We start from the raw sequence: 282,992 nt of genomic DNA on the forward strand, positions 1-282,992 counted from the left end.
ATCCCTTTCTTACTTAAATTGGCTCAAGCTGGATTTCTGACACTTGTAACAAAGCAGTCTAACTGGATTTTTGTCTAATCCAGCTTGCAGATTCTTCTATAGAGTGCCAACCATATGGTACGGAATTTTAAAACACTATTTCTTGACTGCAAGCAAGATAACTCTCCCATGAAAACTGCTCGGATTATCTTCTTAAACCACAACTGCAGTGTAACAACAGGGCACACTGCAAGGGGACAGTCTTCTCAGAGGGAACTGTCTGTGGCAGACACTGTTGGATAATTCATCCAATATCTACTCCCAACTCCCTTTCCCTTGCCTGCCTGAAAAAGCAAAATACTTTCTCAGTTTTCTGTATAGCAAGGGTTGGCCAGATGATACAATCCGGGGCAATGCAAGGTATTATAGTGGGGAGGAATTCCAGCATAGTGATTAAAACTACGGGCTGGGGGCACCTGGGTGGCTCGGTGGGTTAAGCCTCTGCCTTTGGCTCAGGTCATGATCTCGGGGTCCTGGGATTGAGCCCCGCATCAGGCTCTCTGCTCAGCAGGGAGCCTGCTTCCCCTTCTCTCTGCCTGTTTCTCCACCTACTTGTGATCTCTCTGTCAAATAAATAAATAAAATCTTTAAACAAACAAACAAACAAAAAACTACGGGCCATAGGGGCACCTAGCTGGCTCAGTCGGTTAAGCATCTGCCTTTGGCAAAGGTCACGACCCTGGGCTCCTGGGATAGAGCCCTGAATCAGGCTCCCTGCTCAGAGGCAAGTCTGCTTCTTCCACTCCCTCTGCCCTTCCCCCGTTCATGCTCTCTCAAATAAAACAAAATTAAATAATATGAAGAAAATAAAATCTTTAAAAGTATGGGCTCTAGAACTAGAATGCTCTGACTCACTGCCATATTAGGTGTACAAATTTGGGCACTTTACTTAACCTCCTGTTCCTTGAGGACAGTAAGTGTATCTACTTTATGGTGGTTGTATTAAAAAGTTAATAAATGGGGGCTCCTGGATGGCTCAGTGGGTTAAAGCCTCTGCCTTCGGCTCAGGTCATGATCCCAGGGTCCTGGAATCGAGCCCCATATCAGGCTCTCTGCTCAGCAGGGAGCCTGCTTCCTCCTCTCTCTCTGCCTGCCTCTCTGCCTACTTGTGATCTTTGTCTGTCAAATAAATAAATAAAATCTTTAAAAAAAAAGTTAATAAATGTACAGAACTCATAAGAGTACCTGGTACTTGGTAAATACTCTATAAATACTAGCAACTGCTATTTTTGTCACCTGTATGTGCCAAATATGGAACAATCTCTAAGACGTATCATTAAGTAAAAGCAGCAAGATGAGAACAGCACATCCACTGTGTTCTTGCATTTGTATGCATACAGAGGCTAAGGTACACGTATCTATCTGCTCGTGCCTGCAGACTGTCTCTGGTAGGACAGACCCAGAACTGTTCAGTAGCTGCCTCTGGGAAGTAGAACATGGAACTGGGATTCTGGATTGGGAAATTCTACTTCACTGTATGTCCCCTCTTTACTAACTGGATTGGATTTTTGCAATCATGTACTTGAGTTACTACTTAAGGCTTTTAAAATCATGTTTAGGAGGCTTTAAACAATCCAACTTTCTCTTAATTTCCATTGTTCACAACAAAATAGGCAGTAAAAAAAAATGATATGTCAATTACATCCCAATGAAGCTGGGAAGGATAAACTGAAAAGGAAAATGGGCAGTCAGTTGCATGGCGGTCAGCTTCCTTTTAGAGGTATTCAAACACAGGCTGGACGGTAATCTGTTAGACGTGCCCTGGAATATCTCACTGGCTAACGAGAGGTTAGCTTAGACAACATCAAAGCTCTGTCAATTTGTCTTTATGGTGGCACAAAAGGAGAAGGGAACTAGGGAAGATGCCAGGAAATGACCCAAACCACCCCCCCCAAACAAAACAAAAACCCTGCAACCATCACAGACTACTGGTATCAGGGTACATAGCAGATGTGCTCCAAGGGCAAGCTTACTCTCATCTTACCAGGGCAGAGCTGAATCGCATGGCTATGCTGCCAGACAGACATGGGTATGACTCCTGGGTCAGCCACTTCGTCACTGTAGGGACTGGACCAAATTATCTAAGATCTTTGAGTTTTCTCTCATCTATAAAATGGGAATAACATCCCACTCACTGGGTTGGCATGAGCCATAAGCAGACTAGTGAATGTAAAGTCTATAGCAGGGTACCAGGCATGCAGGGAAATGGCTGAGGAAGTGAGGCAGCCATCACGGAGGGGGAGAGGGATCACCTTCAAATGATTTGTTTCACATATCAATCTTTTAATGCATAAAAATAAAGACAAACTGGAAAACAGTTTTACATTGACCTAGAGGAGATCATCACATATAGTCATTTTAACAAACCCCGCAACCACATATTAAGTCCAGACAGCTCCTGCTAGATCCTAACCTTCAAGGCTGAACCGTCTTACCGTGTTCACAGCAGAATCAAAGCATTAAGTAAAGCCAAGGTTCTCAGACCTTCCCTTCTAAATCTTCCTTTTAGACCAAGAGGTCAGAGCAGAACCAGGCAGGGTTGTGTTATTATCCAGGAGATGGTTAATAACAACACTGGTAAATTCATTTACTCCTTGGAGCTCTGTGCCCACAGCATGATTTAAGAGGCCCCCGTGTATATATGTGATTGGGTCTAGGTAGAGATATTTTGGTCTGAACTGTGAGGTTTATGGCAAATACAGAGTGGATGAATGGCTCTAGGCCAGAGGACAAGTGTCACAAATGCTACGTCTTCAAGGAAATAAGGCATATGCAGTTGCCTCCAAATACCGTGAGGCAAGTAGTGACTACCAGACTAGTCCATTCATATAGCAGACTCCTACCTGGGTCTTTGTAAAAATAAAATCTGGGTGCTGAAGGCCCCCCTTCTAGTGAAAGCCAAAGGCCCTAGAACAGAATGCTAGAAAGTCTTTTATTAATTACTCTGGGCTAAAAAGACACTTAAGGTCATTTCAGGAAGAAGAGAAATGCTAACCACCCCTCCCTTCAAGCTTTAGTAGCCAATAGGAATCTGGGCTCTGAAAAGTCACAAACACTTCCCCCACACTGCAAGACCATGGGCAACTGTGGCAGCTCAGCAAAGGTGAGAGCGAACCACGTAAGCAGTGTTTACTGTGGGCAGCTAATGGCCGTGATCAGTAGGCCAGCTCACAGCCACCACACTGGGACAGTGGTCTGCTCTGTGGGCCTGTTTTGGCAGAATCCCATCATCCACAGGACCAAGGGGTGGGAGTGTTGGGAACAGATGATTCTGTGTTCCACAGATAATGGCATGAAGGGACCGTTAATAGATAAGGTTTAAGCACAACATTTGGACACAACTCCTTTAGACATTCTGTTATTGAAGTCTTGAGAGCTTAGAACCTGGAAGGATTGAGAAATTCTAAAGAATTAAACAAAACCAGACAAACAGAAAAAGAGGGGGAATGGTATCAAAGACACAAGAACTCTTTGTAGATGCTGGCTGGCTCACTTTGTCCCCAAGTTCATCTTAGAGCTCACATGAATTTGAGACATGAGGCAGAGACATTAGACCTGTGTCAAGGGCAAAAACTTCTGGTAGTAGCTCTTGGTGACGTCAATCATCAGCTCCTGGGTACATTCTGGGAGCTCCCCTGAAAACAGTCCTGGGGAAAGAAAGATCTGGTCAACCAACTGGAGCTGAGGGAGGCCAGCAGCTCTGATTTCTGTTTCAACCCCTATAGGGCCCTTTTCTTTACTCATGAGCGTCTAAATGCTAGATCTTCCAGCTTCAATGCTAGCAGAGTATTTCTACTGACCATATCTTCAAGATGATATTTTTGTGTGGGGGGGGAGACAAATAATGCAATTCCCCGAATGGATAAATACCTTCCAGGTAAAAGAGGTTCATACATTATTGCATGAGCTGAAGAGTTAAGGCATCTCTGACTACATGGGAGGTTGTTCCAGACAAGGATTTGTCCATCCCCTGGATTCTGATGTGACAAGCCCAGGTGAGCACTCTCTGAGGTAAGAAACTGCTCTGTTGTTCATACAACGAAGCTGAATCCAATCCCCAAACCTGCTACATACAGAAAAATTGTGGATGGGAGTAGAACAGAAATATCCTACCAAAAGACAAAAAACTGTATTTAAGGATTTCAGGGAAAGAGGCACTCTCATCCACTATGGGTAAAAGCATATGTTTGAACAACTATTTGGAAGAACAACTCTGGAAAATCCAGCAAAACTTTTAAAAGTTCATACCCTGTGATCTGACAACCCAACTTCTAAGAATTTATCTTACAAATAACCTTGCCCAAGGGAACAATATATGTATAAGAAAATTAATGCAGCAAAGTTTCTAATAGTGGAAAACCAGGTACAATGTCTAATGGTCCATTATTCCAGGAAACCAGTCAGTTACATTATGGTATATTTATGTAGTGAAAACCATGCAACCACGAAAAGGAATGAGGGGAATCTCTACATACTGACAAGAAAAGATCCCCAAGATACACTGTGAAAGCAAATTTCCAAACAGAAAAGAAAGTGTGAATCTGTTTATATAGGTGTGACAGTTTTATATATCTGTGTTATATACAAAAGTACACACATATACGTACACACACCTAAGCATTAATACACATACAAAACAAACACATACACTTGCATATATATATACGGAGAAAATAACAGGCAGGACAGAAAAAAGGTCTAAAGAATACAAAATCCTCAAAGGCACCTTTTATAAATGTGCAGTCCATGTTAGATTTGCAAACATGTTTGGTCTGCACAGTATTTAATCTTTTTAAAAAGCTAGCAGCCAACATTTAAAATTCAGAGATATCATGTAGATATGCAGATTTTTAGCTCCTCATGAACTATCAGAAATTCTTAAAATGTTAGCTCTGTACTCTTGGCCAGCCATAATAGGCTGTCACTTCAATCACGTCTGTGTGACTCCTACAGGCAGTTTTGGGTTTTTGGTTCCTGACCCAGATTCTTTCCAGATGGTTTGTCTTTCATTTTATTCCACTACTCAGTGGAGCCCTCCAAAAACGTGCCAGTTGTCCTACAATTTTAGGCCTCTTTATTAAAGACAGAGATTGCCAATAGCAGTATCTAGATGGTTAACTTTTGTTTGTCAAACTACTAAAAATGAACATGGGAAGTACCTTGCCACAGCACAGAAAGTACTGGACTCTAAATAAGGGGTCTTAAGAGCTAATCAAGGCTTTCCCAGGAACAAGCTCTGACCCTGTCGACAACTCAATCTCTCTAGGCCTCAGTTTCCCCTCTACACAATCATCTCTAAGGTCTCATGCAGCTTGAATCCTCCATCAGAACCTCCAAACAGTGCTTACTTGGATTTCAAATACCAAGCGGTATGTCTCCCTGTCTCGGCCATCAATGCCCAAAGACCACTGCTGGTTCTAAGGACCCTGAATAAGTCAAAAGAGATTAAGATATTACTCTGGTAATAGACTTCTCACCTCAGAAGGTGAGACTGTCTGACAATCAACCGAAAACAACCACTGGGGCTGTTCTGATCTGCGCATGCTAAGAATGATAATACTTTCTCACAGTGGGAACCCAATCTAGGGAGAATCACTCAGCAAGGCTCTCCTTCCTCCTCTGCAAATGCAGAGGTGCATGGAACAGCAGAACAGCCCATTTCCTCCCCAAGGAATCTGAATGGATGATTTTGCACATCCTTGAAACCCACAGTCAATGATCTGAGTGATGAGTTTTTTAATTGGAAAAGCAACTAAACCACCAAGGGGTACATCTCATATATTGTCAAATCTCTCACTACATAGCATCTCCCATCTGTGAATCTCTGGTGTGCCTTTGTCCACACTGCACGAGTTCAACCATGTAAAACCATACACAGAAGAGACGAGACTGCCTTGGGGTAGGGGTAGGGGACATGAGGTTTTCTTCTTCTTTCCGCTTTCCTGTGTTTTCCAAGTTTTCTAGGAGGAGGATATATTACTTTTGTTTTCTCACATGCTTGGCCATTGGGAACTCTGAGCTCACAAGGGCTTTACCTGAAGGCATTCTGTCAGCCAAAGTCGAGAGGGGATGCATATGCTTCTCTTGGGTGTCCTAGAGGTATTGTTGGTCTTAGACCATGTTTTATGTTAACTCTTCAGTTTGGGCATTCCTGGGTAGTGTGGGAAGTATAAGTTCAAGACCCCAAACAGCATGAAGCCATTTTTAGAATTCTCTGGAAGATTTTTTCTTTTTCCATCCAGCGCCCAGACCAAGAAAGGCTTGCTTCTTTGTACTTTTCCTGTGCTGGTGGCAGGTTGACTCTAGATCAACTTTTATTGAGCGATCACCCTTCAAGAGGATCTCTCTGCCTTTCAAGGCTTTTTCTCTCATCCCCACGGAAGTATCAAACCCTAAACCACTCTATTTATTATGAAGATGCATAAACCTAACCATGCTTATAGCGTGGGTTTAGTCTCCTCTTTGCTTCTGACCCTTGAAATTTCCTTGTGAACCCAACTGCACATTTAAAAAGATATTGGTTATATTTTTAGATAGCATTTCTAGATAATCTCTAGCAAGAGAGTTTTTAAATTAGCTAGATCAATACATTGTCAGAGATAAAAATTGCATGCATTACTTTTGTGATAGAAAATGAGCTTGAGCTTTCATAATCAGCACCCAAGCTTACCTGGGCAGCCAGAGAAGACGGTGAATGGTGGCACCACAGTTTCTGGGGGTAATACTGTGTTGTCAAGAATTTTGCAGCAGTCTTTCAATACACATCGGCGCCCCTGAAATTAAAATCTTGTCACTAGGAAATAGAGCAGGAAATGCTCAAGTAGAAGTTGCCTGGTCTGCTGCATGGAATCTATTTTATATTTTCTCCATTCATGATATCATACAATAGAAAGGGCCAATGACAAGAGGTTTGGCCACAATTCCCTACTTCAGGTAGCACATGAAAAGCACATGACAAGCACATAAAATCTCAGATTTTACCAAAGAATATTAAGTTAGCTTAGATATTACAGACTGAAATTCAGTTTCCCAAGAGTTGTACCATTTTCTTTTTTCTTAAATTTAGTGGACATCTACTTTTTTGTTTGTCCAACATTTGATCACCTTTCTTCTGGTAACAGAACCCATATTGTCCTTGGTAACACCCCTCTGTCCCCGACAGTCCCCTATCCTGACCCCAAACCCCAAGCCTGGCTTCAAGTACTGTTTTATGGAATGAGCCAAATCAGTCTGATGAATCACAATATCAAAGCTTCTGCTGACACTATTGGGAAAAGCAGCTCTTTCCAGCGGGGTTTCTGGAGGACAGGACAGACATTTGGACCAGCTGTCTTGTTTCCACAAGGGAAGAAACTGCCTGAGAGCTTCCCAAAGGAAAGTGGGAAAGAGAAGGAACTAATTCTCATGATATCAATTGAACCCCTAAAGCCACGTGTGCACACAATTAGGATCTACTTTTTACTCTTGGTCCATATTAGCCATAAGTTTGTTTTGAAGGTTTAGGCCAAAACTAAAGCTTGACTTAATCCACTGCTGCCACTTTTCAATTCTGCATCACCCACAGCATTTTGAAGGCAAGAAATAAGGTTTGGAAGATCCATCTGTTTCCTGGTTTAAGGGAAAGGGGAGGTTTCTTCTATAAATAGATTAAAGTTGTGCCTCAGACTACCTGCCGAGTAAGTGAAAGTTTCAGTCTTCACTGACTACTTTGACATCACCAGGGCTTGTGCATTCAGTTGGTTCTGGTCAGAGGACCGATAAAACATACTTGGCTGACAACATGGAATCCCCCAAAACATCAGGAGAATGCTAACCTGTCTAGATCTCAGATTTTACCAAAGAATATGAAAGATACTTTGATTTGGTTGTATTAAAATTTTCCTAATTATTAATAAATACCCAAATGTATGTATTTCCAGGAATTTCCAAGTAGATTGCTAAATGAATGTTTTAGAAAGCTTATACCTTGAAGGTCTAAAATTTTTAAGTGACTAAGCTGTCTCTGGCAAGGTGGATAATAGCCTTGGCGATACTTGACACTATCCGTAGCTCAGAAACAAGTTATAACTGCAGCTCTCCATTCATTCTTGGAAAGTTCCCTCCCATGAATTACCTGATAGTGGCAATTCCCAAAATACAGCAGCTGGCCAGCTCCCCTGGTGACTCAAATTAACTCAAAGATGTCCTATGACACCTAGGCTCCTAATAATTCCAACTAAGCACATGGGGCACTGGGTGGAAAGAAGCTGAATGTGCTGCGTGAGGCATGAGCCATTCACACAGAGGGCTCTGTAGACAAAGGGCCCTGGAAAAGAAGAGCAGTGTGAATAAAACTTCCGCTGTGTACCATCAGCCACCACCCAGCCTGGACGCACATGCTGCGTCCACTAGTTAGCCACTCTGCCCACTCAGGCAAATGATGTTCAATCAGCTTCTAGAGCATTCTGGGCAAACTCATCAATTAAATAGCAGCAAAAAGTCAGAACGCGGGTACTTCTTAGGAATGAGTGTATTGGCAATAGATGAGGAGGTGAAAAGCTGAAACTGTTTCTTTATTCTTTCCTGGAGGACTTTCCCAGGAGGAGTAAAAAACTCCATGTTGCCAGTATTACGGCTACCTGTATCTCCTGATAGAGGTTACTCAGCATCCTTGAGCCTTGGGCTCCTCCTCTGGGAAACAGAACATAAAATCAAACCTGCAGGGATGCTGTGAGGATTAGAGACAATGAACGTAAAACTCACAGCACAGTCACAGTGCCCATGAAGATTGTCTGTGAGGCTTTTTCTGCAGGCACCTGGGCAACTCTGATGGACACCTATAAATTTACACATCTGAACAGGAGTTAGATCACCAAATGGGTGCTGTTACAAGGGTCTGTGGGTCATGGGGACAGCTGGACTCTAAAAGAGTCCCTGCTAGCTCCAAGATTCTAGAGTTCTAAAAGGATCTTTCTCCTGAGATTACTAGAGAATAGGTACTGCCAATACCCAACAGTGACTGTGTCTGAAATAATGTATCAGAAAGTGGCACAAAAAAGCAAAGTACGGGACAAGAAGACTAGAACTCCCTAAGCACTGGGAAGAGCATTTGGGTTTTAACATTTCAGACATTTAGCTCCGGGGATAAAGGACGGGGCTAACACAGTAGGCTACTATGAACATGTCATCACTCTGCAGAAGAAAATGTCAGAAAAATCCAGCTGTGGCTTAGAAAGCCAGCTTCTCTCACACAGAATGGGCAGACAGAATGGGTTTCACGATTTTCCCCCTTTCTTCAACATCATGCCAAACAAAAGACCTTCTGTTTCTAACACATACAAAGGGACTCTTCTGGAGGAGAATATTTGGCAAAACAACCACTTCTCTTAATTCTGAGTAACAGGTCGGATTAAGATGTTTTCCACAGCAATGTGGCCCTCCACTGCACGGTCCATCTTTGCTGTGCTCTCGTGGCTTGTAGAATGTGACCGCATGGTTTCTGCAAGTATTTTATACTTGAAGATTATCCAGAACATGGAGCTGCCTCTGTATTATTGGGAACAGCCATTTAAAAACATGAAAAGTCCTTGGCTTTTCCTAGAAGCTAGGATTTGGGTACAAATTTAAAATATAGGAAACATTTTCCCTAACCCTTAAGGCAGTTCAGCTCTGGTCATTAACATTCTCACCCAGGATGTTCTCATAAATCCCAACTGAAATCAAGCTCTTCATCTATGAAATACTAAGAAATCCAACTTCACAAAGCCTTGGCCAGATGAAATGAGGAGATCCCAAGGCTCCTGAACACTGAATGTCCAAACGTCCATTGAACAAGGGCCCACTTGTACCCTGCACACTCATCACCCTGAACTACTTACAGTTCCCTTAATGTCATGCCCCTTGTCCCCCCACTAGACTGTACAATCCTGGAGGTAAAGCAACAGGTAGGCTATAGAGCAGGCATGGCTATTCATACTGCCTGAGTTCAAATCCCAGCTTTACCACTTCATAGCCCTGTCAAACCCCTAATTTCTAAGGTCTTCAGGCTTGTCGCCTACAAATAGGGATAGTAACAGTGAGCTACCGCCCTTAGATGGTTATAAGGGTCAAATGAAATAATCAAAGGGAAGAGTTTAACATCACATAGAAGAAGTTAGATAAACTTTAGCCATGATTATTAACGCCTAGAAACCTTCAAATCCAATAATAATTCCAGTAGACCAGAAACTACTTCTACCCTGCGTGGCCACAGAAGCAGAGGCCCACTGATGTGAGGGATGGAGCTGGAGGAGCAGGGAGGCTGTTTAGCCAGCCAAGGCACCATACTCACAATCACACAGTTCTTGCCAACGTGAACGTAAGAGCCAATCTGAGCTGCGTTGACCACACAATCTTCCTCAATAAAGACATGGTCCCCAATATGTAAAGGAAAGAATGCAACGCTAGAGAAGGAAAAGAAGATGAACAACAACAAAAAAATGTCAAGGTGATTTGCTTTCGGTCAAGGTTTATAGAACTGCTGATCATACTCTCAACTTCATCATCTTGTTTTAATAAGACTGCTCCTAGCAAGGAAGGAATCCTCAGGCTAAGAGAATTCTATAATGTTGGAGATAAATGTGATTACTAGCTCAAAATCAGAAATATTAGACCGGGCAGTGTACTAGGAAACAGCAAGACCGAAGTGGCGAGACCTTCCAAGCTAAAAGAGCTGGCACCAAATGAATGAATGTTTTGCTCATTCCTGTGTCCTTGGAAAAGCTCATAGGTCACATATTCGGTAATCTGCCCAAGATGTTGTAGGGGACTGACATCAGTTCCTGGGACATATTTTCTACTATTCAACATTCCAAAAATTTGTATATTCACTGATTTTACTGAGTGCCTATTTGCCAGACTCTATGCTAAAAATTGGAAATATAACAGCAAGCAAAAATGACACTATCCAGCCCATGAGGAGACAGCAATCAAGAAAAGAAAGATTAAACAAATGATTATATAAGTAGTTAGTTACAACTATTATAAGTACTACAGAGTAAAAAATACCAAGTTATAAGCAGAGAATTTACCTAGATTAGAAGTTTGGTAAAAGTTAAATTTAAAAGATTTTATTTATTTATTTGACAGACAGAGATCACAAGTAGGCAGAGAGGCAGAGAGAGAGAGGAAGGGAAGCAGGCTCCATGCTGAGCGGAGAGCCTGACGCGGGGCTCGATCCCAGGACCCCGGGATCATGACCTGAGTCGAATGCAGAGGCTTTAACCCACTGAGCCACCCAAGCGCCCCAAAAGTTTAATTTTAAGTGACATTTAAGGGGCATCTGGGTGGCTCAGTCGGTTAAGCACCTGACATTGGCCCAGGTTATGATCTCAGAGTCCTAGGATCGAGCCTCATGTTGGGCTCTGCACTCAGTGGGGAGTCTGACTCCTCTCTCCCTCTCCCTCTGCCCATCCCCATGCTTGTCTGCCCGCCCCCTCTCTCAAATGAATAAATCTTTAAAAGAAAAAGTGACATTTAAGCCAAGACCTGAAGGATGAGTAGGAGTCAGTAGGCTTTCTCCAGATTTCTGACATTGCCATTCTCCATGATTCCTCAAATGTCATTGACAGTGGTTCTATGATCACATTTACAAGTAACTTCAGTACCTTGGGATAGAAAATATTTGGACTAGAACTAAAATAGGGGCGCCTGGGTGGCTCAGTGGGTTAAAGCCTCTGCATTCGACTCAGGTCATGATCCCGGGGTCCTGGGATCGAGCCCCGCATCGGGCTCCCTGCTCAGCGGGGAGTCTGCTTCCTCCCTTCTCTCTCCGCCTGCCTCTCTGCCTACTTGTGATCTGTCTGTCAAATAAATAAATTAAAAAAAAATAAAAAATAAAAAATAAAAATAAAATAAAGTAGCTGGATGCTCACTGGCTCTATGTAGTCCTGTGCTCTGTTTTGTCAGGAATATTTTGTCAGAGAGGATACCTGTCTTCCCTGGACCTATAGCTTATTTAAATTTTCCTTAATCCATTTGTATTTTTGATCTGGGACCTTGTGTGACAATGAATTTCTCGATCTTATCAGTCTATAGCTGCACTGTCAGCACCTGAATTTTAAATTAAAAATTCCAAACTTGGTATTATTATCTGGTTCTATGATCTATTATCTGGTTCTTGTATAGAGCTATGTGAGGTGGGGGACAGGGGAATCCATACTCACTTGCTGTTTCTGTGTTGCTATTTACACTTTTGTATTCCTATATTTCCCATGACTATTCCTAATTACACAACCTACTGTTCACCAATAAACCCCCTATTTATTCTCGGTGCTTTTCTGAGACCATAGCCAGCACAGTAATGCTGCTATCAGAAGGGGGAGCCAACGACTCGGGCAGAGTACCTGTCACAGTGTGGAACCACAAAAGCCCACCGCAAGGATTTCTCATTTCCCCCAACAGCCTTCTGAGCTAATGAGCAAATGTTTTCACGTGAATGATTTGCCCTGGCTCCTTGCTCCCATTCCTGTATGTAATGGAAAGCCTGGAGTCTGACTCCATTCTGAGACATGCAGGACGATTCCTGTGTGCTTCACTCCTTGGTAGTACAGTCTGAGTTGGCTGCTCTCTTTACTATTCCTTCCTAACCATGTTCAGCCTTGTGACAGGACTGTCACATTATACAGTGGCTATCACATTATAGTATCACATTCTATAGTAGTCATCTATGTATATAAGTGTTTCTACCACTAGGTTTTTGAGAACTTTGAAGCAGGAATGCTGGGGCGCCTGGGTGGCTCAGTGGGTTAAGCCGCTGCCTTCAGCTCAGGTCATGATCTCAGGTCCTGGGATCGAGCCCCACATCAGGCTCTTTGCTCAGCAGGGAGTCTGCTTCTCTCTCTCTCTCTCTGCCTGCCTCTCTGCCTACTTGTGATCTTTCTCTGTCAAATAAATAAATAAAATCTTGAAGCAGGAATGCTATTTCATCCATCTTTATGTACCCACCTTATAATCTAGTGCCTGACATAAGAAAGCACTCAATCAGTGCTTACTGAATTACTCAATGAAATGCAGATGGTGCCATAGGTAGGAGCCAGGAGGGAAAAGAGGGAGAGGTAAAAACAACATCAACAAAAAAATACCAGCACATCAGGCACAGTCGACAGTTTTCCTGCCCTGTCCATGACCTTTCCTGGATAATCCTTATTACCATTGAGAGAACAGTGGGCCTGACTTGCCTCTGCCCTCCGGGTCAAAACTGTTTAGACCAGGGGTGGGCACTTAACTCCAGCTGAGCCAATCAGATTCCCTCTGCCAAGATTCTGGATATAAGACCTAAAATCTTTGGCTGGTATCTGTTGAAGCCTAAATAGAGAACTGATATAAATAATAAGCTGAGGCAGAATGGCTGGCCCCATGAGAAAAGGGGGAAGACGAAGTCAACATGAAAGAGAGGAGAGGGAAGCAGAATGCAGAGACAAAGACCAACAAGAAACAACATAATCTTGGTGATAGAGCGACAGACAGAACAGTTGTCTTGATTCTGGCTAGCTGTTCAAGTATAAGTTCTAGTCCCTATGAGGCCTGGCCCCTTTTCCTACCCTTATATTCCATAAATATGCCTGCATCTCTTCATCAGAACCCCCTCTGCCTTTGCCAATTTAAGTGGATTCTGTTTCTGGCAACCAACCAACAACCAGACTAAGACAACCACCACCAGAGTTGTGTTCATTACAGTGAATTCCTCCTCAGTGTCCCAAACAACAGCATAGACCCACTCCTAACACCACAACTCAACACTTGGACTACACCACCCGTAGCAGCATCTCGCACACGACCGAAATTAGGTAAGTAAATTACATACCCTTTGCTGAATTTCTTGAATGGTGGCCTTATGACACTCCGACTTTTCACAACACAATGACGTCCAACTCTTACATTTGCCAGATCCCCTCGGATAATACAGTCATTCATCACAATGGTCTATAAAATAAAGCACATTTTTTTTCAAGATTTTATTTATTTATTTGACAGACAGAGATCACAAGTAGGCAGAGAGGCAGGCAGAGAGAGAGGAGGAAGCAGGCTCCCTGCTGAGCAGAGAACCTGATGTGGGGCTTGATCCCAGGACCCTGGGATCATGACCTGAGCTGAGGGCAGAGGCTTTAATCCACTGAGCCACCCAGGTGCCCTAAAATAAAGCACATTTTAAAAAGCTACCAACATAGCCTAAAATACAACAAAAAGAGTAGGTAAGAAGACACTGAAGTTATGCTATGATCTACTGAGTCACATGTTCTCTCAAAAGGGATAACTTTAACATAATGAGAACCGCCCTCATAACACTGACTCAGTTGAAGATGTTCCCAGCATATCATCAGCTTTGCCCTTAATATCCCATGAACAGGACTTGTTGAATAAACAGATCTTTACTAAAAATGTTAGTTGACCTAGTTTACTCACCTCCTCAGATTCACTTGGTTCTACCTGCCCTTAAGCCTTGGCGGCTTCCTAAGTGAGAATCCAGGCTGCTCCTACCTTTGTCCAATCTCCCAACACTACTGACTATCTCCAACTTCATGCTCCTGGATGTAGACCTATTGAGCTCCTGGTTCCTCTCCCAAATTCTGGACTCAGATGAAGTGCAACATTGTAGGGTATGATATCCAGCTGCCCCAAAGATTGCCTAGATAGGCTGCAGGGTGAATAACCTAACTCAGAAGTTTGGGGGAATTAATACCCCATACTTGGTAAAGAATAGGCATTCTGGAAATATCTTATGAATAAATGTGGTTTAAAAAAAAAGTGCATATGGCTGGGAAAAGTAAGCTGGGACTAGGCCTTATGAGGCATTATGTATGCTTAGGCTTTTTCCCTAGAGGATATAAGGAATCAAAGTTTTTAAGCAGAGGATTAACAGACTGAATCTTTATTTTAGAAATACTGCTCTGAAAGCTGTGTACAGTGAATGCAGGGGGCAAGTAAGACTAGAGAGAAAGTGACACTTTAGATGACTACAGTGGATCAAGGTCAAATGAGAGGATGGGCCTTCCCTGTAATAGCTGTTCATGAAGAAAAGAGAAATACAAGGTAGAGGAAACTGCTCAAGCCTCTAGATCTACTAATTAAGGGGGACAAGCAGGGCAGAGAGACCACATTCAACAACCGTGTAAGTAGAATTGGTCAAATTAAAAGTTTGAAAATTCTACAGAACAATGAGCCAGTTTCTTCAACATATAAGCGGCATGGGGAGAAAAACAAGCTGGGGGAAAAGAACTGTTACAGATTTGAAGGGTCCTAAGAGATACATCAACCAGATGCAATGTGTACTTGACCTTGTTTGGATCCTGATTTGAATAAACCAACTGTAAAAAGACATGTTAAGATACTAGAAAGATTGAACATGAACTGAGGATTATATGATATTAGGAAATTACTGGTTTCTTAAAAAATATATCACGATAAGGATACTCTACTCATTTTTTAAAAATTTTTTTAAAGATTTTATTTATTTGACAGAGGGAGACACAGCGAGAGAGGGAATACAAGCAGGGTGAGTGGGAAAGAGAGAAGCAGGCTTTCCACCAAGTAGGGAGCCCAATGTGGGGCTCGATCCCAGGACTCTGAGATCATTACCTGAGCCGAAGGCAGCCATTTAACAGCTGGGCCACCCTGACACCCCTAAAATCTTTAAATCTTAGTGATATATACTAAGTATTTATGCATGAAATAATACAGTGTTTGCAATTTGCTTTAAAATACTCCAACTCCCTGCCCTCTCCCTGGTCAAAAACGTATGGGTTTGTGGGGCAGGTACAGAGATGAACCAGGGATGTCAGAATAACTGCAGAAGCTGGTGAATGAGTATATGGAGATTCATTATACTTTCTCTCTACTTTGGTACATTCTTAAAAGTTGCATAACAGGGGAGCCTGGGTGGCTCAGTGAGTTAAGCCTCTGCCTTCGGCTCAGGTCATGATCCCAGGGTCCTGGGATCGAGCCCCGCATCGGGCTCTCTGCTCGGCAGGGAGCCTGCTTCCCGCGCCCCCTGCTTGCCTCTCTGCCTACTTGTGATCTCAGTCTGTCAAATAAATAAATAAAATCTTTTTTTAAAAGTTGCATAATAATACCAATGTACACAACATGGATAAATCTCAAAAACCTTATGCTGAGTGAAAGAAGGCTGACAACAATGACTACATGATTCCCATTACAGGCAATTCCAGAAAATGCCAACGTAATCTCTATTAGTGTTATATCAGTGGTTATCTGGGGCCAGGGGTAGTAGGAAGACTGACTATAGAGGGGTCCAAGGAAATGAGGGTGATGGAAATATTTTATATCTTAATTGTGGTAGTGGCTGCATAGTTGTAAGCAACAGTCAAAACTTGTCAAACTGCAAGGCACCTGGGTGGCTCACCTGGTTAAGCATCTGCCTTTGGCTTGGATCATGGTCCCGGGGTCCTGGGATCAAGCCCCAAGTCAAGCTCCCTGCTCAGTGGGGAGTCTGCTTCTCCCTCTCCCTCTCCCTCTGCCCCTACCCTCTGCTTGTGCTTTCTGTCTCCTGTTGACTTGCTCTCTCTCAAATAAATAAATCTTAAAAAAAAAACACAAAACTTGTCAAACCGCACACTTAAAATGGGTATACTTCATTGCATGTAAATGTAAATTGTGTCTCAATAAACATAACTTTTAAAATGTTCCACTGTAGGGGCACCTGGTTCAGTCAGTTAAGGATCTGCCTTTGGCTCAGGTCATGATCTCGGGGTCATGGAATCAAGCCCCGCACTGGGCTCCCTGCTCAGTAGGGTGTCTGCTTGTCCCTCTCCCTCTGGCCCTCTCCCTGCCTCATGATCTCTCTTGGTCTCTCTCTCTCAAATAAATAAATAAAATCTTTAAAATAAATATTCCACTATAAAATGTTAAAAATGGGAAAAAAAAGGGGGGGAAGAGAATCTATATAATCTGGTCATTGTTTAGATATCGGGGAAAGAGAGAAAGAGAGTCCAGGCTGAAAGTCTAGAATAGGGTGAGCAATTCTGGGGACTGGACTGGACGACAAATTCAGTTGTGAAATGTTATTTGAGGTATCTGTGGGATAACCAACTGGCAGTTATAAATGAAGGTCTGGGGCCCAGGACAGAAGATCAGGGTAGAGAGGTAGATGGAGAACACCTCAAATATGGGTAAATTTAGATATGTCACTAGTCTGAACACCAGGCTCTGAGAAATTACTAAAAATGAAGTGGGCTCATACTTCGAAAAGTTTACCAATCTCACCTGCATATATGTTCAGTCTATAAAACCTCTACTAGTAAAAAGACAATTTCTCATCAGCTGTTGACTTAAAGGACTATAGTTCCTGTTGGTTTTTAAAAACAGTCTACTTCAAGTTTAAAGAGATATCTGTTTCTAGTATGTACTCTTTCATCTGAAATCCTTCATTTACTTTAATCATTGTTTTCTGTTTATGCTTCCATCTACAATCAGAGAAAATGACTTCCTTTTCTTTGGAAGAAAGCAGAATACCAAGAAGTTCTGAGTATTTGGTAATGGTTGTTTTTGTTATACTGTGTTTTAAACAAAGATAGCAATCTTAATCTGGAAATAAAGAAAATCCATAAAAGTCCCTTAGGCAGCCTAAATTACACTCCCATTTGGAGAAGCAAACACGGAAAACATAAGTAAAGGATATCACAGGAGGTCAAAGAGATTTAACGTGAGCAACTCAAATCCTGGTTTCCTGTCTCATAAAGAGTGGAGCTGAAGATGAGAAGTCAGATTCAAAACAGAGGCAGCAGGATGTTAAAATGAAAGTGAGTGCATATAAGGACCTCACGGGGAAGAAAATGGTAGTAGAGCAGAGTTCACTGAACTCGACAAAGGATAAGGCAGAGGCAGCGAGCTGGAGGTCTAAGAACTGCACCCAGAAACCTGTTTTGTTTGGCTCACGCAGCCTGTTTCATCATTCAAATTTAGTACTATTATTTGAATAGCGGGACATTTTGCACTTAAAAAAAAATCCAGACTTCCAGTTTCTTTTGAGAAAATATAGGCCTATATTCCCACATGTCAACAATCAGTTTGAGTTTGGCTAGGACATGTACGCGTCAACTGACCAGGCCCCACCACTCCCTGTTGTTGGCACCCAGTCTTCCTTACTCTTTTGATCCCTGCCTATTCCTATAGGCACTGTGACACCTGATATAAGGGTTCAGGAAAATAGAAATCTCACAGTTCTTTAAGGGACAAAACAAAAAACTGGGAACAAAATAACCAATAGGAGAGGGGATAAATGGAACTGTACACAGTAGTGAAAATGCACAAACCACAGTGAATCATAGAAACAGGATTGAGAACAAAGGTCCTTATTAAGTGTGATAGGTGTTTCCTACTGTGGTTATAGTAATAAGTGAGTGTAAAAAAAGTAAATAACAGAAAGCCAAGTAAAGCTAAAGTATGTATGCATATAGTTTACATGGATGTAAACATGTATATATGTATTAGTTTACAACCTACAACATGGATGAACTTTGAAAACATTATGGTAAGTGAAATAAGCCACACAAAAAAGGACAAGTATTATAGATCTAGATTAGGCAAGTTCACAGAGACAGGAAGTGGACTGAGGTTATTAGTGACTAGGCCCCATGTAGGGGGCAGGAGTGGGGAAGATGGGGAGGAAAGAGGGAGTAATTCCTAAATGAGTATAGAGTTTCTGTCCGGGTGGTGAAAGTTTTAGAAATACATAGTGGTGATCATTGCACAATGGTTGTAAATAGAATATGTATTTTTAAATAGGCTCCACACCCAGCGTGGAGCCCAGTGTGGAACTTGAACTCATGACCCTGAGATCTAGACCTGAGCTGAGATCAAGAGCAGGATGCTCAACCAAATGAGCCACTCAAGCACCCCAATTTTAAATATAATTAACACCAATGGATTGTACACTTAAAGACAAAGTGGCAAATTTTGTCACATGTATTTTATTACAATTCCATAAACAAATGTTTCCTAAAAATCACAGAAAATGTTTTGAAATTACCTAAGGGATTTTTAAAAAACTCCACAATTTGCTAATTTGCTAATCAGATTGGGATTAACAGAATTTTCTAATTCTGTGCAGGAACAGTGTGTCTGTAATTACTAGTTATACTTAATTATTGAACTATGCTTCTATTAAATCTCATGTTATGATGAGCTAATGGAGACAGTAATTGTATCTACTGAAAAAATTTATGATTGCTTGATTATAGTAAGACTGTCTTCCCTTTTAATTTAGAGAGATAATATTTCAAAGACAAATGGCAGGAAAAACAGTGGACTTCAGTGTTTGTCACATTCAAATATATCTTGATATTTTCTCTGGTTCTGATATGTCCTAATATTATTCCCATGTTTATACTCATCTGTCTGCTATTTCAGGGTAGTTCAGACTACAAATTCTCAGCCTATCATATTTCATTTTGCAAAGCTGTTTCATAGTTTAGTGTCTTTCCCAATTCTCTCTCTTTAAATTTTATTTGTTTGACACAGAAAGAAAGTGCACAAGCAGGGAGAGAGGCAGAGGAGAGGGAGAGAAGCAGACTCCCAGCTGAACAGGAAGTGCAACTCGGGGCTTGATCCCAGGACCCGTGATCATGGCTTGAGCTGAAGACAGACACTGAGACTGAGACTGAGACGCCTGGGTGCCCCATCCATTCTCAAATTAATTTTAAGAGTTTCAGGGCGCCTGGGTGGCTCAGTGGATTAAGACTTTGCCTTCGGCTCAGGTCATGATCTCAGGGTCCTGGGATCGAGTCCTGAATCGGGCTCTCTGCTTGGCAGGGAGCCTGCTTCCTCCTCCTCTTCTCTCTCTGCCTACTTGTGATCTCTATCTGTCAAATAAATAAATAAAATCTTCTAAAAAAAGAAAGTTTCAGTTAATGTTGAATCATTATTACTAAACAATTATATTATTATACTTCATAGCTTCTACACTAAAGTGTTTTGTTGCCTATTTATGTTTGTGTCTGGTAGTTTAGGGCACACAACAACACTTTATAATAATTTCAGTTCTGGGCGCCATGGTATATCATTCCTGGCATAAAGGGAAAAAGGTCTTCTGTTGCCTCCTTTTATTAAATCTTTTTTGTATTCAATACAATTTGGAGAATGGAAAGAAGAGAAATTTTAAATGTACAGCAATAAGTGGGAGACGTGGCAACATATTATCTGCCCTCCTAATGTGATAATTTGTGGAAAGAAAGCAAAGGCATGCCTCCTGGAACTGGCTTTGTCCCTTACCTTGCCATTGAGAACGATGTTCTGACTTCCACACAATACCGACTGGCGACTAACTTTGTTTCCAGATGCCTGAAAGCAAAGAGCAGAAAATGGAGATGCGCAAACTGAGTGGATTCTGGGCTACAGGTTTCCATCAAAAAAGCTGCTACTGGAGAGGAATGGACTTTCAGTGGGGCGAAGTCCCCTGATATCCTGAGTACGGGATATCAAAGCAAGGACGGATTAGGAAACTAGGGATTCCAAGAAGGGAATCCAGAATTTGGACGTCGTAGGTCTAGAGCCTGATAACATCAGAGAGGGGGATTCCAGTTTCAGTTCTATACTTGTAGCCCTAAATCCAGGATAACGACTTAACCGATATCAGAGTTGCAAGAATTCATAGCAACGCTAACTGAGCACTTACCCTACTTCGAGCAATTTACACATATCATGTATTGACTAGAAAGTACCTAACCGTCTTTCAGCGTATAGTAATAAATTACGACACGTCAGTTTAAAAAAACAAAACAAAACAAAACAAAAAACCTTCTGAAAGGCCCGAAGCCTGGAATTCTTGATATTAAGGTGGATAAGACTTGTCCTGCTTTCCGGAAGGTATTTTATCTTTAGGAAATACGGAATAAGTAAAAAAACCTAAACCTGCCATGCAAGGAATAAATAAGAAAGCCGGGCCATTCACGAAGTGACTGTAGGTAATCTCGGACTAAACGCCAAAGGGACCTGGGGTGGGGTAAGGACAGGATGGAGACACCAGCTTCGGAGGGACGCAGTCTCGGAAAAGGGAGGGCAGATGTCTAAACACGCGTACCGTCTCGATGTACTCGGACTTGTTGTAAAGCAGCTCGCCCAACTCCATGGCCACCAACTTCCCGCAGCTCCGTTCCTGTCAAAGCCTGTCAGCCAGTCAGTCTGACTGGAATTCGGGCGACTTCCGGCCGCTCCTCCACTTCCGCTCTGGGCGTCCTCCGCTCTGATCCGCAGCTCGGCTCTCCGCTAGGTGGCCCCGCTCCATTACTCGGTCTTCTCCGGCTGCGCGTGCGCAGGTCGAGCGGTGGCTGTAATTGGCTGGGGGAGACGGCGCGCGGTTCCCGTAGGTGCAACCTGGTGGCGCGCCGGGGGTTTCCCGGGTGCCCGGTTTCCTTCCCCGGCGCCTGCGGGGCCCAGAGCCAGCTGGGGCCCTGGTGTCCGCAGGCCCGGGGCCGGCGACGGCTGCTCCTTCCGTTTGGCTTCCAGCCCGATGGAAGAGCCTCCCGGGAAGCCCCTCAGCTGTGAGGAGAAGGAAAAGGTGCCCTGGGTGTGTGGGAAGGGCTGACTCGGAACTGACTCCTTGCCTAGGATTTTAGGCGTGTCTTTGTTTCCTCGACCGTCCGGGGGTGGCGGTGACCTCTGACCTGCGCTCTTAGGACGCAGCGGGCACCGGGAATGAAAATATAAAGAGTCCTATGCTCACGTGGAGGCATTTAAAGAACAAATTTTGAAGAACAAAGTCCCCTTTGACATCCTCCCCACCCCACCCCCCCACACACACTCTAAATCTTGGCTTCTCCCACCCATTCCCTTAAGTAGATCTCTGAACAGCCTGATGCTTCAGACCTTTTCGCGCGTGTATGGACGGAGGTGGGATATCTGGAAGGGTGTGGTTATATTCCCTAACCCCCTCCCAAAATAGTGTGGGGTTTTTTTGGTTCACAAATGGTGTAAGCCGAGTGGTTCTGCAACTTCCGTTTTACTTCTCCAGGTTTCATCCATGTTAATGTTAACCTACCTTACATCTTGAAGTTCTTTATAGTGTTACGTATTATGAAAGTGCCATTTTTTCATTCGACATTACTCTGCTGAGAGACTTTTAGGTTGTTTCCAGCTTTTGCTTCTACAGCAGTGCTGCTCTGACCAATCCTTACTAACCATGCCACTTTGTGCTCCTGCTGATGATGTTAGCCTGAACGTATCTGTGCTGGCTGTTCCAGGCACTGTGCTAGATTCTTCATTCACATTAGTTCATCAGTCCTTTTATCCCAGCCTGCCTTCTAGTGGAGGGTGAGATAGGTCATTTACAAGTCAAGAAGATAGTTCTTAAATGTTGATAAGGTTGGTGGTAAAGAGGACCCTGTGGGAAACAAACTAGCATAGACATTAAGAGCACAGATTCTAGAATCCAACTACCTGGGTTTGGATCATGTCATTTATAACTGTGTGATCTTGGACAAATTGCTTTCCTTCTAATCTTCCCAAAACTACCTCTTTCCTCCTTTAGGTCTGGGCTTCAGTGGTAGTCCTCAGAAATTCCTCTCTGGCCACGCTGCCTAAAATAGCTCAGGCACTCTCACATCTCCCTGTTGATCTGGGTGTAGAGTACTATGTGATATCATCTTGTCTGTGTATTCGATTTCTTATTAATTATCTGTATCCCTCACTTGTGTGTTAAGCTTGACGACTCTAGTTCTAGCATCTGGGACCATAACTGAGAGTGGTTATCAGTTGTTCCAGATACTGCAGATACTGGGACCATTAACTGACAAGAGATTCATTTGTTGGATGAATGTTTGAGGATGACAGCTCCTGCCACCTTCAGGGATCTCACAGTGAGATGGAAGGAAACAAAAAGTAAACAGATAGCAGGGTATATAATAAGTATTGTGACAAAGGAAGCACAGAGGAGAGGTGGAACGTCCCACCTGGATATCTGGAAGGACCTAGAATAAAAATCGAAGTTGAGGCTTGAGGAATCAGTAGGACTTAGCAAAATGAGTTGGGGAGGAAATGCTCCACGTGGTAGGAAGTGTTTAGGTCAAGGTGCTTAGGTGTTAGAGAGCTTGGCGCTTTGTGAAAACTGAAAGTAGTGTGGGACATGCTACTTCCTCCTCTATCTGTTGCTGAGGGACCTGCTAAGCGCTGCTTACTCGAGTCTGATAGGCACTGGATCCCTTCTCTCTGACTCCTCCTTTCTACCTGCTCAGAATTGTTTGCTGTTTTTCTTCTTCCAGTTGAAGGAAAAATTAGCATTCTTGAAAAGGGAATACAGCAAGACACTGGCCCGCCTTCAGGTGAGTGAATCTTAACTCTCTCAAACTGAGATATTGTAGGATGAAATGTATACAAACAATTTTTCATAATAATAAAACTTTTTAAAAATACTTATTTTTCTTAAATTTGTTCCTTGAGCTGCTTTTATTTTCTCTAGCGTGCCCAAAAAGCTGAGAAGGTTAAGAATTCTGTTAAGAAAACAGTGGAAGAACATGATTGCTTGCTGCAGCAGGAAATTTCACCACAGCCGAACCACTCAGGTAAAGCTAGCCCATTTACTTGTGCTTGCTGTATTAAAGTGTATATATAATTCAGTGGTTCATTGTGTATTCACAGGATTGTGCAACCGTCATTATCATCTAATTCCAGAACATTTTCACCACCCCGAAAAGAAGCCCTGTACCCATCTTACTGCCAGCCCCTGGCAACCCCTAATCTACTTTCTGCCTCTGTGGCTTTACCTGTTCTGGACAATCCATATGAATGGAGCCATGTAATATGTGATCTTTTGTAATTGACTTCTTTCACTTAGCATCATGTTTTCAACAGTCATCCCTCTGTACTTACATCCAAGTATGCATCAGTACTTCACTTCTTTGTGCAGCTGAATACCATTCCATTGGATAGATGTGCCACAATTTATATATCCATTCATCAGTGGATGGACATTTGGGTTGTTGTTACTTTTTAGTTATTACGAATTTTGGCCATTATGCTGCTATGAACATTCATATGCAAGTGTTTGTGGGGACGTATGTTTTCGGTTCTTTTGGGTTTATCACTAGGAGCAGAATTGCTGGGTCATATGGTGATTCTCTGTTTAACTTTTTGAGAATCTGCCAAACTGTTTTCTGCAATGTCGGTACCATTTTACATTCCTACCACGATGAGCAAGGGGTCCAGTCTCTGCACATCCTCACCTATACTCGGCATTTTCCATTTTTAAAATTACAACCATCCTGGGCGCCTGGGTGGCTCAGTGGGTTAAAGCCTCTGCCTTCAGCTCAGGTCATGATCCCAGGGTCCTGGATCAAACCCCGCATAGGCTCTCTGCTCAGCAGGGAGCCTGCTTCCTCCTCTCTCTCTGCCTGCCTCTCTGCCTACTTGTGATCTCTGTCAAATAAATAAATAAATAAATCTTTTTAAAAAAAAAATTACAGCCATCCTAGTGGATGTGAAATGGTCTCTAATTGTGGCTTGGATTTGCATTTCCTAGTGGCTAATGTTGAGCATGTTTTCATGTGCTGTTGGCCATTTTTATATTGTCTTCAGAGAAATACCTAGTTCTTTGTCAATATTTTAATTCGGTTATTTGCCTTTTTTGTTGTTGAGTTGTAAGTGTTCTTAATGCATTCTAGCTATTAGGTCCTTATCAGATACACACTTTGTAAATATTTTTCCCATTCTGAGAGCAATGAACTATTCTTTTGGTTGAATTGTTTATTTGGTTGCTCTTTCCCTTCTCAATGTTTAGAAAAAAAAAATTAAGCATTTGTATATGTACAGAGAAAAAAATCTGGCCAGAAGTATTCTTAAAAACAATGGTCATGGGGACGCCTGGGTGGCTCAGTTGGTTAAGCGGCTGCCTTCAGCTCGGGTCGTGATCTCAGCATCCTGGGATCGAGTCCCGCATCGGGCTCCTTGCTTGGCAGGGAGCCTGCTTCTCCCTCTGCCTGCCACTCTGTCTGCCTGTGCTCGCTCACTCGCTCGCTCTCTGACAAATAAAAACAATGGTCATGGGCACCTGGGTGGCTCAGTCAGTTAGGCATCTGCCTTTGGCTTGGGACGTGATCCTGGAGTCCTGGGATCGAGCCCCACATCGGGCTCCCTGCTCAGCAGGGGAGTCTGCTTCTCCCCCTCCCCCTGTTCATGCTCTCTCTCACTCACTCTCTCTCTTTCAAATAAATAAATCTTTTTAAAAAACCAACAACAACAGTGGTGATTAGTCATGTTAATAGGTATTTATTAATCATAAAATTGGAGGCTATTGAAATAGAAAGGTGGTATTAGAGTTACTTGAGCAGAAAAAAAAGACATGAAATAAAAAATTAGGTGAGATGGTAGGGGAAATGGGAAGGTGTTGTTCAAAGGGTGTAGAGTTTCAGTTATGCAGAATGAATAAGCTTTGATATACAGCATGGAACCAACAGTTAATATTACTGTATTATATACTTGAAATTTACTAGAAGAATTGATCTTAAGTGTTCCTACCACACACACACACAATCATAACTTTGTGAAATGATGAATATATATTTTTTTAAGATTTTATTTATTTGTCAGAGAGAGAGAGAAAATGGCAGGCAGTGGGAGAAATAGCCTCCCTGCCAAGCAAGGAGCCCAGTATGGGACTCAATCCCAGCATACTGGGATCATTACCTGAGCCCAAGGCAGATGCTCAACTGACTGAGCCACCCAGGCATCCCTGGAAATATTTTTTTAAGGTGTATTTATTTGAGAGAGAGAGAGAATGTGGGGAGGAGGGGCAGAGAGAGAGAGAAAATCCCAATCCGACTCCCACTGAGCACTGAGCCTGACAGAGGGTTTGATCCTACACCCCGAGATCATGACCTGAGCCAAAATCAAGCGTCAGATGCTTAACTGACTGAGCCACCCGGAAATGATAGATATTTTAATTAGCTTGATTGTGGTAATGTTTCACAACGTATACCTATATGAAAACATCTCAGTGTGTACTTTAAATACAGTTTTATTTGTCAATTGTACCTCAGTAAAGCTGGAGAAAAAAACTAAAGAACTAAAAAAACAAATCTTCCCTTTTGTATTTAAAATAAAATATCTCTGCCAAAAAAAAAAAGAGAAAAAAACTAAAGAAAGATGACTGCAATATAGATTATCTTTTAGTTTAGAATCATATTTTCCAGCACAATTCTGTTTGTTTACATTTCCTTAAAATTATTAGTGTATTAGAATATTAAAATTTGAACTTTGAACTACCTGAATGAAATACCATTGACTCTTTCTTAAATAATGTAGTACTTTTTTTTTTTAAGATTTTATTTATTTATTTGACAGAGAGAGATCACAAGTAGGCAGAGAGAGAAGGGGAAGCAGGCTCCCCACTGAGCAAAGAGCCCAATGTGGGGCTCGATCCCAAGACCCTGGGATCATGACCTGAGCGGAAGGCAGAGGCTTTAACCCACTGAGCCAACCAGGCGCCCCTTTTTTAAAGATTTTATTTGTTTATTTGAGAGAGAGAGCATGAGAGGGGAGAAGGTCAGAGAGAGAAGCAGACCCCCCATGGAGCTGGGAGCCGGATCTGGGACTTGATCCCAGCACTCCAGGATCATGACCTTTGCCAAAGGCAGTGGCTTAACCAACTGAGCTACCCAGGCGCCTTGTAAATTTAGTATTTTTATACAATATTTTAAAATAAATAATGGAATTTTTTTGGCTTCATTTAAAAGGAAATTATTAATTCTAGAAATTTTTTTCTCAGAACCTGAAAATAAAATATCTCCTTATGACACATTACAAATCAACACCCATCTGGATGAAGAAACTGGAGAAAAGACACCTATCACACTTGACATTGAGCCTGAGTCCTTCAACCCCGGACATGGCCCTGTGGAGGAACTACATATACAAAGAACAGGTGATATTCAGGAACATTTTCCCTATCAGGTCAGTGGCTCTGGTGCTGAGAAAAGGCAGAGTAAGCTGCCAGGGAGAAGAAAAAAGCAGCAGAAGAGAACATATACTACACAGGCAAGAGGATCTTTCTTTGATGCGGATTCATTCCTACTCTCTGAGAAAAGACTAAAGAAACAGGAGGAAATCAGTAGAGAAAATCCTAGGACACCTATAAATGAAAGAACTTGTCATTCAAGTTCTACATCTGACATTCCTGGTTCTCCAGAACCAGTGACAGAAACTAACCTAAGGGGTATATTAATTCCACCAACTGCCAAACCACAAAGAGGTGTCAATGCTCTAATAAGAGGAAATAATTTCTCCAGCGTTCCTACGGTTGCTTCATTTACTCTGTCAAATAGCAGTAGTGGTCAGCACCTTGAACATAAGGCTCCTAAAGGTGACTGTGAACTCACTACTCACAATATAAAAAACATTAATCTTGTTTCACCTGTAAACCTAGAGGCACAAGGCAGAAGCATGACGGTCTCTACAGATAACTCAGAGGTAAACAAAGCTGTAAGTGCAAGTGGCCAGCTGCCTAGAAGTCCTGGCTTAGAGGCAGAAAATTCATACTCTGTACATGAACTCACTTATGGTAACTTACCAGCAAATGAAAACCAAAACTTAAAAGGACAGAATCACACAGAGGAGTCTTTACCATCTCCCCATAACACTCTTGAAGGTAGAAACGAAGGTCTTCAGGAAAATGAGGTTTTAAGTCAATCTACGAGTCTTAGCCCAGAAGTAATCTCCCCTGCTTCTGCAGAAGATCAAACACATTCTTGTACAATGCTCGAAGGCCTTCTATTTCCCGCAGAGTATTATGTTAGAACGACACGACGCATGTCAAACTGCCAGAAGAAAGTAGCCCTGCAGGCTGTCATTCAAAGTCATTTGGGTGTCAGAAAGAAAGGTTTGAAAAATAAAAGTAAGGAGGAAACTAAAAATTTAAACCTTTGCAGTGAAGAAACTGACCAGAGTGAAATTAGGACATCTGACACATGCACAGGACAACTAAGTTCAAGAAGACCTGAGAAACGTCTCTTGTTAACGGAGGTCAACACTCCCACTGGGCCTACTGAGGCTGACCTTCCCAGGAAGGCAGTTACCCAGCCATCTGGTAGAAGATACGGAGGAAAAAGAAAGACAGTCTCTCCACCTGTATTAGATCATCATCAACTACTTTTGCCAACTCCTGGCACAGCAGGTGTTCATAGATCCAAGGAAGAAGTCACCTTACACGAAGATCTGGGTGAAAAAGCAATTCATCATGGTAGGAAGAGAATTAAAGGTAAATCAAGGTGTGGTTGATGATGGTAACCAATACGTAATACTTACTATGTTCCTGTAAGGTTTTTTCAGGTTGTTTTTTGTTTTATTGTTTTTTTTTTAATTTATGTGAGAGACAATGCAGGGAGGAGCAGAGGGAGAGAGACAAGCTGACTCCATGCTAAGTGTGGAGCCCAGGACAGGGCTCAATCTGATACCATGACCTGAGCCAAAACCAAGTCCAATGCTTAACTGAGCCCCAGTGCCCTGTGCCTGCTACTTTTTTTTTTTTTTAAAGATTTTATTTATTTCTTTGACAGACAGAGATCACAGGTAGGCAGAGAGGCAGGCAGAGAGAGAGGAAGGGAAGCAGGCTCCCTGCTGAGCAGAGAGCGCAATGTGGGTCTCGATCCCACCCCAGGATCATGACCTGAGCTGAAGGCAGAGCCCCTAACCCACTGAGCCACCCAGGCACCCCTGCCTGCTACTTTCTTTTTTTTTTTTTTTTTTTTTAAGATTTTATTTATTTATTTGACAGAGATCACAAGTAGACAGAGAAGGAAGCAGGCTCCCTGCTGAGCAGAGAGCCTGATGCGGGACTCGATCCCAGGACTCTGAGATCATGACCTGAGCCGAAGGCAGCGGCTTAACCCACTGAGCCACCCAGGCGCCCTGCCTGCTACTTTCTAAATGTTGTGCAGATACTAACTCCTTGAATCACCAGAGCAACCCTACATGAAGTAGAATCTATTTTTAGCCTCACTTTACAGACTTACAGAAACTGAAGCACAAGGATCCTAAAGTGACTAATTCATTCAAGTGACAGAGCCAGGATTCAAACTTGGCTCTGTGGTACCAGAATTTGTGAATGTGGTTGAAGCATTGACATTGAAAGGGAAAATATATTAGATATTTAGCTAAAATTAGTATTTATTCAGGTACAGCACAATCTATCCATAGAGAAAAGTTTTATAATCTATAGAGGAAGTGTTTGAAATGTGTGTCAGAGTGTGAGTCCACTAACAAACTATCTTAGGAATGACCATGTGGGGGCACCTGGCTGGCTTAGTCCAGAGACTAAGATCTTGACTAAGAGACTAAGACTCTTGATCTTGGAGTTGTGAGTTTGAGCCTTCCTTACATTGGGTGTAGAGATTACCTAAAAATAAAAATCTTAAAAAAGGGTGGTGGGGGGATATAATTGTGTAGTAAAATGCAATACGTCTGAGCAACATTTTTGGGTAACTAATAAATAAGTTATTGGGTAGCTTTTTTGGGTATCTAATATAGCCTCTCTGCGATCTGTGGGACACAAGATTTTGGAGGATAGCAAGTGACAGAATTTTAATATTTTTATTCATTTACCCTGGAGTTCTCACATTTGATAAAGCAGGCGTAACAACTAGGTAATTCACTCTGGTTCTGTATTAGACAACAGCAAAACTTACCTACTGTTAAGGGCAAAATAGTAAATATTGTCTTTGTGCTCCCTCATAGCTAGTCAAGTGTAGTGGGAAGGTAGCCACAGACAAATATGAATGTGTTCCAATAAAACTTCATTTACAAAAACAGGCAGCTCAGTGCTCTGTAGCATTTGGACAATAATTAATTTTTAATTAACTAAAAGACCATAATCGTTACATGACTTTTTTTATTGTGATCTTTAAGCCAACAAGAATATAAAGTAATCAGAAAGTAGGACATTCTAATAATAAACTAGAAACATTTTTTATGTACTTTGAAATAATCTGCAGTGGTTTTAGTAACCTGCTGCTATATTAAACATTTTTTTTTCTTGAGGTGATCTTCACATTACATAAAGTTAACCATTTTGAATGAAGTTATTAATTCACTGGCATTTAGTATATTCACAGGGTTGTGCTACCAGGACCCTTACCTAGTTCCAAAGCATGTTCATCACTCCAGAAGGAAACCCGTGCCCCTTAAGCAGTTCCTCCCCTTTTCCTCTCCCTGCCCCAAGCCCCTGGCAACCACCAATATGTATTCTCTCTTAATGGGTTTATCATGTTTTGGGTATTTCATATTAAAGGAATTAATAGACTATGTGACTAATAAACTATGTGTCTGACTGCTTTCCCTTAGCTGGTTTTCGAGATTCATCCATGCTGCAGCATGTATCCATACCTCATCCTTTTTTTATGGCTGAATAATACCCACTGTATCTGTGTGGCACCGTTTATTCATTTATTAGTTGATGGATGCAGCTTTCCCCATCTTGGGCACAACTCCAGCTTCTGGCTCCCAGGCACGCTGTGACAGAGTGTCTGCAGAGGTGGTCGGGCCAACTTCCTCTACATTTTGAATGGTATAGAATGCCGACTGCTTAAGAGTAGTAAATTACCCTACTTCAGTGAGACGAGCCAACATTTTGTAGACTGTGCTCTGGGAGCCTATTGGAATCATGTTTTATAGTTGGAATCATAGTTTGTTTTGTTTTGTTTTTAAAGATTTTATTTATTTATTTGACAGACAGAGATCACAACTAGGCAGAGAGGCAGGCAGAGAGAGGGGGGAAGCAGGCTCCCCGCCGAGCCGAGAGCCCGATGCGGGGCTCGATCCCAGGACCCTGGGATCATGACCTGAGCAGAAGGCAGAGGCTTAATCCACTGAGCCACCCAAGCGCCCCTGGAAGCATAGTTTTTTAAGAGCAGAAAGGACTCTAGAGTTTCTTAGTCCAGTTCCATTAGGAGAGACCAGGGAAAATGAAGTGAACTGACTTGCCCAAAGTAACAGTGGGTCAGTGGTAGAGCTGGGACTAGACGCTGGTCTTCCTTCACTAATGCAGTCAGCTTCATACTGTTTTTGGTACTGCGAAAGGAGAACTGCCAGGTAGTCACCAAGCTGTGGCCGGCTTTTGAACCATTCGCGGAGGTTTTAGAGTCCTGGATGGGAAGAGTAATGAACATTTTGTTCTGCCATGGTGTTTAGAAGCTCACACTCTGTTGGGTATTGGTATTTGTTGTTGTTGTTCCTTTCTATTTTAGGGAAGGACAATCACTGTCCAAAAGAGGACTTCCTTTCTTCCAGAAATAATGCTTATCTAGCTTTGGATTCTGCTACGTTCACGACTTCGTTTCAGGAGAATGAATTGCTAAGTTTAAAGCAACTGTCATCTTTTCTCAAAACCACAGACTTTCAGTTACCCGATGAAATCTTTGGACCTCTTAAGCTTGAAAAACTGAAGTCCTGTTCAGAAAAACCAGAGAAAGTTGAGCCTTTTGTATCAAACATGTATGGACAGAAGCACCTTAAGGAGGGAAACTGTAGTGTTTCAGAAGAACTGAGTCCTAAACAAATCGATACTGAAATGGAGGACTTGGAAGAGGAAATTCTTGTTCTCCCAGGAAAAGCACAACCTAAAATGTCACACCCAACAAGCCGGTCTCAGAAGAAGGGCCTTTCTTCATCTATATTACTTTTCACGCCTTTAAATACTGGTGCCCCTGAGGATAATAACAGGCCCACAGCAGAGATGTGCTCGCCCACTTTCCCCATCTTAGGCACTACTCCAGCTTTTGGCTCCCAAGCACACTGTGACAAAGTGTGTTCAGAGGTTGTTGGGCCAACTTGCTCCAAACCCCAATTTCCTCACTTAAAAGACAGTGATCGGAAACAATGCGACAGTTGGGCCAGCCCACCAAAATCAGATGGCAGCCTGGTTGCGTCAGGTAGAGGACAGCCTTCCTGTGACTGTGATTCTGGTTCCCGGGCAACCCCTTTTCCCACCGGGTCAGTCACTCTCAAAGATAATCAGCTGTCTGGAAATCCACACCCAGAGTCATGGAAACAGGTACAGTCCGCTTCCCTGGTGAGATTTTCTATGGAGAAATGAAATATCTTAGTGAATTTGGACAGCATATGACTTTCTTACATGTTGGCTTCTCAGTGTTTAAGAATACTGTAACATGTCTCTTTGCTAGACTTCACTGTAGCCATTAAGTTCAGATGGACAAAGTCAAAGTTAAGAATGTATTTTTTTTTTTAAAAGATTTTATTTATTTATTGGACAGACAGAGATCACAAGTAGGCAGAGAGGCAGGCAGAGAGAGAGAGAGAGGAGGAAGCAGGCTCCCTGCTGAGCAGAGAGCCCGATGTGGGACTCGATCCCAGGACCCTGGGATCATGACCTGAGCCGAAAGCAGAGGCTTTAACCCACTGAGCCACCCAGGTTCCCAAGAATGTATTTTTTAAATATGGGGGATCCATTCCCTTTGTCATTAAGGAAGCAGTTGCATATGGAGGTTGGCTGCTTTTATCAGAGAAAATAACACATACTGGGTGACACTGATGAAGAATGAACAATGCAGGCAGACATGTATAAAGCCTAGATTAATGGTGTGACTTTTATTTCCACAGACTGAAGTAGCAGACCTTCCTGCTTGTAATAGCTTAAACCCAGGCCACCTTCAATTGGTTTCAAAGTTAAAGGTCAGAAGACTGTTCCCTTATAATGTCTTGTGTCTTACATGTGAAAAAAAAGAGTTAATGAATTGCTAGCAAAATCGGGAAGAATTTGATTTATAGCTTCTCATTTTTTTTTAAAGATTTTATTTATTTATTTGACAGACAGAGATCAGAAGTAGGCAGAGAGGCAGGCAGAGAGAGAGAGAGGTGGAAGCAGACTCCCTGCTGAGCAGAGAGCCCGATGTTGGGCTCGATCCCAGGACCCTGAGATCATGACCTGAGCCAAAGGCAGAGGCCTTAACCCATTGAGCCACCCAGGTGCCCCAATATAGCTTCTCATTCTTAATTTAACACTTAAATACAGGTGGTGAAATAGATTCAGAAAAACATTTAAATTCTTTGTTTTTCACAATATTTAGCTATATTTATGTTTTGAGCTCTTCTCCAGAAGAAGTTTATATATCAAGTTATTGCCAAGAACAACTTAAGCTAGGTAACTCATCTTTCTATGTAAATTTAAATCTGTCAATTTGACAGAGAGGGAGAAAGTCATTCATGACCCTCCCATCCAAATGGTATAGTGTTTCTAGAAGAAAATGGTGATTTATAAGAAAATGGGTAGTTCTTGGGACGCCTGGGTGGCTCAGTTGGTTCGGCCACTGCCTTCGGCTCGGGTCGTGATCCCAGAGTCCTGGAATCGAGTCCCGCGTCGGGCTCCTTGCTCAGCAGGGAGCCTGCTTCTCTCACCGCCTCTGCCTGCCTCTCTGCCTGCTTGTGTGTACTCTCTCTCTCTGACAAATAAATAAATAAAATCTTTTTAAAAAAATGGGTAGTTCTTTATAAGAAAATGGGTAGTTCTAGATGATAATGAATGGTTAATTTTTCATATGCTATGTGATATATATGTAATATTTCTGAGAAATATAAGCTACAGTATTCTGCTAATGCTATTTCAGTAAATCCCAAGAAGTGGATTGAACCTGTGTCCTAGTTAACTTTTGTACATGGTACTTGAAGTAGCACGATACAGAGCATGGTTTCCCAATCTCTGCACTCTGGACATTGGGGGCTGGATAGTTCTCTGTTGCAGGGGCTGTCCTGTGCACTGTAGGACATTTAGCAGCAGTCCTGCCTCTACCCACTAGAGCCAGTAGCGCCCTGCCTCCACTTACGATAACCCAAAATATCTGCAGGTATTGCTAGATACCCCCCAGGAAGGGTTGCGAAACGCCTCCCAGCTGGGGAACAACTGGTTGTAAAAGAAAGAGCTTGAAACCGCATAAACTGTTTCTGCCAGATACGGGCCATGTCATCTTGGACAAAATATTTACCCTTTGAGCCCCAGATTCCTTTTGTATAAAAGATACATAGTAATGGTCATTTCAAAACTATTCTTTTTTTTTTTTTTAAAGATTTTATTTATTTATTTGACAGAGAGTGAAGAAGATCACAAGTAGGCAAAAAGGCAGGCAGAGAGAGAGAGGGGGAAGCAGGCTCCCTGCTGAGCAGAGAGCCTGATGCGGGGCTTGATCCCAGGACCCTGAGATCATGACCTGAGCCGAAGGCAGAGGCTTTAACCCCCTGAGCCACCCAGGCGCCCCTCAAAGCTATTCTTGCATTGGTTTTAGTAACTTCATTTCTTAAAAGAATAATTTTTTTTAATTTATAGGTAAATTTCATTTGCATTTTCTAATTTATAGGCAAAAAAGTTATTTATTATTCTAATAGGGGTTTTATGTGTGGGGTTTTGTTTTTTTGGGGGGGTGGTCTGTGTGTCTTTAGTTATACCTCTCTCTCTACCTGGTCTCCATTTTCTCAAGTATTTTTTTTGCCTGCATCGAACTTAAGAGATTTTCCATTCTTTGGGTCTCCCCCAAAAAACTAGTTTTTGCTTGTATTGAGTGTTAATTAGGTTTTTTTGGTTTCCTATTTATTTCTGTATTTACCCTTAAGAGTTGCTTCTGTTTTTCATTGTGCTTACTTTCCTGTTCTTTTGCTAATGTCGTGAGCTGTTTTCTTATTCTATTTTTATTTTTCTTGGGTTTTTTTGATCAATGCCTTTATGATTATAAATTTCTTTTGGAAATGCTACTTCAGCCATGCTCTGTGTGTTTCAGTGCATGGTGCTCTCTTTGTTTATTTGGAAACACAGTTGACTCTTGAACAACATGAGTTTGAACTGCAGAGGCGCACTTACAGGCAGACATTTTCTTTTGCAGTAAACAGAGTACAGAATTATATATGTGTATTCTTTCCTTTATGATTTTTTCATAACATTTTCTTTTTTCTATACTTTATTATATATAATATATAATACTTATAACATACCAAACATGTATTCATTAACTGTTTATGTTATCAGTAAGGCTTCCTGTCAGTAGTAAGCTATTAGTAATTAAGTTTTGGGGAAGTCAAAATTTACATGCAGATTTTTGACTGTGTGGGAAGTCGGTGCACCTAACCCCTACATTGTTCAAGGGTCAACTGTAGTATGTTGTTTCGGTTTTATTCCCTCTTCAACCCATGGATGTTTCATTTCCAAATGGGCAAGTTCTTAGGGGCTGTGTTTTGTGATTAGATTTGAATCTGTTCCATTCTGGAGCTACATGCTATACATTTTTAGATTTATCATGATAGAAGTGGCGGGGGCAATTTTTTTAGTACATACATTTTTTTTTAAGATTTTGTTTTGTTTTAAGATTTTATTTATTTGACACAGAGAGACATCACAAGGAAGCAGAGAGGCAGACAGAGAGAGGGAAAAGCGAGAGCCCGATGCGGGGCTCAATCCCAGGACTCTGAGATCATGACCTGAGCTGAAGGTAGAGGCTTAACCCACTGAGCCACCCAGACGCCCCAGATTTTGTTTTTGAGTAATCCCTTCACCCAACATGGGGCTTTAACTTACAGTCCCAAGATCAAGAGTAATAGGCTCCACTGACTAAGCCAGCCAGGTGCCCCGCTCTTTCTTTTGGTCTACAGAAAACTTTAATTACATTTTACTTGGTATTTAATCCTTATAACCCAACACTTTTCATACTTACTCTTTTCATGAAACAGACCCCATGTATGGCCTTAACATAACTGTGGGTACTGTTTATTTCAGAATCCTTCCGGTTCCTGCTCGGTGGATGTGAGTGCCACATGGTGGGAAATAGCAGGTTTCAAGGAGCCATGTATCATAACTGCCTGTGAATACGTAGTTTCTCTTTGGAAACCACTTGATACTTGGCAGTGGGAAAAACTTTATTCCTGGCAATTCACAGAGGTAAGTCAGAATCTTGGAGCTGAGTGCGGTCTTTATAAGCGTTTACATGGTAATGTAGATGGGCAGCTACCGAGAATGGGACCCATGACCATGCAAGACAGAACTGAGACAGGTCCTTTTTCCCACCATTTCATTATGAAAATTTTCAAGCATAGAGAAAAGTTGTACAGTAAGCCCCCATATACCCACCATCTGGACTAGAGTGAACCTTGTGCTTTGTTTATTTTTATCATGTTTTTTGAGAAATGGATTTTTATGTTGGACGTATTTGAGTAGCTTGGAATTTTGTGTCTTTTCTAACTTCTAAACTTGCTGAGACTCATGTTCCTTACCCCTCACCAAAGCATTGTTCCTGCTTCTTTTCTTTTCTTTTTTATTTTAAAGATTTTATTTATTTATCTGACAGAGAACACAAGTAGGCAGAGAGGCAGGCAGAGAGAGGGGAAGCAGGCTCCCTGCCAAACTGAGAGCCCAATGCAACCTGGATCCCAGGACCCTGAGATCATGACCTGAGCCGAAGGCAGAGGCTTAACCCACTGAGCCACCCAAGCGCCCCCTGCTTCTTTTCTTTCTATATTTTCTTCTAGTCCTTGTCCACCTTCAAACATATCATACATGCTTGCAATCCTGGTGTGCTTAAAATTTTTAAATTGGCCTTTTCTCACTTAAGATATAAACATTTTTCCTTGTTTCTACATAATCTTCATACTTTATTTTTAATTTTTTTTTCAACTTTATGGAAGTATGATTGACAAAATTGTAATGTACTTAAGGTGTATAATGTGATGATTCGGTATTTTATACACTGTGAAAGAACTCCCACAATCAGGTTCATTAACATGTATCAGCTTGGGGTGCCTGGGTGGCACAGTTGGTTAAGTCCCCGACTCTTGGTTTTGGCTCAGATTGTGATCTCAGGGTCAGCGCTCAGCACAGTCTGCTTGGATTCTCTCTCTCCCTCTGCCCCTCCCCATCCCGTGCACTCTCTAATAAAGAAAACTAAACAACAACAACAACAACAAAAAACATATCCACTCACATAATTTTGGGGGGTTTTGTTTGTTTGTTTTGTTTTTTGGTGTGAATGCTTATGATTACTCTTAGCAAATTTCATTGTTCTCCAGCATAGCCACAGCCTCTGGCACCATGCTTTCTTTGCATAATAATGCTTAATAAATATTTATTTATGTGAATAAACTTATTTTATTATTTTTTAAAATAAACTTATTTTAAGATTTTTCTTTTGAGACAGAGAGAAAATACGAGCAGCGAGGGAGGGGTAGAGAGAGAGAGAGAGAGAAACAGGCTCCCTGCTGAGTGGAGAGTTCTACAGGGGACTTGATCCCAAGAACTTGAGATCACGACCTGAGCCAAAGACAGACACTTCACCAACTGAGCTATCCAGGCGCCCCTGGGATAAACTTACTTTAAATGGCTGCATAACGTTCCATTTGTCCACACGGCAGACTTTATTGAATTATTCCTTTATTGTTAGAAGTGTAGATCGTATTAAATAAACGCTACCACACACACAGCTTTGTATAAGCTTATTTTGATTTACAGCTTAGAGAAAGGGTGTTTGCTAGACTTTCTCACCTTTGTTTGCTATTTGAAACTGTCCTGGTGCAATGAATAGAAGAGAATGTGACAGATTTTGGAAAATTTAGATTAATTAAAAATGAAACAACCAAGTATAATTTTTGACTTTTTTATTTTATTTTAGGTTCCAGTATTACAGATAGTTCCAGTGCCTGATGTTTGTAATCTCGTGTGTGTGGCTTTGGGAAATTTGGAAATCAGAGAAATCAGGTATATAATTCTCAAGGAGTAGTTTTTTCTTTTCTCTTTCTCTTTACCTTTCTCTTTGTCTCTGTCAGCTTGTTTTAAATGCAAGTTATAACCTAGGCTTGAATCTTAGAATCTAAATTTAGGGACAGGTGGATGGCTCAGTTGGTAGAGCATGTGACTTTTGATCTCAGGGTTGTGGGTTCAAGCCCCATGTTGGGTGTAGAGATTACTTAAAAATAAAATCATTAAAAAACAAAATCTAAATTCAGATCCAAGAGAGATTTGTTTTAAAAAACCCTATCAATGGGGATCCCTGGGTGGTTCAGTTGGTTAAGCGGCTGCCTTTGGCTCAGGTCATGATCTCAGGAGCCTGGGATCAAGTCCTGCATCAGGTTCCCCTCCCAGTGGAGAGTCTGCTTCTCCTTCTCTGTCTGTCCCTCCCCTACTCGTGCTCACTCTCTCCCTCTTACTCAGAATAAATAAATAAAATCCTTTAAAAAAAAAACAAAACCCTATCAATGGAATGATATCTCTGACTGAAGTTTCCATTTAAAATTGGAACTTCAGGGCACCTGGGTGGCTTAGTTGGTTCAATTCTGACTCTTGATTTCAGCTCAGGTCATGCTCTCAGAGTCATGAGATCAAACCCTGCATAGGGCTCTGACTGGGCATGGAGGCTGCTTAATATTCTCCCTCTCCCTTTGCCTTTTCTCCCTTTCTAAAAAATAAATAGATAGATAGATAGGACCTTAGTCCTTTCATATCGAAATAAATAGATAGATAGATAGATAGGACCTTAGTCCTTTCATATCGAAGGCTAACTTCTGACTTCTCCACATTTTCCCTTATACTTGGTTTTAGGGCATTACTTTGTTCCTCTGATGGTAAACGTGAAAAGCAAGTACTACTGAGTTCTGGAAATATAAAAGCTGTGCTTGGCCTGACAGAGAGGAGGCTAGTCAGTAGCAGTGGGACCCTTTGTGACCAACAAGTAGAAATCATGACATTTGCAGAAGATGGAGGGTAAGATGGTTGGTTTTAATTATTAAAAGAATGCTTTTATCACAGGCTTTCAGAGAAAGATCACTAGGCTCTTGTTTTTCTGGGCTGTAGGTGTTATATAGCAGGTTCTGCCTCAACACTAGGCTGTATCGTGGAGGCAGTTTAGGGAGGGGGAAGCTCAATGTAGCAGGAGGGAAGCCAGGGGAGAGGAGAGACTCAGCAAATGAAGTTTATTCTTTCTTCGTTGTTTTTTGAAATCTTTGTTTACCCCTTAAAAATCACAAACGTCTAGGATCCTAGACTCTTTTTTTGTTCCGCACTTGGTTTCCATTGCTTCGGTTACCATCTAGATGCTGACTACTTGCAAACATATATTTCTAGCTCTGAGCTCTTTCTCAGCCTCTGGACCTGCCAGTCTCTTAGATATCTTGTGGGTATTTTGGATTCAACATGTTGAAAATGGAACTCAGAGCATCCATTGTGTCTCTTATATGCTTGTTACATTTTTTGTGGTTATTTATCTGTCTCTTGTAATAACAGAGGGCATGGACCTTGTTTGTTGTATTTATTCCTGACTGTTGTAGTAATCTAGGCAAGAGACAAATAATTACCTGTTTAAGTTAGCCAGGTATTAATGGGGACGGGGAGAAGCAGACAGATTTGAGAAAGAGGAGACTAACATCATTAGGGCCTGCTGGTTGAGTAGGTAGAGAGGAAGGAAAGAGAGTAATGTCCAGGTTTCTTTGTTTGTCACCTGGGTAGACAGTGATACAATTTGCTGAGATAGGAATGCAGAAAGAAACACAGGGTTTAAAGAGAGAGATGGCAAGTTTAATTTTGGATATGATGAATTTGAGATGCTTGCAAGTATATCCAGGTAGGTGATATGAAAGTAATTAATTGTAGGAAGTTTAGAATACACGTTTTCTAATTTTTTCTGGAATTAGATTAGTATGTGTTATGCATGGTTCAGGAATATGTACAAGGGCTGCTTAGAAAACTGCTTTGGTACAAAGTGCTGATCTTTAATACTGTTTTAAACGCAGAAGCAAAGAAAAAAGATTTTTGATGTCCCCTGAAGAGACTGTACTAACTTTTGCTGAGGTCCAAGGGATGCAGGAAGCTCTGCTTGGTACCACTATAATGAACAACATTGTTATTTGGTAAGATTTCTCTCCAGGTCCTCCATTTCCTCATCTGTAAAATACCTCTAATTTCACAGGGTTGTTAAGATTAGATAAGAGACTCTGTAAATATAATTGTGTTTTGGGGCACATGGGTGGCTCAGTTGGTTAAACGCCTGACTCTTGATCTCAGTTCAGGTCTTGATCTCAGGTTCATGAGTTCAAGCCCCACTTTGGGCTCCATGCCCAGTGTGGAACCTACTTAAAAAAAATTTTTTTTTATTGTGTTTTTTTGTTTGTTTTTTACTGTCAGATGATACATACTTATCTCAACGAGAACATCATATTAATTCAGACATTATGAAAAAGATCATGCTGAGTAGACTATTTTAAAATAGATGAAACTTTACTCTTATCAAAAAGGTACAATTGGGAGCGCCTAGGTGTCTCCGTCAGTTAAGCATCTGCCTTCGGCTCAGGTCATGATCCCAGGGTCCTGGGATCAAACCCCACATCAGGCTCCCTGCTCGGAGGGAAGCCTGCTTCTCCCTCTCCCACTCCCCCTGCTTGTGTTCCTGTTCTTGCTTTTTCTCTCTCTGTCAAATAAATAAATAAAACCTTTTAAAAAAAAAAGTACAGTTGTTTCTGCTTCTGGTTAATGGCTTTTATCAGGCTAACTCTCTTACCTTAGATAACTATAGACCCTGAACAAAGTGTAAAAAACAACTATCTAAAAGCACTGGAGAATGAGAAAAAGAAAAAAGATACTGGAGAGGGTTCAGCAGGAAATATCAGTGAGCAAGTATCTTGTTCCTACAGTTTTAGCTAGAAAGCGAGCCCTAGTCTGTGCACTGGGAGACTGAAAGCCTGATAGAAAACCTTCTGTCCTACTAGCTCAAAGAACCAAAGCACAGAGTTCAGGGTGACCACAGTAGATAGAAAGTAGGGAGAGAAATGCCCAAAAAGAGAGAGCCAGAGAATAAGCCTCAAATTCTGGCTCTAATATTTACCTTGTAATCTGGGTGGCCTATAAACTGCATGTACACAGGGCAGATTGAAGCAGGCCAGGTAAGGCGAAAAGAACTGAATTGGGTTTTCAGCATTTGGAATTTTAGTTGAACCGAATTAACTGTTTACTAGGGGAAAATAATCAGTATTCTTCAGAGGAATCTAACAGAATCCAGAGTTTATGTGACACGTTCTTTTCTTTCTTTCTTTCTTTCTTTCTTCCTTTCTTTTTTTATTTTTTTTTTAAGATTTTATTTATTTATTTGACAGACAGAGATCACAAGTAGGCAGAGAGAGAGGGAGAAGCAGGGTCTCTGCTGAGCAGAGCGCCCCATGTGGGGTTGGATCCCATGACCTGAGCCAAAGGTGGAGGCTTTAACCCACTGAGCCACCCAGGCACCCTTGTGACATGTTCTTAATAATGTCTACGATACAATCCAAAATTATAAAATATATGTGTTTAGAGGAACCAAATTAATGAATCTGTGATAGAAAGACCAGAGTCAAGGAGTCCCCAGCCACCTCTCTTTTTCCTGATCCAGGGAGAACCACACCCAGCCAAAGCATTTTCAAAGTTAATTTGTATTAAGAGGATAAGTTGGATTTTTTTTTCCTTTCAGAAGCCCTCTCCTTTAGTTGATTCCTTAGGGCAGGATGGGTCTTGGTAAGAGGAAGTTGTGATATTAATATCCTTGCTACCTTACCTCTTTTGCCTTGTCCAACCCTAACCCTCTGGTAATAAACCAGGAAAGCATGGTCCTTGAGAGAATCTTTGTCCCCTCCCCACCAGGGAGCCTCTGAAATTGACCGTGTTCTAATCTGCCAGGAGACCCTGTTTTCAGATGGCAACAGATTTCCACTTCTGGCACTTTGCTCAGTATTTGGGCATAGAGGCCTTATTTGAGGACAATATGCTTTCCAGAAGTTGTCTTTTCTATTCTTTCCATTATTTCAATAGTCTGGACCTTCATTATTTGGTTCCTGGACTATTAATATAATCTAGTAATTGGTTCCCTTGCCGTCAATCAATTTCCCATCTCCAGATCTTCTATTATACTACTACTGTATTAACATCCTTTTTCCCAGCCCTCCCTGCTCTCCCTGAGAAATAAAACCTTCAGGAAGGCCCACACTTGTTTGCTTTCTTCACTTTCCTTTCCTCAGTGCTTTGGGGAAAAATTTTCTCCAGCCAGTCGATACTCCTTAGCTCCCAGTTTTCTTCCCATCCTTCACTTTTCCCTTTTTTCTAATAGTAACCTTTTGAAATTTTTTTTTTAAGATTTTTTTATTTATTTGATAGATCACAAGTAGGCAGAGAGGCAGGTAGAGAGAAGGGGAAGCAGGCTCTCCACTGAGCGGAGAACCCAATGTGGGACTTGATCTCAGGACCCTGAGACCATGACCTGAGCCAAAGGCAAAGGCTTAACCCCCTGAGCCACCCAGGTGCCCCATGGCATTTTATATGTAATGGATCACAACAAAATTTGAGGGTGGGGGGGGCACCTCTCTACTTAGTCTAAGCTTAAGTGTGAGTTTAAGTGGTATCTTCAGCCCCATAGTTGCCTTGAGCAACTAGTAGTACTAGTAGTACCTCAGCCTTCATTGACCTTTCCCTCTCCGAATTCATATTGCCCCCCCCCCTTTTTTTTTAAGTTTTTAAATACTGCCCTTATAGGCTAATTTGTATCATGGAAGTTCTTGAAGATAGGTACATATCTTCTATTCTCAGTGCCTTAGCTCCTTGTTTAGGGTACTTAAAGATGTATATAGATCATATGGTCTATCAAAAGCTGTCATTTCGGGGCACCTGGGTGTCTCAGTGGGTTAAAGCCTCTGCCTTCAGCTCAGGTCATGATCCCAGGGTCCTGAGATCAAGCACCGCATCGGCCTCTCTGCTCAGTGGGGAGCCTACTTCCCCCCACCCCTGCCTGCCTCTCTGCCTCCTTGTGATCTCTTTCTGTCAAATAAATAAATAAAAATCTTAAAAATAAAAAACCAAACTGTCATTTCCCCTTTGGGTTCTATATACTTTTATGTTTACACATAGTGGTTGGTCACCTTTCCTGTTTAATTGCTCATGGGTTAAATGTCTAAAGCAATTCATGTTATACTCAAGGTTCAACTGGCACTTTTAGAACCTCTTGCTGAAGCTCTGGACATTTAATCTTGGTCAAGCTATATTAGCCAAGCACTCATCTCTCAATCATTTAATAGACACTGGAATCTCTACTTATGTACTGCTTGCTTTTTTTTTTTTTTTTTAAAGATTTTATTTATTTCACAGACAGAGATAGGCAGAGAGGCAGGCAGAGAGAGAGAGGAAGGGAAGCAGGCTCCCTGCTGAGCAGAGAGCTCGATGCAGGGCTCGATCCCAGGACCCTGAGATCATGACCTGAGCCAAAGGCAGAGGCTTAACCCACTGAGCCACCCAGGCACCCCTACTTATGTACTGCTTTCTGTGAGGGATGTAGACATGAATCCTCATTCCAAGGCCTTTAAAGTCTAGTAAGTAAATAAGATCGCTTTATAGTTCCAAGTGTATGAATCCAGTACAATTCCCTTACAATTCAGACAAGGTCAAAGTGAGAGGAATTCAGACAGTGCTTTGGGGCTTGGGGAAAGAGCAGTTACTAAACATAGAGCATGTGCTAACCTCTGTAGGGGATAAACCCATTGTTGTCCCTGGCGAGGAAAGTCTTGCATAGGCGCGCAAGCACTGAGTTTAACCTCCTTCAGTTTTTATACACACAACTTGCTCCACAGAAAGTTCTGACGTATTTGTTGAATGAATACATTACACTGTATTACAGTGCATATTAAATTAAAAATGAAGCATATGGACAGTACTATAGGGAGGTGGAGGAGAGGAGATTTCTGTGGGTTGGCGCAGACTGGGAGAAGTGAGAGTCTAGGTTGAGCTCCTGCCGCTGGGAGGAGGCAGGACACAATTGAGGCCGGAAAGGAACAAAAGGGCATTGGTGGGTAACAGGGATGGGAATTGGTTAGTAACGGGGAGGGCGTTGGGAGGCTAGCTTGAGCAAAGGTGCAGAGCCAGGAATACGCATAGTGAGGAGCGGTGAGTCATAGAGTATGGTGGCACTGGATTCGTGAGGATTATAAACACCACAAAAAAGAACATGGACTCTTGCGGCTGATGAGAAGCCAGCCGAGGGTTTTTCAGCAGTGGCATCCCAGGGTAGAGCGATGACCAACATCACAAATGCTCAGTAATGCTGAGGAGTGGTTCCAACAGACTTTTTCTCCTTTAAATTCACCCTCTTCTCTCGTTTTTTATCCCACCTTTGTCTCCCTACCTCTCTTCGTTACCTTGGTCTAGCTCTAGAGACAGAATTGTAAATCGTTTTAGGTCTAATCTCCCATCTAACTAAATTTGGTTTCATGACCATTGTCTTCCATAGAAGAGTTAGGCGTAATAAGAAGTAATGCTAGAGCCATACTGTGTACCTGATTTCAAATGAGAAAAGGGAAAACTTTTCTCATGGAGTTTGGAGAGATTTATTCCTGGTGACAGCAGATTCAGTCTAAGGCTGAACTATCAAGTTAAACTACTGGCAATGTTAACCAGTAGTTCTTATTTTTGCTGAATCTGTAACTAAACAAAACTAAGGTAGCGTGCCCCTTAGTTTCTCCCTTGGTCACCTCCTAAAGGATGCTGTGATAAATAAGAGAGTATTATGTGAAAACCAGTATGCTGGAAGAATATTATCAGCTTATTTATTTTTGATGTCTAAGGAATTTAAAAACTGGTCAGCTCCTGAAAAAGATGCACATTGGTGATTCCTACCAAGCTTCAGTCTGTCACAAAGCCTATTCTGAAATGGTAAGTAATCTGTTGGGACCGCTTTGTATCTACTTTGTGTTGCTGTTGGTCTCATTGAGTAAGAGCAGTAGCTTACTAAGAGGTCATTAATAGACCCTCTCTGTGGCCCGTTTTTTGTTTTGTTTTGTTTTGTTTTTTTCCAAAATTGGGTAACAGTGTTTGTCCTTGCTTGAAATTCATGGATGAAAATAAATATTGGTATAATGTGATGGCTTGGTGAATTTTCTGCTGTATGACCTACGGAAAACATTTATTTCTAGCTGTGAATTTGTACCAAGAAATATCATGCCTGTTACCAAACTTGGCTCACAAGCACATTGCCATAAATGATGTATGATGTGACTGAATGCCCTCAGAGAGGATGATTAAATAAATGGTCCTAGACGTGTATGTCCCTTAGGCTTTAGTGTTCTCACATAGAAACGAACACAGCTTCTCAGCCACTGTGTTAGTAGACTTGGTTTACGGTCTAGTATGGACATCTGAACGGGCTGAAGGCAGCTTCCCAGGAGTGAGGGGTAACCCTTAAGTACCCACCACTGAGCCACAAGCAAAGGCAGTAACAGGTAGCTCCATGTTTGTGTGGAAACTGACTTTCCCAGCCTCAGTGGTAGCCCTGTGCACATCAGCACCCCCGGCTTAGAATGCAAAGGGCACCCTTTTCCCTAAAATCTGTGGACTTGAACTCAGAAGTTGTGTGATCTTAGATACAGTCATACTATCTTGAGGCTTTTTTTTTTTTAAAGATTTATTTATTTGAGAGAGAGAGTGGGATGGGTGGAGGGGCAAAGAGAGGGAGAGGGAAACTTAAGCAGACTCCACTCTGAGCACAGAGCCTGACATGGGGCTCGATCTCACGACTCAGATTCCCACCTGAGCCAAAACCACGAGATGGGTGTCTAACCAACTGCGCTACTCAGGTGCCCCGAGGCTAACTTTTCTCTTCCTTAAAATAAGAGAGTTGGTTTCATCTCTGGAATTATTACATTTCCCTACTAGGCATTAAAATGACTTCCTAGGGGCGCCTGGGTGGCTCAGTGGATTAAAGCCTCTGCCTTCGGCTCAGGTCATGATCCCAGGGTCCTGGGATCGAGCCCCGCATCGGGCTCTCTGCTCCGCAGGGAGCCTGCTTCCTCCTCTCTCTCTCTGCCTGCCTCTCTGCCTACTTGTGATCTCTCTCTGTCAAATAAATAAATAAAAATCTTTAAAAAAAAATATATAAAATAAAATGACTTCCTATCTTTGTTATTACAATGTTAATATCTACCTGATAGTGAAATATTTAACAGAAATGTATGAGATAGCACATAAAAAGTTCACCATGAAGCCAGCCTCTGGAAATAAGCTAATATTTTAGTGTAGGAATCAACAAACTTTGTAAAAGAGATCAGGTGGTTAAAAAAAAAAAAGACCAGGAGGTAAATATCTTCAGGTCTGCAGGCCGCATGGTCTCTTGCACCTGCTCTGCCCGCTGTGGCACAAAGTCTGCCATAGACAAAATGAAAACACTTGGGTGTGCCCATGTTCCCTGTAAACCTTTCCGGACAATAAAACATTCCTGAACTTGAATTTCATATGATTTTTTCATGCAAAATATTTATCTTTTTTCTAACCATTTCAACATGCAGAAACCATTCTTCGCTCATGGGTCATACAGAGATGAGCCCTGAGCCAGATTTGACCTGTGGGCCGTTGTTTGCCAATCCTTAGTTAAGTATATGGCATCTAGCCTTTTCTTGACTCGGGTCTCTAATTATAAAAGTAATTCATTCTCATTATAAATAATTCAGTCATTCTAGAAATGTAGAAAGTAGAAATGAATGTTATTAATCCTAATATGGTTCTGTAATTAATTTTTTCTATTTTACCCCCCAAAGAGAATTACTTTCAGTATCATACGTATCTGTGTGATATGTATGTGTCCACACACCATACATATTGAAAGCCAGGAGAGGTCTGTAACACATTTTGCCACAAAGACAACCACAGATGGTGGTGTCTTTCTTTGGTCACTCTTGCTCTTTGAGTGCAAATAGGCTATCTACAGACTGCCCTAAAAATCTAGTCACCACTTTCCCATTTTTTATGGGAAAATGTGTTCTGAGTTTTCAAAAGCCAAGTTACCAATGAATATCTGTAGTTTGGGGACTCCCTCTTCATGTTTCTATGCCCTCTTTCCCTATGACGGCGTTTTCCCAAATGGATGGCGTGAGATTGGTTGTATCTAAGGTGGAGGAAGTTAGTGAGGCCGCTGGGTTCCCACCTGCAAGGCTGGCTGTGAGCCCTGTTTTAGAGATGCCAGAAGTCCAGCTCGGTGATAATCTCAACAGTTTTTTTTTAATCTGAAAAATATAAGCTAGCAATTAAATCCTGCATATTGACTATTCTTGTAATTCTTTGGTTTTGTCTCTGCCAACACTTTCTTTCCCTCTTGCTGATTTATTTGGTTATTAATTTTTCTCTTAAATTAGGGGCTCCTGTTCATTGTTCTGAGCCATCCTTGTGCCAAGGAGAGTGAGCCGCTGGGAAGCCCTGTGTTTCAGCTGATCGTGATTAACCCTAAGACAAGCCTCAGTGTGGGTGTGATGCTCTACTGTCTTCCTCAAGGGCACGCTGGAAGGCAAGTGTGTGCTGCTGTTCACTGAGTGTGACGTTTTGGAAAGCACTTGTGCAAATACAAAAAAAACCAGACATCTTTGTGTCACTTGGATGAACGGAAAACGTGCAATGTGGCAGAGCATCGTAAGAATGTTAAGAAGCAGAAAGAAGTGTAAAGCTTAGTAGATCTGAGTCAAACCCCAGATTCCTTACATTCTGAATCCCAACAGTATGGAGTGGGATAGGTATTTCATGTATATCCAAACCCTGTTTTTTCCCATAACAAAACCATTTTGAATACAAACAGTAACTGGTTCTCTACAAAAATGTCCTTTCCATAAAACCTAAATTAAGAAAGTTTTAAGTGTTACTTTAGGAAGGCATCTTTTACTTTGGAAAGAGACTGAGTCTCCATGATGTAAGCAGCTTCTATATATCTGTTGACTGATGAGAAGATCTACTTATCAGTGATACAGTTATTGGCATCCCAGGGGTTCTCTGGGCTACCTAGAGCTCTTGGCAGTGCTGGTATTGTTAGACCAACCCAGCAATATCTGAACGTGTCATTCCCAGAGATCACCTTTATCAACGTTTGAAATTAGCAGCAAAGACTGAAAATAGATCTAGTAAGTCAAAATCACAAAGTCTAGCTTTAACAATTTTACAGAGATAAGGAACCTTGATAGGTACAGTATGTGTTTTTGTGTTTCTTTGGGTCTTGTGCAGTGCCTGCTGGATCACTGTTCTCAAAGACAGCCTCTCTCCCTCTGCACGTAGCCAGCAGTGGCGTATCTGCAAATGTTCTTAGCTCAACAGGAACCTCATAATTATCTGCCATATGTGCTTCCATAGCGAACTTGTTTCTTTGGATTTGAAGAGAGAAGCGTAGTCACTGGCCCAGAAATTGAGGATGAAGACAACTACTTTGATCAAGCATTTCCTTCATCGCTGTCCAAGCCCATTCGCTTAGCAAGCCTTAGAACCTATCTGGTGCCGATTCTGTAGAGGGCACCTGCTGTTTCTCCTCTCGTGGAAATAGAAAACTAGAGACTACTGTTCAGTGTGCAAAATGCCATGAGGCTTGCAGTGTTTGGGAGCACAAAGAATGGAGGGGTCCCTTACTGACAGTGGAGGGCTGGAGCAGACTGTCGGGGAGGACTTTTTGGAATTTCAAAAGAAACATGGGGAGTCAGCCACACAGGGTGGATGGGAGCCCAGGATAAAAAATATTCAGGTCACTCCAAATATTCCCTGAGGGTTGACCATTTCCCAGACCCTCTTCCAGGTGCAGAGGGTATGGCAGTGAGGAATAAAACCACTAATTTATGTTAAGCACTTCCGGTGCTGAGTTTTTTATATCAACTGCTACCATATTCCTGTTTCACTGATGAAGTTAAGAACTTGCCCGGGGTCACACAACTCTTTGTTAGAATTCAAACGCAGGCTACTGACTGCAGAGCCCTTGTCTTAAAAAGACAACCAGCTTTCTGCTTTATGTTGTTTACATTTGGTAGGAGAGAGATTCAGCAAATATAGAAATAGGATAATCTCATCAGTGAAAACAGGTAATGTGATGGGGCACCGTGTATGTGTGTACACTTAATGTAGACAGGAGATTGGGTCTGACCTTTCTACAGAGGTGACAAAATCCCAGGCATGCTAAGCTAACATCTGCTAAAGAAAAGGCAGAGAGGGGCACCTGGGTGGCTCATTGTGTTAATCCTCTGCCTTCAGCTCGGGTCATGGTCTCAGGGTCCTGGGATTGAGCCCTGTGTCGGGCTCTCTGCTCATCAGGGAGCCTGCTTCCCCCCACCCCGCCTGCTTGTGATATATCTCTCTCTCTCTCTCTCTGTGTCAAATAAATAAATAAATAAATAGGCTTAAAAGAAAAAAAGAAAGAGAGAGCAAGAGCAAAGATGCTGAGGTGCATGGAATTTGGAAGGCAGGCAGGCTCCTGTGAGGTGGGGTGCAGGTGGTACAGGGTCTGGACACATGATTGTGTCCAAAATGACATCACACTTGCCAGCAGTCCTGGGGTAGCAAATATGGGCATCATATTTATATGGAATTTTGTTCTTGTGGTTGCTTTGGGAAGCATGCTTTTGGCTTAAGGAAAAAAAAAATTCTTTCGATAAGTGATTTGAACGGTCTCTTCTCTGCTTGATACTAGGTTCCTGGAGGGGGATGTGAAAGATCATTTTGCAGCCGCAGTATTGACTTCTGGAACAATTGCCATTTGGGACTTACTTCTGGGTCACTGTACTGCTCTCCTCCCACCTGTCTCTGATCAGCATTGGTCTTTTGTGAAATGGTCAGGTACAGATTCCCATTTGCTGGCTGGACAAAAAGATGGAAATATATTTGTGTACCGCTACTACTAAAATAAGATGAAAACAAAGCATTCTGGATTTTTTGACCAGTTAGTACTTTTTAGAGTTGTAATTAAAGAATATCTGGGAGACATTTAAAACAATTACTTATATTCATTTAGACATATTTTTTATTCTGATGGTAGTGGCACCACTGATCTTGAATGTTCATTTAGATTTACTTTGGGAGAAATGATTTTAGGTTGATTTTTGTAATTCCTCACGTCTACACATTTGCTTTTAACGGTGTACATAAAGCTGCAGATATTAATAAATATTTATTTTGATAATTCTGGTTGGCTTATTTTTTCCTATCCTTTTATGATCATTTTTAGAACTAGTTATTTTACAACTAGAATACTTAGTGATGCTTGCATAATAAATAAATTTCAGTTAACTTAGGATACTAACGTGCAATATACTTTCTATGCTATTTGTAATGCCTTATTTTTACGTACCTACTAAAGGTAATATAAAGCCTGTTAAGGAATGCCAGTTTAGAAATGCCGTTGTGCTTTTACATTCTCACACCCATCCTTGACTCAAGCACCTGGGGTGTCCCTAGAGTTGCTTTGAGTCAACACAGCTGTATGTCCTGAGCCCATCATCTTCACCGTTGCCTACTTGATTTGAGAGAGACAGATCCTTACAGTTTTAATTGAGTGGTGTCATTGGAAATTTTGTCCCATGCAATAAGTATTTATTTGCTCAACATTCTTACTGAATGAGTATATATTCATGATCCATATAATTATCTGTTACTTCTCTTTCTATTTTTATGATTTTATGTATTTATTTGAGAGAGAGCACAAGCAGGGGTTGATGGGGCTCAATCCCAGGATGCTGGGATCATGACCTTAGCCGAAGTCAGATGCTTAAACCAACTGAGCCACCAAGGTGCCTCTCTGTTACTTCTCTTTTATTTTATTTTGTTTTAAAGATTTTATTTATTTGTCAGAGAGAGAGAGAGCACAAGCAGGGGGAGCAGTAGGCAGAGGGAGAAGCAGGCTCCCTGCACAGGGAGCCTAATGCGGGGTTTGATTCCAGGACTCTGGGATCATGACCTGAGCCAAAGGCAGGCACTTAACTGACTGAGCCACCCAGGTGTCCCTGTTTCTTCTTCTTCTTTTTTTTTTAAGATTTTATTTATTTATTTGACAGACAGAGATCACAAGTAGGCAGAGAGGCAGGCAGAGAGAGGAAGAAGCAGGCTCCCTGCTGAGCAGGGGCCCGATGCGGGGCTCGATCCCAGGACCCTGGGACCATGACCCGAGCCGAAGGCAGAGGCTTTAACCCATTGAGCCACCCAGGCGACCCCCCGTTTCTTCTTTTTTAAAGACACCTTTTTACAATGTTCACTAGTATGGATTTTCCTAACTTCATGATTTCCCTTTGATACCTGTGCATAAAAGATTTAGTTTTCTCTCTTACACTTGTTCTGTTCCCACTATCTCTAGCCTAAATGAGATACTTTTATTTGCTAGCACATAGATAATAGCTTTTCTTTTTATTTTATTTTATTTTTTTTAATGTTCCAGGATTCATTGTTTATGCACCACACCCAGTGCTCCATGCAATACGTGCCCTCCTTAATACCCACCACCAGCCTCACCCATCCCCCCACACCCCTCCCCTCCAAAACCCTCAGTTTGTTTCTTATAGTCCACAGTCTCCCTCTCCGATTTCCCCCAATTCACTTTCCCTTTCCTTCTCCTAATGTCCTCCATGTTATAATAGAGATCTTTTCACAAAATTTCATTTACCCAAGGATCCTGAGAAACATATAATCTATAAGATTTAAGAGTTAAGAAAACAGTAGAGGTAAGCAGTAATTCCAGTTCAATAACGGTTGAACAAACACTGAGCACATACTTGAAATAGTAGGTACGAAAATGCTTGCTGTGAGGCCGTGGCCCTTCGGAAGTACACAGTCTGGCGCCTGGGGGCTCAGTCAGTTAAGCGATTGATCTTAACCTCTCCCTCTTCCCTTACCCCTGCTTGCACACTCTTTCTCTCTCAAATAAATAAGTCTTTTTTTTTTTTTAAGGATTTTATTTATTTGACACACAGAGAGATCACAAGCATGCAGAGAGGCAGGCAGAGAGAGAGGGGGAAGCAGGCTCCCAGCTGAGCAGACAGCCCGATGCGAGGCTAGATCCAGGACCCTGAGATCATGACCTGAGCCCAAGGCAGAGGCTTAACCCACTGAGCCACCCAGGCGGCCCTCAAATAAATAAATCTTAAAAAAAAAAGTACACAGTCTAGTGAGGGAGACTGTGACACAAAACAATAAATACTGTGTTTTAAATTTAGAGGGTATGTTTACAGTGCTCAAAGGATGGGCAGTTAGCCCAACAGGGGGAAGTTCTAGAAAAGCTCCATGGATGATGATAACTAGCTGAGTCTTGCCGGGTAAGTAGGTCAGAGCAGAAGCAAAGGATATTCCAGGCAGAAAGGACAGGAGGGCATGAACTACAAACAACTCGCTGTTGCAAGAGAATGGATCATGTTGTGGGGGATGGAGTGAGGAAGCGAGAAAGGTAGCCAGGGAGCTGGTGACGCCTGCTAACAAACTCGGACTTTATTCAGCAGGCGTAGGGACTGCTGAAGGGTTTGATCTTCAGGGATAAGCTCCCCCTCTAGCAACACAGTCAACAGTGGATTTCTAGTAGACAAGAGTAGAGGCATGAAGATGACCAGAAGGGCCTCATCTGCAGCAGGGTCTGTGCAAAGAAAGACCTGACCGGGAGAGAGATTTAGGAAGGAAAAGATATGAGCAGGCTAAATGAATGCATGATTTAGGTAGAAGGAGTCTTAAATTTTTGGCTTAGTGGGTAATGGTCTCAGCAGCTGAAACAGAACACACAAGGGGGAAGACAACTCATTTGAGTGCTTACAGATCATCTAGTAATCGACAGTTGGATAAAGGACTCTGAAGCCCAGAGAAGAGGCCGGGGCTGGATGCAGGTGGGAATAAAAGCCTCTGGGGTGCATCAATTCTGAAAAGTTGGGTTTTTAGGAGCGCCTAGGTGGCTCAGTTAAGCAGCTGCCTTCGGCTCATGTCATGATCTCAGGGTCCTGGGATGGAGTCAGTCCTGCATCAGGTTCCCTGCTCAGCGGAGAGTCTGCTTCTCCATCTTCCTCAACCTGCCGCTCTCACTACTTGTACTCTCCCTCTCTGTCAAATAAATAAAATCTTAAAAAAAAAAAAATTTGGGTTTTTAAAGTTAAGCGTGGGTCAAAGAGGACCATGGGGAACAAAATATGACATTTATTTTATTTTTTTCAAAGTATGTCATTTAAATAAGAGGGGACTGGGGTGCCTGGGTGGCTCAGTGGGTTGGGCCTCTGCCTTCTGCTCAGGTCATGATCTCGGGGTCATAGGATCAGTCCCCACATCTGGCTCTCTGCTCAGCAGGGAGCCTGCTTCCCCCCCAACCCCGCCTGCCTCTCTGCCTACTTGTAATTTCTTTCTCTGTCAAATAAATAAATTAAATATTTTAAATAAATAAATAAGAGGGGACTTACTAATTTTGACAAAAGGATTCAGTGTAACACAGAAATACAGATAGGTCGTGGGAAGAGAGGGTTGCAACTTGGGGCTCAGTAGTCAGTCAGGCTCTTCCATGCTCCCTGTGCTGTTAATGCTGCATGGTCACATCCCACATCTGTCCCATGGGTTTGGCCCAAAGTTTGACCAGGAAGGAGCATCAGAGGTTGGTGTGTCACTGGTGGCTTGAACCCATCTAATGGGCCCTGATCCTTGTCCTCCGATCAGATTTTCTGGTGTCGGCTTTCTGCAGAAGTAGAAGGTTGCCACCCAAAATGGAGCTGGGCCATTTATTCACTGACCATTCTCAAAGACAGGATACAATTATGCTTCCAACTGATTAATAGGCAGTAAAGTGATGGTGATGGAATCAGGATGCTAGAGAAGCCTGGTGTCAACTGTTTGCACTGCTGGGAACACTCTGTTTGGCATCACCAGCAGCAGGGTGATTCCTGAGCCTCTGTGTTCCCTCCCCCAGACTGATGAAAGTCTTAGGTCAGATATTACCTCCTAAGAGGCCTTCAGGGCCCACCCTTTCTAAAATAGCGCACCTGCAGTACTCCCTCACTATCCTGCTCTCTACTGTTCTTCATTGTGCTTATCACTACTTCCCTGAATTTTTTGTTTGTCTTAGGGGAGGTGTTTATTTTTATTTATTTTCTATCTTCCCACTAGAATGTAAACTCTATGAGAATAGACTGCCTGGCTTGCCCACTGCTGTAGCAATAGGCACATAACTACCAGCACACAACAGGGTGTACTCAAGTTCTTTTTTTTTTTTTTTTTAAGATTTTATTTATTTATTTGACAGAGAGAGAGATCACAAGTAGGCAGAAAGGCAGGCAGAGAGAGGGGAAGCAGTCTTCCTGCGGAGCAGAGAGACGGACGCAGGGCTCTGTCCTAGCACCCTGAGATCATGACCTGAGCTGAACGCAGAGGTTTAACCCACTGAGCCACCCAGGCGCCCCCAACAGGTACTCAAGTTCTTAATGAATGCATAAATAGAAATAACTTAACAGCAGTGGGATGGTACTATGCAGTCTATTTTATTTTTATTTACTTATATTTTAAAATTTATTTATGTTTTTTCGGTAATTTTATATATAATTTTATACCTATATAATTATATATATAGTTTTATATATAATTTTATACCTATATAATTTTAATACCTATGGAATAATTGCAGCGTCAAAACTTCTAAACAAATGTATACCAGAACATTTAGAGAATATATAAAAATAATTTCCTTTCTTGTGTCAATCATTAGTATTTAGGGAAAGACCGGAGGAGCGAGGTTCTGGCCCTAGCAGCCTTTTGCCTCTGGCCCTGGATGGCGGGGCCGCGCACCCAGGGGAGCAGTACCGCCAGGAGCCGCTAGGGGCCGCTACGGCCATTGGCGTCCGCCTGCGCCGCTCTGTGCGTCCAGTACGCGTAGCGGAGAGGAAACTGGGCTGGAGGGCGCGGCGCAGTGCATCTTGGGTCGGCGTAGCCATGGCGGCTCGTGTCCTTTCCGCTTGTGTCCGCCGACTGCCCGCGGCCTTCGCGCCGCTGCCCCGGATTCCCACGCTGGCCGCAGCCCGGCCGCTCAGCATCACCCTGTGCCCCGCGGGGGCGCGGACGAGGCCTGGGGCTCCGCAGACAACCTCGGTGCTCGCGCAGGTGACTCGCGGTGACTTTGCTGGGGCTTGGCAGGGGTCAGGGATCGGGGTGGTGCGGGGGAGGGGCCAGGCAGCGGGGCCACGCGAGCCACGGCGGGGGTGACCGGGCGACATCTGGCTTTCCGCCCGTCCCAGTCCCTCACGGTGCTTGGTTGACCCCAGACCGGAGTGCAGTCCTAACAGTGAAACATCCCTGGGTTCGAATGCTAGCAGCCACTTTGAGAAACTTTGGGCAAGTCTCGTGACCTCGCCACTCTCGGTCTGAACAGCAAAGTGGGGGTACTAGTCTCTACTTCGTGGAGGTGCAGTGAGGTTTTGAGAGCACCTATTTGGGGTGCTTGTAAACTTCCCCATATTGGTTCCAGTTGGTCGTAGTGATATCGACAAATTCCGTGATAGCTTTCTAGGGGAAAACTGATGACAGGGTGCAAAAAGGAAGCCACACTGGCCTACAACCTTCTCCAGAGCAGTCTGAGCCCAGGATTTCTCCCTGTAATGCCTTTTGCCCGTTTACGGGCCTCCTGGAAGTAAAGATAGGGAAAAAGTAGTATCTAGGCTTTCTGTATGATGACACCTTTGTCATAACAAATTCTTGTTAGGGTAGTGATTTTCAGCCCTAGCTGCACATTCAAATCACCTGAGTAGCTTAAAGGAGGGGGGGCAAAAGTCCCTTGCCCCCCCCCCTTTTGATTTACTTCTCAGAGATGAGGCACTGGCATGTGTTTTCATTTAAGTTTGCCACATGACTAAAGGGTTTGGCCAAGATCAAGAAGTACTGCCCTAAGGTAGAATAAACTCTCAAGGCCAGGTTGAGAAACCCCCAAACCTGTGAACTTAATATGATAGTGGTTTTAGCATTTCAGTATTGAATACCTTTAGAATAAAACATAAGGATGCCCAGGCCAAATCAGTCATTATCTCCAGAGTTGGGGTCTGGGTGACTGTTTTTAAAAAAAAAATTTTTTTTTAAAGATTTTATTTATTTGACAGAGAGAAATCAGAGCTAGGCAGACAGAGAGAAGGGGAAGCAGGCTCCTGCTGAGCAGAGAGCCGGATGTGGGGCTCGATCCCAGGACCCTGAGATCATGACCCGAGCCGAAGGCAGAGGCTTAAACCCCTGAGCCACCCAGGCGCCCCTGGGTGACTGTTTTTAAAAGTCACCAAGTGATTCTTTTGTGTGGCTAGAGTTGAGATTTACTGACCATGTAATAGATTAATTCATAGGGCATTGGCCCCATTGCCTGAATCAAAAGGTTAACAGTGTCACCCTGAAATTAAGTCTTAAAAGGGCATTATGTAGAGTTGCTAAGTATTTTGTTCCTGAGACTGATTTCCACAGTAGGCTAAAATGCAAAGTGATTGTCCTTCTTCAAAGAGCACTGATTCTCAGACTTAGTTGTTACAGATCCCTTGGGAAGGAGCCCAAGAGGCTTCACTTCCAATGGGCTCCCAGAAGATTCTGTTGCTGCTGGTCCTTGGACCATGCCTTGAATAGCAGGGTGCTCAGAGATGTTACCACTACCTCTCCTTGGTTCATATACAGCAGAAGAACCATTTTATTTATATTTATAAAGTGGTTTTGACTACATTTTCCCATTTAAATCCTTTGCTGATTGAAGAGAGAGTCAATAATTGTTCATTCAAAGAAACCGAGGGACAGGCTATGTGCCAGGCCTTATTTTAGGTGTTGAAGGGTACGGAGATACATATAAAGGAAAGATACGAGTTAATATCTCATTGGACACTGCAGCCTCATGTTAAACTTGCCAGCTTATTCCCTGCTGCTGTGTTCCCAAGGCTGTTTATACTGTTTGTCTTGGTTGGTTCTTTACCTCTCTGTTCCTGCCCTTTGGCACTTTCTTTCTAATCCTTAAATGCTGGTAAATTCCAAAGATCTCTTACCCACAATCTCTTCCTTGTCTGTGTCTTCACTCTGTTTCCCTGTTTCCCAGTTACCCCAAACTTCTACCTCCAGGCCTTGCTCATTTCGTCTGGACTGTTGCTCACTGCACCTGTTCTATTCCGTTAGATTTTTTTCTCCTCAGATCCATCCCCTTTGCTGGGCAGCTAGTTCTTCATTTATATTCCAACTCTTTTCCCTCCCAAAAGGAGCTAAAGCAGTTCTCCTGGATATAAAAATATGAGACGGTATAAAGTAGAGGTAAGAAAAAAGGGTAGTGGCCTAGAATGGAACCTGAAAGTCTTGTACTTGATCCAGGCAGGGCACAGATCTGAACTGTCTCAAAGCCAGAGCACAGAGAGGACTTCCTAAGAGTTCTGTGGGGCACAGTACCCAGATGAAAGCAAAATGCTTGTGCAGGCAGAGTTCAGCTGTTTTGTCTTTTTCAAGTGTCTGCAGCACTGGGCCTCTTGAACCTCAGAGCCTGTGTCCCACCTTAACCTTCGATCTCTAGCAACATGAACTCATTTCTTCCCACACAGACCCACAATGAGTCCCATGCCTCATTTTCTTGGCCTGGTCTTTCCTCCTTGAATGTCGTTGTCCTTCCAAGGCTAACTCCAAGTTTGGTATCTCTTCCTTGCTTGTCAGGGACTGAATGACAGCTCTTGTACAGGAAGCAGCCTACAAATATGTCTGTCATGGCTCTTGCCACATTTTTTTTTAAGATTTTTTAATTTATTGAGAGAGAGCACATGAGTTTGGGGACATGCAAAGGGAGATGGAGAAGCAGACTCCCAGCTGAGCAGGGAGCCGTCCACGAGGCTCGATCCCAGGACCCTGGGATCACGGCCCGAGCCAAAGGCAGACGCTTAACCAACTGAGCCACCCCGGTGCCTCTCCTCCCACATTTTTATTACAACTTAAATAATCTGTTTGGCTTGATCTTTCCCATTAGACCATAAGCTTCTCTGAGGGTAGCGGTCATGTTTCATTTTTCTTTGTAGTTCCAACCCACAGCACAGTGTTTGGCACATGAGGCAGAGTTCGCAGGCTGCTGAGACAGTCCTGTGTGTGAAGACAAGACATAGCCAGTGGTAAGGACAGGTGTGCTTACAGCACAGAAGAGGGACCTAACGAGCGCTCCCGGTGAGCACAATCCCAGAGGTAGCAGTTCCTCACGCACTCAGAGCAGGGTGTGACAGCACGTGCAGAGGCCAGCCTGGCACTCTTACGGCTGACCCTCAGGGTGTCTGTGGAATGGAGAGACCCGAGTCGAGGTAAAGACGCAGGCATGTTGTGAAGGGCACTGAGGAACGTGGATGTTCTGTTTAAGCTGCAGGGAGTGAACATGAAACAAGGTTTGTTGAGTGAGATCTTTCCTCCCAGTCAGCCAGGCTGGGTGGCCCAGTAAACGTGATGGTGAGACAGAAGAGTGGAGGTGGGCTCTCAGGTCTCTGGCCAGAGCACCAGGTGGTCGACGAGAAATAGAGGTCTTTGAGCAGGCGTTTTGGAAGACAGGTAGGGAGTGTATTTCCAAACTGACGTGGAGGTGTCTGCTCCCAGGGGGAGCAGCCCAGGGGGCAGGTGGCGGAGCTGGCCGGTGAAGTGCTCTCCTAAGCTTTAAACTGAGGTTCCTCAGTTTCCCTTAGAGATGTACTGAGTGGAGACAGATGAATTCTGATGGATGAACCAGGTTATTGGTTTCTCCTAGTCTAGAGGGAAGTCATTCTTTCCTGCACGCAGTGCCCTCTCCTACAGCTGTGGGAAGTGACTTGTGTCACATAGAATTGTTAAGTGTAGATCTCCGGGGGGAAGACAACACCAGAAATATTGTTGGCTCTCGGGGACACTGCTGAGCTGCTTGCCTGTTCTGTGCCTCCTCTTTTTTGTAACAGCTGAGATCGAGCAGGAAGGAGGCAGTAAGGCCCTCCCCAAAGACCAAGGTGGGAGGCCAGGGGCGGGATGCCTTTCTCTGTCTCCATTTCCTGTTTGTAAAATGGGACTGATGTCAGAACTAAAGGAGGCAGTGGTTTGTAAAGTGCCCAGCACAGCGCCATAGTCTGACTGATAAGAAGTCCCTAAAGAGACCAGAAGGGGAGGCTCAAGAGGGAAGGAGTAGGATCAAGTACTCTGGGGCCACATTGCCGCCAGTCTCAGACCCCAGCCTTCCCACACAGTGCTCAGTAGCACTCACTGTGGGTGTGCCTGGCAGTGTCCTGAGCCTTTCACATTCCCTCAGTGATGCCTCACAGCGGTGCTGGGAGCTTTGTACTGTGGCTTATCCCCATTTCACAAGTAAGGAAAGTGGCGTTGGAGGGTTAAGTAACTTGCCCCAGGCCAAACAGCTACTAAGAAAGTTAGTGCCAGGGTACAGGTGTAGGCAGTCTTATTTGGACTGAGCTGTCACCCACTGGACCTGCCTGCTCCATGCTGAGCCCACTGTAGCCCCCGCCCCTCCAACACTTCGGACTGGCCTGTGCTCTCCAGGTGGAGACCTTCAATTTTTCCATGTGGTGTCCAGTGGCCTAAGTGTGGGCACTTGCTGGTGTGGCTGGGGATGGTCCTGACCCCTAATGGGCCCCTTGGGTAGTTATGTACCATGTCCCCTCCCGAGCCTCATCCTTCCCCCTGGGCTTTGCAGTGAAGCCCCCATTTTCTCTTTCTCCTCAGCAGTAATCCCTGCTCATACCACTTCTTGATGTGCACACAGACAAGGCCTCTGTCAGATCCTTCCCCCTCAAACTTCTCTCTTGTCATCACCCCTTAACTCATTGCTCCTCCCTCTTTCCCTTTTTGCATCTTCATCTTATTTGTGGCTGGAAGACTTACAGTGATTGTGGAGAAGGAGGCCTGGAGATGTTCCCCCAGCAGAGGTCTCCATAACCCACACTGCAGTGGGAAAGGAAAGGACACTGCATACACTGAGACCGAAAAGGACCAGTGCTCTTAAACTCTGAAAGCACTTAGAAATACCTTTAGAATATCCATAAAGCTCCTCATCTAATCTCTTTATAGCTTGCTGATGAAGCCTGATTTCAATACTTGAATTTTTTTTTTTTTTTCAAGATAAATACTTCTTAGCAGCGTATACAGGTTTGGTTGATTTGGCAGTGTCATGATTTTCATAGGCCTCGGTCAGGGACCTGAGCGCCAACACGCAAACCCACTTTCTAAGGAGAAACGCTGTAAGAACTCCAAATTAACTTACTTAAGAACTCAAGTGAACGTTAAAAGGTAAACACACCAGTTCACATTAGGGACTTCCACAGTGAGCGGAACTGTCAGGCAGCTGCTTTGTTTTCCTCTTGTCCTGCATTGTATCTTCCACGGCATTATACCTGCTGAGCTGTAAGTTGGAGTTCCTTCTGTATTTGATGAAAGAATCCAGCCAGCAGCCTAATACCTAGCTGATTATCAAGTAGGCTGGTATCACAGACATGTGAGATACTATTCCCATCACGGCAAAAATCAGAAAAGCTCACGGTTTTGCTGGTGGCCATACAACAAGCCTCTCCTGCAGGGAAACAGTTGGACCATGAGGGCTGTGCGGGTTGGTAGCCGGCTCTTTCACGCTGGCTGAGGTCAGGGGCCATATTAGACCTTCCCTCGTGTGCTCCTCCAGGGAGCTGCCTCTGTTTACCATGACAGCCCTTTCCAGGTGGGCCATTTTGACTCCAGTGTGCTGACGATCGAAGGTGACAGGGCCTTACAGGGCAGCCCGGCGCCGCAGAAGGTGCCGCAAGAAGACACACTCCTCTGCAGACCCTGCACGATTTTAGTGGCAGCTCCTCCCAGAGCTAGTGGAGTGGCCAGAGTGCGGGACGCAGGCCCCATGGGGGGCCGAGCCAGGCTCTGAGGGGAGGGGAGGCCCGTTTTTATGCTGCTGGACTGCTGGGACTTCTGAAAATACCCAGTGTGGTGACCCTAGGTGGCCTAATGGTCCCAGCTGGAAATCAGAGGAGGTGGTTCTCGGAAGCACTAAAAGCTCTGAAAGGTTCCTGTAAGCTGGTGCGCTGACCTAGAGGCATCTTGGGTTCAACAGCTCTTCCTTCCTTCCCTTGTTCTAGGTTCCGCTCACACAGCTGTGCCGCCAGTATAGCGATGCACCCCCTCTGACGTTAGAGGGGATCAAGGACCGTGTTCTTTATGTATTGAAACTTTATGACAAGATTGACCCAGAAAAGGTAATTGATGTAGCTTAATGTTCTTTCTTTAAATGAGTATTTATTTATTTATTTTTAAAGATTTTATTTATTTATTTGACAGAGAGAGATCACAAGTAGGCAGAGAGGCAGGCAGAGAGAGAGAAGGGGGAAGCAGACTCCCTGCTGAGCAGAGAGCCTGATGCGGGGCTCAATCCCAGGACCCTGAGATCATGACCTGAGCCGAAGGCAGAGGCTTTGACCCACTGAGCCACCCAGGTGCCCCTTTAAATGAGTATTTAATCAATGGTACAGACTTCAGAGGGTCCAGAAGGATATTCGGTAGAAGGTCTCCCTGACTCTCAGCCACCCGGTTCCCCTTCTGGGAGGCAGCCAGTGGAACAGCTTCTCCTGTATCTTTCCAGAGATGCTCAATACGTATGCAAGGAAGTGTACTCACATATGTACGTATGTGTTTATTTTAGGTACTATGTGACCTTCATCTCCTACCTTTTTATTTATTTTTAAAGATTTATTAGGGAATGTGTGCACAAGCGGGGTAGGAGGAGGGGCAGAGGGAGAAGCAGACTCCCTGCTGAGCAGGAAGGACTCTGGGATCATGACCTGATTAAGGCAGATGTTTAACTGACTGAGCCACCCAGGTGCCCCCACTTGCTTACCCTTTTTAAAAGACACACAAGTGGTAGAATATACTGTAAACATTGTTCTGCAATGTTTGCTTTTTTAACTTAAACACTGGCATTTTTCTCATAGTAGTACATAAACAAATTCCTTCTTTAATAATTCAGTCTGCTGTGTAGGTAGGATAGTGGGGTTTTTATTATTGAGGTCTAATTGACATATAACATTAGTTTCGGGTATATAACATAATGATATTTGTATAATGTGAGTTGAGAAAAGGGGGCGTTGTACGCCTGGGTGGCTCAGTCTGTTAAGTGTCCGACTCTTGATTCCAGCTCAGGTCATGATCTCAGAGTTGTGAGATTGAGCCCCGTGTCTGGCTCTGCACGAGGCTTGGTGCCTGTATAAGATTCTCTCCCTGCCCCATCCCAAAATTGTGAACTGATCTTAGTAAGTCTAGTTAACATCCATCACCACACATAATCACAGAAATTCTTTTCTTATGATGAAGATTTTTAAGATTACTCTCCAGCAGCTTAGCCTTAAGACTGTAGTCACCAAAAAAAAAAAAAAAAAAAAAAAAGACTGTAGTCACCATGTTGCACATTACATCCCCAGGATGGTTTTCCCAAGCAGTGATCACAGATCTTAGCAAAATATATAAAGTGAAATCCATCATTAGCTTTGTGTATATTGTTAAGCATTCCAGAACCAGCTTGAATAAGTTAACAAAGCGCACCAAGTATGTGCTGGCACAGCTTAAACATAAGATGCTGATTATCACTTCATATTTAAAATATGGCCTCTTTACAGTAAGCATCTTCTATATAACTTTTAAGTGACATCATACCTGTTATCTTGAGAAGCAAATACTGTCCCGGCTGAGTTTTGTGTTTGGTGTTCCTTTCTTGCAGCTCTCGGTAAATTCCCACTTTATGAAAGACCTGGGCTTAGACAGTTTGGACCAAGTGGAAATTATCATGGCCATGGAGGACGAATTTGGTAACAGGCTACGTTTGGGGTCTGCACAGTGTGATTCTTGATTTAGGCGGAAGAAATGTCGGGGGTCACAACTGGGATTTGAGTCAAATATATAAATAGAAAGAGCCCCCCACCCCCACCCCAGTGCGCTTACTGTCAGGTGAAGTCAACACCAGGGACAGTGCACTCACTTAGAACGTACTTGACATGGGGGCTAGCAGAGTGCCCAGTGTGGTGCCGAGGGCTGAGTGACCAGGAAAGGCCTGGGGGTGGGATTTGGATGCTCTAGGTGGGGACTCCAAGATGAAGGCAGAACCTCACCTATGGAGAAGCTGAGCACACCTGAGCACCCTGAATGGCCGTGCCCAGAGAAGTAACTGGGTGTGCCCGGGACACAAACACATGCACATATAGGCCTGGTTTCCCACCATGCCTCCCTCAGGTTGTTTCTTTCTCAGACGGTTGTGCACAAGAAACCTTTTAAGGGTCCATGGCTCAGTTTTGAGTAAGTTGCCTGAATGAAAGCCAAGGGGCTTCTTTGCTATCCTACAGAGCAGAACATGGTTAAAGTTCCTCACAGATTATGCTCTCTAGAGGGATGGTATCAGAGGTAGGATGGGAACATGGTCATGAAAATGTTCTGGAATTAGGTGATGGTGATTGTTGCACAACTTGTGAATACACTAAAAAACACTGAGTTTTATACTTTAAATGGGTGAATTTTCTATCCTATGAAATACAGCTTTTAAAAAAGAACCAGCTGTTACACCCAATATGATACAATTGTTGTCTAGAACATAACTGGCCCATAACTTAAATGGGACTGAGGGTTGCTGAAAAATTTTGATGTCTTGTGGGTGGTATGGCAGTGTGAGATGCGTTTAATTTTAAAGTATTTGTTTTTCTACATAGCATCTTACATTTTACTTTTAGGGTTTGAAATTCCTGATACAGATGCGGAGAAGTTAATGTGTCCACAAGAAATTGTAGATTACATTGCAGATAAGAAGGATGTATATGAATAAAATATCAGGTAAATAATTTGACTTACAGAATGATGTCTTCCCGTAGAATTAACCTCTCTGTAGTTCTTCAGTAAAGTAGGAAGACCCGGGAAGAAATGCAAACATTGGAAATCCTTGACAGATTTTCACTGGTTGTAAAACAGGTCCTCTCTGGTTATCTGCCACTCAGAGGGGGCTGGCCTTAGTGATTATCTTTCTCCTTGAGACAGGCCATGAACAGTTCATTCTTGGACAGGACTTCCTTGATTGTCAGCCTTCCTCACAAAAACGGTCTTGTACAAAACACTGAGCAGGGCAGCCTAAAAGCGGAGACCCCTACCGCCCTCGGTTTCACCTTGGAAGCCAGCCTAGCCTGCTGTCCTGGAAGCTGAGATGGCCTGACTCCTTAATGAGGCGAGAGACGCCTCCTGGGTTAAGAGGCTAGACTCTGGAGTCAGACAGCTTTATTCTCAGCTCTGTCCAGGTCTGTAAGTCTGGTGATCTTGGGCAGACCGCCTAGCATCTAAGCCTGTTTCCTCAGATGGAAAATGGGGATAAGGATAGGACTTACCTGAGGCTTTCCTGAAGGTAAAATTCAGTAGTGTGTACAGACTACTTAACACAGAACATGTAAAGAAGCCTGTCAGTAAACATTGGCTGTTTTTCAGGCTCTAGTATTATGATCAGTTGACTTTTTTAAAAATAAACATCGTATTAAGTGTCTGTAACTTTGATTACCCTAGATTGAGCACATCAAATCACTGAAAGTTGGTGCACCAAAAAGAAACACTGAACTAACTTTGTCTTTGCCAGACCCCCTTTTTTCACTGAGAGAAGAGTTGGAAGATGCTGGCGAGTGTCTGGAAGTGAGAACGCGTTTTGGCATTATTGCTGCCTTTGACAGAGTAATTCTGTTTAGACTTGTATTTAAATTGTCTGTTTTTTCCTTTGAAAATAAATCTATAAAGCCAACATTTTTCTTAGTCTTCAGTTTTTCAGTGCCTATAAAGTGCTTATTTATATTGACTTGCTTAATATTTTATCAAGCAGGCTTCTGTTGGGCGTGGAGCCCAATGCAGGACTTGAACTCATCATCCTGAGATCAAGACCTGAGCCAAGATCAAGAGTCAGATGCTTATCTGACTGAGCCACCCAGGCACCCCGAGTCTTAACTTTGCTTAATAATTTTAAAGATTTTCTGATTAGTCACTGGTATTCATGCATATAAAGAAAAATGACTTTTCTAGCAGTGTATCTGAAATTTCTCTCCCATTGTCTTCAGTATAAGGAGTGAGTATTAGTGAAAAAAGGACTTTTTGTCTTAAGTTTTATCAGTTGTGTAGCTGGCACCAGCATGTGTGACCAGCTTTTCCTCCCTGTCCTGTGGATCTCTTTCCAAATTAACAGAATTTAATCCTTTGGGAGGATAGAAAGTTCTCTTGGCTCCTGGAAGGTCAGTTTGACCTGGGTCCCTTTGTCCTCCTTCAGTAAGTAGCTGCACCACACCTTTTGTTCTCAGCACTGTGTGAGGTCCTGTGTGAGGGCGGAAGCAGCCAGTTACCTGGCTCCTGATGAGCTTTCGCTTGGAGACCGGTCAAAGTAATTGCTTTACTTTTACCGAAACTTCTAGTTTGTAGGAGGGAGGAAATCAAGGGCTTGTGATAGGTAGCAAGTAGTGACACCGAAGTGCAGGGACTGTGAGGGACACTCAGCTGGCAGAGGCTCCTGTGGCTGCGGGTTGAGACGGGCCTGGGTTCCCTCCTGGGGACGCCCGATGCTGCCAGTTCCTGCTCTGTAGCTCCAGGCACATGAGACAGACCTCCTTCATCAGTAACAGGAAGCACTTGTCATTACGCTGCAGCTTATATATACACATCTTAATACTGTACAAGTTCTTGGAAGGTGCCATATTGGCGCATAAGGAGCATCCTTAATCTGGCACAGCAGCACCTAATCTGCAAATAGCTTGAGTGCTTCCTGGGTGCTGGGGAGCCACGAGGGAACAAAACAGGCTGCGGTGGCTCCTTTGATGGGGATGGACCACAGTTTAACATCCGGGGTCAGCTGTTCTGGATCTTTTAGCCCTTGGCAGCTGCACAGTTTGCCCAAAAATGCATCCGTGTTCGTTTCTGCTGAAGGCCCCACAGTTCTGCGGCGCTGGCACTATATAGACCACTTTGCTGCCATCTTAACCACACACCTGGCAGGGATACCCATTCATGTCCTCTGTAGCTGGGAAAGTCTCAGAGGAGCCAGAATAAGGGGGAAAAGTCACTGAGTACACACAGATAATTTGCTGATGATGCTACTTTAGGATCTGGATGTTAAGCAGCTGCAAAGATCTTTTACTCTAAGAATTTGCTGGAAAAATCTTTGACGGACTCGTGTGTCAACACAGGTAGGCAGTGAACTGGCCCAGGGTAGCATTCCAGAGGGTGTGTGAATTAAAACAGAATAAATGAGATTGTGTGCATTTGTTTTTTTGGTAAGATTTTATTTGAGAGCAAGCATGAGTAGGGAGAGAGGGAGAAGCAGACTCTGTGCTGAGCGTGGAGCCCAACCCAGGGTTCGATCCCAGGACCACAAGATTATGACCTGAGCCGAAGGCAGACGCTTAACCGACTGAGCCACCCAGGCGTCCTTGTGCATTTGGATTTAATAGCCTCCTGCAAATGCCTTTGAGGATCTGTGGTAGACCATTCCCTTGCTGCCAGGGTGGCTGTGAGGCCAGTCCTGACCGGCTTCCTGCCCTGTCTCCAGTTCTTCCCCATCACTCTTCGCTCTTCTGTGTCCCCCCAACAGCAAGCGCATGCATTCACTCCATGAAACCATTCTACGCCCACCACGGACCAGGCACACTGCGAGGCAGGGCCTGAGCACACATCTCCACTCTCCAAAAGCTCACGGTGTGTAGGGGAGACTTCACGTCCACGTGCTGCGTCCTACACGGCAAGAGCAGTAATGCAGCAAGCCCCGCTGCTCCCGATCTGATGGGCTGAAAGGGATGTCTACCTCCGGGTTTGCCTGGGATCATTTAACCTGAATCTGATCACAAGGAAATGAATCTAGAAGGTGGGACTTTAAAAACATGTGTCACGGGGGAAAAGACCAGTACAACTAACTATTCTAAATTAAAAGGGACCAGAGGTATGTCAACTTCATGGGATACGAAAGGGCCAGGGGAAAATGTTTCGAGAACTGGACCGTATGTAGGTGACATAGCAAGTCCTATTTCTCAGGTCTAATGACAGGATTGTGGAGCACACCTTATTCTCGGGGGACAGAGACACCCTGACATTCTGAGGTAAAGCAACAAGATGTCTCCGGCTAACTTTCAGAGGTTCAGCAAAAGAAAAACAGCGGAAACAGCACAAAGTTAGCAACTGGCAGCCAGGAGACAGGCATGTGCATGCATCTGCGCATATGCGTGCTCACTAAACTATTCCTTCCACCACTTGGTTTGAACATTGTCAGACCAAAAAGGCTAAACTTCATGATACATGTTACACAGAGTATATCGATGGTACTGGTGGATAGCCAACCATATGAGATTGACTAAATGGAAACAATTCCACAAAAAAAAAAAAAAAAAAAAAAAATTTACACAGTGACATGGAAAGATCAATGTTTTAAATAAAACATAAATAGCATGAACCCATGTCTGTAAAACACATATCCAAATGTTAGTAATAAATGCCATGATGTAGAAATACACTGGCTTATTTCTGTTAATCAGTATTTTAAAAAAAAAGATTTTATGCATTTATTAGAGACAGTGAGAGAGAGCATGAGAGGGGAGAAGGTCAGAGGGAGAAGCAGACTCCCCATGAAGCTGGGAGCCCGATGCGGGGCTCGATCCCGAAACTTTAGGATCATGACTGGAGCCAAAGGCAGTCGCTTAACCAACTGAGCCACCCACGTGCCCCTGTTCATCCGTATTTTTAAAATAAAAACCAGGGCGCCTGGGTGGCTCAGCTGGTTAAGCATCCGACCTTTGATTTTGGCTCAGCTCATGATCTCAGGGTCCTGGACCTATGTGGGGTTCTATGCTCAGCAGGGAGTATGCTTGAAATTCTCTCTCTTCCCCCTGCCCTCCCCACTGTGCTCTCTCTCCCTGTAAGATAAATAAATCAATCTTAAAAAAAAAAAAAAATTATGAAGGAGCACCTGGGTGGCTCAGCTGGTTAAGTGTTTGCTTTCGGCTCAGGTCATGATCCCAGGGTCCTGGGATCAAGCCCCTCACTGGGTTCCCTTCTCCTGCTATACCCCTGCTTGTGCACACACATGGTCTTGCACATGCTCTAATAAAATCTTAAATTTTTTTAAAAAATAATATTAAAAAAATAAAAGTACGTGAAAACTGAGCAGAGGTGCTGATGTTTGGGAAAGACGCTGGCAGGCAATGAGGCCCAAGGAGAGCTCCTAATGTTCTGTGGGAGCTAGCCAGGCAGGCAGGAGAGCGGCGTACACTAAGACAGGAGGTGTGGCGTCAGTTTGGTCAGTCTGCGCACTGCTACAGCATGAACTCATGGGCAGGCTCCTGACTGTGGCTGGGATCAGGTCACAAAGCAGGGGTTTAGTCTGGCTAAGGAACATGTCAGCAGCAGGTGCTGACAGGATCTATAGGGGAGACAGGGTCAGATATATTTGGCCAAAGGGTGGGCTGAGGGTATGGGAGTGGTGGTTAAAGGAAAAGCCCATGAGAAAAATGCAGATTTGGGGATTGGGAGGACAAGGGATGGACTGGGAAGATATTCTGGGAATAAAAATGGCAGCACTTGGTCAGATAAAAAAGGTAGGAGCCTAGGATCTCAAGTGGATGGCGTGGGTGCTGCTCGAGTTGCTGTCTGAAGGGCGACAGAACTAAGGGCAATAGAATTTCAGTTGGGGACTGTTGGATTTGTTTGCAGGATACCCAAGCAGATGACAAATAACCAGCAAGAGCTCAAGAAAAACTCCGGACTGGAGCCACGGGGCTGGAGTCTTGAGTGTCTGCCAGGCACTTCCCCAGTGCTAGTTCCCTCCACCCTGCTAAGTCCCCACTGAGTTAAGCTCTCAGCCTTAAGGGCTTGAAGTGAGAATGACTGACCCTCAGTTCCTGGGATGGATCCTTACATGTGTGACTTTTACCTCCTTCAAGGATGGATCAGACCTAAGAACTGAGTGAGAGGATTACCTACCACTTGAAATTTTTTTAGCAAGTACATGTATTACTGTATTCATTTTATTTTTTAAAGATTTTACTTATTTATTTGTTAGAGTGAGAGAGAAAGAGCACAGGCAGGCAGAGGAGAAGCAGGCTCCCCGTGGAGCAAGGAGCCCGATGCAGGACTCGATCCCAGGACGCTGGGATCATGACCTGAGCCGAAGGCAGCTGCTTAACCAACTGAGCCACCCAGGCGTCTCTACTGTTTTCATTTTTAACATGGTAGCCAATTAATAAATGTCAGGGTTCAAAGTTTAAAAACAGAACTTACAAACACAAGTGAGCGTTCTTTTTTTTTTCTTATTACATTTATTTATTTTCAGCGTAACAGTATTCATTGTTTTTGCACCACACCCAGTGCTCCATGCAATCTGTGCCCTCCCCAATACCCACCACCTGGTTCCCCACCCTCCCACCCCCCGCCCCTTCAAAACCCTCAGGTTGTTTTTCAGAGTCCATAGTCTCTCATGGTTCACCTCCCCTTCCAATTTCCCTCAACTCCCTTCTCCTCTCCATCTCCCCTTGTCCTCTATATTATTTGTTATGCTCCACAAATAAGTGAAACCGTATGATACTTGACTCTCTCTGCTTGACTTATTTCACTCCGCATAATCTCTTCCAGTCCTGTCCATGTTGCTACAAAAGTTGGGTATTCACAAGTTAGCGTTCTTAACACACCTACAGCTAAACCAGGGAAAGAAGAAAGTCTACAAAAGAAAACAAAGTAGCCGATCAGTTCTCCACCATAAGCTGCTATCCCAGAGCACAGGCTAGCTACAGGTGAAGCCCGGCGTTGAATGGTAGCCTCTGGCAGGCACGCAAGCCTGGCTTGTGGTTAGCTTCTCTGTGCCCATCTCCTCTAACGGGTGGAGCAGGGGGCGACCAGGGATGTGGTGAAGGGCTGGCAACAACGCGGGTGAATAATCTGACCCAGTGCCCGTCACCCAGTTAAAGATCGATGAATGAGCTGGTGTCACAGGACCTAAAGGCAATGTGTGCAAGTCCCCTACCAAGTAGCTTGTCTTGGGATCTAGCAGGAGGTCAAAACGCTGCTAGGTGGTCTGCCAGAGCTGCTGTTTTCTAGTTTGGAGTGTCTGAAAGCCCCAGACCAAGAATGGTCAACCAGGACATGCCTTAGATGCAAAGATTCCCACGTTTGTGTGTTTGTGGAGGGCAGGGGCAACAAGCGCCCTGAGAGCTCTATCTGGCAAAGCAGAGTGGGGGTTAGCCGGCCAGGCTCCTGACAACCTGACTCGAGCGCCTGCACCGGGCTAGGTCTGAGATTCTGGATTTTCTGGTTACGGGAGCCAAATCACTCTGCTTATGTCATATGAATCAAGACTGTCGCCAAAAACCAAGAGTTCTGAGTCCTGGAGCCCTCAAGTCTGTAGGTCCTGGACTTGGATGTGGGAGGGGAGCCAGAGTGATCAGCGGATGGGAGGATTGTGCCCCTGCCCCAGCCTCTGGAACCTTGGCTCTGACCAACCATGACAAACCCACGACATAAAAAAGAGCAAAGACTCAGAACAAGAATGGAAGAGGAGATCTGGGGGTCACAGTGTAAATTAAAACGAAAGAAATATATGGGCGAAATTCCTTTTAGGTGAGACAGAAAAACCAAGACTAGCAACAATAGAAAAGATAAAATGGTATTGAAAAAAACACAAGATTGTCATAAAGATTTAAGAACAGGCGCATCTGGGTGGCTCAGTTAGTTAAGCGTCTGAACTCTCGATTTTGGCTCAGGTCATAATCTCAGAGTCCCAGGATCAAGCCCCACGTTGGGCTCCACACTCAGCGGGAAGTCTGCTTAAGAGTCTCCCCTCTCCCCACAGCTCGTCCTCTCAAATAAATCTGAACGCACATGAAGATTACGAGTTGGGAAAAACTAGCTCTAGAAGATACTTTGGTTTGTTTATCAGGTATTACTGAATCGATAGAGGAGTTTTCTTGGGGAAGACAATGCTGTTGTGATAAGGTATGACAGTCATTCTGAGACCAGTGCTCAATGCCATGATGTCAGCATGTCTGTCAAACATGGTGGTAAAATAAAGTGCACGTGTGCCTAGGGAAGAAAGCAAGCATGTGTGGTTAACATTTTAAGAAATGGTAAAAGCTAGGTGAAAAGTATGAGGTGGTCACTGTAGCATGTTTCAACTTTCTGTAGGTTTCAAAATGTCCAAAACAAAACAAAGTAAAAAAGGGGAAAACAGCGAGGAATCAAAATTAGGTAAGTGGGAGGGGGGTAAAACGAAAGCAAATTTGAGAATTCAGAGTTACAAAACGGGGTGAGCGGTAGGAAAGGTTCTATCAAGGAGGGTAAGGCTAACAAGGCTTCAGATCAAAATTAGTCTTGGTAAACTAGGGAAAGCCAGAGGGGTTAATTCTGGCTCAAAGGAGCCAAGTACTGTTGGCACAGAGCTCATGGGGGAGAAGCACATCATATTCCCACAGCATGGATGGGCCAACCAGAGCACCTCTCGAGCCAGAGTAGGAAGAAGTCATTGCCTCTTGCCCTCATGACTGTCTGGTTCGTGGGGTCCCTACCGCAGAAAGGGATGTTAGTTACTACTGCTGAGAGAATGCTAGACCTCTCCCCAAAAGGTACTGTAGATATTCAGGCTGGAGTTCATCTCATTCTCCATCTGAGGACAGTCGATCATCCTGTAAGTTTGAAGGTGCCTGAAATAACTTCAAAACCGGCATAAAATCCCCCAGCACCCTCTGAGCACACGGAAGATTCTCCAGGTGGGCAACAGCCAATGTACAGCACGTGGCACAGTCCACCCTTGTCTCCCCCACAGAGCAGATCTTTTAAGGACCTGGCAGCACTGCTTTGGGACTGAGATACTGGGAAAACAGGGGGTGGGAGGGTGTTTGTGTGTCAGGGAAGGGCAACTTGACCAGAACCTTCAGGAACATTTACAAAGTGTGCAGAGGAGAGAGGGCCCCGTGGATGATACTGGGTCAAAACCAGCTGTGACCAACTATAATGACTCCTCATGCCAAGGACTGTTTTGTCCTGTTTGGGGAAACAGTTCCCCCCCTCGGGCACTACCCCCACTAGGGTACTAGTCAGAAAGCATAAGGACGGGAAGCAGCTTCCCTCTGATGCCTGGAGGCCAGAGCACAGAGGAAGGCGGCCCTAACCTGAGTGCGTCTGACTGACCAGTTGGTCATTCTGGCTAACAGAGGAAATAAACCAGAGTCATTGTACCAACTGTTTTGCATAGGAACAAATTTGGATATACTTAAAGCCAAATAAATAAGCGTGACACAGCAGACCACAGCTGGCAAAAAAAACCCAAAAACCACACACCCCAGGCCTAGTCCCAAATATCGGTCTATCCCCAGTATGGAGCAGGCGCATGAAAAATTGGAAGGAAAAGGAGACGCAATTAATTATCAAACTTTAATTGATAGACTAATCTTACAGGATAAACAATAAGACAGCTAGTCAAGGTTACACTTTAAAAAAAATCCAGCAGCGCAGATCTAATAGACTAAATACGTTCATCTCCTCCCAAACAGGCATTTGATTTAAAAACAGAAACCAGAACAGAGTGCACACCACAAGGAAACATGGTACTTACGTATATTGTCAAATAATTCTGCAGAACTCTTTAAGAAAGAAAAGGAAAGAGGTTTCTAGAAATTTAGAAAGCAGTAGAACCACCCAGCCTGGCAGGTCGAGGTGCCAGAAATTCTGCACTTCGGAGGGCTCCTGACCACCTGTAAGTCCGGAGAGGCCGGCCGGCCCTATTAGGAAGGAAACAGGTGCCAGTCCTCGCCGGAGAGGCCTTCCTCACAAAGCCTTCAGACAAAGGGACCATCCTTTTCCAAGACAACAGGCATGAAGAGAGCAGCAAGGAGCAAGAGAAAGGTCTCCCTCAGAAGATGGGGTGGAAAGCAAGCCTGCCCTTGCATGGCCCTGGCACACGGAGTCTATCCCTTCCCCTTCGCTGCCCCAGCAGAGAAAGGGTGGGCCAAGTGCAAGAGCCAGGATGGCTCCTCCAGGCACGTGGTTAAAGTGAAGAGAAGAGGAAAGCAAGTCCCTTCTGGCTGAAATATGGCAACTTTTCTGAGACGTGGCCAAGTGGCAGAGTTGGTCTCTTTGGGCCTTGTAAGGCAGAGCAGCAACTAAGGAGCCTACCGAGGCCTCGCTGGCCCCCACGGTGTCCACGGAGCACCCTTAGCTCAGTTCAGTCTCATCTAAAAAGAGCGAACGCTACTTGCAAAAGGCCCAGCTTCAACTAAAATACTTCATACCAGAGGAGTTCCAGCAGCTCGCGAGTCAGCTTTTCAGAGGACCGGACTGACAGAAACGGAGCTGCGAGGGCCTGGCGTCTGGCACGGGTGACCCTGTCACTGCTCTGCCAGTGGTCTCAGGGAGGGAAGAAAGGCCTGCCGTCCGTGAGCAAAGCCCCGGAGGATGATCGCCAGCACAAAGCCTGGAGGAGAAAGCAGCCCCTGGGGAGGCTCGGCGAAGCTCCCCACAGGGAAAAGATGTCGAGCCTGGCTCCTTGCGCGCCGAGCCCCTCCCCAGGACCAGCTCCTCCTGGTGCCCGTCCTCTGCCACGGTGAGGGAGGGCACAACCCCAGCGAAGGAACTGCACAGAAACAATCCTGAGGACAAATTAACACTGTGATGCCACCGAGGGGGACAAGGACTTCAATTTGCTAACACAGATTTAGTCGGAACATTCTGGACCGAAAACAAGGTTAGGAAGAGACCGCTCACGGGACCGAGGGAAAAACCGGGAATACTGCTGTGACCCAGACATGGATCTTAGTCAAATACTTCTCCCAGTGGCTTCTGGTGCTGTCCACCTCTGCTCTCCCGAGGGCTCCCAGCAAGGTCTCCATGCAGACAGGGTCAGGAGCTAGAGCTCGAGATCGTTCTAGCAAATTTACTGAGCTCTGTAAAGCAATACTCCAACGGCTCTGTACGAAAAGATGTCGTTGACATTATTATTTATATATAGTATTTTGAAGTAAGGAAAAAAGCACCATTTTACGTAAAATAAAAAGACTCACGCAGGCTTTGGTCCTGTCTAGAAATGACAGCAGCCTGAGTGAGAAGCAGTTTGGCCCTTGGGGAGCAGGGAGACAAGGGGACATATACGCTCTCACTGGGAGGAAGGTGAGGGGGACAGAGGGCACGGGCAGCGACTGAACAGGGCAAACAAGGAGACCTGGCGGGAAGGGCCTCTGAGAGCAGCACTGCGAGGCCAGTCTGGGGATGGAGACACCTGCTTCACGAGAACAAAGGTGGGTGTGTGGCACTGTCAGGACACGTCTCCAGGACAGGGGCGCTGGCCGACAAAAGAGGGCAGTGTTCAGACTGAGAGGACCCTCTGCTTGCTACGGCAGCGTTTCCTCTGCAGACCCGTGCGCTGCAGAGGGAGGCTCTGACAAGTAGCAAAGCGGCCCTTTTTCTCCAGGAACTGCAAGCCAATGAGGACAGAAAAGCCGCAGCGACTGCTCCTTCGAGGGATGACGAACAGGCGGTTTCTTGGATGCTACACTTCACAAGAGGTACGTATGCCCCCCCCAAAAAGCAAGAGTAGAGTTCCCTGCCCAGATGTGTAACTGGGCAAGGGCTACCCCGTGAAAAGCACGAGTCTGTCTACATGGGCTGGATTCCTGAACTACGGCTTGGAAGGGAAGGGCGCAGAGCGTCACCAGGAACTGGCTCACAAGGGTTAGTCATCTGAGGCGAACACATGCTAATTACATTTCACAGGATGAGGGGGAACAGCCTAGAATCCAGAATGCGAAGTTTGGAAAATCTCTCACCAAAACTTACTATGAGAGCCTGCAGCCAGGGAGAGGAGAATTGCAAAGACAGCCAGCAGGGAAACAGCGAAGAGCACAAAGGGTATCATTCACCAAGAGACTCGCCCTCGTGTCCGAGTTCATCGAGCCGTAAGGAGACAACAGAAGCTCACGTGTACCAAGAACTTAAGGGCTAAAACCAGAAGAGGGTGAGCTAATCACGAAAGCAATTTATCACATTTTCGATGTTTAAGCACATCGGCCAACCCACTAGGTCAACATGTCTTTTATTGGGAAAGGCAGCATCTCTGAACCTGGGATGAAGGACACTTGAACATAATGCATGAGCAGAAGGACCAAATGGAGAAGCATAATTGAAATAATCGTTGGACTGCTTAAGAGTTTCTCGGAACTTCAAAAGAAAGAAGGATCTGGGCCTGTGGCTATAGGGCTATAGGAATGGTCTTCCATCCAGCTCCTCCTTCAAGAGGACTTTGTCGGCCTGGGAGCTGTGGCTTTTGGGCAGTGCAGCCCAGGCACACCCATGCCAGGCTGGGCCTCAAAGCCCTATCAGTGAGGGCACCAGACAACCAGGACACCAGCAGGTGGAACTCCCCAGATATTGGGGTCCAAGGGGCAAGACGTTTAGAGGGGAGTCATGGTGAGACACTCTGCTGCTCAACACGTGGCACAGCAGGTGCACACGCTCCCTGCCCTAGACCAAACAGCTCTTCCTCTCCAGCCGTGCATTCTCGAGCAGCAGCATGGTGGGAGGGAGGCCAGGAGAGGAAGCATCAACGAGGTACAAAATCAGGAACTGACATCTTTGGGTTTTTAAAACAAAAATTCAAATCTAGGAAGTGAGAACATAAAAAAGGGAAAAGAATTAAATCTGAATCCATGGACAGAAAAATATGGCTTACTAACCCCCCCTTCATTTTGCATACAATTTTAAATAAGAAAAACCAAAACCAAAACCCAATTCATCACAACGCAGTCCAAATGTTTGCAACCGAAGATTTATGAAAATATCTCAGTTGAAATCGCTTAAAAAATAAAATAAAATAAAAAGGAAACCAGCAAGCTTTTGATCATTCCTTTCTAAATAAAACTGGCAGATCTCCTCTCAAACGCACTGAACAGTATTCCACACAACGTGCTCGGAACTCAGATTTATTGATTTCCACCGTATGGACTTTAAAAATGGTATGAAGCTGACTGCCAGAAAAGGGAACCGGTGATTTTAAGTTAAAATTAAGCTAATGGTGAAAGTACATCACCTCTGGCTTCAGTCACCACATCACCTTAGAGTGGATATAGGTTTTTTGTTTGTTTTTGAACAAAGTCCCAGAACTCTGAAATCCAGGGATGCTGCAGGCCTCTCCCAGCAATGTCCTTCACTTTGGGTCAGTCTCCTGGGCCAGAGGTGAAAGTGCTTTCAAAAATACTGCCACTTCCCCAGCACAGTGTCTTTGATTGCATCCACATATTGAGTTGGGACCCAGTACACCCAGTAGTAAGAGGCTTCCGTGGGGCCCAACTGAAACGCCTGGAAGGGAAAAAGGAAAACCAAGCGGTACTTCAGAGGTCGGGAGACGGAGCAGGCAGCGCGACAAACATGGGGGGTGGGGATGGGGGGGCTGAGAAGGAAGGTACCTAAGGGAAGGGGAAACACTGCGCACACAGGGAGTATTCTCCTGTACCCCGCCCCCCGACAAAGGTGGTGGGAGAGTTAAGCATAGCCGAGCCTAAAGCAGTGGCTCCCAAACTTGGGTGTGCATCAGGAGCATCCAGAAGGCTTGTTAGAACAGACTAGTTGGGCTCCACCCCCTAGAGCGTCTGATCTGGGAGGTCCGACCAGAGAAGGAGGCCAGAGAATCTGCATTTCTAACAAGCTGCCAGGCAATGTCGTGCTACTGATCCAGAGACCAGTTTGAGAACCACTGCCCTAGAAAAACTGTCACACGTGCATAAAGAAACAGATCTGAAATGTTCACAGCAGCACCGTCACAACGGGTAACGACCTGGAAACAACCTACGTCTCCATCGGTTAGGAAACACACAATTAAAAGGGACGTGGCCTATTTGTATGAATGAGGGATCCTTTTTCAAAGGTATGAACCGGAGCTACAGTTGATAGAGACAAATCACAATGTCGAACCAAAAACAGCTGGTTGCAGAACGATACATACCATGATACCTTTTATGAAAACTGAAAAAAACACAAAACAGTACTGCATCTTGTTCATGGATTTATACAAACACAAAGCAGAGAGCTGGGAAGGATCCACATGAGAAATCATGCTCATGGTAATGGGGGAGGGGAAGACAATGGGGACGTATTCATTGTGGGTAGATTTTCTTTTATTAAAAAAAAAACAGTTTAAAGCAATTCACAGAATATTTATGACAGTCATTTCTTGGTGATGGATATCTGAGTTTGTTATAGTCTTCTCTGTTCTCTTCTACTTTTTTAAACATTTCCCTAAGAATGAAAGCACAGCCATCCCTCTCTGATGTGAACTATGACACCATTAATCTAGCTGCTGAAATGACACCTGCAAAATGAGCAGAGTACTTTCATTCAGACAGAGGTCAAGGTGCCACTCCATGGCGTTTGGTAAAGAGAAGGGACTATCAGCACTCCTCTCTGCCAGAAATGACCCGAGAGAAATATAAGCATTTGAACTGAGTATTAAAGCATTAGCCGTCCGAACTGATTTCCTAAAGGATGTCTGAGATGGTCCTCTCAACCTGCTGGGACTCCCACTCACCAGGCTGTTTGCAAAGCGGGGCTGCGAATGCCACAGGGCAACATGGGGGAGATGAACATTTCAAAAGGGAGCGAAGGGGCCCAGCTGACAATATCTAGAAGCCAACTTCGTAAACGGGAAAAATAAATGAGTAGGCAGAACAAATCTGTCTGCAATCCTTTAAGGATGAGGGGCGGAAGGGCAGCAGCCCCAGTGACGCAGTCACTCTCAGGACACCCAGGAGCCTGCAGTGCCGAGACTGCAAGCCCAATCATGGACTGGCTTCAGCACAGACACCAACAGGGCAAAAGACGGGCCCGGCCATCTGTGCAGAGACCTCCCTACAACCAAATCCCACTTTCCCTGGGATCTTCCAACGCCTCCCTCTGCTGGGGACCTCTGTAACCCCGATGCACAGGTCAAAGCACTAGCCGCTCCTCAGCCCTGCAACGGGGCTGACATAGCCATAGCACTGGTGGCTGCATGCTAAAAAATCTGCCCCCCTCGGCTGGAAAAGGCAGGCAGCCCTTGCCCCATCCTACGGCTGGCTCAGGGCAGGTCCCTGTTGGAGTAACTAAACTTCACTCTTAAAGCAGCCCCTCCCAACCATGCTGGGAAAATTCGGGGGCGTGCCCGAGCACTGCACTTCACTCCACGCCCTGCATCCCTGAACTCCCGGCTTTGCTCTGTACAAACTTGGGGAATGCCTCCAAACATTCTATCTCGAGAAAGAACAGCCTGCTCTCTTCAGAGTAAACCTCCGTGCGGGATGACGACCACAGACCCCGTCCTCCCCACGATGTCCTCAGCCACCTGGGAAGAGCACCACCACCACAGAAGCGGGACTGTCTGTGTCCTCACAAATGCCAAGGCTAGTGGGAGATTTTGTTTTATACGCAGGACAAAATTTAAGATGAAAACCCACAAGCCAATCCTCCTCTTTGTGTTTATTTTCCTGATCTAAAGACAAAAATAATAAAAATGACAGGAAGATAGAGCTATGAAAACATATCCCCTTTAAAGTGATTAGAGGGTTGGGTGTTGCAAAAATAAACTTAGGAACAGGTCATGGATTGAGTTCTAAGGAGATGAAGAAAATGTCAGGGTCTTAAAATTGTGCGTCTTCAGAATACTGAGTTTGCTTCTTCGGTTAAGAGAGCTTCGTTAGAACTCCGGTCCCTGCTAGGTGAGCAGAAGCGGGAGTGCAGTGAGAGGCTAAACCACGCCGGGCTACTTACCATCATGTGGTAGTCTTCGTGTCCTTCGATAGGTTCACTGACCACATTTTTAATGGAGCCCATGGGCAATTTCTCAGTCCGCTCTAGTTGAGAGGGATTACAGAGATTACTCAAAGGCCCTCCTGTCCACTCCTGTGACTCAGCAGTCCCTTATCAGGGCTGGTGGCTCTGGGTTCTACTGTAATCTCAAGTCTCCCACGTGCTCTAAGGAGATGGGACAGGGTCGTCTGACCACCGCACCCAGGGCTCTGCTTGGCAGATGGGAACTTCTTGGGAGCAAACAGGAACAGGACTGGCCACAGCATATATTAAAGGTCTCTGAGAGCAGAGATAGTGCTTTCCTGTGTGATTTTCTTAAAGTCTGGCAATTTATAAACACCCAAGGATTTCCACTGCAGCCTTCTCGCCTGAGCCCAGCACTGGCTAAGGTCTTTGGCACCTGGGGGAGTGGCAGTCAAGAGGACCGAGAACAGAGGCAACAGCATGCCCCTATGGCTCGCACAGGCAGGGAGTGCTTGGGGATTTCAACTAGTCTCTAGCCCATCCTCCTCATTTGCCCTCCCCCCAACCCTTCCCTCTCCCGACCCCCCAACCCTCCACATACACACACCTGAGGAAGTGCTCTTAAAACATTTACAACCTCTTGCGATCAACCCTCAAGGTATCACTTATCACAGGGGGGTCAGAAGACACTTTGCAGCAACTTCAAGGGTGGCAGGTAAGAAAGAGGCGGCAGTGAGGGATGGCAGGAGTGAGAGGAGCCTGCAGGAAGTGAGGCCAGTGTCGCAGGGCGGGGCATGAAGGCAGGAGGGGGCGCAGTGTCTGTGCAACAAGAACCCGCCCCCCAGGAGCAGCAGACACAGCAGGGACCGGGACGTTCTCAGCAAAGTTAAATCAAGTCAGAAAAAATCATGACAGCCTTTGCAGAAAGAAAATTCTGGAAAAGAGAGAATCTGCCAATGGATGAGGGGGGAAAAACAGACCTGGAATTTAGAGGCCTGGGCTCTAGTCTAGCTGGTGACTGGAGACATTTTACTTCCATTCCGTGGGCCCTGGTGTCTGAAAAATGGGGGGTGGGGAGAATGGACGTGAAGGTGTCCATTCTGGCTGTGACTTTCAGTGGCTCTAAAACAGTGACCCACAGGCAGGATCTGACCGGCAGCTGTTTTTAAGATTGAAACTTTTTAAAACACCAGCCACCTTGAAAGGTCCCGAGATTTCACACAAAAAGATACATTTCTGGCTTCTCTTGAAAACACGATCCTGGGCCCACATTCCTGAGTGACAGCAATGAGCTCGACCAGGCTGGACGCCCCTCCGCACTGGGCACACACTCCCCCGGCCGCTTCTCCCGTTCTCACACGTTTCCTGCCCGAGGCTGCGAGGCTACCTCCCACGCTACCACGGGGACGGCTGAAGCTGCGAGAAGCCGGCCCGAGTGTCACGCTGTGAAACGCCCCACCGAGAGAGGGGCCAAGCAGCTGCCGGGATGGTCATCCCACAGCAGCTTCTTGCCAGCGGAAAGATGAAGCCGGTGGCTGGTGGCCAACTCCCCAGAACGGGCTGTTCTGCTTGGAGGGTGCTCAGGACGCCCAGAGGACAAGATTCCCGGCCAGCGAGAACACTGCCCGCCACACACTGCTACAGTGGTCTGCGTGGGAGTGAAAATCTCAGCCCCGTCGTCCGTGAAGACAGGACTCTTGGCCGTGCTCTTTCAGCAGGCTGGTGAGAAAGGAGACTTTCCACAGCCCTGAAACCCCAACCTATCCAGATTCTATCAAGTGCTGCCTTCGTGCCCAAGCGGTAAAGCAGCAGCTCCCCCGAGCTGAGAGAACACCTCCACCCCGGGTACAGGAGGGTCCACTTCGGGCCTGTGGTGAGGACGCGCTTCCTAACACAACCTCCTAACACAGAGACGCTCCCCGAGGAACCCATGAGCACTGACAGACGCAGTCCTCACTGGCCTCCCTGGCCCACACCTATCCTCCTGGCCCACAGGTAACTCCCTCAGCAGCTACCTTCCAGCAGACTGCCCGGAAGAGAAAGCGCAAGTGGAAGAAGAGGCAGGAACTGGGGAAGTCAGTGCCACAACGGAGAACTAAGCAAAGTCGCCTGTGAAGTTGCAGATGAGGAAGGGTCTGACAGACGCAGGGCAGCTTACGGAGGACGAGCACTGACCGTGTGACCGGGGAAAAGGGTCGAAAGGCCCGTGGGAAGACTCAGGAAGCCCCTACACGTTCTGCAACGCTTGCTCTGACCATGCAGATAGAGTTGAGGGTGAAAGGAAGGAGATGTAGCAGGTTCTCATAAAATTGTGAGAAAACTCCTGCGCTTTGGCATTTTGGTCTATGTTTACTTATTTAAGGACCAGCAGAGTGACAAATGAGAATACCTGCGTTGGCACTCGGGATGACAAAAAGCCTCATGCCCCACTGCCCCGCTGATTACTTCCTGTAAATCTGGGGTCCCACTCGAAGCAGAGTCATACCGAATGGCCTGTCCCTGAAACCAGTCAACCTCACGTGATGGGACCCCCTATACCTCTCTTTAGCATTTACCTCGAACTCTGAATACCTACAGTGCTGGCCAGAACCAGGTGAATTAGGCATGTTCGGTTCCCTCCGGGAATCTAACAGGGGGACAGACAAGTCAGAGAGTAATGAGTGCTCTGGGGAGGTAAACGGAGCGCTCTATGAACAGAAGCGGCAGCAATTCATTTGGAGGGTGGGGAAGGCGTCAGGGAAGGCTTCGTTAGGAGAGGACACTTAAGTAGGGCCTCTGGAGATTTTATTAACAACGAGGAATGGGAAGAAGGCATTCCAGGTAAGTGCCCGGCAGGAGCAAAGACGTGAGGCTGTGCAGAGCACGGTGGGAATTGCAGGCTGGTGCAGCTGAAGCCCACAGCGTGTAACGGGGCAAGCGGGGCAGGAGGCTGGGTCTAAAATTTGACAACACTGGACACTACGTTTAGGCATTTGAACTTGGCTCTTCCAGGCCAAAGGTTTCTGAGCATGGGAACCAGGGAGGAAGATGGGTAGGACAAAACAGAACACAGACAGGGCAGGGAAATAGGTTAACTCACTTTAACAAACCTTTAAAGATGCTAGGAGTCTTAATTGGCACAACAGAGTGGCAAAAAAAAAGGGACACAGATAATTCTGGAGTGTAACTGACAAGACTTTGAACCATCTGGGGGAATAGAAGGGGAGGAGAGTCAGAGACAATTCCCAGCCAACAGCAAGCAGCAAGCCCGCCCCACCAGGCACAGGCAGGGGTAGGTGGAGGCAGGCAGAGCACAAACAGGCAGGGAGGGAGGGGCGGGTCCACGGTACCAAGAAAATGCACCCAGTACGGGGACAAACTCTGACCTCCAGGGGCCAGGCAGGTGACATTTCATGAACAAAGCTGGCTCCATACGAAGCCCACGGACAGTGAGGACTGTGACATGGCTCGTCTGAACCTACTACTTTGGCTCCAGCCGATCGCTGCCATGTGAGAATGCAGGTCCAGAATGCCTACATCTTTTGACTTTTTTTTCTTTTTCTTTTTCTTTTTCCTTTTTTTTTCAAGAGAAGCCCAAAAACCCCCACATCAGATCAAGTGAAATCTCTCTGATTTTTACAGAATGTATGTAAATCCAAAAAACTCCGGTCTGGGGGCCAAACCTGGCCTTCAGACTACACATCTGGGACCTAATTTTGGGTACAAGTGAAGAGCCACTGTTGATGGACTGGCCCTGACATAAGACTGAAAAGAATGAGGGAAAAGGGTCCAAACAGAAGGTGAGCATCTAAAAGCAAAGACAAAAAGCCAGGGGCACGCAAAGCACAGTGAAGAGAGAGATTTCAGGAGAAGCACAGTCGCACTCATGACCGAGTGCTGCTGGGTGCCCGAGGCAGCAAGCCGGGAAGGGGCCAAGAGCAGGAGCCTACCTTTAGTGCCGATCCACAGCTGGTCTTGTTCCAGCTTGAAGGTGAGTCTCACTTTGCCTCCGGACTTGTTGTACATGCCGGATAACGGTACCGTTGGCAGGTGCTCCTGGAGGCACAGGAGCACAGTGAGAGACAGGGACCAGAAACAAAGACAGGGAAGGAAAAGGGACAGGACATGAGGACGTGATCACAGGAACCTCAGGGAGTCAGAAGGTGGGCCCGGCGCATTTTCAGAACTGTCACAAAGGAGTCTGGCTTACCTGGGCACCCTTAACAGATGGCATCACATCTTCGGGCTTTCCTTTATCCAACACTTTCCTGTGTTGCTAGAATGTAAGTCAGAAGAAATGATAAATGAAATAGCTGACTACATGTTAGTCATATTACTACCTTTCCGAAAAAAAGGAAAAAAGCCTTCCTGTTTTGGTTCAAAAGCTTTCAATGTGTACAGATTATGGGTCCTTTGACATTAAAGAGCAGTGCTGTCTGGCAGTGATGTCTCTGTTGATAGAAATGTCCAACCTCTGTGGTGCCTAAAACAGCAGCCATGAGACACTTGGTCTAGGAAGCACTTGAAATGTGGCTAATGTAACTAAGGAACTAAGTTCTCAATTTTACTGAATTTTAATAAGCTTTACATGGCTGTTATATTAGACAACAACGTTCTAGAGCAACTAAGGTTTCCAGATTGCTAGTTCAAATAAACTATCTCCTCCTCTGACTAAAAAAATCGCCACTAAAAGAACTAAACATCAGGCTAAAGAGAACCGCAAATGGTGGTGGTGTTCTAGTAGGTACAAAATGACATCCATTTCTGTCAACTTAAACTTCCAAAGAAACTTATGACAATGCTGGTGATCAGCCTAATGGCCTACAAGGGGCATTTCTTTAGCAAATGGAAACTCAGACTACTGCAGAAGTCTTCCCCACTGCCCTGCCCTCAACCTCAGCTGCACAGGCCAGGAGAGACCTATTTCCAAGATAAATGCCAATTACTCCACAGGCTGACATTAACAAGTCTCTGATCCTGTGCCCAACCCCCCCCCCCAAGGGTTTGAAGCAGCTTGTTAAGGGTTCTCATTAGGCTCATGGCTCCCTAAAACAGCTCTTGAGCAGCCCAAATGCCTGAGCTTGTCTCCTCTCCACTGGTGGCTTTATAGATCACCAGTCACTTTACCAAATGGTAAAGCTGAAACTATGGGGCAGCAAGTGAATGAAGGGCAACAACGCCACCAAACTGAAGCACCACAGGGTCATGAGCCAATTCAAACCCTCACTGGCAGGGAAGAAACCCTCTGGTGGAGATAGACTCAGTATTGCCAGACTGCTAGCAAAGGGTCCCCATAGGGATCAGCCTCGGATACCTGAGTAGGGTGACAAAAAGCCAGAAGAACAGGTCCCTCTCATTAGGCCACGTTAAGGCCACATAACTAGCATCAATGAAACAGAGCAGCAGACATTAACAACTTAATTTGACTCCTACCTCGCAAGCATCTTTTGGAAGAATTGTCCCTGTGCTGTGGAAAACAGTTTTAAGGCTATTAAGCTACCATCAGTAACTCAAAAGCTATGTTTAAGAAGTGTGTAATAGGGGCGCCTGGGTGGCTCAGTGGGTTAAAGCCACTGCCTTTGGCTCAGGTCATGATCCCAGCATCCTGGGATCGAGCCCGCATCGGGCTCTCTGCTCAGCAGGCAGCCTGCTTCCTCCCTTCTCTCTCTGCCTGCCTCTCTGCCTACTTGTGATCTGTCTGTCAAATAAATAACAAATAAAATCTTAAAAAAAAAAAAACTCCTTAAAAAAAAAAAGAAGTGTGTAATATTCCAAGGGTGTGACCAGTGGGGACACTCACTCACTTCTGACATACTCACATTTGATAATTTCATGTATGTGGCAGAGGAAACAGGCAAATGGGAAAAAAAAGTCAATTGTTACATTCTGTCCCCATATATGGGGGTGAAAGGGTCCAAATAAATACCTTTTAGATGTTAAGATGGATTTATAACTCCTCATCTAAAACCTTATAGGCAGGGGCGCCTGGGTGGCTCAGTGGGTTAAAGCCTCTGCCTTCGGCTCAGGTCATGATCCCAGGGTCCTGGGATCGGGCCCCGCATCGGGCTCTCTGCTCAGCAGGGAGCCTGCTTCCTCCCCTCTCTCTCTCTGCCTGCCTCTCTGCCTACTTGTGATCTATGTCTGTCAAATAAAGAAATAAAATCTTTAAAAAAAAAAAAATAATAAAAAATAAAACCTTATAGGCAAATGTTCTAGATTATAAGAACCAACTCTTACAGACTTTATAATAAACAATATGGCTTAAAATATGTTACACGTTATCCTCTCTAGGATCTGGGGCAGTACCTTGTCATTCAAACACATTAATGTTCCTACAGCAAAACATGGGCATTCACACTAATTCTGGTCAAGTTTTTTTTTTAATTAATTTATTTTAATAAACATATAATGTAGCTGGTCAAGTTTTAATGCCTGGTCAGGTTTTGGAAGCACACAGAGAGGATTATGGGCCTATAACAAAACTGTATCCTTCTCACACTACTAGCCATATGCCTTGGTGCCTAGAGTCACTAAAACTGATCTTGGTTCAAACTGTTCTTAAAAAAAAAAACCAAAACAGGAAAAACAACAACAAACAAAAAAACCCCAAATTGACCTACTGTACTCGGGACACAGGTTAAGTTGAGACTATCTGTTTTCCTGGAAAGCTGCTAGCCGTGGCCAAGAGACTCCATGACAATGAGTGGGGTTTGCTGGGTGGTAAGGTTGCAAGTGATGGTTCTTCCTACCAGTTCCCTCTGCAGTAAAATACTCTCTTTTCCTAATTACAAAAAGAATTTTAAGGGCTACAATGAGCACAAGACAAGACTGGATCTCTTCCACCCAAAATGAGCAACAGGATATAAAAAAAAAAAAAATCAGGCCCCCATTTCATGAACCAGAAGGGAAAAAAAAACCCAAACCCAAAGCCAGTATAGTTATGTTCCGAGTCAGCTTCATTAGGCTTCCTGAAAAAGTCAGCTTCAGAGGAACTCTGAAAGCTGCTGAGCTCTATGGCTATCCAGAAATGGCTTGTTGACTTGGGGGAAGCCACTGACCAAAACACAAATGTAAGCACTTGTACAAAATGGGGGGTGAATTCTCCTGGTGGCATTTTCCCCTGGCACTAGAGGAGAGAAACCCATGTCAGATTCCTTTCAATACCTGGTCTGAAGCCTGCCTATACAAAGGTCATATCCTAAAGTAAATAGACTTGAGACACACTGACCCGCCAGATGAGACAAAGTTGCAAATCTCAGGTAGTTGTCACCTCCACTCAACAGCCAGCCGCACCCAACTGCTGCCATAAATTTCCATCATGGACCCTGTCCGAAAAGGAGCTTATTCTAGGGAGAATATAACCAGCCAAGGCTCCAGAGGACAAAGCCTCAAACTTCCCAGGACTACCAGTCACATGACAGACTCACCTTCTGCCTGCAGAGCGGCTCCTTCTTGTTCTCTTCGGCCTTTGCACCCTGCTGGGCAGCATCTTTGGGTGTGTTTACGGCTAAAACATCATTTATCGTGGAGCCAACTACCATGATCTTGGCTCCGCTGGTCACTTTTATTTCTCTCAACGTCTTATCCTCAGGGACGAGTCCCTTATACATGACTTTCTGCATGGCAGGGGGGAGACCTTGGGAAAAGGAGACAATGAAAGGAAGGGATAAAAAAATGTATCTGGGGGTGCCTGGGTGGCTCAGTGGCTTAAAGCCTCTGCCTTCGGCTCCAGTCATGATCCCAGGGTCCTGGGATCAAGTCCCACATCGGGCTCTCTGCTTGGCGGGGTAGCCTGCTTCCCCTCCTCTCTGCCTGCCTCTCTGGCTACTTGTGATCTCTCTCTCTGTCAAATAAATAAATAAAATCTTTAAAAAAAAAGAAAGAAAGAAAGAAAAGAAAAATGTATCTGGACCAGAACTGTTTGGCAACAGACCTGGAAATGAATACTGCTCCAGCACCTTTGTGTACTCAGGCAACTCACAACCTCTCTGAGCCGGTTTCCAAAATTTTATAATTGTGATGGCAGGATTTCCTTCTGCTTAGACTTCTTTTAAGGATTAAGAAATAAAACAACATTTAGGGCAGTGTCAGGCATTAAGTCATCGTTCAATAATGTTAGCTATCATTCATTCCAAGTTGTTCCTCAAGCCTCTGATGACACAAATACTGAGAATCCACATGCCTCAGTTATACAGAAACCAGAAAGAATGAAGTTCTTGTTTTTACCATGCGCTCACAGGCTACAGAACGCAAGCTTAAAAAAGAAATCGTTTCAGTTGGTAAAGTGTTGTAAATGAGACAAGACTAAAAACTAAATGTGAGTATGTGTGAAGGGGCCAGCACCATAGTCATCAGCAATGTTTCCTAAATTTCCCTTATGAGACTTACCCAAGATATTTGCTAAAAATAAATTCCTGGCCACATTCCAGATCCATTGAATCAAACTCTTCAGGGAAGAGGGTTAGGGGCTGTGAATTTAACATGTGCCTCAGATGATTTTCATTAGAGATGTCTGGGGCAGCACTGATTGGAAGCCTGGGCCTAAGAGTCAGATCCGGGCCTGAATCTCGGCTCAGCCACTTTCTGGCTCTATCACCTTGGGTCTCATTTTCCCCATCTGAATAAGGGACATACTAGTACTTACTCCGGAGAACTATTCCCAGCATTGAGGGAGCGGAGGCAAAGAGAGTGGCCAGCGCGGTGCCCAGCACAGTGCGAGCACTAGGAATCTAAAGGCGCAGTGGGGAAGGCTGCCTGTCGCTGGACATTACCACTGCGATTACCTGTAATCGAGTGAATCTTCTGTTTTAGCTCGGAGCCTGTGCTATCCAGGGGGAATTTCACGTCGTGCTTAGTCTTATTCCAGATGATCTTCAGGTCCACCAGCTCCCTGCCCGCGCCGCCGCCCGCATCCTCGCCGTTGCTGACCGAGGCCTGGGCCGCAGAGTCCCCAGGGGGCTGGGCCGGGGCGGGCTGCAGGCTACCTCGCGCCGCGCAGGAGTCCTCCGCCGCCGCCCCCGCCGCGGCTTCGGCCTCCAAGCAGTTCAGGGCCCGCGCGGGGACCTCGGTCGCCACCGTCTCGGCCTCCGTGTCCATGCCAGGTTCCTCCATGCCTGCAAGGGGGTTAGGGGGTGGGCGCTCACCGCAGGTTGGGCCTGGAACTGAACCCTGCTCCGGCAAGGCCGGACCTCCGCTTCCGAGCCAGGCTACTCCCCACCGGACCGGGCCGCATCCCCTTCGGGGGCCCGCTTCACCTGGGCCCAAACAGGGCGCTCGCCACCCCCGCCACACTCACCATCCGGGGCTCCGGCCGCCGCCATGATGATTGTGTACAACACCCACCGCTCCCGCAGAGGCAGCTGGGAAAAAGCGAGCTAGCTGAGATTGGCCCCCGCAGCAGCCCCTAATCTCTCACAGCCTGGCCGGAAACAGGTGGACGTTTCTATGGAGACCCGCCTCCTCCGCTTCCCCGGCCCGGCCCCTGCCACGCTTTAGCTTTCGGGAGCCCAGGGGGGCGGGTCCGGGAGATCGCCCGCTCGTTGGGCTCTGCCCCCTAGAGGCCGAGTGGGGTCGCAGCCGCGCTGGGGGGCGTGGACTTGCAAGCTAGGAGAATTGCGCCTTTAAGGGGCGGGGCCGCGCCCTCTGTGGCAGAAGCGGATTGGCTGGGAGAGGCCCCGGAAGTGATGCACGGGGAAGCCCACGTGTGCGCTTCCTTCCCACATGGCGGTGCTCCTGAAGAGGTTGCTGCAGTCGGCGAGGCACCCTGCGGCCTCCGGCCGGCCCATGGGACGGCGCGAGGCCAGCCTGGGCACTGATCCCGGGGCTGTGGTGCGAGTGCGGTTCGCCCCCAGTCCCACAGGTAACCTTGGCGGACGTGACGCTGCAGGTCGATGTCCCCCGTCCCGTGCCCGCCCCCTGAATTTTCCCGGACGAATCCCTTCCGGTGGAATCCGACGGGGGCGGGGGGTGGGCAGCGAGACCCCATTTTACAGAGGTAGAAGCAGGTCCACGAGCGGAAATTATTCACATAGCCAGGAAGTTCTTTGTGTACCATCTCTTTAGGTCTCTCATTCGTGTATTCAGTAAATGTGTATCGAATACAGACCGTGTACTAGGTACTGTTCTAGGCGTTGGGATACAGTGGTCATCGGGCACGCACGGCTCCTGTTCTCAAGAAGCCTACCCTGTAGTGGCCGCGACAAACAACGTGTAAAAGTAACTACCTTTAGACAGTCACATCTGCCATGTGAGAAATGAAGCAGGGTAGGGAGCCGACGGTTAGGTAGAAAGCTCGGAAAGGCCTTGTTGAGGACGTAGCATTTGAGCTGAGAACCAAAAGACAAGCTAGCCACCCAGAAGCCTACAGGAGGAAAGAGGAAGTTGCAGGTGCAAGGCCCTGTGGTTAGTGGTGTTGGTGCTCAGCAAGCCAGAGAGTGAGGCAGGGGGCTCATTGTTTACCCCAGTGGAGATCTTGTCAGGGCCTCCCCGCTAGTTCCCCCGGTTTTTTTCTCAGGGAGTCCGCCATCTGCCCTCTGAACACGGAGCGTGCCTCTCTTATTCTGGACCTTAGGGTCCACATGTAAGGCTTCCCGTGTGACAAGATCCCAGCTACACAGAGTGACAGGATCTTTCACCGCAGGCAGTTGGGTGCAGAGTGGGCTTCTCAAACCATTGTGATAGGACTGGTTCTTAATTCCCAGTTGATTATGGATCAGAATTTTTATAGAACCAATACAGATGAGTAAGAGGAAAAATATTAACAGCATACAAAATGTGAGCCTGTTTTTATTAGATTCACCAGATACAAAGTTACTCTGTCAAATTGCTATTAAGTTTCTAAACATTTATTCTCAATTTTTGTATGTGGTTGTGAACTGGCAACAGTTTGCAGACCAGCCTTGGTCTGCACCTTCTTTGCAGAGCACTCATAGTAGTTGAGTGCCAAAGCCTGAGATTGTTGGGTCCAGATTGCTGGTTTTGCCACTTCTCAGCTGTGTGACATGGGCAAATTACATAACCTTTCTGAGCTTCTGAGCTTTACCCTCTGTCAAACATGGCTAGTGATGTACATGCCTCATGGGTTTGCGCTAATGGAGCTGAGGTACTTCGCAAGGCCTGGTACTCCTAGAGCTTAATAAACGATATTCTCTATTACAGTTCTCATTTTCCTTGCTGATTTGCACACGGAAAAGGCTGTTGACTACAGACAGATAAAAGAATTATCAAGCAACTGAGATCACTAATTGCTAAAATTAATGGAAAGCTGTACTTCGATGAACATTTAGGTCTCCCAACAACTGTGTAAAGGAGGTTTCCATTTTTTGTTTTTAATCTCTAACAGATGAGACTAAGCTCAGACCAGTGAAGTAGAGTGCCCAAGTTATAGCAACCAATAAATGGATGCAGAATTTAAGTCCACATTTATTTGATTTAAGAGGTCTTTCTTTCAATTACCAAACCCCCATCTTCCATCTTGGGGACCACTGATTTTGTGGTAGCCTTGCGATAACTAGCAGAAAGTCTCACATAATCAGTGTTGAACGGGAGTTTGCCTGACTACAGAAGAGCTTTCGTGTCCTGTGCTGCCTCCTGTTCCTGTAAATGCAGAGAAGCTCATCGTGGAGATGGGTCTGTGGCCTGGACAAGAGAAGACAGGATAAGGGGAAATGGCAAAATGCTTAATGTGAATCTTTCAGTCAGGAATGATGGAAAGGTAAAATCTTAGGAGTTTGAGCTCAGGTGAAGAGAAATACAGTGGAATCAACTATTACTTTTGGTTAGTGTTTAAGCCCAAACTTCAGATGAAAATCAGAGTATATGCAAAATGTAATTGTATGATATCTTCAGTTTGTAATTAATTTTTTTTTTTACCCAAGCACATTGTTGAATTTGAACACGTTAAGTGTGCATGTGATATGATTTCCATGGATAATCCTCTGCTTGTCCTCATTCGGGTAAAACTTGGCCTTGAAGCGAATCTCAAAATAGAACAGTGGGTGCAGCTGGGGAGAGTTGGAGTCTTTACAACATCACACGCTGTAAGACGTGTCTGCTACTTCCAGGATGAGGGGCTAAGCGAGTGGACCACTCCTGTCCTCTGTGGTCATCTGACTCGGTCCTGGTTAGAAAGATGGGATAGGGTAGCTGTTTTTTGAGCTTTGATACTCCCTGGGACATCCTGTTACAAGCGGGGCTTGCTTGTCAGTTCATCTTCCCTGTCTTGTCTGAGCTGTTCTCTCCTTTTCCCAGGCTTTTTGCACCTGGGCGGCCTCCGCACTGCCTTGTACAACTATATCTTTGCCAAGAAGCACCAGGGGAGTTTCATCCTTAGGCTGGAGGACACGGATCAGACCCGCCTTGTGCCTGGGGCAGCGGAGAATATTGAGGACATGCTGGAGTGGGCAGGTGAGGCAGGCCGGGGAAGGACCCTCCTCCAAAGGGGAAGAGGAAGCAGGGAGAGGAGCCTGTAGGTCTCCTCATGGGGCCCAAGATGGAGAATGAGGACTTCCTGGAGAGATGGGTACATTTGTGCTGCCTCAGGTGGCACAGGCCTCCCTAAAACATGCTGAAGCTCCCTGAGGAAAAGCTCCAAGGCTGTTCTGAGGTTCCTGTTCTTACCTCAGGATTTCAGGTCCTGCTGGGAGCCGACAGGAAACACAGGCCAAGCATAAGATGGAGCTGGAGAGGCGAGGCCTGTAGTGAGCAGGAGAAAGCTCCCGCCCCCTGTTCCCGTGTGGGAATGCTGGCCCAGTTTGTTCAATCTTCTCACTTCCCAGAGGAGCCAGAAATCCAGGTTTTTATTACTTTTTTTTAATGAATACTTCCCATTGTTAAACTTGAGCCCAGAATTTTTTTTTTTTTTTTTTTAAACCACATTGTGTGAGCCAAACAAAATGTGTGCAACCTCTAAAATCAGTCTTAGGGGACATTTAATCCAGAGGCCTCCTAGACACCGGGAGGACAAGAAGGAGTGTATGTTCCCTGGGTCAACAGTCATCTGTCTGTCAGGGCAGGTATAACCAGTTAAGCTCCACAAGGAAAAATACCAAGACTTTTATGAGATGTGTATCTTATTCTCAGGTAAACTATTAACGAGACTTCGGGTTCTCAAAGGGCAGTCACCGATTTCCTTTATACCTTCTGTCGTAGAATGTTATAGCAGATGCTTAATCAGGATTAGTTAAATAGGGGCGTCTGGGTGGCTCAGATGGGTAGGCCTCTGCCTCCAGCTCAGGTCATGATCCTGGGGCCTGGGGATTGAGCCCCATGTCGGGCTCCCAGCTCACCGGGGCATCTGCTTCTCCCTCTCCCTCTGCCTCTGCCTCCCTCCCCTGCTTGTGCTCTCTCTCTCTCTCAAATGAATAAATAAAATCTTTTTTTAAAAAAACCAATTACTTGAATAAAGGAATTCATTCACGAAGATCACTTACTATAATGAGGGCCCTGTTCCAGCACTGAACAGAGACCAGCGCCTGGTAAATAGGGGAGGACAGATGAACAGATTAATTTCTCCTCACCGCGACATTAAGTGTTGATGAGTGCTGTGGACACAAGGGTAACAGGTTAGGGAACTGGCAGGGAAGGGTGCTGTCTCAGTCAGGATGGTCTTCTTGGAGGAGGCGACCTGAAAGCACGAGATTGCACAGTGAAGGGCCAGCCCTGTGGTTACCTGGGCAAAGACTGTTCAAAACAGAGGGAAGAGCAGATAGGAAGGCCCTGCTGCAGGAAAGTATAGGGTGTGTTAGAGGAGCGGCGAAGACGCCGGTGTGGCCCAAGCACAGTGAGAGGAGCAGAGGGACTGCAGATGTAAAGACGGATTGGCCAGAGCCAAATCAAGTAGCACCAGGCAGACCAGGATGAAAACTTGGATTTCAGGGTGCACCTGCTACCCGTCAGGCACTGTACTAGACCCAAGTGATACAGTGATGAACAGGTCCCACCCTTGGAGCCCCTGGTGTGGCACAATTTCGTGAGCGTGGCCTGCAGCGCCTCAGCGGAGCTCCCCACCCCACCCCCCAGCCTTGTGGTGAGGCGGAGGGAGTGGCTGATTTCTATAGCTTCCTGCTTCAGGAGTCACCCTGTGTTTTTTGTTTTTTGGTTTGTTTTTGTTTTTTTGTGTGTTGTGGGGTTTTTAAATTATTACTAATATTTTATAATTGACATATAATTCACCTCATAGGAAATTCACCATTTCAAAGTGTACAAATCAGTGGTTTTTTAGTATATTCACTATGGTATGCCAGCCATCACCACCATCCAATTTCAGAACATTTCCATCCTCCCAAAACAAAATCCTGTCCTATTAACAATCACTCCCTATTCCTGCTTCCTTTCAGCCCCTGGCAGTCGCTAATCTATTTTCTGTCTGTGCAGTGTGCCTATTGTAGACATCTCAGGTAAATGAAACCAGATAATACATTCTTTTAGTGACTGGCTTTTCCTTAGCAGAGGGGGTTCGGTGCTGTAGCACATATCAGTACTTCATTCCTCTTTGTGACCAAATAATAGTCATTGTATGAAAATAACACCTTCTGTTCATCAGTGGTTGGACATTTGGATTATTTCCACTTTTTTGACTTTTTTTTTTTTTTAAGATTTATTTTAGAGAGAGAGCAAGGGGAGAGGCAGAGGGAGAAAGAGAATCTCAAGCAGGTTCCCTGCTGAGCACAGAGCCCAACTCGGGGTTCAGTCTCATGACCCTGACATCATGACCTGAGCTGAAATCGAGAGTCGGACCTGTCACTGAGCCACTTGTGTGCCCCACTTTTTTGAGTCCAATGAATGGAACTGCTGTGAACGTTTACATACTAGTTTTTAACCTGAACATACATTTTCAGTTCCCCTAGTGGAACCACTCTTAAGCCCTGGGGCATTCCAAGTGCTGAACGTGTTATGGTTAGGCCACGAAGAGGCTCCCACATCTTCAGGATCCCTCTGCACAGCTTCTCAGACGCAGAACCAAGAGTCCAGCCTGGGCCTGCCGGGTTGTGCCCCAACCCATGCTTCCTTCTCCTGAGGGCTGTTCCAGGCCTGGGCTGCTCTCCTGCGCCCTGGGGACCGATGGATGGAAAGGAAGCGCAGTTAGGAGCATGGACTGCAGAGGTGCCTCCGTGAATCCTCATCTGTGGGGCCCCACGACCTTGAGCCCTTAGCCTCTCTTATCTCTCAGCTTATCTGTACCAGGAAAATCGCAATAATAATGACCTCGAGGATTGCCGTGAGGATCACAAGCTTTCCTGTATGCCTGCAGCATATCGGACAGTGCCCAGGAGCCAGTGCTGCAAGCATCTTCATTATTAGTATTTGTTTTTTAAAGCTTTTTATTTATTTATTCGACTGAGAGAGACAGCAAGAGAGGGAACACAAGCAGGGAGAGTGGGAGAGGGAAAAGCAGGCTTCCCGCTGAGCAAGGAGCCCAATGTGGGGCTCGATCCCAGGACCCTGGGATCATGACCTGAGCCAAAGGCAGACGCTTAATGACTGAGCCACCCTGGTGCCCCCCCTTATTAGTATATGGTGATCATGGTCTCTTGCTGTGTCACAGGCATCCCGCCTGATGAGAGTCCCCGGCGGGGAGGTCCTGCTGGGCCCTACCAGCAGTCCCAGCGTCTCGAGCTATACGCCCGGGCCACAGAAGCACTGCTGGCGTCTGGTGCCGCTTACCCCTGTTTCTGTTCACCGCAGCGGCTGGAGCTCCTGAAGAAGGAGGCCCTAAGGAACCACCAGACGCCCCGGTGAGAGTCCCAGCCTCTCAGGGTTGCTTCCCCAAAGTTGTGTATGTCCCTGGGCTGTTGCTGCATAATAGATCGCCCCCAGACTGTGGTCACTGCATGGCCTGTGTGGGTCAGGAGCCTGGGCTCAGCCTAGCCAGCTCCCTCGGCTCAGGGTCTCTCGCAAAGCTCCAGTCAAGGTTCTGGCCAGGTTTGCGGTTTTCTTCACCCTTGGCTTGCAGAGGATCTGCTTCTGTTTCTCTCGTGAGGCTGTTGGCAGACCTCGGGCTGCACTGGCTGTTGCCAGGAGATGCCAGCTCCTTGCCATGCGGGCCTGTGCACAGGGCAGCTCCCGGCACAGCAGCTGGCTTCTCTTCGAGTGAGTCAGACGGAAAGCAAAAGAAAGCAAGCGAGACAGAAGCCAGAGTCTTTTTGTAACCAAATCGAGGAAGTGACATCTCATCACTTCTGCTGCATTCTGTTCGTAAGAAGGCAGCCATAGGTCCAGCCTGCACTCTGGAGAAGAGGGGATGCCGCGGGGGCAGAAACCCTGGAGACGGGGCTCATGGGGGCTGTGGCAGAGCTGCCTGCCACATTAGCTCTCGGGCAATACTAACATGTCATTGCAATTATTGTTCTGAGGAAGTAAAATGTTTTCAGGTCCAGAGAGATACACATGCAGAGATCTTTCCGAACCCTGACTCTGGCCACTCAGTTGCTCTTGCCGTAGACAAATGGCTGTTCGAAGTTTCTTAAGTCTCCTCAGAGACGCTCCATGTCGACCCTGAGAAATGTGTATTGTTTCTCTTCTCCCCCGTTCCAATGCAGCGCACAATATGCGGACTGGGCAACTGACTGTTCCCACTTACCATCTCGAGGAGACCCAGTATGTACCGGCCCTTAGACTTTTTCTTAGGCTTGGGCAATATTCCGCTGTACAGAGGTACCTGCCCTTAACCAGTTTCTTACTAGTGAATCTTTCTACCATTTCTAATCTGTAGTTCTAATAGAAGAGCTAGGGTGGATCACAGGGACATACATCGTTGTGTGCACATGCAGAGCATTTGTTGGAGACCTTCCCAAATGCGGAACTCCAGGGCCGGTTTGGAGCTTTGATAGACACTGGCCCTGTGGCCCTTGACCACCTTGCTTCCTATCAGCAGTGGCAGCAGGACACTTGAGTTCTAGTCATTTATTTATTTATTTATTTGGTTGGTTGGTTGGTTTTAAATAATTTTATTTTTATTTATTTTTTTATTATTTTTGTTTGCGAGAGAAAGTGCATGGGCATGTGCATGCAGGGAGGGTGGGTGGAGGGGCAGAGAGAGAGAGAGAGAAACCCAAGCAGACTGCACGCTGATCACGGAGCCCAATATGGGGCTGTATCTCGTGCCCCTGAGACCAAGACCTGAGCTAAAATCCAGATTCAGATGCTTGACTGGCCAAGCCACCCAGGTGCCCCTATTTTTAAAGAATTTTAAAAACTTTTTTTAAGTTTATTTAAATAATTTCTATACCCAGCGTGGGGCTTAAACTCACAATCTCCAGATCAGGAGACATACATTCTCCTGACTGAGCCAAGGCTCCGCACGCAGTGTGGGGCCTGAAGTCACAACTTGACATCAAGAGTTGCACGCTCTACCCACTGAGCCAGCGAGGTACAGCTCTGAGTTCTAGTTTAAATGAACCATTTGAACAAGGGCTGGGTGTCTGTACAAGGTCATGACATTCATTGCAGCTTTGCTCTTTTTTTTTTTTTTTTTAAGATTTTATTTATTTATTTGACAGACAGAGATCACAAGTAGGCAGAGAAGCAGGCAGGGAGGAGAGGGAGAGGGAAGCAGGCTCCCTGCTGAGCAAAGAGCCCGATGTGGGGCTCGATCCCAGGACCCTGGGATCATGACCTGAGCCGAAGGCAGAGGCTTTAACTCACTGAGCCACCCACGTGCCCCTCATTGCAGCATTGCTCTTTTATTATAAACAGTCTGCTTGTCCATTGGCAGAAGGTTCTCTTTTAAAATCATGGTCAAGTTCTGTCATGGAATTCATGCAGCCATTTACTGATTGAACACTTAGTGCTGTGTTAAGGAGGATGTTTTCAAGCTTTACATTTTCTATCAGGATGCTTTGGGGAGTAAGTAATGGAATGCCCTGTGGAAAAGGGACAAACCAGGGGCACCGGGCTGACTTGGGTCTTGATCTCGGGGTCACAAGTTTAAGCCCCATCCCGGGAGTAGAGTTTACTTAAAAAATTTTTAAAAAAAGGGACAAGCCAGAGTTTCTCATACTTTAACGTGCAGATAGCTCACCTGGGCATCTAGTCAACACACGGACTCAGATCCACCAGGTCTGGGGTGGGGCCCGGGATGCTGCATTTCGGACAGGCTCCCTGATGGGGCTACTTCTGGGGGTCCATACCTGGAGTAGCCAGGGCATAACCGACAGACATTTACCACTTACTTTGCAGAAATCTGGAGCTGAGGCAACAGCTCTTTCTGCCCATGGGTCCTATCCCTGTGCTTTAATAAAACCACGTTTTTGCACCCAAAAAAAAAAAAAAAAAAGTCTGGAGGTGAGAGACTCAAGGATAAAACCAGCAGCTTCAAGACATCAGGGCTGTATTTTGGCTCCTCCCCGCCTCCCCTGCCCCACCCCCCATCTGTTGTACAGGGCTGCACTGGCCCCAAGCGTCTCTCCTCATAGGACAACAGCTAAAGAGCACAGAAGTGGAAGGCAGGGAATAAAAAAGGGGATTTTCCTCTTGTGGCTTTCACTCTTAGCTGGAGAGAAAATCTTTCCGAGGACTCTAACCTCCCCTGCCCTCAAGCAGACTTTTACCTGAGTCTCAGTGAGTAGAGTGGTCTTTCCTGGCCCAGCGGCTGGCATGGGGGAAATAGAGTGCACGATCAGCTACACCAGCAACGATTCTACCCCTGGGACTCGGCATTTCACCATTTCCTCGCTAACGAAGAAGAGGGACAGGTTGGCAGGTAGGCGTAAGTGTCTGCCATGCCGTTATCTCACTCGGTTTTCCGACATAGCCCTCTTCTTATGCCTGTTCAAGACTGGAAAAAAGGCTAGAGAAGTAAACGACTTGCCAAGCTTATCTAACTATCAGAGATGAAGACAGAACTCACTTGTGTCTTTGGTACCCCTAGCTACTGTGCTGCTCTGCTTCCTGACAGGTATGACAACAGGTGCCGGAACCTGAGCCAGGGGCAGGTGGCCCAGAAGCTAGCCCAAGGCCCCAAACCTGCGATCCGCTTCCGCCTGGAGAGGGAAGCGCCAGCCTTCCAGGACCTGGTGTACGGCTGGAATCGGCATGAGGTGGCAAATGTGGAGGGGGACCCAGTCATCCTGAAAAGCGATGGCTTCCCCACATATCATCTGGCCTGCGTGGTGGACGACCACCACATGGGCATTAGCCACGTGCTGCGTGGGTCCGAGTGGCTGGTCTCCACCTCCAAGCATCTGCTTCTCTACCAGGCCCTGGGCTGGCAGCCTCCTCACTTTGCCCACCTGCCCCTGCTGCTCAACAGGGATGGCAGCAAGCTGTCCAAGAGGCAGGGGGACATTTTCCTGGAGCATTTTGCGGCTGCCGACTTCCTGCCGGATGCCTTGCTTGATATCATCACCAACTGTGGCTCGGGGTTTGCAGGTACCCACCCCTGGGAGGTCCCAGCGGCGAGGAGCTGGGGCTTTGGTTCAGGCCTGCCTGGTCTTCAGCCCCGGCTGTGACACCTGCAGCCTGCCCAAGTTCATTCTTGTGTTTATTGAGCCAGAAATTGTGTTAAGTGCTGGGGCTACAATAGTGAACAAGATAGATGTAACCCCTGCCCTTAAGGAGCTATGGTCTTTGAGCCTTGCCTTCTTCATCTGTAAAATGGGGATAAGTGGCTCCCTCATAGGGTTAGGATGCACTGAGTTCATGAGTACGAGGCAGCCAGCCAAGTATCTGCCACGCAGTAAGCACGAAAATTACAGATCTTTTTCCCCCTTTTTTTTTTTTTAAGATTTTATTTATTTATTAGAGAGAGAGCATGAGCTGGGAGGAGGGGGAGAGGGAGAGGAAGAAGCAGACTCCCCGCTGAGCAGGGAGCCCAAGGCGGGGCTGGATCCCAGGACCCTGGGATCATGACCTGAGTCGAAGGCAGCCACTCAACCAACTGAGCCACCCAGGGCCCCCCAAAATTATAGGTCTTATGATGATGACAATTATATTACTACCACTGTGGCAAGTATAAGTTCCAACAGTATTAACAAAGTTTACTATGACCCTACTTTACCCCAGCTGAGCCTTTATCCTTGGCCCAAGACTTAGAGCCCAAAGGTTAAAGAAACAGCAAATTAGGATGACCTCTTTGTGGAGGGGATTTCTGAAGATGTGGCAGTGGTCTGCTTACTGTTCATTCTGCTCTTATCTGGTTCGCTCCTTGAAATATCCTTGGGAACTATTTATTATCCCTGCTATTTCTAAGAGGATTGAGCGGCTCAGAGAGGTTTACTGAAGTCACACAGCCTGTAAGGGACATGGCAGAGGCTCCCTTGAGGCCAGGGCCTGACCGCATTGCCCACCGACTGTATGGGGCAGGGCTGCTGCTCTGGAGGAGGGGCTCCCAGCAAAGTAGTTCTCAACCCTGCCTGTGCTTGGGAGTCTCCCGGGAGGCCTGTAAAGTACACTGATGCTCAGACCGCATCCCAGACCAGTGGAATCACGGTCTCCGGGCACTGCTGTTCCTGCGGCTTGCGTCTTTGGGGGCAGTGAGGGTCCTTTAGTCTGATTGTTTTCAAACTTGTTTCTTTCTGAGTGACGGAATCCTTTCTGCAAATGAGAGCTCATTCGGGCCCTTGATCTAGAAAAGAGCTAGAAGTTAAATCCCTTCAGTTGGAATGCAGCGGGGAGCCCAGAAGGTGCTCACCCAGCCTGCCTTGTGACTGAAAGGAGAGGCAGGGGCCTGAGGCTGGGCATGTCTGCTTGCAGAGAACCAGATGGGCAGGACCTTGCCGGAGTTGATAACACAGTTTGACCTGACCCGAGTCACCTGCCACTCAGCCCTGTTGGACCTGGAGAAGCTTCCAGAATTCAACAGGTGAGTGGGGAACCTGTGGTGGGGGCCGGCTGGTAGAAAAGGCCTTTCTTGCTGTTGATGGGTCCCCGGGGCAGAGGGTCTAGCAGGCTTTGGAGTCACATGGACCTGATTTGACTGTGGGCTCAGGTATCTAACATTCTGTGACCTGACACAAAGTTTGTAAGTCACTTCACCTCCCGAAGTCTCTCTTTACTCTTCTCGAACATGGGGCTGATAACAGGACCCACCTTGTGCAATTGTCTTAAGAGTTCAGTTAAATAAAATGTTGCGTCAAAGTACTTGCACAGTCTCTGGCACATAGAAAGTGTTCAGTAAGTGGTAGGTGCTGTTTTTGTCATTACTATTGTCCCACCCATCCCGGGCCTGGATTCTGTTAACCACAGCCTGGAGAAGGGGGATCTTCATCTCGGAATCACCCCCCACCTCCCGCAGCCAGCAGTGAATGAGCACTGTCTCACAGCACCTGTTGTACATTTCACGTAGTTCTTCACTCAAACTTCTAAACCCAGTTACGGTTCAGATCACTGTTGACATATCCGTCTAAGGGCCTCAGTGGTAAAGCCAGCAGACAGAGGTGTACTTAAGGGACAAGGGACTTGGTGCCCTCTCCTGAGCACTGGTTTGGAGACAGGCTTCTCAGTGCTTTACTTGCGTGAGCCCAGAGAATTCACATTGACTGCAGGTATTTTAAGGATGTTACTTCATTGATTTCTACCATTGGACTTCTGAGGTGGGTTGCCTGACTCAGCTCTATTTTGCAGATGTGGAAACTGAGGCCTAGGACAGTCCCATGACTAGCCCAAAGTTCACACAGTAAACAGCAGACATCTCTTGAATGGGGCATTCAGGAGCGAATGTAACTTGTATGCTACCTGATTATAGGGGAAGCAGTATCTCGGGGAAATGGAGATAGGATGGGGGAGATACCTGGTGACCCGTTCTAGTCCCCCCAGAGCATGAGGGCAGCCAGAGGAAGGTAGAGGTGGGCTTTGCTCAGTATGAATCAGGGAGGAGATGCAGGGTTGGAACCGATGGCCGTGGGTCTAATGCAGGTAAAGCTGTCACGTTTAGATGTTTCTAGCATCGAGCCACTGCTGTGATTATGTCAGTGCTAGTAGTAAAGGCAGTAATAGCTGTCACAGCAGTCCTAGAGGTGCGGTGGGAATAGTAACAGTAAAGACCATCTGTTTAGCACTTCTGCCTCCCAGGCCCTGGACCGGATGCGTGTTATCTCAAGCTTGGCCACTAGGGTCCCTTGATCGCTTTCTTTCTACTGTCTCATCTTGCTGCTAAGGCAGTCTTAGGAACAGTTTCAGCATGTGGTATTAATTCCTTTTTAAGAAAATCATTATGTTTTTCAGAGAGTTGTGTGCTCTAGATAGCTTCCCAGAGGGTCTCCTCCTTCCACCACTGACATGCGGGAGCCTCTGTTCCGACTCCCTGCCCGTCTCCAGTGGCCCTGCGCTCTGCTTTACAGATGGTCCCTCATTTAATCTGCACAGTGCCCTGTGATGGAGGCCCCCCACCCCCCATCATCCCCACGTGATTGGCGAGCATCCTGAGGCTCTGAGCGTGCGTGTAACTTGCTGCAGACATCTCACAGGGCTGGTCTGATCCGTAGGCCTGTCTGGTTCCAGAGCCCAGGAGATACCCACCGCTGCTGCCGGCCTTCCACGCCAGGGACCAGGGCGAAGTGCCTGCAGATTGGTCCTCGGCCCTGTACCTCTCCTCAGGTCCCTCTGACATTGCTGGGGGCAGGGTGAGGGCAGCCTAGGGAGGGGACTGAGGACTCACAGTGCCTGCTTGGAGGCTTTGCTGCTTCCAGAGAGGGAACAAGGCGGGAGAATTCTGGAAAGGAGAACATTAGAACTGATAAGAAAACCTGAACTTTTTAACTCTGAGCCCCAGATTGAAGCAGATCTGTCCTCCAAACTGTCCCCTGGCTTTGAATCCTCCAAATCTGTATTCTTGACCTCTGCCTTTTTGTGCCAGAGCCCCCTGCTTAAAGCTGTGCCAGGAGGCAACACCGGCAGAGTCTGTCTTGTAAACTCAGGTGTCTGTAGAGGCCAGGCCGGCAGCACAGGGGAGGGTGGCCGCCAGGAGAGGCCCTGGGGAGCAGAGGGCTGGGCAGACTGGAGTGTTCTGTGTTCTGAGCTGGGCCTCCTCCACTCCACACTAGCCACTGAAGCATGAGGAAGGCGGGCCCTTTGCAGCCAGATCTTCAAATTTCCTGAGAGAGGCCAGAAATCTCTCTTTTTATGTGATCTCTTCCTAGTTTAAAATGTTAGCTCCTATTTTAGAAACAATGAAAACAGGATATCTCTCGGGTTGCTTGGGACTCTCAGGCTGCTGCGGACCTTGGCCAGATCCCTTTCCTGTGTATTGTTTCCAGGGTGTGGGAAGGGCAGCTCACATAAGGTGTCATCCTTCCACCCCCACCAGCTCCCCTGAGGGGAGAGGGTTTGGGGCTGGTGATGCCAGAGTCAGGACAGTCCCTTGGCCTCTCTTACAGGCTGCACCTCTGTCGGCTGGTGAACAGCGAGACCCAGAGGCGCCAGCTGGTGGGGAAGTTGCAGGCCCTGGTGGAGGAGACATTCGGGAACCAGATTCAGGACAGGGAGGTGCTGGCCCCCGCCTACGTGGAGAGGATCATCCTGCTGAGACAGGTGTGGCGTTGGGGAGTCCCAGGAGATTGAGGGAGTGGCTGATGCCCTTGTCACTGCCTGTCCTGGTGTGTTGGAGCCCTGTCCACAGCACTCTCAGTGACTGCCTCTTACCCCAACCCAGGGTCACATTTGCCGCCTGCAGGATCTGGTCTCGCCAGCACACTCCTACCTGTGGACTCGCCCTGCAGTGGGCCGAGCACAGCTGGGCCCCCTCTCAGAGAAGGTGGATGTGATTGCCAAGCGTGTGCTGGGGTGAGTTCCTACAGGCCAAGCCCAAGGCTCCGCTCCCGACTTCCCTCTCCCTCCCAGGACCCTCCTTCTTCCAGGGCTGACTGTGAGGTTCCCGCACCAGTCCCCATGGCTGGCAAGAGGGTCTGGACAGAGCTGACTGGCTCTGTTTGGCAGGGAGGCTTCCCCAGAGGACCCCAGACCCTCCCCGGAAGGGGCAGCATGTTTGGGTTTTGGGGTTGGGTCCCCGTGGCTTCCCTCCCAGTACCACTACTTACCTGGCTATTCTCCTGCCCACACGGCGTCGCTGTGGCCAACTTAACACACCTCTTTGAGCTTCCATTTCCTCGTCTCCAAGGTAGAGATGACACTGTAGTCCTTACCTTGACAGGAACAGAAGTACAACCAAAGCTGACTTAAGCCCGGCCTCATGCAGGAGCCAAAAATTTGTCATCAAGACCTGCTTTTTCTCTCTGTCCCTTCTCCATGCTGGCTCCTTTGTCTGCAGGGCGTCTGTGCTGGGTGGGTGGAGGTGGGGACTCTCTACCAGATAACAGAAAGGACAGTGCTTACCCATGTGGAAGTGGCCATCCAAGGCTGAAGAGCTTTTCCCATGTCTCAAGGGTCTTGCTGTCCCTAGATTTCGCTCTGGTCTACGCGGGGCATGGTGGCTCACAGATCATCCAGAACTCAGCCAGAAGAAGAAGGAGGAAAAAGGGAAGGACAGGACATTCCTTCCCCTTCCAGACCTGACTTAAGGGTTACACATTCATTTCCGCCCGTATCCCGCTGACTAGAATGCCTGTCTTGGCGGCCATAGCAAGCCACGGGGGAGTTTGGAAAATGTCGATTTTTTTTTAACTTGGCAGCCATGAGGCTGGCGAAAAATTTTCTCTCTGCCTATGAAAAGGAAAAAGGCTAGAAGGGAGCATTAGTAGCCTCTCGTATCTGCGCCAACACCACAGAGCCTCAGCTGTGTCTTGCGATGAGCTCCGACGGAGCCTGGTTAGCCTCGTTTTCCTGTCCCCGCACCAGTCATCAAAGCCTGGAGAGTGTGACGTGCCAATCAGTGCAGGTTAGCTTATCATTCTCCTGGGTTCTAAATGGACCCCCAACCAGGGCACATGAGCTGAGAATGGGAGCCAGCCGATTCCCCAAGAAGATTTGGGCTATCAGGAGAAAGGCTGATGGATGGTGGGCAGCAAAACCCACGGTGTCCTCTTTACTTATCTCCTCCCGCCTTAACTGCAGAGATTAAAGTAGGTAGTAAGTGTTTGCTTGTGCACATGCCTGCACTGGGCTGTACATTCTATACATTAGGTACATAGACAGGTTCATGCGAGGGCCGTGTGTGTGTGTGTGTGTGTGTGTATACACTTAAATTCACAGCAACCTAATGAAGTAGCAGGTTAAAATGTTATCCCCATTTTATAGATGAGAAAATCGAGACGCAGAGAGGCTAAGTAACTTGTCTAAAATAATAGTAAGTTGGAGGAGCAGGGATTCAAACCCAAACCTTGTAGACTGGGCCTACAAGGCCGTATGTTTCTCTGCAAAGTGTTTGGAAAGTGCCTGATTCCCGGAAACCTCAAAATATTGTTATAATACACATTTAGAAATGATAAGAAAATAAGCATGCAGCCAAAAATACAGTAACATACAAATGGTACAAGAAGGTCTATAGCAAAAAATGTGTTGTCTGTCCTCCTCTAGCCCCCAACAGAAATGCACCACCCTTAGCAGTTTCCTTTGCATAATGTCAGAGTATTCAACCATATGGGTATGTGACTCCATTCTTAGAAGTTCTTAAATTTTAGATGTAATATTTTGATTAGGAATACATTCAAATCTCTCAAACCTGGGTCTAAAGCCTAGAAAGTATAAAAAAGGTAAATAATTGGGAAACCCGTTTTTATCCTTGTCCCCCATCTACCTAGTTCCAGAACCCTCTGTATATACATACTACTATTCCTAGTTAAATCTAAAGGATCCTTCTTTTTTTTATTTATTTATTTTTATTTATTTATTTGACAGAGCACAAATAAGCAGAGCGACAGGCAGAGGGAGAGAGAGAGAAGCAGGCTCTCTGCTAAGCAGGGAGCCTGATGCAGGGCTCGATCCCAGGGCCCTTGAATCATGATCTGAGCCAAAGGCAGCCGCTCAACCAACTGAGCCACCCAGGCGCCCCAAGGATCCTTTTTTACACAAAAATACGGTAACACTTCGCTGTGTTTCTGGTTTGTTGTCTGTTTCACTTAAGATTCTTGTGGATCAGGGGCGCCTGGGTGGCTCAGTGAGTTAAAGCCTCTGCCTTCGGCTCAAGTCATGATCCCAGGGTCCTGGGATCGATCCCCACATCGGGCTCTCTGCTCAGCGGGGAGCCTGCTTCCCCTCCTCTCTCTCTGCCTGCCTCTCTGCCTACTTGTGATCTCTGTCTGTCAAAAAAAAAAAAAAAGATACTTGTGGATCTGCTCAGTGCTTAGAGAGCATTCTGATTGTTTTCTGCAGCTACACCAATCCCATTATGAAACCACATTACCATTATTTATTTAACTCGTTTCCTGCTGATAAACATTTGGACTGCTTCCAGATTTTGCTGTTACAAACAGTGCTGCAGTGAATAGCCACATATAGACATCATTAAGCAGGTTTATAAGTGTATCTCCAGGATTAATTCCCAAGAGCCATTATTATTAATACTCCTTTAATTTAGGGCATTCCACCATAGGGGCTCTAAGTTCTAATTCACCAGGACCATTGCCTTAACTCCCCATCCCTGCCACAGGGTTAGGTTTCAGAGAGAGTCTGAGGCTCCCACTCAAGGCAGGAAAACCAATACCCAAGCATTCCAGAGCTTCCAAATTTCTCGACGTCCCTTCTGTGCCCACGCCAAGCTCTGGGCCAGCTCTCACGTGTCCTGAGCTGCCATTATTGGCCACCTGGGGCCTGGCACTCTTTCACCAGCTCCTTGGCAGCCTGCTTGCCCACAGTGACATGGAGGAGAATACCTGTTTTTTTCTCACATTATGTTTTATGTTTTCTGTATTTTGTCTCCTGGATTTTGGAAGGAACAATCATCACATGGCCCAGTTAATATTGCGGTAAGAATGGTTACTTTTGCATCCTGTTGGAACTCAGTTACTCAAATATTAGAGTTAGGGACGGAATCTGTCAGTACACAGCGGTGGTCTCTTCACGTTCCTGCTGAACGCAGCCCTCCGCACGAAGCCCAGCCCTGGAAGGGAGCTCCCTGGACCCCGACGTGCACAGGCGGCATCACAGTCGGCCTCGTGGATCGTCCACACCAGCAAGGCTCTCGGGCCCCAGCTCCTGTGCAGCATTTCCAGTTTGGAGTCCCCATAGTAGCCAGAGGAAACTGGGATGGCGCCAGCGAACAGACCCACCCCACCCTGCTCCTGTCCTTTGCTCCAGCTCAGAGTTGTTATTAGTGTTCTTTTTTGGCAAGTCCAATTCTGAGTGCCTGGGGAGTCTCTTGAAACTCGAGCGCACATGTGAGAGAGGATCTCAGCCGGCCTGCCGGGGAAGCAGAGCGTGATGGCTGGCCTCTTGCATTTTAGGTCTTAAGTGCCTCAACCTGTGTGCAAAGAATGGTTGTAGTAAGAAGGGGGCACCAGGGGGCGCCTGGGTGGCTCAGTGGGTTAAAGCCTCTGCCTTCTGCTCAGGTCATGATCCCAGGGGCCTGGGATCAAGCCCTACATCGGGCTCTTCGCTCAGTGGGGAGCCTGCTTCCTCCTCTCTCTCTGCCTGCCTCTGCCTACTTGTGATCTCTCTCTGTCAAATAAATAAATAAAATCTTTTAAAAGGGGGGGGGGCACCAGGCCGGCTAACACTGAGACCTGAGCTCTGAGACCTGTGCTCTGGTGGCCCTGGGCAGCGGACACCATGACCTTCTCCCACTTTGGGAACTGTTTCACCCTGGCCTACTTCATCACGTCCAAGTGCAGCAGTCTGCCGAGTACAAGGCCTTCTGGAAGCGCATGCAGGCTGGGGTCACTTACCTCTTCGTGTAGCTGCGTGAGATGCTGTTCCTGGCCACCAGGAAGGTGGCATCTGTGACTTCACTGGGGAGTTCATAAAGGCCGTTATGGATGTGCAGGTCTGATAGGCCTAAGTCTTACCGTGTCCCAGAATGGAGGCAAGGGGGTGTGCAGGAGCATGGTTGCTGCCCTAAAAATTAAAAAGGAAGGAAGGAAGGGAGAAAATGTTTGTAAGCAAGTTGCTGACAGTGGTGTTAGGGGAGCTGCGGTCTCCTGCTGTCTTTCTTCCTGCCTTTCTGTGCGACTCACCCCTCCCCCTCATCCCAAGGAGTCTTCCCTCCACTGCATTTCAGGTAATTTCCCAGAGAGCTTCCTTCTTCCATCCTATGTCTAACCTGTTCCTAAGTTCGTTTTTGTTTTTTTGTTGTTTTTTTTTTTTTTTTTTTAAGATTCTCTTGCAATGTCCCTCAGCTCTTGGATAGAAAAATGTCAGCTACTTAATCTTTTAATGAAATACAAGATCGAGGTAGAAATTAGTACATTTCTTACTATGGAGTTTTCCTGTATTGTGCTTGGATTATCTGTGAATGTGGTCCCTTGGTTGTTTGTCTTCCTCAGCTTGGTTGGGGATGAGGATAGTAGATCTTCCTTCACTCTCTTTGCCCCCAAGCAGGCTTGAATACTGGCCTGAACAGTCCCAGCTGACTGTTAATCTTCTAAAATTCTCCCTCTCATGTACTTGCCACTGGCCCATGCAGGCCCCCATAGACTGGCTCTTTGCTAGTCTTTTGTTGGCTTTTTTTTTTTTTTAAGTTTATGTATTTATTTACTTGCTTATTTATTTATTACTATTATTATTTTTAAGTAGGCTCCATGCCCAGGGTAGAGCCCCATGTGGGGCTTGAACTGACAACCCCAAGGTCAAGACCTGAGTTGAGATCAGGAGTCAGACGTTTAACCAACTGAGCCACCGAAGTGCCCCTATTTATTCTTTCAGTAATCTCTGCACCCAACATGGGGCTTGAACTCACAACCCTGAGATCAAGAATTGCATGCTCTTCCAACTGAGCCAGCCAGGTGCCCCTCTCTTCTAGGCTTTTAGAAGGACCCGATACAAGCTTTACTCAGGACACGCTGAATAGCAAACTGAAGAAGGTATCCGAAGGCCTGGAAGGGACCAAACACAGTACTGTGATGCGGGTCCTCCGTGTGGCCCTCAGCGGACAGCTGGTAAGTGGGCAGATGGGCTGGATGGTTCCCTGGAGCCCCTCATTCATCCGTTCAGCTGACATTCACTGGCCGCCATTAAGCTCTGATTCGGCGGTACAAAGACAAATGAAGCGGGGTCGTTCCCTTCAGTCATTCAGCAGATAGTATTTATGGTGTGCTTGCTGTGCGCAGGCACCATGTCGGGTACAGTGGGCACAGCAGTGGATGAAACACACCCACTCCTGGCCTGCATGGAGCTGGCCAGTGATGGAGCACGGGCTCCTGGGAGTCAGCCTCAGACGCAGAAAGTAAAGACAGTAGAAGGCTAACTGTGCCCCTTGGGGTGCAGGCAGCAGCACTGGGGTTCCCTGGGGCAGAGCACATGCAGACAAAGGCTGGGCATTCGCTCATTCGGCAGCTTAAGGCAATGAGACAATATTTTCTCTTTTCATTCTTAGCAAGGACCCCCTGTAGCCGAGATGATGGTGTCCTTGGGAGTGAGGGAAGTGCGGGAGCGAATACAGAAGGTGCTTTCCAGCTAGAGAGAAGATGTGCAGGAGAGTGGAGACGGCCCTAGGAACCTGGGCGGGCCTGGAAGCCGCCTTCAGAGGGAAGCTTGTGGAAGGAACCCCGAGTGGAAACAGTCTCCGAGTGCACACGCTGCATTTATGGCTTCTTCTTATCTCACGTCTGGTTTGGACAGCACATTACATGGCTCCGGTTAGGGGCTGGTTCACACTTGGCTCAGACTGCCAGACAAGTGGCTTAAACAACAGAAAATAGTTTTCTCACAGTTCTGGAGTCTGGAAGTCCAAGGTCAAGGTGTCAGCAGGTGGGGCTTCCCAGAAGTCTCTCTCCTTGGCTTGTCCACGGCCACCTCTCTGTGTCCTCACGGAGTCTCTCTGGGTGTTCACATCTCCTCTTAAAAGGACCTGGGTCAGGTTGGAGTGAGGCCCATCTTTAGGGGTCCTGTCTCCACATCCAGTCATGTTCTGAGGTCCTGGGGGTTAGGGCGTCAGCATGTGAGTGTTGAGGGGATGCAGGTCGGCCCTTAACAGTGTGGCAGCTTCCTGGACATTGGGTCTCGGTTCTCGGGGCCTATTGGGATGTGGAGCAGGGAAGGATGGCTGGTGCATGCAGGGCTGAACTGGATGGCAGACCCTCTGGGGCGTGTAAGAGGAGAAGTGACCGTCTGCCGAGGGTGAGCACTGCGTTTTATACTGCTCTTTGTCCTTGCACGTGGGGCATCCTGTCTCTCCTTCTCTAAAGGTCATCTCTTTTTCGTCTCCAGTTCTCTAGGGCTTGTCCTTGGGCTGGAGACCTTCACCCTGCCTCTTTGACACCTTTTTCTTCATATCCACCTCTTCCTTCCGCCCATTTTTATAAGTCTTCGTCTACAGGTTTCTGAAATAAGATGTTCTCTTTTTTTATTTATTTAAGTAATTTCTGTGCCCCAAATGGGGCTCAGATTTACATCCCCAAGATCAAGAGTCACATGCTCTTCAGCTGAGCCAGCCAGGCATCCCTGAAGTAGATGTTCGTCCTGGGGTAAACAGAAATGGAAGGAAGATGATGGCTGTGTATAAAGACCCTACTGGAAAAAGAATAAATAAAATAACAATTTTTTTAAAAGATTTTATTTATTTATTTGACAGAGGTCACAAGTAGGCAGAGAAAGAGGAAGAAGCAGGCTCCCTGCTGAGCAGAGAGCCTGATGTGGGGCTCCATCCAAGGACCCTGGGATCGTGACCTGAGCCAAAGGCAGAGGCTTTAACCCACTGAGCCACCCAGGTGCCCCAAATAACAATTTTTTTAAAAAAGACCCTACTGGGGCTTCTAGAGTTTCCCCATGTGGCAGCCAGCCTCCAAGTGAGAAACATGGTAGTCCATCCCCATTCAGTTTCCACAACTCCATGAGAGAGGTATTCTTATTTGTGTTATAAGTAGGGAAACTGAGGCTCAGAGGAGTTAATGATCTGTCCCGAGGTAATAGCATGAGGCAAAACAAGGATTTAAACTCAGACTTATGACAATCGGGGTCAAGTTCAACTCTAAACTGCAGAGTGACATCAGAGCCTCTGGTTCTACAACACAAAGCACAGTTAGGAGAAACTGGCTCATGAGTTGGTAAAGCTGTTGCCACTTACTCAATATCATGGGTGTGTGTGAAGGGACTCCACACGTTGGAAATAACCTCAAGTCCGTCCCCCTGTGCTTCTGAGAGTATAGTGAAGTGGTAAAGGCCATGGAGGCCAATTACTAGACCCAAAAGCCAGTTCTACCACCTACTCACCATGCGGCTTCTGTACCTCAGTTTCCTCATCTGTAAAATGGGGCTGGTAAGTGTTCCTTTCTCAAAGAGTTGTAAGGATAAAAATAGACATTATAAGGAAAGTTCTTAAAAAACTGCCTAGCACTTGGGGAGCCTGGGCTCAGTCGTTAAGTGTCTGCCTTCAGTTCAGGTCCTGATCCCAGGGTGCTGGGATCGAGCCCTGCATTGGACTATCTGCTCAGCAGGGAGCCTGCTTCTCTTTCTTTCTCCTGCCTCTCTGCCTACTTGTGATCTTTTCCTCTGTCAAATAAATAAATAAAATCTTAAAAAAAAAAAACAAAAACCTGCCTGGCACTTAACCAATGTTATCTATTACCATCATCATCATTACCGGTGTTTTCATTCTTAGAAAGGGCGATCTTGGTTGCAAAGCATAGAAACACTCAGACTAACTTAAAAAAAAAAAAAATTTTTATTTATTTGAGAGAGAGAAGGAGCAGGGGGAGGGGCAGAGGGAGAGGGAGAAGCAGACACCCTGCTGAGCTAGAAGCCCAACACAGGGCTCGATCCCAGGACCCAGAGATCGTGACCTGAGCTGAAGCCAGATGCCACACAGGCTCCCCTTCCCCCAAACTAACTTGAACTACAAAAGGAAGAGAGAGTTAGGACTCTCAGAGATCCAAACGGGAGGACTTCCAGCTGGACCTTTCAAGAGACTGAAGTCTGTACCTGCCAACCCGCTGGGACCCAAGAACCTCACTTTTGTCCCTCTGAGACCACAGTCTCTAACATTCAGCTGGGTCCGCTCCACTTGTCTTCCCCTGCAGGCCAGCTTTCTCTTTCTGTCTGTGCTTGGCCAGCAACTGTCTCAGCTCTAAAGCCGAATTGTCTCTTATCCTACATTCCCAGTTAGATAACTAGCATTCCATGTCCAGATTCCCAGGAGGAATCTCATGGGCCTCTTTAGGGTCAGCTGTCTACCCCACGGTTCAGTCAACTGTGGCCAGTGGGACAGTCCCGCAATAGCACCGTGGTTGCAGGGGGGCCCACTGTACTGAGTAGGGAGACTGGTTCCTTCCCCTCAGCACACTTTCTGTGTCACTCAGGATCTTTTCTAGAAAATGATCATTCTGTAACCACATTTGGAATTTCATTCTCATTGCCTTTATCCTACTTTGTTTCTACACAATACTTACTTAATACTATACAAAATTATATAGTATACTTGAATGTGTTTACTGCCTCCCTTGCTCTAAAGAACATAAGATTAAGACAGGGGCGCCTGGGTGGCTCAGTGGGTTAAAGCCTCTGCCTTCGGCTCAGGTCATGATCCCAGGGTCCTGGGATCGAGCCCCGCATCGGGCTCTCCGCTCCGTGGAGAGCCTGCTTTCTCCTCTCTCTCTGCCTGCCTCTCTGCCTACTTGTGAGCTCTGTCAAATAAATAAATAAAAATCTTTAAAAAAAAAAAAAAAAAAGACAGGCCGGCAGTCTGTCTCGTTCTTGGTTATAACCATAGTGCCTGGCTTATTGCCTGACACACAGTAGGGAATCAAGTGAAGATGTTATGGAAAAAATAAGGGCCCCATCAGTCAGACCAGTGTGTTTAGAAGTGGCAGTCATCATCTGGTCTAACTGCCAAATTCTAATAGTTTCCCAACATCACTGCAAGATTTGCAATTGTGGTTAGCAGGCTGGTCTGCGGCCTGTAATTTGCTTTGAATCCAGCTATCTGTGAGGCATAGCCTTTTTTCTTTTTCTTTTTCTTTTTTTTTAAGATTTTATTTCTAAGTAATCTCTATACCCTACATGGGGCCTGGACCCACAGCCGCAAGATTAAGAGTCACATGCTCTCCTGACTGAGCCAGCCAGGCGTCCCTCTATGACACAGACTTTGGACAAAGACTCTGAAGTGAAGTGTGGGGACAAATGGAAGTCGTCTATTCATCAGTTAATATATTCGTCATATGACAAAATTGCTACCTTCCCAGGGACCAAGAGTGTTGAATATTTAGAAAGTGAGTACCCTCTGGGTGATAGCAGGGTCCAGAGAGGGAGGCTTTTATTTATTTATTTATTTATTTATTATTTATTTATTTATTTTTAAAGACTTTATGTATTTATTTGACAGCAGAGATCACAAGTAGGCAGACAGGCAGGCAGAGAGAGAGGGGGGAAGCAGGCTCCCCGCTGAGCAGAGAGCCCGATGCGGGGCTCAATCCCAGGACCCTGGGATCATGACCCGAGCTGAAGGCAGAGGCCTCAACCCACTGAGCCACCCAGGCGCCCCATGTTATTTTTTTTTTAAGATTTTATTTATTTATGGGGCGCCTGGGTGGCTCAGTGGGTTAAAGCCGCTGCCTTCGGCTCGGGTCATGATCCCAGCATCGTGGGATTGAGCCACGAATCGGGCTCTCTGCTCAGCGGGGATCCTGCTTCCTCCCTTCTCCCTCTGCCTGCCTCTATGCCTACTTGTGATCTCTCTGTCAAATAAATAAATAAAATCTTTTTTTAAAAGATTTTATTTATTTATTTGACAGATCACAAGTAGGCAGGCAGAGAGAGAGAGAGGGAAGCAGGCTCCACTGAGCAGAGAACCCGATGCGGGACTCAATCCCAGGACCCTGAGATCATGACCTGAGCTGAAGGCAGAGGCTTAACCCACTGAGCCACCCACGCACCCCCAGAGGGAGGCTTTTAATAAGTTCAGGGGTACCAGAGGCTTTACAGATGAAGTGACCTTTGAACAGGGTTCTAAGGGATGAGTAGGAGTTTCCCAGGTCTGTGAGGGTTGGAAGAGTATTCCGAGTAAAAGGAGAAAAGAACTTCACAAAGATGAGCATGGTTGGAAGTAAGGGTAGGATTTGAGGGGGTGTAGAAAGTGGCTGAGAAACCAGGCAGAGAGAAATTCCAAATGGCCTCTTTTTTTTTCTTTAAGATTTTTCTTTATTTGACAGAGAAGGAGCATGAGCAGGGGGAGGGCAGAGGGAGAAGCAGCCTCCCCGCTGAGCAGAGACTACCCCCGCCACCCCCAATGTGGGTCTCAATCCCAGGCCCCTGGGATCATGACCTGAGTTGAAGGCAGACACTTAATGGACCGAGCCACCCAGGCGCCCCCCAAAATGGCCCTTCTTTGCCAGGTTAAGGGTATCAGGGTGCACCATCTGATGGAAATAGCAACAAAAACAACTGAGATTCAAACCAGCTTAAAATAAAATCTAGTCTTTCATGTAACAGGAAGTTCAGGAGGTAAGGCAGGCTCTAGGGTTGGTTAATTAAACGTTCAGTGACGTCAGTAAGGACCCCAGGTCTCTGCATTTCCATCTCTGCTGTATTGGCCCCAGCCAATAGCCTTGGGTTGGTTTCCTGTGCTGACAATTGGCTTGCCTTAAGAGCTTGGGCCTCTCTGCACTTCCTCCTTCGTGTGCTGTCTGAGATCGTGGCTTTCGGCAGCTCTCCCTAAATGTAAAGAGACTTTTCTCCAAGCACCCTTTACTGCTTTACTTCCCCATTCTTGAACTTCTGGGGAAGGAGGGGAAGGCGTCTGCATAGGTCAGGCAGACCCAGAGCTGGGGGCAGGGCAAGCTCTTCCCTGAGGTACATGGCTGGGTTGGGGAGCCCTAGGCACTTGAACACAGTGTGGGTTCTCTTAGAGAAGACATGAGTTAAGTCTTCGGGAGATGGAAGGTGAGGAGCCTTTGAAAGGTTTTGAGCAGGGAAGCGACATGATCAGATTATTCGAAAGCTCCTCCTGAGAGCTTTGCTGTTGAGAGATGTGAGCGGAACCAGACCAGAAGCAGGGAGCCCTGATAGGAGATGATTGGAAAATGAGGCACGAAGGAGGGCTGTGGTGGGGATGAAGCCTCGCTTCCTCATCACAGCCTGACCCTGGTCTGTCTCCCCAGCTGCACTTCACGCCTCACAGCCCCTCACGTGCCCTCTTGTCTGGCTCCAACCTCAGAAGCCGTCCCGAGGTCCCCAGCCACATCTCCTTCCTGCCTTCGTACTACTGTTCTCTGCGACCGGAAGACCCATCTACCCGCTCTTCTCTGGCTTTGCCTGGTTACCTCCTTCCCAGCCTTCAGATCTCAGCTCCACTGTCAACGGCAGGGAAGCCTCTGACTTCTTCCCAGGAGGTTTTCCTGTTGTCTTTCAGCAGCAGCACCTTCTTCTTTTCCAAAGCACACAGCTGGAATTGATTGCGTGACGGGTTGGGTATGTAAGGAGTTCTGCGGTGATTTGCTGGTGTCAGTAAGGTCCAGGAGAACGAGGCCTCCTGTCTTCACCATCGTACCCCTGGTGGTGAGAATAGCTCTGCTTCACACGGTGGCTGCTCAGAGACACTGTTGAGTCAAAGACCAGATCCACCTCTGATTGGATCAGATGGTCAGGGTGCGCAGTCAAGTGCACGGGTGCTGGCTTCACTGAGGTCCCTATGTTTAGCGAGAATGCTGCTTTGCAGTGTCCAGGAACTTCACATCACTGGGGGTAACTATTTTCATTAGTGAATCACCGGATATGAATGTGGTTTTTTTTTTTAATTTGGAAGGCAGTACAAGTTTGTCTTGGCACTTGTGCTCATTATCATGGCCTGGGGGATCTCCAGCTCATCCTTCATAGCTGGGCCAAATATTAGGGCCACGGCCTTTTCCTCTAGGCCAGAGCCCCCTCAGCTCTGCCCCCTCCCACCACTTCCCCAATCCTGATGGCAGTAGGACAGCCCAGCCAAAGAGGGGAGGCTTTCATCACCTGAAGAACCCCTCTTCACCGAGTCCATTCAGTCCTGGCTTTATTCATTCATTTAACAAATACCTGTTGTGTGCCAGGCCCTCTGATGCCTGGGGATGTGGAGAGGAATAATAAAGGCTCATTAATTATAGACGCTCAGGGGTGCCTGAGGGGCTCAGTCTGTTAAGCGTCTGCCTTCCGCTCAGGTAATGATCCCAAGGTTCTGGGATTGAGACTCACATCAGGCTCCCTGCTCAGCGAGGAGCCTGCTTCTCCTCCAACCCCCACCCCTGTCCCTCCCCCTGGTCCTGTGCCCGTGTTCTCTCTCACTCGCTCACTCAAATAAATAAAATCTTTAAAAAATGGGCGCCTGGGTGGCTCAGTGGGTTGGGCCTCTGCCTTCGGCTCAGGTCATGATCTCAGGGTCCTGGGATCGAGTCCCGCATCGGGCTCTCTGCTCAGCAGGGAGCCTGCTTCCTCCTCTCTCTCTCTCTCTCTCTGCCTGCCCCTCTGCCTACTTGTGATCTCTCTCTGTCAAAAAAAAAAAAAAATTAAAAATGATAGACACTCAGTCGACAGGAGTTTCTCACCCCCAATTATTTATATGTTTGTGTATGTGTGTATTTACATTTGTTAAGCTTTAAAAAAAAAAAAAAAGAGAAGGTCCCCCACCTCAGAGAGCGTCTCACGTGAGACTGACAGTAAGGCAGGTGTGTAGCTCATGGTGGAGAACCGATGGAATTGCTACAGGGATATGGAATCCCTGGGTGCGGGGGTGTGTGGGGGAAGCCAGTCAGGGAATGTTTTCTTTAAAAGGAGTTGGGTTTTGCCTTTTGATTTCAATTTCAGATAAATAGTGAGTAATTATTTAGCATAAGTATGTCCCAGGCAATATTTGGGACATACTTGTACTAAAAAATTATTTGTGTGTCTGAAATACAGATTTAACTGGGCTTCGCTTATTTTTATTGGTTAAATCTGGCAGCCCCACACTGAGGTAGTTTGACAGACAGCAGAGGGAGGTCGTTCCAGGCTGAGGGAACGGGACATTCAAAAGAAAGGACTTGAGGTACAGCTACTTCCCATCTGGTGTTTAAAGCTAGATAGGGAGAGCCAGAAGATTCCAGTTCCACCAATAATTATTTTCCATCTATAAAGTGCAGAAGTTCAATGGTATAGAAACCCAGCCCCTGTCCTGACCTCCCAGTCCACTTCCTTGCTACCCACTTATCCTTTTATCTCTCTGTTGCAGTCCCTAGGCCAACGGCATCAGCATCGCCTGGAGACTAATGAGAAAGACAGATTCTTGGGCTTCGCCCCAGACCTACTGAATTAGAAACTGTGTGGGCTGGGCCCTGCTTGATGTGTTTTAACAAGCCCCCCAGGTGATTCTAACAAAGGCCCATTGGAAAATTACTGATCCACAAATCAGAATGTTGAATGAGTGCGGTTGCTTAAAAATCAGTAACGTAAGCCAGGTGTAAGAAGTATTGGCAGTGATGGATGGCCCCTGGCCGATGGACAGCTCCTGCCCCTCCGTAGGGCGCAGTCTCCAGTCATCTCCAGATGTTTGTTGCAGTGAGGAAACCCTGCTCTGGTGTCACCAGGCGTTTAGGATTTTCAAGAGATGAACAAGGGTTAAAGATTTTATTTGACTCATTAGTGAAGATACTGAGGCAATGTTACAACCAGTTCAAAGGAGAATCCATAGGACACACATATTTATAGATCAGGAGTATTGAAATAGAGACAAACTGGTTTTTCCGCATGAAGCAGGTTGTATCTTCCCAGGACAAGTCATTTGCATGCCTGTAGACAATAATTTTTTAAAAATATTTTATTTATTTATTTGAAAGACAGAGATCACAAGTAGGCAGAGAGGCCGAGAGAGAGACAGAGAAGCAGGCTCCCCGCCGAGCAGAGAGCCCGATGCGGGACTTGATCCCAGGACCCTGGGATCATGACCTGAGCCGAAGGCAGAGGCTTTAACCCACTGAACGACCCAGGCGCCCCTAGGCAAGAATAATTTTTAATTGCTTTCAGTTATCTACAGTTTACAGAGATTACCATAATTCCCAAAGAACCAAATACAGAGAACACGGAAGGGTCTGCTACAGATGGTGCAGTTTCTTTGAAAAACAAAGTTTCCCCTATATGAATAATGTGATAGGTGGAAGCTGTCCCCTGAAAATTCGTTATGTTGAAGCTCTAAGTCCCTATGTGGTGGTATTTGGAGGTGAGACTTTGGGAGTTAATTAGTTTAGATGTGATCACAAGGGTGGAGCCGTCATGAAGAGATTAGTATTTTTATAAGAGGAAGAGACCACAGTGCTCTCTCTATCCCTCCCTCTGCTCCCTCCCCCTTGGAAGCACATGGCAAGATGGCAGCCCTCGGCAAACCAGGAAGTGGAGTCTTACCAGGGACCCCGTCTGCAGCACCTTATCTGGGACTTCCCAGCCTCCAGACCTGTGAGAAAATGCTTGTTTAAGCCACCGAGTCTGGGGTATTCTGTTACAACAGCCTGAGTTAAGACAGGTAACAACTGTAAAAGGTATAGGGTAGAAGCTGGCAAACAGCACTTCCGTCACTTGTCATTCACAGCTTTCATGACCGTTTCCATGTAGAGAGATGCTATGGGCAGCAGTCAGACGGAGATGTGTGTAGCTGACTTATTTTGAAACTCCGAAAACACCATGGTGGTAAGATTGTATATTGACTCAGGGGTAGGGATGTCACTGGGCCACAAAGGTACAAGAGCCCCTGGCTCTGAGGGTCTCAAACAGCTCAGGTGTGCTTCATCACTACCGATAAAATCCAAAGGCAGAGAGACAGTGGCAATGAAGCAAGAAAAGGACATATTACAGTGAGGCCAGCACAGGGAAGGGAGCAGAGTAACATCTCAAAGAATATCTCCAAAGTACTGAAAATACTTCCAGGTTTGTCTAAGCAAAATGTGGGGCAATGGTGGGCAGTGAAGTTGCAGTCATCAATGATGATGATTAGGGTCAATCACAGGGTCTTGCTGGCCCAAGGCAGTCCCTGCTGGTGGCGGGGGCGGGTAGTGTTGGTTCCCACCACAGGATGCTTTCCCTGTGTGGCCATTTGCCACAGTTAAGAGATAAACTGGAAAGAACTTAACCAATTAGAAAGTACAGACTGAGGTCAAGATGGAAGTGAAGTCCTTGTTGAGAGACAGGACCTAAAGCCGTATAGCTACCTCTTACTACTACTAGGGTTCATTTGGCCACTCAACAAATCTTGAGTGGCACTCTTGTGCTAGACACTATTCCAGGTACTGGGGATATGGATGTGTACAGAGCAGTTTTTGCTTTTAGTAGTGGGGTGAAACAGGCAATGGAGTATAGACCATTAGTTCTTCGAAGGAAAATTATCATTGTCTAGATAGCATGGCCTTTCATTGTCTCACAGACCTTCTATAAGAGGTTACTCATAGATGACTGATATAGTAATGCAAATTATTCTGCAAGTTGGATGGACAGCCCCCACTGCTGATGGAAAAGTTAGTTTCGTATCCATTTATCCATGTGTTCCAACATTCCTTTATTCTGTACACATTAGCCTTTTCTTTAAAAATTTAAATAACCTCTGTACCCAATGTGGGGCTTGAACTTTCAACCCTGAGATCAAGAGTCTCACACTCTACCGACTGAGACACCCAGGTGCCCCCAACACTTTCTCTCATTTAAATGAATTGTAACATCACATTTCCTCTGTTCCCCTCATTTATTTTTATTTTTTTTAAGATTTTATTTATTTATTTAACAGAGAGTGAGATTACAAGTAGGCAGAGAGTCAGGCGGGGGGGGGGGGGGGGGAAGCAGGCTCGCTGCTGAGCAGAGAGCCTGATGCGGGGCTTGATCCCAGGACCCTGAGATCATGACCTGAGCCAAAGGCAGTGGTTTAACCCACTGAGCCACCCAGGTACCCCAGTTCCCCTCATTTAATTAAAGAGTTAAGGGGCAGGGGTGCTTGGGTGGCTCAGTGGGTTAAGCCTCTGCCTTTGGCTCAGGTCATGATCTCAGGGTCCTGGGATCGAGCCCCCACATCGGACTCTCTGCTTAGCGGGGAGCCTGCTTCCTCCTCTCTCTCTGCCTGCCTCTCTGCCTACTTGTGATCTGTCAAATAAATAAATAAAATATTTAAAAAAAATACTAGTGCCCCCTAAAACCATTTCTAGTTTATCTGAAAATCAAGTTGAACTGGGCATCCTGCATCTCATCCAACAAGCCTACTCCAGAAGGACCAGAGCACGCAGGCCTCGCGAAGCTGGTTGATAGGTTTTGACTCCGTTGCTGGTCTAGAAGTAGACTGGGCAAACTCAGCCTCTGCTGAGGGGAGGCATCTCTGCGAGGCGGCGACCGGGCCCTGGGGCCCGCAAGGAGGCGGGGCCTGGCTGCTGGGCGGGGCCTGGCTGCTGGGCGGGGCCGCACCCAAGCCCCGCCCCGTCACGTGCCAAACCTCGCCTGCCGCGTCGGCAGCCCGGGATCGCGCCGGACGGCGGCTGCTAGACGGCAGGGACGGTCGCAGCTTGAGCAGCGGGACACTGGCCATGGCGGCGGCGGCGACAGTGGCAGCGGGGACCGGGGCCGCGGCGGGGGCGGAGTCGGCCGAGGGGCCCCCGGGGCCGGCGGCGGCGCTGGAGCTGTGGCTCAGTGAGTAGCGGGGCCGCCCCTCGGCGGGGGCCCAGCACCACACGTGAGGCCTGGCTTCCCGCCTCCCCGGGCCTTTCTTCTGACGCGGCGGCGGCGGCGGGCAGGTGGCCGTGGGCCGGGGCCTGGGCCGGGCGTGGGTGTGGGGATCGCCCCGGGTTCCCTAGAGGAGCCTCAGGAGCCCGCCGGGCGGCGGAACCCGGGGCTGGGTTCTCGGCCCCCCGCCACTGCCCACCACCACTGTCGTCGCAGCACACAAACATGATTCACGTAATGGCTAGCGTTTGTGGAGCTTTTCTTTTGTGTCAAGCACTGTGCGAGAAGCGTTTCAGCCATTGTTAATCCTCACTACGACCCCAAGAGGCAGTTTCTATTATTAGCCCCGTTTTGGAGAAGAGGACGTTTACACTGAAGGAGACTCGTGCAAGCCAGGCAGCCTCTTGCGGTCTCTCTGCACCTGGCACAGATCTCTATCAGGCCCCTGTTGTTAATGTCAAAACAAGACCTTTATACCTTTTGTGTATGTTTACTCTGGCCTGACATGTGTATGGTGAGCTTCATGACAGTGTCCTGGCTGGTAGGGGTAACGGGTGAGGAATTGAAATTCAGAGAAGGTACAGACTATGCGCCTTGTATAGGGCTTTGCTAGGTGCTGGTAATCCTGAGATGTCTAACACAGGGTCCTTGAACAGAAAGATTTTGTTTAGTGGGTCCAAGCCTGCAGTAAGGGCACCTTGCTATAATTATGGGAAATTGGGGGTGCGGCTGTGTTTGCTTTACATGTGATAGGAGTTGATCGGTTTACCTGGGGATTGTCACAGCAGACATAGCATTTGAGTGGAGAGTGGAGGTGGCAACATCTCAGGCACTCAGGCACAGGAAACCATGTGCAAAAAGCCGGCGGGGAGGGCGTGGAGCGTTCTGGGAACCAGTAGCGAGAACTGCTAGAGTGTAAGGCCTAGAGAACAAAGAGCCTGGAAAAGAGGCTCCAGGGCTAATTGGGGCATGTATGCTGCAGGAAGGAATTTCTGTTTTATCCTGTGGTGGGGTGGGGGTGGAATTTTCAGCGGGAGCATCTGATCGGGTACACTTATTAAAAGTCTCACCTGCAGCCATGTGGAGCCAAACTGATTAAGGAGGCTAGGCCACGGAGGGAGAGTAAGTTAAAAGCTGTTTTGGGTAGTGCTTAGGGGCTGAAGTAGGACAAAGGCATTGGGACTGACATTAGAGATAATTAGCAGGCACAGTCAGCAGCCTTGATGCATTCGAATGGAGACTAGGGGAAACCTAGGATGAATCCCAGGTTTCAGGCTCCGGTAACTGGTTCGTTAGAAATGTCTCACCTGTGAGGAGGACTCAGTTTAAGACGGAAGAGATGGTTGAGTTGTGGAGTTTGAGGTACAAGTGGCACAGCCAAAAAGAGACCCTCGAGGCAGGTGGTCAGCTGCAGAAAGGGTGGGAGCTGGCAGAGAGCTTGTCCAGGCAGGCGGTGGTAAGAAGAGTAGAGGTTTGCACGCACAGCATGGAGAACCTCAGCGCTTAGGAAGCACGTGGGGAAAGCAGCCTGATGTGGAAGGCGGAGCGGACACAGGCAGGAGAAAGCTGGTAGGGTGGGGAGCCACCCATCTCAAAGGAGGGGTATAGTTGGTGGGCGGAAAGATGGAGTAGTGTGAGGCAGGAGAAAGGGAGACCTTGAATTGGGCAACTAAAGGGTTACTGATGAAGCATCTTGGAGGTAAGTGGTGGGGAGGGCGGTTGAGAGGTGGTAGACAACGAGTTGGAGAGGACAGGGTCAGCTGACCCGCTGCAGGAGATAACAGGGAACCTGACTGCCCAAGGGGGTAGGTTCTTCAGCCCCCGCTGTTTTAGGCCGATGTGGTCTCAAAGCTGCTAGATCTTCTGGTTTTTCAGGTAGAGCTAGAACCGTATTTTTACGTGAAATCTCTTGAGTTTTGAAGAGTTGGCAACAACTACTTTGAAATATAAAGTTTGTGTGATGTAGGGAATGTGTAACCCCTGGTCCCAGCCCTTTTTTCTTTTTTCTTTTTTTAAGTGGTGGTCGTGAAAGGAAGGAGGGAGGGTAGCTAGAGGGAATTTAGGTGTAAAGGAGATCTCATAAGGAGAGGGGCACCTGTAAGCCCCTCTTTTCGCTGCTGTTCCTTTGGGAACTATCCTTAAATTCCAAGTCCAATGCTGAAACTATGGGCGAGGGCCTTGAAGGTGCTGAGGGAGGTCAGAGCCAGAGCAGAAAGGGGTGACCCGGGCTTCCAGAGAGAAAGGGCACCTTTTGTTTTTCTGAATGGGGAAGGAGATAAAGATGATTACACATGCAAATAAGGTTCCGTGTGACTGCCACCATTCCCTGCTAATTGTCAGGGCCTGAAACGGAATAGGGGGCTTGAGGAAGGAGGTGGGGGAGGTTCGGGAACAGCTGGTAAGGGAAACAAAAGGGCGCCCACCTGGATGCATGAGAGCAGGGGTTCAACCTTGACACTGTTGACATATTGGGTCTGATAATTCTGCGTAGTGGGGGGTCTGTCTTGTGCTTTATAAGGTCATTAGTAGAATCCCTGGCCTCCACACACCGGAATGCCCACATTAAACCAAAAGCTTTGCCAGATATCACCAAATGTCCCCTCGAGGGAAGGGGCAGGGTCACCTTCCCCCTCACACCTGAGATCCTTGGAGTTTGGACTTTGGAGTGTTGATTGGACATCAGAAGTGTTTCCTGTAGTCTTCATGGTTTTGTGATTCTCCACCCCTAGTAGGATCAGAGGAGGCGAACTATGGTTTAAACTGGATTTGCTGGGATGTGGGGCGCAGTGGAGCTGATTCAATGGAAGGCCAAGGAGGCAGAGGGTTGATGGTGTGGAAAGGACAGGAGTGTCGCTGAAGGAATGCACCGTGAGTCTGGGCAGGAAGGAAGTCCTTGTAGGTGGGGTCTGAGGACTGCCAAGCTCAGGTCACTGGGAGACCTTGCCTTAGCAAAGCAGGGCAGCTGTACCTTGAAGATGTGGATAGTAGTAATCTGACCTTAGAGTTAATATATGTGAAACACTGAGAATGGTGCCCAGCACGGAGTGTTAGATATTATTACCATTAGTGTTTTTTTTTCAGTTGTGAGTGGCAAAAGTCATATCAGCTTAGCAGGAGGAAAAAAAACAACTTTGGGTCTAGAACTGGGGAGTAGTTCCTCAAAGGAACATCAGGAAGCTGAAGTGATGAATCACTGAATTCTCCTGAAACCAATATTATGCTATATGTTAACTAACCAGAATTTAATAAAAATTGGGGTGGGGGGTGCCTGGGTGGCTCAGTGGGTTAAAACCTCGGCCTTCGGCTCAGGTCATGATCCCAGGATCCTGGGATCGAGCCCTGCATCGGGCTGTCTGCTCAGTGGGCTGCCTGCTTCCCCGTCTCTCTCTGCCTGCCTCTCTGCCTACTTGTGATCTCTGTCAAATAAACAAATAAAATCTTTAAAAAAAAATTGGGGTGGGGGAAGGAAGGTATTACCAGGAGTATAAAAAATGCAAATGGGGCACCTGAGTAGCTCAGTTGTTAAGCGTCTGCCTTCGGCTCAGGTCATGATCCCTGGGTCCTGGGATCGAGCCCCATGTCAGGCTCCCTGCTTGGTGGGAAGCCTGCTTCTCCCTCTCCTGTTTCCCTTGTGTTCCCTCTCTCTCTGTCAAATAAATAAATAAAATCTTTTAAAAAGGAAATAGCTTCTGTGCATTCTGCAACCCCCCACCCCAAAATGCCATTGATTTTTGGTGGTGGTTCCCCATGACTTCCCAGAGAGCTGCCTTGTTCTTGTTTCTGAGAGCCAACGCCCCACTGTATGAGGTTTACTATGATTGATGTAACCGGTTCCCTGTTAGTGGGGTGTTGAAAGCAGCGCTGGGTCCCCGTGGGTCTCTGGGACTGTAGCCACAGCGCTGCTGCCAGGGGCTCTGGGCCATCTTACGTGCCTTTGGTGGGGTGCTCGGCAAAGTCCTGTCTCCTTCCCCCCTCGACCTGCTCCCAGGTGATATGTTCTGTCTTCCTTCCAGCCTCACTTTTGTGGCTGTCTTGGAGATTGGGCATGGTTAGACTGCAATCTCTTTCTACTTTCCCTGCTTCTTGAGGGCTAGCTCATTCTTTATCTCGGAGTCTAGCACAGGGCATTCCTATGGTGGGTCTCGGGCTCCCGTCGTGAGCTTAACGGAAGGACTGCTGGACGGTAGGGGTCGGTGGGTACTTCCCAAAGGATTGAATTCTAAGTGCTCTTTGAGGTGACCACTTCCCCATAGCCTCAGGGTTCCCCTGTCCAGTGTAGGCTGCTCCTGGTGCCAGAGTCAGACTCGTGGTTCATTGGCAGCTGGTGTGAGATGATTTGGCTTCGGATTTAGTCACTCTTAGATGACCCATGTCACTCACTGCTGGAGGTCTCAGCTGTTTTCTTAATACCTCTCACCCTGTGGCGGGCTTGAAATGCATAGGAACACAGCCTTTATTTTATTTTATTTTTTATTTTTTTTAAGATTTTATTTATTTATTTGACAGACAGATCACAAGGAGGCAGAGAGACAGGCATAGAGAGAGGGGGAAGCTGGGTCCTTGCTGAGCAGAGAGCCCGACGAGAGGCTCCATCCCAGGACCCCGGGATCACGACCCGAGCTGAAGGCAGAGGCTTTAACCCACTGAGCCACCCAGGTGCCCGGAACATAGCTTTTATTATGCGGATACATGGCACTGGTGTTCTCTGTCCTGTCCAAGTGCCGGCTGAAGAAGCCACTTTAATGCCTGGAGCAGTCCTGAGAAGTCTTTTCCTGGCCGTGCCCTGCTGGCCACCTGCCACTTCTTGGGGCAGATGGGTGTCCTGCACCCTAGGTTGGGGCTATGGTCTGCTGAGACCCAGTGACTGGGCCTTGGGGGGTCGTTTTCTCTGGAGTCGCATGAAGACTCTGAAACAGCCTGGCAGGCTGGCATCATGTTATGGGAGACCCTGTTATTTCCGAACCAGGCTGGCCCTCTCCTGGAGTCAGAAATCGGTCCAGCCAACTGGCCAGGCTCTGCAGAGCGAAAGGCGAATCATCATTCATTCAGCAGAGATTTGTGTGCATGACATTCTGGAGGACGTGAATGTGAATGAGACAGGTCTTCCTCCTTTAGGGAGCAGGTAACAGTGGCGAGGAAGTTGAAGCTAGTTCCCAAAGAGGCTTTGCCTTGGTCCAGGAACCGAGAGAAATGTTTGGGCCCTGGCTTGGGGCAGACCCGGGACTGTAGTTGTGTTGTTCTCCAGCAACAGTTGTGGCTGGGCAGGCTTCTTTGCCTCTAAAATGGTGAGAGGATAGTAGCGATCTCCCTTCTGAGCCGGACCCAAGAGAGGCTTGGGAAACACTCAGCCTGGTGGCTGATAACAGTAACTTCTTCACAAGAGAAAAAAAAAAAAAAGACAGCTAATACTACTATTGCTCTTTGGGGGCTGAGATAAACTTTGAAGGAATCTTCATGTTACAAATAAACTTACATTTTATAGATCTTTCTGCTTTGCCTTGGTTAAGGGTTTGGAACCTAACTTAACCTCATAGAAGTGTCTTCTTCCTTTCTTTGGAAAAACTGGTGGCTGTCTATTCTCTTCACTTAGTGGTGGGGAGGAGGGGATGAGAAGGAGGATGGCTGGATTCTGCTGATCTCCGCTCTCGGTCCAGTCATGGAGTGAGTTTCTGAATGCCCAGAGGCATCAATCTTGACCTGGTAGTGAACTAAAACTTCAGGAAACTAAAATCAAGCAGAATTATTTAAGATGAGTCAGACATCCTTAATCAGGCTCTCTGAGAATCTCTGCTTTAAATAATTTATTTCATGAGTAATTATTTTGTGCCTTTGAGGAAGTCATTGTACTAAGCACTGCAGGGTACATATAACTTTTGCCTTCCAGAGTTTTATTCCCTTTAGGTGCAATAAGTCACACATACGTGTGTTTTTAAAGTAAAAGGCAGAGACTTTGCCTTATAATGAACAATAAGATTAGCTGTCCTTTATTGATTACTTTAGAGAGAGAGGAGGAAGCAGGCTCCCCGCCCAGCAGAGAGCCAGATGCGGGACTTGATTCCAGGACCCTGAGATCATGACCTGAGGCGAAGGCAGAGGCTTTAACCCACTGAGCCACCCAGGCGCCCCTTTTATTGATTACTTTAATATTTGCTATCATACCAGGCACTTTAGACACTATCTTACAAACTCAGGAGTGTCCTGTGAGGACGGTGCTGTTTTCCTTCATAGTGGAGGGAACTGAGGCACTGAGAGCCCAAGGACATGTAGCTAGTCAGGATTGGAGCTAGAGGTCTCCATCGAAAGGGGGGGCAGGTAGAATATGGGCCTTCTGAGAAAGAAGAGAGGCTTCTGTTTTGCAGGCGTGGGAGACAGATCGAGGAAATTTTTGTGAAAAAGTGGCATTTGAATTGGGGTTTAAAGGATGGCTAGGGTTTGAGGTCCAGCATAGGAAAGAGCTTTGAGGAGGAGCAGGTGAGGGAATGCAGACCATGGCAGTGTGGCTCCTTTGTTCCCCCTTGCTGTCTTTTTTCACTTAGAGTGAAGTTGGCTTTGTGAATTTCACAGTTGAGCTAGGGAGACACATGACTTCCACATGACAGAAGTGTGGCTGCAGTCAGGAAAGGTTAAACTCTGCTTGACCTTGGACTCTTCTGTAATCCGGGACGGGAGGAGAATCATAGGGTCTGGAGCAGCCGGGAGGAGGTCTGGCCAGATTGTGGAAATTCAGATGGGCCTTGAAAAATGGGTGGGATTTTAAGAGGAGAGAAGAGGAGTAAATGTTTAGGCATAAGGAATAATAGCAAAAACAGGACCCTAGAATCAGCCAGTTGCAGAGCTTGAAAGAGCTTCTCTCTCAGGAGCCTTCAGGGAGGTCTTTCACTGGAGGGATGGGTAGCCCCCCAAAAGGTAGACAGCAAGGAGTGGGGGGTGGTTAGGAAAGCATAGGACAGAGGCCTCCCAGCAGCTCCTTTGTGCAAGAGCAGAGCCTGGTTTAATCTGGGGCAGGACATGTGGAATGGACACCCTTCTTGGGTGGCTGGACAGGAATTCTAGGCAGCAACGGTGGGAGGGCAGGAGAAGCTGCTGTCATCCAGCACCAGGAAGGTGAACGATGACCCCTCCCCTCAGCAGAGCGTGGTCTTATCTTAGGCCTTCTAATCATCCCCCTTCTGCAGGGATCTCTGGCTGTGCCACCAGCCTCTCAGTGCGTAGTGTCCTCACATTTCATTGGGGGATTGTAGTGTGATTGGATCTGGGGTCCCCGGGAATGTGCAGGTTTCCAGAAGGGAACAGCATTTTGAGGAGTGAACGTAAGGAGGTCCTTTTTTTTGGAGTGCACGAGTCGCTGATGCATGGCGAAGCTTCTGACATGGGATGGTCAGAGAGGATCTCAGTAAGCTGAGGGTTAGACTTAGGGGTATTGTTTTTGAGGAGGGGATGAGATGACCAAGTGGAGCCACCTAGAGCCTTGTGGTGTATTCTGACCTTACCAGCACATAGCTGAGCAAGTTAGAAGGAGCCTCCCACGGGGCGCCTGCGTGGCTCAGTTGGTTAAGCGGCTACTGTTGGCTCAGGTCGTGATCCCAGGGTCCTGGTATCGAGCCGCGTATTGGGCTCCCTGCTCAATAGGATTCTGCTTCTCCTTCTCCCTCTGACTCTCTCTCTCTCTCTCTCTCAAAAAAAAAGGGGGGGGTAGCCTCCTGGATGCTGGCCCTCACTCATCCTCATTGCAGGGCCAAAGTGGGGAGTCCTGACGGGGCATGAGGGAGGCGCACGTAGGCCAGCCGCTGCACCGAAAGGGAGTCTGTTGCAGGACAAAAGCTTGCTTGTTCAGCTAGCCAATCTTCACTGAGGCCATATCTTGTGCCAGACACTGTGCCTGATGGTGGCCGATAGCATAGCCATGGTCCTGTCCGTTTCAGCTGTCTGCTTGCTGGGTCTGATCCCCTGGAGGTGTGCTAGAACCGTCCTTGGCTACCACTTTATTTGTGGAGGGGCGGGTGTGTATTTCTTTTCATTCTTTATTTTTATTTCCTTGACAGATAAAGCCACAGACCCAAGCGTGTCAGAACAGGATTGGTCCGCTATCCAGAATTTCTGTGACCAGGTGAACACCGATCCGAATGGGTAAGGTGACCTTCACACACATGCACTTGACTCAGGATACCTCAGACAAAGAACATGCTTCAGTCTCTTGGGTCTGTTTGACCTAAGAGAAAGAAAGTGAGGCTTTCTTTCCTTTTTTTTTTTTTTTTCTCCATGATCTGAGAACATTATTTTCCTGGAGATAGCAAATGGGGGAAAAAATGGAGTGTTCTAAGTGACTAATGCTGAGGAGACCCCTGAATGTTAGGCATAGAATGTAGCTAGGTTATGTGGCAGTGCAAAAGACATCAGTGTGTTCTCTATAATTTAAGTGTCCTCTTTCTTAAGAAAATGTAGGAAAAGGGAGAGATTTTGTGGGTTTCTGGTTTTGTTTTGTTTTTAATATTATTTCTGTTTCCAAAGCATCTGGATGGGAACTGAAGAATCATGCCAGGCATCCACATGTTTAATCTACATGTTGCTGCGTAGTCAGCATCTCGAACTGAGTGAAAAGTTTGATCACACTTTCTACTCCAGTGTGTACTGAGTGTTTGTCATCTAACAGGGTCTACTGCTCATGACCTCGTTACACACAGGTCTGGCCCTGAGCGTACAGCTTGAAGTTGTAGGGGTGGGTTGGCTGCGGGGAGGAGGATGGCAGGTGGTCTAGCTGCAGCAGGGGTGGGCGGGCCTCCTTCAGAGGCAGGTGTGTGGGCTATGTGCCTGTCACTCCACCTCTGCTTTGGGACCCGTGCTTCTGGAAGAGGCGACGTGACAGAGTGTACTAAGCCATACCAGTTGGTTTCTTCCTCTCCACCCACAGCCCAGGTCTCTCTGTTTTCCCTTAGCCCAACCCACGCGCCTTGGCTCCTAGCCCACAAGATCCAGTCTCCGCAAGAGAAAGAAGCTCTTTATGCCTTAACGGTGAGTTTGGCTTGGCCCTTCGCTTAAGTTTTCCTCCTGTGCAGCTAGAGAGCGCTGGACCCCAGGCCTGTTGCACGTGCTAGAGAGTGTCCGATAGTGAGTTCTGCACTCGGGTGGCCCCATCCTAGGTCTGTTTTGAGAAAGCAGCAATTGAACCTGCTTTGGGGGAAGAGAAGGCTTTCTTTCCCTTCATCTTCCAGAGACCAGGGCTGGTGGGTTCAGGTGCCACACGTAGCGGGGGCCTGACGGCTCACACGAACGAGTGAGCTGCTGGGCGAGGATGGAAACCCTGGAGAGCGCGAGGCTGGTGTGCGGAGGGCAGCTGTGGAACAGGACCACTTGGGCCCAGTGTTGCTAAAACTTTGCTTTCCAGGAGAAATCAGAAATCCAGATTTTTTTTAATCTGTTCTCAGAGTTTATCAATGTTTGTGACTAATTGTAAATGTTAAACAAGAGTGTGGACCAAAGAAGATGTGTGCAGGCCCGTCTTGCCACTTGAGTGCCAGCCAGTAGCCTCTGGCTTAATAGTCCTTGTGCGCTACAGATCAGGTTTCTGCCTCTGAGCAGGGCGGCATTCTCTAGCCAGTGTCTCCTGCCCCCGTGGTCTCCTTAAAAGGTGGGGCGGCCTGAGGGTGCACCCCACTGAGCTTTCTCCTGGGCACAGACCTGGCGTTTATAGCCAGATCAGATAGGCAGGTAGCATTTTTTCTTCATCTGAAAATGTCACCCTTCCTCAAACTTCAGTGCCTTTGTCGTCTTGAGGAAACACTAGCCATGATTCCAGCAGACATTCATCGGCTGTGAGATGAGCCCTGAAGCCAGTGGTTTTCCCTTTCCTCATGGGGCTCCTGTGTCCGTGCAGGTGCTGGAGATGTGTGTGAACCACTGTGGGGAGAAGTTCCACAACGAGGTGGCCAAATTCCGCTTCCTGAATGAGCTGATCAAAGTGTTGTCCCCGAAGGTGAGCAGCCTGGGCTTGGCTGTACTGCACTTGCTCACTGTGCTGTACCTACCCCAGCCTCCAGACCCTGTGCGCCTTCTTGGTCCAGAGCTAGGCCTGCTCACAACAGAGCCTGCCGGCTGATCTCTGGTTTGCGACAGAGCAGAGGGGATGGCCTGCACGTGACAGCTTTCCTCTTGTTGGTTTGTAACCTCGGGATCTTCCCAGGTGTGATCTGAAATTGAACATGACGCTTGTCCTGGGTGGCGGCAAGGCAAGGTGGTGGCAGGACTCCACCCCTGCCACATCTTCAGTGATATAGAGGCCTTAAGGGGGTTCGGTGAGAGGTACTGTGTAGGTGTTCCCCACACCACATCGCTATTTCATGGCCGTGTCCACATTCCAAGGACAGCAGAAGGGGTGAGAAACCTTAGTTTGCCCAAGTCCGCTCACAGGTCAACTGGCAGTCACGTCTTTCTCAATGGCCTTCCCCCAACACTCTCCAACGTCTAGGATGCTGGTCATGTTCGTCAGCTGAGTCCTGCCTTTGGTTGTCAGCATTTTCATATTCTCCCTTTAAAGATGGCTTTGGGGTGGCTGACCTAGAAGGGTGAGGAACTCAAGCTTGAGGACAGGTTTTCTGGTGGTGATGGCAAGAGATACCAGGTGTGGCTTTCAGTTTTATGTCCCTTCTTGCCTGCCCTCTGCATCTTTTCTCCCAGCCCCTGTTGTAGCAACACCGTTCTCAGGTGCCTAACATGGATGGAGCCTTTCTTCGCTACTTCGCAGTAATTCTCTGATATCAGCTATAGGTCCTATAGTTCAGTTCATTTCATTTCTGCCACTAACTACCCAGAGTTATTATAGACCCTACACATGAAGGGCTCGGTCCTACCTGGACCTGCCTCCATCACATACCAGCAAGGGGTCTCAGGTGCCCCCAGGCTACTTCCTGCACTCTGACTAACTACAAATTCAGGGGTTCCCATGACTCCCTCCATAGTTTCATAATTCACTGGAAGGACTCACAAAAGATAGGAAAGCACAATACTCACTATTATCCTTTTGCTGTAAAGGATGTAAGTGCAAGAGATCCATGGACCAAAGTTTTGGGGGGAGCAGAGTTTCCATACCACCCTCCCAGAACTCCATGTGTTCTAACCAGGAGGCTCCCCAAAGATCCTTGTTTGTGAGTTATTATCTGAAGTTATGTAGGCATTTTGATTAAATCACTAGCTAGGCTTGGGTGCCTTGGTGGCTCAGTTGGTTAAGCGACTGCCTTCAGTTCAGGTCATGATCCTGGAGTCCTGGGATCAAGTCCCACATCGGGCTCCCAGCTCCATGGGGAGTCTGCTTCTCCCTCTGACCTCCCTTCTCATGCCCTCTCACTCTGTCTCTCTGTCTCTCTCTCTCTCTGAAATAAATAAATAAAATCTTAAAAAAAAAAAATCATTAGCTAGGATTGAATGCCATCTCCAGCCCCCGCCCCTCCTGGGAGTTGGGTTGAAAAGTTCCAACCCTGTTGTGTGGTGGGTTTTTCTGAAGTGGCCAGTCTCTCCCTTGAAACTAAGTGCCCACCATGAATGGTGAACGTAAACTCACATGTGGTCCAAGGGAGCTCATGGTGAATAACAAAAGCTATTCCTAAAACTCAGGACATTCCAGGGGTTTTTGAAACTGTGCTGGGAACTAGAGATAAAGACCAGATATATTTTAATGATCTTGCCTCATTCAAAAACTGAGTGTCCCCTGTGGCTCTAACCTAGCCCAGTGTACGGTGGGCTTCACTTGAGCAGTTATGGAGGTTGACTCCTGGAAACCCAGAAGGCACCCTGGGGCTGGGCACCAGGCGGTTTGGTCTCTCTTGCCACCCATCGCCACCAGCCTGGGGTAGCTCGCTTCCCTGGACCTCAGCGGCCATCTCTGCCGTGGTAGCATGTGCTGGCTAAGTCCTTTCCAGCTCTATAATTCTTTCCTTTTTATTTTCAGTACCTGGGGTCCTGGACCACAGAAAAGGTTAAAGGAAGAGTCATCGAAATACTCTTCAGTTGGACTGTCTGGTTTCCAGAGGATGTCAAGATCCGCGATGCTTACCAGATGCTGAAGAAACAGGGTCAGACTCCATGGCTTACATTGCATTTCCTCGTCACAGTCGTTCTGGTTTTTTGTGTGCTTTGTGGTTTTCTCGGTGAAAGCTGGGCATCTTGCGTAGGACAGTAGAGTCTTAGACAAATTATTTTTTTAAAGATTGTTTTATTTTATTTTTTTTAAGATTTTATTTATTTATTTGGCAGAGAGAGGTATCACAAGTAGGCAGAGAGGCAGGCAGAGAGAGGGGGGAAGCAGGCTCCCTGCTGAGCAGAGAGCCTGATGTGGGGCTGGATCCCAGGACCCTGAGATCATGACCTGAGCTGAAGGCAGAGGCTTAACCCACTGAGCCACCCAGGTGCACTAAAGATTGTTTCATTTTTTAAAAAACTTTATTCACTTATTTGAGAGAGAGCATGAGTGGATGGGATGGGGAGAGGGAGAAGTGTGGGGGTCGATCCCAGGACACTGGGATCATGACCTCAGCTGAAGGCAGATGCTTAACAGCTGTGTCTCCAGGTCTCGGTAGCACCTGTTTGTGATCCTGCCCCTCCCCCAGGGCCACAAGGCTTTCTTTTCTGTTTGGAAGCTACAGTCTGTTCCCACAGCCGAGGAGTGCAGGGTTTGTTGTCCTTTCCCAGCATTTGAAGGTGCTTGTTCTGGAGGAGAGAGGACGGAAGTGGGACGGCAGGCCTTACCCATGTCTTTGCATGAGTGCCTGGTGAGGCCTTGTGAAGAGCCTGTTGCTCCTGCGCTGGGGTGGGCCTCAGAGGTTCTGTGTTCTCTCACCTGCCCACTCCAGCCTGTAAACAATTGAGAAACAACTTTATCTGAATTTTTCGCCTTGGTGTTGCCTTCCGTCTTTCCTCGGAGGCCCTGCCTTCCCTTAGATTTCAGGTTGTTCTTGGCCCTGTAATTTCCGCTGTGATGGATTCGGGAAAAGTTGTAGATCTGTAGGTTGTCCAGTGCTGTGTTGTTGGGGGTAGAGTCACGCTGTTTGTACCTCTCTGTGTCCTGAGCAGAAGTTGGGAGTCCACAGAGCCTTGTAGAAGAGGGAACCTGGATGGGGCACCTGGGTGGTTCAGTCGTTAAGCGTCTGTCTTCAGCTCAGGTCATGACTAGGTCCTGGGATTGAGCCCCACATTGGGCTCCCTGTGGGAGGCCTGCTAATCCCTGTCCCTTTGCCTGCTTGTGCTTCCTCTCTTGCTGTCTCTCTCTGTCAAATAAAAAATCAAATCTTTTTAAAAAAAAAAGGAACCTGTATTCAGGATGGACTGTTTTTCTCCATCACATGTACTCACTGTTGTTGAGAGGGTCGTGGCTTCTACAGTAATTTTTGGGCCCTGGGAGGTTACGTATCTGCATGTAATGATCAGTGTTCTTATAGCATCAGGCCCATGTCCCACTAACCTTAGGGTCTGGTGCTGATCTCACTTGGTTGGTTCTGATGTCCCTGTCTTGTGCTGGTTCCTTGAAGTCAGCTGAGGGAGGATGCAGAGGCTTGGTCATACCCTGGGTCTGTCCCTTTAAGGTCATTGACAGTGTTTTCCCAGTGGGACATCAGGAACTAGGAGTTTCTGGACTTGATGCTGCTTCCTACTGAAGTCAATGGGTACCCATAACCATATCTTAACTTCTAGGAATCGTAAAGCAAGACCCTAAACTACCAGTGGATAAAATTTTGCCTCCACCTTCTCCCTGGCCCAAGAGCTCTATCTTCGATGCTGATGAAGAAAAGTCCAAGGTAAGGAGCCCCTCTCTGACCTTGGTGGCAGCAGACCCCTTCTTTTAGTGATTTTCCTGAAATATCCCCTGGGATGTGCTCTGATCCCTGAACCAAAGTTGGGGGGGATGTGAGGAGGTGGGTTAGTGAGTTCTTTCTGGAGCAGGCTCTTAGAGTGGTAGCATAAGGTCTGGATTTTTTTTTTTTCCTATGGATGGGCCAAATAGTAAATGTCATGTTAATGTACCCTCTACCTTATCTGTACGAGCATTCCTGAGGGAAGGAAGGTACAAAAGGATAACCCAGGTGGGCAAGGTGGATGGTTGGTTGTATTCAGTGTATGTGTGGTATTGGGGGAAGATGGTGGAAAGAATTGGTTGTGTGTTCGCTCAAATATTTTCTTTAGTGCCAGTAAGCCTGATCCTACCCATCTTCCTTCTGCTACCATCTCCAGTAATTGTTGCTCCTCAGACATCAGGAAGGAGAGGGATGAAGAACGGGGGATAGCTTTAGAGTGCCTCTGCATGGGGAGAGGGCCTTTGAGCACTGGTGGTGGCCATGTGTTTGGACATTATTACCATTCTTGGTCACTCACAGGGTCTGGGAAATGAGTACCAGGGAAGCTCCAGGCAGTGTAGCGACAGAGGCTTGGGGACCCTCTGCCTCTAACTGCACCCCTGAGCTGCACCCTCCCGTGGACCTCGAGGTTCAGTGGCCGTGGGGTCAGAACAAGCAGGATTATGTTAGGTTCTTTGCTGTCTTTCCCTCTGGTTCCTCTCCTGCCGGTGCCTTTCAGACGCAGAGGGTAGGAAGAGGAGGGATGGCACGGCCTTTGGAGAAAGAGAGAATCCTCTGTCACCTGGGGCAAGCTACTGAGATGCTCTGGGCTTCAGTATAGCCTTTACTGCATCAGTGAAGACTGAGTGACTCCCACGGGCATGGCATTCTGCTAGATCACCGAGGTGTATCAGAGGGTGCCTGGCCCAGGACAGCCTCAGCATTAGTGACATTTTGGGCCAGATAATTTTCCTGCTGGGGACTGTCCTGTTGAGAGTAGGGAGTTTACAGTATCCCGGCCTCTACCCGCTGGATGCCAGAAGCACTCCAGTTGTTGTGACAATCAGAAAGGTCTCCAGTCTTTGCCAGATGTCTCCTGGGGGCTGTCTTTTCCACCTTCCTACCCTGTTGAAACCCAGGGGTCTGTGGGGAGAGTCCTAATACCTCCATGGCCTCACTGTGAGGCCTTGGGAAGAGAACGCGTGGAAAGTCCGCACTCTGTGTTGAGGCTACTGCACTGGGCCATCTGACACTGGGGGGGCGGCGTCTCACCGGCTCCTGTTCACCCCGCAGCTTCTGACGAGGCTTCTGAAGAGCAACCACCCGGAGGATCTTCAGGCTGCAAACAGGCTGATCAAGAATCTGGTCAAGGAGGTGGGCGTTTTTCCACGGGGCTCTGCAGAAACAGCATTTGACACCACCGTGTGTGCGCTGGAGGGAGTGGGTGTGCAGTTGGCCGAGGAGAGTGGTGTCCTCTGGGCCCAGAAGGGGGATACAGTTGTGGGCTCCCTGAAGGGCAGCAGGACGGTGAGGGGAAGCAGAAATCCTGCTCTGCACTTTCCAAGTACTTCTGTGTGAGAGCCCCAAGCATTTCATAGACCCCAATGTCTGTCCCAGTGACAGAGTCCAGTTTGGGAATCTGGTTTTCAGGGGGTTTAAAGCTGGTAGTACGAAGCAGTAGCTCACCTGGTCCCTGGACTGCATTGCCTTTTGCAGGAATTCTGGGCTCAGCGTTTCCTTCGCCACTGAGTGAACACTCCCGCCCACTCAGTGTTCCAGTGACTTCCCTGAGCCCACCAGCTCCGCGCCTCTTTTCCGTCCCTCGCTCACGCATTGTCCAGGCCTTTGCTCCTCACCTCCATCCTCTCTCTTCTAAAAGGAGCAAGAGAAATCCGAGAAGGTGTCGAAGAGAGTCAGTGCTGTGGAGGAGGTACGGAGCCACGTGAAGGTGCTGCAGGAAATGCTGAGCGTGTACCGCCGGCCCGGGCAGGCCCCGCCGGACCAGGAGGCCTTGCAGGTACCGGTTTTACAAAATCAATTCAAGTAGAATTGAGTGTAACTGACATATTAGAAATTGCACGTATTTCAAGCATATTCGATGTGTTTTGACATGTGTGTGTCCATGATGCCACCATCACAATCAAGAGAGTAAACATGTCCCTCACCCCCTAGAATTTCCTCATCCCCCTGGGTTAGCCCTCCCCTCCTTTCCTGTCTCCACATCCTCCAAGCAACCATTGCCTTGCTGCGTGATCTGATTAGTTTATACTTCCTAGACTTGTATGAAAGGAACAATAGTTTTCTTTCCTTCTTCCTCTTTTTATCTTTCTGGCTTCTCCCTCTAGCTTCTCCCTCTTGGCATAACGGAGATCCATTCGTGGCGTGTGTATCAGTAGTTTGCTTTTTATCGTTGAGTGGTATTCTATTGTGTGTATTACAATATGTCCATCTTTTGATAGATAATGGGTTGTTTCCAGCTTTGGGTGATTTGAATTAAACTGCTATAAACAATTTTGTAGTTATGTACAGGATTTTGTGTGAACATGCATCTTCCTTGGGTACACACTTAGGTGTGGGATTGCTGTGTCACATACTAAGTTTATAGTTAACTTCAGAAAATAGTTGGCTGGTTTCTTAAAAAGTGGCTGTGTCATTTTATGTACCTAACAGCATTACACAAATTCCAGTTCCCCCACAGCCTACACATCTCCATCTTTTTTTTTTAAACACCTTTAGTATGAGGGGAACCTGGGTGGCTCAGTGGGTTAAAGCCTCTGCTTTCGGCTCAGGTCATGATCCCAGTGTCCTGGGATCAAGCCCTGTATCAGGCTCTCTGCTCCATAGGGAGCTGCTTCCTCCTCTCTCTACCTGCCTCTCTGCCTACTTGTGATCTTTGTCTGTCGAATAAATAAATAAAATCTTTTAAAAAAAAACAACAACAAAAACTTTAGTGTGACTTTACTTATCCTAAAAGCAGCCATTAGCACTAGCTAGAAGAATTTAATCAGCCCTAAAAGAAGTCCTGTGCCCATTAGCACATATCTGTACCACTCCCCTCAGCCCCCCATTCCCCACCCCCCACCTCAGCGGCCCTTGGTAACCACTGATCCATGGTCTGTGTCTGTAAATCTTCCTCTTTGGACATTTTGTGTAAATTGAATCCTACAACATGCCTTGAGTCTGGCTGCTTTCACTTAAAGTCTGGTAGATTTCTCTACCTTGTAGTGTGTATCAAAACTTCATTCCTTTTTCTGGCCAAGTAACCTTCTGCTGTATGGCTGCCTCTCGTTTTGTTTGTCTGTTCCATCAGTTGGGCATTTGGGCTTCCACTTTGGCTATTATGAATGATGTTGTGAACATCTGTTACCAGTTTTCTGTGTGTGCAGTATAAGCTTTTGATTTTCTTCAGTATGTATCTGTATCTGCAGCTGGAGTTGCTGGATCTTCTAGTGGGTCCGTTTAACTTTCTGAGCAGCTGCCAAGCTGTGTGCCAAACCGCTGTGCCAGTTACAATCCCACCAGCAAGATGTGAGGGCGCAGTTTTCCAGATCCTGCCAGCACTTGTTACTGCCTGTCTTTTGGTAATAGCTCTCCTGGTGGGTGTAAAGTGGGATCTCACTGTGGTTTTGAAATGTATTTCCTTGGTGACTTAAGCTGAGCTTTCTTTCCTAGGTCTCTTGGCCGCTTGTGTAACCTCTTGCTGAAGATCCTTTGCCCAATTTTTAATTGGGTTGTCTCTTAACTTTTGAGTTGCTAAGGGTTCTTTATATATCCTGGATACCAGTCCTTTGCCGGACTTTCTCCTTTAATCTGGGAGTTCGATCTGTGTATTGTCTTTTGTCTCCGCCGGGGGCTGTCGGTGTCCTAGCTGCGCCACCACCGCCCCGTGCAGACAGATGGCGGTGGGGCCGGAGTGCTGTCAGAGCCAGCCGCTCAGAGTCTGTCCCTGCAGCTCTGCTCTTCTCCCTCCTCCCACCGGCTACATTTGTCTTCTCTGTCTGTATTCCAGCTTTTTGTGCTTCCCTGAATGGGAAAGGTGGCTTTCACGTAGCTCCTTAGTTTCCCTGTCCTTCCATTGCACAGAGTTAGCAGAAACAAACTAGTAGCTTTCCTAAGTCCAGATTCCTGAGAGAACAATCTGTTTGTCCAGCAAGGCTCCCGTACCTACCCCAGGTCAATCAGCTATAGTCAGAACTGGGTAGAGTTGCTGGCCTCTGCGTCCGGGGGGACAGTACTCAGAAGGGTTACTGGGCTTGGGCCAGGCACATGCTCCAAAGCCGGTTCCCTGTGGTGAGTTTGTGCTGGAGTTGTCGGCAAGGCTGGCATGCTGGGCTTCTAAATAGCACAGCTTTCCCCACCCAAGATGGTAACGAGCTAGGAGACAGGAGAGACATGGCACGAAACAAAACTTCTTCCTTGTAATGGGCAGAGCCTCCTTTGGAAAAAGCGGCATGTAAATATTAGCAAGTGGCTTCCTAATACTGAAGCCGAATCGGGCAGGTTACTGCTCAGATAGCACTGGCTCACCGCTGTTCTCCCCACAAGGGGCTTCCTTCTCTAAAACGTAGGGCTGGTGGGAGCGGAGCCGAATGTGTGCTTGTGTACAGGCAGGGAGCTCTCAAGAGCAAAGTGGCAGGAAGGGGGGGTCCTTCCTGCTTCCTCCTGCTGTTTCCCGACAGCGCAGGAGAGAAGAATGAGGCACCAACAAATCAGCTTCAAGATAAAGGGAGCAGGGGCCAGCAGTTGAGAAGACTGTCTTCCCGAACAACTCTGCAGTCCAGTATTTGTTAGATAAAGATAACAATCAACAAAAGAGTCAGAAGGAGATTATAGATAAGCAAGATATGCCTGATCAAGCAGTATAGGATTTGTGGTTGAGTAAACACATTTAAAAGGATCATCTGAATAATGACAGGCGATCTCTGGAGAAGGGGAGATAACAGAAAAAAGAAGCAGACCATGGTCGGGTCCATCCTGAGCGGGCCGCTGGGCATCGTATCCCCGGCTGCTCGGCTTCAAGAACGTGTATCGTGTATCCTCCTTTCCCCAGAGGAGGATACTGCTGCTAGTACATGTTTAAGCATGTTTGGTCAGTACGTTCTTTGAGGGACAGTTACACCTCTCCCGGACTCCCCTAGCAGATAGGTCATTTCACCAGCCCTGGGGAAGGCGGCAGGGAGCACTACCATCCGGGAGGACTGCAGTGTTAAGTTAGTTGGGTTCCCTTTCAAGGAAGTCTAACATGCACAGAAGCCCATGTCCTCCTCAACACTGAGCATGTGGAGGGTGATGCTGTCCAGAGCACTCCCCTGCAATCAAGAGAGTGAGACTTCCCAGATGTCATTGGTGCGGACTGAGGTTTAGTCCTGGGAGAACCTGCGGTGGGAATCAGGGACTGTTGTTGGAAAAGGAAGACTGGCATCAGACAACAGTTGGATGGGGAGTTTGGATGTTAGTTTTATTATTGTTTTTTTAAAGATTTTATTTATTTGACAGACACAGCGAGACAGGGAACACAAGCAGGGGGACTGGGAGAGGGAGAAGCAGGCCTCCCGTGGAGCAGGGAGCCTGCTGTGGAGCTTGATCCCGGGACCCCGGGATCATGACCTGAGCCAGAGGCAGATGTTTAACGACTGAGCTACCCAGGTGCCCTCTGGATGTTAGTTTTAAAGCAGAGTAATCTCTTCAGAGTTCTATGTGGGGTTACCCCATTATTAAAGCTCTTCTAGGAGGCAAGGAAAGGAGCTTAGAGAAGAGCTAATACCGTACATGCTCAGAAGGTAGATTCTTATGCCTTCTGTCATCTTTTAAACTATTTTAAAAATTCAGATAACTGTAGCCCAAACTTTTTCTGACACTGTAATAGCCATGTCATTTCAAACCTGCAGTCATGCATTTGGGACAGACTAAGGAGAATTCCAGAAGCTCTAGACTCTGCTGTATGCTTATTGGAGGCACCTAGGGCCTTGCTGTGAAACCAGGCTGTTTTCTCAGGTCGTGTATGAGCGCTGTGAGAAGCTGCGGCCCACGCTGTTCCGGCTGGCGAGTGATACCACAGACGACGACGACGCGCTCGGTAAGGCAGTTCTCCTTCTCTAGGCGCAGCTGGGACAGAGGAGGGCAGAACACACATGCCCCTTCCTGCTGGGCTGCGGTGGTGCCAGAGACCAGACAGAATGGCTTTAGGTTCTGTGGCGGCTGGGCTTCCGAAAGGCGTGCCCCGTGTTGGCTTAGAACTGATTTCCAGGATGCTCGAGGCCTGAGCGAGCAATCATCAGCAGGTCTGAAAGCATAGAGAGGGGTGGGAATGTGCAGTGAAGGTTGGGCTCAAGGGAGATGCTAGAAGGAAGATTAACAGAAGTCGGAGGAACTGCTGCATCTCGAAGGTTTCACCAACCTGAGTGCCGCTGGGGCTGGGTCACCAACCTAGATGAGGCAGGCTGAGGAGGAACGGAGGGGATAACGGTAGGGACTGTGGAGAATGTTAATACCTGTGGACAGGGATTAAAATATTTTATACTTTTTGTTACGGAAAATTTCAGGACATGTTCAGGGAAATAGTGGGATAAATCCTGTGTGCCCTTCACCTGTTGGTAACAGCCACCAGCTAGCACATGGACTCATCTTTTTTCCTCTTGTTGCATATGTACTGCTCTACCCCCATCGCTCATTCTCTCTGAAGCAAATTCCAAACGTTTTAAGGCAATCAGATAGTGTTAAGATTTCCCTGGGCATTTCTCTCTAAATATTTCATGCTAACCCTCCTCTCTCCTCCTCCCTCCCTTTTTTTTAAAGTTCTCAATCACTCAGAAAAGCCGTACTTTGCAATGCTATTTTGTAAGCCCTTTTTTAATGGATAGCCCCTCTGTTCTTTTTCTTTGTTATTAGATGAAAAGCATGCCCCCTTTTTTTCTTTTTGTTAACATATAATGTAATATTTGTTTCATGGGTATGGGTCTGTGAATCATCAGTCTTACACAATTCACAGCACTCACCCTAGCACATACTCTCCTCAATGTCTATCACCCAGCCACCCCATCCTTCTCACTCCCCTCTCCTTCAGCAACTCTCAGTTTGTTTTGTGAGACTAAGAGTCTCGTATGGTTTGTCTCCCTCCCCGGTCCCATCTAGTTCATTTTTCCCTCCCTTCCCACCACAACCCCCCACCCTCCCTCTCAAATTCCTCATATCAGAGAGATCATATGATTATCGTCTTCTCTGATTACTTCACTTAGCATAATACCCTCTAGTTCCATCCACATCATTGCAAATGGCAAGATTTCGTGGTTGTTTTTTTTCTTTTGGATGGGTGCATGGTATTCCATTGTGTGTGTGTGTGTCGTACACACCACATCTTTATCCAGTCATCTGTTAATGGACATCTAGGTTCTTTCCATAGTTTGGCTATTGTGGACATTGCTGCTATAAACACTCGGGTGCACGTGTTCCTTCGGATCACTACATTTGAATCTTTAGCGTAAATACCCAGTAGTGCGATTGTAGGGTAGCTCTATTTTCAGCTTTTTGAGGAACCTCCATACTGTTCTCCAGAGTGGCTGCACCAGCTTGCATTCCCACCAACAATGCAGGAGGGCTCCCCTTTTTCCTCATCCTTGCCAGCATCTGTCGTTTCCTGACTAGTTAATTTTAGCCATTCTAACTGGTGTGAGATGGTGTCTAAGTGTGATTTTGATTTGTATTTCCCTGATGCCGAGTGTTGTGGAGCACTTTTTCATGTGTCTGTTGGCCATTTGAATGTCTTCTTTGCAGAAGTGTCTGTTCATGTCTTCTGCCCATTTCTTGATTGGATTATTTGTTCTTTGGGCGTTGAGTTTGATAAGTTCTTTATAGATTTTGGATACTAGCCCTTTATCTGATATGTCATTTGCAAATATCTTCTCCCATTCTGTCAGTTGTCTTTTGGTTTTGACTGGAAAAACATGCCCTTTGACCTACAGAGTTTCTCTAGGCCTCAGTGTTCTGATGGCATGTCCCATGGTATTTAATGTTTTTCCATATCTGACCCTTCTTACAAGTTGCTGATATTTCTTATAAATTGGATCGGGGGCTTGATCGGATTCAGGATCAGTTAGATCAGGGATTGGGGGAGCAAGAACACTTCATGGGTAGAGGTCAAGAGGCCCCTGGTTTCTGATGATCTCTTCATGATTATGGTCTGAACCCATCATTTTCTCTGATTTTGCAGTGAGCTCAAAAACAATAAAATTTTTAAGCAACTTGTCTGTGCCAACTAAATCATTTTGCTGGGTGAATTCACCCCCATGTTGTAGCTTATGTCCACAGTTAAGAAAATTGGCAGGAGCCAATTTCACAAAAGCTTATGAAGTTTTTGGAATCCAGTGTGTATTTTATATTTAGATGACATTTTAATTTGGATGCCAAGTTTTCATCAGAAGTACTTGATCTATATTTAGATTTTATGAAATTACAGGTAAAAAAACATACATTCATGTTTGTCCCCTACACACTTAAAAGCTTTCCAATAAGTGAATAAAGTACCAAAAAAACTTCTTTTTAAAAATTTTTTTGAAGATTTTATTTATTTGAGAACACAAGCAGGGGTGGTGGCAGGGAGACAGAGGGAGAAGCAGACTCCCCTTTGAGTAAGGAGCCCGATGTGGGGCTCGATCCCTGGACTCCAGGATCATGACCTGAGCCCAAAGACATCTGCTTAACCAACTGAGCCACCCAGGTGCTGCCCTCTGAAAAGCTCTTAATATTCACATTCACATTGACAAAACTGTTTTTAAGTTAATTAAATATTAAAGTTTTAGTTTCTTAGTTGAAATAGCCATGTTTCAAGTGTTGATCCTCGTGTTGGAAGGTATTGAGAATGAAGGTGAAGAAATTTGGTTCCTCCTGCATCTTGAATGAGAGGTGTTGGGGTTCAGGGACTGAATAACTAGGTCTGCTAGGGGCCCGATCACATGATCTGGGGGCAGGATGCATGGATATACTGAACCTGGTAGAGCTGTGTGACCGCTGCTTTCTGGAATGGCTTTAAAAAGACTGAGATTGTTGGTGGATAACGGAGGGGGTGTTCTCATTTTCCTTCCTCCTTCAGCGGAGATTCTCCAGGCAAATGACCTCCTCACCCAGGGAGTTCTGCTGTACAAACAGGTGATGGAGGGCCGAGTCATGTTTGGGAACACAGTGACCAGCTCAGTGGGAGACCTAGCTGTCTCCAGAGGTATGTGCAAAGAAGCCTCTCTTACCTTCTGCCTGGACACCCTGCAAATCCCAGAGAAGAAATGGATCCTTAGAATATTGTGGGTTGTGGTGTGGAAATGAGAGGCCTTGCCCTTTTTTCCCCTTCCCTTCGAGAGTTGGTTTTATGTAGCCAGCCTCTGCCACATGTGCCATCACGAACTGATGGGCAGGCTGGAGCCCGTCTCTGGCTCTCCACAGGAGCACATGGCTATTTTGCGCCCAGGTTTTGATTCCTCTTCTTATGAATGCTTACTTAGAAGAGCTAGAGACCAGGGGGAAAAAAAAAAGATCTGTGTTGGTGGTGCCTAGCAGGCTAGCTATGTCAGAATCATCTGGAATACTGGCTAAAACACAGATTCTTAGGTCCTCAGCTTGGAGCTTCTGTATCAATACTCCTTAGCACGTGGCCTGGGGGTTTGTGTTTTTATCAAGCACTTCAGTGATTGTGATGAGCTGTTGTCAAAAGGCCTGTGAGCTGGAGACGTCAGCTGTGTTGCTGGCCAGGTTGATTGGACGCCTAGCAGAGGACACCGATTCCTGGGGTAGGAAGGCAGTCCTCTGGCTGCGTCCTGTTCCAGATGTCGGCGCAGGCTATCCACCAGGGGGGCACTGAGGGACGGTGTGATGTCTTCGGTTTGGGAGGAGGCCTATGGGAAGCTGATGGGCATTAAGTGGAGACTTTGCTCGCATCCTGACATATTTTCCTGACTCTTGTGTAGTCTTTCAGAAACCAGCAGGCTGCACGAAGAGCTGCCCTCTGATTGACTTGGAGGTGGACAGTGGATCTGAGCAGGCCGGGACTGTGGCACCGTCCTTGCTTCACCAGGACCTGGCAGCCTTAGGTGAGGGAGGGTGTTTACGGGGAGCAGGCACAGAATGGCCCTGACTCCCTGGGAGAGCGAGTAAGCTGGTTCCGCTTGGGGAGACTATGCCTGTTTTCAGAGGGAGCTGGGTATACAGTAGCCCCCTGGTCCGTGGTTTCAATGACTCACGATCTGGAAGCAGATGAGCCTCCTTCTGACCTATGGTCAGAAGGTCAGTAGTAGCGTAGGGCTGCGTCCCATGCCTACGTCGTTCACCTCACTTCATCTCATCACGTAGGCATTTTATCATCTCCCACCACAAGAAGACAAAGGGTGAGTACAGTATAATATATTTTGAGAGCGAGACCACATTCACGTAACTCTTACTGCAGTATATTATTTTTATTATCTGTTACGGTGTCTAACTTACAAAGTAAACTTAATCATAGGCATGTATGTGTGGGGTAAAACATAGTATATGGAGGGATTGTTACTATCTGCCTTTGCAGGCATCCACCGGGGTCTTAGAACATATCCCCTAATGAATAAGGGGGCACTGCCATCCTGGGAGGTCCTCATCGCATTTAGTCTCAGATTTGCCATGGATGACTTGAATGATTTGGGGTAATTTGCTTTGCCTAGGCTTTCTAAATGTTCTAGAAAGGGTGAACATGGTATCAATCGCTAGCTCCTGTCAGGTAGAGTTACTGGTGCGCATCTTTCTGTTTCTTCCTTCTAGGACTCAGTGATGCTCCGGTTACCAACAAGGTAAGGAAGCTCTTCCTAGGGGCTGGAAAGGAGGTCCCTCAAACCTACGTTTGTGAGGGCAGCGCTGCCTGGGTGGTGGGGGGAGGGGCCACAGCATAGCCTGGTGGCGACTGGACTTGGAGGTCCAGAGCTTCTTCCTTACCTTTACTGTCTGGCTTAATCCCCCCGAGAGACACATTTTTCCCTCTCCTTATACCCCTACTCTCTTCAGTGGTATCCAGGCTCCCACCTACTGAACGTCAGATCAGGAGTCCTGTGTTCTCTGGCCCTTTTTCTCCTCCTGTCCCAGGAAATGCAGTAAGCCTGTGTCCTGGTGTCACCATGGCTCGTCGTCATTCATACCCTGGCCTTATTTTAGGCATTCCTGGTTTGACAGGTTGCTGGTCAGAATTGCTGTAAGGAAAAGAAGAATCCCCCCGCCAGCATGCTGCCAGGTGGTGGTGTTCAGAGCCCTTCTGCAGAAAGGAACTTGCTGGATCTCCTCTCCCCACAGCCATGTCCAGGGCCTCTGTGAGTCTTGTGGGCAAGGAACATAGAAGGGGGGCTCCCGTGTGTGTGCTTCCTGTCATCGTGTCGGGGGCGGGCTGATGGGCCGTGTTAGTGTGCGGTAACACGGGCACGCTTGGAGATATCCAGAGACCTCTCTCCCTGGGCAGGCTTCTTCTTTCCTACCCAAGGTTCTGTGTGTGCTTCCCCTTTTCTCCTTTGACTCCCCATCCCAAGTCAGACAAAAAAAACATGCTTTGATTAGGACCTCTGCAAAAAGGGGTTGCTTTAACTAGTACAGCAGTAGGTGATGGTTTGGGTGTTCACAGGCTTTTTTTTTTTATTACAATGAAGTTAAGCAAAATCTGATCACTAGAGAACTAGATAACATAGAAAGGCCCAATTGTCACTCTCTAAAGATAATGTCCAATGTTCCTTCTTTGCTTTTCTCTCCGTGTGTAGTGGGTTATGTTGTTTATTTTTTATACACAGGGGATCATCATTTATAAACTGTTCCCAGTGTGGTTTTTCCATATTGCATCATTGATACATGTCCATGTCAGTTTCTATAAATTTGTCGCATTCTGATGGTCGTATAATAATCCACGTGCACATAATACTCATATATTTAGTCACTGCCCTCTTGTGGGTGTTTGAATACCTTTCAGTTCAGAGGCACTTGGAGCACTGTTACAGTGCGGATTCCTAGAGGTAGAAGCGCTCTAGCATGTGAATCTAAATATGTGAACGTAGATCCTGCTGCTTTGCCTCTGGAAGGCTGGGGCGGTTTGCCTTCCCGTAGACAGCCTAAGCACGTCCGTGTCTGAGGTAGAGACACAGGGCCCTGGCGGATAGGAAGACGTGCTGGGACATCATTCTTATTAGCACTCAGAGGGGGATGTCTTTCCATTTTCTCCTTCTAACCACTCAGCTGGGGGCTGGTAATCTTCCTAATCTGTGTGGGTTATTCTGCACTGTAGTTTCAGTTTGTATTGAAAATGTCTTTGGAGTGCCTGGGTGGCTCAGTCCGTTAAGCATCTGATTCTTGATCTCAGCTCAGGTTTCAACCTCAGGGTCATGAGTTCGAGCCCTGAGTTGGGCTCCTTGCTGGGTGTGAAGCCTACTTACAAAATGTTCTCAATTTACATTCCAAATGGACGAAATCATGACATGTGAATGACACTGTCTGTGTAGTATCATCTTTCTAACGCCCATACCATGTATGGGAAACTTAACCTGAGCAACGTGTCAGAGGCTGCCTGGCAACTACAACCCTCATTCCTTTAATAATAGCTCTAGATTACTGGGTCCTTAGGTGTGCACAGTCCCCGCATTGCTTCTCATATATTTTCTCATTTAATTCTAATAACAACCCCATGAGGTAGATGCTAGATGATTTCCATTTTACAGATGAGAAAACTGAGGCACAGGTGAAATTACCCATCTAAAGTCTTACCCCTTTAAAATACACGCACATATATGTATTTCTTTTTCTCCCTCTTTATTACCTAACTCTTCAGAAAACCTAATCAGATTCCTGGAATTGTGTATTATTTTTGCTAGTCTTGATATTTTTTTCATTTCTTTGCAGGAATTATGTTCCACAGAAGAGCATTCCTAAGGAAGTGCCCCCTGGCACTAAGTCCTCTCCAGGTTGGTCCTGGGAAGCTGGGCCATTGGCTTCTTCCCCATCCACCCAGAATACACCGCTGGCTCAAGTGTTTGTCCCTTTGGAGTCTGTTAAGCCCAGTAAGTACAGTTTTACCTTCACCACCCCCCACCCTTGCTATTAAATACCCAGCTTTATCTGCTCTGGACTGGTAGGGGGTGGCTCTTAAATTGGGGAAGGTGAGTGCTAGGGATTTTGCCTGGGGGGAGAGGGTAAGGAGGTGGCGTCACAGTCTCTTACCTACTATTTTCCATAAAGTTTTCTGGCTTGGGGTTGACACTAAAGGTGAAGGATATTGGCAGGCAGACTTTAATTAGGGGACTCAAGTCTTTTTAGACATGATGCTCACTCATTTGAAATTGAAGGGAATGTCCAGTGTGAAGAGGTGGGATTAGGTGGAAAGGAAGAACTTGGCTAGTGGCCGTCTACCATGGGGTCCTCAGTGCAGGAGAGCAGAGGTTCCCTCCTTACGAAGGAGGGAAGGTGACTGCATGCGGTCGGCACACGGGCATGGGAGCAGGAGACACCCAGGGTGCTTGGATGTACAGTACAGGCCCTTTTCTCTGGACACACAGCTCTCCTGTGGCTCTGTGTGCTGATGTCACATCTGGAACCAGGCAGAGGAATTAAACAGTCAGTATGCAGTAGGAGCCATTTGTGATACTTACTTGACCTTAAAAATAATACCTGTCTAGTGTTAATTTCCTGGTTTTGATCATTGTCCCATGTTACATAATGTTAATATTTGTAAAAATGTAAACATTTGAGAGAGCTGGGTGAAGGGTGTATGGGAGTTGTGTTTTTGTAACATTTTATAAATCTGAAATTGCAAAAGTACAAGATAAAAGTGAAAAAACATATTTAACATAGAAATTTTATTTTTATTTTTATTTTTATTTTTATTTTTATTTTTTATTTATTTTTTTTTTTATTTATCTATTCGACAGACAGAGATCACAAGTAGGCAGAGAGGCAGGCAGAGAGAGGAGGAAGCAGGCTCCCCGCGGAGCAGAGAGCCCGATATGGGGCTCGATCCCAGGACACTGGGATCATGACCTGAGCCGAAGGCAGAGGCTTTAACCCACTGAGCCACCCAGGCGCCCCAGAAATTTTATTTTTAAAGATCTTATTCATTTGAGGGAGGGAGGGAGGGAAAGAGCAGGGGCAGAGGGAAAAGGGGAGAGAGAATCTCCAGCAGACCCCATGCTCAGCACCGGGCCTGATACTGGTCTCGACCCCAGGACCCCGAGATCATGACCTGAGCCAAAATCAAGAGTTGGACACTTAACTGACTGAGCCACCTAGTTGCCCCTCAAAGTAGAAATTTTAGAAAAAACAGAGCAGAAAATTAAAATCATCTATACTGGTCACCCAGAGATGGAAGTTCTATTAATATCTTAATGTGTTTTCTTGCTTAGTCATGTATATATATACTTTTTTAATAAATGGGCACTGCAGTATATTTAGAATGTTTTACAGCCGGCTTTACTTTTATAAGCCATAGCATTTTTTTTTTTTTTTAAAGATTTTATTTTTATTTATTTGACAGACAGATCACAAGTAGGCAGAGAGGCAGGCAGAGAGAGAAGGGAGGAAGCAGCCTCCCTGCTGAGCAGAGAGCCCGATGCGGGGCTTGATCCCAGGACGCCGGGATCACAACCTGAGCCGAAGGCAGCGGCTTTAACCCACTGAGCCACCCAGGCGCCCCAAGCCATAGCATTTTTTCATGCTGTGAATTATTCTTCAAAACCTTTACTTTTTTTTTTTTTTAAAGATTTTATTTATTTATTTGTCAGAGAGAGAGAGAGAGAGAGAGCACAGGCAGACAGAGTGGCAGGCAGAGGCAGAGGGAGAAACAGAACTCCCTGCTGAGCAAGGAGCCTGATGTGGGACTCAATCCCAGGACACTGGGATCATGACCTGAGCCGAAGGCAGCCACTTAACCAACTGAGCCACCCAGGCGTCCCAAAACCTTTACTTTTTAAATGTCTCCATACATCTATAATCATGGTACTGTCATTCATTTATTTAATTCCCTTCTTCATTTAAAATTTTTTTAATTAAAACATTTTTTTGGAGTGAGAGCACATGTGCTTGAGTGGTGAGGGACGCAGGGAGAAGGAAAGAGAGACTCTTAAGCTCTATGCTCAGCGTGGAGCCGGGCTCGACCTGATGACCCCAAGATTACGACCTGAGCTGAAATCAAGTCTCTTAACTGACTGAGTCACCGGGGTGCCTGAATTCAATTCCTTTCTGAAGGATAATTTGTTTCTAGTTGTTTGTTGTTAAAACTGCTATGCTGAACATCTCTGGACACTTCTGTGTTTAAACATTCTTGATTATTTCATCAGTATATATTCTTAGAAGTGCTGGGTGCAGACATTTGAAATTTTGATCTGCATTAGCAAGATCCCTTCACAAAGGTCGCCTCTTTCTCCATATCCTCACCACCATACCTCAGGAGTTTTCAGACTTTTACATCTTTGTCAATTTCAGTGTTAAACCATTGAACATACACTTTGTTGGTATCAGTGTTAAACTACTGAATGTACACTTTGGTAAGTGATTTTTGGCATCAGCGAAGGGTCTTCATTAGAAATTTTTTCCCAAATTATGTGGTTGTCTGCCACTTACTGGGTCAGCCACTGATTTTGAAATAGATGTTCTAGAATTCTCCCATTAGGTCTATTCTGCATGCTTAGTTTTCTACTTCACTCAGTTGTGTACTTATGAGTATTTATTGATGCAAGTAGCCCTTCATCTCTCATAAATGGGTAAGTCTTATACCACCCCCCATACCCTATTTGCCTTAGCCCATTGGAATGTCATTAAACCTATTGACTTGAAGAGATCCGTGTTTTTATTGTTTTGTAAAATTAAATGCAAGAGATGTGTGTGCAGGTAGTCATAGAAAAGAGACCAGAAGGAAATAGGCCCAAATGTTAGCAATACTTTTATTTCTGCATAGAATGGTGTCTTTTATTTCATTCTTTATGAGATCCTGTATTTTCTGTAATGTTCATAGTATTTGAGTCCTAATCCTGTCTCCCTTAAAGTTCCTTTTTTTTTTTTTTAAAACTGGTAATATGCTGGGGCACCTGGGTGGTTCAGTTGGCTAAGCATTTGCCTTCAGTTCAGGTCATGTGATCTCAGGGGTCCTGGGATTGAGCTCCGAGCTGGCTCTCTGCTCAGCGGAGTCTGCTTCTCCTTCTCCCTCTGCCTTCCCCCTCCCCCGTCTCTGGCTCGTGCCAGCTCTCTCTCTCTTGCTCTCGCTCTATCTCATATAAATAAATAAAATCTTTAAAACAAAACAACTGGTGATGTGCTTCAGGTGGTTGGATGGTGGGGAGCGATCAGTTTGAGGGGCCCTAGGGGTCCAGCTTGGAAGTAGTGAGAGCTGGATCATGGCAGCACCAAAAGCTTGGTTCCGAGGAGGTTAGCCCAGGAGCTGTGCTGATTGGAGAAGCAGCGGCAGCAGCGGGTGATAACGTGCACATCTTTAAATGCGTGGCTGTTGACTACCTCGTGGTCATGCTAACCCTTTTGCTTGGGTCCTTCTCCACCAGGCAGTCTGCCGCCTCTTATCGTGTATGACCGGAATGGATTCCGAATTCTGCTCCACTTTTCCCAGACGGGGGCCCCTGGCCACCCGGAGGTGCAGGTGTTGCTGTTGACCATGATGAGCACTGCCACCCAGCCCGTCTGGGACATCATGTTTCAAGTGGCTGTGCCGAAGGTGAGCCGTCTGCCGGCCAGCTCCCTAACCTAGGACATGGTCTGTGAGTTAGGTATAAGAGATAAAATCCTCAAAGGAGTTTAAGATCAAATGGGAATTTTATTGGCTTGTTGAACTGGGGATTTCTGAATATCTGACTTTAGATGTGACTGAATGCAGGTAAGTTCTTAAAATGCTTCCTTGAGAATCTGTCTCTTCCCGCCTCTTGACTTTGCTTTCTTCTGTGGAGCCTGTTCTCCAGCAGACTCCAAAGAGCCTGGAAATGGCTACCAGCAGCCCCAGAATTACATAGTCCTTACCCTCCTGAACCCTTTTTATCACAGAGGGAAACTTCCATCTGGCACGAGGCATGCATAGTGATTACCCAAGAAAGGGGTAGGTTTGGCCCCGTTGGCGTTACTTGGGTATCTGGGACCAGTACCTTGTGTTCAGGGATAATGAGGTACTCTGGTCATGTAGACATGACATCCGTTCCTCTTCAAGAGAAGTAGGGCCCCGCTGACTAACAGCCATACCAGCATCACAAAAGACAGGGAAAGGATGTCCTGAAAGGAAAGGTTCAAGGTAGGCAGAGGTAAAAATATGCGTTCTCTCATCCTCGTGGTAGTCTTGTGGGACATGTGTTATTGTTATCTCTTATTTTATAAACTTCTAGTCCATGGGTTCAGAAAGGTTAAGTATTTTGCCCAAGATCCCAGAGCTAGTAAGAAGCAGAACTCAGCCCAAGGTATGCCCTAGCTCTTCATGCTGCCTCTCAGAAGCCAACCATTGACCACACAACTTTGATTTATGGAAGGAAAGGACTTTGGGACCCTATAATTATTTGGTGGGTGGAGGTCAAGTTTTCCTGTTTACCTTAACTCCCTCTTTGAAGCTGTACTTTATTAGGAACAAATTAGATACTGGATTTTTCTGCCCCCCACCCCCCGCAGTCCATGAGAGTGAAGCTGCAGCCGGCATCCAGCTCCAAGCTCCCTGCCTTCAGTCCGCTGACGCCTCCAGCTGTGATCTCTCAGATGCTGTTGCTTGACAATCCACATAAAGTATGTTCTGGTAACTTTGATAGCAGGGGAGTGGGGGAGGCGGCCCTGGGCTGTAGGGAGGTAGCCTGGTAGGTTGAAAGAGGTTTATTTAGGTCTTGCTCTGAAGTGTCTGGTTGGGAGTGGTGGTGGGATATTCCCTGCTGAGTGTTTTCTTCGGGGCTCCTTGGAGGAAGGTCTCTGACTGGGTTGCCATAGCTGGGAACAGAGAGTGACACAAATTGCCCCTAGGACCATAAGTCCTCTGAGAGGGTGAGGCCTGCCTGTCCTCCTCAGCCGGTCTGAGTCTTGGTCCGCCTCAGGACTGCAGAGGCAGGGGAGTTCTCTCAGGATGTATGGCTGGCTCCCCTTGGGTTTGTCGTCTCAGAGGGTGCTGGCCGGGTGTCCCTGTCATACAGTTGTTTCAGGGCCTTACTGACATGGAGTTAACGTATCGCTATTCCTTGGTGACTGCTGGGTGGGCAAAAGCTTTTAGAGTGGGCTGGTCTATGTCTCTCACCACTAATTTAATGTCTTCTGTCTTTGTGCAGGAGCCCATCCGGTTACGGTATAAGCTGACCTTCAACCAGGGTGGACAGCCTTTCAGCGAAGTAGGAGAAGTGAAAGACTTTCCAGATCTGGCAGTCTTGGGTGCCGCCTAACTTTTCATAAGACAGACCCCGCCATTCAAGCTTAGGCCAATGTGAATTTTGCTGTCTAGATAGGACTAATCATGGTGATGTAGTGCGGAGTGCCAACAGTTCTATCCTGACGTCAGGCTCTGGATCCCAACCTCTGACTTATTCTGCACATACTATTTGTGTGTGGGGGTGTGTGTGTGTGTGTGTGTGTGTTGGGGATTTGGGGGAGGGGAGAGCAGGGCTTGGGGTGTGGACAGTGTGGGAAATGCTGAAGCATTTCTGACAACCATCTGCTACAATCATCTGTTTCTGCATGTTTGTGGACATGGATGTCCCCACCTCAGGTTGGAGGTTTTATAAGCCAAAGTTGTGTTGTGTTTTGTTTTTTTCCATGTATTGTTATCTTTTCATTCATCCACTCTGTGCCTTGTCAGCCTTTGAAAGTCTTGGTTGCTCCCAGGCTGCTGTTCTCAGGGACCTTAAAAGGGACCTGGTTGGTCTTGGGGCAGAGAGTACCTTCTGGGGCACTCTCTTCCAAGAAAGACCTTGTCTCCATTTCCATTAGAGAATGCTGCTTGCATGTGTTTGAGAAGATCTTCAGAATGGAATGCTCGTTGCACTGTTCGCAGGCGAGGGGCTGCCACTAGACCAGAGGACCACACTGGGTGGGCCAATCATGTCCTTCACCACTGTGCCTTAGAATCACCCAGAGAAGACCTTCCAGGGCAGAGGGGAAAGCAGGTCCCAGGCCTCACGCAGGCCGCAGGTTCTGTGGGTGGGGCAGCCCGTCTGGGCCCTTCCTCAGGACCCTCCTCTCCATTCTCATCCTCCTCCTCCACGAGCGTCTACTCTCAGAGCTCTTCGATGGTGACGCCATGCCAGTCATTGCCAATATAACAGACAGGCTCGCCGTTGCCTGCCTTCACCATCCAGCATGGAGAACTGTGACACAAATAGATATATATGAAAAGAGCTTAGCAGTGATTTCAGTGGTGAATATAGAAAGTCCTTGAATAAATACCGTGTAGCAAATACGCTTTGTGGAGTCTTGAGTGAGTAGGAGACGCAGAGCCTGTTGCATTTGGAGGCGCCAAGCCTGAAGGGCCCTGTGGCCTGTGGAGGAAGTTGGAAGACTTCTTGCTGTGGAACCTGAAGAGCGACTTCAGTGAAGGGAGAGGCCCTGCGGGTCCGAACAAAGCTGAAGGAGAGATGGATTGTTACATGCATGGTTTGAAGGGAAAACTCAGGTTCATCACCTGTTCTTACTGAGTGCCTGCTGTGTGCTAGGCACCTTCTATGGTCCTGCTTTGCTGGTCTTGGGGGAAGCGAGCTGAGCCTTGCCGATAGGGCCTGATTAAGGACTTTGAAATCCGAGCCGTTCACCTGTTGAGGCAAGATTCTACCTCAGGAACCACGAGACTCTGTTTGGGGCTCTTTATCACAAAATCTGATACTTTCCAGGTTCATCTTTGAACTTCTACGTACAGTTAGAATTCCACCAACATTAATTGGCAGGGATGGGAACTATAAAAGATCATCTAGCTATGCTCATTTTTAAGCAAATGTGAAAACTCCTAAAACCGATGTGATGGGTGACTTCGTTTGGCATGACTCCCCTAAGATTCATTTTAATCTAAACTTTCTAGCATGTTCAGGTGTTCTGTATAGCTTTTATGGGCTCTAGCTAATCTCGTAAAGGTTTTAAGAGGAACCCGTTGTAATGATGATGCCTGCCTATGCAGAACTTCCATCGAGGTGGGTGGATGAGAATTTTACCCCTGGCTCAGTGGTGAACTTGTGTGTGTCTCAACCTTCTGTCTTCCAGGAGCCAGACTCCCAGCGGTGCTTTGGTGGAGTTGGTCAGGGTAGGGATGTGTGTGTGTGTGTGTGTGTGTGTGTGTGGCGAGGTGGGGGGGTGGTGGTGTTCCTGAAAGTGGCCCTGGTGTTTGTCATCAGTGCCTTCTGATGATCAAGTTCAGTGGCTACTGAAGACATGACCGGTATCCTTCCATTCCTTCCACAAGCAGTTGCGGAGCAGCTACCAGGAGTTCCGCACTCTGGTAGGCATTGCAGACACAACAGCAGAAGGCTCCTGCCCTCATGGATCTTCTGTTCTAGTGCAGAGACAAATCCATGATGTTCTTGGTGGGGATGGCGCCGATGATCAGTATTTGTCCCCATCCTGAATTCCTCCTCCAGGATCCTGCTCACCCCTGTCTCTTGTCTTACCTTTGTGACTGTTTCTCTCCCTCTGTCCCTTATATGTGCTTTGCCCCAGGGTTTAGGATTCTTCTAAGCACATCTGGCCAGCTAACCCCTAGATGGGTCCTAGACCTCTCTCTCAAACTTCTGCCTCCTTGCTGACATCAGATCCCTCCCTATTCATCAATGTTTTTTTGTAGGTTCACTATTGTCTCAGGCTTGGAAAGCTTAGCATAGAACCCAGCCTCCTCCTCCCCTCGCCCCTTCCCCTTACATTTTTTTTATTTGAAAGCACCTGTCTGAGCCTTCATGGATTCTTGATTCCTGTTCCTTTTAGAACCACTCAGTAGTTTTGTCTCCTTTAGGCTATTTCTAAATATGACATCTTGCCCTCCCTTGCATTCACATGGTCACTGCCCTGGTTTGGCTTTTTTGGCGGGGGGAGGAGGGTCAGTGAGGTGGGGTGGTGCCGTTAGCTGCCTCTCAGTTCTCTGAACTATGAGACTTGCTGTCACCAGATTTATCTGACAAATCGGGCCACTTGACCCCTTGCTGAGAAATCCTGGATGGCTTCCCAATGCCCTAAAAGTTGATATAATCAAGTTGAGTGCTTAAGTATTCACTGCCCTTTAAGTATTCACTAACTTGGTGTGTTCCCTACTCTTCTGGCACCTGCCGAGATGAGCACTTTGCCACAGCCACAAGGACATCCTTTCATATTTTGACAATGCCGTGTTTCTTCATGACGTTAGGAGGCAACTCCTTTCCCTTTATCTCTTCAGTGAAATTAAGACTAGGCTAGAACCCTGCTTTATCTGTGAGTCACTGTGAGCATAAATAGGCTTTTGAGATGGGAAGTGTTGAAAACAGGGTAAATGGCTTAATGACCAGAAGAACATGAACCAAAAGAACATGCACGTTAGTTATTGAAAATGGTATAGGGGCGCCTGGGTGGCTCAGTGTCAGACTCTTGATCTCAGCTAAGGTCTTCATCTCAGGGTCGTGAGTTCACAACGACTGTAAATTGAGAGACCAAACCTTCAGGATAGAAAGCAAAGGTGATATTCTAAAATACAAGTACTGCTTGATCACTACAGTGTTTACAAATCAAATACTTCCTATCCAGTGTAGAAGATGCTGACCCAGCCCTAAAATACAAAGTTCTGTGAACTAGGTGGTGGTGTTTTTTTTTTTTCTTTTGAAGAAAACAGTAGGAGAGTGTCCTGGAATGTCCATGGTTTTGGGGGGGGGGGTTTAATAAAGATATAACCTGGCATTTTCCATCTGTGAAGAGGTGAAGCCAGGTAGGACAAAGGAGACCTCCTTAGGTGAGATGAGCCAGGCTTTTCATTACATAGTTGAGGCACTTAGGGTCCAGAGTTCTCATGACATTCAATGTCAGCTCGAGTGGAAAATCTAGGCTTTTTTTTCCCCTCACGCAGTGCATTCCCGATGACACCATGCTCATTCCGAAAAAGCTTGCATTTAAAAAAGTGAACATTCTGTTCCTTCCAACTTTCATTCTTAAATACCTCATCCCACTTCTAGAAGTAGCATTTTGATTTTAAAAGTTAAAATTGTAAAAGCATACTGCAGCGTCAGCGGCCACAGATACATAGGATATTAATGTTGGCCATCTTCTGAAGCCTCAAACTGGAAACATGGAAATCCTTAAGTTCACCCTTAGTTCCAGTTCGGCTCTTCAGCAGCATTGCTGCCTCCAAGAAGCCATGTGATCTTGGGTAAGTAATTTGCCTTCTTCAGATTCCTCCTCCATGTAGTGAATAGCAGATTTTTTTTTTGAGAATTATAAGTTAATATATGTAAAGTGACTACAGTACTGCATGGCACTAAATTAGCTAAGACTTACTTCATTTACTGTCTGCTGTTAGCCTGTCCACCTGGTTTCCTTCCAGCACGTGAATAGAGTCAACTTGCCCACAACTATAAAGTTTATCTCTTTTTTTTTTTTAATATTTTATTTATTGGACAGACGGAGATCACAAGTAGGCAGAGAGGCAGGCAGAGAGAGAGGAAGGGAAGCAGGCTCCCTGCTGAGCAGAGAGCCCGACGCGGGGCTCGATCCCAGGACCCTGAGATCATGACCCGAGCCGAAGGCAGAAGCTTAACCCACTGAGCCACCCAGGTGCCCCTATAAAGTTTATCTCTTAAAGTAAAAAGCAAATATTTGAAATTTTGGTGAGTCTCTAATACCAAGACACAGTAAACATCAAGGATAAAAAGATAACCAAAAGTTAATATTAATTGGAAACCAAAAGACTTCTTGCCATTTTGAAACACATCCCCAAGCCTAGTCAACAGATGAAGTCTGTGGCAGAACACGTTTCCTAGAAGACATTCAGTTACTTTGTGAACAAAGCTGTGCATTCTAGAATGTATGGCCCTGACATCAGGTCTGGAGCAGGCAGTGTGGTCTGCTCTTGTTTTTGCCGTACGTGCGGCACACTGCTGTACAGCCGGTGACCTACTGAAAGAACAAACCGTACGAACCACATCCGCTCAACCAGACTATTTGGTCATCTAACGGATGGAGAAAAAGACCATCTAGATTATTCATTGTTTATTCCCAATAAAAGTAAATGACCAGGGGCGCCTGGGTGGCTCAGTCAGTTAAGAGTCTGCCTTTGGCTCAGGTCACGATTCCAGGCTCCTGGGATGGAGTCCTGCATGGAGCTCCCTGCTCAGTGTGGAGCCTGCTTTTCCCTCTCCCTCCCTCACCTGACCAACTCATGCTGTCGGTCTCAGGTAAAATACTAAAAAAAAAACCAAAAAGCTTCCAGTAGCATGTTTAATAAGGAGAGAGTATAGTGACCTAAACACAAAGGTTTATTTTTTTTTTGTTAAAAAGACCAGATGTAGTCCTAAACCATTGCTGATAAAAGCATCACAAAGTCATTAGGGATCCAGGCTCCAGCCAGCCCTAAATCCTCACCCACGAATATGCTCCTCAGCATGTTAACGTGGTGATGGCTCGAGATGTGGACACAGGAAAGAAAGGGAGGAAGGAATAAAGGAAAACGGACATTCTTAAGGTTTCCCGTAAGTTTCATTGATACTTGCATCCACATCTTACTGGCTGTGTAGTGAGTGACATTGCCACAATTTGGGCAAAGAAGGCTGAGAAATTGTCATATTTGCATACAGTGCCACACCTCACAAAACTGGGTTTTGGCCAAGGAAGAAGGAAAGACTGGATTTGTAGTAGATTAGCTATTTACCGTAAGATACTGAGGCCATCTATTGGAGGGGAAAAAAGCTGCCCTTGGACTACTGTTAAATGGAACAAAACAAAAACCCAATCCCATGTTTCATGACCTGAGCCGAAGGCAGATGCTTAACATCTGAGCCACGCAGGCACCTCAAAACCCATGCTTTTATATTTATCTTAACCTGTTTTAAAACCAAGCAATCTAGGTAAATGTGTGCATATGTAATAACTGATAATCTCTGGATCCTGGAATTGCAAATGAGTTTTTTAAAGATTTATTTCTTCAGAGAGAGAACGTGGTGGAGGAGAGGGAGAGGGAGGCTTAAGCAGACTCCACGCTTGGGTGTGGAGCCTGACACAGGGCTCAGTCTCACAACCCTGAGATTGTGACCTGAGCCAAATCTAGGAGTCAGACTCTTAGCCGACTGTGCCACCCAGGCGCCCTGTAAGTGGGTTTTCTTTAAATTTTATTTGCATTTTCTAAAGTTCCTAGGCTGAAAAAACATTTTTATGCTTAATGTTTTTTGCAGATTAAAAGGTGGAAAGTCTTCCACCTGATTACTCTTCTAGGAGACAGTGTTACTAGTTCTCTTAAGTCCTTGGAGATACTCTGGGCATGCTCAAATGAACTGGAGTTTTGTTTTGTTTTTAAATGTAATGTTGTAGCTTGGAGATAATGCCATGCTATGCTTAGTAGGAAAAAGAAGAGCCCCTGCTCTCTGATCCCATCTCCTGACAGCAGATGGGATCAATCAGTTATATGTTAAAAGCCGTGTATTAAAATTGGCACATGAATTTCCTGGTAGTTCCTGTGTATTTCCAGTCTCTCCCTCTCCCTGGCTCCATTTCCATGGGCCCAGACATGCTTACATCTTCTCTAGCAATCCACTCCCTCCTGCCTTACTTCTGTCAGCCCAGCATTGTAGAGTGGAAACAGGTATGGGTTTGGGAGTCAGGTTCAGTTTCTAGTTTTCTGCCACCTTTAGCACCTTGGGCAGGACACTCAACAGTCTGGGCCTCAGTTTTTATATTTTTAAATTGTAAAAATGTTAAAAATCCACTTCTTAGGTTTAGATGCAGGTTTAACAAGGTCAACAAAATACCAGACACAATAGGGACTCTGTAACTGTAGGTGCTATCATTTCTCCTCAAATCACCGTACCCGAGATTCATTTACTGTTGTAACTGTGGTGACTTCCATTTTGTCGCTTCGTTCATTTCACAACCTTTTCTGTTCTCATGGAAACCATTAGTAAAATTTTGCTAATGGTACTAACCTAATGTTTGCTAAGACTACAAAAAAGTTTGATGGTTTTGATAGAATCTGACCATTCCCTCCATCTCTGTCAAGATTATCATCAGCTGGGGTGCCTGGGTGGCTCAGTGGGTTAAAACCTCTGCCTTCGGCTCAGGTCATGATCCCAGGGTCCTGGGATCGAGCCCCGCATCGGGCTCTCTGCTCAGCAGGGAGCCTGCTTCCCTTCCTCTCTCTCTGCCTGCCTTTCTGCCTACTTGTGATCTCTGTCAAATAAATAAATAAAATCTTTAATAAAAAAAAAAAGATTATCATCAGCTGCAAGAAATGGGTAAGGCCAAAGAAACTGGTTAAACAAAAGATATTTATGTTTCTGTATTGGCTGCTTGGGACAACTGCAACAACATACCTTGAGTAGGGTGGCTTAAAAACAACAGACATTTGGCAGTTCTGGAGAAGTTTGAAATCAGGCCATGCTCACTCTGAAACCTGTCAAATAATTGTGATTTGCAATGATCTCTGGCAGTCTTTGGCTTGTAGCTGTGTAACTCCTATCTCTCCATTTGTGGTCATGTGGTCTCCCTGTGTGTCTTCACTTGACCATCTTATATTGATCATATTGGATTAAGGGCCAATCCTACTTCAGTAGGACATCTTAACTATATCTGTAGTGATGCTATTGATAAGGTCACATTCTGAGGGACTAGGGATTAGGATTTCATGCCTAACTTGAGACACAAGTCAACCAGAATTCTCTCAAATTTAAAAACCCTAGAGGTAGTGGGATTAAGGTTTGTATGCAGTCCATATGATGTCTGGCACTCAGACGACTTCAATCTTGTTGCTTTGCCATGAGTGACTTCTATTACTAAGAACATTTTATGGTTCAAGATAGGAGACTGACCAACAATAAAAGACAAATTGCCAAACTCAGGAAAGAAGACACATCGCTACTGATTCTACAGAAATTGGAAAGGATTATAAAGAAATACTATGGACAATTTTATGCCAACTTAGGTGAAATGGAGAAGTTTCTAGAAAGCCGTGAATTACCAACTGATTTAAGAAGAAATGGAACATTTGAATAGGTCTATAAGTTGAATTAATAAAATCTTCTCAAGAAGAAATACCCAGGCCCAGATGGTTCCAAATTTAGTTCTGCCAAATATTTAAAGAAGAGGCTTCCCCAGTTCTCAAACTCTGAGGCTAGAGAAGGAAGGATCACTTCCCAAATGATTCTAAGACCAGTATTACCCTTAAACCAAAATTAGAGAAAGATCACAAAAAAGTATTACAGACCAGTTTTCTCCCATGAACATTGACACAAAAGTCCTCAACAAAATAGTATCAAAGCAAATCTGGTAACATTCTACATCATGACCAAGTAGAACTTATCCTAGGAATGCAAGGTCAGTTTACCATCCAAATGTTAATTACTATATAACATGAGTAGAATAAAAGGCAAAAACCACACAATTATTCTAATAGGTACAAAAAAGTATATGTATTTTTTTAAAAGATTTTATTTATTTATTTGTTAGAGGGAGAGAAAGAGAGCACGAGCACAGGTAGGCAGAGTGGTAGGCAGAGGCAGAGGGAGAAACAGGCTTCCCGCCGAGCAAGGAGCCCGATGTGGGACTCGATCCCAGGACGCTGGGATCATGACCTGAGCCGAAGGCAGCTGCTCAACCAACTGAGCCACCCAGGCATCCCACGGTATATGTATTTTAACCAACATTTTAACAAACTAGAAATAGAAGGGAACTTGGTCATCTTGAGAAAGGGATTGGACTGAAAAGGACGCCGAAGACCAGGAGCAAGGCAAAGATGTCAGCTTTTGCCATTTCTACTCAATATTGTGCTGAAGATTCTGAGCGGTGCAGTTAGTAGAAGAAAGAGAAAGGAGAATCTGTATTCACAGATGTTATAAACCTGTACATAGCCAAATTCCAGGGAATACATACACACAGAAATAACTAGAACTGATAAATGTTCAAAGGGTACAAGATAAATATACAAAAATCAATTGGGTTCCTATAGCAAGAACATATGAAATGAAATTAATTCATAACAGCATTAAAATGAATGCAATACTTTGGAATAAATTTAACAAAAGTAGTGCAAGATATTTACAACGTACAACAAAAGGTATTGCTGAGAGAAAGATGATTTAAGTTAAAGGTTCTCAAACAGGGGTGATTGTTCGCACTGAGAGATTTTTGGCAATGTGCACAGACATTTTTAGTTGCCGCAACTTGGGGGAAGGGATGCTTTTGGGATCTAGTGGGTAGAGGCCAGAGATGCAGCCAAACATTGTACAAAACATAGGACAGCCTGAACAATAAAAAAAATTATGTGGCCATGAATGTGAATAACACCAAGGTTGAAAATCCTGATCTAAATAAATGCAGAGGCATTTCACCTTTATGGATTGGAAGACTCCATATTGTCAAGATGCCAATTCTCAAAATGATGTTTAAGTTCAATAAAATCCTTATTCCAGCAGCATTTTTGTGATTGATAAGCGGGTTATGAGATGTATATGGACATGCAAGGGGTGTGGGATAGCAAGACAATTTTTTATTTAAGATTTTATTTATTTGAGGGGCACCTGGGTGGCTTAGTCGGTTAAGTGTCTGTCTTTGGCTCAAGTCATGATCCTGGGGTCCTGCGATAGGGCACCAAATCGGATTCCCTGCTCAGTGGGGAGGCTACTTCTCCCTCTTCCCCCGGCTCATGTTCTCTCTCTCTCTCTCTCAAATAAATAAATAAATAAAATCTTTTTAAAAAGATTGTGTTTATTTCAGAGAGAGTGCATGTGAGAGAGCAGGACGGAGAGGGCAGGAGGGGCAGAGGGAGAAACATTCCCCCCAAAGCAGGGACCCCAACATAATGCTGGATCCCAGGACCTTGGGATCATGACCTGAGCTGAAGGCACATGCTTAGCCAACCGGGCCACCCTGCAAAATAATTTTTTAAAATAAAGTGGGTGGACTGACGCTATCAGACTTCCAAACTTACTATAAACTACGGTAATCAAGACAATTTGGTACTGGTACTATAAGAATATAGAAAATGCAACAGAATTAAAAGTCCAGAAATCCTTATATCTGTATCACTTGATTTTTGACAAAGACGTTAGGGCAATTGAGAAGGAAAGTTTCTAAATCATCCTGGGATAACTGTATATGTGTATGTAAAAAATTAGATGGGCGCTTTGCTGGCTCTGTAGAGCATGTGACGCTCGATCTTGGGGTTGTAACTTTGAGCCCCACATTGGGTATAGAGGTTACTTTAATTCTTTAAAAAATAAACTTAGGCCTTTACCTTGCACCATACACAAAAAACTCAAAGTGGATCATGGACGTAAATGAAGAGCTACTACTTTCAAACTTCTAGAAGAAAATTTAGAACTACATGATTTTGTGGTAGGCAAAGATTTCTTAGATAACGAGACCAAAAGTAGGATCCATAAGAAAGAACAAGTGATAATGGAATTTATCAAAAATAAAAACTTGCACCTCAAAGACACCATTAAGAAAATGACAAAATACAGATTGGAAGAAAATAGTTGTGAACCATATTAAAAAGGGAATTCAGAATATGTAAAGAATTTAACAGCTCAATATTATGAAGACAGCCCCATTTGAAAGTGGGTGAAAGATCTGAATAGAAGTTTCACCAAAGAAGATGTAAGAATGGCTAATAACATGAAAAGATGTTCAAAATCGTTGGTTATTAAGGAAATGCAGACTAAAGCAACAGTGACTTACTATTATACACCGGAAATAGGTGAGAGTATAAGCGAAACTGGAGCCCTCACATGTTACTGATGATAATGTAAAATGGTATCGGCTACTCTGGGTAAGTTTGACAGTTTCTTAAAAAGTTGAACATAAATTTATCTTGTAACTTAGCAATTCCACTTCTAGGAATATATCCAAAAGTAATGAAAACTTGTCTACACAAAGGCATGTGGCCGAACATTCATAGCAGCATTATTCATAATGACCTTAAACTAGAAACAGCATAAATGCCCATCAGTTGGTGAATGGCTAAATATGTCATATCCACACAATGGAACACTATTCAACAATTATAACGGAACAAACCTATACATGGTGCAACACAAAGGGACCTCAAAAAACATATGCTCAGCAAAAACAAGCCAGATGGAAATCTGAAATGTCCTCAAAAGGTAATTTATAGAGATGGCAGATGAGTGGTTTCCTAGGACCTGGTGTGGAAGCAGAGATTAAGTGCAAATGAAGAGGAAGGAACTTTTCTGGCTGATGGAAATGTTCTTGTGGAGATAGACCAACTCTAAATTTATTAAAAATAATTGTATACTTACAATGGGTGAATTTTTTAAAAAGATTTTATTTATTTGATAGAGAGATCACAAGTAGGCAGAGCAGCTGGCAGAGAGAGGGGTAAGCAGGTTCCCCGCTGAGCAGAGAGCCTGATGTGGGACCATGACGTGAGCTGAAGGCAGAGGCTTAACCCACTGAGCCACCCAGGAGTCCCACAATGGGTGAATTTTATATCCTGTAAATTATTCGTAAAGCTATTTTAAAAATGTTCATCAGGGGCACCTGGGTGGCTCAGTGGGTTAAGCCTCTGCCTTAAGCTCGGGTCGTGATCTCAGGGTCCTGGGATGGAGCCCCATATCGGGCTCTCTGCTCAGCGGGGAGCCTGCTTCCCCCTCTCTCTCTGCCTGCTGCTTTGCCTACTTGTGATATCTCTCTCTCTGTCAAATAAATAAATAAAAATTTAAAAAAAATGTTCATCAGGGAGGTCGGGGGATATATTGTAGAGGTACCTAAGGCTTCCAACGCTCCTTCCAAGAACAGTATACTAGCTTTCCTGATTTGTGGATTAGGGTTCTTAGATATACAGAGTCTTCAAGAACTACCGTATGCATTGAATCAGAGTATGCCTGGCGTGAGAAGGGTAAATGCAAAATTGCATATAATTGCAAAATTATTCCCAGTTATACACAAAGGATTTTTTTTTTTTTTTAATTTTCGGTTCCCATGACACTATCACAAAGGAAGCCTTCTCTTTTCCGAGCCGTCACACGAGGCTAGAGAAAACGGGTGCAACCGGTAAGTTCCAGTTTCAGCGTGGTACGTTTCGGAAAAGGACAGGAGGACAATGTGCCTATAGGGAGGGCTAAGGCTAGATCGCGTAGATTCAGCTGCTCTCTGTAGGAAGGCAGGAAAGCGTGGTAAAGAATTCAAGCTCCAGGGGCGCCTGCGTGGCTCAGTGGGTTAAGCGTTTGCCTTCGGCTCGGGTCATGATCTCAGGATCCTGGGAACGAGTCCCGCGTCCGGCTCTCTGCTCGGCGGGGAGCCTGCTTCCTCCTCTTTCTCTGCCTACTTGTGATCTCTGTCTGTCAAATACATTAAAAAAAAAAAAAAAAAAAAACCTGAATGAAATAGGGTCTTTACTTTAAGAAAAAAAAAAAAAAAGAGTTCAAGCTCCAGTGGCCCGCTCGCCCGGTTCAAGGGCCCACAGCCCCACTTTCTGGCGACGTGACTGAACCAGTTGCTCAGCTGCCTCCTATTCTTTATCTTTACCTTGGGGAGAATAACGGCCCTTGTAGGACAGTGAACTCTTAAGTGCGCTAATGCACGTAAGGGCTTTAGAGTAAGCACATACTTTAAGCGCTCAACATGCACTTAAGTTAGCAAGAGAAGCAACGAGCCGCTCTCCGCCGGGAGCCTTTCTCCGGTCCCCAGCTCTCCAGCGCGCCGGGAACGCCCGCATCGCTATGGTAACGGCCACCCACTTCCGGAAGAAGTACGGCGCGCGACTGGGGCCATTCGGAGCCCGCTGCTCCGCGAGTTCACCGAGGGGACGCGGAGGGACGAGTTTAGTGCGCGCTGTGGGTTCTGCCTGCCGCCCCCCAGGCCAGCCCCAGTGCCCTCTGAGGGCCGCCTGACTCCACAGCCTCGTTCCCGCCGGAGCCAGCCCTTCAGGCCTGGACGCCGGGGCTGAGAGCGGGTGCGGCCATGGACTTCTCTAAGTTCCTGGCGGAAGACTTCGACGTGAAGGAGTGGATCAACGCGGCCTTCAGGACCGGCTCCAAGGAGGCGGCGGCCGGGAAGGCGGACGGCCACGCGGCCACCCTGGTGATGAAGCTGCAGCTGTTCATCCAGGAGGTGAACCACGCCGTAGAGGGTGAGGCCGAGCTGCCGGGACCGCCGTGGGGCGGCGGGCGTGCGCGGGCCCCGCGGTGGGAAGGCGAGCCCGGCCCTCCCCTCCCCTCCTGCAGACCTTTCGGGGGGCTGCGGGGGGCCGGTCTCAGCTCGCTGCCGCCTGTCTAACGCTTGCCGAGGCCGGGGCTTGCCTTCTACCCCTGGCGGTGCCATCAGGTTTGCTTTAAGTCCCAAGAGTGAATTTCAAAAATATTAATTAATCGTCACCTGGTCCTTAAATTTGGCAAAAGCATATCAAAGCGTTGTGGGAATGACACAAATCCGGCGAACGTTGTTTTAGCGGACTTTCCATGTCCTTGAAGATGGGCTGGCTTGAATGGAGACGTGAACCGTCTTTCAAGGATAGTTAACTGAAAAATAATACACACCAGCAACCTTTTCATTAACTCCTCGACTCGATTTTTAGTCACCGTATGTTCCTTGGATGCATACTGCACGCCAGTCTCTCTGCTAGGCTTGTTGGGAGAGAGACAGGTCCCGCAGGGAAGTTTATGACCCAGTAAATAGAACTTTACTTTAGAGACGGGTCCACTGTTTAAGAAAGGCTGATGTTGGGGGGGGTGGGGAGGGGAGCTTTATTTCACTGCAGGTTCTTTATTGTACTTTGCATCTAATACTCATTATTGAGCATCTGCCACACCTGTGCCCAGAAATGGGCCAGGGGCAAAAAGTTTACTTTTCAGGAGATTGCTGCCTTGTGGGATACTAAACAGTTAAATTACAATGAGGGATGGCTTTTCTGCAAGTAGGACCAGGAGCTATGAGAGCTGGAAGAAGTGTGCATTCACCCCTAATCTGGGATAATCATAAAGGGTTTTCCAACTGTGTTAGGCCTTGAAGGAAGACTTAATAGGACAAAGAGGGGGAGGACATTGATAATAATAATAGCAATACTTGAGTCCTTGGTATGTGTCAGTTACTCTTTTAAATGCTTTATATATATTAACTAAATGGTTCTCAAATCAGGGGTGGTCATGTCACCTCCTTCCAGCCCCATCATCCCCTGAGTTTCTGGAAGTTGTTAGGTGTGTTTTTTAGTCCTTGCAACAGGAAGGAATGTCACAATGAGGTACAGTTAGTGGAAATAGGAAATACCTAGCGATGCCTAGTGTCCTGCATGCTTTGGATAGTCCTACACAATGAAGAACTGTCCTGGCCAAAATGCTAATGTTGCACCTTTTCAGTCTAATTATTCAGTTTAAACCTGGCAATAATCCTTGGAGGTAGGTGCAGTTATGGTTCCCACTTTATAGTTGTAGAGACTGTGGCTGAGTGAAGTAATGGACCCAGCATCATGTTTCTAGTTTAGATTTGAACCCAAGCATTGGTCCCAGAGTTTGGGCTCTTACCCATTATACCTTGCTACCTCTGGTATGAAAGGGACAGAGAACAGCACATGCAGAGCCACGTGGGTATAAAAAGGCCTAGTTAGTCCACAGAAGAGTGAGAAATTCTAACAGAGCTGCATCAGTAACATCAACGAACATTAGTCATTAATATTATTATTATAGGATCACACTTTCCCCGGGGGAGGGGAAGACTTCTGGAGATAAGACAAAAAAGTAGATTGGGATGAAAGGCCCATCATTCTATTTTATTTTATTCTCTACACACACACATACACACACACACACCCCCCCAGGGAAGGGGGTGTGCAGAGGGAGAGAGGGGGAGAGAGAGAATCTGAAGCAGGCCCGATCCCATGACCCTGAGATCATGATCAGAGTGGAAATCAAGAGTGGGACACTTAATTGACTCAGCCACCCAGGTGTCCCCTTTTGGTCATCCTAAGGAGTTGGGAATTTGGCCCTTAGGCAGTGGGAAGCCTTCAGAGGTTTAAAGCTTTATTTTTATGGAAGGTGAGACAAGGGCTCAAGTCTGCAGTGAAGAGGTTATTGCAGAGGTTCAAGGAGGGGATGTTGAGGCCTCCAAATTTGGAGGATTGATTTGTTCATTCATTCAGTCAACAAACATTTATTGGGCACAAACTGTTTTCCAGGTTCCAGAGATACAGAGTTGAACAAGACCCAGTCCTAGGCACCTGGGTGGCTCAGTGGGTTAAAGCCTCTACCTTCAGCTCAGGTCATGATCTCAGGGTCCTGGGATTGAGTCCCGCATCCGGCTCTCTGCTCAGCGGGGAGCCTGCTTCTTCCCTCTCTCTCTCTGCCTGCCTCTTTGCCTACTTGTGATCTCTGTCTGTCAAATAAAGAAATAAAATCTTAAAAACAAAACAAAAAAACAGACCCAGTCCTAGGTTGGATCAGTTAATAGGTCAAGTTGGGGGCAGTGGGGGAACCCACAAAAACCAAACAGGGACCAGATCATGCAGGGATTTAATATCACATTAAAGAGTTTGGATTTGATACAAAATGAGTATAAAGGGTAGGTACCAGAGGATTTTTTTTTTTTTAAGATTATTTATTTATTTATTTGACAGAGAGATCACAAGTAGGCAGAGAGGCAGGCAGAGAGAGAGGAGGAAGCAGGCTCCCCGCCAAGCAGAGAGCCCAATGCGGGGCCCGATCCCAGGACCCTGGGATCATGACCCGAGCCGAAGGCAGAGGCTTTAACCCACTGAGCCACCCAGGCGCCCCGGTACCAGGGGATTTTTTTTTTTTTTAATTTTTTATTCATTTGACAGACAGAGATCACAAGTAGGCAGAGAGGCAGGCAGAGAGAGGGGGGAAGCAGGCTCCCCGCGGAGCAGAGAGCCCGATGTGGGGCTCAATCCCAGGACCCTGAGACCATGACCTGAGCCGAAGGCAGAGGCTTAACCCACTGAGCCACTCAGGTGCCCCTACCAGAGGATTTTTAAGCGGGGGAGAGACAGGGATGGATTTTTGTCTCCGTTTGAAAAGCAGCTGTCCAGAAGAGTGGACTGTCATATAGTGGCTTTAAGTGGGGTTATGGCAGTGGTCATGGTGAGAAATGGGTAGATTTAAGATATTTTTAGGAGGAAGAATGGGAAGAACTTGCTGATGGATTAGAAGGAGGGATGAGGGGGGAGAGCATCGAGAATGATAGCAGGTTCTTGAGTTGAATGACTGTGGGTGGAGGTCCCACGCATACAGTAACTATGAGAGAATTTGTAATGAGCATCCATATGCCCACTACCTAGATTCTGCAATGAACAGTTTACCTGCTCTATCACTAAACTGTCCATTTACCTGTCCCTCTCTCCATTCATCCATTTTTTTAAAAAGATTTTATTTATTTATTTGACAGAGAGAAATCACAAGTAGGCAGAGGCAGGCAGAGAGAGAGGGGGAAGCAGGCACTCTGCTGAGCAGAGAGCCCGATGGGGGGCTCGATCCCAGGACCGTGAGATCACGACCTGAGCTGAAGGCAGAGACTCAACCCACTGAGCCACCCAGGTGCCCCCATCCATCTTATTTTTTGATGTATTTCAAAATGAGTTGCAGACGTCAGTATACTTTACCCCTGTACATTTCAGTTGGTACCCTAAACAATAGAATTCAGTACTTATTTACAGCTCTTTATTTTTTAACTAAATAAAGTTTACATAAGGTGAAAGGCACAGATCTTTTCTGATGAGCATAATGAGTTTTGACAAATGTATCCAGCTGGGATAACCCAAATCTCTATCAAGAAGAATATATACAGTCACCCAAGAAAGTGCCTCCATGCCCCTTCACAGTGAAATCTGGCCCTTATCCTCCCAGAGGCAACCACTGCAAGTGATAGTTTTAAAATGGAAGAAAGAGGGGCGCCTGGGTGGCTCAGTCGTTAAGCATCTGCCTTTGGCTCAGGTCATGATCCCAGGGTCCTGGGATCGAGCCCCACATCAGGCTCCCTGCTCAGCGGGAAGCCTGGTTCTCCCTCTTCTATTCTCTCTGCTTCTGTTCCCCTCTCTCACTGTGTCTCTTCCTGTCAAATAAAATCTTAAAAAAAAAAAAAAAAGGAAGAAAGAGTGGATTAAGTTTGTGGGGGCGGGGAGGGTTGTGGAGAAGGAAAAAGAGGGATCAGCAGGGGCTGAAGAGTGACTGAGGTTTAGCAGGCAGAAGGTTGGGGCTATAAAAATGTTGTTAAAAGTCAGCATTGTTCTAAGTCAGTCTCTGTGTGAAAGAAATCCTTGTTCTGTCTTTGTTTTCTTAGTCTTAGAACTTTACCTGGGGTCAGTGCTGGAAACAGATTGTTATTCTATGGCACAGCTGGATGAACAGGTTCCTGAAATACTTCTTCAAGATGTTAGGGTTCCAGGGGCGCCTGGGTGGCTCAGTGGGTTAAAGCCTCTGCTTTCAGCTCAGGTCATGATCCCAGGGTCCTGGGATCGAGCCCCGCATCGGGCTCTCTGCTCAGCGGGAGCCTGCTTCCCTTCCTCTCTCTCTCTGCCTACTTGTGATCTCTTTCTGTCAAATAAATCAATAAAATCTTAAAAAAAAAAAAAAAGATGTTCAGTTTCCATTCATCGCACTGGTAGAGAGAAGACAGTGGACTTACTGATTCCCCAGTGAATTGCCCTTTAAAGGGTCAGAGGGGTATGCCATTAGCTTTCCCAATTCCACGTAACACATCATAGGGCCCAGAGATGTGCACATTGTAGTCTGTATTTGGGACGTTTGTTTAAAACATGCAGCTTTCTTAATGTCACCCGGTCTCCTATTGGAGTTGCTAAATGAGAAACTCTGGCAGGTGCCTAGAGACCTGCATTTAACTGTGCCCCAGTTGGCGCTGGTCGTCTGTGGATTCTATTTCAAAAAGACCATGGAACGCGGACATTGGGGCCAGACACATGTAAGGTTTGGTTTCGCCTTGGTGAAATCTGAGGGCAATTACTAAACCTCTCTGAGCCTCAGTTTCCCTATTTGTAAGAGGTAGCTGCTGATGATTCCTGTGGGCATTCAGTGCTGGAATGTTTGTAGGTCACCTGCTACATAGTTGGCGTTTACCCAGTGTCAGATTCTTTCATCTCCTCTTCTCACGAAGGGATTTTCAATTTAACTCAGTCGTGGAGAAGCGTTGATGTTGGGTCAGGTTGATGGTTCCTTCCTTGTCAAATCACGAGGCCCACACCTGGCAGTCATGGTCCTGGCCGAGCCCACCTCCCAGCCTACCTCCTCTCCCCTTCCTGTCTTCCACAGAAAATTGTGGTTGGGGGTGCTTTGGGCAAAATTCCCTTCCTGTCTCACGATCTGTTCATCTTGTCCACTGGTGACCGGTCCGATTGTCACCTTTTGTTCTTGGGTTCTTGCTACAGAAACAAGTCACCAGGCTCTTCAGAACATGCCCAAAGTGCTCCGCGATGTCGAAGCCCTGAAACAGGAAGCGTCTTTTCTGAAAGAACAAATGATTCTTGTCAAGGAGGACATTAAAAAGTTTGAACAGGATACATCTCAGTCGATGCAGGTATTCTGTCCCTCATGCTGATTCTTCCTTTGGGGAGACATTCACAGAAGCTCCCTCAAGACAGGACGCCTATGTTTCCGGTCATAGGCGGAGGCCAGAGATGATAAAGAAACTGCCACTTCCTTAGTTTTTGCCCTCTTGTCTCTCTTTTAGGTATTGGTAGAAATCGACCAGGTGAAGTCCAGAATGCAGCTCGCGGCCGAGTCTCTTCAGGAAGCGGACAAGTGGAGCACACTGAGTGCTGACATCGAGGAGACCTTCAAGACTCAGGTAGGTCTTGGGCGCCTGGGTGGCTCAGTGGGTTAAGCCTCTGCCTTCAGCTCAGGTCATGATCTCAGGGTCCTGGGATCGAACCCCGAATCAGGCTCTCTGCTCAGCAGGGAGCCTGCTTTCCCCCACTTCTCTCTCTCTCTGCCTGCCTCTCTGCCTACTTGTGATCTTTCTCTGTCAAATAAATAAATAAAATCTTAAAAAAAAAAAAAAAAGACTCTGGTAGGTCTTTAGTTGAGGGCATGTCCGCAGGCCAGGTAGGCAGGCGCTTGAGGTTCGGAGACACAAACGAGAAAGTCGTTTCCCTGAACCCGCAAGGAATCGGAAAAAGCAGCGCGTGGAAATGCACAGGCAAAGAGTGGGAAGACCTGCAGTTGCCCTGGGTGTTTCCACCTTCTGGAGTTGGTATCTTCCGCCTGACGGAAGACCTTCTCAGTCACAGAGTTCAGGAGAAACCTCCGTAGAAAAGGCAGAGAAAATGGATGAAGTGAGAGTGTGGAACACAGGTCGGGGGGCCTTTCACATCCTGGGACCTCTCTGCGGTTGTCTGGTCTTTGGGTCCCTCTGCCACCACTCTGGTCATGCTTTCCGTTGTCCTTCTGCTAAACCATTGCAGCAGTCAGCATCCCTGCTGGCTCCTGGCCTCTCTCGGGCAAACTCGCTCGCTCCCTCCCTGTGCCTGCTGGCACCCGAACCGTACTCCTTAAATTGTATCCTCATCTTGCTGTCCCAATATGCTGTGAACTCAGGGGCTGCTGTGTGAGCCTCTTTGTGTCTCAGACGTCGAATACAGTGTCTGACATGATGTAGACACCTGTGGAGTGATGAAATGAAACACAATCATATAAACAAAATCATAAACACAATCATATACCTTGAATTCTTCTAAAAAACAGCACTTATTTTTTTAATTTTAAACATAATTTTTGTGGGTCTTAGAAGATTTGGAAAATTCCAGAAAGTACAAGGCAGAAAACAAAATGATCCTATTCCTGGGCACACTAATAGGTTTTTTTAATGTGTACTGGGTATTTTTTCTACGTATTTATCCATATTCGTGCTTATGTATTTTGTATATATCATGTATTACTGGTGTACAGACATTACATATATTCTTGGGTCTATTTTTAATCTAAACAAGATCTTAATAGAAAGTCTTATTTTCCTTTGTAATTAATACTTCTCAAAAACACGATTTTTAATGTGTGTACATATTCCACATGTCACTATGAGTGACTCGTCCTTTAGGATTTAGGTTGCTTCCAGGCTTTTGTTACTACAACACTAGAATCACATTAATTAATTAGAATCCATGAATATCTCTGTGTCCCTCTGATTGTTCTTTCTTTCTTTTTTTAAAGATTTTATATCTAAGTAATCTCTACACCCAATGTTGGGCTCGAACTCACCACCCTGAGATCATGATACACTAACTGAGCCAGCTGGGCACCCCCCCAATTGTTTCTTTAGGACAAATTTCTAGAAAAGGAAACACGGGGTCAAAAGATGTGAGGGGTGCTTGGGTGGCTCAGTCAGTTAAGCATCTGCCTTCGTGAAGCTCAGGTTATGATCTCAGGGTCCTGGGATTTGCCGCATTGGGCTCTGTGCTTGGTGAGTTGTCTGATTCTCCCTCTCCCTCTGCACTGCCCTCTCAGCCCCCTGCTCGTGCACAGTGCTCTCTCTCTCAAATACATGAGTAAAATCTTTAATAAAAAAATGGTGTAGGGGTGCCTGGGTGGCTCAGTGGGTTAAAGGCTCTGCCTTTGGCTCAGGTCATGATCCCAGGGTCCTGGGATCAAGCCCCGAGTTGGGCTCTCTGCTCAGTGGGGAGCCTGCTTCCCCCTCTCTCTGCCTCCCTCTCTGCCTACTTGTGATCTCTGTCTGTCAAATAAATAAATAAGATCTTTAAAAAAAATGGTGTGAATAATTTTCCATTTTTTTTAAAGATTTTATTTATTTATTTGATAGAGACACAGCAAGAAAGGGAACACAAACAGAGGGAGTGGGAGAGGGAGAAGCAGGCTCCCCGCTGAGCAGGGAGCCCAGTGTGGGGCTTGATCCTAGGACCCTGGGATCATAACCTGAGCCGAAGGCAGAGGCTTAACAACTGAGCCACCCATGTGCCCGAATAATTTTCAATTATTGATGCAAATTGCTAAATTACCTTCTAGAAAGACAGTATACATTTATGGGACCAAATTCTTTCCTTCTTCACCCCCTCACCAACAATAGCTATCATAATTTTTTCTAGGGTTTTCCACTTTGTTAGGAGGAAAACTCTTGTTTTAATTTGCATTGATTTGACTGCTAATCATATTGAACATAATAAATTTATGGGCCGTTTTCTTATTACATGAACTCTCTTTTCCTGTATTTTGTCTGTTCTTATCGAAGTATCTGGGGTCTTTCATTTCTTTCTTTCTTTTTTTTTTTTTAAGATGTTATTTATTTGAGAGAGATAGAGAGCGAGTGCACGAACAGGGGAGAGGGGCAGAGGGAGAGGGAGAAGCGGACTCCCTGCTGAGCAGGGAGCCTGACACAGAACTCAATCCCAGGACCCTGAGATCATGACCTGAGCCAAAGGCAGATGCTTAGCTAACTGAGCCACCCAGGCGCTCCTGAAGGACCTGGGGTTTTTTAAAATAAATATCTTCTGTTCTGGCCTTTCATAGGACATAGCTGTGATTTCTGCCAAGCTGACTGGTATGCAGAACAGCTTAATGATGCTTGTTGATACGCCAGACTACTCAGAAAAATGTGTGCACCTGGAGGCGCTGAAGAACAGGCTGGAGGCCTTGGCCTCGCCGCAGATTGTCGCGGCCTTCACCTCCCCGTCTGTAGGTAAGTGCGGGCCTCTCTCCTCGCTGCACACCTCCCCACAGAGGTGAGGCTTTCCACGTCTTCCACCTTTTGAGTGTCTTACTTTGGATTAAATTACATAATTTCAAATTTAAGTTGTAACCTAATGGGGGTTACCTTTTTCTGATAGTTTATATGAATAGTTTTAAGCACACAGAAACGTTGCGATAAGCACACAACAAACACCATCTAGATCCTAGTTTGGCGTTGCAGCACATTTGCTTTGTCTACCCACATCTACCCACCCATCCATCACTCTGTCCATCCAGGTTCTGTTGGGGATGCATTTCAAAGTAACTTATAGATATCCACATACTTCACTCTTAACTGCTTCAGCATTCATATCAATAAGTAGAGTTCAGTATCGGTTTAAGATACTCTTTTTTGGGGGTAAAATTTACTTTTAAAGAAATGCACACATCTTAAGTGTACCGTTTGAGCCTTGTCAAATACAATTTTTATTTCCTCTGACCTACTAATGTGGGATATTAGCATTCCTAATATCCTATTACTCTTGCAACTCAAGATCAAGCCCCACATGTTTATGGGATGTCTGTGCGGGTGCGCATGCGCATGTGTGAGTGCATGCTAAAGTCCTGCTGGATGTTTGATGACGCTTTATTCAGAACTTTTTCATAGAGAGCTCATTAGTAAATATCTGTGTCAGGGTTTAGTATCATGGTTGTGTTGGTGTCATAGAAACGACTGGGAAGCTTTCATTCTTCCTTATTTTTTTTTAAAGATTTTATTTGTTTATTTGACGGACAGAGATCACAAGTAGGCAGAGAGAGAGAGGAGGAAGCAGGCTCCGCGCCGAGTAGAGAGCCCGATTCGGGGCTCGATCCCAGGACCATGAGATCATGACCTGAGCCGAAGGCAGAGGCTTTAACCCACTGAACCACCCAGGTGCCCCTCATTCTTCCTTATTACTCTGATACGTGTTTTTTTTTTTTAGAGATTTTATTTCTTCATTTGAGAGAGAGAGAGACAGAGGACAAGGGAGGAGGGAGAGGAAGAGGGAGAAGCAGACTCCCCCTTGAGCAGGCAGCCTGGCTCGGGGCTCGATCCCAGGACCCTGGGATCATGACCTGAACCAAAGGCTGATGCGTAACTGACTGAGCCAACCAGGTACTCCAAAATAGCATTTCTGCTCTTTTTCTGTTTAATTTTTACTTTTGTGAGATCATTATTTACTTTCTATTTTTTTCCCTTAGCTCTGCCAGTGTCCTTTTATATCTCATTGTGATACCTTAGATCCCCCAGCCCCCCTTTTTTAAAAAGATTTTATTGTTTTAAGTAATCTGTACACCTGATGTGGGGCTCAAACTCACAACCCCAGGATCAAGAGTTGCACCTCTGTTGACTAAGCCAGCCAGGTACCGAACCTTATGATCCTGTTAGGGAAAGCACACTGTATGTAATTTCCTTAAAAGTGTGAAGCGGTTGTAGCCTCAAATTTCTTCTCTTTCCTAGGCTAACTTTTTTTTTTTTTTTTTTAAGATTATTTGTTTATTTATTTGACAGACAGATGACAAGTAGGCAGAGAGGCAGGCGGGGGTTGGGGGGGGTGGGGAAGCAGGCTCCCCTCTGAGCAGAGAGCCCCATACAGGGCTCTATCCCAGGACCCTGGGATCATGACCTGAGCAGAAGGCAGAGGCTTTAACTCACTGAGCCACCCAGGCGCCCCCCCTAGACTAACTCTTTTAAGTGCTCTCTTATTTATTTATTTATTTATTTTAATTTTTAAGTTAACATATAAGGTATTATTAGCCCCAGGGGTACAGGGAAGTGCTCACTATTTTATTTTATTTATTTATTTTTTTTTGGTAAAGATTTTATTTATTCATTTGACAGACCAAGATCACAGGTAGGCAGAGAGGCAGGCAGACAGAGAGGAGGAAAGCAGTCTCCCTGCTGAGCAGAGAGCCCGATGTGGGGCTCGATCCCAGGACCCTGGGATCATGATCTGAGCTGAAGGCAGAGGCTTTAACCCACTGAGCCACCCAGGCGCCCCAGTGCTCACTATTTTAAAAAGAGTTGTTTGGTTTTTTTTTTTAAATTATGGTAAAATAGACCTTAGCATAAAATTTACTGTTTTAAACATTTCTAAGTGTACAAGTTAATGGCATGAAGTATATTTACACTGTTATGCAAACATAACCACCAGCCATCTCCAGAACTCCTCATCTTCCTCAGTTGAACTCTGTGCTATTAAATACTAACTCCTTACTCTCTCACCCCCAGCCCCTGGCACCTGCCATTCTACTTTAGGTGCCTTATAGAAGTAGAATCACACGGCATTTGTCATTGTGTGATTGGTGGATTTCACTTAGCATGTATCATCAAGGTTTTTCTGTGTTGTAGCATGTGTAAACATTTCCCTCCTTAAAAAAAAATTTCCCTCCTTCTTAAGTCTGAATATTATTCTATTATATGTATATGTCATCTTTTGTTTATTTATCTGTCCACGGACAGTTGAGTTACTTTCGCCTTTTGACTGTGAATAGTGTTGCTGTGCACACAAGTGTACAGATACCTGGTGGAGTCTCAGCTTTTGGTTCTTTCGGGTGTATGCCCAGAAGTAGAATTCCTCGATCATACGAGAATTCTACTTTTAATTTTTCAAGGAATCATGTTTTCCATAGGAGTTACATCTTTTTACATTCCCACCAGTAATGTACATGTGTTCCAGTTTCCCCACATCTTCCCCAGCACATGTTGTTTTCTGCTTTATAGTAGTCCTCCTAATAGGTGTGTATTAGTATCGCATTGTGATTTTGACCTGCATTTCCCTAATGATTAATGATATTGGATATGGCCGTATCCTTATTGGCCATTTGTGTTTCTTTGGAGAAATGTCTATTCAAGTCTTTTGCCCATTTTTTTTTTTTTTTGAGATTTTATTTATTTATCTGTCAGAGAGAGAGACCGCACAAGCAGGGGGAGCAGGAAGCAGAGGGAGAAGCAGGCTCCCCACAGAGCAGGGAGCCAAGTGGGGGACTTGATCCCAGCACTCTGGGATCATGACTCGAGCGGAGGGCAGATACTTAACCGACTGAGCCACCCAGACGTCCCAAGTCCTTTGCCCATTTTAAAATCAGGTTATTTATTTTTTACTGTTCAGTTGTAGGAGTTTATTATATATTCTGGATATTCATCTCTGATCAGATATATGATTTGTAAACTCTCATTCTGTGGGTTGTCCTTTCATTCTGTTTATAGTGTCTTTTGATATACAATTCTTAAATTTTTATGTAGTCCAATATATCTGTTTTTAATTTTGTTGCCTGTGTTGTTGGTGTCACAAGTAAACTTTTGCCAAATCCAATGTCATGAAACTTCCCATCTTCTAAGAGTTGATAGTTTTAGTTCTTATGTGTAGCTCTTTGATTCATTTTAAGTTAATTTTTGTATATGGTGTAAGGTAAGGGTCCAGCTTCTTTCTTTTGCATGTGGATATCCAGTTTTCTGAGCGTCATTTGTTGTCCTTTCCCCACCGAATGGCCTTGACACCCTTGTTGAAAGTCATTTGACTGTATATGTGAAGGTTTATTTCTGGGTGCTCTGTTCTCTTCCACTGGTCATGTCCATCCTTATGCCAGTACCACACCGTTACCCCCACTGGTCCATACATATTGTTTTGATTATTGTAGCTTTGTTGTAAGTTTTGAAATCATGAAGTATGAGACCACCAATGTTACCCTTCTTTTTCAAGAATGTTTTGTCTATTTGGGGTCCCTTGAAGTTCCATATGAATTCTAGGATGGGTTTTTCTGTTTCTCCAGAAGACACCATTGGAATTTCAATAGGGATTGCATTGAATCTGTAGATGGTTTTGGGTAGTATTACCATCTTAACAGTATTAAGTCTTCCAATCCATGAACGTGGGATGTTTTTTCATTTGTGTCATTTTTAATTTCTTTCGGCAGTGTTTTGTCATTTTCAGAGTATAAGGCTTTCAGCTCCTTGTTACATTTTTTTCCTAAGTATTTTATTATTTTTTTTTAGTGTTACTATAAATGAATTTTTTCTCCTCTTCAGATCATTCATTGTCAATATGTAGAAGAACAACTGATTTTTTTTTTTTAAGATTTTATTTATTCATTTGAGAGAGGAAGAGACAAGACAGAGAAAACACAAGCAGGGGGAAAGGAAGAAGCAGATTCTCCACTGAGCTGGGAGCCCAGTGTGGGGTTTGATCCAGGACCCGGAGATGATGACCTGAGCCAAAGGTCATCCCAACCATCTGAGCCAGCCAGGTGCCCCAACACAACGGATTTTTGTGTGTTGATTTTGTATCCTGCAACTTTGCCAAATTCACTTATTAATTCTAACAGGCTTTTTTGTGGAACATTTAGGGTTTTCTGATTATAAGATCATGTCATCTGCAAACAAAGATAATTTTACTTCTTCCTCTTCTCTTTGAATGCTTTTCTCTTTCATGCCTCATTGCTCTGGCTAAGACTTCCAGCACTAAGGCTTATAAAGGTGGCGAAAGCAGACATTCTTGTCCTGTTCCTGATCTCAGAGTAAGAGTTTGAAATAGTTTTTCACCATTGAGTATTATGTCAGCTGGGGGCTTTTTACAGGGTATGTTGACATAGTTTGCTTCTATTCCTGGTTTGTTGAGTTATGTCATGAAAAGTGTTGAATTTTAACAAATTCTTTTCTTCACCATTTGAGATGATCATGTGGATTTTTTCCATCATTCTGTTAATATAGTATATTACATTGCTTGATTTTTGTATATTGAACCATCCTTGCATCTCAGGAATAAATTCTACTTGGCTATAGAGTATTATCCTTTAATATGCTGCTGATTTTGGTTTGCTAGTATTTCGTCAAGGATTTTTGCATCACTATTCAGGGATATGACATCTGGGTGGCTCAGTGGCTAAGTGTCTGACTCTTGATTTCCGCTTAGGTCATGGTCTCAGGGTCATGAGATCGAGTCCCGTGTTGGGATCTGCGCTGGGTGTGGAGTTTGCTTGAGCACTCCACCCCTGCTTAAGTGCACGTGTCTTCTCTTTCTCTCAAAAAAAAAAAAAAAATCTTCAGGGGTATTGGTCTGTAGGTTTCTTTTCTTGTATTGTCTTTGTCTGGCTTTGGATTGGAGGAATGTTGGCCTCATAGAATGAGTTAAGAGTGTTTCCTCCTCTTCAGTTTTTTGGAAGAGTTTGGGAAGTAAGAGTATAAATTTTTCTTTATATGTTTAATATATTCACCAGTGAAGTTATTTGGTGTGCTTTTCTTTGTTGAAAGTTTTTTGATTACTGATTTAATCTCCTTACTAGTTTTTGATCCATTTAGAGTTCTTTTTTCTTCATGATTCAGTCTTGGTAGATTGTGTGTGTCTAAGAATTTGTTCATTTCATTTAGTTTATCCAATTTGTTGGTATTTATTTATTAATTTATTACTAATTGATTTACTTTAAAAAAAGATTTTATTTATTTATTTGAGAGAGAGTGAGCATGAGCTTGGGAGAGAGAGAAGCAGAGGCCCTGCTGAGCACAGAGACCGACATGGGGCTCAATCCCAGGACCTGGAGGTCATAACCCGAAATGAAGTTAGAGGCTTAACTGGCTGAGCCACCCAGGCACCCCTATTTTTTTTTTTATAAGTATTTTTTTTTTATAAGTAGACTCCATGCCCAACACAGGACTTGAACTCACAACCCTGAGATCAAGACCTGAGATCAGGAGTTGGACACTCTACCGACTGAGCCATCCAAGCACCCCCCCCATAGTACTTTCTTATAATCCTTTTTATTTCTGTAAGATCAATAGTAGTGTCCTTTCTTTCATTTCTGACTTTATTTGAAATGTCTTCTTTCTTTTTCATAGTAAGTCTAATTAAAAGTTTATCAATTTAGTTCATCTTTTCAAACAACTGCCTCTTGGTTTTGTTGATTTTTCTTTTTGTTTTGCTCTATCATATTGATCTCTGTTCCGATCTTTATTATTTCTTCCCTTCTGCTACCTTTAGGTTTAGTTTGTACTTTTTTTTTTTTTTCCTTTTCTAAGTCTTTAGGATGTAGAGTTTAGGCTGTTGGCTTGAGGTATTTCTTTTTTTTTTTAACATAAGCATTTACAGCTATAAATTAGCTCTTAGTGCTGCTTTTGTGGCATTCCACATGTTTTGGTATATTGTGTTTTATTTTCGTTTGTCTCAAGATAATTCCTAATTTCCCTTATGGTATCTTCTTTGACCCATTGGTTGTTTAAAACTGTTGTTTAGTTTCTACATATTTGTGAATTTTCTCACTGTTTTTTCTTCTTTTGATTTCTAGTTTTATTTCATTATGATTGGAAAGGATATATGATTTCCTACTTAGTTACACTTGTTTTCTTTTTTTTTTTTTAAGATTTTATTTATTTATTTATTTGTCAGAAAGAGAGAGAGAGAGAGAGAGCGAGCACACAAGCAGGCAGAGTGGTCGACGGAGGCAGAGAGAGAAGCAGGCTTCCTGCTGAGCAAGGAGCCCGATGTGGGACTCGATCCCAGGACCCTGGGACCATGACCTGAGCTAAAGGCAGCCACTTACCCAGCTGAGTTACTCAGGTGTCCTTACACTTGTTTTCTGGCCTCAGTTGTGAGCTGTCCTGGAGAATGTTTCACGGGCACTTGAGAAAAATATTCTGCTGTTGCTGGGTGGAGTGGTGTGTGTGTGTGTGTGTGTGTGTGTGTGTGTGTTAGGTCTAATTGGTTTATGGTGGTGATAAAGTCCTCGACTTCCTTATTATCCTCCCTCTGCTTGTTCTTGAAGTGCGCTCATGATGTACCTTCTGCACACTCTGTTCCTTTTCTTTTCTCCCCTCCCTGTGCTACTTCTGCATAGGTCCTATTGTGGGGTTTTTTTTTTTGTTTTTTTGTTTTTTTTTGGTTTTGTTTAGTTTCTGCTTAGTCATCCTTCTACGTGGCTGCTTTTTTCTGGGCTTGCTCTTTACTGGAAAATAATGTGCAATCTCCTTAGAAGCCCATCCTTGTTTACCTGGGCTTTGTTGAGAGCTAGCGTCTTGCCCTTGAATTAAAAGCTACATTCTGTGTTGTGCTTTTCAGCTGCCTAAAGAGAACGGATTCAGTACCCATCTCCAGCCTTTCCATTCCATCACTTACCCACTTGTCAGTCATCTGTTTGGAGTGTTCTCTGCCTCTTTAGGATCCTAGGACTGGAGCTGGTTTGTGGAAAGTCACCATCTGGTAGCTTTGCCCCTCCCATTTTCTCACAAATTTTTGCGGCTAGAGACCCACAGAGCTCACGGATATGGTAGGGGTACACCTCTGGCTAGGTGGGGTTGGAGAAGAAGTTAGGAATGGAGGTGGGGAGGTGGTGGCTCCATGAATTTGAATGCTTTTCCTTTCATTCTGAAGGGGTTTGCTACTGGAATCAGGTTTGGATGATGCCCTCTGGGTCAGGATTATGGGCCTTGGTAGTGAGGGCAAGCTATATTTGACTACCTTTGTTCAGATTTAAATCAGGCCTGATTCCAGACCCACTCTCTGCAGGTAGGATGGCTCTTTTTAGCCTCTTCTGGGCTGATATGGAAGTAAGCCTTCTCCCCTGGCCTGGACCAGACCCCCTCTTTGCTCCCTGTCTCCACCTTGTCCTGCCATGCTTAGCTGCTCCCGGCGACATTCCCAGTGCTCCTGGAATCCCCACTCACCGTGGGCCAAGGTGACTGAATATCTGATTAGTTTCTCCGAAGTTCTGCAGTATAGATATTTCCCTGGCTTCAGCACAGATGAGATGGTGGTGTATTTTTCTCATGGTGGTGAATTTTGGTGAGCATCAGGAAGTTTCCCCACCCCACCCAAAGTAATGTGTTCTCTCTTCAGACATCTTTCCTAGAAGGCCAAGTTGCTTTTTTATCTGATGGTTTATATTTTTTAAAAGATTATTTATTTATTTATTCAACAGAGAGAAAAGTTTTGTGTTAGTACAAGCAGTGGGGAATAGCAGAAAGAGAGGGAGAAGCAAACTCCCCGCTGAGGAAGAGCTTTGTCCCAGGACCTGGGGATCATGACCTGAGCTGAAGGCAGACACTTAACCGACTGAGCCACCCAGGCGCCCCTATCTGCTTTTTTTTTTTAAAGATTTTATTTATTTATTTGACAGAGAGAGATCACAACTAGGTAGAGAGGCAGGCAGAGAGAGAAGTGGAAGCAGGCTCCCTGCCGAGCAGAGAGTCCAATGTGGGACTCGATCCCATGACCCTGAGATCATGACCTGAGCGGAAGGCAGAGGCTTAACACACTGAGCCACCCAGGCGCCCCATCCCTATTTGTTTTTAAAGGGAAATCTCTGGAAGTGCCTGGGTGGCTCAGTTTGCTAAGTGTCTGACTCTTGGTCTCAGGGTCTGGGGTTCTGTTGACCTACTTAAAAAAAGCAGGAGGGGAATCACTGCTAAGTTAGTACCTCCCCAACACCTTACCGCTTCCCATCTTGGCTCAGAGTGACAGTCTCCAACCTCATATGCCTATCTCAGTTTACACAACCAACCAGTAATTCAGTTATGTTGAAGCAAATTTTAAAAAAAAATTTTTATTTATTTGACAGAGAGAGACACAGCGAGAGAGGGAACACAAGCAGAGGGAGAGGGAGAAGCAGACCCCCCGCTAAGCAGGATGCCCGATGTGGGGCTCAATCCCAGGATCCCAGGATCATGACCTGAACCTAAGGCAGATGAAGCAGACTTTTTTTACTAAAGATTTTATTTTTTTATTTGTCAGAGAGAAAGAGAGAAAGAAAGAGCACAGCAGGGGGAATAGCAGGCAGAGGGAGAAGCAGGCTTCCCACTTAGCAAGGAGCCCGATGTGGGACTCGATCCCAGAACTCTGAGATCACCACCTGAGCCAAAAGCAGCTGCTTAACTGACTAAGCCACCCAGGCGTCCCTGAAGCAACTTTTTGTAGCAGTTTGATCTAGGAGATTTATTGATCTAAGGGATCATGGGAAATTCATTGTTCTAAGGGATCATGGGAAAATAATAAGCATTTTAGGAGCAAAAAGCCATCTTCCAACTCATGGACTCCTGCCCATCAAAGTGAGATCTACCAACAGATTTCCAAAGCCTAGCTGGGTTATCATCACAATAGTTGCCCTCACAGGTTTTCCTTCTCAGCAAGTATAAAAGGTTGGGTACCAGTTTGTGCAGTTTAATTTTTTCTTTCTTCTTTTCTTTCTGAGACAGTGGCATCTGAGTTTTGGCCAGAAGGGGGCAGACGAGTGCCACGGGTGGTGCTTTGGAAGGCCTGTCCAAAGGCTGCCGCCCTGGCTTCTCAGCAGTGAGCCTGGAAGCAGGGGCTCCCATTCAGTCCTTTCCTCTGCCCTTAGGAAAATATGTAAGAAACTACTTAATGTAAATACCAGAATTTGGCTCTTAGAGTCCATTGCTATGTGTGGAATGCTGATGTTTACCAAATTATTTACTTATTATCCTCAAGCCACCAAATATGTGAACATTTAAGGGGTTGAGTTTGTTTGCTTTTGTATAATTCCTATCTGGTGTAAGTCAAAGTAGGCATTTCAAAAGGATAACTCCTTTTTAAATATTATTTTAAAATACTGATGATGTGAGGAACAGCAGGGAATGCAAGGATGAATAAGATAAGGTTGCTGGCCTTCAGAGACTTTACAGCTTGGTTGAGGGTGAGGCCAGGAGAGAACAAGTACACAAATAATTTTATTACAAGATGGAATGTGAAAGTTGCTTTAGCCATCCCTGGGATGAAGGGAAAAGATGATAGAAAATCAAGGAAGCTTTTCTGAAAGAACTAACATATGTGCGGAACTTTGAAAGAGAGATGAATTTTAAAAAATTTTTGTTTCCTTTTTTTAAATATTTTATTTAAGATTTTATTTATTTGACAGAGAGAGATACAGCTAGAGAGGGTACATAAGCAGGGAGAGTGGGAGAGGGAGAATCAGGCTTCCCATCAAGCAGGGAGCCCTTTGTGGGACTTGATCCCGGGACCCTGAGCTGAAGGCAGACACTTAATGACTGAGCCCCCCAGCTGCCCCTTAAGATTTTATTTATTTGTTTGAGAGATAGAGAGTGAAAGAGAGCACAAGCAGTGGGAGAGGGAGAGGGAGAAAAGCAGGTTCCCCACTGAGCAGGGAGCCCGATGTGGCTCGATCCCAGGACCCTGGGATCATAACCTGAGCCGAAGGCAGATGCTTAACCTACTGAGCCACCCAGGCGCCCCTAATTGTTTCAATTATGAAGGTAATACAGGTTGTTGAGAATGGAAAGATACATAAAAATATAAAAAAGATCGTTTACCAGTGAACTCTGCACACAGATATGACTGTTTGTATTTCCTTTTAGTTTTTTCCTGTTGAGTGTGTACCTGTATCTTTTAAGGCAAGACTATCCATTGAATATATACAATTTTGTACCTTGTGTTTCTCCCCGTGAGCACTGTGGGATGAGCATTTTCCCATGGGTGTAGGATTTTGATAGGTGGGAAGAAATGTTTCCAGCAGAGGGAACAACATACATATGAGTAGTATAGGAATGGGAAAACTCAGGGGCAGTTGTGGGAATAACAGTTAAGCCCATTTCAATGGAGTGGACGTTGGGAAATGGTCAGAGATAAGCCTGGTCAGCAGAGCTGGGAGAGCATAGTTGGCCTTGAACAGATTGAGGAGTTTCTATCCGGGGAAGAATTTCATGGCTGTTAGCAGTTTATTAGTAAGTCTGCTGAGGGCTGTTGGCAAAGTGGAAGGGGTATGGACTTCGGAAATGGACAGACCAATTTTGGAATCTTTGGGCTGCTGCCTCTTTTTTTTTTTTTTTTTAAATTTTATTTATTTATTTGAGAGAGAAGGAACAAGCGAAAGCGTGAGCAGGGTGGTGGGGAGAGGCAGAAGCGGACTCCCCACTGAGCAGGGAGCCCGATGCAGGATTCGATCCCAGGATCCTGGGATCATGACCTGAGCCGAAGGCAGACGCTTAATGACTGAGCCACCCAGGTGCCCCAAGGGCTGCTGCCTCTTAGCAATGAGACCTCAATTTCATTCTTAGAAAAGGGAGTATGGAACACATGCACCCTATGATTCCTACATTCCTGGTTCTAGGGGAGGCACTCTGTGAATGCTATTCCTTTCTCTTGGACCCCCACTCAAGATTTCATGGCTCTCACAGTAACCCAAAGGAAATAAGTCCTAAGAGACCAGTCGGGAGCTCGTGAAGTTTCTATTTGATCAGAAGCAGCAGCCGCGTTTCTGAAAAGCTCCCTAGCTCAGCATTTGGAGCTACACTACAAATTGGAATCCAGACCCACAAATGACTTCATTGGTTTCATTTTTCCGTTTCTTGAATTCAGTTAAAATTTGTTCCCCTCACCAACAGTGTTGAAAGAAACAGTACTGGAAGTCTTACTGGGGAAAAGAACATTTTTTTTCCCTCTACTGCTTCATTCCCCAATTCCAATCCCAGGAGAGCACTTCTAATTCTCAGAACTGTTTTCTCTGGCATTTCACTTTATATTCCTGGATAAGTAAATACACTTGTCTACTGATTTTTAAAGATTTATTCACTTCCAAGAGAGAACGTGCACACGCGTGCGTGGTGTAGGGGGAGGGGAGTGGCAGTGCAGAGGGGGAGAGGGAATCTCAAGCAGGCTCCCTGCTGAGCACAGAGCCCAGCACAGGGCTCGATCCCATGAACCCTGAGATCATGACCTAACCTGAAATCAAGAGTCAGGTGCTTAATTGACTGAGCCTCCCAGGTGCCCCTTTGCATAATACATTTATTATTTTACTTCTCTGAACCAGACTAGCAGAGCTCCTGGAATTCTTTGCTGGAGCTGAGATTTAAACTCTTGCTTCTGTCAGTTGTCATTTTGGACAATTAACTTGAGTTAAATGATGCCTCAGGAACCCGACTGAGAGACGGTCTCGGTCCTTCTGGTTGTGTGATCTGGACGGGCTCATTTATTCTGATGCCAGTTTCCCCATCGTCTGGCCTCAGTAGAGTTGCGCTGGGGTTGAAGTGAGGTTCTGTAAATGGAGATGCTTTGGAAGAAGCGTGAATGTAAAAGTGTGACAGAAGCTTCTCCGCAGTGTGTTTTTTTTATGTTGTTACCTACATTCTATATCAGAGGCCTTTGATATTAGCCTCACCTCTGTTTATTTTATTGATACATTCACATACTCTCTGAATGTATCATGTACAAATGCTCTCTTTCTCCAGGAAAAATGAGTCTGGAGAGTGGGGGACGGGTGAAGGGAAGCCTTCCAGGGCGAAGTGGTACAGACTGATGCAGTGGGGGAAATGTTTTAGGATGAGAATTCAGAGCATTTCTTCCCATATACTTACTTCATTTCATAGATAACTATGACAGATCTCCTATGTGCAGGGCACTGTGTGAGAAGTACTTCCTTATGTTTAAATAAAATGTGAAGTCATACGCGAAAGCAACATAAGCGAAATTTCCTGTTGGTGCTGTATGTTCGTTGTATTGTCTTGTTTGTAATCCAAAATCAGTTGTTAATTTGCAATGGTAAGAGTCCATTGGCCCTCTATCACACTGGGGGTGGAAGGCATAGAGACTAGAGGCCCCATCTTATTCACATGAGGCCTCTATGGGTTTGGGATTCTTTCACTGCAAGTGACAGAAACCCAATTCACACAGGCCTACATGAAAAAGAGAAAGAGAGAGAGAGAATCTATTGCTTACGGAACTGAGACGTTCTGGAGTAGGTCTTGCTGATCCAGGAGCACAGATTGTGTTGTTATTAGGACCCGTGTCTCTTGCCATTTCTTGATTCTGTCTCTCTGTGTGTTGGTGTCAGTTACTTCCAGGCGCACTCTTCAGGTGGTGGCCCGTACACTTCCAGGCTTCTGTCCTCACAGCTTAAGAAGAGAGCCCAGCATTAATCCTGATTGCATTGATTGGCAGGCTTTTGCACTTCTTTTTTTTTTTTTTTTTAAGATTTTATTTATTTATTTGACAGACAGATCACAAGTAGGCAGAGAGAGAAGGGAGGAAGCAGGCTCCCTGCCGAGCAGAGAGCCCGATGCGGGGCTCGATCCCAGAACCCCGAAACCATGACCTGAGTCGAAGGCAGAGGCTTAACCCACTGAGCCACCCAGGCGCCCCAGGCTTTTGCACTTCTGAATCACTTACTTCGGTCAGGTGGATTTGAGGCTTTGGCTGGCCAGCCCTGGATCCTGAAGTAGAGTCAGCTTCACTAGAAATACTTCAATGGAGGGGCACCTGGGTGGCTCAGTGGGTTAAGCCTCTGCCTTCGGCTCGGGTCATGATCCCAGGGTCCTGGGATCGAGCCCCACATCGGGCTCTCTGCTCAGCAGGGAGCCTGCTTCTCCCTTCCTATCTGCCTGCCTCTCTACCTACTTGTGATTTCTCTCTCTGTCAAATAAAAAATTAAATAATTAAAAAAATGGAAAATGGTCAAGAGATACAAACTTCAGTTATAACAAGTACAGGGCTGTAATATACAGTATGATGAGTGGAGTGAACAGTCCTATAACAATCCTATGTATAACAATCCTGTAACAACCCTATAGGATATACCAGGGCAGTTGTTAAGAGAGTAAATCCTAGGAGTATTCATCACTAGAAGAATTTTTTCCCCTTTATTCTTTCCTTATTTCCTTTCTTTTTACTGTGTCTGTATGAGGAAATGGATGTTAGCTGAACCTGTTATCATTTCACAGTATGTGTAGATCAAACCAGCATGATGTATGCCTTAAACGTACACAGTGATGTCATGTCAGTAAAACTAGAAACAAAACCAAAGTGTTCTTTCATAAAGACAATTGACATTTGCTCTGTCTTATGTATATGTAATTACTAGCATCTGTAAGAAAGTGCTAATGGTGCTAATGGTGCTAATGGTGTTATTCGGTAATAAAACCTAAATTTTTTGCCTGGTAAGAAAAAAACCAAAAACAAAAACAGAAAAATGGGAGAAGGGGAGGCAGGCCCATGGTCCCTCGGAGAACGCCCAGAGCTCTGTCAGCAGAAGGGCAGTGGGATGTGCTTGCAAAACAACACATCTGCCATCAGAACCCCACCCCCTAACCCCCTACCGCAGCACCCAGCAGATGGCCCTTCGCCAGGCAAGGGCTCTGCAGTGCCTTCTGCATGGAGTTGGTGGTATCGCAAGAGCCTTGAAGTGTTTTATGGTTGCCAAAGTAAGTTTCCCATTTCTTTCTTTCTCTTGTCTGAATCAGGAACTTCCTCCGGTGTTACATATTTACGTTTAATTTAATGTACTAACCTTGAAAAACTCGAATTCCTCTGTAAGGGCTAAAGATTCACATGTCGCCTCTAAGTTTTCCAACGATTTTACTAACTGGGTTTGCCGTGTCGCCAAATTCTGTTTTATTATTTGTTTCAAGAAATAACAAGTTCTACTCTGGGGTGGAAACTTTTTAAGTTGTGATTATATTTTTGGACTAGTAACATTGTAGCAGTTTCTGTCTAAAAGCATTCTTTGAATATACACCAAAATGTTGACAGTGTTTAATAGAGTGTGATAGGCAGTTTTTTTCTTCTTGTTTTCCATTTTTTCTACCATGAACATACTATTTATATTTCTGAAAAGCAATGCTATTTAAGACAGTCATTAATTTACCACATTTTTAAAAAAAAGATTTTATTTACTTATTTGACAGAGATCACAAGTAGGCAGAGAGGCAAGCGGGGGCGGGGCAGGGGAAGCAGGCTCCCCGAAGAGCAGAAAGCCTGATGCGGTCGATCCCAGGACCCTGAGATCATGACCTGAGAAAGCCTGATGCGGTCGATCCCAGGACCCTGAGATCATGACCTGAGCTGAAGGCAGAGACTTAACCCACTGAGCCACCCAGGCGCCCCAATTTACTACATTTTATGCATGCGTACCACGTGCTGTGCTAATTTCTAGGAACAGTGAGACAAGACGGAAAAGGTCACAGACTCATAGACCTTGTATTTCTGAGGATGAGAAAGATAACAAACTGGTATATAGGTAACTAAATAGAAAAATACAGATTTTAATTAATTCTACAAAGGGAAAGATGTGATAGGGAGTAAATAACAGAAGAAACCTAATTTAGGTTGGCTGATTGGGAAAGGCCCTCCTGATAAGGGAAGGGGAGAACCACACAGACAGCCAGAAGGATCATCCAAGACCTAGTAAGTGCAAAGGCCCAGGGGCAGAAAAGAGCATGATTTGTTCTCTGCAGCTGGCAGAAGGTCCGCTGTGTCAGTATTTCTTAGTTCATATAAATATTAGATTGAGTCCTATGAGATTGCTGCTTTTGTAGGGTCAAATGGTTGAAGAGCAATAGTTTTATATAGTTCCATCCATGCTGTGGTTGAGCAGTCCTGCCGTTGGCCTGCAAGTGACTGAAGCTCTCTGGGCTGCCCTTTCCTCCCCTGTAAGATGAGTTCGATTGATGGTTTTTCAGATGCCTTTCTGTCGCTGACATTTTATGATTTTAGTCTGGCCCACGAGGAGGTGAGACAGGTGAATTGCCTAAAGCAGAAAATCTAAGGAGGCTCTCGCCCTGCCCTTGCACAACCCTGAGTATGAGAGTCTCCTTCAGTTTTGCAGCCCAGGCTTAGCTCCTATCACTGACCCCGTCCCACCCCGACCTCCGGCCCAGTCCTGATTCGAACTCATTTCCTGGTTCCCGTGGAACAATGACTTTGCTGATGTATAATCTGAGTTCCCTCGCTGAAGTGTACAGATGCATTATCTAAACAAGCCAAGGCTTGTGGCGTCTGAGTCACATATTCTGCCCTTATGCTTAACTTATTTTTCGTATCTGTATTCTCTGTGTGTGAGTTAATTCACTGTGTAGGAAGGCAGTTAAGAAGGCAAGCTTACATATATCCACATTTAGCCGGGGGCATTCTTTCTCTGGTCTGCAGCAGGAAGCCTGGTACCAATGTGGCCATGTTTGATGTTGTTCTCCTTTAGATCAGTCCAGAGTGTTTGTGAAGGTGTTTACTGAAATCGACCGGATGCCCCAGCTGCTTGCCTACTACTACAAATGCCACAAGGTGAGGAGCTGGGGGTGCTTACTGTTGTGGAATGCTTCCATGCCGGGCTGCAGAGCTCCAATTTGCAAGCTCCAAGGAGGAGACACTTGCCTCTGTGCCCTCTGGCTTTTTTCTTCTGATTCGCCAGTAGGGGGCGTTCTCGGTCCAACCTGTGGATTCATTTGCGTGGCACTTGGAAAACGCAAGCCCTCCCTTTCGGCCTCTTGTAGGTTAATAGCTGAATTTCACTTACACACTGACAAGTTGTTTTAATTTTTTGCATTTTTGTCTTTCAAGGGAGAGTCGTGTCTTAGGCCTTATTATGCCCTCAGGAAGCCTGAAGAATTTTTTTTGTTTTCTAGAGTTGTTGACATGAGCTGAAAACCTGACCGCTTTCTGGGCTGACTGAATTCCTCCAGGTCCAGCGCTTGTGTGTTTTAAGCGGCGCTGTTGGCCATGGGGCTCAAGTGCACACTCGCTCACACCTTGAGGTCTTTTCCGGAGAGTGTAGCATGCCCGGTGGAAGGACCTTGGCAGGCTTTGGGGTGAAGTGAAAAGATCAGGGAGCACCCGGAGGGCAGCGGAGTCACACTCGAGTTGTTGATCAGAGCAGGCACCGAAGTCTTGTTTCCCTCACTTTGTTTGCAGTGCATGGTCATCAGGGGGCAGCTGCTCGCCCCGGGGAGTGGGCAGCTCGACGTGGCTTGCCTCACTGGGGTGGAGGGCGGCATATCCTGTTTCCTCAGCGAGGTCCCCTCTGTTCTGCCTCTGCAGGCGCAGCTCTTAGCGACCTGGCAAGAACTGTGCCAGAGTGACCTCCCCCTGGACCGGCAGCTCACAGGGTTCTATGATGCCTTGCTCGGGGCCTGGCACACGCAAATCCAGTGGGCAACGCAGGTAACCGCTCGCGTGGGTCCTAGGGGATGGGTGCCTGCCCCGGGAGTGGTGTCTCCCCACTTTAATTGCTGCTCAGAACATCTCCCTATTTGCTGCCCTCACCAAAGGAGTTAAAGATAAGCCTCGAAACCCAAGGCAGTAAAATCTTTACGTCTCCTTAAGACTCTTGTTATCGTGTTTCTCTGTATCTAAAATAGAATCTAATGTGACAGCGTTGCATGGTGTTCAGCCAGGGAGCCTGTGGAATTCCTGAAGGCCATTATCTCCTGATCTAGAGGCAGGAGGCCCTTGGTCAGGTGGTGTTTGACCGAACAAGATTGTTTTTATCTTAACTTCGGGTAAAATGTACCTGGCCTAGAGTTAGTTTCCCTTATTCACACAGTACACCCGGAGTTGGAGGAAGAGTGCAGTTTGAAAGGTGCCCTCTGACTTAGGGGACCGATGAGGCAGAGGAACTTCATTGCCAGTGGACACTGGCCGTCACTTATTTCCCCAGAGCCTCTCGGCATGGCATTTTCTGCCTTCCGGGGTATGAACCACTGTTCCTTTGTCTTGATGCCTGCAGGTGCCCCAGATCCTCTTTCCTTCTTTGAGGGCAGAAGAGGCTGTGACTCACTGGGCCTGTGTGGCTTGGTTTTTTGTCTGTTTGCTTTCAGAGTGAGTTGTGAGCTCGTCCTACAGTTTGCATCCATCCCCCATTGGAATGAGCTCAGCTGTAGCTGGAGAGAACCCCCCGGACAGGGTCGTGTCCCTCCCGCTGGTTAAAGCTCTCTGCTCCACCCCTGTTGCTTTCCCCTGGAGCCAGTCGAACTCAGTTAGGTCACAGCAACACAGAACCCAGCTTCCTGTACTCGTTCCTCGGCGTTTATGTGAATGTCACTTCTCAGTGACCCTGTCGATGCCCACTCATTTCCGGGCCCTTGCCTCTTCTGCTGTCTCTCATGTTGTGAGGATAAAACCAGTTCATGGCCGCATGTGCAAATGCCCTTCATCATCTCAGAAAAAGGATTTACACTTTTCAGACTTTTGTTCAGGCTTCATTCTAAATTTTGTAAGGTGTGAGTTTGTGTTGGTCTATACTTTTTGTCCGTGGCCCATTTCCTTTTCAGGAGGTAAGCATGATAAGAAGCCGTCATCTCCTGAAGCTCAGTACAGTGCAAAAGAATACGAAGGACACCGCAGTAAATGTGTCCCCTTCTGATTTACCCCCCAGTATTTTAATTTGAAAAACTTATGACATATGAAAGAGTTGAAAGGATTGTATAGTGAACGCCCATGTATCCACTTCGTGTACTCTGCAATGAATATTTCACTATGTTTCCTTCATTACAAACCTATCCATCTCTCCATGTATCTGTCCATTCATTAGTCTTATTTTTTTTATTGATTTTAAAGGAAGTTGTAAACATCATTTATTTCTATACATGCGTATTAGTAACTAGAGTTCAATATTTATTTCCCTTATTTTTTTGAGATAAAATCGTGAAATGTGATCTTAAGTATGCCAGTTGATTAATTTTTGACAAATTCTGTGTAGCCTAATCTCTGTTAAGATGTAGAGAACATTTATCATCACTCTAGAAATTTCTCTTACTCCTTCCTGGTCGGTCTTCATACCAGTACCCCTGAAGGCAACCACTGTTCTGGTATTTTCCCACTGTAAATTAGTGGCCTGTAACTAAATCTTCTGTAGATGGAATTGTATGGTATGTGTTCTCTCCGTAAGGCCTCTTTGATTCAGCATGTTTGTGAAATTTATTCCTATTGTGTGAATCAGTACTTTGTTCCTTTTTATTGCTAAATACTGTTTCGTGGCATGACTAGACCATAGTTTGTTTATTCATACTTATATTGAGGAACACTTGGGATGGTTTCAGTTTGGGGTTATTACAAATGAAGCTGCTAATGAGCCTTGTTCTCTAAGTCTTTTTGTGGATGCACATGTTCGTATCTCTTGGGTAAATACCTAGGAGTGGGATTGCTGGGTCATCAGGCGGGTGTATGTTTAGATTTATAAGAAACTGCCAGACATTTTCCCAAAGTGGTTGTACTTTTTATACTCCCACAACAAGGATGCGAGAGTCCTGATTGCCCCACATCTTTGCCAATGGTAGGTGATGTCAGTCTTTCTTAAGTTAGCCATTCTGGTGGGTGTGTTGTAGTATCTCAGTGTGGTTTTAATTTGTGTTTTCCTGATGACTAAGGCTGGTGAGCACCTTCTCAGTGTACTTATATCTTCCTTTGTGAGGTGTCTTCTGGCCATTACAGAAAATTGGTTTATGTGCCTTTTTCTTATTGAGTTATAGGAGTTCTTTCTATAGTTCAGGTAAAAGTCCTTTGCCAGGGACACCTGGGCGGCTCAGTGGGTTAAGCCGCTGCCTTTGGCTCGGGTCATGATGCCAGGGTCCTGGGATCGAGTCCCACATCAGGCTCCTTGCTTGGCAGGAGGCCTGCTTCTCTCTCCGCCTCTGGCTGCTTGTGTGATTTCGCACTCTCGCTCTCTCTCTTTCCCTCTGACAAATAAATAAATAAAATCTAAAAGTCCTTTGCCAGATCTGGTCTGTGGCTTAAACAGAGGTATTGATTTTGATGAGGCTTCGTTTATCCAGTTTTTTTTTTTTATTGTTTTGTAAGAAACCATCACAAACCCCCAGATTGCTGTGTTTTCTTCTAGAAGTTTATTTACTTTTTACAGTAACGTCTGTGGTCCGTCTTGAAATTGGTCTTGTTGTATAGTGTAAGGTCGGGTCAGATTGTTTTCAGGTGGGCTCTTGAGGTTGATTCTGAAGCCCTAGTTGATAAATTCCGTTTTATAGTCTGGGAACTTTGTGGTGGTTCTTTGACCCATGACCAGAGAATCCTTTCGCCACATCACTTCCGAGGACCAGGGGACACCTCTGAGTGTAAGCGACCCATTGTGTTTAATTGAAATGTGTACAAAAAAATGCCACTGAAGGTCAAGGATCTGCCTTCATAGCTTCAGCGGACCCACCGATTAGAGCTCCTTAGAACAGAGCGACTTAGTTTAATTCTTCCCCTGCCCCAGGTCGTTGGAGTAGGAGACAAGAGTGAAGGAGATCCTCACCGCGCAGTCCCTCTTCACCAGACGTGGTGAGGAGTCAGGATACCTTTTTCTAGACAAGGTCCATTTTCCTTTCTTCCTTGGGTCCCTTTTTTTTGCAGCAAAAGGTTTCTTCTACCAGATGCGGACGTTGGGCTGAGCGGTATCTGAAGCTCTTGATGCTTCTCTGACATTTGCCTGTTCGGTGACAGTGAAGGGACCACGTTGGCTGGAGATAGGAGGGTTCGTGTTGGTGCAGCTGTGTGTGTGGGCAGCGGAGCCACACGGCAGATGAACTGTGGAGCCAAGGCAGGAGCGTGGCTTTCTCAAGAAGGTAGTGTGAGTCTCGAGCCACAGACTGAGTGATGACGTTGCCGTTTTAAGGATGATTTTGGTGTCAGAACATCACCTGTGTAGTTTCCCTGCCCAAAAGGCTTAACCCTGAATGCTGTCATGAGGAAACATGCAGAAGAATTCAAATGCAAGACCATTTCGTGAAACAGTTGTCTTGGATTCTTCAAAAATGTCAGTGTGGTGAAAGGAAAAAAAAAAAGTTGGGGCGCCTGGGTGGCTTAGTTGTTAAGTGTCTGCCTTCAGCTCAGGTCATGATCCCAGGGTCCTGGGATCGAGCCCCACATTGGGCTGCTTGCTCAGCAGGAAGCCTGCTTCTCCCTCGCTCACTCCCCTTGCTTATGTTCCCTCTCTCGCTGTGCCTCTCTCTCTGACAAATAGATAAGTAAAATCTTAAAAAAAAAAAAAGTTGAGTTGATTTTAGATTAAAGGAGACAAAAAAGAATGATAACTAAATGTAACTGCATGATCCTTGATTGGATTCTGCATGATGACAAAAAAGCCATATAGGGATAGTTGGGGAAATTTGAACTTGGACCGTAAAGGTATTATTTCAAGATTAAGTTTGATGACTTGTAGTGTTGTGTAAGAGGATGCCCCCATTTTGTTGCTGCTGTTGTTTTTAAAGAATTTATTTTTGAGTAATCTATACACCCAACATGGGGCTCGAACCTATAGCCCCAGGATCAAGAGTCACGTGCTCCATTGACTGAGCCAACCAGTTGCCCCAGGATGGCCCTGTTTTTAGGAGGTACATGCTGAGGTGCCTGCATTAGACCTGTGTTAGAGAGAGAAATAAAGCAGTTGTGGCAGGATGTTAATGACTGATGAATCTTGCAATTTTAAATATTTAAAATGTAAATAAGTCTTAAAAATAACATGTAAAAAATAATGAATTTGGAGGTAGCGTAGGCAGTGATCTGATGAAGAAAAGTTGGAGACAAGGCAGGAACTTTGTCTGGCCTTGCATGAAAGAAACGTAGTAAAAGGCATCCAGTTCAAGAGGAGTGGACAGTTGTTAAGGCCTAGTAACTGATAATGGAAAAGTCTGAGGGGAGATTTTCATTGTGTTGGAAGGGAGATGTTACTGTCAGAAATACACAAGTTGAGGGAAGCAGGTCTGGGAAGGTCACGGGGACAGTAATGAATTCTAGTTTGGGGCACTTAAGTGCCAAGAAGGAGTGGCCCGCCTCAACTGTGTTGTACAGGAGACGGGTGAAGTCTGTTGCTCAAGGAATACAAATTGGGGAGGTTCCCATAGTTTGGTCATTTCGTTCCTTGTTGGCTTGTTTGGTTCTTTCCTCTGTTTCTTCCTCTCAGACGCCAGCAGGGATGTTTCTCAAACTAAACAGGTGTTCACTGAAGCTTTGTGAGTTCTCTATTATTATAGTAATCTAAAAAAAAAAAAGTAGTTTGGATTATGTACATGATCGCCATAGGACCAGTGGCTGTTGTGTGATTGAGTGGGTGCATTCGTGGTGATATCTGCTTTGGTGTCCCTGTTCTCTTGGGGACAGACTCAGTACTTATGTGATGTATGCACTGGTGCCAAGTGCATTCTGTTTAATGCTGTAACCAACTTGATGTTTCCTTAGTAGCTGGTAGTTTGCCTAGAGATGGAAGCAGTACGGGAATCCTCACACACCACGGAGCAGTAGAGGCAGCTGGGAGCTCAGAGGAAGCTGTGCCGTCAGGTCAAATTAATGACGAAAAGATTTAGTTGCAGGGTATCATCTTCATCTGTCCTGTTATTTTGAGTTTTACTGGTTTTAAATTTGAAATGACTTTTGTGTGTGTGTGGTGAAACGTATCTAACATGAAATTTACCATTTTCAAGTGTACAGTTAAGCAGCATTGAGTATATTCACAGTGTTGATTAACTATTACCACTGTTTCCAGAACTTTTTAATCATCCCAACCTGTGTGCCCGTTGAGCAGTAAATCCCCAAGCCCTTCTCCCCCATGGCCTGGTGTCCTCTGTTCTACTGTCTCTACTTTCCTATTCTAGAATTGTACAGTACCCTTCCTCTGTGTCTGGCTTATTACACTTAACATAATATTTTCAAGGATTATCCGTGTTGTGGCAGATATTGGAATTTTCCGTTCCTTTTCTGTGGCTGAATAATATTTCATTATGTGTATCTGCCACGTTCTGTTGATCCATTCACGTGTTGATAAACAGTTGGATAGTGATCCACCTTCTGGCTATCGTGAATCATGCTGATGTGAACATGGGACTTGTTTGGGTCCCTGTTTCAGTTCTTCGGGCTGTACAGCTAGAATTGGAAGTGCCAGATCACATCATTTTTAACCTTTTGAGGAACCGCCAGACTGTCTTCCACAGTAGTTGTACCACTTTACCCTCCCACCAGCAAATGTATGAAGGTGCCAGTTTCTCCACATCTACTCTAACACTTGTTATTTTCTTTTCCTTTTGTTTATTAAATATTTTATTTATTTGAGAGACAGAGTGTGCGAGCACGTGTAGAGGGTGAGGGACAGATAGAGAGGGAGAAGCAGACTCCCTGCTGAGTGGGAAGCCTGATGTGGGGCTCAGTCCCCGGACCCTGAGGTCATGGCCTGAGCTGAAAGCAGACACTTAACCGACTGAGCCACCTGGGCGCCCCTTCTTTCTTTTTTTTAAATAATAGCCATTCTAGTGGATGTGAAGTGGCTTTGATTCATATTTTCCTAACAACTATTGACGTTGAGCACCATTTCATTTGTTTATCAGCCATTTTTATCATCTTCTTTGGAGAAACATGTTAAAGTCCTTGCCCAGTTTTGAGTTGGGTTTTTGGTTTTATGTTTTGAGTTTGATCTGTATTCGGACTGTTAATCCCTTATTAGATATATGATCTTAAGTATTTCTTCCCATCCCATGAGTTGTCTTTTTAGTCTGTTTGCAGTGTTCCTTCATGTACAATTTTTAATTGTGATGTAGCCCAATTTATCTGTTTTTCTGTTGTTGTCACCTCTGCTTTTGGTGTCACGCTTGGGAATTATTGCCACATCCAAGGTCGTGAGGATTTTCCCTAGTGTTTTTTTCTTTTTTTAAGATTTATTTATTTATTTTAGAGAGAGAGGAAACAAACAGGGGAGGGACAGAGGGAGAGGGAGAGAATCCCGCAGAGTCTCCACTGAGCGCAGAGCCCAATGCGGCGTCAGTCTCACAACCCTGAAATAATGACCTGAGCCAAATCCAAGAGTAGGTACTTAACTGACTGAACCACCCAGGTATCCAAACAAATGTTTTTTCTAAGATTTTTATACTTTACTCTTAATGTTTGGATCTGATTAATTTTGAGTTAATTTTTTGTAATGGTGCAAAGTAAGGTTCCAGTGTGTTTCTTTTGCATGTGCATATACAGTTTTCAGAGCACCATTTGTTGGAAAGTCTGTCCTTTGCCCATTGAATGGTTTTGGTACTTTTGTTGAAAATTATTCGACCCTGTATTGATGGGTTATTTCTAGGCTCTCTATCCCATTGGACTATGGGTCTGTCCTTATACCCATGCCACACTGTTTTGATTAGTGTACCTTTGTAGTAAGTTTTGAGATCTGGAAGTGAGAGTTTGCCAATCTCATTCTTCTTTTTCTTTTCTCTCTCTCCTTTTTTTTAAAAAAAGGTTTTATTTATTTATTCGGCAGACAGATCACAAGTAGGCAGAGAGGCAGGCAGAGAGAGGGGGAAGCAGGCTCCCTGCTGAGCAGAGAGCCTGATGCAGGGCTCGATCCCAGGACCCTGGGATCATGACCTGAGCTGAAGGCAGACGCTTAACCGACTGAGCCACCCAGGTGCTCCAGCAGTATTAAGTCTTCCAGTCCATGAACACAGGATGGTCTTGCCACTTATTTGTGTTTTCTTTAATTTCTTCAGCAGTTTTTCATTGTTTTCAGGAAACAGGTCTTTTAGCTCCTTGGTTATGTTTATTCCTAAGCATTTTATTCTTTTTGATGCTGTTATAAATGGTATTGTTTTCTTAATTTCCTTTTTGGGTTGTTGATTGCTGGTGTATAGAAACACAATTGATTTTTGTTTGTTGATATTATACCCTGTAGCTTTGCTGAATTTATTAATGCTAACAGTTTGTGTGTGTGAATTCTTTAGGGTTTTCTATATATAAGATCATATAGTTTATGAACAGAGATAATTTTTTTCTTCCTTTACAATTTAGATGCCTGTTATCTCTTTTTCTTGTTGCACTGTTCCCACTAGAACTTCCAATACTGTGTTAAATAAAATAGCATACTTATCTTATTCCTGGCCTTAGGGGAAAAGCTTTCAGCCTTTCACTGTAGAGTATGAGCTCTTTTTCTTGTGTGACCTTTATCATGTTGAGGAAGTTCTTTTCTAGTCCTAGTTCATTGAGTTTTTTGGTTGTTTATTGTTTGTTTATCTTAATTTTTTTAACATAAAGTGTGTTGAATTTTATTAGATGCTTTTTTCTGCATTAACTGAGATGGTCCTGTGTTTTCTTCCCTTCATTTTGTTAATGTAGTCTATTATATTGATTAATTTTTATATATTGAGCCACTCTTCATTTTGGAGATCCATTCCACTTAGTTATGGTATCTAATCTTTTTAATATGGTTGCTGAATTTAGTTTGTTATCATTTTGTTGGATATTGTTGATTGTGTATAAGGGAAATGGTCTGTAATTTTCTTCTAGTATTTGGTTGGCTGTGGTATCAGGTTAATGCTGGCTTCATAGAATGAGTTAGAAAGTGTTTTGTATTAGTTTGCCAGGACTGCCATAACTAAATTATCACAGACTGGATGGTTTAAGAATAGAAATTTATTTTCTTATGGTTCCGGGGACTAGAAGTCCAAGATCAAGTTATTGGCAGGGTTGATTTCTTCTGAGACCTCTCTCTGCTTGCTGGTAGCAGTCCTCTACTTATGTTTTCTTTCTGTGGGTGTCTTTGTCCTGATCTTTTCTTGTTATAAAGATACCAGTCGGATTGGATAAGGGCCCACCCAGATGACCCATTTTACCTTAATTGCCTCTTTAAAGCTCCTCGGTCCAAAGATAGTCACATTCTGGGATACTGGGGATTTGGACTTTAACATATAAATTTTGGGGCAACACAGTTTTTAATTACTGATTCTGCTTCCTTCCTAGTTAGTTATAGGACTATTCAGATTTTCTGTTTCTTCTTCAGTCAGTTTTGGCAAATTGTGTTTCTAGGAATTTGTCTGTTTCATGTAAGTTATCTAATTTGTTGGCATATAATTGTTCATCATATTCTCTTATAATCCCTTTTATTTCTGTAAAATTGTAATAAATGTACCCACCTTCATATCTGATTTTAGTAATTGAAAGCTTCTTTCTCTTTGTCAGTCTAGATACCAGGTTTGTCAGTTTCGTTGGTCTTTTCAAAGAACCTACTAGTTTTGTTGATTTTTTTTTTTTTAAGATTTTATTTATTTGACAGAGAGAGAGATCAGAAGTAGGCAGAGAGAGAGAGAGAGAGGAGGAAGCAGGTTCTCTGCTGAGCAGAGAGCCCGATGCGGGACTCGATCCCAGGACCCTGAGATCATGAGCTGAGTGAAAGGCAAGCGCTTAACCCACGGAGCCACCCAAGTGCCCTAGTTTTATTGATTTTTAAAATTAATTTTCTATTCTTTATTTCATTTACCTCTGCTCTAATTATTATTTCCTTCCTTCTGCTAACTTTGGGTTTAATTTCTTATTTTTCTTTTTCCTTAATGTGTACAGTTAGGCTATTGATTTGAGATATTTCTTCCTTTTTAATGTATGTATTTAAAGCTATGAATTTCCCTCTTAGTGTTGCTTTTGCTGTGTCCGTAACTTTGGAGAAGTTGTGTTTTCATTTTCCTTCCTCTCAGGGTATTTCTCCTAAAAATTTGAGTTTATTGATCTTACAGTTTTTAAGCTTACACCTTTTTTGGCCTTAGAGTTACCTAGGAATGGTGTTATATCTTGTTTTCATGTTTGTGCGTATTTAAGTTATATTATGATAAAACAGCATTTTTATGATAAAAAAGCATCATGGACAGGGGTGTCCATCAGAACCCCTCTATAAATGTACTGTGTACATTCTTCCACTTTTGCCCACGAGAGATCAATATTATATGAAACAGAAAAAGAAAAGACTCTTAGTGAATAAATAAATCTGTAATCTTAAAGGCCCTGCACACACTCTTCCTGGTGGTCCTTAGAATAAAAGATAAATCCATGTTTACCAAAGATCTGTGTCAAGGGGAGAGGTGGCTATGGGCTGCTCTGCAAATCTGGCTAGATCCAGCCCTGGCTCAGTGAATTGCTCTTCTTTAATTCCATTTTGTTCCCCACCTCCCACATATTCCCAGTTTCTGCACTGTCATCCACACAGTCCTTGCTGGCCAGTTTTGGGTGGCCATCTAAATACTCTGCGTGACAGATGGGGAAAGAGGCACTTGGGGCCAGTGATAGACATGAAGTAGCCAGTTGTTCTGGACAGGTTGCAAGTTCTGCCAGTTACTTGGCCTTCTGAGCTTGCTCAAATTTGGGATAAGGATCGGTTGGGGCTTAAAGCTCTTGACCAGGTCACTTTTCAGCTGTTGGAGGGATTCCAATCCTGAGAGCAGCCCAGGAGACTGCTTCTTGAACAGGTGTGCTCCTCTTTGGCCCTGTGTGCTAACACCGGTACCTCTGTCCCGCTGCAGGTTTTCAAGAACCCCCACGAGGTGGTGACCGTGCTGCTGATTCAGACTCTGGGGGCCTTGCTGCCCACTCTGCCTGACTGCCTCAGCTCCAGCCTGGAGAGGGCAGGGCCTGAGCTGGAGCTTCTCAAGCTGCTGGAGTTCTATGACGCCACCGCCCACTTTGCCAAGGGATTGGAGATGGCGCAGCTCCCCCACCCACGTAAACATTCCTTCTGGCTTGTCTTCACTTGCTCTTTTTGAAGCTTCTGGGGCCTGGGTTTTCCTGTCTTTTCGATGACTGATCTTGCAGAATTGGAAGGGATCCTTGTTTTCCTTCTCAGCAGATACAGAAGCCGCTTCCATGAAAGCATGGCCATTGTGGAAATGGTTGTTGCCTGTTAACCAAGCCCAGTGCTACCTAGGGGATTTGCATGCTCTGGAGATGTGATGGGTACATCGGCAGGGACTTAGAATATAAATGAGGTAGCTGGACATCAGTGGCCTTGAATTGGCTATATTGGGAGGGCGGAGTCCTCTTCCCTTTGAGGCATCATAAAACCTCAGACAACTCAACCTAAAAAGTAAGTTAAGAGAACAGATAGGTTAGAGGAGCTTTTTGATGGGGCACCAGCAAGTTCTTAAGGACAGAGAGGCTGTGTCAGGACTAAGGGTGGTAAAGGGGGAACTGGGCATTTCTCCAGCTGTATCTGGGAACAAAGCTCTCCTGATTCCCATTTGGGAACACAGCAGTGGTATGTTACCTGTGTCCCTTGTAAGTTAAAAGCATCATAAACTTTTAAGTAGCACAGATCTCATGACACATGCTGCTGTCAAATCAGGAAATCGCTTCAGGAAGCTTTGTTCTGCCATTTGGCTGCTGTGTGTCACTACCTTGGTTTATTTAATAGTTATTCTCTTTAATTACATTTGCGTATAATTACTTTGTACATTCCAGGGAGTGTGTTTATTGTTCGAGTTCCGGATGATTCATAGGTGTTTTGGCTCACTCACTCGGCAGGTCTCGGTTGTGGGAGAGGCTGGGGGGATGTGGATAGCTTCCAGGGGACCGGGATGCGGTGTCCAAGTGGCTAGAGCATAGAGCACGTGCTGCCTTCTAGGGCCCAGTAGAATGAAGGTAGGGCAAAGGGCAGAAGGGCTGGTCGCCTTCCTCCCACTGGTGAAGGATGTCCTTGAAGAAGAGAGGACCACCCTCCAAAGAATCAGATGTGGAAGTGCTTTGTTAGCCAGCCACAGAAATTTCGATTTTTAAGGATTCCTATTGAGGTTTTCAAACAAGTATTTCTTTAAATCTAAAAATACTTCAGAAACACACAAAAATAAAAATATAGAAGAACAAAAATGATTCACTACACAAAAATAAAAATACAGAAGAATAAAAATGATTCACTACACAAAAATAAAAATACAGAAGCATAGAAATGATTCATCACCTCAGCACTCAGAGCCTCTGGCAGCCTTCTGTTATATTTTCTCCCAGTAATTCAAATATAAATACACATTTTCCACAAATGGAAAATATATACATATGTAACCACTGTTAAAAATTTGGTGTATCTCCCCAAAATATCCTTATATAGTAAGGATTTTTTTCCCGTTATCAAGTATGTTGCAGAAATATTTTCAAACTTTATATTTTGCCTTTAACATTGTTTCTGTTTTAGTAATTAATGCATGTACATGGCATAATTAGAAATATATGAAAGATTTTGCAATAGAAATATGAAATTTTTAAGATAATTTATTTTATAATTAATAAATAACAGGCATTCATTATTTAAAAAAAACAGAAAAGACAAAGAAGGAAGGTCATTCTCCATCTCCCATCTAGAAACAATATTTTGTGTCATATACATGTGCAGATTCTGTATGAATGACAGTGTCTTTGTATCCTTAACTACTTTTTTAAAAGATTTTATTTATTTATTTGATACAGAGCGAGAGCAAGAGAGCATGCTTTGGTGCGGGGGAGGTTGGTGGGCAGAGGGAAAGGGAGAAACAGACTCACTGCTGAGCAGGGAGCCTCACCTGGGGCGTGATTCCAGGACCCAGGATCATGACCTGAGCCTAAGGCAGACGCTTAACTGACTAAGCCATCCAGCTGTGCTTTAAATTAAAAAAAAAAAAAAAAAATTTTTTTTTTAAGGATTTTATTTACTGGGGCACCTGGGTGTCCGTTAAGTATCAGATCCTTGATTTCAATCCTTGATCCATGATCAGTCTCTGCTCAGTGGGGAGTCTGCTTGTCCCTCCCCTCTGCTCCTCCCGCCTCTCTCCCTCTTCCTCTTTCTCTCTCTAAAAGAAATAAATAAAATCTTTAAAAAAATATTTCATTTATTTGAGAGAAAGCAGGAGCAGGGGAAGGGGCAGAGGGAGAAGCAGGTTCCCCGCTGAGCAGGGAGCGCAACGCGGGACTCGATCCCATAACCTGAGCTGAAGGTAGACACTTAACTGAGTCACTTAGGTGCCGCTCCTTAACTATGTTTTCAGTGGAGTATTTTGTTACTGTATTAACCCCTTCAAATTTAATATTTACTCTATAATGTCACCTAATATATGAATTTTTCCATTTGTTCCACTAAAGTTGTTCTTCTTTTTTTCCCACAGAAGTCTTTATAGCTGCTTCCCCACTTCTGCCTCCCATTAAGATCAGTTGATGCACATTGTATCTGGTTGTCTTGTCTCTTTAATCTCTTAATCTGAAACAGTCATCTCATCTTTCTTTTGTCTTTCAAGACACTGACCTCTTTGAAGAATACAGGGTAGTTTTCTAGTGGAATGTCCCATATTCTGGAACTGTCTGATTGATTCCTCATGATTAAATTTAGATGAAATATTTTGGCAAGGATGCTGCATTCATGATGGGGTGTGTTTCCTGTGGCACCACGTCAGGAGACACATAATGTCCAATCATTGGTGATGGTTGGATTAATCACTTAGTAGATGTATCCACTAGATCTCTCCATTATAAAGGTACTTCTTCCTTTTCGTAACTCATAAGTAATCCTTAGGGTGCCGGGATGCTTCAGTCAGTTAAGTGTCTCCTTCAGCTCAGGTCATGCAGGGTCCTGGGATTGAGCCCCACATCTGGTTCCTTATTCAGCGGGAGTCTCCTCCTCCCTCTGCTTCTCACCGCTTGTGCTCTCTCTCACTCTCCATCTGTCTCTCAAATAAATAAATAAAATCTTAAAAAAAATTAAGTAATCCACGGAGTGGTGCCTTGAGCCCATAGAAATATACTAATCCTCAAAAAATATTTACCCAGTGACTTTAGCCTCCATCTATAATCCTTGCCTGAATAAACTTTTACACTGCTGATTATAAAATGATGGTTTCCTAATTCTCTGCTTCCTTCTACATCTGTTTGTGGCCTTTTATAAAGAGGAGATTTCCCTTTCTTTCCTCACTTTTTAAAAAAGTTTTATTTATTTACGTAATCTCTACACCCCATGTGGTGCTCGAACTCACAACCCTGAGGTCAAGAGTCTCATGGTTCTCTGGCTGAGCCAGCCTGATGTCCCCTTTCCTCACTTTCATATCACTGAATTCCTGGATTCTTTTTTTACTCATTGTGTTATGATTTGTTATTGCCACTATTTGTTTTGATGCTTGAATTATTTCCACTTTGGTCAGTGGTTGCCCCTTCGGGCTGCCTCCTGGATCTTTTTGATGTGTCCCCATCAATCTTTAAGTGCATTCTTGCTCTTTGGCACAAACTGTTCCAGGAACACATACCTTCCCTGCCTCAGACCTGTGTTTTCCCAAGGAGCCTGGTTTCTTCTAGTGGTAAATGGTATTTAGAACAAGGTCTGGACACCGAGGGTACTCATTGTTACTGGGCTTCTAGGCCCTTTTGTTGCTGGGCTTCTAGGCCCAGAGCTAGGAAATGCATGTTTCTAGTTTGTTCCAAAGCATTGGAACAGTGGATTGTTCTAGATTGTTCCAAAGCAGATCCACCACCACAGGTTCGTAGCTTCTGTCTTCCCAGTTGCATCTCTGGTTCCCAACTTGTGTGTGTGTTTTGTATATGTAGATGTCCAATTATTTTTCATGACTGCTTTATAGATAGATCACAACGTGTTTAATTTATTCTATTCAACTACAAATGGACGAGTACTGGAATGCTAGATGCTGAGGTTGCTGTGCTGAGCAAAACCAGACCGTTCCTGCTGTCACCCATCATCTATTCCGGTGGGAGATAACCTAATGATCATAGTAATGGGTGTATAATTACAAAATGAGATGAGTACTTTGAAGAAAAACACAGTGGTTCTAGGAGCATATGTGAGCCAACAAAGCTGATCGAGCCTGGTGACTTGAGCTGAGTGAGTCCTGGAAGAAAAACGGGGAGGTGACCAGATGCCGGAGGATAAGAGAGAACAAGATCCTTCCAGACAGAAGCATCGGCACATGACCGGAAGGGAGCCCGGTGTGTCCGAGGAGCTAAGAGAAGGCTGGGGGCCAGAGGGATGGTGAAGGAGGAAAGGCTGGGGCAGTTAAAAATAAAAAGTGCTGGCTTTCATGGAGTATTCCCACAGGCTAGACACAGATTTTATGTAATCCCCACTAAGGCCTTATAAGATAGATGCCATTATTAATCTTAATTTATAGTTGAGGAAACAGGCCTCCAGAGTTCTGCCTTTATACGCAGTCACATAAGTAAGAGGCAGGGGAGCCTGGACAGAAGAGCCTTCACTCACCACTGCCTGCCTCGTTCACCTCCTGAGGTCAGCCCGCGTGGGTCCTTGCAGGCCAGAGAAAAGATTTTGGGTTCCAACTGAGGCACTCAGAGGCTGATTAGGGACATGTCAGAAAGATTTCAGGAGGCAGCCTGAAGGGGCCACCGTTGACCAAATTCGAAACAATTTGAGCATCAAAGTGGATAATGACAATAGTGGATCATAACACCATGAATATGAGAAGAATCTACGAGTTCACGGGATTTATTATATTAAAGAGAACAAGAAAGGAAAATCTCTTCTGTATAAGAGAAGACCTGCAAGTAGATCTAGAAGGAACGAGAGGATTAGGAAATCATTTTATAATCAGCGGTGTAAAAGTTTATTCAGGCAAGGCTTATCAGTGGATGCTGAAGTCACTTGGGTATCAGCGTTCAGCCTAGAAGCTGAGTTGCTATGTCTTGGAAGATGCCCATTTTGATTTTTTATACAAACATGCTTTGTATTTTTTTATGTAGGCGAATACAGGAACTTTGGGGATGTCTAGTATATGAGGTATCCTGTCTCTAAAGTCCTGGGAAAATATTCTTCCAGCAGACCCTTTTCTCTGTAGCACTTCTGGAACTGGCCCTTGACTGGAGTTATCATTTGAAGGGATTCTTAGCCATGGTGGGTTATGGGACGAAGGGAGTTGGCATCTTTAACAGTGCTCTAGACAGATTACACTCAGAGCCCAAGTTCCTCAGAATTATTTACTGAAGTGATTGCTGCAGCTTCCGCGAATAGCCACAGCACAGTAACAAAATGCAGTCACCCCAAAGATGAAACCAGACAAGTTCCAGCAGAGTACCATCACCCATGGCTTTCCAGCAATTTCGGCCCCTTTGTTCATTATCGATTTTAATTTTTGATCCCCTCAAGATGAGTACAACCTGGTGAAAGTCACGGAACTGGTGGAGGCTGTGTATGGTCCGTACAAACCCTACCAGCTGAAGTACGGCGACCTGGAAGAGAAGAACGTCCTCATCCAGATCAGCGCGGTGCCCTTGGTAATGACCCAGTCCCTCCGGTGGCCGGGCAGGGAGCCTCTGGTTTGCCAGCCCCAGGGACGGGGGTGGGGTGCAAAGACTGGGAACGGGGGGCGGGCAAAAAACGGGCTCTAAGTACCCAGTGGACTCTTGCAATCCGGGTGTAAAATGAGACCATGGAGATGCTACCAATTTTCTATTTAAAATCTCAAATAAAGGTCCGGCAGAATGAGAGGCTTAAATCTTTGGGGGAAAAGTTGAAGATCTCCCAGATAATGAATTCTTACTATGGCAGCCTTCCGTCTAAGCTGAAGGCCGACGCCTAACAACTGAGCCACCCAGGCGCCCCCTTCTTTTTCTTTTTTTTAGTTGATGAGCATTTACTGAGCACTTACTGCATACTCATTACTTTAAATGCTAGAAACTAGAAACGCATGAACAAGTGGTGTTTTCCGCCCTTGAGGAGCTTATAGTCAGGGTCGTATTTTGAGACTGGAGAATCAGGGAAGGCACCCTTTTCTCTGTGTCCTCTCTTGGTTGCTGTCAGTGGTTTCCGGCCCTGAGAAGCGAGGACCAATCCGCGATCTTAGACTGGGCTTCTCAAAGCCTCAAAGAGCCTGGGTGCAGATGTGCACAGGAGCCGAGCACTCAGGGACGTGCCCCAGGGGCAGGTTCACTCGGGCGGGCCTCCGAAGGCGAGGGAAGGCATTCCCATTGCCAGTATTATGGTGATCTAGCATGACGCGAGTTGACATTTAAGAGCAGACAGACCTCACACTAGTTAAACTCTGCTGCCTCCTGCCATTTTTCCGTTTTCTAGTGATGTGCCTAGAAAGTCCGTTCCGCCTCAGCTACGTTCTTGCCCCTGAAGGAAACATTTTCCTTTCGCTGCATTCTTTTGCAGTGTTCAATACAGAGAATTTGAATTCTAGCTTTAGAGCCAGAGGGGAGATGCCATCTTAATCACAGAAAAAGAGGAAAGAGGTGAAACATGGAAGGCTTTTCCCCCAGGGATTGGTGTGTGTGATCTTACTGGCCATGTAGATGTCCTGCCCTTGGCTCGGGCTCTGGAAGAGCTCCGCAGCCCCAAGCGGTTTCTGCCGCCCGACGACGGGCCAGGAGGTTTGGAGATCTCCCCCATCTTAATGTTGTCTGTTCATCTGTTCTTTAGTCTGAGGCGGCCCTCATTTGTCCATATTTGCTGACTAGGAGCACGGGGAAGTCATTGACTGCGTGCAGGAGCTGAGCCACTCCGTGAACAAGCTCTTCGGTCTGGCTTCTGCAGCCGTCGACAGATGCGTCATATTCACCAATGGCCTGGGGACCTGCGGCTTGCTGGCAGCACTGAAATCCCTCTTTGCCAAGTAAGGCTGGGGTGTGGGGACAGGTCACACAGAGGGTGCTGTCTGCCCCAGTTAAAAATGCATGTGTTCTGTGTTCCTGCTCTGAGCCCTGTAGTAGCACATGTGCCTGAGCCCCAGGGGCAATCTTTTTTAAAGATTTTATTTATTTGAGAGAGAGAGACAGAGATAGTGAGAGAGAACATGAGTGGGGAGGAGAGGGAGAAGCAGGCTCAGTACTGAGCAAGAAGCCTGACGGAGGGTCAGTCCCAGGACTCTGGGATCATGACTTCAGCTGAAGGCAGACACTTAACCAACTGAGCCACTCAGGCGTTCCCTCCGCCTAACCCCTGAAGGGGCAATCTTTGTTTTTTCCCCCCTGAGGGGGCAATCTCAAGGATATTCCTTATAGCACCATTAGCGATAGTGGAACATTTGAAGCAACCTGAATGTCCGTGAATTTGGCAATGACTAAATAATGTACATGTTCATACAAGGGAACTCTGTTTGGCAGTTACAGCCTTAATTAGATCAACATATATCCACATGGATGGATCTCCAAAATATAGTGTCCAGTGAAAAAAACAAGGTTGCAGAATATTATGTAGAGTCTAATACAGTATGTAAAAAGAACATACAAAAAATAAGATATTTTCCATAGCGGGGTTCAGTGAGCTTTTTCTGCGGAGGGCCAGATGGTAAGCATTTTAGGCTTTGTGGGCCTTGCAGTCAGTAGAGACTTTTGTAGATAACAGATAAATGAATGGGTGTGACCATATTTCAGGAAAACTTTTTCTTAAAAAAAAGGTGAAAGTACCAATCCCTGTTCTGGATCTATTTTAATGCTTTAACATGCGTTATATATTCCTGCAGAATGGGTGTCAACAAACTAGCTCATGAACCAAACCTGGTCTGCCCTCTGGTTTTGTAAATAAAGTTTTATTGAAATGCAACCATGCCCCTTCACTTACCTGTGGTCTGTGAAGGTAGAGTTCAATAGTTAGGACAGACCTCTGGACCTTAGCAGAAAATTTTGCTGAGCCCTGATGTGTGGAAGGTTAGGTCACAAACTCAAAACATCGGGGGAATGGGAAGGCGGGGAAGGAGTAGGGTGGTGTTCATAGGGAATTCAGCTTTATTTGTTGTTTTCTGACTTTTAGAAGAGGAGCGTATGTTCACATATTTCTTATGTAATTAAAAATATAAGATGAAAAAACTATGAACATGCTAAGTGAAGGAAGTCAGTCATAAAAGACCGTGTGTTTTATGATTCTGTCTGTATGAAGTGTCCAAAACAGGCAAATTGATAGAAACAGAAAATAGACTGATGGTTGCCTCGGGCTGAGGAGAGGTGGGCACCTAGGGGGGATGGGGGTGACTCCTAAAAGGGACAGGGCTGCTTTTTTGGGCGATGAAAATGTTCTGAAGTTGATTGTGGTGATGGTCACATAGCTCTGTGACTACGCTGAAAACCATTGAATTGTGCTCTTTAAATGGGTGAATTGTGCGGTGTGTGAATTGCATTGCAGCAGAGCTGTGTGAAGGAAGAAAGAAGAGGACACGAAGTGACATTTAGTTAGGAGACAGAGCAAGCGAGTAGGCTGCATGAGGCTGGATTCTCAGACCTGTGCAGTCGAGGCGCCACGGCCCGCAGGCGGTCAGAACTCCAGTCTCCAGCTTACACACAGCCACGTTCTCGGGCTCTCCAAAGCCCTTCTCTTGGTAGCTTGTTCTAGATTATAGTTGCCTTCAGTCTTAAGAAATTTATTTTTATTTCTTATTTTGTTTTAGAGAGAGGGAGTGCATGCAGGCTTGGGGTGGGGTGAGGGGCAGCAGAGAGAGAGAGAGAGAGAGAGAGAGAGAGAATCTTACGCAGGTTCCGTACTCAGTGTGAATCATGATGTGGGGCCTGATCTCATGACCCTGAGATCAAACCTGAGCCAAAATCAAGAGCCAGATGCTCAACCAACTGAGCCACCCAGGTGTCCCACAAGAGTTGTTTTGGTTTTTTTTTTAATTGAACAGAATGCTGTTTTCCTATAGTAAGTTCAGGGAACTCTTGTCACTCCAGAAATACTGGGCATGCCCCTGTGAGCTCTGAGGTCCGTGGAGCCAGAGCTCTCAGTCACCACAGCAGGTGATCAGCACCATTGGAGGGCAGCTCAAGGTAGAGGCAATAGGGCCGCCAAGGCCACAGGCGCTGCTCTCAGATCAAGGAGTAACCAGATAAACCCAGATGTGTGCCTGTAGAAAGAGAACTATGAGCAGTAAGTCTCATTGGAAAGAATTGGCCAATTTCTGTCTCCACCACCAACCAGAATTTTGTGGATAGAACTTTTTTATTGGGATCTAAAAATTTTATTATGAAATAACAAAAATAACACATTAGAGTAATTTTTTAAAAATTTATTTATTTATTTATTTGACAGAGAGAGAGAGAGAGAGAGAGACAGCGAGAGAGGGAACACAAGCAGGGGGAGTTGGAGAGGGAGAAACAGGCTTCCCGTTGAGCAGGGAGCCCCATCTGGGGCTTGATCCTAGAACCCTGGGATCATGACCTGAGCTGAAGGCAGATCTTAACAACTGAGCTACCCAGGCGCCTGCATTAGAGAAATTTTTTAAAAACACTTAAAGGTATAAAAATGTGAAAGTCTTCCTCCCACCCTTAGTCTTTCTGCTCAAAAATACCCACTTTTTTTTTTTTTTAAGATTTATTTATTTATTTGACAGAGATCACAAGTAGGCGGAGAGGCAGGCAGAGAGAGAGGGAGAAGCAGGCTCCCTGCTGAGCAGAGAGCCCGATGTGGAGCTCGATCCCAGGACCCTGGGATCATGACCTGAGCCGAAGGCAGAGGCTTTAACCCACTGAGCCACCCAGGCACCCCAAAATACCTACTTTTGAACGTTTTGCTTTTATTCCTTCAAAAGAAGATGTTTAGCTCTTTCCTCCGTACTTTAAAGGAGTTTTTAAATCAACCTTAACTATTGTATCTTTTTTTTTTTTTAAGATTTTATTTATTTATTTGACAGACAGAGATCACAAGTAGGCAGACAGGCAGGCAGAGAGGGAGAGAAGAGGAAGCAGGCTTGCTGCTGAGCAGAGAGCCCTATGCGGGGCTCAATCCCAGGACCCTGAGATCATGACCTGAGCTGAAGGCAGAGGCTTTAACCCACTGAGCTACCCAGGCGCCCCATCCTTTACTATTGTATCTTGAGGAACTAGTGTATATAAGGCTGTTCCTCTCTCTTATACCCTGCTCTTCTCAGCTGTTGTGAGTGAGATAGTTCTTCTGTTGGTTATTTAGATTACTTCATTTAAAAAAAAAAACACAAATCTATATTAAAAATTCAAACTGTAGAGAGGGGCCATGGTGAAACTAGGTCACCTCAAGAAGGAAAGATTTGGAAGCTACCCCAGCAGCTGCTTTCTATAAAATGAGGGCAGTCAGGGACGCCTGGGTGGCTCAGTTGGTTGGGCGGCTGCCTTCGGCTCAGGTCATGATCCCAGTGACCTGGGATCGAGTCCCACATCGGGCTCCTTGCTCAGCGGGGAGCCTGCTTCTCTCTCTGTCTCTGCCTGCCACTCTGTCTGCCTGTGCTCGCTCTCGCTCTCTCTCTCTCTCTGACAAACAAATAAATAAAATCTTTAAAAAAAAAATGGAAAAAAAAAAAAAGAGGGCAGTCAGTGTGAAGCTAACCCGAGTGGTGTTGAGATGGGACACCGTTCAGTCATAGGGAGGGGTATTGGGGACGGCAGGATGGAGCGTGCAGGGGAGGCAGGAGCGGCCCTGGCCTAACTTGAACCAGGGTGAGGTCGAAGGGTATAGCAGGCGAGAAGGGGTTTCAGAATCGGGCTTTCCAGCTATGCCGGGAGTGTGGGTTCTGGTGTTGGAGCCCTACCAGGCTCACAGCTCTGATGCTTACTGCTTGGGATGTCTTTGGCGTCTGGGTGTCTTTTCTCCAAGTGATGAGGCTCTCCCCATGGCATTCGTGGCTAGTAAGTGAAAGCAGGCAATTAAAGCCTCCAACACAGCAACCCTGTGTTGGAGGAGGGTGGTGGAGACACCTGGAAATGTTGATCGTGAGAGAGAATTGGAAAATCTGGGGATAGATGTGATGAAAATGTGATGTGATACACACTGTGGCTGAACTGAGGACCCCCCCAATCGCCCCTGCTCCAGTGCTCTGCTGCCCACTCTGCAACCTGGGAACAGTGTCATGAGCTGCTGCCAAGCAGGTACATCGGTGGGTCGCACACTCCTGTAAGACACATTTGTCATAGTCCCGGGGTGGTGGCCCAGTTGTTTGACCTGCCGCTGAAGCGCGATTATGTTCCTCAGCATCCCTCTGTCAGATGGCCCTTGAGGCCCCTCCCCATCCACCAAGGACCGATCTCCCCAAGAAAGCTGTCCTCAGGGCTGTGCCCTGTGGGGCACAACCCACCTTCCTCACTTAGGGTTTGTGGTTTGGGAAGGGAGCAAGGTCAGTCTTCTTGTGATGCACACAGATGTCCTGGGTTTTCAGGAAGCCCCGTGGTTTCCAGAGAATAAGACCCCTGCTCACCTGCGTCCTCCTTACCATACCCTCCCAAGGACGTGCACACATTCGTTCATGTTCCAGGAAGTGTATGTCCTCAGAAACAGCGCCACCCCACAGCAGCTTTCCTTTTATTCTTTTCAGAGAACTTTTGTATATATTATCTCCTCTATTTAGTTTTTAAAGATTTTATTTATTCATTCGCAAGAGAGAGCAGGCGTGCTCGAGAGGAGGGAGTGGGACAAGCAAACTCCGCACTGAGCGCAGAGCCTGATGTTGGGGGGGTCAGTCTCATGACCCAGAGATTGTGACCTGAGCCGACACCAAGAGTCTGACGCTTAACCGACTGAGACACCCAGAAACCCCTATTTCGTTTATTTGATCATCACAATTCCTTGAGGCAATGTAGAAGACACCATTAGTTAAGTCCATTTTAAAGATGAGAAAACAGTCCCAGAGACACCCAGATACTTTCTCAGGGCCCCAGTGCAAGTCTTGCATTCATCCAGGAACTGTTTCCAGGTGTCTCTTTTGTTCCCAGCTCTGTGCTCATTCCTGGGGACACTTATGAGCCACAAGGACATAGTCCCTGTTCCTCCGGAGCTTCTAACCTGGTGACAGCACATACATTAAACACACACAGGAAAGAAACCATGGACTTGTACTTGTGCTGGATGCTGGGCAGGGAAGCAGCTGGAGTCTGGCGGAGCAGACAGCAGCCTGGGGGGAGGGAGATGCCTCAGCTTCGAATCCATTTCACATCCTGTGCCATTCAAGCGGGGCATCTGCCTGCCGTGGAGCTTGGCTGTTTAATCTAAACTGGGGGGCGGGGAGGAGGCCAGGAATCCTGCAAGAGTACCCTGCGCATTGGCGAGCTGCCTTAGAGTGTGCTGGGTGGCGGTCAGGTATCATCATGGGCCTGTGACATGTCAGGACAGTTCTTTGGGCCAGGGAGTCATTTCCTAGCACCACCTCTCACCTGGTGGGTCACCGGAGTCTTCATCTTAGTGGTTCTCCCCTTCTGTCTCGTCTTGAGCATCTCAAATCCACCCTTCAGGTGAGAAAGATGGTCTGGCCATGCAGAGAAGACCCTGCTGTGGTCAGATTTTACAGGCTGTCTGACTCCTTGGTGGGAGCCTCTAAAGATGCCCTCGGGGTCCTTAGCCCTTTTCCCAAAGCCACATGATTCCAGGGATCTTTAGAGCCGAGGAGTTTATGATGACGTCCCTGTCGGTTCTTTTTTTCTTTCCGCATAGGTACGCGTCCGATTTCACCAGCACTCTCCAGTCAATACGAAAGAAGTGCAAGCTCGATGATATTCCTCCCAACTCACTTTTTCAAGAAGATTGGACAGCTTTTCAGAATTCCATCAGGTGAAAATGAGGGCTGTAACTTAAATGTGTGACCCATGTAGTAAGCAGAAACATGCATCATAGAATACGTAAAATTGATGAGCATGCTTTTAAGGGCTTCATTTTTTTTCCTCACTGCTTTCTTTTTTTTAAAAGCAAACTCTAAAAACAAGCCAATTAAAAACAGCAGCAGCAGCAGCAGCAGCAGCCCAGAAAGACCCCCTCACTGTTAAAGCATTTTAGTCTTTGTGCATGCCTCATCTCCTTTGGTGACTTACATTTTTTTATATTTGGCTTGAGATTTTTTTTTTCCCCTTAGCCTATAATTTTTCAGGCCTAAAATAACTTGGAGCTTATATTTTAGAAAATATGTAGCTGATTAGATTCTATTTTTATTATTTTTAAAATAAAAAAATTTTTTTAAAGATTTTATTTATTTATTTGACACAGAGAGAGAGAGAGATCATAAGTAGTCAGAGAGGCAGGCAGAGAGAGAAGGGGAAGCAGGCCCCCCGCCGAGCGGAGAGCCCAATGTGGGGCTCGATCCCAGGACCCTGAGATCATGATCTGAGCTGAAGGCAGAGGCTTAACACACTGAGCCACCCAGGCGCCCCTAAAAATTTTTTTTAAGTTTTTTTTTTTTTTAAAGTAATCTCTACACCCAACGTGGGTCTCAAACCCAGAAGCCTGAGATAAAAAGTCACACATTCCACTGACTGAGCCAGCCAGGGACCCCAGATTCTGTTTTTTAGATTTAAACACCATACCACTAAGTGGTAAGGCAACATTATCTGGCCTTAAAGGACCATGTTAGAGTTCTTAACAGGCTTTGTGGTCACTCTTCAAAGTGGTGGTTGACGGCTGGATCCTGGGGTAGCCCCTGTGACCTATGGGCCACTAGATAGACCCCTGTTGCCCCAAGCCCTGAGCCCTGGTGGGAATGTGATCAGCAGTGGTCTGCGAAGGTTTGGCCCTCGAGAAGGTCCAGCCAGAAAGTGTAGACCACTGGTCTATGGCCAGACCTGACATGGTTTGATCACATCATTTACAAAATTTGGGGTTCGTAGTCCACATTTATAAACCAGATTTAACATAATCCAGATTTCTAACATCACCGAAACACTGGAAGCCCTAGAAGCAGTGGGTTCACATCATTTCCCCAGCGCTGGTTGCTGAAGTCCCCGCCAGCCTGTCCGCACGTTCTCTTGTGCCGCTGTTCTGCTACTGTGTGGGATAGCCGCTCTACTCTTAGGCTGAGATAAACGACAACCCAGAATTTCTTTTCCTTAAAACCACTCTTCGTGGTTGTACATTCTGAAGAGGGAGGTTGCACTTCACCCACTTGCCTGACCCCTGGCCTAGGTAGTGTGCGCAGAGTGCCCCCAACACTTGGAGTTCTCAGCGTGGTAGTCCACACCAGAGCACGTCCAGACCCTCCGAGAGCTCTTTTTTTTTTCTTTTTTTCTTTTTGAAAAGGATTTTATTTATTCACCGTCAGGGAGTGAGAGAGCGAGGGAAGGGGCAGGGGGGAGGGAGAAGCAGACTCCATGCTCAGCATGGAGTCCGACTCCGGCTCGATCCCATAACCCCGAGATCATGACTTGAGCTGAAATCAGGCATCAGATGCCCAACCAGCTGAGCCACCAGGCACCCTTGAAAGCTGTCTTTAATCAGAGCAGATCCAGCACCTCCCAGGGCCATTTGGATAATTTCTTCATGGGCTCTGATCTGGACTTTTAATTTTGGGGGATGAAATTTAATGTTCTTGATGCTAACTGTATCCCCCTATCATGTGTGGCGGCTTGGTACACCGGAAAATATTACATACAAGGTTATTCTGTTGCACTCAAGGCAAGTGGAAAGTGGAATATTTCATTTTCTCATAAACCTTTCTTATGATGGAATGCCCAGATACCCTGGTGATGGATAGGCACTTTTAGAGAAGTTAAAAATTAACTAGACTTAAGATGTTTTTAATCCTTGGATTTGTCCTGACATTTATAGTTTGGTGTTGAAGGACTCAGTCGCTGGACTTTGAGGCCTAGCATAAAATTACTTGAAAATTAAAAGATTATTAAATACAGGTATGATGGTCATTCAGTCTTATCTCTGAGAAGCCAAATGGATTACTCTTCATCTGCCTTTCATGGGATCAGAGAGAGATACTTACAGTATAAAAAGTTTTCTTTGCCTTGCAAATAGCAGACATCTAACAAATACTATGTAATGAATTTTGGTTTTTAAATTTTAATTTAAAATTTTTTAACCCCCTTCCTCTGTTTCACCCATCCCTCCACCCCTCTCCCCCTGGCAGTCATCAGTTTGTTTTCTGTAGTCAGGAGTCCGTTTATCTCTTTTTGTTTTGCTTGCTTAAAATCTACATATGAGTGAAATCGTGTGGTAAATTGTCTTTGACTTACTTCACTTAGAATAATACCTTTAGGTTCATTTATGTGGTCGCAAATGGCAAGATCTCGTTCTTTTCTATGGCTGAGTCCATTGTAGATATATGTATCATACACTGTCCATTCATTTATGCTTCCGTATCTTGGCTATTGTAAATAACATTGCAGTCAACTTAGGGGTAGGTATATATTTTGAATTAGTGTTTTTGTTTTCTTTTGATAGATACCCAATAGTGACATTACTGGAGCATATGGAAATCTGTTTTTAATTTTTTTAGGAAGCTCCGTACTGTTTTCCACAGTAGCTGCACCAGTTTGCATTTCCACCAACAGTGCAAGAGGGTTCCTTTTCCTCCACATCCTCGCCAATACTTCTTTCTTTCTTTCTTCCTCTTTCTTTCTTCCTTCCTTTCCCTCCCTCCCTCCCTTTCTTTCTTTCTCTCTCCTTTTCTTTCTTTCTTCCTTCCTTCCTTCCTTTCTACTTTTTAGAGAGAGAGAGAGAGCGTGAGCGAGCGTGAGTTGGGGGAAGAGGCAGAAGGAGAGAGAACCTTAAGCAGGCTCCGGGCTCAGCACAGAGCTGAGGCTCAGTCTCACGACCCTGAGATCATGACCTCAGCTGAAATCAATAGTTGGATGCTTAACTGACTGAGCCACCCAGGTGCCCCAATGCTTACTATTTCTTATATTTTTGATTGTAGCCATTCTGACAGGTGTGAGGTGATCTCTCCTTGTGGTTCTGATTTGTATTTCCCTGATGATGAGTGATGTTGAGCGTCTTTTCATGTGTCTGTTAGCCATTTGTCTGTCTTTGGAAAAATGTCTGCTAAGTCCTCTGCTCATTTTTTAATTGGATTATTTCATTTTTTTGGTGTTGAGTTGTATATGCTCTTTATATATTCTGGATGTTAACCCCTTATCGGATATATCATTTGCAAACATCTTGTCCCATTCAGTAGATTGCCTTTTTGTTTTGTTAGTGGTTTCCTTCGCAAAAAGCAAAAGCTTTTTATTTTGGTGGTGGTGTCCCAATAGCTAAATTTCACTTTTGTTTCCCTTGCCTGAGGAAACATATTTAGAAAAATGTTTTTATGGCTGATGTCAAAGAAGTACTGCCTATATTTTCTCCTGGAAGTTTTATGGTTTCGGGCCTCACATTTAAGTTTCAACTTTAATCCGTTTTGAGTTTATTTTTGCATTTGGTGTAAGGAAGTAGTCCGGTTTCATTGTGTTGCATGGGGCTGTCCAGTTTTCCCAACGCCATTTGTTGAAGATGTTTATTTATTCTGTCTTTTCCCCATTGTTCACTCTCGCCTCCTTTGTCGTAGATTAATTGACCATGTATGTGTGGGTTTATTTCTGAGCTCTCTATTCTGTTCTGGTGATTAGTCACTGTTACCGTGCCAGTATCATACTGTTTTGATAACTCTGATATATCTTGAAATCTGGGATTGCGATCCCTCCAGATTTGTTCATCTTTCTGAGGGTTGCTTTGGCTATTTTCAGGGTCTTTTATGGTTCCATAAGAATTTTAGGTTATTTGTTCTAGTTCTATGAAAAATGCTGTTGGTATTTTGATAGGGATTGGATTAAATCTGTAGATTGCCTTGGGTAGTGTGGACATTTTAACAATATTGACTCTTCCAACTATGAGCATAAAACATCTTTCCATTTGTATTATCTTCAGTTCCTTTTATCAGTGTTTTATGGTTTTCAGAATACAGGTCTTTTTGTCTTGTTTGGTTAAGTTTAGTTCTAGGTGTTTTATTATTTTTGGTGCAGTTGGAAATTTTCACTTTCTGCTTCTTCATGATTAGTGCAAGAAATGCAACAGATTTCTGTAAACTGATTTTGTATCCAGTGACATAATGGAATTCATCAATCAGTTCTAGTGTTTTTTTGGTGGAGTCTTTAGGGTTCTCTATATTATATTATGTCATCCGCAAATAGTGAAAGCTTCACCTTGTCCTTACCAGTCTGGATGCCTTCTGTTTCTTTTTCTTGTCTGATTGCGGTGGCTAGGTCTTCCCAGTGCTATGTTGAATGAAAGTGGATAGAGTGGTCATCCTTGTCTTGATCCTTAGGGGAAAAGCTCTCAGTTTTGCCCCATTGAGGATGGTATTAGCTGTGGGTTTTTCATTTTTCCATATATGACCTTTATTATGTTGAGGTATGTTCCCTTTAAACCGACTTTGTTGAGAGTTTTTGTCATGAATGGATGTTGTACTTTGTCAGATGCTTTTTCTGCATCTCTTGAGATGCTTGTATGATTTTTATGCTCTGTCTTGTGGATGTGATGTATCAGGTTGACTGATTCGCAAGTATTGAACCACTGTTGTGTCCCTGGAATAGATCCCACTTGATTGTGGTGAATGATTTTTTAAATGTATTGTTGATTTCTAAATTTTATTTTATTTTTTTTAAAGCTTTTACATTTAAGTAGTCTCTACACCCCAGGTGGGCTCGGACTCACTACTCCGAGATCAAGAGTCACATGCTCTTCCAAGACTGAGCCAGCCAGGTGCCCGTTTTTAATTTTAGATATGAACTATTTCCAACCCATTTTATTAAGGACAAAGCCCCAAAGCACACCTCAATATTTGGGAAATGTAAGATTATTTGAGACGTGTGACACAGAACCCCCGATTCCCAGCAGAGAGGCCTGTGACTCGAGGATGTTAGAGCGAAGTCGAGTTTCCCTTCTCCATGAATTACTGATTAGTGAGACGTGTCAGGTAGATTGTCCAATGGTTAACCACTTCTACAGAACCCAGCACCCCCAAAAGGAGTGAATAGTTAGAATGTTTATGAATGAGATGGTATTTGTCCGGTAAATGTCAACATTCCAGATACTTGAACTTGAAGTGCTTTTGTTTTGTTTTGTTTAGGATAATAGCCACCTGTGGCGAGCTCTTGCGGCAATGTGGGGACTTCGAGCAGCAGCTAGCAAACAGGTAGGCTGGAGCTATGGGCGAGTCCCTGGGGAAGAACCTGATACAGGACGCAGCTCAGCAATGACGACATATGGTCAAATGTGAAAGTCACAGGCTCGAGAACTGTCTGTACCTAGATACAAAGTGTCATTATGTCATCATTAAACATTTACTGAGCACCTGAAAAGGGTAAGGCTCTGAGCTCCTTGGCAGTGGTCACAAAGTTTTTGTTAGATATGGAAGTTGCAGCCCAAATGAGACCATACACATTGTCTCCAAATTATAAATGGGCTGGCTTCCCACTGCTTGTTGGTAAGTGAATTACTGGGACTCTTAAGTTTCTCCATAGAAACAGCATTATAAGTGGTGGTGAAGGCCCTGGGGCAGCCCACAGACTCGGGATTCACTCGCCAGCCTTCTGGGTTCTGCAACGGAATTCTATGCTGCCAAGGGCAGTATGTGTCAAAGGAGGATTTCCGGGGTCAGCCCTAGCAAAAGTTTCTTCCCCTCCTTTCTCTATTCTGATACCTGCCAGGGTTTCCCTTGCCCTGAGGTCATCCCATTCAAATTGGTTTTCCCCTCAAAGGGCTCCAGCCTCCCAAATTTCCCTCCTCCCTTTTTCCACCTAAATCTGTCATTCCCTTGGGACCGATGATTTCTGTGTTCTCCGGGAGTTGGGGGAAGAAGTCTATTTTGCACGGTTGTCTTAAGGGCCTAGCAGCAGCCCCGTCACCTCTTTCTTGGGTACTTCCTCATTGTCCTAAAGTGATGTGGATGGGAGGGAATTTCTGGCGGTGGTCCACTGTGCAGTGAAACCGGTGGGGGTGTGAGGGGCCGTGTGGGGTGGGCTGTACGCAGTGACACAGCCACCTGGTGGGAGGTGGCGATGAGTGGCTGAGGAGTGGGGTCAGTGCTCCAAGGCAGCTCTTTCTCCTTCCCGCCACATTCTGTCTTCTTTCATTTCTGAGCCCATGAACTGTCTTCAGGTTCACAGTCTCCCGCAGTGGTATCCGTTCTGGGCAGTGTCTCGCCGTTGGGTAGAATGGGCAGCTGCTGCTGTCCGGAACTCCGGAGCCTCCCAGCACACAAATGACGTGACTTCCCGGGCTGAGTAGAACCCAAGCAGCACAGGCATGTAGTAGAGATTGTGTAAATAGTATAAATGCCGTGAACACTAACCCCCGCACACGCTCATGCCGACGTGCGCGCACGCACACACACACGGTGAAGGGAGCCTGTGGTGGAGGGCTAGTGGGCCCGAGTTTTCAGAGGACTCCTGGGAAGAGCTGAAAGTGTAACATTTATGTTTAAAGGAAAGGCATGCAGCTTTTAGCTCATGGCAAAAATGAAAAGAGTTCACGAGTGTATGAAATAGAAAGGGAAACCACTCACCCTCAATATTCTCTCTAGAAGAAACATTATCAACATCTGCCCCCACCTATAATATTTATTGAGCTCTGATATTAGGGACTTTACAGGAATTAAATCTTTAATCCTCCCAGTGACCAAAGAGGTAGGTACTATCAGTCCACATTTTTACAGATGAAGGGATGTTGAGGCATTGAGTCTGGCACAGGTGGTAATTCAAGTGAAAGAAATGATCTGTGGAAATAGCTGCATCTGAGGTCATAGGACCACGAGGCAGTGATTTGAGCGTGGATGTGAGCTGAGCCGTCTAGAGTATGTCAGCCCTGCACTGCCCGCACTGTCTTTCTCACAGATCAGTGTCCCACCCTGGACTTGGGTTCCTCTGCCTGTGTACGGCAGACATGTCAGGACATACAGGCTTTCCTCAATCTCTTAGTGAAGGTGAATATTCCATTCTTAAAGGAAGAGAAGGGTCTGGTTAGGAAGTTGACCGGGTAGTGGTAGATAAAGGATGAGCCTCTCTATCAGCATTTTGCAGCCCAGAGAACCTGAAACTCTGACCCAAGCTTTGGCATGAGATGAGAATGGACCGGGCGTATCCAGGGGAGCTTCTTTAAGAGGTGACATCATTCTGGAAGCACTGAGCCTGGAAAGGGAAAATAGCGACAGTCACCATCTGTGTTCCCATCAGGGAGGCACAGGTGTGGCAGCTGCCTATAAAGCTTATCTTATCTGCCTGTCAATCTCCCCTCAATCTCCCCTGCAGAACCCAGACTCCCTCGGCCCAAGGACCACGCCTCCCACCACCCCTCAAGGTGGCAAAGGCAGTAGCTCAGAACACTCTAGATTACTTTGGCGACAAGAGTGACATTGGCTTTGGGGCTCTTAAGATCACTTCCTTGCAAAAAAGGGATCGTTTTGTGATTTATGGGCTGAGTGCCACTGGAGGACTTTCTGGTGCACTGGGCAAGTCGGGTGAGCTACAGGGAGATAGTCACGGCTCCTCTATACTTCCATGGCACCCATCAGTAACTTTTGGCACAGTGATGGTTTCACTGGGAAAAGGTCTTAGTGGGACAGTTTAATGGGAAAATCAGGTTTGGGGGATCCAGTGTCAATTTACAAGTTTCCATGGCTTGTAAAGAAGTGGGTAACAATCTCCCGTGAAAGGAGATGAGTTGAAGTGGTTGGAAGCGTGACATTAGCTTCTCCCTCCTCTGTGCGTACTTACTGCTGTCTCCCCGAACAGCCGTTAGCACATTAGTGCAGGTCGGACTCCCCCATTAATCCGTGAGCTTCTTGAGGGTGAGGACTGTTTACTTATCTGCTGTCTCCTGTTCCAGCAATGAGAGAACATTTCTTTGTGAGTGTAGAAACCAAGTGTTCATTTCAGTAAGGTTTAGCTCAGAGTACTAGTAAACACACATCCTAGGAAGTCTGAGTCTGATGATTAGTTCATCTCATGGTGTCTGTCTGGATGAAGAGGAGGCTGGGGAGGAAGAGATATGGTTCATTCCTTGGGGGTTGAAACCGATTCTGCCTTTTTTTTTTTTTAATTTGGTTCTCACTTTATTATTTTTTTTTTAAGATTTGAGAGAGAGAGAGCAAGAGAGAGAGCACGAGCAGGGGGGAGAGGGAGATGCTCAATCCCAGACATGAGGCTCGATCCCAGGACCTTGAGATCATGATGTGAGCCAAAGGCAAGACGCTTAACCAACTGAGCCACCCAGGTGCCCTGGTTCTTACTTTAGAGCACACTGTTCTGACATTTTAAACTGTAATCTTTCATACTTAAAACATTCCTGACATACCTATTTTTCTTCAGCGTGGATGGCATACTGGTGCCAGTCTCCACCTAGCTGACCCAGGGGAGGCGCAGATGACTGTGACCTAACAGGGGGAGCTGACTTCCCAGAGGGCACCTCTCAGCTTCCTGCTCGCCAGACCCAGGGTCACCCACCATGGGCCAGGCCCTGTGCTCGGTGCTTGAAATTCAGAGGGGAGGGACACCCTGTTTGGTCCTCACAGATCGTGAAGGCTTGGAAGTAAGGGTGATGGCAGGAATAGGCCACAGTTTGGCAGACAAGAGACCCAGCTGAAGCCACCTGGAGGCTTAAGCATCAGGGAGAACCGAAGCTTAGTGGCAGAGACAGGTGGCAGCTTGTGTCAGCAGTGGCTCCCCAGGAAGGCCCTATAAACGCATTTGTTTGTCTGCAGGTAAATGTGTTCCTTGACAGGTTTCACTGGACTTGTTTTTTTTTAAAAGTGAGTTCAACCAAAAAGCTGCCAGGTCCAAGGCGATCCTTTTTCATGACACGTTATGGTCAAGGAGGGGTCGGGGAGTTAGCCACACGTGGGATGTCTGTCCTGCCGGTTGCGTATGTTCACGTGGTTCTGTGCACATTCGGGGGCGGTCCAGCTGGGCTCAGGGAGGACAGCAGAGGCTTTGCAGCACCCGTCAGGGAAGGCCGTCCTTGTTGGAAAGAGAAGATAGAGGTGCAAGCCCTAGAGGTTGGTCGTCACCTAGAACTTCCTCCAGGCGTTTTTCTTCCTCAGAGAAATGGGACAGTGCTGGCTTCTCACAGTAGATCTCTCTGTGGCACCTAAAACCACAAAAGTAAACTATACGGGGCAGGTGAACATGAACCCCACACTGGCCCAGTTGCATGACGGTGAGTCATGTGGCTAGCGGCGTGCTTCGAGCTGCTGTCCCCGCTCTCCCAGGACCGGCTCCCCCGCTGCCGGTGGCTCCCCATGGCTTCCTTCCAGATGGTGATGCCCACGGAGCCAGAAGGTGCTGCACAGAAAATGCACAGTATCTCAGATCGTAATAAACTGACGACAGCCCCATGTAGGCTGTCTGTCACGTTAGGAAGGTGGCAGGTGCTGGCAGACTGAGTGTTAAATAGGAACTAAAAGCACCTGGGGTCTCTTGTGCACCCGAGGTCCAGCTCGTTCCTCAGCGGTGTGGGATGTCTTCCTTTTCTTAGCAAATGGACCCGAAATCAGTCTGCCTCATCAGAATATCCCGGGATTTAGGAAGGAGCAAACTGAATGCTCCCAGAGGAAGGTTCCGTACAAATAGCTCGGGGCATAATGGTCGTCACTTTCATTTCAGGATTTTGTCTACAGCTGGCAAGTATCTCTCTGACTCCTACAGCCCTCGGAGCCTGGCCGGGTTTCAGGATAGCATCTTGACAGATAAGAAGAGCTCTGCCAAGAACCCATGGCAAGAATATAATTACCTTCAGAAGGATAACCCTGCTGAGTATGCCAGTTTAATGGAAATACTATATACCCTCAAGGTATGAGACCAGACTGATGGCATTCTTGTCACCCGTTCCCCGATCCAGGCTTTTCGGCTCTGCGTGTGGGCCTCAGTCTGCTGTGTGCCCTACTGCCTCCTCTCGGTCTCGTTTATGTTGTGTTTTAAGGAGCTAATAAACTAAACTGGGTGGGAACGAATGGATGTATAGGTGTGGGAGTTGGAGAAGTGGAGCTTTATTACTGACAGAAGGCAGTAGAGCCTGCATGGACAGCATGACTTCAGGTGTGTGGTGATGGGCTTGCCGTACTGCCCTCCAGAGTCAGATTTGCCAGGAGGATGGCTGGGTAGCCCCTGACTCCAGGGCAGGGACAGGTCCCTGTTACTGAATGGCAGAGAGGGGACCACAATGTGGACTGCCCGCTAGTGGGCAGAACCCACAAAGGAGGCCCCAACCCTGCCAGGAGGGAAATCGATCCTCCTCGTGGCAGTTGGAGAACCTGAGGATAAGTGTTCCCTTCTGGCCGTCCCTTTAGCTTAAGCTCTTGGTATGCCTATCACAGTGCTGCTCTTGACTTTGAGCTTTGGGCCCCTTGGGGCTCCAGGGATGGAAGAACCTCCCAACACGTGGAGTGAACCACACAACAACTTATGAATGGCCCCAAGATCCTAAGTAGACTGTAGCATCCTTTTCAGAACCATCCCCCCACCTGTCTTGGTGATAGGCAGAGGAGACATTGCCATTCCCTTGACACCAAATGCAATCTCATGGTGTCCTGTTGGGCCTTGAGCTCTGGGGGTGACAGCCCAGTGAGCCTCTGGATGTGTCTGAGCCTTCATCAGCCCTCACACGGTCTCCCCATCGCCGTGCACTTTGGCCCGCCAGTTGGCTGCACTAGAGCTTGACAAACACTTAAAACAGTTGTGCAGGTTCATTCATCCGTGCTTCCGTGATTAGGTTAAAGCAACTCTGTTTATCTTTATTGCTGATCTGGTTTAGTTTGTTGTAATCGGCTCATTTATAATAGCAAAACTAAGGTTACATTTTCCACCTCTGTATTTTCTCAGGCTGTTTGGAATTCCTTGGAACTCATATAGGTTGTGCGTAGTCTGCCATACAGCCGAGTGTAACTGAGCTGACCTCGCTGGGAGGTCAGGCTCCTGTCCCTCAGTCTTGTTTATACCTGATACTTCTGATCATTTTCTCCCTCTGCCTCTATCCCTGAGGGACACTCACCAGTTAATTTTTTCCTAAACTGCCAATCCCTGAGCTTGTGTTAGCAGATGCATCAGAATTACATGAAAAAGTGAGCTAAAAACCTCGCTCCCCGGGCCCCAGAACCCTGCTGGGCTCTGATTCAGTAGCTCTGAGGTGGGAGCCTGTGCATCTATAATCCAGCATGTTCCGCAGGGGATGCTGGGGCACAGACAGGCTTGGGAACCACTGCTGTACCGAGCCACCCCCTCACTTTCTTCCTCTCAGGGGCTTTTCAAAATGTTGAACTAGCTGATCGCCTTGGTTAGAGCCAGGCCCTAACAGCCTTTTGCGTTATCTCGTCTTAGGAGAAAGGGTCCAGTAACCACAACCTGCTGTCTGCGTCTCGCTCGGCCCTGACTCGCCTTAACCAGCAGGCCCACCAGCTGGCTTTCGATTCCGTGTTCCTGCGCATCAAACAGCAGCTGCTACTTGTTTCCAAGATGGACGTGAGTTTCCCACTGATGGCAGACATCCCCCTGTTGGGCCCCGGCTCCTCCCCTCACCCCCCACCCCGCCCCGGCCCCCAGGAGCTTTAGGAGGAAGCTCTCTAACTCTCCTGACTTGAAGTCCCACCGTGCAGACTCACTGTTCCCTTGCAACTCACTGCTTAGCAAGAATGTCTTATCTTAATTGGAGTCACTGTGATGCCTTATTTTCATCCTGCTTCCTGGGATGATGATTATTGCTTGATTAACTTTCACCGTCCAGAGCAGCGTAGCTGTGCCCTCTGCGGGAGAAGTGAGGGAGATTATGTGCCACTAGATAGGTTGGGGCAGGTCAGAGGAGCTAATTGTCCCGTGAGATTGCATTCTTTTCATGAGCGTTAGTTCTGGAACTTTGCCCAGGAGAGTGTCTTACCAGATCTGATCTGGTGATTTTGATGGGGGGGGGGGGTTGAGGGGTTCTGCTGTTTTCTGGCCTTGATGCCTTTGCTCTCTGGCTATTCCCGGAGTGCCTCCCTTCCCTCGCCTCACACCCTTTTCTGCTTGTCCTGACTCCTTTAAGGGATTACCCATCAGTCATTTCTCTACCTGCTCTGACTCCTGTGGCTCTGGTCTCTTCACTGCCATTTGGATTTCTGGGCTGGGATTTTGAGAAGGATCCAGTTGTGGGCCTTTAATAACTGGGAGATTCTTTTTAGGAGGCAGCAAGAACCCATAAGGCATGATTACAAGTTCTTTGTTTCTTGCTGCCTTCTGGAAAGCATACAAGACCAGGGCTCAAGGGGCACTCATTTCTTTACTGTCTGACCTGGGTCCAGTCTGTGGATCTCTCTGGATCTCAGAAACCCCATCCGTGAAACAATGGGGTTAGACAGTGGATTCTCCCGCAGAATGCCATGGGATCTGCTGCAGTCAGATCTGTGTTTCTGGTGGGGGGCGGACAGTGGCGGGGGTGGGCGAAACTGGAGAAATGATGTCCCTGACATGGTCCCATCGGCCTGGCTTCCTGTGTAAGCCTCGTTAGATGGGGACACACTGATTCTGACCATGCAGATGTTTGAGGATTACATGACATTTCATAGATGATGGGACTTAGCCCTGCAGCTGCCACAGTGTACATGCTTAATGATTGCTGGTTTTCTTCTTCTCTGTGATTCTCATTTTTTAAGAGGGATGACAGTTGTTTAAAGTAAAAATTGCACACACTGCTTTTCAGAAATTCAGGCAATACAGGATAGTACAATGAAAAAAGCAGTAAATCCCTTCAGAATCCCACAACATAGAAATACCACAAACGTGTGGTACTTATCCCCCAGACGCCTCTTCCTGCTGGATGGCCGGATGGGCACCAGTGGGCAGGTAGATCCGTAGAAGAAAAACTGGACTACACGTGCTGTTTTTTTAAAAACCAAAATATATACAATATAACACTTATTTGAACTTGACTAGAAAAGGGAGAAAGGAAGTGAAAGGAGTCGTGGGACCTGAGATAATAGGCTCTTCCCCACAAAAGGTATCAGCGCCCAGAAGTTCTCTCCAAAGTTGGACGAAAAGGATTATGAAGGCCGTTAAGAGTCTGGGGTCCTTGTTTTTGGTTAGTCACCCTTCCATATTTCGGAGCTGCTGGTGCCCATGGAGCTGCTGTAAAAGTTGAGGCCATTAGCATTCTTCATACTTCCCGTCCCCAGCCCCCAGAGCTGGCTGCTTTATTATTTTTCTTAGAGCTTAAAAAGGAATTTTTAACTTTGTCCAGTCATTTTATTGCTAGTAGTAATGCCATTGTAGTTTTGAAACGATTTCATGTGGATTGTAGGATAAAACAAGTGATTCATGGGAATGTTAAGAACCAGGATATTTTTTTTAACCTCTATTTTACTCCAGTGTAATTAAGATTCAGTGTTATGTGAGTGTCAGGCGTACAGTATAGTGATCAGCAATTGTGTACCCGTTTCAGTGTTCCTAGAGAAAAGTGTGCTTTTGATCCCCTTCACCTGTGTCACCCATCCCCCCCCCACTGGCCCCAGATCCTAACATCGTGACCTTCTGTACTGGAAGGTCATCTCTCTTTTTTTTTTTTTTTAAGATTTTATTTATTTATTTGACAGACAGAGATCACAAGTAGGCAGAGAGGCAGGCAGAGAGAAAGGGGGAAGCAGGCTCCCCGCTGAGCGGAGAGCCCGATGCGGGGCTCGATCCCAGGACCCTGAGCTCAAGACCTGAGCTGAAGGCAAAGGCTTAACCCACTGAGCCACCCAGGCGCCCCTGGAAGGTCAGCTTTTCCTGCTGCTCTTCCACCCCGACTCTGTGCTTGGGCTCTGGGTCGCTTGAATCTGGCCTCCTTACTCCGGGCACGCTGTGACACTGCGGGGCCCTGGGAACAGAGACAGGCAGCTCGGGAGATTAGGAGGAGCTCTCCCAGAGTCGCCAGGAGGAAAGCACACAGCACAAACGCAAACACTCCGGCCGTAAGGATTTGAAAATTAAACCCTGGTCATTCAGTGTTTGCTTTTAATGTTTGCCGGTAAATTGTATTACCCTTTCACATCTGAAGAATATAAACCAACACTACAGTCCATTTCAGAATCGACTATTGACGTTTGCCCACATCACCTGGTGACAGATGAGATAGAAAAGCCCATATGAAGGAACTTTTCAATAGATTTTGAACAATTGAAAAATACCCTGCGGCATTTCCCGGTCGCCCTACTTGCTAAGCGCCTCCCTGGTTCGTCCACTGTCCACCCGCCCTTCTTGCAAAACCCCCTTTGACTGTGGCTGTTCCCCCCCACTCGCCCTCTGCCTGGCCACTCTCCTCCTGCCTCCCCATGGAGCCTTCCCAGGGCCTCCTGCCCACTGTGCTCGTCCCCTGCAAGTTCTTGGGGGACACTGCTCCTTCCCTGCAGCCCAGCCCCGAGGTGTGGCTCCCGTTCTCACAGGCACCGTCCCTCTCCCACCCCTCTGCCTCACCGGCCTTCCTGTCTCTGCCTCATCACTACAGCTCCCCAGGCCCAGGAGAGCAGTCTGTCTTTCAGAAGTTTATTAGGGAAGTTTTCACACAAACATAGAGTGGAGAGAAGAGTATAACAAACCTCATGTCGTCATCACCCCCGCTTTGACACAATCAGCTGCCCGTCTTGTATATATATCCCTTTTCTAAAGTGTAACAATGCAAAAAATAATCATAGGACCCAAATCACCCCTAAGTTAGAAATGATTTCTTAATACCATTAATCAGTGTTCAAATTTCCAGTTGTCATAAAAGTCATAATTTCACCGTTTGAGTCAGGATCCAGGTTTGTTCTGCACGTTGGGATTGGTCCATGTGTCTTTTATGATTTACCAGTTACCTTCTCATTCCCTTCCTTTCCTCTCTATCCCTTCCTCCCCTCCCCTTCTCTCTGCAGTTTATTTGTTGGAAATAAAGCCCTTTCTTAGCCCATTCAGAGCTGTGCCTTGTCCTTCCGGTCTTCCCTCTCTGCCCCTCAGGCATCCTGCAGCCCACTCCTCCTGTCCTCACCCTGAGCCCTCGCTCCTCTGAACTCTGACGGTATCACACCTCGCCTCTGCCACAGAGAACTCCCAAGTGGAAACCTGTGCATGTGCACATGGGGGGACGCATTGGGGTGCATAGCGCGGAAGCGTGTCACGGGCTCTTGGTTTCCCAAGGAACGTAAGCACCAAGTCTTACATCTTTTGGTCTCCCCTCCCCAATGTGGGGCCCAGGGCTGTGCGCATCATGGGCACGCAGTATGTGTGGGTGATCACAGTGCTTCCTCTCCGTGGGTGGGAGATAACTGATGAAAAGTAGGCTATTTTGAAACAGAGGAGGATTCTCGAACAAGAACAAGGAGTTTAGAAAACTAGGGGCGGAGGTGGGGAAGGAAAGAACTTGTCTCAAGCAAAGAAAATAAGAATTGAGCTGCTGCTGGGGAACACGGGGAGGGCAGCTGAGGCTTAGGCTGGGCCGGGAGCCCAGGGGTGGACGTGGCCATGACGTTCCTGGAACGTTGCTTAAAGGATCAGGCAGCCTGATGGCATCAGGTGGCTTCGGAGGGCAGCTACAGGGTGACCTGGGAGTCACTTCAGGGGCACAGCCAGAAAGGGCCTTGTTTTCCAGGCTGGCTTTAGGGTGACTCAGATTGGAATTAAGAAACTAGATTTCTGTGTGAAGGTGTGCCAGGCTGAACTCTGTAACCACGTACATGCTGGTAATTTGCCTGGCTCTAGAGAGCCCGCTGGGAGGGCTCACAGCACGATACAGTAGACAGTCCGTATTTGAAATGTCGGAAGGAAGAGCATCTCCCCAGACAGAGGGATCACAAAGAGGACAGGGGGGCAGCTGGTGGGGTTGGGAGGTTCCCTCCCATCCCTTTCCCTCTGAGCTCTGAATCCGTTTAAAAATAGATCTGGAAGGGGCGCCTGGGTGGCTCAGTGGGTTAAAGCCTCTGCTTTCGGCTCGGGTCATGATCCCAGGGTCATGGGATCGAGCCCCGCATGAGGCTCTCTGCTCAGCGGGGAACCTGCTTCCTCCTCTCTCTCTGCCTGCCTCTCTGCCTACTTGTAATCTGTCTGTCAAATAAATAAATAAATAAATCTTTAAAAAAAAAATAGATCTGGAAGGCAAGTGGAAATAAAAGCAGTAAAATAGTGTGGGGGAATGTGGCTTGGATATTTCCGCAGCCAGAAAGGACTTCCCAGGCCTCCCCCCCAAGGTAGGGATTTACATGGGGTCTCTGTGAAGCATTTGGGGCACTCCTAGTCTCTTTAGAGCACTGAAGACCCAGGCAGCTCTTAACCCGGCGTGCCCACCAGAGTAGAGAAACTCAAAGCACAGGGTATCTGGCTCTTCGCGTCACGGTCTGAGTGGGAGCAACAGACGGGATCTGTTCTCATCAAGTAGTTCTGTTGAGAAGGCAAGAGCTCCCGTTGGATGGGTCTGCGGGAATGTGGAGAGAGAGGATTATTTTCTCTGTGGCGGGCTTCAGGGTGATGACTTCAAGAGAAATCTGTGGTCTCTTGAATAGTGACGATTCCCAAGACAGTCACTGAGCAAAGGCACCTCTAGGAAGGCTGCATTCTTCGAGTATTTTCCGGCGTGGGGTGCTTTCCCGGGGCCTCCTGGTTTCTGTGACCTTGATCGCTTTCTCTCCTTCCCGCCCTAGAGCTGGAACACAGCAGGCATTGGTGAGACCCTGACCGACGACCTGCCCACCTTCAGTCTCACGCCTCTGGAGTACATCAGCAACGTAAGAGCTGCTGGGCGCTTTCTTCCGGGGCAATTGTAGCCTTGCAGACCTTGCCTTGTCTTTGGATTCTGGCCCTTCGGAGAAAGCAGTCATTACCACATTGGTGCTGTGTGAACCTTCACTTTTGGGTTTTTTCCTTCCATATCCAGAACTTTAAGGACAGGCTTATTCAATCAGTGCATGAAACATAAGCTGATTTCAAAACCTAACACGTACCCTCCTCCCTCTCCCCTGATGGGAGTTGTGGCCGGCACCTAAGGGCATCCCAGTGTGAGTGCACAGAGGAGATTCTTGGGAGGACAGGAATTAGGTGACCACATTCTTCATGACTTTTCAGAGGAACAATGTGTGTGTAGTTCTGAATTCAAATTCAGCCAACGTGTAGTGACACCCACTGTGCACCAGGCATGGTGTGGAGTGTTCTCATGAGTAATTTCACAGCAGGAAAGAAATCTCTTAAGAATTGTAGTTCTGGAGACTCCATATTAACAAAGTACAGAATAAACCCTACAGGGGAGCCGGGCACTTGGAGTCCTTTCCTCCTTCTCCGTTCACCCCTGGGAGGTGACAGTCCCCCTGCGTGTGGCCTTTCTTGTTGCAACTTCCTGCATCCAGCTCGGCTGCTCTTAAATACCAGGTAGGAGTAGAATACTCCAGCCACGGGTACCTCATGCTGTGGGAGACTTCTGGAATTCTCCAGGGCGATTCTGAGATAAGCAATTTCTTCTGCCTAAGGCTGTCACCTAGAACCCACGGCGCTCTAAGTTACGATTCTATTGTAAGAGGTACAAAGGAATTTTAAATTTTGAAAGTAGCTGTGGTACAGTTGGAAGTGTCTGGTGATCCCATTGGCATGGAGGATGGCATTGTTCTCTCTCTTCACTGGGAGCAGTGTCGAGTTCAAAATGGCAATCACTCTCCTCCTGTTTCCCAGGGCATTACCTCATAAAACTGTACTGATGAAACTATTAAGATGAGGGTTGGTTCTTCCAACCAATGGGAATCCTCTTATTTTTAGAACTGAGACGCTATGTGTTACAGTCGGAATGGATTGAGGAAATGATGTTGCTGGAAGGGACTGGAGAGGTTATTAAATGATTTTACAGTTGAGGAAATTGAGATGTTGGAGGAGTAGGGGAGGCCCAGATTAGTGTCCAGGCCAGAGCCCTTTTCCACCTGCCGTAACCCCCCATGAGTTAAGGATTGTACCTGGGGCCTGATGAGCTGAACTCAGGAAATGAGCACTTATCGGACACACACACTGTGTGCAAGGACAGTGCGCAGCTCATATCACTGCCGTGAGGTAGTACATGGTCCACACAGACTTTTATCTTGACAGCAACAATGTGAGCTGGTTGGCAGTAGAGTTTCACGGGCAAGCAGTGAGGCTCTGGGCAATGGAGAGGGGCTGTTCAGCCCGTGGCTGCTCTGTTAGGAAGCCAGGCGCTCTGTGCGTGTATCACACATTAGTGTCATCCTTGGCACAGCTGTCTGAAGTCAGTATGAGACTGTTCTCCTGTCAGATATGCTGATACCAGGAAGATCACACAGCGGCAGAGCCAGAACTGAGACCCAAGACCCAAGGCTGTCTGACCACAGAGCTTTTCACTCTCCCTGTGTTACTGAGCTTACCCAAACCGGACAGCAAGGAGTATGTATTGAATACGTGAGAATAGTAGACAAACGTTCTCATTGCGCCAGTAGGCATCCCTTTCCACACTGATTGCCGAAAGATGAATGTAGACAGAACTCCCGAGAGAGACCTGGAGTCCTGGGGTCTGTCTAGGAACCACAGCAGTCCCCACAAGCTCAACCAAGCAGCTGAAGTTTGAGATGTCAGATGATTGAAATTTTGCCCCCAAACGACACTCTGCCTTGCCGGTGATGCCCTTTCCCGTACAGAGCCGCGTGGGCACTATAGAGGGGCACCACAGGAGAAAAGACTTTGAAAAATGAAAAACAACATAGATGTAAGGTATAACAATCCTGACACCTCACTGCAGGTAAAACTGGGTGTGTGGGTTTAGCCAGAAGGTTATGGCCCCAGAGGAAAGCTGTACCAAACACAGGAGTATGCCTGGGGTCCTTGCACATAGTAGGTGTTCAGGAACGCCTGCCGCGTGGAATTAGAATGGAGGGATCCAAGCCCAGAAACCAGCATCTGTCTCTTCCTCCAGCCTTGTGGGAAAATGATGCATTTGTTGCCGTGTTCGAGCTGACGTGTAGGGTGGCGGCCGTGACTAGTGAGGAAAGTGGCCCTGATGCCTAGTTTGAGTAGGAGATCATACTAAGGAAATGCAAAGAAAAAATGCTGATTTATGTTACCATCCGCATGCCTCCTTAAAGGAAGATCAGACTAACCCTGTTTCGTTAGCATGATGGACTAGAGGATGTTGGGACTTAACTACAGTCAGCCCACGTTCAGTGTTTGGAAATGTTTGGAATCTCCCTCTGGGCTGGGAGATTTGGGGAGTCTGGGTGTGTGTGAGGCCAGGACAGGAAGATCTTACTTGGATAATCCTAAGGCTTTTAGTTGGCAGAATCAGTATCAACTCTAAGTTTAAAGGAATGGAACAAAAAACCCAAAAAAAGCAACAGCAACAACAACAAAACAAAACAAAACAAAAAGCAACAACAGGCTCAAAGACCTTTTAAAAAAAAAAAAAAAAAAACAAAAGCAATATGTTGTTGTAACCTGAGAATCAACCTTATTTTGAAACAAAAACATATACTTACCTTAAAACACAAAACAGGAGTTTGAATAGAAATTAGCATCTGAAGCATACCCATGATGACAGTCATGTGCATCCGACAAATGTGACAAACATTGTGGTATTTGTGGGCTCATCCCAAATGTCTCGTACGCCTGTCTTCTGCAATTCCCCACCAGCCAAGAAGGCATTGTCCATGTTTATTTCTAGAGTCTGTATTATGAAAACAGTAGTGTTCCCTCCAAATTAATTTATAATTATAAATGGCATTTCTTCCCAACAAAATTCCTTCCTTCTCTTAGATCCCTTCTAAAGGAGAGACCCACAGCCAAGTTCAGAGGACAGGATTCAGATTCTTGCTTGGCCGGGCACCTCTGGGTGTTAGCACTTTCCTGGTTTTGCACCCATGAATAGTAATCATTTATATTTATTTGCACAATTGCTTGTCAGTGTCCATTACCTCATTTCGGGTAGAGATTGCACTGAGTGCATTCCAAGAATAGTGGGGCCATGAGTGTGAGTGTGAATCTGTGATGTCCATGCAAATTGCCGTTGATTTTTGTAAGGTCCTGTCATGGCAGTATTAGCACAGGCTGGAAAGATCAGGGTTGGGGTTGCCCCAGGCTTCGTGCTTTTGTCTGCCCTTGGTTTGCCTTCACACGAATGTGCTGCAGAAATAATGACCGTATGTGGCAATGTGGGGCTGAAAGTGCTTTCGTCTGTTTCAGATCGGGCAGTACATCATGTCCCTCCCCCTGAATCTTGAGCCTTTTGTGACTCAGGAGGACTCTGCCTTGGAGCTGGCCCTGCACGCTGGGAAGCTGCCCTTTCCTCCTGAGCAAGGTGAGCGGCGCCTGCCTGGGGGCCAGGAGCGGGCTCGCTGTAGCCCCATGCAAACCTGGAGTCCACCTGTTATCCCCTTGGGGAGCTTCTGCAGTACAGAGTGGATTAGGGAAGGAGCGTCGCTGGGGAGGAATTCCTGCAGTGCCCCTCAGCTGCGGAGGCGGGGGCAGGAGGTCCCAGGGTAAACTCTATGTACCCACGGGAGGTGGAAGCTAGCTCTCCAGGCGGGGGTCCCACCTGGCAAGTGCAAGCCCCCTCTTTGGACCATGTGCTGAGTAAAATGGCACCCATAAGAAGAGTTTTCCTCATTAGGACAAAAACAGACTCTTCACTGTAGAAGTGATGTTTCCAGTCCAGACACCTCTGGCTGGAGCTTGTTCCTAGCTCTCCCGAGGCTCCTGGATCTCTAAACGGACAAGGTGAAGATACAGTAATTAAAACTCTTCCTTTTCCCATTATCTGGGCCCTGACAGATTTGAACAGAGACCACATAGTTTCTGATCAAAAATCCTCTTATTCCTAATATGGGATTTTATAGGCCTCCCTTCATGAGGCTGAGCAAACAGAAAAATCACGTGGTATAGAAAAGATTCCAGCAGCTTACCGGCAGGTACAACCCTGAGAATAAAATCACATTGAAAAGTTTAAACTAAAGGGATGCTAAAAGGCATACCATATAAATGCAAATAAAAAGAAAGCAAGAAAGTGACAGTTGAATCAGAGCAAAAGATAACAGATGGGACCAAAGTGAGTCATTACATCGATAAAAGGCAGATCCTACAGTGAGCCTGTGACAGTCAGGTACACTTACATGTCAGGTGGCACAGCACTGAGCGCTGTGAACGAGAAGCTGCCCAAATAGAAGGAGAAACTTTTTTTTTTTGGTTAGATCAGCCAAACATATTTTATTACATTTGATAAGCATTTGAAATCCAAGTTGTAATTAAAGCTGATTCGCTGCTTTTGTTTTTGAATGTAAAATAAAAATCAATTTTATATTTTGGTATACATTACATTTTATTGATTATGTTGTCCATATGACAAAAATGTTTATTAGCAAGTTATATTAACTGTAAAAATTGAAATTAATTAAATTGAAATATAGAAAATTAAACAAAACTAAAGATGGAAATTACACAAAAGGAAAGTGATGTATTGATATATTTTATGCCAACTTGGGTATTCCTATCCCGTTAAACTGTTTGGTGTCATAATCCTAAAATTTTATGATTTTGAGAGACAAAACCACGTGCGTATTGAGAACATCGTGCACCTCTCTTTCAGGCTTTGAAAGGAAAATTAATGAGGCTAAAAGAGGAGTTATTTAGTATAATCAATACACTTGATCAAATCAATACATTGGGCTTTTTAATCCCACAGAGAAGAGGCATTGTCAAATTTCCATAAATCATTTGTGAAGATGTTACAAATAAAATCTCTGTGAGTTTCACAAGGTCATACACATTAAGGGAACTCATAATTTTTGGAAAAAAATGATAATTGTATACAAATTTCACAGTTAGCTACAGTACAAGTGAATAGCAACTCAGGGGTAGGGAAGGGAAGACTCTTTGAAATGAAAGCCAGAAACTAAAGGAAGTTGAAAGATGAACGTGAGAGATTGGAGCAAAACAGCAACACGGCTGGTAGGTGGCAGTTCATATCCCTGTTGTATAAAAGTGCCCACAGATCAGTAAGAAAAAGATGACACCCCACGGAAAAATAAGTAAATAACATGAAGGCATTCAAATAACCTAAAAACAGGAAGAAATGTGTAACTTTAGTAATCCTCAAATGGCTGTGAGGAAAGTAACGTATGCCTTTATTTTTTTAAAGTAGGCTCCACGCCATGTGGAGCCCAGTGCAGGGATTGAATTTACAACCCTGAGATCAAGACTTGAACTGAGATCAAGAGTCGGACGTTTAACCGACTGAAACACCCAGGCTCCCTGAATGCATGCCATTTTGTAACCTATCATACTGACTATATAGAAAATATATACAGATTTATATATATACACATATGTATGTTTGCACTGAATATTGGCAAGCACAGAGGAGAGCCGTTTAAATTATGCAGTTTGGATTTTTGGAGTTTGACACACGTGCACGCACATGCCTACGCACAGACCTAAACATGCCGGGAGTGAGACCAGTTACACTGGAGTCCCAGGTTCTGCTCGTCTGGCTTCCAGAATGGCTTCTTGTTTCTTCTTCTTTTTTTTTTTTTTAAGATTTTATTTATTTATTTGACAGACAGAGATCACAAGTAGGCAGAGAGAGAGGAGGAAGCAGGCTCCCTGCCAAGCAGAGAGCCCAATGTGGGGCTCGATCCTAGGACCCTGGGAACACAACCTGAGCCAAAGGCAGAGGCTTTAACCCACTGAGCCACCCAGGCGCCCCTAGCTTCTTGTTTCTTCTGTTCCTCTCATATTTTTTTCAAGAATATTTAAGTCAAATCCCAGGCATCCTATCATTCCATGCATAAATACACCATCATGTATCTGAGATCGGACACCCAACCGACTGAGCCACCCAGGTGCCCCACCAACATGTATCTCTTACTGATGCCAATTAAATTCAAGTTCAAATTCTTGGGCAAGAAAACAGTGGTGCTGTGTCTGTGTCTGTTACAGCACACCAGGGTGAGCGTAAGGCCTTATTGTCCCATTGCAAGGAAATAACATACACATTTAGTTAAACTGCAATTGTTTTCAGTCATTCATTCACTTACCAAACTGTTATTAATTGCTGGGCATTTGTTTTAGGCATTGTCAGGATGGAAAAAACTCCAGCCATAAAGTAAAATTGTAGCAGTGATGGAAAACAACAACAAGCCCATCCAGGTGTTTCCTTTTTTTTTTTTTTTTTTTTGTAATCCCTTCCCTTTCAACATCATATTATAAAAAATTTCAAACATAGAGAAAACTGGGAAGAATTACCCAGGGGATTTCTAGCATGTTAACATTTGCACATTTTAAGAACTAGGTGGTGAGCCGCCAGTAGGAGCTTTGAGGCTTAGACAAATGGCTTTTCATAATCAGTGTAGTTAGAAGGTAGTTTTAAAAATCCTTACAAGTCTTTTTCCCACAAGGAAATGGAACTTTGGGAACTTTGAAGTGATGTGTCCAGAGGTCACACACAGCATGTGTTGAAGCAGGGGCATTTGCAGGGAAACTGCAATCCCTGTGCCCACCACGTCCGCTCTCTCAGTGGAGGTGCCGAGGATGGGGTGCAGTGGGGTGGGGTCCCCCAGAGGCGGCCCGCACCCGCCGGGTGCAGGGCAAAGGTGCTGCCTAGGTGTGGTGGTGGGCCCCCTGAAGGCTCCCTTCTCTGTGGCCGGGGTTACGAGCAGAAGGGGACAGCTGGTAGGCCCTGACACAGAGTGGCCCTATGGGGAGGCCCAAGAAGGTCAGGACTACACCATTCCCACAATCAGACACAAAAGCTGAGCCTGACGCTTCATCTACCTGGCTTTTTAACACCTTCTTTTTTATTTTTGTTTTTTTTAATTTAATTTTTTGTTCAGTGTTCCAAGATTCATTGTTTATGCACCACACCCAGTGCTCCATGCAATACGTGCCCTCCTTAATACCCACCACCAGGCCCTCCTAACCCCCATCCCACCTCCCCTCCAAAACCCTCAAATGGTTTCTCAGAGTCCACAGTTGCTCATGGTTCTTCTCCCCCTCCGATTTCCCCCAGCCCACTTCAGCTGTCCTTCACCCAGTGTCCTCTGTGTTATTCCTTATGTTCCACGAGTAAGTGAAACCATATGATAATTGACTTTCTCTGCTTCACTTAGTTCACTCAGCATAATCTCCTCCAGTCCCGTCCATGTTGATACAAAAGTTGGGTATTTATCCTTTCTGATGGAGGCATAATACCCCATTGTGTATATGGACCATACCTTCTTTATTCGTTTGTCTGTTGTTGGGCATCTTGGCTCTTTCCACAGTTTGGCAACTGTGGCCATTGCTGCTGTGAACATTGGGGTACAGATGGACCTTCTTTTCCCTACCTCTGTATCTTTGGGGTAAATACCCAGTAGTGTAATTGCAGGGTCATAGGGTAGCTCTATTTTTAGTTTCTTAAGGAATCTCCACACTGTTTTCCAAAGTGGCTGCACCAACTTGCATTCCCACCAATAGTGTGAGAGGGTTCCCCTTTCTCCACATCCTCTCTAACACTAGGTGTTTCCTGTCCTGTTAATTTTGGCCATTCTAACTGGTGTAAGGTGGTATCTCAATGTGGTTTCGATTTGAATCTCCCTGATGGCTAATGATGATGAACATTTTTTCATGTGTCTGTTAGCCATTTGTGTGCCTTCTTTGGAGAAGTGTCTGTTCATGTCTTCTGCACATTTTTTAACGTGATTATCTGTTTTTTGGGTGTTGAGTTTGAGGGGTTCTTTATGGATCTTGGAGATCAGCCCTTCGTCTGTAGTGTCATTTGGGACTATCTTCTCCCATTCCGTGGGTTGCCTCTTTGTTTTGTTGACTGTTTACTTTGCGGTGGCAGAAGCTTTTGATCTTGATGAAGTCCCAAAAGTTCATTTTCGCTTTTGTTTCCTTTGCCTTTGGAGACATCTTTTTTTTTTTTTATTTATTTGACAGAGAGAGAGATCACAAGTAGGCAGAGAGACAGGCAGGGAGAGAGGAAGGGAAGCAAGCTCCCTGCCAAGCAGAGAGCTCAACGCAGGGCTCAATCCCAGGACCCTGGGATCACGACCTGAGCCGAAGGCAGAGGCTTTAACCCACTGAGCCACTCAGGCGCCCCTGGAGACATGTCTTGAAAGAAGTTGCTGTGGTCGATGTCGAAGTGGTTACTGCCTATGTTCTCCTCTAGGATTTTGATGGATTCCTGCCTCCCGTTAAGGTCTTTTATCCATTTTGAGTTTATCTTTGTGTATAGTGTAAGAGAATGGTCTAGTTTCATTCTTCTATGCATAGCTGTCCAATTTTCCCAGCACCATTTATTGAAGAGACTTTTTTCCACTGGATATTTTTTCCTGCTTTGTCGAAGATTAGTTGACCACAGAGTTGCGGGTCCATAATCTGGGCTCTACTCTGTTCCATTGGTCTATGTGTCTGTTTTTGTGCCAGTACCATGCTGTCTTGATGATCACAGCTTTGTAGTAAAGCTTGAAATCAGGCAGCCTGATGCCCCAGTTTTTTCTTTTTCAACATTTCCTTAGCAATCCGAACACCCTTCCTTCTTGAGATTTCTTTTCTCACTTGCATTTTGTGTATTTTGCTCCCATATCTTGCTTCTTGTCCTTGCCCTCTGACTAATTATTCCTGGCCTGCTTAAAAACCCACAGATCCCCTAGAACCTACGGGATGAGATCCAGCTTCTCCCTGGCCGGGGTTGGAGACTCTTCTCAATCCCACGCGGTCACAGTGCACAGCCCCATCTCCCGCCCCCACGTGCTCACATTCCAGCCACTCAGAGGATTTTTTTTTCCTGAGTAAAAGTCTCCTGCCCTGAGAGTCCCACTAGTATCCGAGGAGTGATTGCCCGGGGCGCCTCTCTCTGCAGCTCTGTGTGCGCACGCATGTCAGCAGCAGGACCATTTCCCACGTGCCCTGTTCATCCTGTGTGCTTCTGTAAACCCGTATGTGTGCCATCTGCCTGGACTGCCCTTTCTCCTCCCGTGCATCTGGGAAACTGTCCCTCGTGCTCGGGAAGCCCAGGGGTGAGCTCCCACTTCCGGGCTCCTGTCAGTCTTTGGCGACATCCTGGCTGCAGCCCTGACATGGCTGCGTGGTGGGGCCTTGTCTGTCCCCCGGCCGGAGGGTGCCTTCGGGGCCGGAGGCAGTGTGGACCTAGCAGGGCCTTGGACGGAACTCGTCCAGTTAGCAAGCAAGCAAGTGCCCGCCACCGTCGGTCCCGCATGGGCGCCCTATTCCCCACCCCAAAGTGCCGCCCCAGGCCTGGTAGGTTTATCCTTTCCTCGGCCAGGGTCTCAGGGAGGGAGGGTTATGCCCCAGACCAGCCACCCTGCCTGGCTGTGTTTCCGGCCACACGACCACCGGGCCAGCGGTCCATTTCCAGGGAGGAGGCCTTAGACCTCGTGTTCTTAGCCTTGTGCTCAGTTATGTTCATCCTGTTTTTGGTTTTTAACTTTCTGGTTTGGGTTTGTTGTATAGATGCTACATGTAAAACAAGGTCACAATTTTAGGAAAGAAGAAACCATGACATCCCATCAGTGAACACGATGGTGTTTCCATTTTCCCATGTGTTCTGTATTATTACTGTTGTTTTTATTGGTGGTGGTATAGCAGCATTTTGCTTATCTTCTCCTACATATATTTGTTTTCTCTACTTGTCCGTCTGCTTTTTGTTGTTGTTTTAATATCAGGCCTCAGGGTTCAAGGCCTGTCTGGCTAGGATGGTGGCTCCCTCTCCCTGCATCACCCTGCCCCAGCCTGACTGGCTCTCAAAACCTTGCTGTTGACCTACAGTCATTGCCTGTTTGTCCTGAGATGGGGTCCCTACGATTCTAAGGGCACCCTCATTGACCCAGGCCTGTTCCCCCAACGCTACCCGCTCCTGCTCTGTATACAGACTCCTCCTCCTTCCCCACAGGTGATGTGACACGGAGAGTCACCATGTGTGTGGCACTGGGAGTGTGTCACACACTCCATGCTTGAGGCTCAGGCCGAGGCGTCACGTGATTCTCACCACAGCCCCGCAGAGTTGGGCTCTCAGAGGCTGGGTAGCACGCAGCTCATCCATGGTGGAGGGCCCTGGTCCGGGTCTCACTTCTGCCGTGGTGCCTGTGTGTCGATCGTTGCCATCTGTCTGTCCCCTGTAGGCTGTGCTGGCTCGCCCACCTTCTCTGCTCACATGGGCCGCCTGCCCTCTCATGGGGTCCCCCTCCTGCCCTCCCTCCCGGCCTGCATGGCTGCACAGAGTCTTTCGCCTTCAGGCACGCAGAGATCACTGTCCCTCACCTGACTGCGTCCTCTCCTGAATCATCATCGTACTCCGTCCATACCACTTGGTCTAAGATGTAATTTTTCTCCGTCGCCGTGTTGCCCACGGAGACCGCAGCTCCCTGGTGTGTGTGGGCGTATGGCCCCCATCATGGGCCTGGCCGCCTGGAGGTGAAAGCTGCCGGAGGTGGGATCTTCCCGACCCCAGTCATCGTTTCTGATGCCCTTCCCTCCCTTCCCAGGGGACGAGCTGCCCGAGCTGGACAACATGGCTGACAACTGGCTGGGCTCCATCGCCAGAGCCACGATGCAGACCTACTGTGACGTGATCCTACAGATCCCTGAGCTGACCTCGCACTCCACCAAGCAGCTGGCCACTGACATCGGTGGGTGCCCCGGGGCAGGCGGCTGGAGGGATGGCTGTGGCCCATCGCATCCGTCGGTGCCCCCCACCCTCCAGCTCTGGGCTTGGCTGCGGAGCTTGTTAAAAATGCAGACTCTCTGGGCCTCGTCCTCAGAGATTCTGACCTGGAAGTCTGGGTTGAAGGCTGGACATTTGTATTTTGAAAAACGTCCTGGGGGATGCTGGTCGGCTGCCCTTGAGGGGGGCTCCCGTGCGGTGGGTTGAAGTGAGTGACACAGACTTGCCTTTGCTGCCTGGCCTTCTGCTGCTTCTGTATAATCGCCCGAACCAATGCTGACTACGCTGCCACCGTGCGCCAGGCATGCCTCATACCCACATCGAAGGCCACCTTCAGGGCCCCCCTGTGAGGTCGGTGCACAGTGGAGGTTCCCCCCACCCAGTGCTGGTGAGGACACGGAGGCACAGGACAGCTCATAACAAGGCCACATACGATGCCTGCGTGCCTCCTCGGTCAGAGGGCCACACGCCCACCTGCTCCTGCTGGCGCCCGCCCCCCGCAGGCGGGGCCCTGAGGTTGTGGGTGCTGCGGGCAGGTGGCAGGGGAGTCTCCCCAGGGTCTTGGTATCATTCCATGGACCCATTTCCTCTTTACCTGAAGCAGCTCTTGGGGTGGTGGGGAGAGGGTTGTAGGAGCCTTAGAGATCAGCTCCCTGGGGACCCAGACAGAGCTGTGACCTGGACAACCACAGGGCCAAACCAGGCTGTTACTTTGCTGCAGAAGAAATAGAAGTGGGACGCTTTCCTCTGGGTCCCGGGGCTGCTAGGGACGGAGCCAGGCCTGGAGTCCAGTGTCCTGACTTCACAGTCAGCTCTCTGCAGTCCCAGAGAGCAGCCCGCTTTTCACTGTGGCACTGGGCCGTGTTTAGGGAGGAAGAATGGGGCGATCCTGGCGCCCAGAGGTGGCGCCTGTTAGTACAGGCAGGTGCACTGAGGACAGAACCAGTCGGGATGAGCGAGATGCTGGCATTGCCTACAGATTCCGGGAGTCCCTGTTCTTTCTCCCTCTGTGTTCAGCTCCCTCTGAACCTCCGGTCCCGCTCAGCACTGACCAAGCAGCCATTCCGTGTGAGCCGCAGCGCTTGGAGCCTTAGCCACTCCCTGGGCTTACTGAGCTTCTGCAGCGGGGAGCGTGGCCAGGGCCTGGGCTCCCGGATGAGCGGAGCTCAGTTTTACGGATAAACTCATGCAGGTGACAGGTGCCTGGGATACCGCTCGGCCTGAGTTGGGCATGAGTCAGCCAGCCCGCCAGGGCAGAGCAGGCACCTCCTGTGGGCTGTGGCTGGAGCCGGCCATGGACAGAAGGGCAGCAGGGGCTTGTGGGGGGGGGGTGCTGTCTGCCGCCCTCGAGGACAGGATGAAGGCGGAGCCAGAGGAGGCCACAGAGCGCTCCCCTCAGTATGGCTCAGACCAGCCCTGGAAGGAGGAAGTCAGGGCAGCACTCATTTGTCACCTGTGACACATCGGGTGCTCCTGTGGCCTTTGGCCCATTTCATCCTCTTGACAGTGCAGCATCGATGGATGGATGCAGGGACTCAGAGACGAGGGGTTCACCGAGCTCACCCCAACCTTGGAAACCAGTTTTCACCTTCCCTACTCTGCCAGTGTCGCATAAGCTTGCCTGGTGGTTAGAGTCGTGGGGCTTCTCTTAGAAGGAAAGGATCCCTGGACCCTCTCTTGGAGATTCTCACCAGTGTGGTCTGGGGTGGGCTCGGGAATCGGTCTCTAGCTAGGACCCCAAGGGATGAAATAGGAAGTGTGGGAACGTGCAGTGCACCAGGCCCCCACCTCAGACACTATCCTTGTCTTCACAGGGGAGCTTGTGCTGGGAAGTCTTAGTCGCTGCTCACATAAACCCGTGTGTCCCCGGACTCTTTGGGGTCTCCATGTGGCCGTGGGGCCCACTGGGGAGTGTGGTCAATAACTCAGGAGTCCCAGTGTAGCACTGTGTGGGGTGAGCTCGTCCAGCTGCAGAGCTGAGTGTGCAGTGGGTGGTGGGGGAGGGCCAGTCCTATATGCAATTAGAATTCCTAGATTTAGGCCAAACTGACAGGTTTTTCTTTTTCTTTCTTCTTCTTCTTTTTTTTTTTTTAAGATTTTGTTTATTAATTAATTTATTTATTTGAGAGAGAAAGTGCATGGGAACAGGGAAGAGGGGCAGAGGGAGAGGGAGAGAGAGAATCCCAGGCAGATTGTGTGTCGAGTGTGGAGCCTGACGCGGGGCTTGATCCGAGGACCTGAGCTGAAATCAGGAATTGGACGCTCAACTAGTTGGGCCACCCGGGTGCTCCTAAGCTGACAGTAGGTTTAATCCTCTTGGAAAACCCCTCAGAGTAAAGGCCTGGCTGCTTGGGGCAGAGTGGACACCCGGCATTTTGGGGGTTCAGGGTGGACGTCTGTCTCTGTCCCACTTGGTGCTCAGTCTCTTGAGCTGTGTCTGTCTGCTCCCCATCCCTACAGACTACCTGATCAACGTGATGGATGCCCTGGGCCTGCAGCCGTCCCGTACCCTTCAGAACATCGTGACCCTCCTGAAGACCAAACCCGAGGATTACAGGCAGGTCAGCAAAGGCCTGCCCCGTCGCCTGGCCGCCGCAGTGGCTACCATGCGGAACGTGGACTACTGACTGCCCCCCAACCCCCCAGCCTGGTCGAGAAGAGGCCCAGGGCTGGGGTTCCGGGGTCACAGCAGCTCTCCAGAATGGATTTGCTCAAACCTTCTGCCTGGGATTGGGCAGGATTCATTTCAAAAAGACTTGTTTCGTTTGTATAATCAAAAGGGAGGGGGTTGTAAATTAGAGGCATATTATTTATTAGAGCAGGATTTTCAGATGATTTTCTGAATGATCTGATCTGAAAATTGATAAATACCGTGAAATGAAAGAAGACTGTTTTCTTTCCTTTGCTCAGTGAATATTTGGGTGCCTTCCATGTGCTGTGCTCCAGGCCCTGGGACACAGGCCAGAAAGGAGGGGGAGAATCACCAGAGAAACCAGCGAAGAAGAGGATGTCGGATGGTGGCATCAGGGTGGAGGGCAGCCCCCAGACCCACAGATCAGAGCTGTGCCTGGCAGTGAGGGATCAGTGCAGACCAGGCCCTGGGGCACATCCAAGGTCAGCGGCATGGAAGTAGGAAATCAGGTTAGAGGGGAGCTGGGGGCTGTGATGAGGACTCGAGCTTTCACTTTGTCTCATTCGAAAACTCACGGGATGATGGGGACTCTCAGGTGTTTTGCCAGTAGCTTCTCTGTTAAGATGAACAGAATAAGGTAATTTGAGTGACTCGAGCAAATAGCAGTTGAGCTTTCTCAAGAGCAGAAAGTCCTATGGCCCCAGCTTTGGGCACTGACTCAGTGGCTGGAGGAGTCAGAACCAGGACCAGCGCTTCCCTGTGATCTTGACCTTTTCTGCACATACTGGCTGCTTCCTCCGGGCAGGGTGACTCTTGCAGCTGCAGGCATCACACGGCATTCCGGGGGGAGGGATGATGGCAAAAGGGACACCGTCCCTTCACCCTGGAGGCAAAGGCCTCCCGAAGGGCCCCCGTGGCTTTCTCCTTGTTCTCTCTGGTGCGTTCTTGGTCACCAGGCATCCTCCCAGCAGCAAGCAAGGCTGGGAGCGCGGGCAACAGGACCACCTCTAGCTGGGGTTCTCTTGGGCAGGATGGTCGCAGGGCATGCAGTGGCATCCCTGGCCTCTGTCCACCAGATGCTGGTGGCACTCTCCCGCTGGGACAGCCAGAAAGGTCTCCGGACCTTGCCCAAGGGCCAGATTCCCCTCCAGCATGGAAATCCTGACGTGGACCAGGCAGGACTTATTGCCTAGGCTGGGCGCCCTGGTGCCATGAGCAGGCCCGGTTTCTGTTAAAACAAGAGAAGGGGCGGGGCGCCTGGGTGGCTCAGTTGGTTGAGCGACTGCCTTCGGCTCAGGTCATGATCCTGGAGTCCCAGGATCGAGTCCCGCATCGGGCTCCCTGCTCAGCAGGGAGTCTGTTTCTCCCTCTGACCCTCTCCCCTCTCATGCTCTCTTTCAAATAAATAAATAAAATCTTTAAAAAAAAAACAAAAAAAACAAAAAAACAAAAAAAAAAAACAAGAGAAGGGGGCACCACTGTGTCTGTCGGGGTCCTTTATTGGAATTGATGTGTCATGTGTTCCTGCTGCAGCATAGGCTTGTTTCTCTCTGGGAAGCCTCTCAGCGGCCCCGGGGATTATCCCTATCTTACACACAAAGGCATTAAGGTGTGGGCGGGTTAGGGGCTTGCCTGGTGCCCATAGCGCCCGCGCTCCTGACCATGGGATGCAAGGTGAGCACATGACACCTAATCCTGGCCAGGACAGTCAGCTTGTGCTGGCCCTCCGAAGTGGCACCACTGTGCCCACAGCCTCTCGGGAACTGGCCCTCACAGGCTGCCAGGGCCAGTGTCATGCTGTTCCTATCATCTAGGGGTTCCCCCACGCTCTGTCCCCACATCCTTGGAACCAGTTTTACTGGCCCTGAAAGAACCCGCACCAAGAAAAATATTATGTTTTCTCATGTGGTGGATCATGGGCTGTCCCTGGCAGGGATCAAGCCTGGCCCCTGCCTTGAAGAAGTGAGAGCTGGAAACCTGGAAGGCAGAATGTACTGTGCAAAGTGGAAACCTCTTTGGGGTGACCTTTGTGCCAGTGTCCAGGAGAGCTGTTTGATTCTTGGCTTCACCACCTCCGGACAGTGTAACCTTAGGGAAGTCGCTTCCCCTCTCTGAGCCTCATTTCCTCTTGTGAAAGACGGGAGCCACAGTGGTACCTAATCAGGGTTATTTGAAGAACCGGTGAGGTACAGCAGGGGTAAGGCACGTAACAAGTGCCCCCTTCCCACTCCTGCTTCACAGTGTCTCTGAACAGAACCTCTCACAGCTCAGGATGAATGTGTGTCCCGGGCTGATTCAGTGACCTCCATTCTTGGGGCTTTTGCTGGGACACTGTGAAGAAGGAGGTTTCTTCCCACCAGATCGTTGCTGAGTTGAGGGAAAGGAGCCTGGAACTGTGGGGGGAGGAGCAGCACGTGGAGGGAACCTATTTGAGAGGGACATCAACGTGGAAGAAAAAAAAGCCCGGAGCTGGGGAAAGCGCCAGATCTACGTGAACCCCAGGAACAGCCATACCTGAAGTCCCTGGACTTTTATTACAAGAACTAACGGACTCCCTTTTTTAGCTTAAGTCAGCTCGAATTAGGGTGACCCAAGAGCTGGCAAAAGGAGCTCGATAATAATCATTGCTCTGCCTGCCCCACAGCTGCAGATGAGACGGAAAATGTGAAAGCTCTAGACTCCTCTAACGGTATTCTTGTGACCGCTGGCAGCAAGGGGATGAGGCTGGAGTTTCACCTTCGTCACTTAGTGGGAGAGTGGTCTGGGGCACCTGACTTCGCCTGAGTCTCAATGTGCTTACCCTTAAGATGGGATGATAATGCTTCTCGGTCATTCTGGGAATTAATTGAAAAAAGACTTACAAAGTACTTGGCCTAGTGCTTGGCATGTGGTAAGTGTTTGATACATTGTAGCCATTGTTTGATAACGACAACAAATCATCATAGTGTGATGACAACGATCACTAGTAATAAAAGTAGTAGTCATGGGAGTTAGCGTGGCAGCCACCGAGAACTAGACTCCAGCCTGCAGACCCGCCTGGCCCCGAGCTGGGAAGCCCTCTTCCCCCAGGCCCTCCCCACACAATGCTTCCCAGCGCTGTCTTTGGCTGGAGTGGCACCAAGTCTGGGGCACCGCTTTCCTCCACAGGTGCCACTGTGGGCACTTAATGGGAGGTCGGCTTGTTTGCCTTCCCAGCCAAGGACCCAGGTGTTCTCCAGCAGCAGGGCTGGGCCTTCAGAGATCCAGGCTCTACAGCCAGAGCTGCTTCATGACCGGGGCTGGCAGGTGGTCCGCTCTCTGCACCTGACAAGCCCCATGCTTCTTTGGTTACCAAGGATGGCTTTGGAGAGCCAGCAGGGTTCCCATGCTTAGCAATTAAAAATACAGGACACACAGTTAAATTTGAGTTTCAGAAAAACAACAAATGGTTTTATTAGTATAATATGTCCCAAATATCTTTTTTAATTTTTAAAACATTTTTATTCATTTAGAGAGCGAGCGCACATACAGGGGCAGAGGAGGAAGCAGAGAGAATCTGAAGCAGACTCCACACTGACGCAGAGCCCCATACAGGACTCGATCTCACAACCCTGAGATCATGACCTGAGCCGAAATCAAGTCAGTCACTTAACCTGCTGGGTCACCTAGGTGCCCCTGTCCCAAATACTACTTCGATATACTCGCACTAAAAAAATCAGTTCATAGTCTATCTGAAATTCCTATTTAACTTGGGGGCCTGTATTTTATCTGGCAATCTTTGGCCTGGTGTCCCCACCACCTGATTCTGCTGGGGGCCACCTGGCCTCAGGTATGGGCAGGGTCTGGCCTATCCAAGCAGCCGGTCACACTGATTGGCTCAGAGGTAAGCATGTGACCCAATCAGTGACCAATGAGAGTCACCCTAGGAACTTGCAGAGACAACTGGGAAAGAGGTCCTTACCCAGTGAGTTTGGACTCCCCCATGGACTTTCAGCGTGAGGGGAGCCTGCCCAGGAAAGCTGAGACCAAGAGACACCATTTGAGGTCCTTGAGATTCTCTCACTTAAGCCAGCTTGAGTCTCATTCTCTTTCTCTCTGTCCTTGCCACCCAGAGAAGAGTGGTGGATGGCACTGAGTAAGTCACAAACGGACTGTGGGGACAACGCCGAAATCACCTGCTTGGGAGCCTTACTGTGGCCAGGCCCTTGCTTTCAAGCCAGTACGGATGCCCTTCCAACTCCTGGACATGCACCAGCGCACTCCAGCTGCCCCCATCGACAAAGAACAAAGCTCAGCTCTGTGTGTTCTACTTTTATTTTCTAGTAACAAAACACGGGCCACCTGGCAGCACGTCCCCCCACCCCCCACCCTGCCCCCGGGCCTGATGCTCTTCCTGCTCTCCACAGTTGCTGACCTCACTAAACCCATTTGCAGAGGTCAGCCAAGGCCAGGACGGAAAAGACTGTAGGGACAGACAGCACAGCCTGCCTGGCTGTTTGTCTCGGGAGCAGACGGTGCACTGGAAAGAAACTAGCCTGCCTGCAGGGGACAGTGTCCCAGGGTCTCTCGAGCCAGACTGGGGACGTCCCAGCCAAGGATCAGGTCAGGTTGGGGGTGTGGGCAGGAACCAAATGAGTACACATTTCCCACATCTGTACCCGCAGCATGACCCTACAGAGTCCTCAGCCTGGGACTGGCCAGGAGCTGCTGGTCTCTCTATAGAGAGATACAGACTCTGGCCTTGGATACCCACTGTCCTGGCCCTTTGGAGAGAGTATCCCAAAGTGAAGCTTGGGGCCACGATCTCGGCTTCTCGGGTCTGAGTTCTGGTTTCCCCGGGTCTAGATGGCATCGCCCTCACTGTCGGACTCGATGATGTCCAGCGGCTGCAGACGGAGGGAGTCATAGTTGGGAGGTGGGGTGCCCGGGATGGGCACGGTCTGCTCATCAGGGTAAGTCCCAGGGTCGGGGCCAGGCCTGGCCACATCAGGCTGGAAGCCAAAGTTGGTGTGAGCCTCCACCAGCTCAGCCACGGTGGGCGGCGGGCCAGCATAGCGAGCCTGGGCACGTCTCTGCCGCAGGTTCTTGGCGAAGGCCACCAGCTTGATGATGGTGATCCACACAAAGTCGATGAGGATCTCTCCGAATTCGATGAGGCACAGCACCGAGCCCCCCATCCAGAAGCCAAACTGGCCACCCAGGTTTGAGAGCAGCCAAACGATCTGTAGGGAGCAGGGGGTGGACGGCCTGGTGAGGGTGGGGGTTGGGCCACAGGTTCCTGCCTTGAACCCCGCCTCACGGCTTCCTGGGAGGTAGGCCATTGGCCAGGAAGGGGGGACAGGGTGACTGTCTCAACCCACGGAAACCATTTGGGACTCCAGGACTCTCCTAATTCCCCTGTAGGGCTTGGGACCCTCCCCCAACCTCAGGGTGCAGCGTGCAGGGGCAGCGGGCAGGCCTGAAGTGTCAGGAGCCCCCGGACTCACATTATTGGCTGCCGACTCCTCAATGGTGCGATAGTTGAATTCTTGGAAGTAGATGTTGAGCTTGACCACTCCCTTCCTGTAGGAGCAGCAGGAAGGGCTGGTGTCCCCTCCCCAGGACATACACATGCACGCACGCACGCACACACACACAGGAAAGACAGCCAAGGGGCTGCCCCAGTCCTCTACCTTGAGCTTCTCACATGGCCACTCCCAGGATGGGCGAGGTCCAAGCAAGGGCCCAAAGTGTGGCCCTCCCTGGCCACTTGGGGCCTTGGGGCCACGAAGGGCATCTCTGCACAGCATCCCCTCTGGGGGCCCCAAGGACTGGCTCTGAGCTCCCCTCTCCCACCCCTGGGGGTGCCCAGCCATATACAGTAGGCTCTGCATAGAGTCCTAAGCCTTGTTCCTTCATCAAGGGACCTGCGGCCTGGACCGTTGGCTGCATGGGCTTCCCCTTGGCACCCAGTTGTCCTCAGGAAAACTATGCTCTCTCACACCTCCAGTCTTCTCCCTGAACACCTTTGCCTCTCCTCATTTGTCTGAACAGTTCCTGTTCCTCTTTGGAGAGTTAGCTCAAGTGCCCCCTCCCTCTCCAGCCCTCCCTTATCTCTCAGGCACATAGCTTCTTCCCTGCTGTGCTCCCAAAGGAAAGGTCTTATACAGACTCTCACCCCCATAGGCCCTGTGGGCCTATTTCTGTTCTCTACACTGGAGCTCCCCAAGAGTATGGACCTGTGTCTTCTGTTCTCAATTCATGTGTGTTTGATGGATAAAAAGATGGAGGAATGGTTGGAGGATAAGTGGATGGATGGGTGAGTGGGAGACTGGATGGGATGGAGGGATGAACGGCTGGATGAATGAATGGGTAGACGGGTGGGAGGAAAATTAGAAGGATGGAAGGATGGAAGGACGGATAGATAGATGGATAAATGGGTGGGTAGAGGAGAAAACGGATAGATGATTGGGTGGAAAGATGAATGAATAATGGAGGGTTGAATGGACAGATGGGTGGGTGGGTGGGTGAACAGGTGACATTTGGAGGAACAGGCTCTCCTTGGGGAAGCGGCAGACCCTGAATTTCATTCGCTGGCTTCTCTCCCATTCCCAGGGCCTCCTCCTCCAGGCCTCGTCCTGGACCTGACCAGTGTGAGAAGATGTCTCGAGTAGCTGCACTGTGTCCAGACCCCTCCCTTGAGGCTCTGGTTCCGCCCGTTTTCTGCATTCCCCGGCCCAACCCAGACTCTAGGCTCACCTGCTCAAGGTGATGTTGGTGCTTTGGTCCCGCTCCTGAGACAGGACGTGGAAAATCCAATCCTGGAATCCAAGAAGGCAGCTGAAAAAATGGCACCTGCAGCACCGCCTCCCAGTCATGGGCCCTGCCCCCAGTCAGGGACAGACCACAGCCCTGAAGCTTCCCGAAGCCCCCTGGGACGGTGTTGGCACAGAGAGGAGAAAGGTAATAGTGCACGCTGGCTGCTGCTGGGGGGAGAAGGCCCTCTGGGCTCCAGACACCTCCCCCAGAAGCCCAGCCATGGCGCTGGCTCCAGCCCACCGCCCGCGTCCTCCCCCCCAGCCCGCCCAGGCCAGCTCAGCTCATGCTGCAGCTTTCACTCAGATGTCGCCTTTGCTGGGAGGTCTTCCCTGACCACTCTGTCTAAAGTGGTCTCCCCTGGTTACTCTCCGCTCACCCTGTCTACTTCCTACCATCATCATACTTGGAAACGATCTAATTTCTGTATATTGTCCATCTCTGCCACTAAAATGGAGCTTGCATTTTACATAAGCGCAAAGAGCTGTGCCTCTCCCCTTCACTGCTGTGTCCCCAGCACAGCGCCTTGGGAGACACAGGTGGAGGGACAAACAGCCTGCAGACCGGTGCCCAGACCTGTCCCCCAGCCCAAAGATGGGCAGCCAGGAGCCCGGCCACTCCACTGCCTCACCTCAGAGGCCTCGGAAGGCCAGTCGGCCATGGAGATGGTCATCTTATACTGGGTGTCACTGGAAGAGAGAAGGCAGTCCTGTGGCTGTCGCTGTCCCTGCCAGCACTGCCTCCTACCCGGGCTCCCCAGTCCCCGCGCCCTCCACCCTTCCCCCCCAGTTTCCATGCCCCCCACTCCGGCTCCCCAGTCCCCATGCCCCCCAGCCCTGCCCCCTGAGTCTCCATGCTCCTCACCCTGGCTCCCCAGTCCCTGTACTCCCGACCCCTGCACCCCCCCATTCTCCATGCCCCCCACTCACTTGCAGGACTCCTTGCACATGTTGATGCAGGTCTCCCTCTGGGCCACACTCATGCGCAGGTGTGAGTAACAATAGGCTGAATAGGACGGGGGAGGGGGGAGGAGAGTTAGAGGCAGGGCTTTCTAGATGGTTTCCTCTCCCTCTTTGGGCCTCCGGCTGCCCTTTGCCTTCCTCGCCATGGCCACCCAAGGCCAGTGGTTCAGTGGGAGGGGGTGTTGTCTCTGTCCAAGCTCTCCTGCCATGGAGGGGCATCCCTTCCCATCCCGCACCCCCTGCCCCCCCATGTCCAGCCATTTTGCCCCAGCCTGGCCTGGGGGAGCCTCGACCCAAACATCCCAGACTCAGCTCAGCAGGATGACAGCAGCTTTCCCTCTGTCATCCCCACTTAGGGCTGGTGGGCAGGGTGATGGGGTCATGCATGAAGTGATGGGTGATGGGAAGGGAGAGTTTCCCCTCTCGGCTGAGTATTTCATTGGTTTTACGAGGTGGTGGGACTCTCTCTGCTTCCAAAAACATCCATAATGTTTGGACTCTGGGGCTTCTCCTTCTGTGGCTTCAAACTCTTGGAGGCCACCTCAGTCTCCCCCCCCCCAGCAGCCCACAGAGAGACCCTGTGAGCTCACACACATGGACACACAAGCTGAGGCTCATACGTGTGGCACTGTGGTTGCATGCACGCACACACACACGTGGGCACGCAAACCAGCGTGCACAGCTGCAGACACTGGAGGCAATCACACCCATGCGTGAACACACGTGCAGACTCGGTCCCGAGTGCTCCCGTGCATACATACAAATGCCCTCTCGCGTGCATGCGCGCACATACACACGTGCCCTCGCCAGCCACTGCATGCCAAGCTCACGCACACGCGTGTGCAGACGTTTACGTGGCACACATACACAGGAGGGAGGGGAACCTGGGCGGGGGCGCTGCAGACCGGGGAGGTGCAGGCCTGGCCACCACCCCCCCGCCTGGCCCTGCTGAGGACGTGGAGCTCTGGCCCCGGCTCTGTGGTCAGAGCCCCAGCTGGCCGGGGCGCCGGTGCCCAGGACTCCGCGCTCACCCCAGTCTGGGAACTCCCGGTTGTTGCAGTATCTCTCCCCTCGGGGCAGTGGGTACAGGTAGTGGGCACAGCTGCAGTTCTGGATCATGTGCTCTTGGAAGCAGGAGCGAATACAGGCCTGCGGTAGGAGGGCGGGAGAACACAGCCGTGACCGCGACGCCCTGTCCCAGCCCCATGGGGTAGGGGCCCAGAGCAGGTCATGCTGAGGCCGGGGGAGCCAGGGAGCCGAGGGAGAGGTCCCTGTGGCCGAGGAGCTGCTCCTCCTGACCCCCAAAGCCTGGGCGTGGCTGTGCTGCTCAGTCCCTGGTCCCCACGGAGGGACTCAGGCCAGACCCAGCTCTCTGAGGATGGCCCTGCCACCTTGCAGAGCTGGAGCCCCACACAGGACGTGGGAAGGGGTGGCTTGGTCCAAATGCCACAGCCAACTCTCAATAGTTCTTAATAACCAGGCAGCCAGCCTTGATGGAGCAGAGTGTCCCCTCGTGGGGACGGCGGAGGAAGAGTGGATTTGGCCCCCTGGGACTGTGTGGGATGACTCTCCACTCGTGCTGGGGTCTCAGGTCACCCTGACCTGCTTCCAGCACACTTGGAGGCCAACTGCAGTCACTAATGGGTGGAGCAGGGTGACGGTTGTCCCTGTGGGCTAAGGTCAGGGGGACCTGGCACCACATGGGGAATGGAAGCGGCTGATACCCCTGTGTCTCCTCTTGTCCAGCTTCCCGAGTCCTGGGCATGGGGGAACCCTTGCTCCAACCCTTGCTATCCCCTGCTCTGGGCTCTGCCCCGCCAGGTACGGAGCCGGCCCCTTCCGTCTCAGCTTCTCCCACTCCCCAAGCTGCTCCTTCCCAACCTAGCACGCCCTGTCCTGTTCTCCCTGACAGGGCCGTGGCCTCCCTATGGGCACAGCTGGGAGAAGAGCGGGAGTGAGGGGGCCAGTGGGGTCGGACGAGGAGCTCTGATCTGGGGCCAGGGTCTCGCATTCTTCCAGACCTCACCGTCTCACCTGGAAAGGAGGAATCCTCTCCAGGCCCCACGACAGAGGCTGGGGGGTTGGGAGGATGCAAGCAGAGTACCCGACCAGGGCCTTGGACTTTGCCAAGGTCTCTGACCAGAGGGGCGGCTGCATGGGACAAAGGAAGAGCTGAGGTTTTTCTGGAACGGGGTCTCTAAGGCTGGGCCTGATGGATGACTCCGTGGCCCCCCTCTCCGTGCTCCCCACCTCCCTATGCTGCCTATCTATGCCTTTATTAGCTCAGAAGTTTCCCCCAAGTTCCCCATTGTAGGCAGAAGCGCCTCCAGAAAGAAGGCGGCCAAACCAGCCGGGTCAGGGTGTGGGGCGCACAGGTCAGCTGGGCAGGGTGGGTGGGAGGGTGGGGTGGTGCGCGATTTTCAGAACTGGGGCAAAAGGGAAGCCCACACCACGCTCAGAGCTCGCAGGCACAGAGGCAGGCCCTGGAGTTCCCCTCGTCAAGCCTCAGTTTCTTATCTGCAAAGGCCGCCCAGGCTGGGGGAGAAGGGCCAGCCAGGGTCACATTCGTCACCTGTGCGGAGGCTTTAGATGGTCCTCTCCCCTGGGGCTAGGTCTTGGGACAGGCTCCCCAGGCTGCCCCTGAAGGTCAGGGTAAGAGGGAAACCCCAGCTACAGCAAGGGAGATTGAGGCTGGATACAAAGAGGGACTTCTCAGGTAAGGTGATGAGACCTTTGTACTGGGGCCTGTACACCCCGATTTCCTCATTCCTATAATATCCTCTACATCTTAGCGTCGCTATGAGGATTGAATGAATCACTGAATGCAAAGGGCCCCAGCAGTGCCTGCCCAGCGCACGATGCGCCGGATCCTCTCGGGATATTAGGACTTGTAGCAAGTAAGTGATATGTATAATAAAAGCTGTTACTGCCCTGTGGGGTATAGACGGGACCAAAGGATAATGTAATACATGCAAGCCCTCAGCACAGCCTCTCTCCCACATAAGGGTTCTTCTTGGGAGACCCCAGAGTGAGATCCCTGTGTTCTGGGCATCCCCAACGGCACAGCTGCCTGGTGGGGACGAGCAGTGGCTGGCCCTGGGCCCTGGTGAGCACCCAGGGACAGGACCGGCTCCTTAGCCCCAAAGGCCACAAAACCCACCAAACTACCCTGTGGTCACCCACAAAAATCCAGTAAGGCAGTCCTGCCAGGACCAGCTCCCCCCCCCCCCCCGAGGCCTGAGGCCTTGGGCCTGGTTGATGTGGACTGCCAGGGTTCCCAGGTCCCGAGGCCCACACTGTCTTCCCACCTGGATAGAGTAGGTCGTGTTGTAGTCGCTGTAGAGGTTTCGCACGGGAACGTCAGAGCCATTCATGGTGCACTGGCTGTAGGGCTCCCCCATGCGCTCCAGCTTGTCCTGTGTCCAGAAAGGTTGCTCCTGGAGGCCCCGCCCCCACCCAGGAAGCCCCCTTTGTACCTCCCTCCCAGCAAGCACGGGGGTCAGTGGGGATGCCACAGGCCCAGTCGGTGCCAGAGCGTGCCCACCCCCCCCCCCCAGCATGGTGGTCCTGGTGGGGGTTCCAGCCAGCAGACGAGGCAGGAACGGACCACAAGGAGCCTTCCACCCTCAGCCCCGCTCAGGCTGCCCTCGGGCCGCGGCCATACCACCAGCACCCCGATGGATGTCTCTGTCCCTGACATGGCGTAGATGCCCTCGTCTTTGATGAAGGGGTAGGACCTCTGCTCGTGGAGCAGCAGCCGGGCGCCGGCCGTGGACGTGAGGTAGGGCACGTAGTCCTCTTGGCCTATGTCCAGGATCAGCTTCAGGCCTGTGGGAAGGTGAGGCCGAGGGCTGCCTGAACTCGCTCCCCATCACCCACCTGTCCAGGCCTTCTCCCCACCCTGCCAAGGAGACCTTTAGGAAGCTGGTTCTGCCTTGTGAAAATTGAGACTTCTTGCCTTCTCCAAGGCCCCCTCTCTAGCTCAAGCCCCCCTGGCTCCCCCCAGCTCCACAGTCTCTTTTCCATGTGGCAGGGGAACAGGACAACCCCGCCCTACCTCAAATCACATCATTCTTCTCGTTCAATCCCTGTTGGCTTCCGAGCTCCTTCCTGCTGCTGGGCCTTTGCTAATGCTGTTCCCTCAAGTATGCTGTTCCCTTTCTCTGGAATTATGTCCCCGCCTTCACCCTTCACCTAGAACCTCCTGCTCTTCCTTCGGATCTCGGCCCAAGTGTCGCTTCCTCCAGACGCCTTCCCTGACTACCAAGACTAGGTCTCCTATCTTTGGAAATTTCCTCCCAAGTACGTCCCTCACTTACATGACTCTTTTATTGTCTGTCTTCCTTCCCTATTGGATGGCTCCCTTCCTGAGGGCAGAGACTAGACCCCATATCTTATGTACCAGAGGGCTCTGCTGAGTCGCTAGGACAACAGGTTAGCGTTCACCGAGCACTCGCTACATGCCGAGTGCTGGGCCAAATGCTATTCTGTACATGATCTCACTGGTGCTCCCAGAAGCAAAGGCATTACAATCCCCATGTTACAGGTGAGCAAACTGAGGCACAGAGAAGGGAAAGGACTTATTCAGGGTCACCCAGGGAAGAAGGGGCCTTGTTGGGGTTCTAACACAGGCAGCTGAGCTCCTTGGTCCGAATCATCTGTCCCTGTGAAGCGAGTTGACCAGCACCTCTGTGACACACGGTGATCTCGGGGCCACAGGGGCTGGGTGAGGGGCGGTCAGCATCCCCTCTGGGCCCCTCTTGACCAACAGCCCTGACACTTAGAATGACAGCCTGCCTCCCAGAGGCTGGGGAGGTCCGAAGCTGATGGGATAGGGGAGGAAGGATCGCAGAAGCCCTCTGGAGACCACCATGACTCTTTCCCCAGAAACGGGCCCATACAGTGGCCTCTATCATCAACCACTTCTGGCTTCTGTTTACTCCTTCACCCTCCCCTCCCCCCCCCCCCCCCCCCGTCTCACTCAAGAACCGTGTCACAGTGAGACTCAGTAAGAGTACGGGCTCTGCCATGGGCCAGCTGTGTGTTCTTGGGCAAGTCCTTTAAGCCTTCAAAGACTATTCAGCAAAAAAAAAAAAAAAAAAAAAAGACTATTCAGCATATACCGAGCACAGCCTCTGTGCTAAGCAGGCGATGGTATTACATCACAATGATTCTGTGAGGTGTACTTGTTAGGCTCTCCTGGGCTACCATGTACTGTCTTTGAACGGGGAAACCAGGGCTTCCGGAATTTCAGTCTTGAGCTCAGGCTCACCGGGGGGATGGGGTGGGGGTGGGGGTCAGTGGTGGGGCTGGGTTTCACCTGGGCCCAGGAGCTTGGGCTCTGATCCCTGAGCTGTACTGCTTCTGAATCCTTGCCTTGCTCAGCAGCAAAATGGGAGCACTGGTCCCTAGCCCAGGCATTTACGGGAGTTCTGGGAGGGTGATAGAGGCGATTTTTGTTCTACCATTCATGGGCCCTGCTCCTGGGCTCCCAGGGGAAACTATAGTTTAACAGTTACCAAGGTCAAAATGACTCCATCAAAACCTCGGAGGCTCTATTTCCGCCCCGGGCAGCACACATTGTACATCTCCTCTGTTAAAACAAATAATGAAAAGGAGCATTCCAAACATAAGGGGGGAAAAAAAAAACCAAACCCTGGTTCCCATAAAATTAAAGGCATACAGACTTACACATACTAAAAACACAAGATAATGTCTGTAACTTTCTGGAACGGCTTTGCTCATGATAATTTGTAACGCTTTATGTAAAAACCATATATAATCCCGCTCCAAACATTCCCTTCCCAGAGCACTCTCTTCCTGGTGAAGACTGTGTATCCCCAGCAGCTCTCCTAACTTGGGCTTGAATAAAACTCTTCCTTTCTTTCTAAAATTTTGAAAGGGTTTGTTCATTTTGCAGGGACAGTGGAACAGCTCAGCGCACACAGAAGAGACCCAACCGTGGCCGTCCCTCCATGGGCCACCTGCTGTCTCACCCTGGCCCTGCCCCTTAATAGCTCCTGGTCACTGCGTCTTTTAGCCCCGCATGGTGGGGATTTCAAGCACCCTGGCTCTGGCCCCAGGATGAACCAAGACTTACCAAACTCAGCTCCGGGGTTGGCCGAAGGGAGCGCCTTCTCTGTCATGCCCCAGTTGAAGATATAGCAGTTGCCATAATCTGGGTGGAAGATGGACGTGAAGTTCCTAAAAGAAACACCATCAGCTGGAGAGGGCCCACCCCAGCTGGTGCCTCCCTGACACCGTCAGCTGTCCAGGACGCAGGGTGGAGGACAGAGGGTGGAGGGGAGCCACGGAACCCAGCCAGGTGCGCTGCCCAAGCTGGGAACTCACACAGAGTGGGAAGTGGCTGACACGGTGGGTGGGAGAGGGGATGAATCAGGAGAGGGCACCCCAGAGGCTGAGGAAAGGCACAGCTTTATAAGGAGGCATGTGGGACCCTACGCAGGGCCCTCTCTCGTGTCCTAGAAATGTTTCCTAAGGAAGTAAGTCACCTACCACAAGAAACATTTCCAATAAAGATGCTCATGGCAGTAGTAATGGTATCCCGCAGTTTCAAAGAATTCAGTTAAAAAAAAGACTTTTTTGGATACAGAACATTCCAAACACAAAAAAGTCAAGACAGTGAAGTCCACCACCAGCTTCAGGAATCCTCACGGCAGAGCCACTAAGGAACCCTTTATCCCTACCCGCCGCACCCCATCTCCCTTCCATGTGATTCTCAAGCAAACCTCAGACGTCATGATTTTGTCTGTAAACATTTCCAGATGTACCTTGGAAAGTAAGAACTCTTTTAAAAATACTGCTATTACCACGTTAAGCACAACTAACAAAAATTCCTTCATATCGTTAAATAATCAGTTCGAAGTTCTAACCGTCTCCTACGTGTCGATTTTTGTTTTTACAATTTTTAAATTGGGATTCAAATGAGGTTAACAGGTGATTGGTTGATGGGTCTTTTGAGTTTCTTCTAATCTATGGCTCCCTCCATCTGTTTTTGTTTTTTTTTTTTTTTTTCCTTATCCTATAGCTGTTAAAACAGTTCTGGTTTGACCCAGCTCATTCTTTGGAGAGGCAGTGAATAGATCAACATTTCGCACCCTGGATGAATGAATGGCTTTGGGCAACACCCACCAGTGGTGGCCAGTGCTACTCCTCTCCCAATGGACGAGCACAGGCTGCCGAGGAGGTGGCCTTGCCAGTAAAACATAAAAATCCTCCCCGAACAGGACCGAGCATCTGTCCGTAACCACCGTCTACAGGAGATACTGGAGACGGAGGAACAGGTTCAAAGACACCAAGGAAAAGTCAACTTGTAAAATCCAGACCTTGGGGAAGACAACAGGATAAATATTCCAGTTTCTTCAACGAACACCCTGTGAGAGAGGAAAAGGGAAACAACCTACAGATGAACAGAAACTTTAAAGACTTGGGTCGCACCCACGATGTGCTGCCTTTAGTTGGATCCTGACTCACACACAGAGACGAGCAAAAGGTAGGACATTGATGAGCATGGACGCGACTGGATAGTTGATGGTATTGAGGAATTATTGTTAGTTTTCTTTTTTTGGGTGGGATAATTGCACTGTGGTTTGGTTTAAGGAAAAAAAAAGTCTTTTTCTCTTGCAGATACATTCTAAGGTTTTTACAGGTGAAAGACCCTGGAGCCTGGGCTTTGCTGCAGAATGGACAGGAGGGGGAGAGAGAAGTGGCTCTGGAATCGGGATGGTGCATCCATGTGAGGTCATCGTGCCCTGTTCTGTCTGCAGGTGTGTCCTCAGGTCTCTGTTAGGAATCGCTTCACGAATGTCTTTGCATGATTTTATTTTGTTTTTCTTGTCTTATTAAAAACAGGAAGGAAGGGGCCTGATTGCAACATGGTCTTCTAAGCCCTGGATTTGGAAACCTTGACCATGCAACTTTTAGGGTCCAGCCCGGGCTGCATAGTTCTGCATACATTTTCTCATTCAATCCTCAAAGTAACCCCATGGTGAGGTCAGCTGTTATTTGCCCCAATGTTCAGATTAGGAAACCATTCCTTCCACCTGCACCTCCTACCCACCCACGCACCAGTGCTAGCAGAACACGAGGTGGGTCCCGGGCAGGCTGCCACATCCAAGCTGGGAGCTGACCCTGGGCAGATGTGAGCGGCTTACTCCGCCTCTGGCCTTCAGTGTCCTCAATAGTGAAAGGGAAATCAGGACAAAATCACATTTCTTCACTCCACAGGTGTTTACTGAGGCAGATGCTGGGTTGGGCACAACTGAGGGGAACAAGAGAGTCCTGCCCTGGACAGTCACCGTGTGGCAGGGGGACCCGGCATGGCGAGGGATTCGGAGCAGCATTCTGTCCATGCTCCCCTTCCAGAATGTGCCTCTGGCTTGTCCACCTCTCTCCATGGCTGAGGCTCCCCCTGCAACAGGGTTCAAGCCACCAGCGCCCGGCCCTGCTCGCCTCCTACAGGAGCCTCTGTCCTTCCCCTCTTGTTCTAGTAGGATGTTCTTCTGCACGGCGGTCAGGGCGATGGTTTGAACTGTGAATCGGAGAAGGGTACACTTCCACTGGGAACCCTCCAGAGGCTCCCCGCTGCTCCCAGAAGAAAACACCAATACCCTATGCTGGTCTTCTCCTCCTTGTCTGTTACACTTTGGCAGCACTCCGAGATGTTTCCAAATTCAAGGTCCCTGGGTGCCCGGAATATTTTCTGACCAGTTAGCCAAGTAAGTGGCTTCTCATTCTTTGGGATTCCCCGGCTCTGAGACCCACCCCCCTGCACTCTCCGGGCAAAGTCACTTCCCTCCCCAGTTACTGGGTCGTTTCTACGTGCTTATTCCCTGATAGCATGCGTCCAAATTGGAAATTATCTTCTTTAGTTAACTGCTTGCTTATCAGTGGCCTCCTGATTTAGAAGGTAAGCCTAGGGAGGGCAGTTGTCTGTCTTGAAGGAGGAATCACATTTGGAGGCTAAGATCCCGGGCCTGGGAGCCAGCCTGCCTAGATTCCAGTTTTGTCTTTGTCACCGAGTAACTGGTGAGCTAGGGCTCTCTGAGCCTCGCCGGTCCCACCTGTCACGCCGGGATAGTTAGCAGCACCCGTCCCACAGGACCAAGGCGAGGACTGGATGGCGAGCGTATTGAAATACTCAGCAAGTGCTGGGTTACACACTCTGTCCTCAGAGCCTGGCCCGCAGTAGACAGACACTCAATAAATATTTGTTGGGTAAATTATAATATGGGATAAGTGGATCAACAGAGATAAGCTTGGAGGAGTGACACCTCATTCTCGCTGGGCTGTGTGTGGGTGTGTGGGTCATAGAAGGGTTCTTGGAGGAGGGGAGGCCTGAGCTGAAACTTTTTTTTTTTTTTTAAAGATTTTATTTATTTATTTGACAGATATCACAAGTAGGCGGAGAGGCAGACAGAGAGAAGAGAGGAGGAAGCAGGCTCCCTGCTGAGCAGAGAGCCCGGTGCGGGGCCCAATCCCAGGACCCTGAGATCGTGACCTGAGCCGAAGGCAGAGGCTTTAACCCATTGAGCCACCCAGGCGCCCCTGAGCTGAAACTTTTAAGGATGGCTAAGAGGTAGGCGAGTAGCCTCTGGGGCAGAGAGGAGAAAGGGCATATCAGGGCGGCAGCACCGCGCAGGCGAAGGCCCAGAGGGAAGGAATAGCTCTGGGCGGGTACTAGCGAGTCTCGTCTGCAGATGATCAGGGCTGTGGCCACAGGAGGAAGAGAGCAGGGCAAACCGGCTGAAGCCGGGCTCTGTTCTAGAAGGAGAGACCCCGCCCCAGGCATGTGGGGACACAGTGTTCCCAAGAAACCGTCTTGGACATCTGCAGCCCGGGAGCAGGCGGCCACCGCTCAGGGCGTGGCCAGATCCCCTCCTGCCCAGGGTGGCTGTGCTCTCCATCTCGCTGTGTGTGCCAACTATCTGCTTGTTGACTGTGCCCTTTACCTGGAGGAGCTGCCCCCAGCACCCGCTGACTCTCGTTCCAGAGCCAGGCTTTTCCCCAAAACACCTTCCCGGGACAGGCGTAAGGCATGTGGCCCCCGACCGGCGCAAAACCTCCAGAAAAGACGGAGAGGCAGAGCATCCTGGCAGGAAGAAGTATAACAGCGGTGGTACTGTGTGGTAGGGGTTGGGAAAGGCTTCCCAGGGCGGAAGCTGGTTAGCCGGTCTCTGAAGCAGTAATAAGAAGCTGCTGCAGCTGGCTTATACATGCCTAGATCTCGGTTTCTAAATACTGTTCTCCAGGAAAAGGAAGCAGAGCTCCTCAGAGAAATAGCGGCTTCTAGGGCTGGGGCATCACGAGGGGCCAGAAAGCAAGGAAGCAGACAAAAAAAAGAAAGAGAGAGAGGGATGGGGATGTGTCAGAGAGACACAGGAGCCCAACGCAAGGCACTGCTCCTAGCCAAAGCTGGAAGAATTTGAGTAAGAAAATAAAGAACATGGGATGGGATCACAATGCAAATATATACGAGTTGGTACCAGTATAAATGATTGAATAACATGAACGAGCAGAGAAGACAGAACTCTTCCCCACAGAAGAATTCCAAATAGTCTATATTCCTGCCTCCAGGAGACCAGGAGCCAAGTGCCCCTTTCTCCCTGTCACCCCATCTCCCCCACAGTGTGGGCTCCACTTCCTGATTTGTTCCACGTGGAAGGGAAGGCTGCCCCCACCCCGAAACCTTAACCAAGTGAGGAAGGTCAGTATCCTGGGCGGTGTCCCTCCCGGAGGAGGCTGTAATGAGGTGGGCACCTCACCTTTGTGCCGTTCTTCCCCCAAACCCATCTAATCTGTATAAACCCAAATCAAGGACCTTCTATAACACACCATCTGTGTCCTTCCGTCCCCAGGATAGCCCTATGAGGCCATGTCACGATTCCCATTTTCCAGATGAGAATACTGAGGCCCAGAGAGGCCAAGGAGCGTGCCCAGCAGCACACAGAGTGGGCATTCAAATCCAGGCAATGCGGCACTGGGGTCCTACTGTGGCTCCTTGTTTCCTAATTACAGCTGCTGTTTCTTGAGCCTTTGCCACGGTCAAGGGAGACAGGATGGAGGCAGAAGGACAGTGAGGAAGTGGGGACGTAGCGTTTGGAGCCCGGCGTTGGGAGGGCAGAGGGAGGTATGTGTCCTCTGGCACCACATCTGAGGCTGACTCAAGAAAGCAGGTGACAAAGAACAGGCTTGGGAGACGTGGGTGGGGAGGGCAGATGATGATCTGGTTTTCTGATGGCCCAGACTGGCGGCTCTGCCACTCACCAGCTGTGTGACCTCCGAGACGTTGCTTAACCTCTCTGGGCTGTGGTTGCCTCCTATAAAATGGGCTGACATAAGAGTACCTTTCTCATGGGCTTGTGGCCAGGGTTAAATTAATTTTACACCTGTGAAGGGCTAAGAATAGCATCTGACACAGCAGTAGGGCTCGATCCCCTCTAGCATTATTACTGGATAATGAGTTCCTTATCAAACGTGGGTTTAATGACAGTAATAGCTATTATTTATTGAGGCCAGCATGACTGTGGGCACATCACCTCATCCGGTACTCAAAATACCCGCACTGAGTAGGCATGTGACTACCCCATTTCACAGAAGAGGAAAACCGAGGCCCATCGAGTTTAAACTTGTTCAGGGTCCTATGGCTTGTAAGGCAGAGCAAGGATCTGAGCCCAGTGGTCTAACCACACAGCCCAGCCTTGACCCCCTCGCCAGAGCTACCTCCTGGCCACAGCCATACCACAGAAGTGGCATGGCTGACGCCGGGTGTTCTGCCTACCCCAACACCATCTGTTCCCCCTTCTCTGCTAAAGCTCCTCTGCTTCTCCTTGGGGGACCACCCATCCCTCACTCTCAGTCCTGGGGCCCCCGCGGGACCTGCTTTGAGGAGGGTGCCGGGGCAGGAGTTGCCCGGGATGGAGCCATGCCTCGCGCACAACGCAGGCCCCAGGGACCTGAGGGTAGAACCCAGCAGACCCTAATGGACCCCTCCCCTTCCTACCTCACCACCCCCCCTACCAGCCAGGTCTCTTCTCACTGAGCAGGCGGGCCCCAGGCTTGAAGGCAGAGCCTGACCCCTCTCTCTAGCCGAGAGGGCAAAGGTGACCGCGCCAATGTGACACACTGGTCCACCAGCTACCTGCGGCCTTCTGGGAGGGCTGCCAGGAGCAGCTGACCACGGGCGCGCTGAGCAAAGGCCACTGGCTAAGAGTGAGAGGTTGGCATCCAGCCAGCCAGCAGCCACCCACACCGCCAGCAGGACACCTCCTGTCACCGGGGACACTGGCCTGCTCTTTTCCACCTGCGGGCCACACCTTTCTAGCTCACGCCACGCGGCCGGGTGCGCAGATCTGGCGCCTCAGGGCCCTGGAGTCCCTGGCGCTGCCTGCAGAGTGCCTGCCCCTGTGCATTTGGGGGGACAGAGGGTCCCCGTGGCGTTCAGCAGACTCTCAGCAGAGCTTCCTGAAGGCTTGCGGGTGGAGAGAGCACACAGGGGTCAGGCACCAACCCCAGGAGGGTGACATTGGAAGCCTGTCACTCATGACACGCGGCAGGACTCCGTGGACTTCTCCAGGGGCCCGAAGTGCGAGGCCGTGGAGCCCGGACCAACAGGACGCCAGCGCACGTGGCCCCGCAGAGATCTGGTCACGAGACCCTGGAGGCCACTTGGCTGCGGCAGCTCTGCCTGGGTGGAGCTTTGGGCCGCGGTCCTGCCCCAGAGACACCAGGGGCTCGGTGTGTCAGGAGCCGGGGTGGTGAAGGAGGGGGGACCTGGGGACCCATCGTAAGAGCCGCAGGCTTTTGGGGTGAATGTTATTCTCCCTCTGCCCTCCTCTCAACCTTGGGGGGTTGTCAGGGATGCCGGCGAACACTCCCAGGGCCCGGTTCTAAGTGCTGAGCTGAGCCAACTCAGCTCTCGTCCCGGGAAGGTGAGGTAGTGGGATGGTCTGGGAGGAGAAGCGGGGCAGGAGGTGCCGGGTTGCCTGCCCAGGCCCCTCAGCCGCTGGGTGTTGGAGGCTCACAGCTGCCCCCTTTGCAGCCCCCTTGCCCGGGACATGAGGGCATCTCAGCCTATCCCCCACAAGGTACTGATGCGGCAGGGACAAAAGGCCAGCCCCTCAGGAGGACCGTCCTGTGTGGCTAATGCTCCCGATGTCACCTGGGTCCACGGCCTCCCTGAGCTCTTTCCTCCTTCCTCATCCTGCTTTCCTTTACAGACCTGTCCTAAAGCGATTCCCTCCTATGTCATGGACCCTCCATACATCCCTGTCTCAGGCTCTGCCTCCAGGAAATGCGACCGGAGACCCCGAGGCACAGGACACCGTGCTGGTTCGTGGCCGCGCCGGGCTGTGATGAGGCAGGGAGGGGTGTTGGGGGGCCGGGGCGGCTCTCACCTGTAGCTGCAGGGCTCGGACCCGAACAGGCAGGCCAGGATCAGCCGCTCGGCGGGGTAGCCCATCTCCGCCAGCTCGTGCGTGGGCACCTGCGAGAAGATGTTGGTGGCCTGCAGCAGGTACCACTCCGTCACGGCGTGGGTGGCGCTGGTGAAGTTCCGGAACGTGCACGCGGTCCCATTGAGGCTGCACTGCAGGGGTGGGGAGGAGTTCTGGTGGGCGCAGGCCGGGCTGGCCGGGTCCCTGCCACCGTCCCCAAGGGCCAGCTGCCCTTCCCCTGGTGGCACTTGGCGCGGGGGCCAGCGGCTGCAGAGCCAGTGGGGAATGTGTTCTCACGCACACTCGCAGGGCTCGGGGGCTGTCCCCTCACACACGGCTGCTCGGTCACAGGGTCTCACACACTGTCGCCGGCCTCCCGTATACTAGCCTAATGCCTGAGCGAGTACGCACACGCACGTGCACACGCGTACACACAGACATGCCCACGTCCTGACATCCACAGCCCCACGATGTCACGGTCACAACCATACACACTCATACCCAAACTTTTTCCCCCGCCCACATACCTACTGACCCACAGTCATGCTCCTGTGGCCCACAGACAGACAGACAGACACACCAGGGCCCTCCAGTTTCTCCTTTCCTGGCGTCCTTGCAGACTTCCAGAGGCGTTCCTTGGGGGCCCTGTGGACCAGGAAGGACTCAAGGCTCAGGGCTCCCTCTCCCTCGCCGGGGAAAGGAGGCGGGCCTTGTCAGCCTGAGCCCTGTGAGGCTTGCAGGGCCCCCCTCCCCCTCACCACAGCCGGCCCACCACAACGCCCAGGTCACTGTGTAGACACAGCATGGATGCAGCCCCAGGACTCTGGCCTCGGCCACTCTGCCTCTGTCGGCCCTCACAGTGGGCCTTCCTTCTGGAACCCAGGAGGCCAGGAGGAGCTTCTCCACATTCTGAGAGTCCCCTCCCCAGGGCCTGCTGCAGGCACTGTCCTTGGGCCCATTCCTGGAGGTCTCGTCCTCTCTCCTCAGGGAGATGATGATAGTACTTAACACTCACTCTGTCCCAGACTGTGTTCTGAGGGCTATTACTGCATTCGATTTGTACAGTCACCCTGCTCCATCATCGTGAGGAGACTGAGGCCAGCAGACCTCCTCCCCACTACACATGGGCGCATGTGTACACACACACACACACACACACACACACACCCCATGCACCACATGCACGCACATAGGGCCTGACCCCGCGAGCTGGGGCAGCCAGCGGGAACAAGCCTGCTTCACAGACGAGGAACAGGACACAGGAAGTCAGGTAACTGCATCAAAAATCAGTAGGGCACGGGATAAGAGCTGGCATGGGGACTCTGGAGCCTCCAACTGTTCGCTGGTTTTGCGGAGACATATGGGGAGCCCTGACCCGGTAGAGGTCAGTGACCTCCTCCTGCACAGTGTATGGCCACAGCCCGGGTCCCCAACCAAGGGTGACCATCTGAACCACCAGGGAGGCTGTTAACAATACAGATTCCTAGGCCCGTTCAGCTTCCCCGGGAGTGGGGGCCAGGGATCTGTCAGTTAGGGAGCTCCCTAGACTGAGAGGCACAGACAGGGAAGCTTCTAACCCCTGGCAGGCTGGCAGACACCGCAGCAGCCCCGCCCAGGGCAGTTATGCTCTGGCACTGGACGGCACTGCGTGGCTGTGGGTTTTCACCTGCCCAGTACTTATGCCCTTGTCTTTTGATAGTACGACTTAATTCCTTCTTCTGCCTCACTGGGTCCACGTGGTAGAGGCTGACATCACCCCAGCTCCAGGGCGCATGACCCAGGACCGGCCAATCATGAGAGCGCATTCTCCAGCTCACAGTGATTGGTTGCAGAATGAGCATGTGACCCAATGAGTCCCTCCCAGGACTTCTGCTGGGGTCATTGGGAAACAGTTCTGTTTCTCAGGGGAGAGTGCTGAGCTGATGGGGTGTATGTCTGGCATTGCCAAGACCCTCTGCGTGGAGAGAGCCTGCCAGAGAGTAAGGTCAATGGGGAGAAAAGCTGAACAAGAATAGAGAAACGTAGTGTCCTGATGACAGCATTTGAATGCCTGGATCCAGCCATACCTGAACCCATTCTACCCCTCACTACATCAGCCAGTGAATTCCTTGTTTTGCTTAAGCTAGTTTGACCTGGGTCAATGGCATCCAACAGTGTCTTGACTAACATACCAGCTCTTTCTATTAAAAAAAAAAAAAAAGCTTTGTAAACATACAAAATGAGCACTGGGTTCCAGCTTCCTTTCCCCAACAAGACCCAGATTATTAAAGGAAAGAAACTCCCCTCAGCCTCCCTGGGTAGGGTCCGTTGTTCCATGTGTGCTTGGGGCCCACTTACTAGTCTCATGGCCACTTTGCACCCCTGGGCAGTGCAGGTCCTTCCTGGCGCTGGGCTGCTGTCTGCTGAGCCATTGTGGATGTCCCCAAAGAGGTCAAGGACCACTGGGCGGTGGGGGTTGTGCTCGTCGATCAGAACCAGCGGCGTGTCGTTCCAGATGGTGAAGTTCAGGGTCCTAGTGGCGTTGGCATAGCTCTGCTCGGGAGCTAGGATCCTCTCCAGGACCGCTTCCATGAGCTCATCCAGATCCTTCAGCAAATGCTTGACTTTAGAATACCTGGGTGGGGAGGGGGCCAGTCAGGGGGGCAAGGGCAGCTGAGGGGCAGCTGAGAACAGCCCCAGTCTGGGGCCCCCCCACCCCAGCGCAGCTGCCAGCCACCATGTGTGAGGAGAGCGCTCCACCCAAGCCCCTGCCTCTCTACCCACCCGCCCAGGCGACCGTGCTTCCTTCCGGCCACCAGCTCACTTCTTCATCCACCGAGTATGCAGTGAGCGCCTATGAGGTACCAGGCATTGCGCAAAGCACAGACAATATGATAGCGAACAAGCCACATGCACTCCCTTTCCTTTACGAAGTTCACACTGTAATGAGGAAGACTCCTAACCGCTCCTGGTTCCAACGCTCCAGCAGCGACTTTGGGAAGAAGAGGACGTCTCAGGAGGGAGAAGGTGGTCGGGAGTGTCGGGCTGGGCTCCAGCAGCTTCTCTCAGCCCCCCCAAAGCTCCCGTGTTGGAAAGGGTGACTGGTCAGTCTGGCAGAAATGTGTCCAGACCAGGGAGGGTCCCCACCCATGGGCCGGTCAGCTCTGGCTGGAGGACAGCCTGCAGGAGTGAGTGTTAAAGCCTGGCCACAGACCCACGTCCTGGTACAAAGGGGTACAGCAGCCCGAGCTGACAGCGGCTTCAGCTGCGGACACCTCCCGTCCCCAGACCATGAAAGCAGCCACCTTTGTGTACACAGCAAGAGGAGGGTTCAGGGAGGGCGGTGGGCTGTGGGGACGAGGGCTGCTAGGGTAGCCCGGATGTCTGGAGCTGCTGTTGAGCGAGGTGGGGCATGGCCTGAGGACTGGGGTTCGAATCCTGACATGTCACTTGATATCTGTGTGACCTTGGGGCAAGTGAGCGTCTCCGAGGCTCTGCTCTTGTCTACAAGGTGGGGGGATGAAAATATTGACCCTGGAGGGCTGTCGAGAGGATTCGGTGAGGTGAGTCCTCTACAGCACGGAGAACCGGGTCGGGCCAGGGCAGTGCTGTCCTGCGCCGACTTCGGGCTCTCTGGAGAGGCCCCAGGGATCCACCCAAGCAGGCAGGAGCCCAATCACTAGAAAGAACGGACTTTCTGATCACTAGGCATGTAATCAGGAAGTATGAATTCCCTTCCAGGACCTTGTTCCGGGCAAGAATGTTCCCCGTGACTCAGCCACACTGGCCCTTCCTGCAGTTCCTTGAAAGCACCCGACTCTGTCTCATCCCAGGGCCTTGGCAGCCATCCTCCACTTGGGGCCACTCTGCGTCCCACCTAGCTAGCTTCTGCCCATGCCTGGGGGTGTTCTCCTCTGGCTGACCCGCTGCCCCTCCTCAACCCTGATTAGGCCAGGTCCCTCGCCGTGTCCTATTCATAGGCCTTGCCATCATGTGGTTGCACAGTGGCAGCTCTGGAGTCAGATCTGGCCAGGGTTCCGATGCCACAGTTGTTCGCTGTGTGTCTCTGGGTAAGTTCCCTCACGTCTCTGAATCTCCAGTTCCCGACCTATAAATCTATAAATTGGGGCTAACATGGTTGTGCCCACCCCTAGGGTGGCTGTGTGGAACAGAATTACATAAATCAACCAAAAAACGGTCCACGCACCGCCCGGCAATTCATCAGCTTACAACGCTGCCATCGGGAGTCACATGCTCTACTGACCGAGCCAGCCGGGCACCCCTCTTTAAGCCTAGGAAGTTTATGAATTTTGAAAGGTACTTGCTGTAAAGGGATGATGCAAACAGGGAAAGGAGGAGGAAAAGGAGGAAAGGGGAGGAAGGAGGGGGGGGGAGAGGGAGGGGGAGGCGGGAGGGAGGGAGGGGGAGGGAGGGGGAGGGAGGGGAAGGGAGGGGGAGACAGGGAGAGTAGGAGAGCTGGGAGGGAGGTGGGAGGGAAAGAGATGGGGGAGGGGTGGGGAGGCAGGAATGAAGAGGGAGAGAGACAGAGCGGGAGGCAGGGAGAGCCAGCCCGGTACTCCAGGGACCACCTACTGGAAGGGGCTGGCGTTGCAGATGGTGACGGCGGGGAAGTCCATGGTCTTGAAGCCCAGGGAGAGGGACACGCTGACCTCCCAGCTCAGGTAGGTCCTGATGAAGACGCCCCACTGCCAGCAGACCAGGGAGGTGAAGAGCAGCGTGATGAGGAACCACACGGCCTTCTTCTTGGGCCCCTCGCAGATGATGCGCTTGGGGCCGTGGGTGTTGGTGTTGTTGCAGTACCACACCAGCAGCTCCTTGTACGAGTAGCCGGGGCCCTTCTGCAGCCGGTGCAGGCACTTCACCAGGCACTTCTTCATGAGCATCGTGGCGCCTGCACGGAGACACCGCAGCCAGATCCCGCGTCGGTCCTGCTGCCGTGGCCGCCCCATCCCGGTCCCCATCCCGGGCCAGAGCGGGGGCAGGGGGGGCACCGGCACAGGCTGCTGGGCTGCTCATCCCGGCCCTCTCCCCCCCACTCCACCCCACCCCCCCGCTTGCTCTCGGCTCCTTTCCCTTCCTCCATTCCCCCATGTCCCTATCCCTCCCTCCACACCCCCTGCCCCTTCCCTCCCTCTCCCCCTTCTTACCATCATCCTCCAACCATCCAACCAACCCCAAAACATTTATTGAATGCCTACTGTATGCCATGCACTGACTTAGTTCCTCTGGACTCAATGATGGGCAAAACAAACAAGGTTTCTGCTCTCTGGGAATTTTAGCCTCGTGGGCAAGTTCCTTCTTAGGTACTCCAGCTGCTAACTGGGGACAGTTGTACCTCATTTACAGAATTACTGAGAGGGTGAAACTAGGTGATACATAAAACGTGCTAAATACGGTGCCTAACTCAGACCAAGTGCCCGAAACGTTGGCTAACTTTATTTATTGTACTTATGTTTTATTTTATTTTAAATTAATTGTTTTTTTGAGAGAGAAACCATTGGGGAGTGGGGGTGGGAAGGGCAGAGGGAGAGGGAGACTCACAAGCAGGCTTCACACCCAGTGCTAAGCCCGATGTGGGGATCGATCTCAAAACCCTATGATCATGATCTGAGCCAAAATCAAGAGTCTAACACTTAATCGACAGGGCCACCCTGGTGCCCCATCAGCTACCTTTATTAAAAGCTATAAGCGGGTGGGTGAGACAGATGTCATCAAATAATCCGCCCCAAATACGTGGTTATGAAACATCGTAGGAGGGGGTGGGACCCCGTGCCCCGAGCTCACAGAAGCAGTAAAGGTGGTAAAGGGCCAGGTCTCCGGAGCTGGAATGTCTGCTTTGACGCTCAGGCCCACCCCTTTCTAGCTGTGTGACTTTGAGCCAGTCACTTTCCTGGTGCCTCGGTGTCCTGGTCTGTAAATGGGGATAATAATAGCTCTCCCTCAGAGGTTGTTGTAAAGACCGAATGAAAATACGCAGTGTGTGGACGAATGCTGGGCGCCTGTCAGCTCTCATTCTTACCAAAGCACCCCCTCCCCAGGTCTGAGAGTCCCCGGAGAAGCTGAGTTAAAGAACACAAAGTTAACTAGCTGAAGAGGAGTGGAGGGAGGGGTCCTGGGGGAGGGGATGGCAGCAGAGGCTCTGAGCGGGAGGAGGGAGTGAGCAGGACCTTGTGGGCCACGCTCAGGACTTGGAGGCCTGATGCCATCCAGTCTGCCATCTGGAAGGACACAGGCTGGAACGGGGTGAGGGCGGGTCCAGGAGCACCAGGGGCTAGCTGTGGGTTGTTGAGGAATGTCTAATCTTTCTTTCTGAGACTCCGTTTCTCACCTGCCTGCGGACACGGGGTTCTTGTGAAGAGGAACCCCGTCACAGAGCCTGGCTCATGATGGCTTCTCAGGCAGTATGCGTTTCCTCCCTCCTCCTCCTACTGCTGGAGCAGCCCAGCTCTGTCCCAGGGGCCCTGGTTGGCCAAAGGCCACACCTTCTTGAGCTGTCCTGACTCCCTGGCTGGAATGACCCTCACCCTCCTCTCAGAGCCAGTGCCTTTCGGGGGGCACTGTGGTGGGCAGTTCAGTGACTGCTGCTCCAGCATCCTTCCCCCCCACCAGCCCCCCAATCTGTGTGTCCTCAGCGGAACTGCCCCTCCCCCAATCTCAGTTGGTGTAAGCTACCAGGTTGACTCCACCCCTAGTCTGAGGGGTACTCACATTAACCCCAGTGGGGATTGTTAAGATTCAATTTATACCGGTATAACTGAGGCAGAGACTTCTTCTTTTTTTTTTTAAGCTAAGACTACTCAGCAAGTGGTATTTGGTGCCACAAATGGGGAGACTGCCTGAGAATTAAAGTCAACACAGAGGAAAGCAGAGCCCAAGATGGAGAGAGTGATTTCTGACAACATTTGAACACCTGGATCCAGCCGCTCCTGAAGCCATTTATTCCTGGACTCAGCAGGTACAAGAACCAATATTCTTTCTTTCTTACTTATGCTGATGCAAATTGGGTGTCTGTCATTTGCAGCCATTAGGATCTTAACAAAGAAAGAAATTCACCTCTTTCTACCCTGTGTCATACCTACTTCTGCCTATGGCTTCTCATTCCTGTGAGATCATAAGCCCTCTGAGAGTAGCAGCTCTGTATTCTTGATAAGCCCAGCATAGTGCCTGGTACTCCACTGAATAGCCAAATGGATAACACCAGACCTTCATATCTAAACTGAGATCTTAAACTTACTCAAGCATGTGTTCACTGCTGACCTAATTTTCTGACACAGTGATATCTTCCACCTTCCTGGCCAAAGCACTAAAGCCTTTCCCCTCCAATGCCCCTGCTCTCTGATGGAAATCAAGCTCCGTGTACCTGCTTAGGCCATCATAGCTCTAAGATGGATGTTCACAGATTAACCCAACCCCCATCTTCCCCTAGAGGGCCCATTCCCTGCTCTGGGAAAATAAAGTTACAGTGATCAAAGCAGTAACAAGTCCAAGGGCACCATCACAGTACTACGTGTTTACCATGATCCGGGCAGTGCAAGGTGGTGCGTGTGTTATTTCATTCTTAGACATTATTATCCACAACTATAAACTTGGAAGAACCGGGGCTTTGTCTCACTTTATAGTCCAGCACCCCAAAGCCTGATTGGTGAGCAACACATGAAGCTCCAGTAAACTGTTACAGAAGAACCAGACAAAGGGCCTCTCTTTGCCGTTCTCATTTAATCAGTCTGGCTCAGCTAAGGAGAAAGTCGGCTAGGTAGGGACAGGTATTTAACCCCTGCTAATCTCCTAGATTAACAACAAGACCTCAGGCTCAGAACTTTACCAGGCAACAGTATCTAGTTGGAATTCACATCATTCTATTTTCACTTCTTCTTCTTCTGTGAAGATTTTATTTATTTATTTATTTGAGAGAGTGAGAGAGAGAGCACAAGCAGGGGGAGCTGCAGCGGGAAAGGGAGAAACAGGCTCCTCGCTGATGCAGGACTCGATCCCAGGACTCTGGGATCATGACTTGAACCGAAGGCAGATGCTTAACCGACTGAGTCACCCAGGCGCCCTCACTGGGTTTCTTTCTAAGAGGGATCTCCTATTCATGGCAAGAGATACTGGCCTTAGCTTTCCGTTCACAAATACACTTAAGTTGAAAAAAAGGAGGGGGGGGGTAATGGTCTTAAAGAAAATTATCCAGTGAACCATACCCTGCCACACAGCAAATACCACTATAGGAGTAGATGAGTAACAGAAGTTGGTGGGTCCTGGCTTATCTCCTGCCTCGTTTGCTCCCTTGGGCCATTAACCAAGTAAAAATCAATCAGTGCTACAAACAACTTTATGTTGTTCCCATCAGATTTCCCCCCAAGGTGATAGATGGTCTGTGTTTGGAATGTATACACAGCTTGTGTAGAAAGGTTTAAATCTGCTCACAGCTTAAACCACCCCAAACAAGCCAAGGGGAGACTGGGTCCACGCGTGGACCTGGGAACGGTGGTCATGCTTCATAGAGTCCCGGACTGCATCAACACCTTGGCCCGAACGGGTAGTAAACGTCCCTGGCCTCAAACACAACAATGAAGGTTGTGTACAGCCAATTCTGATTTCTCCTAAGAGGAAACACACACTTGCTTTCAGAGACAAGTTTGTCCTGAGATTTGACTCGGTCTCTTGGTGGGAGAACAACTGGGAACACAGGCTCGTGTCTTTACCTATTATCTGGACGAGGGCACACATAAACGTGCTTCTTGTGGTCCGTTCTTCCGAACCTTCTGAACGAGAGGTTGCAACCTGTGACCCTGTGTTGGATTTGCAAATGTAGTTTTTGTTGTGGGCACAGTATTTGTTTTTAGAATTCTCAATGAGGGGCGCCTGGGTGGCTCAGTGGGTTAAAGCCTCTGCCTTCGGCTCAGGTCATGATCCCAGGGTCCTGGGATGGAGCCCCACATCGGGCTCTCTGCTTGGCAGGGAGCCTGCTTCCTCCTCTCTCTCTGCCTAGTTGTGATCTTTGTTTGTCAAATAAAGAAATAAAATCTTAAAAAAAAAAAAAGAATTCTCATTGAAAGATAACAGATTTATGGAGCTATAATAATTCACGTAATTAGATATAATTCATGTAATCAGATAACTCATCCATTGAAAGTGTAGAAATCGGTGCATTTTAGTGTATTCACAGAGTTGCTCTGCCATCCCAATAAATTTTAAAGCATTTTTATCTCCCCCCAGGGAAACTCTGTATCCATTAGGGTCACTCCTCATTCCTCCCTCCACCCTTCCCAGCTCCAGGGTTGGTCTCTCTAGATTTGCCTCTTCTGGGCCTTTCATATAAATAGAGCCATAGCTAGTGTGGTCTTCTGCGACTGGACTTTTGCACTTAGCGTTCTGTCTTTCAAGGTCATCCATCTTACAGCATGGATCTGTACGTCATTTCTTTCTTTCTTTTTTTTTGGCCAATTAATATTCCATATCATGGAATAGATCGCATTTTATTTATCCGTGCATCGGCTGATGGATATCACTATTGCTTTAACTTTTTGGCTAGTTTGCATAACACTGCTGAAAACAACCCCGTCCACGTCTCAGTGCGGGCATATGTTTTCATTTCTGTTGGGTAGATACCTAGGCGTGGATAAACCCACTGAATCGTACGTACAGTAATTCTATGTTTAACCTTTTGAAGAACTGACAGACTGTTTTCCAAAGTGGCTACAGTATTTTCAAATCCCATTAGCAGTGTAAGAGGGTTCCAAGTTCTTCACATACTCTTCCACGCTGTTATCATTCAATAAAAAAAAAATTATGCTAGCCATCCTGGGGGTAACTTAATCTTTTTTTTTTTTTAAAGATTTTATTTATTTATTTGACACAGAGAGAGATCACAAGTAGGCAGAGAGGCAGGCGGGGTGGGGAGGGGGTGGAAAACAGGCTCCCCGCTGAGCAGAGAGCTCAATGTGGGGTTTGATCCCAGGATCCTGAGATCATGACCTGAGCCAAAGGCAGAGGCTTAACCCACTGAGCCACCCAGGCGCCCACTTATTCTGGTTTTATTTGCATTTTCCTGACAGCTAATGATGTTGCCCCTCCCTTCGTGTGCTCTTGGCCAATATATCCATTATGTGGTTAATATATCTTTGAAAAATGTCTATTCAGGTGCTTTGCGTGTGTTTTAATTGGGTTGTCTTTTTATTATTAGGTTGTAAGAGTTATTTATATATTCCATATGAGTCCTTTATCAGAGATAGGATTTGCAAAAATATTCTATTCTGGGGTTATCTTTTCATTTCCTTTGAAGCACAAAAGTTTTTAAATTTTCTTTAAAAGATTTTATTTACTTATTTGACAGAGGGAGAGATCACAAGTAGGCAGAGAGGCAGGCAGAGAGAGAGAGAAGCAGACTCCCCGCTGAGCAGAGAGCCTGATGTGGGGCTGGATCCCAGAACCCTGAGATCATGACCTGAGCCAAAGGCAGAGGCTTAACCCACTGAGCCACCCAGATGCCCCAAAAGGTTTTAATTTTGATGATGCCCAATTTGTCTGTTTCTTTGGTTGCTTGTGCTTTGGTGTCATCTGTAAGACTCCATTGCATAATCCAAGGTCATAAAGATTTATTCCTTTGATTTATTCTAAGGGTTTTATAATTTAACCTCTTCTATTTAGGTCTTTGATGCAATTTGAATTAATTAATTTTTTTAAAGTTTTATTTATTTAAGTAATCTCTACACCCAATGTGGGGCTCAAACTCACAACCTGGAGATCAAGAGTCACACGCTCCTTCAACTGAGCCAGCCAAACACCCCTTATTTGAATTAATTTTTGTATGTGGGGTGAGGTAGGGGTTCAAATTCATTCTTGGGCATGTGGATACCTACTTGTCCCAACAGCAACACTAATCTTTCCCCCATTTAATTATCTTGACATCCTTAGTGGTTTAAAAAAAAATGTTACTCAAATTAAGGGGCACTTGAAATGTCTGACTTGATTTCAGCTTAAGTCAGGATCTCAGGGTTGTGAGAGCAAGCCCCATGTTGCAGTCCAAGCTGGGTGTAGAGATTGCTTACAATTCTCTCTCTCCCTCTGCCTTTCCCCAACCCCTCTCTCTCTCTATCTCAAAAAAAAAAAAAAAAAAAGAAAGAAAGAAAGAAAGAAAAAATATGTTACTCAAATTAAAACCTAATAGAAAGATATACCATGTTCATGGGTCATAAGACTCAACACTGTTAAGATGTCAACCCTAAATTAATCTCTAGAGTTGACTTAATCCTAATCAAAATCCCGTAGACTTTTTGCAGAAACTGACAAGTTGATTCTACACTTTATATGCAAAAGCGAAAGAATTACAATAAGAAAAAAGTAGTTTTAAAAAGGAAGAACAAAGTTGAAGTGCATATACTACCTGATGTCAAGACTTAGAATAGAGTATAATAATCGGAACAGTGTGATATTGGTATCATGATGGACATCTTTATCAATGGAATAGAAGAGAGAGTAAGGACATACGAGGCGCCTGGGTGGCTCAGTGGGTTAAGGCCGCTGCCTTTGGCTCGGGTCATGATCCCAGCATCCTGGGATCGAGCCCCACATCGGGCTCTCTGCTCAGCGGGGAGCCTGCTTCCTCCCTTCTCTCTCTGCCTGCCTCCCTGACTACTTGTGATCTGTCTGTCAAAAAAAAAAAAAAAATCTTTATAAAAAAGGAAGAGAGAGTAAGGACATAGATCTACAGAGTGCCAGGCTGATTCAATGCGGAAAGGATCGTCTTTTCAACAAGAGATGTTGGAACCAATGGAGGTCCATGTAAGAAAAAGTGAATCTCAACTATTACCCCACATCATACAAAAATTAACTTGAAATGGATCAGAGACCTAAAGCATGACAGATACAACTATAAAACATCCAGAAGAAATGCAGGAGAAAATCTGTGCAATCTTAGGGTAGGCAAAGCTCTTTTAGATAGAACACTAAAATCATGAATCATGAAAGAAAAAAAAAACTATAAATTGTACTTTATTAAAATACAACATAAAAATCTGCTCTTCAAAACACACTGTTGAGAAAATGAAAGAGCAGGCCACTAGAAGAAAATACTTGTAATAATATGTCTGACAAAGAATTCATATGCAGAATAAAGAATTCTTACAACCAAATAAGAAGACAAACAACCTAACAAAATAATGGGCAGAAGATTTGAAAAGACGCTTCATATAGGAAGATGCATGAATGGCCCATGAGCACAAGAAAAGATGCTTAACATCATTAGATCATTTAATCATCAAAACCGCAGTGAGACGCCATGTCCCACCCCCTAGAAGGACGGCCAATACCCAGTGTTAGCAAGGATGTGGAGCCATTACGTCGCTCCCTACCCACTGGCTGGGATGCAAAATGGTACAGTTCTGTGGTTTCCCAGAGAGCTAAATGGACACTTACCCTATGACCTGCCAATTCCACTCTTAACTATCCAAGAGAATGGAAACATGTTCACACAAAGACATGTGCATATGTATTCACAGCAGGCTTATTCATTAATAACCCCGAACTGGCAACAAGCCAAACAGCCACCAGCAGGTGAATAAATAAATTGTGGCAAATCCATACAATGGGGTACTATTCAGCAGTAAAAAGGAACCAACTATACATACACACACCAACACAGGTGGACAGAACAAAAGGAAATGTGCCGAGTTTGGAAAGCAAAACATAGAAGAGTACATAGCATCTGATTCCGTTTATATGAAGTCCTGGAAAAGACATACTAATCTCGAAGGCCAGAAAGCAGATCACTGATTCCCTGGGCCAAGGGTAAATACTGGATTGACTAGAAAAGCACACAAGGGAACTTTTGGGAGGTGATGAAACTATTCTCTATCTTGGGTGAGGTGGTGGTTAGCTGGATGTATATGCATTTGTGAAAACTCATCAAACTATATATTTTTTCAAACACTATATTTACAATGGAGGTGATGTATTGTACATAACACATTTAAAGTTCTAACGAAACACTTAAATCCATTGCCATTTGAAATTTATGAGAGTGCACATCTTAAAAATCTTGACTTTTCTTTTTTTTAAAAAAAGATTTTATGTGTTTATGAGAGAGAGAGAGAGTACGAGAGCGGGGAGGGTTGGAGGAAGAAGCAAGACTCCCCGCTGAGCAGGAAGTCTACCCCAAGGCTTGATCCCAGGACCCCGGGATCATGACCTTCGCTGATGGTAGTCGCTTAACCAACTGAGCCACCCAGGCACCCCAAAATCTAGATTTTTCTTTATGTTTTGAAAAATCACAAATATCTGATAGTTGTCCCCATGGGGCAACATTCTGCTGGAACTGAACAGTGGCAGCGCCCCCTTAAGATGAAGTATATGCTCCCGGCCCATCCCAAATCCTCCCCATTCCCTATTTTCATGTGCTCAACTCATTTCTTGCTCATTTTTTAAATCCTCTGCTTTGGCTTATGTGGACATCTGACTTTGTGACCCCTGTAAATTGTAGGTCACATGCTTTATTAAAATCCCCTGTACTTATTTTTTTGCAGTAAAACCTCAATTATCCAAGGTTATCAGAGAATACAAGTTCTGGGCAGCTGGATTTTTATAGTTAATTGAAGGTTAGCCTGAAAATGGATTTGACTCTGGTTATTGAAAAATCTCTCATGTTTCTGCCGGCACTAGGGCAGACAGCACCAGAACATGACTGACTCATTGTTCTCGAGCACCTGGCCAGGATCGGAGTCATGGACGGGACTCAAGGTACCAGGCTGGAGACGGTGAAGAGGATTTTTTAGGGGAGTGGTCGGAATCTTTGCAGGGGCCAGGACATACCCTGGGCATCAATTGTTTATAAATGCAAATATTAGGTGCATTCTGGGCACCCAGATTTTGGTCTCTAAATACCATTCCTGACGAAACGGAACCAGGGCTTCTTGGAGAAATGGCTGACACCAGTTTTGGTGCAAGGAAATGTACAGGCTGAGCCTGGGATGCCTTATACCAGAAAGCGAAGGAAGGGATCAAAGACTCCTGGGGTCAGTCAGAAGGACTCCCTGAAGGGGTCCTCACTGGCAAAGATGGGAGAATTTGAGCATCTTCTAAAAAAATGCAATTAATTGAAACATATTAAATGCATAAAAATCCATGAGTTCATTACAACACTGGAAAAAGGGGGAAGTGAGTAGAACATTAATGTTATTAATAAATAAGAGTCGGGGGACCTGGGTGACTCAGTCACTTGTTTCTGATCTCTGTTCATGATCTCAGGATCCGGGGATCGAGGCCCATGCCAGGCTCCTGCTCAGCAGGGAATCTGTCCCTCTGCCCCTCCCCCTGCTCATGCTCATGCTCTCTCTCTCAAACAAATAAATAAAATCTCTATCTAGCTCTGCCTCTGGCTCATCTTGATGGTGGGTGGCTGAGGGCACAGGCAGGGAAGGAGGCCTTTGAAATCAGAGTGACTCCTTCTGCATCGAGTCAATGTTTCATCTATTTATTTATCCAGTCCGCAGATACTTACGAAGCCCCTACTTCGAGACCAGCACTGTTCTAGGTGCCAAGTATGTAGCAATAAACAAAGGGTAAAGAAATCAATCAATCCCCGCCTCTATACAGCCTGTATGCCCACAGGAGACAGAACCAAAAAATTAAAAAGAGCAACTACATTTGAGAATTTATGCTGACTGGAGTTCGGTCAAAAAAAAAAAAAAATCTGCATAGCATCCCTTAGATACAGAGATTAAATGTTTTGTAACACCAGGTGCATCGGCCAAGCTTTGGGGAAAAGCCCACCTTTGCATGCCACTGGGGTCTGAGTTGGTGTAGTCGTTCGGAGAGTATCTGGTAGGCTCTAGTGCATTTAAAATGTGACAGCCGGGACCCAGTGGTTCCTCTCTTGGGGCATGCACTGCATGGGTACGCGTGTGCGTACACTGTAAGGATGGTGATTGCGGCCCTGTAATCCCCCCAAGCTTGGAGATGACCTTACAGGCCCAGTGACAGGCTGCTGGGGAGTGGGTGGGGTGCAAACCGCTCCACCACAGGGGCCGTGGATGCAAAGCAGGGGTCCCTGCACCACACCGTGGGGCGGCGTCTGGGGGGGACATGGCGCATGTTGGTAGGCTCACGCTGTGGTGGGGTGATGGACTCAATGGGGCAGGGAGCACCTTCAAAGAGCAGAGAGGAGTCCGCAGCCCAGATAAGCTCATCCCACAGCCCTGGGCAGCCCAGCAAATGCTGGATGTTAAGGACCCAGGAGTGACTTGGGTTCCCATCAGGGGTGGATGGCATAGAGTCTGGCCTGTGTTAGGGCAGTCAGACCCCAGCTCAGGCCTGGTTCTGCTGGCTCCTCAGGGGAGGGCCTCGATCCATGACAATAACAGGTTGGCCCTCCAAATCTTAATTTTGTCATCTGTAAAATGGGGATAACAGTACCTGTGCCTACTAGGTTGTTGTCAGGATTCAATGAGATAATGCATGGGAAGCACTTTGCACAGTGCCTGGCATATAGTAAGTCTTGAGACTTGGTGAGTGTGATTACTATCATCATCATTGTTATTTTAAGGAGCAGAATTATTATTGCTGTCCTGGGTTGCTGGGCCTGTCATTTGTGGAGAAACGACCCACTGGAGAAGTGGCATGCAGACGGCTTCCTGTGGGAATGGGTCCTTCCCTGGCAGGGAAATCCCATGGTCCCTGGATCTCTAGTGGTCCCCAATGGCTGGCAGCTGGCTTTCCAGAAACTTCTGTAAACGGCTGCACCTACACCCAGCCTGGCCAGCACCAGCAGCCATGTAGACAGCACTGACAATGCCACATTCCACACCTGTCCCGTGGGAAGGAAGACCCAGGGGGCTGGGGGTCCCTCCCCTGGACTAGAGCCCTCATTACCTCAGCAGGTATCCTGGCCCCCCTGCGTGCCTCCCTGCAGGATGGTGGGGAGCCTTGGAGATCAGAAACATCTCTGCTCTGCTGACTTTGGCCTTGTGGGTTTCCCCACAAAGCCCCTTGCTTAACCCAGACCTTGTGAGGGTGTAGATTCATCCCAACCCTCCATGCAGCCAGTCCTGCCCTCAAGGATGCAGGCGGCGAGGCCAAACCTGGACCTGGAATATAGCATCCCTTCCTGCTTGCCAATTCTGAGCGATCTTGGGAAAAAGGCTGTGGCTCCCTGTGGAAGGCCAGCTGTGTCAAGCTGGGGGATGGGGGACCCCAAACCTTCCGGGACATCCTGCAGATGACTCAGGTGTCAGCACTCTCCCTGCGTCTCCAAGCAAAATGAAACCATCTTTCCTGAAGGAACCAATTAGGACACAGACCTTATGATCCGGGGTGTTGGGAAAGGAGAGGAGCCCAAAGGGCCAGCATTGCAGGCAAATGAACACAGCCCAGGAGAGCTCAGAACAGAGCAGTGACCCTGGACGGTAGACAGCGCTGGGCGAGTGGGGTGTGGACAAAGCGTGTGGGGCCAGGGCTTGCCACCGTCTCCACCCTAACCCCATGCCAGGCTCCATCCTGTCCACCCGTCAGCTCCGAGCGGCCTTGCTGTGCCAGTCCGGCTGGTCCTGGGACGGGAGATGAGTCATGGCGTCAGGTAAGTGCTCCAAGCTGCCGCTGGTGCAGAACACGGGCCACACCTCGCAGGGAGCAGAGTCTTGGAAAACCCAGTCTGGTCTCCAGACCTGACGCCGCCCCTGAGGTTCTCCCCTTGCCCCCCACCCCCCACCCCTGCCAGCTCCATGGAGGCCTGGGGCAGTGGAGGTCCCACTGGTCAGAGCTCACACACCGTACGCCTGTGCCACTCAGGCACTACACGAAAAGCAATCACAGTCTCCAAAAGAAAGAGGCATGTGGGAGGAAACGCCTGGTCCACACTCATGGTGGACAGACCCTCTTGGTGGTAACAAGGCATCCAGGGCCCCAAGAACAGCTGCTTACACCTGCTTTCCTCCCCAACTATCAGCGGCACCGGGATGATTATACAGGCTGGTGGCTCAGGACATAGGTGCTAGAGCCAAGCTTTGGGTTTGAGGCCAGCTTGTTCTGCAACCTTGGGCTAGCTACACGCGTGTCTTTGCCTCCCTTTCCTCATCTGAATCCCGGGGATAATATGACGCCTACTTCTGAGGGTGCCTAGAACCGTGCCTGGTTCACAGTAACTTACAAGCACCAGCTCTTATGAGCTTCTATTCTTTCAAGGGCCTGTGCGAGTGAAAAAAAAATATGGTAACTTTCCAAATATGGAAAGAAAATGGCAGCCATTAAGTACACGTATGCGGCGTGATGCCAACCCGACAAATGGCACCCCACTTTTCGTGGTGATGTGCAAATGGTATGGGAACTCAGTTTTTTGATGGTGAAAGTTAGAATGGTCACAGAGGAAAATGGCCCCAAGGACGAGGAACCTTGAACTGCAGTGCGTCCTGAGGGCGCTGACCTGGGTCCTTCTTCCCGGTGACCATCCATCACCCGCTTCCCAAGAGTCCCCTTTACCAGCTCCAGCCACGAACTTAAGAGTCAAAAGCCTAGAAGCATTCCGTTTTGGTTTTGTTTTTTTTTAAAGATTCTCACATTCATAAATAGGATCGTCAGCAATGGCTGAGAAGCCCCCTGGGACCTCTTTACAGGCCAACATGACAACGCAAAGTCTAAAGAACATCTTCAACCCACAGATCCATTTAAAAATCTCACTTCCAAAATAAACGCTCCACTTGGGGCACAGATGGCAACACCATCAGAGGCAGTTACCATGACATTGTCGGGCAGGACCGCCACGTTCCAAAGTGACCGGACCGGACCAGCTTGCAGGTTTTAGGAACTCAGATGATGCGTCTGTGCTGACTGTTTCCGGTACCTTCCAGATTTTTAATCCAGCTTACACTGGAGGAGGGAAGAGGTTCTGAAAAGCTGCCTTTGAAGACAGAAGCCTCTGGGGGCAAAGGCAAGTTAAGAACAGGGCTGAGGAAGGCTGGCTGGCTCCCTGTTCCCAGGATGAGCTCAAAGCAGAAGGGCTCAGGCGTTGGGAGCTGCCTTCACCATGTGCGCCGTATCTGGGTACCATCTTTCTTTACGTTGACTCACTCTTGTTTTTACTTAAAGACTTAGTTCAGCTTTGTCCTAAGCCAGAGTGTCCACAAATCACGGGTCTGATGTCACTAATTATATATGTTTTCTAATACATTTCAACATGAGCAATCCCCGATGAGATGAAAGACGTTTGTCTGCTCACCATCTGAAAACCATCCGCACACGCCACACTGCGCCGGCAGACAGACTCAGCAAGGATCCTCCCTGGCCTCAGAAACTCGCCGCCAGATTAGATAAAATACCTCACCGTTTGCAACTCAAAGACAACCCCCTAGCTGTGGCGACTGGCGGTGGGTAGGTTTCTCCCAGACCAGGTCCCTATCCGGGGGAAGCTTGTCCTGCCGTCCCAGCCAGAAGACCACGAGCTCCAAGACAATAGATGGACGACGGATGCCAGAAAAAACCCTCTTTCTTTTTTTTCTTCTAAAGATTTCATTTATTCATTGGACAGAGCGCACAAGCAGGGGAAACGGCAGGCAGAGGTGAGAGGGAGAAGCGGGCTCCCCGCTGAGCAAGGAGCCGAAGGCAGATACTTAACCGACTGAGCTACCCAGGTTCCCCCTTAATGGCCTTTTAAAAGGAGAAACAAGCATTCATCTGGCCTTTTGGCCAATATGCTAAACCTTGGAGGACCTGAGGATCCTGGTTTGTCATTTCCTTGCTCTGCGGCTGACCTAATGCCACAGGA

General features: G+C 47.1%; 8 protein-coding genes across 14 annotated transcripts; 5 read left to right on the forward strand and 3 right to left on the reverse strand.

Moving 5' to 3' along the window:
* Nucleotides 1–2,308: 2,308 nt before the first annotated feature.
* Nucleotides 2,309–21,239, reverse strand: DCTN5 (dynactin subunit 5). The gene is made up of 6 exons (XM_080831681.1): nucleotides 21,092–21,239; nucleotides 20,284–20,352; nucleotides 13,862–13,980; nucleotides 10,349–10,460; nucleotides 6,710–6,812; nucleotides 2,309–3,686 (listed from the first exon to the last, which is right to left on the reverse strand). Exons 1-6 carry the CDS (start codon nucleotides 21,137–21,139, stop codon nucleotides 3,589–3,591), a joined length of 549 nt encoding a protein of 182 aa, XP_080687807.1. The 5' UTR covers nucleotides 21,140–21,239; the 3' UTR covers nucleotides 2,309–3,588.
* Nucleotides 21,240–21,520: 281 nt separating this feature from the next.
* On the forward strand, nucleotides 21,521–49,946 carry PALB2 (partner and localizer of BRCA2; the record flags this gene model as incomplete). The annotated part of the gene is made up of 13 exons (XM_080831690.1): nucleotides 21,521–21,568; nucleotides 23,268–23,327; nucleotides 23,465–23,567; nucleotides 26,768–28,255; nucleotides 31,386–32,044; nucleotides 32,611–32,682; nucleotides 35,765–35,926; nucleotides 37,650–37,735; nucleotides 38,576–38,737; nucleotides 39,763–39,879; nucleotides 44,602–44,689; nucleotides 47,161–47,309; nucleotides 49,458–49,946. 13 exons carry the CDS (start codon nucleotides 21,521–21,523, stop codon nucleotides 49,666–49,668), a joined length of 3,405 nt encoding a protein of 1,134 aa, XP_080687816.1. The 3' UTR covers nucleotides 49,669–49,946.
* A 4,696-nt stretch (nucleotides 49,947–54,642) lies between these two features.
* On the forward strand, nucleotides 54,643–64,513 carry NDUFAB1 (NADH:ubiquinone oxidoreductase subunit AB1). 2 transcript variants are annotated; one of them, XM_080831676.1, is made up of 5 exons: nucleotides 54,643–54,868; nucleotides 60,838–60,954; nucleotides 62,469–62,556; nucleotides 63,469–63,568; nucleotides 64,283–64,513. In XM_080831676.1, the coding sequence occupies exons 1-4, from the start codon at nucleotides 54,701–54,703 to the stop codon at nucleotides 63,558–63,560; spliced, it is 465 nt and encodes a 154-aa protein (XP_080687802.1). In that variant the 5' UTR covers nucleotides 54,643–54,700; the 3' UTR covers nucleotides 63,561–63,568; nucleotides 64,283–64,513. The 2 variants fall into 2 exon arrangements, with proteins under 2 accessions (XP_080687802.1, XP_080687801.1); XM_080831675.1 differs by having other exon boundaries at nucleotides 54,652–54,868; nucleotides 64,353–64,513.
* A 4,812-nt stretch (nucleotides 64,514–69,325) lies between these two features.
* On the reverse strand, nucleotides 69,326–88,010 carry UBFD1 (ubiquitin family domain containing 1). 5 transcript variants are annotated; one of them, XR_013968473.1, is made up of 8 exons: nucleotides 87,792–87,965; nucleotides 87,280–87,609; nucleotides 85,924–86,132; nucleotides 82,707–82,772; nucleotides 82,447–82,552; nucleotides 81,093–81,143; nucleotides 78,515–78,597; nucleotides 75,681–76,072 (listed from the first exon to the last, which is right to left on the reverse strand). XR_013968473.1 is itself a non-coding variant. In XM_080831720.1 (8 exons), exons 1-7 carry the CDS (start codon nucleotides 87,814–87,816, stop codon nucleotides 78,517–78,519), a joined length of 888 nt encoding a protein of 295 aa, XP_080687846.1. In that variant the 5' UTR covers nucleotides 87,817–87,965; the 3' UTR covers nucleotides 75,681–76,072; nucleotides 78,515–78,516. The 5 variants fall into 5 exon arrangements, 4 of the variants coding, with proteins under 4 accessions (XP_080687847.1, XP_080687846.1, XP_080687845.1 ...); XM_080831720.1 differs by having other exon boundaries at nucleotides 81,073–81,143; XM_080831721.1 differs by lacking the exons at nucleotides 75,681–76,072; nucleotides 81,093–81,143 and adding an exon at nucleotides 69,326–69,452.
* A 191-nt stretch (nucleotides 88,011–88,201) lies between these two features.
* Nucleotides 88,202–109,026, forward strand: EARS2 (glutamyl-tRNA synthetase 2, mitochondrial). The gene is made up of 9 exons (XM_080831669.1): nucleotides 88,202–88,355; nucleotides 90,746–90,901; nucleotides 94,041–94,230; nucleotides 97,392–97,864; nucleotides 99,188–99,296; nucleotides 101,809–101,962; nucleotides 102,084–102,214; nucleotides 107,283–107,418; nucleotides 107,856–109,026. Exons 1-9 carry the CDS (start codon nucleotides 88,217–88,219, stop codon nucleotides 107,937–107,939), a joined length of 1,572 nt encoding a protein of 523 aa, XP_080687795.1. The 5' UTR covers nucleotides 88,202–88,216; the 3' UTR covers nucleotides 107,940–109,026.
* Nucleotides 109,027–118,895: 9,869 nt separating this feature from the next.
* On the forward strand, nucleotides 118,896–152,906 carry GGA2 (golgi associated, gamma adaptin ear containing, ARF binding protein 2). 2 transcript variants are annotated; one of them, XM_080831679.1, is made up of 17 exons: nucleotides 118,896–119,068; nucleotides 127,144–127,228; nucleotides 128,035–128,110; nucleotides 128,973–129,071; nucleotides 131,040–131,163; nucleotides 132,779–132,882; nucleotides 134,212–134,292; nucleotides 134,798–134,935; nucleotides 138,913–138,994; nucleotides 142,004–142,129; nucleotides 142,869–142,991; nucleotides 143,692–143,720; nucleotides 144,097–144,230; nucleotides 145,798–145,955; nucleotides 149,442–149,611; nucleotides 150,544–150,654; nucleotides 151,182–152,906. In XM_080831679.1, the coding sequence occupies exons 1-17, from the start codon at nucleotides 118,966–118,968 to the stop codon at nucleotides 151,290–151,292; spliced, it is 1,854 nt and encodes a 617-aa protein (XP_080687805.1). In that variant the 5' UTR covers nucleotides 118,896–118,965; the 3' UTR covers nucleotides 151,293–152,906. The 2 variants fall into 2 exon arrangements, with proteins under 2 accessions (XP_080687805.1, XP_080687806.1); XM_080831680.1 differs by lacking the exon at nucleotides 118,896–119,068 and adding an exon at nucleotides 125,738–125,803.
* A 10,839-nt stretch (nucleotides 152,907–163,745) lies between these two features.
* Nucleotides 163,746–244,468, forward strand: COG7 (component of oligomeric golgi complex 7). The gene is made up of 17 exons (XM_080831674.1): nucleotides 163,746–164,143; nucleotides 169,400–169,548; nucleotides 169,702–169,818; nucleotides 172,491–172,659; nucleotides 188,616–188,698; nucleotides 189,452–189,574; nucleotides 199,660–199,858; nucleotides 205,257–205,384; nucleotides 206,573–206,727; nucleotides 212,496–212,612; nucleotides 217,882–217,947; nucleotides 222,413–222,599; nucleotides 224,123–224,263; nucleotides 229,423–229,506; nucleotides 232,946–233,060; nucleotides 240,244–240,387; nucleotides 242,883–244,468. The coding sequence occupies exons 1-17, from the start codon at nucleotides 163,975–163,977 to the stop codon at nucleotides 243,047–243,049; spliced, it is 2,313 nt and encodes a 770-aa protein (XP_080687800.1). The 5' UTR covers nucleotides 163,746–163,974; the 3' UTR covers nucleotides 243,050–244,468.
* A 1,984-nt stretch (nucleotides 244,469–246,452) lies between these two features.
* On the reverse strand, nucleotides 246,453–269,133 carry SCNN1B (sodium channel epithelial 1 subunit beta). The gene is made up of 12 exons (XM_080831714.1): nucleotides 268,817–269,133; nucleotides 266,582–266,858; nucleotides 264,206–264,396; nucleotides 256,891–256,994; nucleotides 254,455–254,618; nucleotides 254,099–254,206; nucleotides 251,822–251,939; nucleotides 250,758–250,833; nucleotides 250,460–250,517; nucleotides 249,772–249,833; nucleotides 248,520–248,595; nucleotides 246,453–248,255 (listed from the first exon to the last, which is right to left on the reverse strand). Exons 1-12 carry the CDS (start codon nucleotides 269,125–269,127, stop codon nucleotides 247,875–247,877), a joined length of 1,926 nt encoding a protein of 641 aa, XP_080687840.1. The 5' UTR covers nucleotides 269,128–269,133; the 3' UTR covers nucleotides 246,453–247,874.
* Nucleotides 269,134–282,992: the final 13,859 nt, after the last annotated feature.

The sequence above is a fragment of the Martes martes genome, assembly GCF_963455335.1.
Source record: "Martes martes genome assembly, contig: SUPER_18_unloc_1, whole genome shotgun sequence".
NCBI classification, from domain to species: domain Eukaryota; kingdom Metazoa; phylum Chordata; class Mammalia; order Carnivora; family Mustelidae; genus Martes; species Martes martes.

Excerpts from the sequence above, each read along its gene's own strand:
- DCTN5 (XM_080831681.1), bottom strand. The coding sequence starts at position 21,139 with ATGGAGTTGGGCGAGCTGCTTTACAACAAGTCCGAGTACATCGAGACG. Across the intron at positions 6,813-10,348 it reads TTGGCAAGAACTGTGTGATT|GGGCGCCGATGTGTATTGAA; the intron begins GTGAGTATGGTG and ends TTTTAATTTCAG. Across the intron at positions 3,687-6,709 it reads CGTCTTCTCTGGCTGCCCAG|GACTGTTTTCAGGGGAGCTC; the intron begins GTAAGCTTGGGT and ends TTCTTTCCCCAG.
- NDUFAB1 (XM_080831676.1), top strand. The coding sequence starts at position 54,701 with ATGGCGGCTCGTGTCCTTTCCGCTTGTGTCCGCCGACTGCCCGCGGCC. Across the intron at positions 54,869-60,837 it reads CAACCTCGGTGCTCGCGCAG|GTTCCGCTCACACAGCTGTG; the intron begins GTGACTCGCGGT and ends CCCTTGTTCTAG. Across the intron at positions 60,955-62,468 it reads ACAAGATTGACCCAGAAAAG|CTCTCGGTAAATTCCCACTT; the intron begins GTAATTGATGTA and ends CCTTTCTTGCAG.
- UBFD1 (XM_080831719.1), bottom strand. The coding sequence starts at position 87,816 with ATGGCGGCGGCCGGAGCCCCGGATG. Across the intron at positions 82,553-82,706 it reads CATCTGTTAAGGGTGCCCAG|GAGCACCTGCCAACGGTACC; the intron begins GTAAGCCAGACT and ends CTGTGCCTCCAG. Across the intron at positions 78,598-82,446 it reads GCTGTGGATCGGCACTAAAG|AGCGGACTGAGAAATTGCCC; the intron begins GTAGGCTCCTGC and ends CCTCTCAACTAG.
- EARS2 (XM_080831669.1), top strand. The coding sequence starts at position 88,217 with ATGGCGGTGCTCCTGAAGAGGTTGCTGCAGTCGGCGAGGCACCCTGCG. Across the intron at positions 88,356-90,745 it reads GTTCGCCCCCAGTCCCACAG|GCTTTTTGCACCTGGGCGGC; the intron begins GTAACCTTGGCG and ends TCCTTTTCCCAG. Across the intron at positions 107,419-107,855 it reads TGGCCCTCAGCGGACAGCTG|CAAGGACCCCCTGTAGCCGA; the intron begins GTAAGTGGGCAG and ends TTTCATTCTTAG.
- GGA2 (XM_080831679.1), top strand. The coding sequence starts at position 118,966 with ATGGCGGCGGCGGCGACAGTGGCAGCGGGGACCGGGGCCGCGGCGGGG. Across the intron at positions 132,883-134,211 it reads CTGATGAAGAAAAGTCCAAG|CTTCTGACGAGGCTTCTGAA; the intron begins GTAAGGAGCCCC and ends TTCACCCCGCAG. Across the intron at positions 142,130-142,868 it reads AGACCTAGCTGTCTCCAGAG|TCTTTCAGAAACCAGCAGGC; the intron begins GTATGTGCAAAG and ends ACTCTTGTGTAG.
- COG7 (XM_080831674.1), top strand. The coding sequence starts at position 163,975 with ATGGACTTCTCTAAGTTCCTGGCGGAAGACTTCGACGTGAAGGAGTGG. Across the intron at positions 188,699-189,451 it reads ACTACTACAAATGCCACAAG|GCGCAGCTCTTAGCGACCTG; the intron begins GTGAGGAGCTGG and ends CTGCCTCTGCAG. Across the intron at positions 212,613-217,881 it reads GCTTTTCAGAATTCCATCAG|GATAATAGCCACCTGTGGCG; the intron begins GTGAAAATGAGG and ends TGTTTTGTTTAG.
- SCNN1B (XM_080831714.1), bottom strand. The coding sequence starts at position 269,127 with ATGCTCATGAAGAAGTGCCTGGTGAAGTGCCTGCACCGGCTGCAGAAG. Across the intron at positions 256,995-264,205 it reads TCCGAGCCCTGCAGCTACAG|GAACTTCACGTCCATCTTCC; the intron begins GTGAGAGCCGCC and ends TGTTTCTTTTAG. Across the intron at positions 254,619-256,890 it reads CAACCCCGGAGCTGAGTTTG|GCCTGAAGCTGATCCTGGAC; the intron begins GTAAGTCTTGGT and ends ACCTTCCCACAG.